General features: G+C 47.8%; 16 protein-coding genes and 1 non-coding gene across 32 annotated transcripts; 11 read left to right on the top strand and 6 right to left on the bottom strand.

Moving 5' to 3' along the window:
* The first annotated feature begins 1681 nt into the window (after nt 1-1681).
* Nucleotides 1682-28997, top strand: LOC108927139 (protein jagged-1b-like). The gene is made up of 26 exons (XM_018740241.2): nt 1682-2101; nt 3353-3661; nt 10364-10418; nt 12958-13215; nt 13661-13721; nt 16478-16608; nt 17161-17280; nt 18040-18153; nt 18331-18444; nt 19379-19492; nt 19881-19927; nt 20290-20463; nt 20802-20952; nt 21847-22011; nt 23145-23258; nt 23345-23458; nt 23545-23658; nt 23852-23968; nt 24459-24486; nt 24788-24873; nt 25548-25661; nt 25784-25893; nt 25995-26234; nt 26693-26824; nt 26972-27122; nt 27880-28997. Exons 1-26 carry the CDS (start codon nt 2030-2032, stop codon nt 28347-28349), a joined length of 3675 nt encoding a protein of 1224 aa, XP_018595757.2. The 5' UTR covers nt 1682-2029; the 3' UTR covers nt 28350-28997.
* A 2830-nt stretch (nt 28998-31827) lies between these two features.
* On the bottom strand, nt 31828-59911 carry slx4ip (SLX4 interacting protein). Its single transcript, XM_018740020.2, has 7 exons — nt 59885-59911; nt 53447-53536; nt 51659-51782; nt 41038-41115; nt 38943-39031; nt 33051-33157; nt 31828-32966 (listed from the first exon to the last, which is right to left on the bottom strand). Exons 1-7 carry the CDS (start codon nt 59909-59911, stop codon nt 32234-32236), a joined length of 1248 nt encoding a protein of 415 aa, XP_018595536.1. The 3' UTR covers nt 31828-32233.
* A 1803-nt stretch (nt 59912-61714) lies between these two features.
* mkks (MKKS centrosomal shuttling protein) lies at nt 61715-66064 on the top strand. 2 transcript variants are annotated; one of them, XM_018740001.2, is made up of 6 exons: nt 61715-61814; nt 62006-62233; nt 62905-64275; nt 64514-64695; nt 64905-65015; nt 65283-66064. In XM_018740001.2, the coding sequence occupies exons 3-6, from the start codon at nt 63177-63179 to the stop codon at nt 65763-65765; spliced, it is 1875 nt and encodes a 624-aa protein (XP_018595517.1). In that variant the 5' UTR covers nt 61715-61814; nt 62006-62233; nt 62905-63176; the 3' UTR covers nt 65766-66064. The 2 variants fall into 2 exon arrangements, with proteins under 2 accessions (XP_018595517.1, XP_018595518.1); XM_018740002.2 differs by having other exon boundaries at nt 65307-66062.
* A 1155-nt stretch (nt 66065-67219) lies between these two features.
* LOC108927124 (3-oxo-5-alpha-steroid 4-dehydrogenase 2-like) lies at nt 67220-71385 on the bottom strand. Its single transcript, XM_018740207.1, has 5 exons — nt 71018-71385; nt 69052-69215; nt 68594-68695; nt 68322-68472; nt 67220-67483 (listed from the first exon to the last, which is right to left on the bottom strand). Exons 1-5 carry the CDS (start codon nt 71338-71340, stop codon nt 67417-67419), a joined length of 807 nt encoding a protein of 268 aa, XP_018595723.1. The 5' UTR covers nt 71341-71385; the 3' UTR covers nt 67220-67416.
* Nucleotides 71386-77400: 6015 nt separating this feature from the next.
* Nucleotides 77401-88508, bottom strand: memo1 (mediator of cell motility 1). 2 transcript variants are annotated; one of them, XM_029251406.1, is made up of 10 exons: nt 88400-88508; nt 88027-88091; nt 84921-85002; nt 84399-84467; nt 83879-83991; nt 83407-83518; nt 82641-82783; nt 82056-82132; nt 80376-80480; nt 77401-79390 (listed from the first exon to the last, which is right to left on the bottom strand). In XM_029251406.1, exons 2-10 carry the CDS (start codon nt 88085-88087, stop codon nt 79259-79261), a joined length of 894 nt encoding a protein of 297 aa, XP_029107239.1. In that variant the 5' UTR covers nt 88088-88091; nt 88400-88508; the 3' UTR covers nt 77401-79258. The 2 variants fall into 2 exon arrangements, with proteins under 2 accessions (XP_029107239.1, XP_018595722.1); XM_018740206.2 differs by lacking the exons at nt 80376-80480; nt 88400-88508 and having other exon boundaries at nt 88027-88387.
* Nucleotides 88509-88963: 455 nt separating this feature from the next.
* On the top strand, nt 88964-93950 carry psen2 (presenilin 2). The gene is made up of 11 exons (XM_029251539.1): nt 88964-89057; nt 89533-89697; nt 89795-89988; nt 90096-90237; nt 90595-90662; nt 90776-90996; nt 91108-91206; nt 91374-91439; nt 91736-91849; nt 91971-92086; nt 93219-93950. Exons 2-11 carry the CDS (start codon nt 89566-89568, stop codon nt 93372-93374), a joined length of 1308 nt encoding a protein of 435 aa, XP_029107372.1. The 5' UTR covers nt 88964-89057; nt 89533-89565; the 3' UTR covers nt 93375-93950.
* Nucleotides 93951-94021: 71 nt separating this feature from the next.
* Nucleotides 94022-96243, bottom strand: LOC108927125 (protein dpy-30 homolog). 2 transcript variants are annotated; one of them, XM_018740208.2, is made up of 5 exons: nt 96184-96235; nt 94937-94977; nt 94816-94863; nt 94579-94721; nt 94022-94433 (listed from the first exon to the last, which is right to left on the bottom strand). In XM_018740208.2, the coding sequence occupies exons 1-5, from the start codon at nt 96191-96193 to the stop codon at nt 94361-94363; spliced, it is 315 nt and encodes a 104-aa protein (XP_018595724.1). In that variant the 5' UTR covers nt 96194-96235; the 3' UTR covers nt 94022-94360. The 2 variants fall into 2 exon arrangements, with proteins under 2 accessions (XP_018595724.1, XP_018595725.1); XM_018740209.2 differs by lacking the exon at nt 94816-94863 and having other exon boundaries at nt 96184-96243.
* A 128-nt stretch (nt 96244-96371) lies between these two features.
* Nucleotides 96372-103213, top strand: LOC108927042 (spastin-like). Of its 2 annotated transcripts, none has more exons than XM_018740069.1 (17): nt 96372-96430; nt 97528-97728; nt 98342-98425; nt 98594-98677; nt 98763-98941; nt 99035-99168; nt 99260-99353; nt 99519-99593; nt 99695-99766; nt 99857-99932; nt 100006-100097; nt 100381-100460; nt 100592-100634; nt 101542-101621; nt 101843-101913; nt 102185-102225; nt 102630-103213. In XM_018740069.1, the coding sequence occupies exons 2-17, from the start codon at nt 97590-97592 to the stop codon at nt 102753-102755; spliced, it is 1470 nt and encodes a 489-aa protein (XP_018595585.1). In that variant the 5' UTR covers nt 96372-96430; nt 97528-97589; the 3' UTR covers nt 102756-103213. The 2 variants fall into 2 exon arrangements, with proteins under 2 accessions (XP_018595585.1, XP_018595586.1); XM_018740070.1 differs by having other exon boundaries at nt 96380-96430; nt 97544-97728.
* Nucleotides 103214-114211: 10998 nt separating this feature from the next.
* Nucleotides 114212-122589, top strand: LOC108926995 (opsin-5-like). Its single transcript, XM_018740019.2, has 6 exons — nt 114212-114341; nt 115187-115392; nt 118023-118122; nt 121050-121154; nt 121477-121697; nt 121867-122589. The coding sequence occupies exons 1-6, from the start codon at nt 114212-114214 to the stop codon at nt 122326-122328; spliced, it is 1224 nt and encodes a 407-aa protein (XP_018595535.1). The 3' UTR covers nt 122329-122589.
* An 887-nt stretch (nt 122590-123476) lies between these two features.
* Nucleotides 123477-141098, top strand: vit (vitrin). Of its 7 annotated transcripts, none has more exons than XM_018739974.2 (23): nt 123477-123718; nt 128383-128483; nt 129037-129102; nt 129205-129361; nt 129546-129679; nt 129940-130011; nt 130563-130760; nt 131139-131186; nt 131760-131798; nt 131892-131945; nt 132635-132697; nt 133021-133077; nt 134564-134638; nt 135067-135132; nt 135508-135570; nt 136765-136827; nt 137220-137267; nt 137551-137616; nt 137738-137885; nt 138257-138360; nt 138881-139107; nt 139472-139985; nt 140096-141098. In XM_018739974.2, the coding sequence occupies exons 2-23, from the start codon at nt 128450-128452 to the stop codon at nt 140272-140274; spliced, it is 2475 nt and encodes an 824-aa protein (XP_018595490.1). In that variant the 5' UTR covers nt 123477-123718; nt 128383-128449; the 3' UTR covers nt 140275-141098. The 7 variants fall into 7 exon arrangements, with proteins under 7 accessions (XP_018595490.1, XP_018595492.1, XP_018595491.1 ...); XM_018739976.2 differs by having other exon boundaries at nt 135511-135570; XM_018739975.2 differs by having other exon boundaries at nt 128386-128483.
* Nucleotides 141099-142987: 1889 nt separating this feature from the next.
* LOC108926994 (striatin-like) lies at nt 142988-168358 on the bottom strand. Its single transcript, XM_029251365.1, has 18 exons — nt 167964-168358; nt 155849-155952; nt 153680-153753; nt 152727-152811; nt 151890-152057; nt 151620-151758; nt 151254-151413; nt 149641-149751; nt 148895-149038; nt 147527-147663; nt 146330-146505; nt 145931-145978; nt 145410-145531; nt 145140-145307; nt 144830-144970; nt 144502-144603; nt 144195-144281; nt 142988-143895 (listed from the first exon to the last, which is right to left on the bottom strand). Exons 1-18 carry the CDS (start codon nt 168171-168173, stop codon nt 143726-143728), a joined length of 2346 nt encoding a protein of 781 aa, XP_029107198.1. The 5' UTR covers nt 168174-168358; the 3' UTR covers nt 142988-143725.
* A 1754-nt stretch (nt 168359-170112) lies between these two features.
* On the bottom strand, nt 170113-193574 carry heatr5b (HEAT repeat containing 5B). The gene is made up of 36 exons (XM_018740239.2): nt 193535-193574; nt 191876-192079; nt 191552-191763; nt 190775-190883; nt 190446-190595; nt 189941-190112; nt 189544-189701; nt 189202-189451; nt 187529-187684; nt 187016-187266; nt 186550-186661; nt 185992-186144; nt 185595-185694; nt 185330-185439; nt 185039-185202; nt 184641-184816; nt 184385-184490; nt 184028-184218; nt 183725-183884; nt 183105-183294; nt 182211-182380; nt 181579-181726; nt 181276-181455; nt 180602-180856; nt 179519-179700; nt 179108-179176; nt 178738-178917; nt 178405-178651; nt 177638-177886; nt 177371-177498; nt 177134-177278; nt 175275-175547; nt 174854-175078; nt 174576-174727; nt 172843-173056; nt 170113-172030 (listed from the first exon to the last, which is right to left on the bottom strand). The coding sequence occupies exons 2-36, from the start codon at nt 191999-192001 to the stop codon at nt 171723-171725; spliced, it is 6171 nt and encodes a 2056-aa protein (XP_018595755.1). The 5' UTR covers nt 192002-192079; nt 193535-193574; the 3' UTR covers nt 170113-171722.
* Nucleotides 193575-193857: 283 nt separating this feature from the next.
* Nucleotides 193858-197675, top strand: gpatch11 (G patch domain containing 11). 3 transcript variants are annotated; one of them, XM_018740072.2, is made up of 9 exons: nt 194301-194329; nt 194824-194849; nt 195257-195483; nt 195572-195613; nt 196123-196243; nt 196422-196512; nt 196659-196778; nt 197043-197124; nt 197220-197675. In XM_018740072.2, the coding sequence occupies exons 3-9, from the start codon at nt 195282-195284 to the stop codon at nt 197273-197275; spliced, it is 714 nt and encodes a 237-aa protein (XP_018595588.2). In that variant the 5' UTR covers nt 194301-194329; nt 194824-194849; nt 195257-195281; the 3' UTR covers nt 197276-197675. The 3 variants fall into 3 exon arrangements, with proteins under 3 accessions (XP_018595587.2, XP_029107177.1, XP_018595588.2); XM_018740071.2 differs by lacking the exons at nt 194301-194329; nt 194824-194849 and adding an exon at nt 193858-194010; XM_029251344.1 differs by lacking the exons at nt 194301-194329; nt 194824-194849; nt 197043-197124; nt 197220-197675 and adding an exon at nt 193858-194010 and having other exon boundaries at nt 196417-196512; nt 196659-196733.
* A 496-nt stretch (nt 197676-198171) lies between these two features.
* On the top strand, nt 198172-211276 carry eif2ak2 (eukaryotic translation initiation factor 2-alpha kinase 2). 3 transcript variants are annotated; one of them, XM_018740247.2, is made up of 19 exons: nt 198172-198411; nt 199045-199154; nt 199376-199511; nt 200693-200841; nt 201063-201186; nt 201594-201766; nt 203249-203381; nt 205266-205312; nt 205957-206050; nt 206179-206210; nt 206385-206427; nt 206696-206745; nt 206961-207080; nt 208064-208183; nt 208345-208543; nt 209481-209624; nt 210067-210171; nt 210433-210495; nt 210637-211276. In XM_018740247.2, the coding sequence occupies exons 1-19, from the start codon at nt 198367-198369 to the stop codon at nt 210772-210774; spliced, it is 2025 nt and encodes a 674-aa protein (XP_018595763.2). In that variant the 5' UTR covers nt 198172-198366; the 3' UTR covers nt 210775-211276. The 3 variants fall into 3 exon arrangements, with proteins under 3 accessions (XP_018595763.2, XP_018595764.2, XP_018595765.2); XM_018740248.2 differs by having other exon boundaries at nt 198352-198424; XM_018740249.2 differs by lacking the exon at nt 198172-198411 and adding an exon at nt 198841-198867.
* A 1479-nt stretch (nt 211277-212755) lies between these two features.
* trnar-ucg (transfer RNA arginine (anticodon UCG)) lies at nt 212756-212828 on the top strand. Its single transcript has one exon. It is a non-coding gene; the product is annotated as a tRNA-Arg (tRNA).
* An 829-nt stretch (nt 212829-213657) lies between these two features.
* On the top strand, nt 213658-222963 carry pkz (protein kinase containing Z-DNA binding domains). Of its 2 annotated transcripts, none has more exons than XM_018740251.1 (11): nt 213658-213737; nt 214566-214896; nt 215409-215459; nt 219150-219269; nt 219481-219618; nt 219737-219868; nt 220015-220216; nt 220661-220801; nt 221359-221460; nt 221547-221609; nt 222600-222963. In XM_018740251.1, the coding sequence occupies exons 2-11, from the start codon at nt 214631-214633 to the stop codon at nt 222720-222722; spliced, it is 1338 nt and encodes a 445-aa protein (XP_018595767.1). In that variant the 5' UTR covers nt 213658-213737; nt 214566-214630; the 3' UTR covers nt 222723-222963. The 2 variants fall into 2 exon arrangements, with proteins under 2 accessions (XP_018595767.1, XP_018595766.1); XM_018740250.1 differs by having other exon boundaries at nt 213659-213737; nt 215406-215459.
* Nucleotides 222964-223957: 994 nt separating this feature from the next.
* On the top strand, nt 223958-226745 carry LOC108927145 (microtubule-associated proteins 1A/1B light chain 3C-like). The gene is made up of 4 exons (XM_018740252.1): nt 223958-224077; nt 224171-224226; nt 224330-224436; nt 224824-226745. Exons 1-4 carry the CDS (start codon nt 224029-224031, stop codon nt 224999-225001), a joined length of 390 nt encoding a protein of 129 aa, XP_018595768.1. The 5' UTR covers nt 223958-224028; the 3' UTR covers nt 225002-226745.
* The last annotated feature ends 52518 nt before the right edge of the window (nt 226746-279263 follow it).

Genomic DNA, 279263 nt, shown 5'->3' on the forward strand with positions numbered 1-279263 from the left:
GACCATTATTCTGTCCAGAAGCAGCCCTCCAAGAAACATGGTGCACATGGTAAAGGGAAGCTCTTTCAAACAAAAAGACTCCCTGGTCCACAAAAGCAGGGCTTTTCCAGAGATGATGTGGTCAAACGGGAGGATAGCGGTTGGACTGAGGAGCGCAGTGCTCCTCGCTGTAATTGTTCCACGCTGCCCTCTTTGATCAGCATTTCTTTTCACCGCTCTCTACACCAGCGGCAGGGACCGTGCCCTTAATAGGGTAACTTTATTGGCATTTTCCCTAAACGTTTGGAGCACAGGCCGTCTGAGGAACGACGTTCCGCGTACCCCCCAAGGAGCCCTCTTTTCATTTCCAGCGAATGCCGCCCAATTACCGCCACGACGCTCCTCGACGCCCACTGGGATCTTCTGGCCTCGCGCAGCTGCTCTAATTTGATAATCGGGACAGGAGCCTTTGTTCGCCGAGTCTCTGTTTCACGGCGAAACGGCCCCCTCCTTTGAGGCCTTTCGAGGCGGCCCCCGGAAGCGGCGGTGGCCCCTGGACGAGTCCGGCCAGGACAAGCGTGCCGTGAGCCTTCGTCCACCTTTCATGCGCACAGCGGCAGGAGGCTGGAGCTTCCTCGGCATTTTTACCGATAATATTTACTTTACTTGCTTATTTAACATGCTAATTGCTTTTGCACTCAATGGACCTCCTGCTGCAGTACCCTCGATGACGGTATTTACCCTGAATTACCCTGCTGTATTAAATGGCTTAACACTGCAAACTGCTTTAGAGAAACGTGTCAGATAAATGAATAAATGTACATCTTTTGCGCTGTCTGATAAATCCCTCTTGCAGAAGTGGACCTGTAAGAAGGAAACACAAAGTTCTGGTTATAAACGTTTTATAATGCAGCTGAACAGCGGGTTAGTGTTCCTTTTTTTCTTTTTAAATAAATGTGGTGGCTGGTTTGTCCTTTGTTTTTAGAGACAGCGAAACACCTGCCCTCTAGTCTACGGAAATGTAGCTGCCCACAAAATGAACTACTTTCACATTTTTAAAGGGAAATCTTGTGGCCTCAGTATAACTATAAATATTAAAAAATAGCACGTTTGTCCAAATCCGATCAAGATATATCTACCCTGAAATGGTACAGTACAAATTACCATACTAAATGGGTACATGATGAGTTTAAATACTAGTTCACATTGTGAGTCGCTTTGGAGACACGCTGAATAAATTAATCTCCATACGGTCGTGATATGTGCTGTAAATGCAAAAAATACACGTTTGAATCGATTTAAAGCCGTGTATTTTTATTATTCGTCACATAAGAAACACGAGAAACTCCTGACAGCTCCGCTCGTCAGGAGACGTTTCTCACGTTTGTAAGTGACGAATTCGCTGGGAGCCAAAGTGCACAAACCCAACGGCTCGGTTTAAAATTGATTTAAAACTGTCATTAGGCACAGGTAAACTTTGATAGTTAAAAGTTAAGAAGAACACGCGCGCGCTTGACGGAGACACGGCGAAGGACCGCGAAACCGCCTCAGCTGTCCTTCAAGAGCGCTGCGGCGCGCGAGGCGCGAGACGAGTGGGGGGGGGGGTGTTCGAGGAAGGGGGAGGAGCTTGGCCGGCAGCCCTCCTCCGCCCACGTCCTGAATATTAACGAGGACACGCGCCGCCGCCCCGGCTGCCCGAGCTCGCGCCACAGATGGAACAGTGGCTCGCTCGCGGACGCCGCTGTCTTGGAGCGCGTGTGCTGCTGTTTCTGTTGCTACGGCTTTTCCGCAGCTCACTTGGGGAATAATCGTCATCTTCGCCATATCCATCATCATCATCACCATCATCAGCAGGAAGAGGGGCTGAGGAGCGGGCTGGGCTGAACTTACTGGGCTGAACAGTGAACTGGGCTGCGCGCGCGGGTCCCGCGATGTCGTGCTGAAGGAGCGCGCTTCTCCAGCCGTGCATGTTCGAAGCGGGGCGGCGGATCGCAGCACAGAGACGCCACACGAGCAGACCCAGAGCGCGCGGCGGACCCACGCAGGAGGCATGCTGCCGAGACGGAGCGCGCTCCTCGCGGCTTTCTCCGTGCACGCGCTTTTGCTGTGCTTACGAGCCAAGGTACCTGCGTGTCCGTCCTCTCTGTACACACATGATGCAGTCAGTCAGCGTGAGTGTGTGTTCGGTGCGTGCAGTGAGCGTATCGTGCGTGGTTGTGCGCAGTCACTGATTTCGTGTATAGAATAGATACATCGCCCCGCTGTGCGCCCTTCTCAGTTCTCTAGTTAAATACAATGTATCAGTACATTTTTGCTTTTGCGCCGCGGTGTATCAATCAGTGCGCGTGCTCTATTTGAACACTTGTATGTGTGTGTGTATGTGTTCTGTACACGCTGGCTCCTCAGTTGATGATGACACTTGGGGACATTTGCATTTACTCATTTATCGGACGCTTTTCTCCAACGCTACTTAGGGCGTTTAGTTCTCCACAATTATTTACCCGTTTATACAAGCGGGTCTTTTTACTGGAGCAGTAGAGTAAGTACCTCCTTGCTCAGCCAGGGGCACTACTGCAGCTGGATGTGGGATTCAAACACTGCGACCTTTGAGTCCAAACAAAGCCGAGCGCTCCAACCGAGGCGCTACCAGCAGCGACAAAAAAAAAAAAATCTGTTCGTTATTCGGTTTTGTTCATAACTCCAGATTCACTTCTGCCACTGACTAAATCATGATGAGTAAAAGCTTAAAAATGCAGGCAGCCCTCTATTTCTTTTAATGGCGACGTTCTGTAAAAGTCGCAGATATAACAAATAAAATGCCTGGCTTGTAAGACTTTTTAAGCTTTTGTTCAGTGGCAGATGTGATGAAAGATAAAAACATGTGCAACGTCCTTCCCCTTGTTACTGATGGCGGAACTCAGGAAGAGGGGCTGTAAACACTGTGGAACGAGTTGAATTAAGGGGCTCCTACACTGCTTTTGCGTTGGGTTCTCTCTACTGCCATCTATTGACTGGGTGGGTAAATAGCGGTTGGGTTCACTCTGCAAAGTAAACATTTCTAGATAATGGGTAAGTGAAGGAAATGCAAATGTTTTAGTTCTTTTTTTTTTTTTTCTTTCAAATTGCACGTTTGAAAATTTGCCACACTTTGTAACACGAGGAGCCAGTGCATTGGAGTGTATTCTGCATATTAATGTTACACGCTTGTGTTTCTGCACTTCGACTTGAGACGAAGTGAGCTGCACTTTGGAGGTGGCCCCACCCCCACCCCCCCGGGCACCTCTGGGTGTGTGTTAAGTGCTGAGCCCTGATGAAGCGCCACTGCCCCCCACCCCCTCCCCAATGTTCACTGGACCTGCTGTCTCCCTCACAGGTGTCGGAAGCAGCGGGACACTTTGAGTTCCGGGTCGCGTCCATGCAGAATGTGAACGGAGAGCTGCTGGGCGGCGGATGCTGCGGCGGCTCACGGGACGCGCAGGAACGCGGCAGCTGCTCGCGGGGCTCGTGCGAGACCTTCTTCCAAGTGTGTCTGAAGGAGTACCAGTCGAGGGTGTCCGCGGCGGGCCCCTGCAGCTTCGGCACGGGGTCCACGCCTGTCGTCGGGGGGAATTCCTTTTCTCTGAGGAACTCCGTGCGGAACGAGAAGTCCAGGATCGTGCTGCCCTTCAGCTTCGCGTGGCCTGTGAGTGGAGCGCTCCGTTTCCCGTCCTACAGCGGTGCGGAGCGATGAGCGCCGCCGCGTTTCGTTGCGCATCTCGGCAGGCACTTTGGAGACGCGCTGTGGGCGGACACAGGTGGTTCGGTACCTAAGCTGGTGCTCTTAGGTAGTCGGCTGCTTAATGGTGCCAAGCAAACGGGGCGCGTGGGTGTGGTCCGTCCGCCGATGTCCGGGAGGGTCGAGTGAAGGTGACGGCGGAGTGCTGACGTCCTCTGCATCCGCAGCGCTTCTGTAGCTCTGACTTCCGGGAGCTCTTCATTAGTCGAATCTCGCTGGAGGAGGAGTGGCATGCACAGTGAAAACAGTGTGAGAACTACGGGACCCTGGGCTGGTATCATCGGTGACCCCCTGCTAATGAGTGCGGGGGACCGGGGCCGAACGGCCCTTCAGACATTCCACGTCATTAACTTAACTCTTTGTTTTAAACGCAACACTCTGTACGTTCCAGTTTTATAGCGTTAAATATTAACTCTCCTCAGAAATTAGTAGTATATACAGTTCATCCTCACATGACAGGACTCTAATAGCAGGGAGGGGGTTCGGTCATTCCAGTGCATCACGTTCATGATTTTTTTTTAATAATTTTGACATCATACATATAGATAATTGATTTATTGTAGCAAAACATGGCATAATATCACAAGAAAACAGACATGACATGTTGTAAGATTTTGCAGAATCGCTAAGGAAATGTTGTAAATGCGACACTTATGTATTTAAAAAAGGTTTTATGCACATGAATCACTTCAAAAACTGGGAGGAAAAGTGATTTCTTTGAAAAGGCGGTGGGGAGGAAACCTGATGCTCTACCTTGCAGATTTTTTCCAAATTTTCCAATTCTGGAAAGTATAGTAAAAAGAAAGTCATCCCTACATCCGGTCACCTGAGGTGTGTTCACGTGCGGATGAATTGTTTTTACGTTTCCTCATTTATCTGACACTTTTCTCCAAAGCGACTTAGTGTTACGCTACTTGCGATTATTTACTCATTAATACAGCTGGGTAATTTTACTGGAAAAATTGTAGGGTAAGTACCTGGCTCGGGTACTGCAATTGGAGGTGGGATTCGAACCTGCGATCTTTATGTCCAAAAGAAGCCGCTCTAAGCACTGTTTTATATAAAGGCAGAACTACCTGTCCAGGTAGTTGCACTACAGCTCAGTGGAATAACAGCTTATGTATTGAAGGAACCAAAAATATCGGCTCGGTACGACCTCCCCCCTCAGTTACACCTGCACAGCAGCTACGTGTGAAAGTGTGACGTACGAAACGGCTGCACAACAGTGCTTTAACGCTGATAACGCACGCACGCACACTGTCAGAAGTGTAAGGAAGTCAGGTGAGTAGTCCGACACCCGTTTCACACTCCGAGTGTGTTGTTTTTGGGGGCGGGTATTTTATTGCCTTCATTGCGTCAGCTCTGATCCGAGGTACTTGGGCAGCCGGCTGTTTGAAACTGTTTGAAGTAGGTTTCCGGCATGAAAGGAATAAGGGCAATAAAACACCTGGCTTATCTGCTGCGTGCGGTTAAGGCGCCGAGGCACTAAGCACCGCCCACACGTGCACTTTGACACTGTAACCCGCAGTTCGAACCTCCAGTCACAAAGCGGAGCCTGGAACACTTGGTCAGCTTGAGTGGAGACCACCTGATTCGGGGTGTCTGGGGTCTGTGACATCACATCTGTGACCACGCACTTGACCTGAGATTATACATCCGCTTATTAGTTGCAGCTGTAGTTCCTGTATTGTGGTGTAAGTGAAATGTTTAGAAAACATCTTCTTAAATGCTGCACTTGACATTGACAGGTATTTCGTATTTCAGATGATTGAATAAAATGATGCCCCCACTGAGGGTTTCACTGATGGCAACCGGAACCCACTTGTGTACCATAGTACCCACAGTAAATGGTTTTAACTTTGTCACTTTACAGGGTCTTGCCCTCCGCTGCTCTATAAAACTGAACTTCCGGTTCGTGCTGCCGTATGGAACATTGGGCGTTGGGTTCCATCCAGGGAATGGTGAATTGGAAGCTGCTTGGCTGTAGGTGGGGTAGCATGATGGGGGTGTGAATTGGTTGCTAGGTAACAAGGTTGCCCTACGTTGGGACTGAATGCGCCTCCAGCAGCAAGACTCCTTTGGAAGTCCTTTTCGTGCAGTTGAGCTTGTTTGTTTTTCTCATTTCCTCCAGAGAATGAGTCGGCACGGAGTGAGTAAGGGGGTTAGTATGTGTGGAGCAGTGTCGGAGGGGGAGGGTAGCTGGATTATGTGTCCCCGCACTTGGGGAGCAGGGGGCAGTTGTTGGGGTTCCTGCGCATACCGACTGCGGTTGTACGGTATGCTCTGGTTGAAGAGTGGAAGACGGGAGATTAAATGGTATCCATCTCCTAAAACCACTCTCAGGATCACTGAGCATCTGGGGCACGGGAACGACCAAGTGCTAAACGATTTTGGTGAGGAATTTCGTCTCGGGCTCTGCGTATCCTTTAGGCTGAATCCTACCGTTCCTCTTCTGTTGGGGCTCGTCTGGCTTCTGAGAGACTCCTGCAGTATGTGGGGGTATTTTGCTTCGTAAAACTGCCACTAAGTTGAGTAAAAATTGCCCGTTTGTGGTTTTGGGAAGGTGGACCAGCGGTCAGTGGAAAAGGTTGAGAGCCCAAACACCTCGGCCGCATTACTTCGCAGTTTAAACGTCTCATCGAGGCAGATGTTTTCGATACGTTAGCATTACGTCTAAATTAGTAATTGTGAAATTGGTGTCTTTTCCACAATTCGGTAGCGCACTTTTCCAGATGTCCTGTGTTTCATTTTCCTCTATTTTGTGTTTTGAACTGGCACATGGTCACATGTGTTTGAGGTTATTTTGGGTTAAACATTACATTAGTCAGCAAAATGAGTATTTTCCCCGTGGGAATCTGCAGTCCCGGTTTGAATGAATGGCAGAGATTCCCGCTTCGGGCTTGCAGGGTAGGGACGATCTAGCTGTTGCCGGACACCGAGGCGGTGGACAAACCGGGTTGATAGTAGTTCATTAAAGTTTGGGTTACCCCTCTCAACCTTGTCATGTGTGCATGTCAGAAAGGGCTTTTGTTCAGGCTCGCTTTATTTTTTTTTTTATTTATTTTTTTTAAAAAAAAAAAAAAAAAAAAAAAAAAAAAAAAAAAAAACCATGCTTCACTGCACTCAAGGCATTCCCCTCTCTTAACCTTGACCCCGGTAGCAAGTGTTCCAGCTCTTGATGCAGGTGGTACTTCGCCAACAAGCGGGTTTATAAAACACCGGAAGCGTCTCCCTACTGCCGTGGGTTGAGGGGCTCTGGCTTCTTGTATCTGGCTCTCCGTAGTTCACGATCCCACTTTGGACACCATTATGGCCTGGTGATCCAGACAGGAGCAGTCAGAGCTAATATTAGCCAGGAACAATGGCATGCGCAGGCTGACGGCAGCGAGGATTACAAAGCATGATGGGTGCCATCCCGAAATAATGCTCGCTTGCAGTAGACTTGTCGGAGACGGACTCAGAAAAGCTGCGGTCCTGATGAGTGCGTCGGTGGTTTCGATAGCGTTACAGCTCTCGAGACGCCAACATGTCTTGTAAGTCCAGATTAGCAAGGTCCGTGAGCCACTTAAGTCCTTCTAGTGCCCCCATCCAACAGTGCCCCTGAATGGGAATGCCAGGCGGCATGCATGGCGCAACTGCCAGAAGGGTTTGTCGAGCACTGATGGAAAGAATGACATTTGTCCCTCAGATACCTCTGATACGACAGCTCGCTTCCAAAGTCTGCACCAGAGGGGACAAGGAGGACAACGTGCGTGGTCCGAGTGTTGGATCGCACGAAGGGCGATGGTCTGGGAACACCGAAGCGCAATGTTGGCTATGAAAATAAAGGAGAACCTGCAGGGGAGGATGAGTTGCCAGGTTGCTAAAGTAACGCCCCAGAATACCGCGGGCTGGTAGCAAAACGTTCTCGGATCCACAGGGCACGGTACAGGTTTAGTGGATGCAAGTTTAGAATCTACGCTCAACTGACTGGGTTGGTCTAGCGTTTCACGTATGCTGGCACAAAAAACATTCCGGATCGGAGGTCTGCCCTTAGGGTTCTAGTGTGAACCAACGTATGGATGGGTGCGGAGCAATCGGTAATCTGTAGTCAAAAGGCTGGTCACCGCTAAGACATCTGGAGCCAGAGGTTTGCACAAACCACGGGAATCTTCTGCATCATTTGAAGGTGCATCCTGCAGCAAAAGGTGCTCCCTATGAGGTAACTGGGGAAATGTCCGGGTGCTGCTGAATAACACAACTTCGCCCGTCTGGGCCTCTGATTTGGGAGCGGATCCGTGAGCCCCGCTTTTCAACCCTCCTCAAAGGCAGGAGCTGCGCAGTAATTATGCCATAAGCCCCGTTTGTATTTTATCAAGACTGATGCTATGCGTTTAAATATGTCTGTTTATCGTAGCCGAGCGCTGGAGATGAGTGAAACGTCCGTTTTTTGGCGAGGAATGTTTGTGTACTCTTGGCTCCGGGGCTATTCTAAGGCAGGAACCGAGAGAACGCGTTTCCATTGATTGATTCTGACTGCTGTTTTTCCACCGATGCTGGCTGGCAAATGGGAAAACGGTGAAATTGCCCGGCGTTTGCCAGCGGGCAGCGCTGACTGATGGCGGCGGCCGAAGGCCTCGTTAGTCTTTGTTAGACCACCGAACTGGAGATGTTTGGGTCTGGAGCGATAAGGACGCATGCGGCTCCGCCAGGCACCGGGGAATACGTTTTCAAGGAGGAGATGGGGTCACCGGTGGCCATGGGAAAAGCAGACCTGGGGGTGAAAGGTCATCACTGCTGATAACCACATGGTGAATAATGCAGCGAGCTTAATTGGAACAACCTGCTGCACATTCTGCACACACTTACTCAATTTCCTTTACGTACTCGAAGAGAGGACCTGTTTTTAATGACCATCTTGAGTCTTATCGGGGTTCAGTCCTCACACTTTTTCAAATTGAGATTAAATTTGTGAAATGTATTTGTTCAAATCAGTAAATGGGCATGGTACACGCCCAGTAGACTTCCCGATAACTCCCTCTGGACAAGGGCGGCAGTCCCAAGTGTCCGGACTTGTCCGTGTTTGCTTTTGTTTGAAGTGGTTTCCCACAGCTATCGGTGAGCGAATCCGTGGCTTCCTTCAACGAGGCTGCGATACGTGCGCGGCTGGGCTCCCTTCCAGATCTGGATGCCTGGGCCACGGTCATCTGAACTGAGCCACAGAGGCATGACCACATGAGGGAGAGGTGTGTTAACACCTGGCAGGTGTTTATCTTTTTGGGAACTTTTGTGCACCAAGTCTTCTGGCATGTGCAGCAGAGAGAGAGAGAGAGAGAGAGAGAGCGCCTTGTGTGATTAATTTCCCCTAATCGTTGTCAAGTGCGTGACGGCCAGTTTTCGAGGACAAGAGGAGCTAGCGAAAGGAAAGCGGTAAAACTGTCTGTTTTCCAGTGGTACACTGTGGATAGTGTCCAGGAAGAAGCAAGGGAAGCCCGGTGGCCCGGAGAAGGGTCCGCAAGCAGTGCCGCTGTACTGCCGCCTCACGTGGGGCGTTGTGGTAGGCCATAGGGCATGCGCAGCAACTGACGGGTAGGTGTCACGAGAGGATCTGGTGGGCGCTGGGGTGGACTTGGCACGCCAGAGCAGCGATTCCTCCACGCCCCCCCCTCCCCTCGGCTCGCTGTCGTCAGACACCCGATACTGGTGAGAGCCTCGGCGGCTTAAGGAGGGACAAAGCATTTCAAAGAGGGAGCGAGATAAAAAGTGCCTCCAGAGCCTGACCTGCTGCGGCTGGACTGGAACCAGAACCTCGCACACGTAGATGGACGCTCGGGGAGCCTCTGCCTGCATTACTTCGAAACGCACTTGCAGGCATTGGTTTTGCGTGTGTTCATTTCTCTTTCTCACACACGCAAAGAATAACGTGCTTTATCAAAACGCATTTCTTTTGGCTCCTGTACGCAGGGAGGTGAAGAGAAGCGTGGGTGGAGACGAATGTTGGAGGTTTTAAACGATAACCGGAGTTGCGTCCGACGGGAGCGAAGCTCTCGGCATCTGCAGGGAGGAGATGCCTCAGACCCTTCGATGGGGGGGGGGTGGGGGGTGGGAACAGGCCTTTGAGAGAATAGTTTCACCGAAAACGTTCATATTAATGAGTGCTGATTCTCAGGCATCTTCATCATCTTGGATGAAACTAAACAGTTGATGCCAATAAAGGCATCGGAGCATCATATGTTGATTTAACAAAGGGTTATTATTATGATAACTTAATCCAACTTTGCCACAGACGCCTTCCCGCTGTTTGGAGGGAATCAGACAAGATCATCAGGGCTTGTTTACTCTGTTTTTAATCTGCAGAGCAGCGGAGACCCATCATTTCGACACTGCTAATCAGATTAGCCGGGAAGGGACAGAACAATAATTTTAATCTCTCGGGCTAATTGGAGCCTCTCCATCCTGGATGTTGTAGATCTACGAGTAGCTGCGGGACGGTCGTGGGTAGAATATAGAGCGACAACCGTTTTCAGTAGATCTCAGGACAAATTTGCGATAGAAGTAATGATCATTTCTGGGGGTTTTTTTCAGTTTGTTTCTCCCATCCACTGACCTGCATTCTTGTGTGTTCCACAGAGAGCTTACACGTTGATAGTGGAAGCCTTGGACCTCAACAACGGCACGAGCAGCAGTGAGTATCATTCCCACACCTCCCGTCTTCGCCTGAGCTTGATTTCACATAATGTGTTTCGCGCGCGTGGAGAATTGCGTGTTCGTAGTCGGGATGCCGGAGCAGGAATCCAGACGTTTTCTCTCGGTGGAATTACCAGCTCGTCTCGGGCCCCGGGACACTCCGGTGGGGTGCGAGGGGGGCGAGGGAGCGGCTGTTGGGAGGTGCTCGGATCTAGTCCCGAAATGGAAGTTATTTTTCCGATCCTCCCCCTGAAAACAAAGCCCGCTGCCCGTGTTGGACAGCGTGTGCCGACAGGTGTTCTCGGCGGGCGGGGGGAAGGCGTGCTTCGGGCGGACGGTCCTAGAGGGGGCGAGGGAGTCGTACGCCTACGAAAATGTTTTTATACGCTTGATGACTAATGGCAGGTGCGAGCCGGGGTCACGCAATCGTGCCATCTCATCTGTTAGACCACGGGTTTGACTTCGAACTGTGACCCGTTCCGTCAGCCTTCCTCGATCCCTGTCGGCGGGGCGGCTGGATCCGCGATCCCTCAAGTGTGCGTGCGTGCGCGCGCTGCCTTGCCCTCAACTGCTGCCGAGCTTGGGGTCCGGCGTGCCAGGAGTTGGAATGTGATACCCATCAGCATCTTAGATCTTGTGTGTGTGTGTGTGTGTGTGTGTGTGTGTGTGTGTGTGTGTGTTTGCTTTCTCATTTCTGCAGAGTTATTCATCTGATGCTTTTCTCCCAAGTGGCTTAGGGTTAGGATACTTACGCTGATTTACCCATGAATGCAGCTGGGTAATTTTAACTATCGATTCAGGGTAAGTACTTTGGTCCAGGGTACTACAGCAGGAGGTGGGATCTGAACCTGGGTAATTGGAGTGCAAGACAGCAGCGCTGACCCCTGTGCCCCCTGCTGCCCCACACTGTTTACATGGGGCCCCGTGTGAAGCCCATTGAGGGAAGGCAGGTGGGGTCTCAGTATGTCGGGCGTACTACTTGGGGGAGGTGTGCATACGGTACTGGCACCCCCCCTGCCTCTCGCACCTCCCCAGAGGGACCATTAGGCCCTGAGTGTGAAAAGTGCCAACGCACAGCGACAGCCACTCCTGCCACCCATGCCTCGTGTGTCTCACCCCCCACACGCGGGTCTAAGAGCTGCGCCGCATCGCCGGCCAGGGTGAAAAGCACGCGGCAGAGCGGACGCCGTGGGTTATGCTGAGGTCAAAGTTCTTTTCTTGCTGTCCCGGCCCTGCTTCCCTGTCAATAAAGATAAAATGTGTTGTGGATTTGTCAAATATTGACTGTGCAACTTCATTTCGACGACGGCGCCTCGGTGCCACACTGAGGACACGAGCAAACGCAGCCTGCTGGCTAGAGCCAACCAGAAGGTAACGAAGCGCTAGTAGCAAAATGCAGATCCATTAGGACCCCCCCTGCCTCCTGCCTCCTGCCTCCCGGCCCCAAGTAACAGCAGTGCCATGTTGTCATCTGCTCTGTTTATTCCTCTCTATTCACACAACGCTTTATTACTTTTTCTGCTGACAGGATAACGTCACGGGGTTGCGAAACCCTGCCGTCGGGCTCGAGGTTTGGCTTTGTCTAGCTGTAGGCATTATAGTTAGTGTGCAAAGTGTCTCCTCCGTGCTACATTTCGACTGCCGAGGCTGGTCTGGATCCAGCGCCCACTGCGTGCGCCTCTTGGCACGGGGAGCTGCTTTTTGCTCCCGCTTTGGCCGTCTCACGGGAAGGCCTGGAATATTCTCCGTTTTATGACACGTCTTCACCCTACAGCCAAACGGCCGCGGCGGCAGGTAGTAGTACCCCGCCACCTCACCTCGGCCGCACGCTGCAGCCGACCAGTGAAATACCACACAGGAGTTCTGGATTCCAGACCAGCGTGAAATATTATTGCTTAATCTTCCCCTTTTTCTATGCCGTTGAGGGAAGCAAACCCCTGAATTTGGTGGGGCATCGGTGGGACATCGGTGGGTGGGGGGCAGTCGCGGGGCCACAGCTTTTAGAGGCAAAGGCCCTCGAATTGCTTGGGACGTCTGTGTTGGCTCGTGTGGAAAGGCTTCCGGAAGAGTCGGGGACGCGGGGGCCACTAGGCCCCTTGAACCTACCCCTGCGTCCGGCCCCCTCCGCCGTGGCGTCCAGAGAAGATCCCAGGGCCTGTCTGGGTGCAGTAAGGGGCCACAAGTTGGGTGTGGGTGGTATGGGGTGGCAGGGGTAGTGGGATTATGTCCGCTGCTGTTGATGGGAAGGATGCAAGATAAGTGCGCTTTGGGAGTGCTTTTTGGGGAGGGGGGGGAGATTAGGGCCACGTTGCCAGTTGATGTTGCAGGGAACTGGCAGCTTGAGACAAGTTGGGTGGTGCTGTTCTGCGATTTATGGTAACTGGGGTTTCGACATAAATTTAGCACACGGAATCGTGGTACGGGGTGTGGAGTTTTCAAAACTCTAATATCGGAAAGCTGTCGCAGTTGCGAGTTTGCGTGCCCGCGACACGCGTGCCACTTGTCTGAGGTCGTACGGTTTCCCCTGAAACCCCCAGGTTCCGGGGGAGAGGTCATCGAGAAGTCGGTCCACTCGGGCATGATCAACCCCAGCGCCCAGTGGCAGACGCTGAAGCACAACGGGCCCGTGGCCCAGTTCGAGTACCAGATCCGCGTCACGTGCGACGAACACTACTACGGCTTCGGGTGCAACAAGTTCTGCCGGCCGCGGGATGAGTTCTTCGGACACTACGCGTGCGACCACAATGGAAATAAGACCTGCTTAGAAGGCTGGACCGGACCCGACTGCAACACAGGTACGAAGACCGGCTTTCGCCGCCGTTTGGATTGCCGCCCGCCTCACCTGCGCTTTCGCAATCCGTTTCGTAAAGGAGAAGAATTAAAAGCAACCCCCCGGCTGCATTTAGACCCGAGTTGCGTTGGCCTTTTGAACACACGCACAGCTATCTGACCTCCTGACCTCAACGTGACACGAAGGGCGCACACAGACACATTTTCGGCAGCGCGAGGGTCTATTGTCGTCGGATGAATTGGTGGATTTGCGCTGGAAAGGCACCGCCTCCCCAGCCCATCTCTGGCAAAAATGATGGCAGAGCATAGATAAATCTTGGATTTTGTAGGATTACCGCGTTGGTAGGAGATTAGGACATTCCCACAAGGAGATGAGGGGGGTGGCGGACAACATGCTGACTCTTGTGTGTCTCTCTCTTTTCTCCTCTTGGCCTCCACCCGCTGGCACAGCTATCTGTAGCCAGGGCTGCAGCACGGAGCACGGACTCTGCAAACAACCAGGAACGTGCACGTAAGTGACACTGCGGGGCGTGCTCAGCTGGGGAGAGGAAGCGCTGGCGTGCGTGCGTTTCGGATGCACGCAGCGTTCGGGAAGGGGGTCTCGGGATCCGTCTCTTTCAGAGCCATTTCCTTCCGAAGCTCCCGAACCTCCCCGAGTGGGTCCTTCACCTCCTGCTACTTTTTATCTACCTAGTTTCCTATTCACGTGTCCCTTCCGCAGGTAACTACCGGAACGTGCGCTAGGACAAGCTGTGCTTCATTTACCGCGTTTGTGTGCGTAAACCCTCTGTCGGCTGGTGATGCTCTTCCGTTTACTCTGAAGTGCGTGCCACTTTGAGGAAAAGCATGTAAATGCATGGGAATGAATGCTCCCATTACACTTTTCCTTTTTTCTTTTTTAAAAAAAAAAAAACTGGATTTCATTATTATTGTTTCTAAACCCAATGACAGCCACGTGTAACTGCAGGAAAACAAGTTATCGGCAGCATGTGAAAGGCCCATCTGTAAGCCAGTGCGCTTTTTTCATGAATCTGTTGTTGTGTGAGTGAGTGAGTGTGAAAGAGAGACGTGGACAAACGCGTGGGGAGATGTTTCTGCAGCATGACCATTCCGTGCCCCGTGGCTGAATGAACGCAACTCAGACATGTATGGGAGCAGGATTAGTGCGGGAGCCACCGCCCCTCCCAGTACCACATGCACTCCAGACCCCGGGGTGCTGAGGACTTAATGGCGTGAGCTGAATCCTGCCAGAGGATACGGACAAGAGTTGGCCTTCTCCATCTCTGCTTTGATGTCTCCCCTCCTGGCCAAGACCCAATGGAAACCAGAGCTGCCTGGATCCTCTCTAAGCAGCGTCTCTATTAGCATGTGGCAGTATGAGATGAGGACCATGCTAAGGTCTAGATGGATATAAGAGGAAGCAGATTTGTGAACTTTGCTTTTTCCGTTTAATATTCATTGAGATTTTTTTGCCTTTGGGTTTTTTTTTGTTTTCTGCTGGTTTAACCAGATGGTCAGGGTCAAGACACTGGTTTAGAGAGACTTTAAACTCATTATCTACACCTTAAACTCAGTATCTAGACCTTGGGTAGCCAACATTGAGCTCCACAATAGTCCATCAGCACAAGTGAAAGTCGCACAGAAATGGGCACCGAAGAGACTGTGTCGAAGTCCAGCGCTGCGTCGTCCAGCCGGAATCGCGTCCTTGAAGCGGTGGTCTCCTTTCAGGTGTCGCTAGCTTGATCCTGGCTCTTCTTCTCAGGTGTGCTCTCTGCCGTGCACCATGTAGACAAGTGCAGGTGTCGCTTATTTACATAAGGTGCAGCTTTCCCACGGCGCCGTACCACGACTGCGCGAGGGTCAGCCCCGGAAGCCACCAGCCATGACCCCACAATGCCACGGAGCTTACGGTGCCTTACCCGGGAGACCGTGACCCGGGTACTTCGTTGCTGTGTTTGGGTCCCAGGTGGCACTATTGAGATCAGCCACATCCCAGAGGCCTTTTTGACGTAGGCTCTCGCAGCCCAAGTGAAGACTTGTCAGCCCTTTGGAAGCCAGCTCTTGCAAGACGAGACTGGAGCTGCTTGTGAGTCAACGCCCTCCGAAAAGTGGCTGTCGGTGCTCTCACGAGAAAACGCCCTCGCACTGCTGCTGAATTGCTGGGCCGGCCCGTACAAGAGCGTGGTTTTGGATCAAGATTTTTATAATGCGTTGCTTTTGTTTTCTCGGGCCCGGTGGTGGGGGTGTTGAAAACGGGGCGGACTGCCAGTCTCGGCAAAACCTGGCAACTCTGAAGTTCGAAGGGCCGAATCCCCAGTCCTTCTCGATGCCGTTGGCAATTTTATCATGACTGCGCATCATCAGCTTGTCTGCTCGCACCGTCACAAGGCGTCCCGGGCAGATCTTTAAAAAGCTTAATCCTATGAAATAAAACTAAAATCCACATTTCTTTAAGGGGATGTAAGCCAACAGCTTTTTGGTTCTAACAGAAAATTTATTACTTGGAGCAGCCAGCAAAAAAAGGTCCATGTAACCACTGACCGGAAACTGTGCCTCTTGATATTCCCATAAATTGGCTGTATTTAAGAGTGGCCTCTCTAATCACAGAGCGCAGTTGACTTTATTATCCATTTACTTTTACTAGCTTCATGCTGATGCTAGTCCGTCATGCACTCCCTTGATTTTCCTGCTCCTTGTTTCAGTTGTTCTCGGTATAACGCGTGATCTTTGCCCTATTCTCACGTCCTTCAGCTGGAACTGCTGTTGTGTACAATGCAACCCTCAACAGGATGGCACTTTGACTTCCTATGGGTTTTTTTTTTTAAACATCAAAGCCCACTGTTGTATTATGGTTTATTTTATTAACTGCATAGTAACATGTATCCTGTCAGATTGCCGGTTGGTTCGGTGGAAGTTTCTAGAAAGATGTTGTCTTTTTTTCTTCACGGAACGGCTCTCCAGCTGATGTTGAAAAGTGTGCTTCTCTTTCTCTCTTATTCGCATACTGGCCTTCTTTTATCGTTCCCTATGTGCCTCCTGCTGATTGGCCACTGAGCAGGAAGCTTTTAAACTCCATGGCACTATGAAGGCTTTCCCAGAAGAAACAGGCTCTTTCCACCTTTTTTTTTTTTTAACTTTTCCTCCCGTTTTCCGTTTCTCATAAAACAGTTTTGTCTTTGTGGGCCGGTGAACGAGAACCTGCAGTAGTGCGCTGTGAGTCAAACCCCTGGCGAGCATCAACAAACGCTTGGCCGGTCGTCCCTACAGGTGCCTGTACGGCTGGCAAGGGCAGTACTGCGACAAGTGTATTCCGCACCCAGGCTGCGTGCACGGCACCTGCGTGGAGCCCTGGCAGTGTCTGTGTGACACCAACTGGGGCGGCCAGCTGTGCGACAAAGGTAATGACGTCCGGAGCAACCCCTCACGCCTTAAAATGTAGTAAAGCTCATCCTTGCATGACCACGCTAATAGGGGGAGCCGAGTCAGGTCGTGTGATTGACCTGCCGTTCCGATGCGCCATATAATTTTGTAAAGTATTCTGACGTATTAATGTTGGTATATCTAAATAAAACATTTTAACAAAACAGCATAATGACATAAATGGAATTTATCTAAGCAACTGAATAGTACAATTGAGAAATAATGATCATGATGGAATGTTGGAAGACTGCACATTTACCGCCCTTCCTCACCAAAACTGCATTTATAATAGCAATAATGTTTTTAATGTTAAGTCATGCAAGTAAATCACTTAATACTGAGAATGATTTTCACCTGCCTTTAAATTTTTTTAAAAATTTTCTGCTTTCCCAGTGTTTCAATTTACTGCCAGTTTTCCAAAAAATGTACTGAAAAGTAATAATGTGACGCACTGGGCTCACCTGACTTGGCCACCCAAGGTCCGGTCATGTGCAGATGAACTGTACCGACGAACCTCCCCACACCTGCAGATTTGAACTACTGTGGGACTCATCAGCCGTGCTTGAATGGGGGCACCTGCAGCAACACGGGACCTGACAAGTACAAGTGTTCTTGCCCCGAGGGCTACTCCGGGGTCACCTGCGAGAAGGGTATGTACCGTCGACGTCAGTGCTCTAAATGTTGGCTGCACCGCGATGCTCGAGGCCGTAGCGTATTGCACGTGTTGAACCTGGGCGCGGCCGTCCTAAACGCCTGCAACGCAAATCTGACTTTGAGTGCGTGTCCTCTGTTCTGCGTTCAGGTATGTGCGCTTTTTTTGCGCAAAAGTGCGAAAGACTTTATCACGTTCGCCTTTTCCGCTCTAAGACGTAGCGGAGATGGTCAGTGGACAGCCGCTGTGGAAACTCGATGGTTCGATGCACACAAAGAGCCAGCAGGTAGTGTCAGAGTTGCCCTCAGGAGGGACAAGGTCTGGAATCCACTGGAACCCTTCCACCGCTGCCCAAGGGGTCGTCAATCATCAATCGTCAACAATGTCAATCATTAATTGATTCGTAAGAGAATTTCTACAGAGAAAGAGGGAGGACTTTGTGGATCCTTCGCCCAAAACGCCTCCCTGCCGCTTCTCACAGGAGGAGAAGGGGCTGTCAGATGGAGTCACGCTGCATTGGTCAGGTCAACTTAGCATGAAAGATAATTTCCTGGCTGTGTGAGCTGGCGAGAGGCTAATGGGAAGGAGAGGGGATTTGTTCAGGCCGCTCTCTCGGTGCACCAGGGTGGTCCACGGTGCGCGCGCGTGCGTGTGTGTGCGTGTGTGTGGGGGAACTGGGGAGGTGAAGCCTGGGTTCCCCCCCATTTATGGACAATTGTGGGACTGAATTTTGGACATTTTCGTTCTTCGTCACCAGCGGAGCACGCATGCCTCTCCAACCCCTGTTCCAACGGCGGGACTTGCACGGAGACGAGCCAAGGGTTCGAGTGCCAGTGTCCACTGGGCTGGAAAGGCTCCTCCTGCACGATCAGTAAGGCCCACAAGCCCCTGCGGTGACCGTTTGTTTGTTTCTGCTGAAATAACCGTGCAGTTCGGGTGTCCAACAGCGCCTTCCCTCCTGGAACCCGAATCACCTATTGATCACTGTTTGCCAGCTGTTGCCGCACAGCTGATTGCATCACGAATTCTCGATCCTCCTCCCTCTCAGATGTGGATGACTGCGAGCCAAACCCCTGCGGCCACGGCGGTACGTGCCATGACCTCCTCAACGGGTTCAAGTGCAGCTGCCCCCCGCAGTGGACCGGCAAGACCTGCCTGATCGGTGGGTGCTACCTCTCTCTCCTGAACTCCCCAGCAAGGCGTCCTTGAGAAGACTGCTGTATCGGGAGCCTGGAAAAAGCACGTGTGCTTATGTAGGGCTGTTGGTGGCGACGGGGGCGGGGCTTGCAACAGGAAGCAGGCCTGTGCTTGGGGTTCCTGCGGGAAAGGCAGGAAGGCTCCCTCGCCCAACTCTTGTCAACGGCAGTCGAGATTCTCCGTCAGGAGGAATAATCCCGTGAGGATTAGCCCCAGGAAAAAAACATAAGCGCCTCTGCTCATCCACTAATTCTAACTTTTTTTTTTTTTTTTTGAAGTGTTAAGAGTTGCATGCTTGGGGAGAGCCAATATTTTTGGTTTCGCTTTCCCACCTAACTACCCGAGGAAAAAGTGACTCGTGGTCACGATGCTGTGTATGAAGATGAGTGTTTGAGACACTTCATCAGATCTACAGTTATCAATTTTTTTTTTTTCAAGTTGCAAGCAAATCAGTTTCAATATTGCAGTAAAGTGATCTTTTGTAAAACAATTTGTGTCCCACTTTGGAACTTTTTTCCTTTGGAAAATTCTGGAACATATGTGAAATAATATTGCAATATATGAAGCTGCCCAATATCCCATCAGAAGAGGTCTGTTCTTGTGTGCTTGAGGTGGACTGGCAGCAACAGAAGAGATTTCTTCCTAAGTGATGTCTGCTTTGCCTTTATCTATGTAGAACATTCTGGAATTTTTTTTTTTTTTTTTTTTTTTTTTTTTAAATAATATTGTGATGCACTGTCCAGTCATTCCAACACCTGGTCATGTGTAGAGAAACTGTACTGGAAGCACCAGCTGTCCTCCCCGCAGTAGTGTTGGCTCCAGGTACAAGATACGTTGCCAAGCTGTGTGAGAACACACTCCCGATTCAGGGTATTGTCTCTCACTCCTCTTTTTCCCAGATGCCAACGAGTGCGACAGCAAACCTTGCGCCAACGCCAATTCCTGCCGCAACCTCATTGGGGGATACTTCTGCGACTGCCTGCCGGGCTGGAGGGGGCAGAACTGTGATGAGAGTAAGTAAAGATGTGCGGTTGAGAGGCCCGAAGGGTCCAGATTCGGGTCCCGCGTCGAGCCGAGGTGCGAGTGTTTCCTGAGAGGGAGTCGTCCTGTCTGGAAGGCGCCGCTGTCCCGTCCCGCGGTCGGACTCCCGATGATAATGCCTCGAACAATCGTGAGAATTTGCGACGTCCACTCGAACCCGCTCCCTCACCTTTCCTACCCTTCGGAGAGTTGTCATCGCAAGGGAAGCGTGGCAGCAAAATCGACATGTGAAATTAGCGAGGCCCACTTAAGCAGTGCGCGCAACCTGTAAATCCACGTCAGGAAGCTTGTCTGAGGACTGGGAGCGAGGCTATGCTGTGAGCGACACGTGCATGACACTAGTCCCTTTCTGCTCCACAGATATTAATGACTGCCAAGGACAGTGTCAGAACGGAGGGTCCTGCAGGGTAAGTGCCACCCCTCGTGTGTGTGTGAACGGTCACACTCAGCCGAAAACAGCAACACTAACGTTTTTTTTTTTTAAACTGCTTTAAAATGACCAAATGGGGGAACAAACAGTAAGACATGTTGTACACCGAAATGTGTGCAGGATGGGGTCTCTGACAGGACTATAAAGGGGGAGGGAGGGTGGGTGAGGGGGACGCCTCTTTGGCTACAGGGGATCGAGTTACCACTAAGAGTCCTGTCCTGTGTCGCTGCCAGGAAAATTCCTCTTAATTATTTTGGAATGGTGTTGTTCGTGATGTTTCACGATTTTTCTTTCCTCTCCTTTTCCAACTTCGCTATTTGCTGCTCTGCTCTGCTCCAGGACCTGGTTAACAGCTACCGCTGCACGTGCCCGCCTGGCTTCACTGGGGAGCACTGCGAGACAGATGTCGATGAGTGCGCCAGCAGCCCATGCTTGAACGGAGGGCGCTGTCAGGACAGAGTCAACGGCTTCCAGTGCTTGTGCCCGGCAGGCTTTTCCGGAAACCTCTGTCAGGTGACAGTCAGACACTCGGACCCTCATCCATCCTATATCGGAGGTTCTTCATCTTTAGTCACGTAGCTACGTTTTACATCTATGTGATATAGAACACTCTCAGCTATGTATGGGGTTGGGGAGCATGCAGGATGCATTCAGACTATTGCCTGGTACTGTAGGTATACTATGAGCTCATGTTTTATTATTACTATTTAGCTAATTCCGACTATGCAAGGAGCCAGTCGAACTGTCGCTGAACTTCCATACTGCGTCTCCGGATGGCACAAAAACACAGGATCACCACACGCTCCATGTCTCTGATCCTAAACTCCCGACTTTGCGCTGCCTTCCCGCAGCTGGACATCGACTACTGCGAGCCGAACCCATGCCGCAGCGGAGCGCAGTGTTTCAACCTGGAGACCGACTACTTCTGCAAGTGCCCGGAGGACTACGAAGGCAAGAACTGCTCGCGCCTAAAGGACCACTGCCGCACCACGTCCTGTCAGGGTGAGTCCGCGTTTCCCCCCACCTGCTTTTTTTTCCTATTTAGCTTCTGCTCTTCTCTTTGCCGAAGACGACCTCCCGGCACAGGGCTTTAATGATGCTGCGATCGCTGCCTGGTTTCCATATTCTCTCCCACCTCGCCCCGATTTCCCCCTGGGGGCTCATTAGCACTGGAAAAGTTCAAGTATTTGTTTCATGTTTTCAAGCTCCGTTGCCAAACTCCTCTTGACAAGAGTCCAACCCCCCCCTCAGCCCCATGTCTAAAACACATGCCCACTTTTTTGTCCCTCATCCCTAAACCCTTGGACAGAGCGGCAACAAATGTGGTGACCTGTTAGTGGCTCGGTGTGTGTTCTTCCTGCTGGTGGCTTGAAGCCCTCCCATGTGGCACTTGAGAGACTGGAAGCCAAACCAGCCACAGAGCCAGATAACAGCTCTGTTCCCCTCCACCTGACAGAGGCTGCTGCTCAATGTGCAGTAGAAAGACACGACCATCCCCTTTCCAGATGAGAGAAGGAGAAAAGGAGCTCGGGGGGACCCCTCAATGTGGATTAGTGCCAAAGCAGGCCACCCCTCATGGATTCATGTGGGAGAATAACTTTCTTGTGGTATTTTCTCCAGTTAATCACATTCTTTTAAACCTGCTGCTAGAGCTGTCATTGGAGACGCTGAATCACAGCATGTTCAGTCAAATGGCTCGAAGCAAAACGTTCTCCTGGGCTAGACAGTAGTGTGGCAGGTTTCTTTACACCTCAGTTGAGGTGTGTCCCGATGTGTTCATGTACACCTGGTTTCACGTGTTTTTGTGGTTGTGCGCTTGTGTCCGTACTCCTGAGGTCAGTGTACGTGAACACTTTTTCATGGTGTCTCACATTTTTCCCCGTCTTCTCTTTGCAGTGATCGACAGCTGCACGGTGGCCGTGGCCTCCAACAGCACACCTGAGGGGGTGCGCTACATCTCGTCCAACGTGTGCGGCCCACACGGCCGCTGCCGGAGCCAGGCTGGGGGACAGTTCACGTGCGAGTGTCAAGAGGGCTTCACCGGGACCTACTGCCATGAGAGTGAGTCTCATCTAGTGTACCTGTAGTGCTGGGGAAAAAATATTCAATCGGAAGACATTTAAACATCCCTTGTTTTGGAACAGTAAGGTTGCAGCAAAATCTCGACACTTGTAATTTACCTTATGAAGCTCTGTGCAAGAGAAAGATGAGCGTACACCCGACTTCCTTGGAATGGGGGGCCCATCAAGTGTGCTGTGGGTTGCAGGTGGTCATGGGGTCCTACGGCCATGAGGTGTCCGCACCGATTGCTGCAACCCTGAGCGGGGCTCCAGACAGCCCTCGCGAACACTTGTGCGTTAGTGTTTTTAGCTGGTGAAGGACTTGACAAACAGCTGGGGTCCTTGCAGGATGGAGGGCTGAGCACGCAGCTTGTCCCCGTTTTCAAAGCGGAGTCGAAGGTGTCCTTGCTGTTCAAGGTGCCAGTAGGAAAAGAAATTAAAACCAGGCGCCCAGTTCTTGAGCCTCTTAGCACACTAACAACTTACACACTGTAGCTGTGCACGGGTTTTCCTGCATACAGTGTGACATTGACTGAACGCAGCCAACCTTCCTGCCTCCAGTACAGCTCACCACACACATCCAGTTTGACTGGCCAAGTCTAGTGCATCACAATATTTTTAATTTATTAAATATTTTTCCAGAATTTTCAAATACAGAAAACTGGCAAAGTTGTGCACATAGATTTTAAAAATCACTATTTCAATGTTTGAAATTATTTATTTGCGTAAAACATTAACATTTAACTTATTCATTTCTCTATTGAGCTGTAGATTCTCTGGCAAAATGGTCCTAAAAGATTTAAAATGATTTCCATGTTAAAACATTTTACTTGCATGTAAAAAGATGTCATTTTGAAATGACCAAAAAAAAAAAAGATATGAAACCTTAAAATGACCAGATCCCCCCCCATTAGTTTGATCACTTAAGGATCGACTGTTCTCTAATAAGAGGTCAACCCTAACCCTTCCGGAATATGAAGTGTGGGTCAGGAGCTCCTTTAAGGTATAAACTAGTCACCTAGAAGTTAAGACCTATTATTACCCCGCTATTAAGACACGGGGCGTCGTGTGTGTGTGTGTGTTTTCACAGTATTCGGTGGCATGTTGGCATGACCGTTTCCTCTCTGTCCACAGACATCAACGACTGCGAGAGCAACCCGTGCCGGAACGGGGGCACGTGCATCGACAAGGTCAGCGGGTACCAGTGCATCTGTGCCGACGGCTGGGAGGGACCCCATTGCGAGATCAGTAAGTCTCCCTTGTCTCCCTCTCGTTCTGTCGCACTGTGCCGCGGGAAGTGCCCTTCTCACAGTTTGCTCTCGCCGCCCCCTCAGACATCGACGACTGCAGCGCAAACCCGTGTCACAACAGGGGCACATGCAAGGACTTGGTGAACGACTTCTTCTGCGAGTGTGGCAACGGCTGGAAGGGGAAGACCTGCCATTCCCGTAAGCATACCGCCTCTGTCCTTTGTATTCAGGATCTGGCCTTTCACACTTGGTTGGACAGAGTAACAGCTGTCCCTCCCTCCCAGGCGAGAGCCAGTGTGACGCAGCCACCTGCAACAACGGAGGGACGTGTTATGATGAAGGGGACACCTTCAAGTGCACGTGTTCGCCAGGCTGGGAGGGCGCGACCTGTAACGTAGGTGAGCCGACCAGGGACACGCGTGTCCAGAGCCGCGCTTCGCGTGTCAGCATTGACAGTAATCTGCTGACCTCGAGGATTATCCATTGAAAGGGCTACATACATCCTGAGATTTGATTCTCCCATCGTGGCCGTTGAGCATCCTGCACGTGAAGGAATACGATGGCTGACCGGTCTGTTGTCTCGCTTCCCAGCCACAAACAGCAGCTGTTTGCCGAACCCCTGCGAGAACGGGGGCACCTGCGTGGTCAGCGGCGACTCTTTCACCTGCGTCTGCAAGGAAGGCTGGGAGGGGTTCACCTGTACTCAGAGTGAGTTGGGAGTGGGCAGTAGGGGAGGGGTGTGGGAAAGTCAGGTCGGCCTAGTGCTGCGCGGCTGCTGCCTGCTGTCGGATCGCGTCCTTCCTGACCGTTGAATCCCATCACAACCAAAAAAAACCCCAGCAAATTGGAAAAGTGGAGACAGCTGTTGAGCCCACCCCCCCTCCCTTTCGCCTGCACATTCCTCAGTCGGTCAGCAACAACAAGCAGCAGTCCCACCCTCTCCACTTCTGGCACCAAGAACGAGTCCCTCCCCGCTGCGCTTTGTGTGCTTTTGCAAACTGAAGTATTCTAGACGCGAGCGAGGAGGGTGGTACCTGCAGATGGGGGCTGAGCGGGGTGGCGGCACAGCCGAGACCTGGGGGGGGTTCCGCCCACGCAAGTCAAGCTCAGGCATGCTTTTGTTTTGCTTTCTGACCACCTTACATGTGTCAAGTTGTTGTAGTAGTAATAATGATGATAATAAACCTTTGTCTTTCAGATACCAATGACTGCAATCCACATCCCTGGTAAGTCCCTTCAAGGTTTCTGTTCAATTAGACTCCAGTAAACAGCTCCAAAGCACCCCCCACCCCATCTCGCTCTCCCTCTTACGCTTTCTCTCCTTCTCCCTCCCTTTATCACTCCCAGAGAAGTTGTCACAGCTTGTGAGAAATGGCATAATAAACAATTACACTGTCATGACTTCAGAAATACAGTATTTGAAATATGCTCATGGAAGCCACAATTGTGGCTTTTATGTGAAGGACCATGACTGGAAATGACCTCCAGCTGACCTCAGGAGGTCACTAACACTGTGCTCCTCTGCAGCTACAACAGCGGGACCTGCGTGGACGGGGATAACTGGTACCGCTGCGAGTGCGCTGCGGGTTTCGCTGGCCCGGACTGCCGGATAAGTGAGTCTTAAGGCCCCTCCCTGTCACATCTTTTATCGATCCCCCTTTAACACCCGTTTAAGCACGCCCCTGTCAAGCTGCTGTCAGAGTCTCGGGTTGGAGATGCTGGTAATGTTGGGGGTTAGGTGATGCCCTCCAATTTAAAAAGGGGGGGGGGGGGGAAGCTTTGGATTTCCAGTCAAGTGCTGTCTGTCAGTTTCCATTCTGAGCACAGATCTTAAAATTCAAGAGTTGCTCACAAAGTCACTGAAGATGATCTGGCTTTGAGTCCCTCAGAGATTCCCATCCTTCTTCTAGTCACGTGTTGGGCTTGGGCAGCTCTAAAATCATGTTTCTGCATGTCAGTGTCCACCTTGACTTTCACTGCTAAGCTGGAACCTCATCATACTCTGTGGTCAAGGTGTCAACAGAAGTAGGCTTTCCTGCTGTTTTCTGCAGCCTTGTGCATGTGTGTGTGTGTGTGTGTGCGTGCGTGCGTGTGTGCGAGCGTGCGTGCGTGTGTGCGAGCGAGAGGAAGGGGCCCTGGAAAACACATTTTCTCTTTTTGAGGTACAACTAAGTGAACTGTTTTGTTTGTACCTGGGATTCGTCTTCCGCGTTACCTCCCCCGTCGCTTTTTCATCTTTGAGATAAAAACTGGGTTTGTTGACGGTGGGTTTTCATCTCCCTCCCAGACATCAACGAATGCCAGTCCTCGCCTTGCGCCTTTGGTGCCACCTGCGTGGATGAGATCAATGGCTTCCGCTGCCTTTGCCCACCTGGACAGACTGGGCCTACATGTCAGGAAGGTATGGGCTGCAGTCATGGGTCTTGATGTCCATTCAAGGCTTAGATGGTTAGAAAGCTCAACAGGAAGCACAGCAGGCTTTACGTGAGCTCACTAAAAAGGAAATGCTCACTTGTGCTGCAGCCACGAGACAGCCCTGTGTCGCCAATGGACACCTGATGACTGACGGGGCCAAGTGGGATGATGACTGCAACACCTGCTGGTGTCACAATGGGAAGGTCTCTTGCACAAATGTAAGGGCCCGCCAGTTTCACCGCCATTAATATCACACGGGAAGATTGGGACCTCTGTGTATGTACTTAGTGTACCAATGTCTGCAATGTGCATTTGGCAGATGTGGTGCGGGCCCAAGTCTTGCCAGGTCAACAGTAAAGGTCGCGGGGAGTGTCCCACTGGGCAGTCCTGCATGCCCATCAAGGAAGAGAACTGCTTCGTGAAGCCCTGCTTCGGCCTGGGGGAGTGTAGGTCATTGGACCTGCCCCCTGTACAGACCCAGTGCCAGCTGAGCAGCAACTTCCTGGAGAACAGTTGTGAATACATTACCTTCACCTTCAACAAGGAGAGCATGCCACAGGTGAGCCACTGCTGGGAGAGAGCAGCCAGGCTAAGCCACGTTCAACTCGGTGCAGCTGAAAGGGCTTTGAAACATGTAAGCTACAGGTGCCCAGTTTTCCACCTCGGACCACAGTGCAGGCAGGTCCGTCCACCCAAGCTACTCTGCACTGACGAATTGCCACCTTGCTCGGTTGATGCCAGTTTCTCCTCCAGCATTAGATTATCTTCTAATGACTAGTATTTCTAAACAGATATACAGTCATGTTACTGTATGAATGTGAACTTGAAAATGACCACCGGGAATGGAAAGTATCATGATTTCCAGCATATCTTTCGGTGACAGAGATGCAGGCTTATGGTTTGGCTCATAAAGGTTCAAGCTTGGTGCCAAGACCAGGGTGTGTACCAATTGTGTGTGGCATGAGAGTGAAGAACTGGGCAGCTTTTGCAGTACGACTTTCCTTCTGTTGTTTCCAGGGCCTAACCATCGAGCACATCTGCAATGAGCTGAGACACTTGTACACGATGAAGAACCTCTCCACAGAGTATTCGGTGTTCATGACTTGCGAACCCTCAACGAGCGCCAATAACGAGATCCACATGGCCATAGTATGTGCTCGTCCCGTTCTTCTTTACAGAAGACTTCATGTTATCAGTTTTTACCACTGCAGGGGTCATAAATGCTCACCCATAACCTCTGCCAAGGCTTTGTAAATTATCTCAACCTGCATAAAAATATTAACCTTATCATTTCAGTCTATGCCGGAACAGAGGCCAGACAAGGTCCCAATCGAAGCTGTCGCAGACAGAATTTTCGACCTCATCAGCAAACGCAATGGCAACAACAGCATCGTGGCGGCGATAGCAGGAGTGCGTGTGCAGCAGAGACCACCCCTGATCAAAACTGGTAAGAGGGCCCTCTTTTGAAGATGCTTCCAAGCAGTGTTCTGCATGTGGAGTTTTACAAGGCTTTGGCTCACAGGCTTAAGAATGACACATGTAACACCCTAGAGAGGGGGTGGGGTGGGAGCTGTTTAGGGAGGCCTGGATTGGCATGAACCCACAAAGGACTTAGCTCCAGGCCTGGCGCCCCAGGACTGACACCAGTTTCTGCATTGAGCTGTCATCTCCGAAGCAGGGAATGTTGAACGCGATGGAAAATTACAACTGCAGTGTTTATGGGGTTGGTCTGAGAAGAATCCCGTTCCCAGGTCTCCATGACAACAGCCAGTGTGCCACTGGAAAATTATTCCAATTATACCGCACTAGGGTCCAGTGGTCAAACACAAGTTAATTCTGCAGTCCCATTATTTCTGAGAAAACTTTCATACTTCCACCTGGACCACACTGACGGTACGGCTTGACGCGCAGGTTCCAGGGCAGGTGATGTGCTCAGGAATTCCTGTTCAAATGGGGCTCATGAATTTACATGACAAATTCAGGTCTGCAGATTTCCCCAAGCTGTTTTATCTAGTTGCCGGTAGCAATTGACAACATTGAATCGCTTATCTTAGACTTTTTTTTTTTTTTTAAATTTATGGGCCTAAATGGGTTTGAGCCATTTTATTCACTGCAAACAAACTTTCAAAACACCGAACTCTAAATATAAGGCTGTTTTCGGCATCAGGTTGCGCTGTACTCCTTTTTTCTGGTCTTTTCATCAGACTACCTGGTCCCCCTGCTGAGCTCCGTGTTCATTGTGATCTGGATCCTGGCGCTGGTCGGTGCGCTGTGGTGCGTTCGCCGGCGTCGGAAGCAGAGCGGCAACAACACGGCGGTGGCTGCGTCGACCTCGGAGGACAACACCACCAACAACGTGCGGGAGCAGCTCAACCAGATCAAGAACCCCATCGAGAAGCACGCGGCCAACAGCACGCCCGGCATCAACGAATACGAGGGCAAGAACTCCATCATTGCCAAAATCAGGACGCAAAACTCCGAGGTGGAGGAGGAAGACATGGAGAAGCAGCTGCACAGAGGCAGGTTCACCAAGCAGCCAGCGTACACCCTGGTGGACCGCGAGGACAAAATGACACATGGCACACCCAGCAAACACGCGAACTGGACAAACAAACAGGACAACAGAGACTTGGAGACAGCACAAAGCCTAAACCGATTGGAGTACATCGTATAGCAGGACTTTTGGGTTGCGAGGCAACCGAGCTCTTGGCGGAAAGCTGCGAGTTTGTACTTCTTAAACTGTTGTCATATTTTGACGCGAAGGTCGTTATTTACGTAGGATCCCTGTGTTAATTTAAGTTCTGACAAGCTGGCTTACACTGGCAACGACAGTGGCTGTGGTTGGCTGGAAGAGCAGGTGCTGCGCTCCACATCTATGCAAAACTAGTTTCAAGAGCCCTTTTGTAAATCCTTCTTCACATTGTACAGGATGGGTCAGATCCTTTAGAAAGTCTTTACAAATAGTCTTAAGTGTTATTTTTCTAAGTAATGCTGGAAAAAAAAAAAAACATGCTGAAAAAGAGCATACAGTTTAGTATATATATGTGGGCTCAATGTGGTTGATGTACAACTAGTTCTGTATCAGAAAAGTGCCTTTGCAGCTGTATACCACAACAACCGTCAAAAGAAAGTTTATTATTTATTTTTAATTTTAATTTTTGGGGAGGGCTGGGTCAGTGTCAGCAGTTGCTGTCAAAAATGAAGAATTAAGTGTCATTTTAGAACGCTGTATAGATATGTACATTTTTTTTAATTAATCACTGTGTATATTTGATTTATTAACTTAATAATCAAGAGCCTTAAGATACCATTCCTTTTTATTTAAATGTATTGTGTAGAGTTGAAGGTTTTGATAGCTTTGTGAGCTTCTGACTTTATTTTTGATGAAAATTGTTTCACGTTTCATAAATGCCAAATTTTGAAGTGCTCTAGAAAGAATAGTTTATTTTTTAACAAATAGAATGGGCATTTTTGTGCCTGAAAAACCATGTTTTTGTACAATGTCAGATGTAACAATTTCAAAAACATCCTTTTTGCCAGGTGTTTTTTGTAACTACTTAAGGCATGTGAGGACGAAATAGAGAAAGAGGAGAAAAAGAACTTTGCTGCTTTGGGTTTTACGAGACAGTAGGGCAGGTATGAACAAAATGCTAAGGGAACAAAATTGTTTATATAATGGTTATCTATCGCAGAGGAAAAAAATAAGGTGATTATAGAAAGGGAGACAAATCCATTTGCTCACACGGTACATGTAAAAGGCAAACTGCTTCATAATTACATTGCTTCAATTAGCATAATGTAATAAGCTAGTCTGAATACTTGAAGAGTAGGAAGGCATCTGGGAACACTGTAGACAACTACACACGACACACTGCCTTAGACAGGAATTTGCTTTTGCTGTGCACATTTTTGTTTTTCCCTTCCTTTTGGAGGCTTTTAAAGACATGTAAAGCTCACTCATCAACCCGAGACCACAGAGAGGCTGTATTTTGACCTTAGTGTTAAACTTGAGAATGATTTTTTTTTTTTTTTTTTTTTTTTGAGGTGTTCTTCCTGGCAATTATCTTTTTTTGTTGTTGAAAGTCATATTTATTAAATATTTTGTATGAAAAGAGGATTTAACTTTGAAGTGGATTTTCTTTAAACTGACGAAGCCCCGACTGCCTGTGCTGCAGACGAGCAGCTGACGCGCCGCATGAATCCGGTCACAGTAGCCACTTTGTTTGGAGCCCAAACTCCCTTTGCCTGGCCCCAGTGTACGCAGACATGTGAGAGTGTTTAGAGGAGCTGTACACAGGAGAAACCTGCGTGGGAATGGCCGGTCAGCCCCGCGGATGCACAACAACATGCCCCGTTTCACCCGAACCAAGCTTGCAAAAACAGGAGCGCCGCCACTGTTTACCGCATCTGCAGCCTGTCATCTTGGCTCAAATCAGACCATATTCGCACTGGATTTTCAAAGAAAAATAAGTTAAAGGGAAAAACACTGTAGTAAAAGCCTGGCCCTACAGCCGTTGGTACAGTGGAGAACATAGAGGGAGAACATTGGCAAAAGGCCTTCCGTTAGCCGTCGTCTCGTATCCGGAGCCACCGGACGGACCGTACTGCACCAGCGAACTTCTGCAACCCCCACTTTGGTGCGAACAAACCAGCACCTGCTTTCACTAATCCCCAGCTCATCGCATGTTCGATAAGGATTGAATCTGATAAGAGGAGCCCCTGAAGAGGCTAGCTTACCGGGCTCATTTTAGGATTACATGGAGCACATACCCCAGAGGGGCTGCTGCCTCCCTGCGACGTTTAAGGACTGGGCTGTACTTCTGAGGAATTCTCCAAATTGTTAAGAATTTGGAAGCGCTTTTGAAATCCTAGCTGTTCCACCAATGCTCCTCCCGCAGTGGCCTTTACCTGCCTCTGCTCCACATGCTCTTCTCCCGGTGTTACCTCACGCGAGTTACACCACAAGGACACAGGCCGCTCACCTCAGCTTCTCCATATCCAGTCCTCCGTCCATCACGCTGGGGGTCGGAGGTGGCGCAGCACTCATCTCTCGGCCAGGAACGCTGGGGGACACCGCACCACAGCAAAGCCTCGAATAGATAAACGCACACAATTAAAGACTACCAGAACAGAGTCTTCATATTACAGTCACTGGCTCCCCCCAAACAAAAAAATCTTTTTAAATTCAAAACCCTGCAAGTATGACCTTTTGCCATGAGCCTTTGATAAATAATGAGGGATTGGTCTCTGGAATTTCATTTATAGATTTGTGCCCAGAACACTCTGGTTTCCAGCTGACATTTTTGGTCAGACCACTAACTGCTTACATGGGTTCAGGTCTGCTGTGGGGATGGAACAACAACAATGAAACTGCAGCTCTTTGAAATATGCATGTAGTCTCAGTCAGGCAACAGTAGATCCATTTGAGAAGTTAGGTTGGATGATATGTGGAGAGACTGATCCAGTTCAACATCCACCACCCGGTTTGCATCTTTGATTAAATGTCACCATGTAAGTATTAATCTATGGCTGTGAGGTGTGGGGTAAATAACTTACCCTAGATCATTGCAGACCTTTAAATGCTTACCTCGCTGGGGTATTGACATGCAAAGTAAGCAGTGCCACCATCAAGTCACAGAGGCTGACAGATGTAACTAGTTAGAAAGCTGAAGTTCTTCACCCTCAGATCCCCTTCATGATACTTCCTTCTCCATAAAACACAGACTCAGAGCAACATAAAAAATCTTTATTAAAACCATAAAGTATTTTTTTTTCTGTAGAAGAAATAACAAATGGAGTGTGTCATGTGCCACATGCAGTGCTTTCGAAGCCCCGGTGCAGACGGGTTATGGATGAGCTCCTAGTGGCGCAATGGAGCCTTCTGTGGGTGGTCTGCTCAATGTGGAATGGACCTGATCCTTGGCACTGGACAAAGTGGACATGACACTACTCGCAGCAGCCCAAAACCAGAACTCCCCAATTTCTTCCATTCAGGGTGCCGGGTATCAGCGGATACCCATTCAAACCACATGCATTAAATTAAACATGGAGGTCCTATGTGCTCTTCTTCTGAATAGGTCTGATCCTGTCCCACCTAGTCTTTAGTATTATTTTCAAATCTCCATGGCAACTGTAGTCTAGTGGTTAGAAATTGAACTCAGAGCCACAGCAAAGATGCTCAGAGAGGATTCTTGAGAAGTCAGAAGATCCCCATACCGTTCCCACAGTAGGAGGAGTGGGGGGAGAAACCTCAGCAATCCAGATAAAGACATCTTAGAGCCAAAGGTCAGGAAGACCCTGAGCTCCAGCCCATCAGAGCAATTCCTGAAATCTTACAGGGGTGAAACGCTCATGATAAAAATGTTCTTATCCTGTGTTCCCTGACTCTCACATTTTTTAAAGTCCAACAAAATGCCCTCTGGGGACAAAGGGCCTTTTCAAGAACATGCACAACAAATTATTCAAACATTTAATCAAAGTATGCCTTACAAAGGCGACTGCCTTGATGCAAATGTGTGCATTACCGACTGCCTGTGTCCCCACCAGCGCCCCCTGCCCTCAGGCCTTCTTCACTCGTCTTAATCTTGACTTTCTGAGCACATTCTCCTCCCCTTCCTTTCGGTCTGAGGCTCTAGAGCGAACAGATGAACAGGGGGTTGCAGGCCTCACAGACAGCTCTTTCACGCCTGCATCCAACTCTGTCTGGTCTGCCTGCTCTGTGTTGCTGTTTGCCGGGGGGGCTTTCGGGCCCGATTTTCCCCTAGTAAGCAGCTCCCCTTCCAGCTTGGTTTGGGCCGCTCCTGCTGCAAAGTGCAGCTCGGGTGCCAGCGGAGGCTGGGCTGCGGATGCCTGTGTGAGGGACTCTGCAAAGTCTGTTTTCATTATTACCTCACTAGGAGAGGCTGGACACCGTCCAGGGCACACTCTCTTGGCACCCATCCTGTCTTCCTGAGAGCTGCTCCTTCCCCTCTTGCCCTTTCCCTGGCCGAGCCTTGCTAGCGGCGGTGCTGACTCACTCGGGGGTGAAGGGGGGGCAGGTCCGAGGGCCCCGCAAACTGCGCCTGTGCCTCCAGGCTCCGGCAGAGAAAGCGAGGCCTCGCGCTGAGCTCCACTCATTCCCCCTGTACCCGGCATCTGAACCCTGGGCTCCGCCACTCCCAAAGGGAGCAACTGCTTGTCCTGTTCCTCGAACCCAGTCCCCTTTAGCGTGGGAGTACTGTGGGCTGGCTTTCCCCACGGGTCTTCGCATCCAGGGGCCTTGCTGCGGTGCTGGGCATGCGCCTGCTTGACACTGTTGAGTGATGGACAGCTTTAATGACGGGATGCCGAGTGGAAGCTGTCATCGTTTCTCCCGGCGCAGAATTACCATACTCACATCTTCTGAAGGGTGTTCCTCTTCGTTACTGTCGAGCTGTTTAATGGCTCTCCACCCTCACATGACCAGGCGAAATACTTTGACTTGCTTTGTCTACTCTCCACCACCTTGAAAAGAAAAACAGCAATTATGTAAGCAAAAGTTATTACCCTTAGTTTCCTTTGGAAACCTTTAGCTCAAAAACAAGGTTGTTGCCAGACTATACAAATATAACACCACAGAAAAAGTATTACACACTCTTTGGACATATTGCATTATAGGCATTCAGCATAAGGGCATTTGTTTCTTAAACGAAAAAGTGTCCCCCTTGATCTGGAGTCAGTGCTTCCCATGCAAGCATTTCTTTGCATACTGCCAAACAATCACATTACAATGGTGATTGACAAAATGTAAACAAATTTTTTAAATATGTCTAATAATTGTAAGTTTATTACACTTTAAAAGGGTAAAGGTAATGAAATTTAAACTGCTGAGAACCATATGAAAACCAAATATTTAGAGAAAAACTAAAAGGAGATTCGCTTTCCAACAGTGGCATTTTAATAGGGTAAGTTAATAGAGAACAGTAATTAAAAGGGTAAAATGAGCTCTTAGCCATATGAAACACCAACACAGGAAAGCAGCTCAACCAAACTCAGGCAGACGTACAGGGAACGAGAAAGAAAAAAGCGAAATGTTGAGTGGAGGAGGACGGAGTGACAACAAAGGTCCGAGGAGCTTCCGAACTACCCCAGAATCCCAGTGCAGTGACACGGTAACATGACATCAGTGTGGCAGAGTGAAGTGGGGAACAGCACTGATATTAATGCCTTCATTTTGGTTTTGTCGATAGTGGATAAAAAGCTTTGAGGAACACAGAACATTCCAGGCAATTGCTTGTCTTATTAAACAGGCTCACTAAATACAAAGGCTCTGGACCCAGCAACTGCAGATCGTTCCAAAAATCACTGAGCTTTTTTTGTCTTGTTTTGCTTTTTGGTTTTCGTTCCCAGTTCCCAGAGTCTGTTCACAAAAACAGGTGGCTGCAGACATGATTTTATGATCTCCTTCCCCCTCTCTCTCACTCCTATCGAAACAAAGGGCAAATACATCAGAGCCAAGTCATGTAATCTTAATTTTTAAAGGGCTTTGTTCCAATTTTGAAAAGGAGTGAGGACATGAAGTTAAAGTGCATAGAGAGATTTATACAATTCAAGCAGAAATGTGCTCAGTAGCTCCAGTCAAAGGAAGAGTAAGCAGTTAAAGGCCCAGAGGCAGCCCAGCGGCTTGCGGAAATATGGGAAGAAACAGAAAAGCAGCATAAAGCCACAAAAACACACCTCCTGGCCGCAGAACAGTGAGGCGTGTGCCCACAAACACTGGAATGTGAAACGGGCGCCGCTGCTGGAAAGCCCAGCAGAAGGGGGCGCCGTCCCTGAGTTCACCCTTGTGTGTGTGTGTGTGTGTGTGCGTGCGTGCGTGCGTGCGTGCATGCGTGCGCGCACCAGTGGGGCTGTCTGCTGTTGGGAAACTGACCCTGTGGGGTACGGTTAAGGGCTTGTGATGACCGCATTTGAGGGACTGCTCAAAACAAACCAGCTCCAAAGTTTAAAAACAACATCATGAAGGGCTGTGAGGTACAGTAATTCCTTCCCTCAGCACCACACCCTAAGAGAACGACAGTTTATTTTGAAAACTAAACAATTAACATGAAGAATATGACTCAGGCTCAGAGCTGTGGGAACTGGTGATCTAAACTCTCCAAAGCTGCAAAAATAGTCCACAACAGGTCATAAGTAAGAGCCAAAAACCTACTCAAAGGACTGAGGGAGTCTCAGGGAGCCTGCTGCCGAAACCAATGCTCTATTCACATTTTCTCCATATGGCCTGACAATTATAATCGCTCTTTACGCTTCTCATCATTCATTTAAAAGTGGTTATGGGTGTTATCTGGCTATTTCCACATTTGAGAAGGGTCTCGAATCTCCTTTCTTTCAGACCCATTTCCCTCCCGAGCTCCTGAAACCTTTCTAATTTAGTTATTTGCTGCAGGCTACTTTTTATCTACCCATTTTCCTATTCATATGTCACTTGAGGTAACCACTGGAATATGTGTATTGGAACAACAGTGGTATCTAACAATCAAGCTACACTTCAATAATCACGTGTATGAATAAACCCTCCGTTGTGGGGTATACCGTTTACTTTGAGATGTATGTCGCTTTGGAGGAAAGTGTCTGCCAATTGCATAAATGTAAATGCACTTCACGAACTTGTTTAAAAGAGAAGTCAACACAGAGCAGGAATAGAGTACACAAAATGGGCTATAAAAGAGTGGCCTCAACGCACACAGAGCTGTCTGCTAAGAATGGCCGACACTCTTGTGCACAAGGAGCATCAGTGAGGTCAGGAACAAAACCAGTGACAGGGCTGGACTGCTTTCAGTTGCATTGCTCACACCCACGAGTCCAAGTTCTGTCTCCACCATGAGAAAGTGCATCTACAATATGAACAATCACAAAGCATTTATGTACCTATATGCAAAATCTAAAACCTGTGTATTTACTATTTGAATATCACTTCTATAGGAGCTACTGGAGGGATGTGAAGCAGCAACATGGCAGTCAGACATACAAGCTGTGCTTTGATAATCTTGTGTGTGTCTAAAACTCTTCATTGTTGATGCACTTTTGTTTACTCAGAGTTATTTTAGAAGAAAATAATTGTATGCCAAATAAAAAATGTAATTGTAAATCATAAACACCTGACCTAAGAAAGAAGCAGCCAGTTAAAGCAAAATGTCAACTTTATATTCCTGTTCCCTTCATATGGAGAAATGTTCACACCCCCAGATGTCTTTTTGTGTCCCAACAAAACTAAGTTTATGAAAGAGATTAAAAAAAAAAAAAAAACACACACAATTCAACACCTCAATCCAAGTAGATGATTACCAAATTAGTTAAAATATTAACACTGTTGATTGTCATTGATTCACAGCAGTCCAGATGGTTCGTAATCCCATTTTTGGGATCTTCATTGAATGCTGCTGCTGGTGTGGCTACATAAATACCATAGCATGCACAACTTAAAAACATCTTTCTCACCTGAAACACCCTTGAATCCATAGAATAAACATGTCATGTTTGTACTAGCTCACAGTGTCGCAGGTAATAGGGCAACAGGTGCCCATGCTGGTGCCTCATCTAACGACTCCAAGGTTTGGAAACATTTGAGGAAGAGCATCCAATTCACCATTTCTCACCATCATCTCACCATTTGTGACGAGAGCGGAGGGTAACTGGCACAAGGAAATACCGTAAGTGTAATGAGAGAGAAGGATAAGGGAACTCGACATGAACCACTGTAAAAGTACCCAGGCTGGGTGCCAGGGAAGAGCAGCTCACAGAAAAATAAAAAGCGTGTCAGTAAGAGGGCCATCTTTTGTTTCTCTTGCCCTGTACAAGCAGCCTAAGCCAAGCCCTCCGTCCTGCCTGATCCCACACGAGCCCTACCCCCCAATTCTCTCGGAGCAGGGGTGACCACAGGCCACAAACCCCATGCCACCAGGGCCCACCTCCGCTGTACGGCCAGGAACGCTGATCCATGCACATTTGAGTCGGTGCCGTGCCATGCAACAGTACGCAAACCCACTCACCCAGACAGGACAGAGCATGGGAACGCAGACAGGGTCTCCCTCCCTCCATTGCTTTTCTGTGGGGCAATTCAAATTCAGCAAGATATTAGAGTTAAAGTTCCTTTCACTGGATTTGGACACATTAGCTGTTATTTTCATGATGATTTACTGACTGCTAGTTTCCCAGTAGATTCGTTTCCACTACAGAGTGAACGCATCTTGCAAAATTCCCCTTCCATGGGCCACCGTTTAGGGCGTGACTAACTCGTCTGCCTGTTACATGAAAGACAAAATAGCAAAATAAAGAACTGGAAGTGCGACAAAGTGTTTACTGGCAATAATGCCACGTCATCCTCTCAGGAGCCCGGCTTTTGACCTTCAGTAAAACAAAAACCCAGTTCCGACTGACACCGTGAGGCGCAATGCAGCCTCTTTGTGATTAAATCAAGCCCATTACACCCCTAGAGATGCCTCATCCAGCCTTGCCAACGGAGGGCAAAAGTGCCTATGACCTATTATTCATATTACAGCGACACGGCTTGGCATCAAACCGGGAGGCGTTCCGCTCTACCGCGCTCCTTGTTTCCATTTCGGCTCTTCTAACGAGATTAAAAACCCTCTGACAAATTAGAACAAAATGAACGAGGTAAACAAGTAATTGTTTTGTCATGTGAGGCACCCCAGCATGCTTGTCTGGTCTCCTTCCACACCAAACCACTAGCAAGGGAGTGCTGGAGGGAGCCTCACCGCAGCCCCCCCCACCCTGCCCCTCCACTCATATAAGAGATGGAAACCACATCCTGAGAAAAGGAGAAGTTAGGAGAAAGCTATGGGCTCCGGCTGGACGACAAGTTACACAATCTGAACTTTTCACTGACGACTACAGTGTGCTAAAAATATTACAATTCTTGCTTTCATTGACGGCCAAAGAGGGAAGGGAAAAAACGTCAAAGGAAACAAAAGAGAGCGCCTTGCAGCGAGAAGAACTAGCACTGATCATGGGATTGTCGGACTAGATGTCCTTGATGTCTGTTCCAAGACAAGAAGTCTTCTCTCCCTCATCTGGAGTGCAGGCGGGTTCAGCCAGGCTATTGCGAGGACACGAGTACGGCCCGCGAGTGTGACGCCAGTGCTCCGGATCAGCACACCATCGGGACTTTGAGTGCACACTGGGAGTCTGTGGGACCAGACTGACCCAGTGGTACCTTTTCTGGGACCCAAATCAAGTGTCTCTCTCACATATTCACACACAAATAAGCTCAGGTGCCATCTGGCGTGTGATTTCCCAGCATGCTGCAGCCCATGTTACCTGCATTCAAAGCCCTCCACCAAAAGCAGGCTCAAGTCATGCACAGGTTCACGGGAAACTGGCTTTGCATCTGACCTCCCTCGATCACATAGCACACTTCAGCACCTTCTGCTGCGAGCATCTCACATACAGTGGCTATAGCTCCACTCGCATCCATAAACATCTCAGAACCCTGACTCAGGTTTTATATTCGCAGCAAAGTAATGAGTAAAACAGGTTCAAACAACTTTAAATGCAATGTTCTAGTCACAATAATTATCACACCGTATGAGAAGCCATAATGAGTATTTTTTTAAATTGAATTCACTTCTTTAATTACTGGGCTCTCAAAACTGCTTTACTTGTTTTTCCAGTTCAAGCAGTATAGCTACCATACTGACAGCAAAAATTAAAAAAAAAAAATATTGTGGATATACATAAGGGAAGGGTGGCATGGTACCGCAGCTTGTAGTGCCTGGTGTCTCAGATCTTGGGCTTTGAGACTAAATCCAGTTCAGTCTGTGTGGAATTTGCATCTGCTCCCCACATTTACGTGGGTTGCCTCTATGTTCTCTGGATTTCTTCGAAAGTCCAAAGACATTTGTTTCAGATAAATTGCCGTAAGTGTGTATTGGTGGGAGTGAATGACAGGTGTGTGTGTGTGTGTGTGTGTGTGTGTGTGTGAGATTGTCCAGTGATGGACTGGCCTCCCATCCAGAGTGTACCCTGCATCACACCCTGTGCTTTTCGGATAGACTCTGGACCATTATGACTCTGCACTGGATAAGCAGTTATTGATTATGAATGCATGTGCAAGATTGGGAGGGAACTCACCTACATGTATACATACCTATTCTTCCTGGACAGATCCTGCTAGCAAGTTTCACAGGTTACACAGGTGTCTCAAAATCATGTGGGCTAAGAATGAGTTATAATTTGACCACAGAGCGTTAACACACAGACTGAATTAGGAATTGCAAACACCACTCACTTCAGCCAGGTTCTCCTTTCTGCTCAACTCCTCTTCATCTTCTGGAAAACTCGCACGCACCACTAAGCGTTCTGGAAATACACGCAGCTCTAGGTGGGAGTGCAACAAAGACAAATATTAGTCAAATCAGTATTCCATCAGACACTTGCACACATCACTTTACATTTTTCCTTTTATGTAATACTTTTCGCCACAGTGACTTACAATGTGAGGTTTGTACACCGAGTTTCTCACAATTATTTCTCATTTATTCAGCCTGGTAGTTTTTATTCTATCAGTTCAGGGTAAGTACCTTTACAAAGCAGACTACAGCAGTCTGCTTGTCAGCTAGTGGGAGCAGGTGGTTTTGGGCAATGGCCGCAAATGGGCATGTTTCATTCATGTAAAGCGGCACCACGGGTACATGGCCTACTGCAATATATAAGGCACTCAACAGGACGCAAACAAAACAAAACAAACCACAATTTCAAACGTATGACGATTTAATATAACAGCAGTTCCAGAAAATGTCCCTTGATGACATGCACAGCAAACAAACTCTTACAGTGAGCTTTTTTCTACCCTTAACAAGGCAGCTCTTAGAACAATGCTCAGCTGCTGATTCTCTAGGTTGTTTTATTGAATCTTGTTAAACAGTTATTTTTAAAAAAGGAGGGACACACTTTTTAAAAACATCTGGGTCTACACCAAACTTGTGAAAGACAGAATTATGTAAATAAAGGTCACTATAGCCACTAGTGTGGATGCAAGGGTGGGTAAAACAACAGCGTCACACACCATATATTGCTTCGCTGAGGAATGGACCTTACAGAATGTTCTTTGGGCCACAGTATATTCTATATCACTGTCAGTCAGTCAGAAACAATGAGATCTCCTCGACCAGCAACACAGCTTAAGGTTTCCTTTGGAAAAGTTTGACAAAGAACCCAATGAAGACATGCCTAAAGTTTCATCCCGGTGCAGTGAGTGATTTTTTTTTTTTTTATATAACTAAAAATATAAAATCCAGCACTGCATCTAACACCTCTTACTGACTTAGCAGCACAAAGTTTAAATGTATGTGTGTAGAATACAACCATATGTTTGTATAATATTTCAGAGTAATCAAGGTGAACTGTAAAAATAAAGTTTTTAAAAAGATTTTATGCATATTTGCACATGCTGAAATCTGACTGGCCACAATAGACTAATTTTTGGCAACTTTTCAAAAAACTTGGCACAAATTGTGCTACCCCCCCCCCCCCCCATAAACAGCATACTGAACATTGCTGAACCTGACTTCAAATGAAAATAATCACCATACATACTGTACTTGCATTATTTTTGAAGCTGTTTAATATGCAAATTATGGACATAAGTTACATGGTAAACCCAGAGAAACTTTACTTTCTCAGCTGAATTAGTATTAAGAACAGAGTGTAATTCAGGCTAAAATATCAACTGGACTTGCAGCACAACATTTTTCAAAGGTTTTTCAACTTAGCAGAAAATCCTGTATTATTGGAAATGTGTCCATGAAGTAGCTAGAGGTTCTACTGTTAAAGGGTTTAACCAGGGCTCAACAATTAGCTAAGTGTAGCACCATCATGGCATCAGTGAGGTTTAAACTGACATAGATGCCTAACTTTCACTCAGTTGTACAGCTGCAAAACTGCATAAAAACTGTGTAAAAATTGAAACACTGCCTTGGAAGTCGCAGCCTGAATGGGTGAAGAAGAATAAGGTTCTCGGAGCTCAGTATGATCCAGGCTCATTCTCAGGGACCATAGAGTGCAGACATATGGAAATATGAAGCTGGGACATTTCTCACAATTTCTGGGATCAACGGCTGTATCACAAAGCCTGCAGTCCATCTCGAAGCACTCGGGGACAGGAGACAGGCGTTTTAACGATATGCTGCTCTGCCCTGTTCAGTTTTTGTTTAAAAACACAGCAAGCTTTCGAAAACACCTGCTTTGAGAGCATCTGTAGAATTGTGTGCCCCCAGAGAGATCCAGTGGGGCTCCACAAGCAACATGACATACAGATGGGAGAGTCTGATAGATGAGAACATGTGACCACTTTCCTCATCCCACTGAGCAATGCAGCCACATACCGCCGTGTTGCCGCCTCGTAATGCACCTCAGGTTGACGTGCCGCTTCAGGAAGTAAGCTGCCAGATGAAGCTGCTCCCCTGCCAAACCAAACACAGAGATAATGGGCCATAGGAGGGGGGGGGGGGGGGGCGGAAGGCAGGGGGGTAAGGGATTGAGACAAACAGCAAGGTGGACTCTTCTGCCCTCATGGTGAAAAACAGGAACACACACACACACACACACACACAGCATGCAGAGTTAACCCCGGAGGATGGTCAGAGAGACAAGCACACGCTTTTCATATAGTTACGCCACTGTCCAAAGAAAGTGCAGCTAACAGTGATTTCCATAAGACAATCATCAGCTCAGTTTTGCTCAATATCAACCATGTGCAGAGGAGGAAAAGGAAAAATAGGAAATTAAAATGCTAATGAGTGGATTAGGTGTCGGCATCCTGTTATGCAGCAGCCAGCTGAGATGGCGTTATCGTGCAGTTTCAACTGCACAAAATGTCAAATTTTAGGTGCACTGGTGATTCTGTCTGCTCTCACTACGCTCAGGGTTTCCCAAGTCTTTCAAATCCTGTAAAAATGCTGATCCATTTTGAACTGGTGACAGAACTCCTGTGCGAAAATGGCACGGTACCAACACTCCGCCCAGCTGGTCAAAGAGCCTGGCAGCCGCCAGCACAATCTGCAAACAGGTCTTGTTCTACCTGCAGCAAGAGAACACCAGCAGATGGTGTCACGCTATTCCATCAATCGTGACATACTGGTCATCTTTCCTACAGGAGCAGGAAGAGCTCATTTACATTTAATGGCTTTGACTCAACGAAAGACTGAACCGTCAGTGATGAAAACCAATAATTCAAGAGAAGTAACAGGAGCAGCTGGTTGAGCACAGAATCCCCAACTAAACAGACTCAGAGTCCTGTGACCACAGAAGAGTGATGTCACATTGTATCACACTCACATATCCTCCTCCCTTCATCTGATGACAAACTTGCATTTTCTGCTTAATCATTCTGCCAGAAGCAGAATGAGGGAACCAATGCATTGGGTTATACATCTTTCTTCATTTCATAGCTTTTCAATCCTTCTTGCAAATGCTCAATAAAAAAAAAAAAAAAAAAAAAAAAAAAAAAAAAAAAAAAAAAATATAGACTGACAGTGCCTGTGCCATGTTGGTTGTCATCAAGCATGCTCCCCTCTGACAAGGCAGAGGCATGGGCCTGTATCTCATTTACCCATTAAGCGCACATCCTTCACCACCACTTCCTATTTATTCATGCAGGAGAAACACCTGGACCCTGATCCACAGCACTGGAGGAATGCTAGGAACCTGACTGACGATGTCAGCATGGGAAACCAATGTTTAATTTGTTTAAAGGTTTCTAGTTGCCAGGAAATCATTACATCTCTTCTTACCACTGGAACTCGCACCTCAGTTGAAATGGTTAACATTTATAGTATGCTTATGATGGTGAACGTTCAAAAATCCTTTCAAGCTTTTGGGAGGAAAGCAAAGATTTACATTTCTCAATATTAAAACAACATTGCTGCTGACAGCACTGTGAATTGTCTATTTGACAATGCAGTCCCCCCTCCCTGACGACAGCCACTCTCTTCAAAAGACTGCATGCAAATCACAGCTGCTACATTTTCCCATGTGAGCTGAAATCATTTTTAGTACAAAGTAAACAGCAGGCTTATTGTAAATTTTTTAAAAAAAAGAAGATCACTCAGATTCTTCACATAATGACATGCCAGTAAGGTGTCTGAAACCGCAAAGCAGTAAAAGGTATGCAGTTAAGCCCTTTGGCCATTGCCTGATGGTTCCTATCCTGCACCCTCCCCCTACCACTTCCCTGTCCTCTAACCGTTTTACTGGTTCAATAACCAAACAAGTCTGCCAGCTCTTTGTCACAGTTCAATTTCCAGCTATTTATTCTTGACAGGATTTTGATTCTTTCAAAAGTATTATTGTGCTCTAAATACCAGATGAAGAACAGAAATTACATGCCAATTTTAAATGTACTACATTAAAAAAAAAAAAAAAAAAAAAAAAAAAAAAAAAAAAAAAAAAACTCATGAAAATGAGCAACATGAAGATACGAGTGATAACAGAATCAGCCCACAGCCACGAAACTGAAGGCCTTGTTACCAAGATACTAAATTACCATGGTAAATATTTTTTGAAGCATGAAGAAGCAGAACTACCATGGGAACGGTTCTTTATGTAGTCCTGACAGACCTGATGGACTGGTTCTGACAGTTACACTGACACCTCTTTTCCTCGCTCCAGCATTTGGGTGCACCCAGGCGATGGGGAACATCCATCGAGCGGTCCAAACAGGGGTCAGGAAGCATTACTCAGGGTAGGAGAAAGATGAGGTGTTTCAAGAGTTTTCATACATGCTTTTAAACAGCACCCATCTCCCTTTTTCTTGCTCCCAAGGTTAAAAAAAAAAAATTATATTGTGTTGAGAATTCTCATTTTCCCCACCAACAGGTACCTTCCAGGGCAACCCAAAGCCATGTAAATTCACTGCACATGCTGGAAGGCACATAGAGCTACCAGTGCTCATCGCAGTGAGCGCAACAAGAGAAAGAACTGGACCATGTTGTAAAATGATTGACAAAATGGACTAACATTTCAGAGCAATGGGCATTTTCACATGAAAGATTCCAGCTGCTTGTGCCTTGTTTTCATACCCATTTCAGGAAAGGGAAAAGCCTGTGGAACAAGCATATTTCACTGCAGACAAACTCGTGTGTTTTTAAAAGCTTTGATTTAGCCCATTAGTCGTAAAGAACGTCTTTCTTAAAGTCCAGAGGTATTTGTGTCTCCTCCCTGGTGGCATGATTATGCCAATTCCCAGGACAAGGCCACTGAAGATGTCTGGAAAAGAGGACTGGGAACTGGCAAAAAACACAAGTTGAGACATCAGCTGGTGTTCGAACCTTACAAGTCTTGCAGTTTTGGAGTTGACTTTGGCCCTGTGCCTGAGTCCTGTTACCAAGCACCATTTATGTTTATGTCTCACATTTTGTCAGTCCTTTCTTGGCAGTAAGCTGGTCTCTTCTTGCTAGACCGTGCCACAGCATTTTTTAAAAAAAAAAAAAAAAGGCACTGCTTGAGATGCGGAAACTCAAGAGGTGAGCTTCCAAACCCTTCACTGTGAATGAAACCCTGCACTCATCCATCAAGAAGATGAGTTGGTGGATTTGGCAGCATGTGCAACAATGTTATGACAATGCATTCAGAACCATAAACAAGACCATGTGACGAGACAACCTTTTGTGCATTGCTTCAGGGAGGAGGAGCGCAACTATTGCAATTACCGATGATTATGATATATAACCTGACACCAGATATACATTCCGCTACTGGAAGTCCTCCCAGTATAAATGGACCTAATCATCATTGCTACTGAGTTTCTTTCCTACCCCCACACTGGGTGTGTGCCCCATTTTCCCATCACTTCCCATGAAAATAATGGCAGAGAGAGAGAGAGAAAAAAAAATACAAAAATAACCCCAAAAAAGGCAAAGGAATTTGCAAGGAAAGGATGACCGGGGTGAGAAGCCCTTTTCTTCGGTGTGACCAACAGGCACATTCCATGCCTTTCTTTTAAACAAAGGCATCGGTTACGTTACATTAGTCACTTCCCAAGGTGATCTTCAGAGAACAAAGACGAGGAGGAAAAAGCTGACCACACTAGGAGTTTTACCAAGATTGTGTGATTCATATGGGGTTCCAACCATGAGCATAATAAAAAAAAACATTCCATGTGGTCCTCTCCACTATTGCATTTCTCAGGGACAGAGAGGGAGTCCAACCCAAGCATATCTTTATGTGGGTGTGTAACTCACCATGCCCTAGCAGCATGCGGTTAACGCTCAGCCACATGTTTACCAAGCTCTCTTCCGAAATGCACTTCCAGACCAGGTCCAAGCACGTCGCGGGTTGACCAGCTTTCCCAGGATCCAGCTTAGCCTACCTTGGGCCGAATGGCTAAGCTTTCTGTCAGTGCCTGGGAACATTGCCTGTCCACCGCTTTTGATGTCCACAATAGCATTTCATCCTTTCTTCTTCTTCTTCGCTGGGTGGAGGTCCAGGGGGAGGGGGAGTGTGGGAGACCACATGTAAGAAGCTAACAGGCTTTCCTGGAAGAACACCACACTTGCTGTAGCTTTAACTTCAGGACGTCTTATCATTCTGCTATGTCCACGTGAAACAATATTTGCACAGGAGTGTTCAATTTAATATTTGGGCGACCTCCTTGGAGACATGTATATTCAAACAAACCTGTGTTAAAGTGTGCCAGCATGGTGTCGCAGCCCAACCAGGTGGGCAAGAAAAGACTTTGCAGTGGTCCAGTGGGGAAAGCTTGATGGGTATATCAAGCACCGCTCAGCCTGTAGATAAAAGAAAACCTGGAGGACTTCCATATGCTTGCAAAAGCAGGTTGTATGCCAGGGAGACTATGGTATGGCACTCTGCCAGAGGCTTCACACAAAACACAGAGCTCTGTGCAAAGCAAACAGCATCACAGTGATTCCATCCGCACACAGCAGTTAAACAAGAGTTTAGTCCAACAATAAGACAAAGGACCCTAAGTAGTAACTGAGTCACCAAGTTTAAAAGTAAAAAGTCTTTTCAGGTCAGTCTTCCCAAATGTAAAAAAAGATATTATACACCTGGCTATTGTCTCACAAGTGAAGCAACTGGGGGGGGCACTGGTCAAAGACAATAGAGGAACTGTGGAAATACAAAAATCCTGACATGGCTACCATACTGTGAAATTAAATGTTTGTTGCTTTGCTGTTGCTCCAAAAATTTAATTACCAGCCAGTACCTATGACAAGCCAAGCTTAGGGGGGGACAAAGTTAAGGGCTGCTCCGAAAAATTTTGTACCTTTTAAATGAAATGAGAAATTAAGTTATTGACCGTTTTACCATTTAAAACCTGTATTGAGAGGGAAAATTAAATCTGTAGGAAAATTTAAGGTAGAGCTGTATGATAAAAAATGTTTGCTCTCAGCTTGCTTGCGTGCAAGACCATATTAAGTTATGTGTTTGTACCTGCCTTTTTTTTTTTTTTTTTTTTTTTTTTAAAAAGAGGCCCTTGAGTTTCCATCTGAGCTGTAACCCTGGACAACTAATTACAAACAAAATTAATTTTAAATCTACTGATTACAGATGTATGACATGGTTAGGAATGGAACACTAAGTGTCTGGAAAGTGGCATCTTCTCAGCATCACAGAAATGTAACGCAAGAACAGGAACAGAAAGAAAAGCAAAGCCTTGTTTTGTTCACGACTGTACAAGAGCTGGCTGAATGGTGAAACGGTGCTGTCTGAGAACAAACACCAAGTCAAATCAGGCCATATGCAAACGGTCAGTGTGGATCAGCAGCTTGGGTTGTACCAGAACCCAGAACATTAACACACGAGCCAATACGATGCGACTAATGTACACACCCATGTGGAGGCACCTTGCTTCAACAAGTGCAGTCATCCTTGACTAACACAAACAAACACATGGCTTTTGCTTTTCAGGCATCTCTTGGCCTCCCCCTCCCCTCTGCCTGCCAAAAAAGGAACTGAAAACATGTGGAACTTCCAGAACAATTTAGTAAATCCTGCAGTAAGTGCTTGGTCAAGTGAAATAGTTTGCTTGGGTTCATGGAAACATACGATATGCTCCTGACCAGACTGTGGCGAGTGAAGCAGTCACATGAATATGTTGGTGATTATGCTATTTTCTCTTTTTTGAGTGCTAATTACATGTAAAGAGTGTGGTGTGACAGTGGCGGTTGATGTTGTAGCTCTGTCTTCAGGGGCTGATGTTGTTCATGAAGAGCAGAATAAGTGTGTGTGAGAAAGAACTATCTTAAAGGCAAAAGGGCTGCAACTATCCATTACAGGGCTTTTGTGGACAGACCCCTCAGACATATTCTGTCTCCCAGAGCTGCACTAGAGCCTCAAGCAATCAGCAGCCACACCAACACTACTTCCTGTGGCACCAACGTAGTGAGGGATGCCTAAACAGTCCATTAAGGAGTAGCCACATTATGAAATCGCATACAAACACACCTGAGCTATGACACCTGTGAGGGAAGGGGATTTCAGGATGCCCTGGGGGTTCAGCTCACAATTCAGGGTAGGGGTTATAAACACAGAGGGGTATCATTTTCAGTGAAGAGGGGGCACATCACAATACACCTGCTCTCAGGCCAATGAGCTCCTCAACACAAAGTCAACATGTTTACCGTGTACCTCGGTCTGCTTACGATTACCACTCAGACTTGGCCTAATAGCACACAGCAACACTGCAGGTACAGAACAGAAGCATGGTCCAAACTCCGCAGTCCTGTAGCACGAATGTTCAGGACACTGAGCTGGCGTCGCTCATGCATGGAGAGAACAGGAAATGAGGGAAGGCTGCAGAGCAGCCATATCAGGGCAGCTCCGCACCCCGATTTCCACGCTCTACATTTCCCAGGCCTTTGAAATTTAACCTTGGCTGTAAAGTTTACATTGAATCAGAAAATATTCCAGCGCTTGGGCCGCGAGGGATGTCACACTGATCATAGACACAAGTGGTCAGTGGAAAGCCTGGCTCATCTCTGCATCTTCTGCATTCTTCGGAGTGGATCTTCACAAACACATTCTACACAGCGTGACTGTCCAGAGGGCCTTGTTTTTTCCGCAGCAGCCGGAGCCAACGGGGCTTAAGACCTGTGCGTGAGGGCTGCCAAGTGGAGTCTGCACCATGCTGAGCAGTCCCTCGAGGGTCCTCTCCCACGGCTATTAGTGACCACTCTTTTGGGAGCCTGGGAAAATGCTTCCAAAGGGTGGTACTCTGTGAGCTGCCTCACACTGCATTCTGGCACCCATGCTGCCCACATTCACAGTGCACTTGTAGGTCTCTCCCCCTAGACAGACCCCTGCATAGACAGCACCACTGGGGGGTGGTGAGGGTTCAAGCTACATTGCATCTGCTGGGGAAAAAGGAAAATCAACATTTGGACGGATGGGAGCAGGCTGTTCTTGCACTTGGCTGTGCATTCCGCCAGCTTGTAGACAGCATTTCAACTGAATCTTGGTTTAAAGGGTTACTCAGCTTACATTTCGGAAGCCAGATACATGCAGCTTATGTTAAGGGTGCAGTAAATACCACTTCTGAGAAAAAGACAAACACCACCAGAGAAAACAAATATGGGCACGGCTCCCTGGGCCCCTAGCCTATGCTGGGGTGTTTACGAGGCGAGGTGCTGCGGGGGAAGGACGGCTCTATGTGTAAATAAGAAGCCCCAGCTCACTCAAGCTTCCTGTCCATGAGCCCCCCAGGGACGGCTGGCACGCCGTGTGAGCCCCCAGCTGGCTGCAAGGCTGCCAGAATGAAAACGGAGCCTGGCTGCAACTCGACATACTGAGACCCATGCCCCAATCTCTCTCTCTCTCTCTCTCTCTCTCTCTCTCACGCACGCCCCCTGCCTTCATTCCATTTATTGTTAAAGCTCTGCTGTGCATATGCTATGTGCAAGGCTCTTGGTGGGCGCATGGGGACACTAAGAGTGTGGCATACTGCTATTTCACTGTTCATCCTTAATTAGGTCCCTTCTGTAAACCACGGTTGACACCAGAGTCTATACAATTCCTCAGCACCGCCTCAGGTCGAGCACACACTCCTGAGTGCTGAGCCAAGAAACTCTGTGGGAAACGCTCTGCTTCTCCCAAAATACAAATAAATCAAATCACATCGAGCCAATCGTGAATACTCAAGTAGCTCGAGGTCTGAAAAATAAGGGTGGGGGTGGTGTTGAGAGGATAAAAATTGGAGACTGGACCCTGCAGCTAAGAATGGAGAGCTGGCTGCCATTTACACTGGCCTGACTCTGACAACCTCGCTAGACACACCTGTGTAGACACCACAGGGCAAATGCGGTTGGAACGGCTGAAGTGCACTTGTCCTGCAGAGTGTGGTTTTACATCCCCAAAATTTGGCAGACTTCCATTTCACCGCCCGACCAAGTCCACCTGTGACCTCTGAACATGATATCCAAAGAGTTAAAAGAGCATCCAGAAGGGAGCTTGTAATCTTTCAAACATCTCAGTCATCTGGGGTGTCAACTGACAATGACAGGTTTGAAAAGAATGGCTATAACTGAAGCATCACCACACATTCACAGAAAATGCACAAATGTCCTTTTATACAGCTTCATTAGGCCTTTTTATATTTGAATATTCATAATGCTCGTGAAGACGGTCAAGCACCACCACGTTCATATAAGATGGTTTTAAAAAAGAAAAAAAAAAGAGCTGTTCCTGTGTTGTGAAGCAGTTCTGCTAGCTTCATATCTTTACCAATGTAACCCTAACAATGCACAGCTATAGGGTTAACGGCACACTACATATACAGCGTATAGTTTTGACATTCCTCTGTGATATTTGGTGACACTTCCATACCCATGTGTAAGAACCGGCACGGGCCTAAAAGTAGTCTGCACAGAGGCGTGGGTGCCACAGCTCAGTTCCTGCCCTTCTGAAGCCATGAGAAGGGTTGTAAAGAACACCTTGGCTTCTGCAGAAAATTTGAGTTCCTAGCAATCAAATTGAGGACTTTTCTCCAGTGGCACCACTGTGCTGTAAAATGGAGGGGGGGGGGGGGTCATAGACATGAGATAGCTGGAGGTAAGAGAAATTGCACATTAATACACCACCAGTGTAGTGGATGTTAAGGTGTTCCAAAGGAAGTGGAACATCTCGGTTGAGCACAAGGAGCTCACAGGAATGCCTGAACACAGGTTAGTACTCACCAGCCTGCCTCCAGAATTCCACGTTAGTCAACAGCCTTGTCTGTCTTTCGTCAGACCGGGGGGGAGCCGAAACAAGCTAATATGGGCCTAATCTGGTGGGGATGTCACTGAGACACAGATGTGGGTGTGCGTGTGGGGGGAGATCAGAGAAGGGGCGCGGAGGTTCCCTCAGTAAGAACATGACTCCCAGCGATACTCTGGGCGATCCAGTGTTGGAGAATGGATTAAACAGAGCACACCCCCACTACCCTGGCCTCAACACGCCAAGCGGCCTGGCGGCAGCATATGGCTCAACACACCGTAAATCACCTCACCCGCTGCTGACAGCATCTCAGGTGACAGGGGAAAACTCGACACTCCATGTGCCCTCTAGCCTGTATGGTTTGCCCCCTCCCTCCCTCTCTCACCCCACACTGTGATTTATGGCCAAACGCTGGCAAAGAGGGGCTCAAATAATAAACTGTAGAAGCCACAGAGTCCTGAGCAACCCCTCCCTGGCCGAGTACTGCGGCCTATAGAGGGCGTGGTAGGACAAGGCTCATCTGGCTGTCCAGTAATCTCAAACTCATTGCAAACACCTACATTCCACACCGTGAGCAAGTAAACTCCTTTTACCTGTCACTAAGTACCATGTACACCAGGTGACCTCCTCTCTCACCTCCAGAACGATGTTCATCACAGGCAGATCACTCTGTGAGGTGGTAACACACTAAGGGTGTGGGGGGCCGCCTTGATCGCAGCCAATGGATGCCAGCCAGCACCACACAAAGCCCGGACACAGACGGCTCGGCCAAACCTTGGCTTTGTGGCTACCTGGTCCCAGCCGTCTACACCTTACACCATTTCCCCGCGTACCCAGTGCAAAGTTCACACACAGATATACACTAACACACAAAAATCTGAGCCAAGCAGAAAAGTAGCGATGTTACACAGGCACACACTGCATGAGGAAATCAAATCACAAAGACACAGACATACAGCCTCACAGTCAGCACCAGAACGAGCCTTGTTCTGCAGTTAAGCCCAAGAAGCACACAATGCTTTGACAAAACAGCGCATTCTCCAGGGACCCAACAAGTACTTTGCTGACCCTCTGAGAGGCTGTTTAGAAGCCAGAGAAAGGTGGCGACCAACCCCAGGCCACTTAAACAAAGCATTCATGACACACACTTTGTAGGGCCCTGCACTTTCTCTTCTCTCTACTACTCAGAAGATCAGGTGAGTGATTCATGGGAGCTTACGCCTCCCTGCTAGTACGTGCGTTAAAAAAAAAAAAAAGAAAAGAAATCGGTGTCGAAATCAAGCATTAATAGATATTTATGTTTTGCAAGAGAAGTGTTAGTAAGAAAACATGGAGGGGAGACTAAGTTATTAAACTCCTACACACGTTATCCTCTTCCATTGCATTTAAAAACAGAACAAATGCATAAAACATAAAAACATACTGTACAAAAGGAAACACAAAAGAATTGTCTTTCCAAAAGACTAAACATCATTTACAACACCAACCAGACAGTAGGTTGTGTAAACTATGAATCTGAGACCAAATGGTTGCAAGTTCAAGCCTTAAGACAGCCCCTCTTGGCACTACTTTGCACCCTTAAGTAAGGTACATAGCAAAAATTGTTTTCTTAAAAATACCAAGCTGTTTTAAGAGGTGAACAGAAACTCTGCTAAAATAACAATAAATGTGTACATTATAAACATCAAGCAAATAATAATAAAAGCTACAAAGGTAAAATAAGACTACATAAACACAAGAAAATCAGCACACAATGGTCCTGCTTGCCTGGTGTGTGTAGAGCAGCCTTACCTTTGATAATCACAGGACTAGCAGGACAAAGCTCTTTCCTGTGCTTCTGTGGTCCTTTCTGGTGTCTTGCCCCCTGGAAGAGCCTGACCCTCTCTTCCACCACCTCTTGCACCAGGACACTCACCTGGACAAGAGACAGAAGGAGGTATTAATGCAGAACCTCCATCTAAGTAACTTCATGGCTCACATGTTCGCTTTTTAAATGAACAGCTGATCTGGAAAACCCAGCACTATCTTTCACGCTTCAAGTGAGTGATGGTTTAGGAAATAATATTGCATGTGATTTTTCCTGCATGTAATAAATAATTTGAACATTATAAAGCAGGATTTTGATCATGGGTAAGTTCATTTCTTTGCTGACCAGAAAAATGGCAACTATGATGCTTTACGGCACACCGGGACTGTCACATTTCAATTAAATATTGAATCTGATTGGAAAATGCAGTAATTATTCTATAAGTACCTATAAGAGTGATGGTGGTACCAATACATAAATCCCAGAATTGCATTTAAATTACAGTTACATTTATGTATTTAGCTGACCCTCTTCTCCAAAGTGACTTACAATATTAAACAATTTACAGTTCTCTACACATATATACAGCATTGTAATTTTTACTGGAACAATTCAGGGCAAGTATCTTGCTTAAGGGCACTAGAGCCAGTGGGATTCGAAGTAGGGCTTGTAAGTGAAATGTGGTGACTCTAACCACTTTGCCACCTGCTAATGTATCTCAGGTGCTGCTATATGATATGAGCAAGTGTGACAGGCAGGAGTGAACAAAGTTTTTTTTAAAAAAAAAAAAACCTACAGCTGCTGGCTGTTGTCTACTACCCTGAAAATAACAGTATTTAAGGTTCATTAACAAGCTATGAACGTGTTGACTGTCTCATGTTACTTCCAAACAGTTGCTGGGCTTAAGATAATTTCATTGCAATTATTTTCATTAGTGGCTTACCTTTAAGAATGTATTCAAACCTTGGTTAATGTCATATGCTGCTGTAACACTGGGTGTTTTTGGGCTTTAATCACTGCTGTTTTCAAGACTCAACAGCCCACAGCTACAGTCTCCTCTAATTCTTGATAAATACCCATTTGCTATGCAAATGAATCTACAAAAAAGTTATGTCAAATATGCCATTAAAGTGAAGTGTTAGACCACATCAGTATGCTCAGTCACTACAATCATTAAAATTTCATAGCATTACTGTGCTAGGAAACTTCAGCGCGTGTGAGGAGAAGGTCGAGGAATATGCAAGCACAAACTCATGATGCAGGAAGCTAAAAATAGGGTCCTTCTAGTGCTGAGAGTCTGCTACAAAAAAAGACTGTCACAGGTATTCCAGTACATATACATTTTTAAACCATAAACTGAATTTTAGATATAATATTTGAAACTAATCAATTTATAGACTTTATTTCACAAGTACAGATGAAATTTTGGTTAAGGCCACAGCTCTACACCACATGAAGCCACACTACACTACGCTGTAATGTAACCCAGGCAACATTTTTGAAAATGCACCCACTGTGAAACACGGATCAGGAAGCACATAGGGGTCACACGGGTACTTTTTGACATTGATAGTCCCGTACCCCCTTCAGGGTTCTCTATAGTGCCTGCAGCACTAGGGGGTGGAGAGGCCAAGATTTTCTTTTTTCCCCTCCAACAATGGAACTGGGGATGTGGAAGCATCGCTGGAATTGGCCTTGAATCCACCGCACAGCTTTTCCTCCTTTTGAAATGGCTGGCTCCTGCCCCTAGATCCTGAGACCCTTGTTCATACCTCCTTGTGTTTCTCAGCCCACCAACTGAAGTCCCAAGCAGAGCCCAGGGGCAGGACCTGAAGATCCACCAGGACAGCAAAGTTCCCACACTGCCAGACAAAAGGGGGGGGAGAAGAGTAATAGGTTACTTTAAGGAACATGGCCCAGGGACAACAAAGAAAATCACGAGTGATTGACAGCGAGATGCCCCCATCGCCCCACACCCAAAATCACAGTCCTCAGGATGGCCTAAGACCCACAGCCCTTCCACCCACAAAAAGTAAAACTATTCACCTCAGCAGAAAGAAAAAATTAAGATATTTTAAAAAGTTCTTTACAAAATGGATTTTGGACAGCGTGTTAAGAGCTCCATCAGTTTTTTGCATGTGTGAGACTCAGTGCAGTCAATGGACAGGGCATGTGATGCTAAGTAGTGCAGACAGCAGGCGCACACAAAAGCCTCACACTGCGAGTGTGCACGTGTGTGCGTTTTCTCATTGCTCCAGAACTAATGTGTTATGAGCACAACAGCATGAGTCCAATGGGTCTTGCGAGTGGAGCGCGTAACTGGTCAAATGATCCACTGATAATTACACACAGCCCCTTGGGGAAGGAACCCTGCCTAAAGGCTGGAATAAGCTCTCCCAAGTCAGGTTTTTTTGCAGTCCAGCTATTCAGTGTCACCAACAGTACATCACTGGAAACTCAGAGGCCAAAACTGCCACAGTTACTTAGGTTACAGGCCTATCTTTCAAACCACCTTGACTGCGGTATGCACATTAGTGTAAATCAGCTCACAGCAGCAAAGAAACGTATTAGTCTCATGTAAACCTTCCCTCCAGCACTAAGCCATTATTCATGAGTGAAGACCACCGGCTATGCTGGATCATTTTTTGAATTTCTACAGGATGATTATGGTACGGCAGAAAGAAAAGGACACCTGGGCAGTGCCAGCCTGCAGTTCCGCAGCTGAAGCTGTCCAAAGCAGGGCACAGCTGTGGGATGACGTAAGAAGAAGAATTAAATGAGCGTGCTTTAGCAAGAGCTTGGTGTTTGACATCATGCTCTGGCAAATTGCCACTGCCCCCTCCCTCTGCTCTCCAGCTGGTTATTTATGCTTTTGAGTGACACAGACACCTCCCTTCTCACTTCATCTCTGTTTCCACATCACATCCCCCATAACACAGTTATGCAAATGCCAACCAGTCAATTCAGAAAATGTAAGAGGAATCGTCATCTTCGCCCAACTGGCCACTCGACCCCCTCAGGAGGGCAAGAAGGACAGTGTGCTGCCATGGGGCAGCAGGTAGTGTAGTTGGTAGAGTTGCAACCTCACACTCAAAGGACCTAGGTTTGATCCCATCTCCTACTGTAGTAGCCTTGAGAAAGGTACTTTCCCCAAAATGATACAGTAAAAAGCACCCATCAGCCAAATAAATAATCTCAGACCGACATCACAGTAATGTTTAATCAAGGAGGGAAAAAAAACAATGGAAACTTCAAGAGGCTTGATACATTCTTAAACAATGACTATGTAAATTCCCTTATCTTTTAAAGTGACTTTTCTTTAAACAAAAAAGGTAAGATGAGCGCAGGCATGCCTCATTGGAATCATTGTATAGAGCGTCCCCTAGTGAAAAAGGAAATCTTGCTCTTATGAGACATCACCCCTTTAAATACATCTGTTCATTTCCACTACTGCTTCAAAAAAAAAAAAAAAAAAAAAAAAAAAAAAACAGTTTGCCTTTAAAACCATAACTGAAGCCGTCTTTGTCACCAAAGTCAGTTTTCATAAAAGTGAGTGTGACTTAGCCTGATAATGTAAAGGTGACATGTAATTAGAATATATAATAAAATCAAGTACAAACTTAAATACATGACCTCCATTCTCCTGTAGTCCTGCTCATAGCCACTTTCGACAGCTCACAGAACATCTTCTACATGAAGATGTTGCCATTTCTTGCTTAGCCAATGCTTTTATCCAGTGTCTAGCAGTTATTTACTGTATGCAACTGAATACTTTGTCGAGAGACTAAGGTTCAGTGCCTTGTTCAAGGGTATTAGAGAAAAATCCCCTTTGAGGCTTAAAGCTGCAGCTTTTAGGTTAGAAGTTCATGCCTTCCTACTTCAAATTTGGTGTCTGATGTTACAGCCAATCCTGTAGACTGCCTCCCTGCTCTTTTGTCTGGTCCTGTCCACCACTGATCAGTGGACGTAGTTGTGAGGTTACAGCCATTAATGTGACACTGGAACAGAGGCCGAGGGCAAAGATCAGTCCTGTCAATCACCCAGAAAAAGACAAAAGCTCCATGAAAGGATCTTACTCAGGGCTTCTACAAGCAGCACAAGGCAGGAATGCTCCCAGTCACTAAGATCCTATATTTAAGACTTCTCTGTCTGGGGGTTGGGTTTATGCCCTAAAGGGGTGCTCACAAAAGGTGAGATGTTTAGGCTGAAACCAGTCCATTATGGGACAGTACAAGTGAGGTATAGACTCTGTGGCACTTATTTTATATGTGCGTTAGTTCTAGGACCACAATACACACATCCCAAAGTCATACAACAATAACACCAACATGTAGTGCATAGAAAAACAGAGTTGCAGTCCGCCGTTCAGGTTCCTCATAAAATTCGCTGGAGATTTTAATGCACTGCGAAAGAAGCTTTTGAAGGAGGTGCATCATATGACAGACATTGTGAGTCTTCAGCCTAAGCTGCAGGAGATGACTCCTGAACTCTGGCGCAACTAAAGGTCAGAGGCAGACACAAGCAGTGCCCTGAGTGACCAGTATTATTCTACTTTCCAAAGCCAGCTTTGTAGCTGCAGGCCACCCCACACCCCCGTAAAAATCACCCTTGTCGTACACAAGACAAAGGAAAAGGTCACGTGAATCTTACATACACAGATTTTTTTTTTTGCTCCTCCTATACTTAACATGCATGAGTTCCATTCCTTACTTCCTAAAGGTCCTGGGACAAGACCTTGGGATATTGGTCTACTGCTATCTGTCCCCACATGAGAAGGCACCTGCCTCACCTTCCCAGCAACGTCCAGCTCCACAGGAACACAACCCTGTCGTGTGAACATCCTCTGTAAGATGGAGTGTCAAGTGTCACACCTGTCCCCTAGACAGAGACATTTAAAGAAGTCCCTTGTCTCACACAACGCTAAAATAGGCCAGTGTTGTTCTGTTCACTGCTGAAGAGGAGAAGCTTATCACAGCAAAACGGGATGTAACAACAGAACTGAAACAGCTTCCAGTGCTACTTAATACCACTGCCTTTGTATGCTATTGTGCTGCTTTTGTGCTGCTTTGTGCACTGTTGCTCTGTGAAGAACCTGAACCTCCTTAAACTAAAACCCCTTCCCTCTTTGGCTTTCTGCCCATTCTACCTGTGGACATATCAAGGGAAGCTGACCTGCCAAAAACCAAACTGAAAAATCTGGACCACAATCTATCCCATGAGCCATTTCTTTCTTTCCCCGCATCTGCAAACATAAGCACCAGCAAAGTCATTCAGCAGTTGCCCTTCCACACAGTCCTGAGGGGTGCCCTGTTCTGGTTTGCTTCACGGACAGCTCCCAAGCAGCTCCCCACCTTGGCTTATCACCCCCTACCCCATCAGACTAGGCAGCTGTTAACTCCCTGTGGTCTTTGTCACCACCATTACTTGGGTGGAATTCCTTTGGCAAGGTCATGGGGTGGGGGGTTGGGTCTCAGTGGGGCCCCTTCCGGCAGCCTAACCATGAGACTGACATGAACCAGCCGAATATGTTTACAAAGAGAAAGTTTGGGGGGGGGGAGCAAAGGAAAAAGTAGGATACAGCAATAAATACCACCTTTCACAAAAATCTCTCTGTACTTCAAACTTGTGCAAACCCCCTGTGGTGGGGGGGTGCTACCTTAGAGGCTCAATTCCGATTTTGTTCTAAACTCCTTGTTGATCTCACGTACTACTGTAGGTGGCTTTTCTCACAGAAGTCAACCCTTTCTCATTAAGGTGGGGGGGGGAGCGGATTCGAATAAAATTAACAAAATTCTTAAAACGCAAGGCACACACACTTCGATGTTCCGAGGGGAAGGCTTCAAAAGACATTAGCACACCTGAGGACAATTAGTTTAATAACAAATAGAGCCACAGCCCACAAGTGGAATTTCTGCTACAAGATCAGACAGGAACAACTCCAAGTAACACTGCGTAAACAAGAGTTTGGAGGAAGAGCAGCCCTTTGACACCAATAAATCAGGACACCTCTTTGGTGAAACATTAGGAAGTGCACCAGTCGGTCACCGACATGACAACGACCTTCACAACAACGCCCGCTGGCAGCGTCCACCAAACACTTCCTCTGAAAGAAACCAGACTTGAAAGTGTTTCTTTAACTTTACTGAAATGATAAAATGTTCCCACCTTACTATTAAATCAAAGATGTTGCAAAAACTGGGCACAAACTCATATGGATATTATAGCTCGGTACTAGTAAACTGGACAAGAGTACAGGGACCAGTACCACTGCTCAAACGGACCACACTCCACAACAGTCCTAATATTCCCTTGTCGACGACAGGGGTTCTTTATTAAATGGAAGGCTCTGCAACAAGTAATGTAAGCTAGAGGACTGGAGACACTAAGCCAGCTGTAACACTGTGGCAAAAATCAGGCCGCCTTGAGATACTCAATCTGTGAAGGTCACCTGGCGCTGAACGCAAAGGGAATACAGACCTTCCTCTTCATCTGCCACTGAGTTTATGCAGCCAAATGCAAGAGAATGACTCTGAGCAGCAATATATTGCAACTTGTTTGAAAACTCTATGACAAAAGAAGAAGCGCTATCAAGTCAATGTCAAGTCTTGACCACTTGTTCTGTTTTTGAGGGTACATAAGTGGTTTACCGTTGCCTTCATCTTTGAAATGTGAAAGGCCAGGAGCTGTGTGGCACTGCGGATAACCACTGCACCACCATGCCGCTGAAAGAATTTACAACAAGCAAAATTTTGTTGCAGTTTACTAAGAGGACACAATGTAAATGCACAACTTACACAAATATTTGTATGTTTCCCCAGCAGACAATCTTAATGTAAGGGAGGGGCCCCATCACTTGCTGTGGGATGTTAATCAACTTTGCTCATCCACTGGGAGCTACAACACGGTGAGAGAGGGTGGGGGTGCTGGGGGTCCTGTGCAATACTCTGAGCCATCGTTCTGACTAAAAGGCCCACATCCCATTAACAGAAGCCACAAAATATCGGTGCAAAAGCCCAAAACCCAGTGCTAGATCCCTTGATAAATGAAACTCCAACACAGAGGGACCTATGGCTTCTTGCATCATTTAACACAAACATCTGACGTGCTTTACATCGGCTGTTCAACTGGAATCAGGGATGAGGTGGAGCTTCGCAGGGCTGAGAAAGTGAGGCCGTGACCACGCCGCCAGATCTGCCTCTGACAGCTGGCCAGGACCCTTGATTTGCAAGAAGTGACTCCACTTTCACTTCAAATGGAATATGACCTCTGGAATAAAACATTTATTAGGTTATAATGAAAAGATGCTCCAGTAATTTTGCAGAACTGCAAGACAAGCCAGGGGTGCGGGGCAAATTGCATTTGCTAAAGTGCACCGCTGGCTGCTGGCCCCTCAGATTTCCTGCTGTCCAGCAATGAAAGAATAACACAGACTTCCTCAGTGAGGTCAGTGGGGCTCCTCCTCTGACCGATTACCCTCTTCTTTCATTTAGTGAACTGTAGAGTTGCCAAGAAATAAAAACAACAACTCTGGATTCTGGTACTTAATTTGATTTCACAGCTCACAATCTGAGTAAATCAAAAGAAGTTGCTTAAAATATTTTACTGTGCAGCAAGGGAAAACGGTGTGCCTCTAAATATGTTCATTCATATCAGTACCACAAAAACTAACATGCTTGTCTAAATTAGACAAACTTTTTCAAGTTCCAATAAAAACTTTTTTTCTTCATAGGTGCATTGATTTGGTATAAGGGAGAAATAATTCAAGTCAACATTGCCCCCTACTGACCAAACAGGAATATAGTACTGTACAATACTTACTGTTTTTACCTCAATTTTCCTTCTCCCAAGTACTAAATTTCCTCAAAACATCCAGTTCAATGGCTTTGGTACTGAAATTCAAATTCATTTATTGCTGTTTTAATGACTGTTTTGTGACTAACATTTTTTTTTTTAACTTCTGTTAGTTAAACATGAAAAAAATGCTGCAGTAAATCCATTGTTTAAACACCAAAGTTCAGAATTCTGTACAGTATAATTCCCTACACAGCTAATTACACCAAAAAGGTAAAAATCAAACAGAAAAAAAACTACACATACCATTAAAACAATAATGAACACAGTTAAAATTTAATGGTTTGGATGTTTGTTTGAACCAAACCCAAACATGTCCTTCAACATCAAACATACATTGCAAACATTGCACAACATACCTTAATTACAAACTTGCTGAGACACATTTTAGAGAGGATATTTCAGCACAACCTGAAAAATGAAAAGGGAAACAAGCATCAGCACTGAATTCTCCAACTGAAACTTTTCAGGTAAGAGCGCATGAAAATGGAAATACGTATTTATACAGCTGCTGAGTGTATTAACCATTACACTGACTGAAAGGCAATGGACACTTTGTTCCATACAAAACAATTCAAAAGCTGGGAAACAAACATTTTTTAACTGCAAAAACAAGCTGAAATCCAAACACTTCGCACACACTCAGTCTTCTATAACAACTTACGTTGAACCTTATAAGACATTTCAAAGCCAGTTATTTACTGCTACGATGGCTGAATAGCTTCAAAGAAATAAGGCAGAATTAAACAAGTAGGAATACGTCAGTCCTGGAGCTCGGCGATTTTGCTTGTATAAAATGCTGTTAAACTTTGCTGCATAAGTGGAATTTCAGAAAAATTATAGGCCGTGAAATGTAATTATGAAATAAATAAAACCTTCTGTTGATGTAATGCACTCTTTGGAGAAAAGCTAGATGAATTAAAGTTTGAATGTAACAAAAGTAAGTGAACAAGCGATTACTGTATTTATGTGCTCTGCTCCAACTCCATTGCAACTCATTTTAATTACGCAAAAGTGGCATAACACGCCATGTCTGTGTGTTATGTAATGCACACATTGTGTTTTCTATGAGATGTGGGTCACTTTGGAGAAAAGCATCTGCTAAATGAATACAAGGGAATGTTTCATAGGCACTGAAGCCGAGACGACTGCATGTAAAATCAGGAAAACCAGAGTGCGGCTCCAAAATCCACAAGCGGCGAAGCGCGCTGAACTCACGTGACCCTACTGCTACTCGCACCGTGCTCTTTACTGCCATCTATCGGCTGGGCGTGAAACAGGCTGTGTTTGTTCCACAGCAAAACAGTATGACAGGGAGGAAACATGTACTTTTGAAACAAAATAATCTTAGTAGATTCGGAACCTTGTACCATTCTTGATTCAAGGAGAAAGTGGCCGAATAACAACAAAGCGAGCGCGCTCCCACTGAATCACCGCGTTACGGCATCAATTCAGTCGGGAACGCGCAAAAACTTCGGGGACTCAGCCTCAGGTCTGTTAATAAAATGCTTAACTCCTGTTTTACTGGTAACTCAGCCGTTAAAAAATAAAGCGACACCTACAACCCACCCGCGTTCGGTTCGCGAACTCTCTTCGGTTATTCGCTTCGTCTCTATTTTCTGTTACTTTTAGTTTGGGCGAAGCACAGCTTTTTAACTGACTTCCCTACTCCACCTCCAGTACAGGCGCCATTGACTGATCTATCTGTTAAACTTATAACTCATTTCACACCCCGTCGAACACACATCAGATTTTATTAAGTAGTCATGAGTAACGTACCAGCTTCCCGCCGTCTGACTTGAACTGTGGTCACGTGGCTAGCCTCGAGGACCACCCCCGCGTGCCCTCCTGCCCGCCTGCTCTCTTGAGGCCGCAAAAATACGTTAAAATTGTGCGTATTCTTAAAATATTTATTCAATAATATGCGCACGTTAGGCAAAACAAAATGCGCTCGAAAGTTCGTGTGAAGCAAAAAAAAAAAAAAATATTCCGTTATTTGAACTGTTTTATGTTTGTGTGGAACATTATGGTAACAACTGTTTTAGTTTGCACGCGTGTATTGCTACGCAATATGATTTACATAACTAAAAAAGCAACAACTATTTATGGAAAAAAAAAAGGAAACGCCGGGTCCTACTAAAAAAAAGGACCCCATAATGGTTCTTCGACCGGGTGTGAAGGTTATCGTTACCTGACGTAAAGGTTCTTATTTCTTTTAAATTCACTGCCTGGAGCTCTTTCTTTAGACTGTCGGATGGTATAAGTAATTCTACGATATCATGCCACAAGGTTAGAAAAGACTTGAAACTGTATTGTTTATTAATATAACGTGCGCGCGCAGGCAGGCAGGGTCCTGAGACTGTCTCTCCTGACGTGACGAGAACTCGGCCGGTGTTTCTGCTGTTACCCGGCTGTTGCTTCGTTGTCACGCGAAGGGAATCGTTTTAACTGCGCCTTTTCTGCATCCCCCCCGTTTCTAGTATGGGGCTCGGCAACGTGTGGAGGCAGTACCGCGTGCTGATCGTGATGAGCGCGAGCCTGGGCCTCATCCACTGGGGCTGGTTCCAGCTGAAGGGCCATCCGGCGCTGCACGGGAAGCAGCAGCGCGAGGACGACGAGTACATCCCCGAGCCCGCCATTGTGTCCTATGTGGCGTCGGGGCGGCAGTCCGGGGGAAAGTAGTAGTGTGTCTGCGCTCCATCATCCATGTATGCACTGTGTGCTGCTGTGTTTTGTTGTTTTTATTATTATTATTATTATTATTATTATTATTATTATTATTGTTGTTGTTGTTGTGTTTATTCACACTGGTGCTGATGTCTCCCAGTTCCGGGATGTTTGCTGGGACGTGAGTTTGAATCCAGCTCAGTCTGTGTAGCGTTTCTGTGTGCTTCCCCTGTTTGTGTGGACTTCCTTCTGTTGCTCTGGTTACCTCCCACCATCCAGAGATGTGTTTCAGGTGGATTGTTGGCTCTGCGTTCTCCTAAAACGATGTAGCGTCCCTTGCGGGGTGTACTCTGCCTTGCACCCTTGGGCTGCCGGTACAGAGTCAGGGCAACCGTCCACTAAACGAGCAGTTATTGATTGTTGTCCCTCACGCAACGTATTACTTAGCAGGTCTTGAGATGATACACTCCTGAATTATCATTAGCTGTGAATGATTTACTGTTCCCTCCTTCCATTCACATTGTGGATACGGTGAGAACCTGGAAACTCCACACTCCCTGAGCTGGATTTGAATCTCCACTTGAGCAAGCAGCTCCAGCATGCTGAGGCCCTGGCTTTACCCTCTACAGCGCTAAGTCACCGTTATAGTGCTAGACCTGTTACCTGTTTTATCTGTTCACTGAATGTTGTGTCCCTATGTCCCATGTTACAGATTCCTAGGCCTTTTGAGAGCAGTTGATCATGACCATGAAGAACCAGAGTTGGCTGAGGAAGAACTGGCTGTGGGTGGCAGCTGCCTCCTTCCTCGGCATCCACGTTGGGACGTGGCTCATGCAGAAAGCCATGAAAAGCTCTGCTCATTCGCAGACACGGACAAAACAGAAAAGTGTGGACGAATGATGTCTCGCATTGACGCTGGGGTGCAGCCACGCACTTTTTGGCTGAGTCATAGTTTAGAAGCCTTTTAGAGGAGATTTAAATTAAATGGACACTCTCTCCCTTGTGGAAATAAACCATTATATTAAAATTAGTGTTCAGGGTTTTTTTTTTTTTGGACCTGTCTGCCTTTTTTGTCCGTTTTGTTTTGTGAAAAATCAAAAGATGTCTCGTCTGTCAAAGAAGCAGCCCTCCGTCTGCACGGCTGCCCCTCTGACAGACAGCAACGTCTCCCAGAAGCTCGCTGTCCTCCACCAGATACTTACATCCTGTTTGGGCCCCTCCGGCCGACTCAAGCAGATCCACAATGACGTGGGGGGTCACGTCCTAACCACTTCCACCTCTTCCGTGCTGCTGAAGGCTGTCCAGCTTTCTCACCCTGTCCCGAAGCTGCTTGCTGCCGCTGTTCTCAACCACACCTCCCGCTTTGGTGACTGCGGCCTGTTTGCTGGGGTCTTGTGCTCTGCGCTCCTGGTGGAAGCTCGCAGGCTGATGGTGGAGCCCCCTGCAGTGGCCACTGTGTACAGGCAGCTGCTCGGCCTCTGCACCACCTACCTGACCCAGGAAGACTGCAGCTGCAAGGTGAGGGTGGAATTCAGCAGCAGCCGGGACCTCCTCACCCTGACGCGCTCGGTGCTGACAAGCAAGCCCGCCTGCATGCTGACACAGGTGGAGGCCGAGCACATAGTCCTACAGGTTGTGCAGGCCTTCTTGCTGACCGTGCCCTCCTCCACCACGGGTCGTGTTCGTCTAGGGACAGCTGTGACGCATCTCGTGGAGGGGCAGCCCCCGATGGCCTCGACTGCGCTTGTGGGGCTGCTGGTAGACATGCCGGAGCAGCTGCGGGCTGCAGATGTCGAGAGGCTGGGCGCTGATCTCAGGGTGGCTCTGTTCAGCACCTCCTTGGCAGGGGACCTGGCGGAGGAAGGGGACGGGTCCCTGGAGGTGCACGGGGAGACCATCGTCGAGGAGGCCGTGCTGCAGCAGCTGCTGGAACTCGGGGAGCAGCTGGTTACGGATGGGGTGCGGCTGCTCGCCTGCCAGAAGGTGGTGCATCCAGTCCTGCGGCACATGCTGAGGGGGCGCGGCCTCGTCGTGGCTGAGAGACTTGGGCTCGCCCTCATGGAGCCTTTCGTCCAGATGACAGGCATGGAGAAAGCGGAACCAGCTGTGCTAACTTCACTATCCAGTCACTTAGTTATATATCTGTGTTTACAGGCAGAGGCAGTGGTTTTTCCTTTCCCCACATAGAACATTATCTTGTTTACAATTTTGGCATGGCGGTGTGAACCTCACACCTCTCTCTACAATCATGATTGTCAGCCTAATATGTGAAAGAGCTGAAATTCTTAAAGCTGTGGCCTCAGACTTCCACTGTGATACAGGTGCTCAGCCGGTGGCCACCTTCCAGGTCGCTGTCCCGTTCAGCTGCTATGGGTGCGTGGGGACCCTTGGCGTCCACCGATGTGGCTCCAGAGAGCTGCTCCATCTCCTCCCTGCTGGGGACCCGGCCGTGTGCACATTGGTGCTCTGCCACCGAAGCGAGACATCACTGGATGAGCTCAAGGTACCAGGACTCGCCAGCAGGGGGTGCGGTATCGCAGCGGTGTGCAAAGGAGCTTGAACTGAAGTTTAGAATAACAATAACAGCTAGTGCCTAGTTTATTACCAAAATTGTTACAGTCCTTACAGATGACATGAACAGTGCTGTGTGTCCAGTGATGGGATCTTTTCACCTTTATTTTTCCTATTAACACACTTGCATGGGGGCTCTAGGTGACGTGTCAGACAGCAGAGCAGGTGCTAAGGCAGACACTGAAGGAGCCCTCAGCACTGCTTGGAGGCGGCTGCACTGAATCACACTTGGCTTCCTATATCAGGCACAAGGTGAGAGCAGAACAGCAGCTCCGTGTGATCCTATCTTGTTCTGTGCGGCTAAGGCCACGGGTGGCGTCATGATTGAGGAGTCGGGCCTTTGGCCTCAAATCCCAAAAGTAGCACTGATGTTGCATGCTCTGTTTCTCATTTATTAAGCTTTATGCCTTTGCTGTAAAAAATAAAGGTGTGGGTGTATGTCTAGGGAGCTGTGAAATCTTTACTTCCAGTGTCTACCCGAAGGTGATTTTCATTGGGGTGTTTTGATTGGCCTGTGAGCCACCCCTCCCTCTTCCTCCCAAGAGCAAGACCGTTGTGACACAGGCCACCTCTGATCTGGGCTGCTCCCGCAGTGACTATCTGCTGGCTGCCGAGGGGTTCTGCCGTTCCCTGGAGGCCACGGCCCGAGCCCTGGAGTCCGACACCACAGTGAGTTTGATGGATTTGTGCCACGCCCACCGCTGGCCTACCTCAGCTGCCCCACCGCCAGGGGTCTCCTGGGCAGAACTGGTGGGGTCCTGCGGATGCGGCCTAATCAGCGGTCAATCCAACATGGAGTGGACTCCCCTCGGGACTGGACACGAGCCCTTCCCTCCAGCGCCTCTCATAAACACCGCTTCTCAGCCACACGTACTCGATTCTTTCCCTGCCAAGTTAAACGCCTTGCAGGTTGCTGTGGAGACAGCAAATCTCATTCTAGATCTAAAGTACATTATTCAGGACAAAAATGAACTTTTCTCCTCATGTCAGTCAGGAGTTTAGTGATTGTACTTCTGCTTAATAAATAAATCAAAACTGGTTTGTTTCGCCTGCGGAGCTCAGAGGTTCAGTAAATGATTTTAACACTAGGTGGCGGTATTTCACCTGCTCAAGAGTTTCATATCGCTAGTTGATTTGCGTTTATAACTTAAAGCAAAAGAACAAGTTTGCTGCAGTGTTTTACTTTTGATCAAGCCTAGTAAAATTTTGCAACACTTTGTATATTTTATAAAACAGCATCAGCACAATTGCATATTGTGGTTTGCCATCTTGTTTTACAGGCTAGAAATTCTGGGTAGAAAGTAACCCTCACTGCACTGTCATGGAACAGATTTTGTGGGTTATTATAACACAGCTCAACTTATTGTGTTTTATAGACATGAGGTTAAATGTTTACCAGCTACAGTGGCTTTGAAGGGTAATGATTTGTAGAGCTGAACTGCATATGGTTCTATGGAAACAAATGATGGCAAAGTATGTAGTATATTAGCATATGTTTTTGATAAATTAACTGCGTTTTGCAGAATTAATGGACAAATCGTTGCCGCCCGCAGGGAAGTTTGGATCAGCCGTGGGCTCCGAAAAATAACGCTCTGCCTTGCCTGGCTAATTCCAGTCGTGGTCTACGAGACGATCCCGACACTGCAAACACACATCTCGGTGCTGCGGACACTGCACAGGCTTCCAGTGATGGTTCTGAAATAAGGCTCTGTTTATTCCAACACCACCCAGTGGAAACTGCAGCTGCAGAGAGTTCCATCTGCTCTGTAGGAATGGTGAACGCAGGGGACCCAAGTACGGTGCACAGAGCTCCCCAGCAGAAACTCAAGAGAAATAGTGCAGCTGCTTACAAAAAAAAGTGTTTATTAGTCCGATTTTCACATAGTTAGATACACGTAATATTTCTTCACATGGGCAGAATGAACAGTACTGCCGGTTATAGCAGTGTTTAATCAAAAATGAACACACATGGATTCTGACCTAAACATAATGAAAGGAACTGAATGTGTTCTGTAAAATAAAGTATGTTGGTTCATACTCAAATGCCAAAAAGTAGGCTCAGTGCAGGATGCAGTGGTACGTTTACAAGTATTCATTTACTACGTTTTTGTCCAAAGCGACGTACATCTCAGAGGAAAATGAGTGCGTTACATCAGCAAAAGGAGAGACTTGGATGGAGACAAGTGATTCTAAAGTACACTTAGTTTGTCACATTCCACCATATTAACCAGTATACATCACATTAGTGGCTGCATAAAGGTATTCAATCCAGTATTCAACAATTTCTAAACACAAAACTAAGGTAGATATTTACATGTGAGTTTTAAGACCCTTCATAAATGCATAGAGATTCAGCAGTTCTGAGAGGAGTACGTCATTCCGCCACATTGGAGCCAGAACTGAGAAACTTTGTGCTTTTGATTTTGGACCTTTTGTATGTGGAACCACCAAGCGGGCAGACGTGGAGGAGCATAGCAGTCTGGTTGGGGTGTGGTGAGCGATCAGGTCTTGTACTGTAGGTATCTGAGCACTTACGCTGCAAAGATGCTCCCACCGATGATACGACACCTTTGCCCAGTCCTCCAGTGCTCAGATCATCTCAAGCGCTGCTCCAAATTCCTGTTCCAATCTTCTTGTCCAGGGACTTCATTGCTCAGAAGATGAAGGGCACCACAGCTTTCCTGGATTTGGGATAGCCTTTGAAGTTCTTCTGGTAGAATCTATTGAACAATAGAGGGGCAGGGACTCTGAGCAAGTGCTGTTTCACATACTGTCCTTTTGTACAGTCATTCTTTTAGCAGACACTTTTCTCCAAAGCTACTTAGGATTTACAGATTTATGCAGCGGTGTAATTTCCGTGGAGCAATTTACAGTAAGTGCCTTACTCAAGTGTCCTACAGCTGGAGGTGGGATTTAAACATGCCGCCTTTTACATCTAAAGGCAGCAGCTGCAACCACTAGACTACCACTAGTGCCGCCGGACAGCTCATTTATTCCCAGTTTACGTAAGCGCTGCCTTTTGCGTCCAAGATGACGGAGAAATGGTCAGTGAAAATGATGCTTCCAGAATGATTCATAAACAGGAGTGAAGGTCATGAACATTTTTGCCTAAATGGGTTTAGTCACATTGTGACTCTCCTGCAGCATGAAAATGACTTTCGAGTGACACATTAATAAACTGCTGTTGTATTTCACAGCAATCCGTTGTGAAATATTGCACTTTAAGAACAGATGCCCAAGATGATGTCTGATTTACTGTCACAGATGGTTATCGAGACTCATTTATAGGTCTAAAACCTATTCCGTGGCCTTAGGAGACACAGGAAGGATGTACTTTTACATCACATTTATTCACCTAGCTGACCCTTTCTCCAAAGTGGCTCGCAGTGATTTAGTCATTTATACAGCAGGGTAATTTTACTGGAGCAATTTGGGTACCGTCCTCAAGGGTCCCACAACAGGAGGTAAGATTCAAACCTGCAGTCTTTGGGTCTGATCACAACACTCCGACCCCTATGCTATCGGCTGGTCCAGGAGGAAGGGTAAGGCGTGTGGTACCTGTGGTGGTGGTAGGCTCGCGGTCCAATGGAACACATGGTAAAAAGGGCAAAGGAGAATGCGGGCATGGACCAGGTTGCTATGGCATAGCCAAACCACTCGACGATCTCCCCAAAGAAGTTGGCGCCCGAGATGTACTCGAACAGTCCTCCTGGGGGAACATTGGGGCAAAACGGGATGCGAAGATCAGGATCGCTCCTCGTCGCGGTAAAACTCACCGGCGTCGCGTCATAAAGAGCAACAGTGACGTGTGATGACGCTCGAGCTGCTACCTCTTGGAATCCTGTAGTCCGTTTCTCCCGGCTTCCTGAGCTTCCGCAGAATTTGGTCGCTGTGGATGTTGATGGCCATTCCCGCGTAGAACACAATCAATCCTAAAAACGAAGGCAGAGAGATGGTCGAGCTCCTCCTTCGAAAAGCGCACCGTTCTGCACGGCCCGCCTCCACAACTCCAACAGAACGCGGTTAAAATTAAAAGACGGATCGGATGGGCTCGTTTCACCGCCCTCGGTGGAAAACTAAGAGCCGTGTCACAAAGGTACCGTTTTTACAACCCGATGGCCGAGGCCAAGATGCATCTTAGCTTGGATTGTGCAAGTTTGGCCAACTTTACTTTTACATGGTCAGATTTTTAACTGAATAATCTTTTCGAAATCTTTTCTTAAAGGGACTGAGTCCATTAATGTAATGCTGTAAACACCCCACCCCACCCCTAATACGTCCAACGTACCAATCCACAGGCGAGCATCTCTCAGCCAGCTGTGCTCGTACTCGGCGCAGCGGAGCAGATAGTAGCCTTGGAAGAAGCCGTTGCAGGAGCAGAAGACGATGGCTGAGATCATGATGCAGAGAGGGCAGGGCCGGCCGTGGATCAGCAGGGCGTAGATGAAAGTTCTGGGAGAACCAGGAGAAGAACGCGTCAAAGGAGCCACGGCGAACTTTGACCGCAGCGCTGAGGATGCCAGCTGACGCTCGCCACACGAGCCGTGACCTCACTCCCAGAACATCCAGAGCAAACCATGAAAGCAAATAACTGAGTAATTGCACTCGTTAACCCATGTGTACAGCAGGGTAATTTTTACTGTGTCAGTTCAGGGTAAGTGCCGGGGGCAGCCGGTAGTCTAGTGGTTAGAGTTGCTGCCTTTCGAACCAAAGGTCACAGGTTGAAATTCCACCTCCTGCTGTAGTACCCTTGAGCAAGGTACTTACCCTAAGTGACTCCAGTAAATGTATTCAGCTGTGTACGTGGATAAATAGCTGTAAATTGAAATTGTCAGTCGCTCTGGAGAAAAGCATCTCCAGCTAAACGAATAAGTGTAAATACACCTTGACCTGGGCCAGCAGCAGGTGGTGGGATTCAAACTTTAGTCATTCGGCTGTGGGCTGATGGCACTAACCGCTATACGCCTTTGAAACTGATCTACCGAGTTAGAAACGGTAGCTGTGCGAGTCCGTGATGGTTGCGGACGCACTTTGGACGAGATCACCGATATGTACCACTGACTCACACTAACCGGTTCTTCTGGCCAGGGTCGCAGCGGTTTGGAGCCTATTCTGGAATCACTCGATGCTAGGAGGGGTCCACCATGGGACAACTCTGTCCTCCTCCATGAGTCACCAGTCCATCACAGCGTAGCCACATACTTTGCACGACAGGCCAATTAGAGTCACCGACAAACCTGAAACGTGTGTCTTTGGACTATGGGAGGAAACCAGAGCAGCTGGAGGAAATCCATGTAAACGCCACACAGAGATGGATTCAAATCTACTCCCGCAGATGCCCAGCAAACACAGAACGGTCCGGTCTGGACGCGAGGAGGCGGCACATGTAGTTCCCCCAAGGTTAGAAAAACAAATAGACAACGTTCAGTAGAGCATGAATCACGGTTAGGGGAACCACAGATGAATCTGTGCTCAGACTCGGTCCCTCAGGGACTAACGGAGGAATGGAGAGAGCCACCCCAGGAAGCCCATCATAAAGTAGCTGGATTAGCAAGTCCTCCCTCCCAAATCCATATTCAGTTGCTATATCATCAACATCAAGGACAGACCCCATTCGCAAACTGAAAACAGCCACTGTGCTCAAAATCCCGCCATTTCATTACATCACGCGGCAAAAAAGTCATGTATGTGCGGCGTGAAAAATGTCAGTCAGTTCTGTGCTGCATCAGATATTTGACACCATGGAAACTCTCTCGCTGAGCTCAGAGACACCTCTGTTCAAGCCCTGGTTTCCTTCGCCGGACCGAAGAGCGGCTCTCGGTCAAGCCTTGGATTTGCGAATTCGGTCCAAAATTGCGATCGCAGCAGTCGCCCTCCACCCCGAGAGCTGTCAGCTGGTGCCGATTGTGCCCTAGCAACCCATCCGAAACACATCTGATCAGATTAGTTCAGAGCCCGGTCCACCGTGCGCACAGATGAAAGCGTGGAATGCAAGATGGGCACCGTGCCATGCTCTTGCTGCCAGCATCCATTCATTTCATCCTCCACATTTCTTTCACGCTTCCAAGAACGGCTTTTATTGCATTCACTTTGCGGTACTTCCCCTGGAACACGCTGGAGCAGTTACCTTCTGGCAGCACTTTACTTCCCTCAAGAAGGTCCATGCCACAGTGAGCTCTTCCCACCGCTTCTCCAGCCTGCAGAATGAAGGCATTTCTCAGCCAAGTCCACAAGATCTCCCACACAGATCTCACCTCTGGAAGTAATGCAAGCAGAAGGTGCAGAGAAGCAGGGCTCTTCCCATGGAGGAGCTCTCCTCCGCTGTGGCGAGCAGAAGCACGGGCACCAGGAAGGACGGCAGCTCCTGGGCAAACCAGGCCACCCTGGCCGGGACCATCCTGCGCCCCTCAGAAGGGTCCACGTAGCGGCCGTACGGCGTCTCCGTCTTCTTCTGCCTGACCAAGAATCCCAGGCCAAGCAGCATGAAGCCCCAGCTGCACCATTGCACCACGTCCTGTCGACACTGCATGTTCTCTCGCTTTGCCTCGTGAGGGATTGCCTGCCACCCTGCTATCATCCATCCACAAGCTTCTGCAGGCTCCGCCCAACAGGAAAATTATCACAGGACTAATGATCAGGCTGCCACTGGGAGACTGAAACACAAGAGGGCTGTAATGTGCATTAAGCAGCTGTGAGGAGCACACTTGGCACATGCACGTAAAGGATATTGTGACGTGAAACGCTCAAGCTCCTCTGGTATTTTGGAGCTTAAGACGGGCTGGATTCAGGCAGCTGGTTCAGTACGATCCTTATGCCACTGATGTGGCTGCTGGGTGAGTCTCCGACTCAAAACAGATGGTTGATGTGGACGCGAGCGCTGAGGTCCGTGCCCGTCTGCACACGCGTCTCACACTTTCAGTTCGAGAGGAGGTGGATTTCATCCATACTCTCGGGTAAGTGAACGTGTCTTCAAAATCACTGTAGTGTTTCGGCGTTTCATGGAAATCAGACAAGGAAACAGGCTTCGTGAAACAGTGGAGAATGACAGGGCTGCGTTCTTAGACCTTTAGGTCAATCAGTGCATCTTCTCTCTTGAGTCCTTAATCGGGGTTTGTGAGGAGCAGCTGGCCTCATTTTAGGGCATTTTCTTGAGGTGAATATAATATTGTGAAATGCAAGACAGTTTTCTGGGGAAGTCTTTTTTTTAAATATAAATTGGAGGTCAGTGCACATGAGAAGGGGAACCCCAAAAACTGCAGCTAGGTGCCATGCCTCCCTAAAAAATGCTCCAGTGTACAGTAAACAAGCATGTAGTTGTCATGGTTCCCAATATCTGTTTACAGCCACCGAGAAGGTGCTGATTGACATGCAGAGAGAAAAAGAACCAGAGACCACAGTTGTGAAGATCAAGCATCTAGCACTTGTTACCCCTTATATTTATTTATTATACACTTTTGACATAAGCGACTTTCAATGAACTCTATGTAGTTTTATCAGCCCACACACCTTATTCACCAGAGTAACTTACACTGCTAGATACCCTACTAACACTGGGTCACTCATCCATACATCAGTGGAACACACACACACTCTCTCTGTCACTCACACACTATGCATGAACCTGAACAGTAGGTCTTTGGGAGGAAACCAGAGCACCCAGAGGAAACCCACACAGACACGGGGAGAACACGCAAACTCCACACAGGCTGAGCAGGGATCGAACCCACGTCCTCTCGCACCACCCAGGCGCTGCGAGACATCAGCGCTACTCGCTGTGCTACCGTACCGCACCTTTACGCGTGTCTTTTGTCCAGACCGCATTCCCATCTTCTTACGAGTGAAGCGTTGTACTGCATTCAGCAGCCCTGAGTTCCAACATGATCCCGTGCAACAAAGTCACCGAAATGCCCCAGGGATAAAGTGTAAAGCTTAATATTTCTGGACTATTCATAAGAGCCCTTTCACAGTATTTCACTTTGAATTCCTCATTCCACTGTGAAAAATCCTTGCGGATGAAAGCCAGTAGTGCCAAGGCAGGTGGGGATTCTCTGAGGATGTGGCTGCATCGGTGATGAGGTGGCGTGAAATGAGGAAGAAAGCATGGGACTGCAGAGGTCCCACATCTACATAAGAACAATGGCTGGGAGGAATGCGGGAATGGAAGAAAATCCCCGAGTGGGAGGGGTGCGAGCCTTTGAGAGCCCAAGGATAACAAGGCAGGCTTGAGCGCTGGGTTACAGATACCCCACCCAAAAAAGGGTCACAGATGATCCAACAGATGATCCAACACTGGATGAGATGTGGGTGAGGAAAGGATGTTTTTCTCCTGGCCACGGAATAGATGCTCCGTTTACAGCTGCTGGTGATGGGGTGGTCTGGCAAACAAGCGGTGCGATGCAGCTGTCAGCTTTTCTCATGAGGCGTGTGCGAGATGAACGTATGAGCACGAGAGAAAGTGCTGGAAGTCGGATCACCCTGCGGGCTCCTGCGAGTGCGCAGAGTTCTCAACGTGACGAAATGAAGCTGGCTGAGCGTTCCCCTCTCCCTCTGCTGGGATTCTTTGATTTTGCAGCATCCACATGGACACGAGGAATTCCTGCTCAGATGACCCCCCCCCCAAGCCAACTGAAGGCCTGGAGGAGTGACCCTCCCCCCCACCACCCCACTGCAGTCCTTGGAAACTACCTGGTGCACCTCTGAACCAAACCCAGTTAGGCTAAGGTCCTCCTCCAGTGGTCCTCAGGGTCTACGGGCGGGAGGATGGAGCCAGTTTCTCACTCAGGTTCCACAGATGCTGTACTTCCCGGTGCCGGAGGACGAAGATCCGAATCTTCCGGAGGAAACTTCCCGACCTTCACAGTTTCCTGCCGACCGCACGCAGCAGCGCTGTACCAAAGACAAACGGATTCAGCAAGACGTGCCATCGGACTATAGGGCCAGAGCACAATTTTTCGCAGCTTTCATTCCCCATTTTCAGTAGATCCTCTGCTTGACCACGTTTGTCAACGTCTTCTTTGACGCCAGAACAAGCTGAATTTGAGGTCCTGGTTCCACAAGCTCCCGTTCAGCTCAGGGCTCTTGTTTCAACCTGCGGAGATGGACGGGTTCCCATTGGATTTTCTTCATGGGAGAAACAGGGAGAATGAGGCCTCAAAAATGTCGGGAAGCCCTATTTCTTTGAGGGCAATTAACCATAATTGATAAAATCACCCTCAAGTGGAAATTCAAAATATGGCCATTACTTTCCTGGGAGCACATTTCCTCACGTTCGCGAGTCTTAAACAGTTTACGGTTTTGGTCCCACCGTTCCTTCGATGCAGCCGTCTCTTCTGCCCAGATTTATTTGTTTAGCCCATTTCTACTGCAGTAAATGAATCAAGATTCCATCTGTGTTCCGGGAACTTCCCGAGTCACACAGGCACCTGGGTTCAGACATTCCATACCCAACCTGGACTGAGCAAGACCAGGCCATGGCTACTAACTCCACCCCAAAGCTGGGGGATTTCCTTCAACGTGGCCAAGATGGACAGTATAATCCAGGACAGGAGACCTCTTGACAGCTACTTTTCCTCGAAGGTGTCAGGTTATTCCTGAATGAAGAGGAACAGGGATGGACTTCATGACCACCCTTCCATGCTTTCATCTCCACATTTTATTGCTTTCCTACAAAGGGGAGCAGGGAAAGAAATACTGCATATCAATAATAATAATAATAAACAATAATATGTAAACCAATGACATCACTCTTTTGAGTTCATGGCATAAAATAAACCAAGGGATCAAGAATAAATTCATCATGTCTTCTTTGGTGCGACAACATGTATGTAGCTGTCCCAGAGCAAACTTCTACCAGGAGTGATTTCACACTTCGTGGAGGGAGATCAGCGGCTAGAAATTGCACGTTAGAATTGAATGGAAAGATGTGGAGGGCATGTGTTTTAAATTTCTCCCAGTTGAAAAAAATACTTTTGCTTTGAGTAATAGTTCCAGTGAATCGTGGAATATATGGACATTCTTCTGGGAGTTACTGGAAGTTGCTGCATGAGCAACCTTCTGATCCTGAGCCCTCGCTCCAGGTGCCAGTTAATACTCGCTTTTCCCCGGTGTACCATCTCTCTGCATGCCGTTTTGACCCTACGCATAAACCACAGGTGGTAGGAGGTGATGGACGAGTGGCAAGAAGAGATTAGAAGGTTTCCAGGGAGTCTTGCACAGTAGCTGTAGTTCATTGCGGACATTTTAGTTTCTGCTGTGGACACAGCAAAGAGAAATGAAGAAAAGATCTCATATAAAGTGTTAAATCTGTGGGACGTCCACCAATTCCACACGGTAGCATGTAATCTGGTTGCGTCAGGGAGGTAAAATAAGAGACTGGTTTAACCGCATGGCGACGCATTGAATAGCATGCATTTGGCAGGAGATTCCTCCCATAGTCCAATGAACTAAAACACAAGTCCTAAAACCAGATAAAGAAAAATCAATTAAAGCAACAGGACAAAAACGTAGTCGTGCACATCGGCTTGGAGGAGTTCCAGCCCATCCCTTACGGAGGAGCTTCAAGTCAGGGATGCTGGTGGGCTTCCTCGCATTTGTTTAATTGGGTTCTCCATCTAGTTTTAGGACTTTTGCGCGAAAACTTGACCGTGTTTTACGTCATATTTGTGCAAAAATAGAGAAAATTCTAAAACTTTCAAGCACGACTGTATAATGCAACAGCCTTCATGGCACTGATGACAGGTTCATTCTCAAAGTTCAGCAAAGGATCCTAGGTTTAAAAAAAAAAAGCAACAAAGACAAAACACGAAAACCCAAATCCACAACAATGCTATAAACAAAGATGACTGTCAACGGGTTATTTATAGAATGCCACATCTGCGTACCAGATCTCACAGAATTTGCAAACATAAAACCACAGCGAATTGACTCCAAGAGCCTCATGCTTTCCCGTAAAGCTCTTCATGACTTGGGACCTCTCCCCCTCTCATTTCGCAATCGTTGTTCTTCTGACATGATCTCTTGCACATCCCTCACTTGACCTGTCTACAATAAGGTCTACCTTTCTCATGCAAGGCATCTCAACTGTGGAACTCCCTCCCCTAAACATTGGCCAGTCTCTTCCTCTAGTCACCTTTAAATCCAGGCTGAAGACCCCCATTCTCACAATTACTTACATACTTCAGACTTGTGTACTTTTTCTTTGCCACATTCTCCCCTCACGTCATTAATCTTATTTTCTTTTTACAATATTATTCTGTTGATTTTTGTCATTTTTTAAATCGATATATTTGTACACACATTTTTTAATTCTAAAATGCTGCGAGAAGCTGCTTTTAAAGATGCTATACACCTTTATATACGCTTAAGTGCTAGCACCCTTAAACATATAGATGTTACCTTAGTTCAGGACAAACATTGTACAGTAGGAGACCTTATGGCCCATTAGGGTTGGTGCCATCAAGTCTAATTTGCCCGATAGTGACCACAGGCTTCTTGCGAAGGGAGTAATGAAAGTGGCTTACCGCTGCCTTCTTCTGCATATTTTTGAGTCAGAAACACGTGGGGAACTCTGCACACCAAGGTGGATTCAAACTATGAGGTAACACCTTGCCCTGCTGTTCCAGCATGCTGCTTTACAGTATCAGCACAGCAGGTTCTTCTCTTAATTCAGAAGATCTGACATTTTTGTCATGACTTGTTGCCCCTTACGCATATAAGCACATCAAACTGGTTATTGAATCACCTCCCCATCTCTTTACAAGTCAGCGGTTCTTAATCCTGACACACCCAAGAATGAGAGTAGCAGGACCGGTCCAGGAGGATCTGTTATAGAATTTAGACGCCACGGCGCAGTCATTTTAAAAATGTCAAGCTGCTTTAGCATCCACCCTGCTGATCAGTCTTGGAACTATCAGAGAATCTTGGCAAGATCTGAAAGCAGAAAGAACATCCATATATTTTTCCGGGCCCTGACAAAGGAAGCCCAGCAGGTTCCGCTACTTTGCCAACAAGCCATGGATGATATCAAGTCATACTTGGCTGCAATTTTTGATCCAGCTTCTGGGTTGTTTCAGTTTTGTTTTCAAAACACATCATGATGTCTCAGCTCCCTCTCGTGGGCACTGAAGATACAGGAGGCCTCAACAAAACAGCAAAGAACCAAAATGTTGATGAGGGTGAGAAGGTGCATGTTCAAAAGAAAACCCTGCGAAGCGATGCCATTTCAAATTACACAAAGCATAGAATAACCCACTTGAAAGCAAAACTTCTCAGGATATTTCTTTTCCAAACAGAAGATAACCAATCCTGCTTAAGTAAAAAATTTAATCAGCAGCAATCTACTTAACTCTATCCTAACTGATGTATTTCAAATCCTTGCTACCATGGTACAGCCAGACACATTCTGATTATCATTTACAGCGAACATGGATGGATGTGTATTTAAAGGTTAGTTTGCCAGTCAGTCAAGAGCAGTCGGTCTCACACACACACACACACACACACACACACACACACACACACACACACACACACACACACACACACACAGCAACAGACAGACCAGAGCGTGTCATATTTTTAGCTTTTTACTGTTTTTATACAGTACATATAAACATATGCAATGAACTTTATAGGCTATCATATCAGCAGGGCAGACCAGGATGCTGAATCAGTTGAACCTGAGATAGTACAAGTCCACAAGAGCAACTCAGTTTTGCTTTTCCGCTACCATGTAGTGGTTTTGATTCCACGTTTGCCGTGTTATTCTATATGCAATAAAATGTAAACAGAAACATATCAGCACAAACAACCAGTCACCCTTAATGGAAAACAACGTCACCGGCCAATGCGATAGCCAGGATGTACATTTTCAGCACAGGTGGGGAAGAGGGGAGGGATGGCGTGATGGGACAGGTGAGCTGGCAGATGCGGTTGCTCTTTCACAGGAAATGTGTAACTGCAACCAAAGGCACAGATGCACAGTCTGTTGACTCTGTGTTGAGTTGGTCGTCGTTGGTGCGGCATCGCTACCCCAAGCAGCAGAGCAGCGTCTCTCCGCACCCTCTACGACTACCCTGAATGGGTGCACTAATGCGATCACGTTATTTATTGAAGATACTACCAGAACCTGATGAGTATCAAAAATCAAACTCCCATAAGGTTTACTGTTTATATGTTTGTATATTGTACTGCTGAAATGCACTGGTTCCTCATCTTTAAAAATGGGACCTGAACACATTGTTCACAGCTCCAAAGTCGCATTTTAATATTAACTTTAAGCTACATTAAAATGAATATAAAATGAGTGAAAATAACCATGGTGTCTCCACAAACTCCTGTTCATCGGCAGTTGCTGACCGGTTCGTTCATCCCATAAACACCTGCAGTGTTCCTGATTTTGTTGCTGATCACCGACACTCAAGAACACCAGACACGAGCTGTAAACCTTGTGGAAGTGACTTAATTCAAGTCAGTTTCACATTTGTACTCTGTTTGGGTGCTTCCAACTGCCATGTTGGATTTCAGAGGGTAAAAGCAGTCACATGTTCTCCCCTGCAAAGAAATTTTAGGATAAGTGAGGAAAATGAAAATCAAAATAAAACTGGAAAATGTTGAAATTTTAGAAAATTCCAAACTGGGCAATTTGTACCAGGAGGAGCCAGCGCAACAACTTCAGTAAAACAATTAATGGCTGTGGATGAATGAATACCTTCACACTCACAGCCCTCAACTACGTGCCAAGGATGTACTACCAGCTGCTTGCAGATCAACTTAAAAACTATCATAAAACAACCATAGCAAACAACAGGAAAAAGGGAGGAAATCTTACATTGCTGTAAAAATGGCTAATGTTAAATGGCTAGAACATTCTTCAAAAGAGACATTTTTAGTATGCAGACTACAGTAAATAGTCTGCTACTGGCCTTCCTTAAATAAAATCCTTTGTTAATAATTACCACAGTATTGGCCACAGTAGAAGTCACCTGCACTGCTTTCCTTGGGTTTTAAGTGGATCCAACATTAGCTAACTTACATACATTTGTCCCCTTTTCACGCAAATGGCTTTGATTTCTTCCCCAGAAAGTGTTCTCCTGTTTAAAGCAGAGTGCACGTGAGCATTTCGGCAGAGTGCCCCACGCATGAATAAACCGTTTTTCATCAGTCTGCAGTGCATGGATCTTGTTTCCCTGCTCTGGAATCCTGCCAGCAAAACAAAACAAAAAAAAAGTAAAAACTGCACCCATTGCATCACAAAGTACTCCACATCAAAGCCATTATTTCACCCAGAAGGCTGGAGAGTCCACTGAAAACAGGGTGCCAGTGGGGGTCTAAGGCTGCATCGGTTCCTCGATTCCCCACCTACAACCAGTTACCCGTTAGGAGGTTACTGAACAGGGGCTTCCACTATTTTCTGGGGGAAGGGGGGGTATCGGAGGGGGCACAGCGAAGGTCGGGGTGGAACCAAGGCTGCGTTGGCGGTGTGGTTCGGGGGATCCTCAGTGGACCACCAAGGCCCCGGCTGCATAGCTAACTGAGCTGTCCTGCCAACTGCGGCACTGGCTGGACTGGGCGTAGTTGAGGAAGGAGAAGCTCATGTCGGCCCCGTTCCTGCGCAGCTCGGACACAGCCTGCAACGCAAACACATTGGTGTCAGGAAGCAATATCCAGTGCCCTCGAGTCCCTTGGCTACCAGATTTACCAGTGATCCCTGGTTCCCCACAGCTGTTTACATTCCTTACGCTGCTCCGTTTTAACACGGTAATCTGGCAGACTGGCTCCTTATTTTACAAACACAACTGGGGACCCACGATTCATTACACGAATCATTACACGATTCATCCACGATTCATTACACGAATCCACTTAACACCAAGCCCCGATCAATAAAGCAGCGTAATGCAGACGTCCCACAAGTTATTCACTCGGCTTCTAATTCTCAGGTACAGCTACAATAAAATGGAAATATTTTATTTCCTGACTTAACCCCCCCCCATTGGATTCAATTTAGTGTCGAGTGACACTAAAATCAACGCAAAAGGAAAAAGACTGAAAATAAAAATGCTTTGTCTTCACAAATCCCTATTCAGTGCCGATTCATCAAACATTCATCATCTTGCTACTGATCACAGAACATCAGACAAGAGCTGCAGACACTGGAAGGGAGTTACATTAAAGTGCTGCCTGAGCCCAGTTCTATTTGGGTGCTCTTTACTGCCATATACCAGCTGAGCACCTAAACACAGACAGAAATGTCTGAAAATGCAATAAACAAAACACTTGGAAACTGTACGTTCAAAAACTCACATTCTTATTTGTGTTCTTAAGAAAAGGAGCCAGTGTGCTCATTCTTCTTTTCCAGAACTTTCAAGGAAATGCACTTTAATGGCCAGTTGAATTAGAGCAGCATTTCCCCTTTAACACATTCGAACAGTTCTGTAGCTTCCAAACAAACTTGAGAGAAGACATTGTGATCTTAATACAAAAGCAACTAAAAATGATCATAACGCATTGATTGCTGTAGGCGGGTCAGTTTCACGTCAAACCTCAACAATTTTGACAGACAACTCATTTTACTTGGTGTCTCTGAGGCCGAAACCTGGGAGAAATGCTTACATTTAGCAGCACTCCAATGGGGTGGCGGCCACAGATGGTGTTATGATATTTCTTTAGGTAGTTACTGAAGGATATAGGGTCCAACTGTTCGATTATGGCCATGCCCTTCAAGAAAGAAGAAAGCACACATATAGCATCCCATTATGCATTTCTCAGCATCACTCTGATGGGGGAAATACAGTAACTCTCCCACTATCGTACCCTTTAAAAGGCACTATGGAAAAACTGGTTTAGGTGCCTTCAGTTAGGTTACAGTGACAGCGAACCATCGTTGCCATGGCAACACTTCTACAGCATTGTACACCTTCATGTAACTGTATACATCCACCAGCCATTTTGCTAGGTAAATCTAGCTAGCATCAAGAGGAAATGTCTTCTGCCTCCAGAAAAGGCTGTATTCAGCAACAAGGTGCAGGACAAATTCCACAGGATTCTTAGCCCATGCTAGCTTGATAGCTTCAATATTCTGAATTCTCTGCAGATTTTTGCATAGCATATTCACAGTGTGTTCCACTTCATCCTAAAGATGCTCTGTTGACTTGAGAGGTGGGAACAGGGCAGGCCAACTGAGTAAAAGCACTGTAATACTTGTGGAACCATCCTAACATGGCATGTGCTTTGTAACATGGTAAATTTATACTTTTAATAGGATAATGTGAGAAAAGGTACACTGGCCTTAAGGAATGCACCTGCTCAGCAATGTTTTGGGACTTGCGGCATTCAAACATACCCAGTCTACAGGGGGAGGGGGGAGAGAAAAGAAAAAAAAAAAAAAAAAAAAAAAAAAAAAAAAAAAAAAAAAAAATGTGCCAAGAAAACTTTCTCCACACCATTACACTCCCACCACCAATCTGTACTATTGAGACGAGGCAGGTCTGGTCTATGGATTATTCTTTTCATAGCAGATTCTGACCTTGGCTTTAGCAGGTTACAAAAGAAACTGGTATTTGACAAACCCACCACCGTTTTTCTCTCTCCTATTGTCCATATCCATTTGAACCTCATCATTTTTGCATTGGGCTTTTTTTCTGCTGCACATCAACTTTAAGTTTCAACAAGTTGTTCGTTTGGGAATACTTTTCTGTACACCACTGTTCTGAGCTGTTATTTTTGCACTTGTGGACTTCCTGACAGTTTTAACAAGTCTGGCGATTCTCCCCTGATCTCACTCATTAACAAGGTATTTTTTGCTCACAGAAGTGTTTCCAGCTGAATGTTTTTGTGTTTATAGAGAATGGTGTAATAAACAATAAGCAACGTAATGTGCAAAAATCCCAAAAATGACCGTTTCTGAGGTGCTGGAATGAGTGCAGCTGGCACCAATGACCATGCAACAATAAAAATCACATCATGTCCATTCTAATGTTCATTCAAACAGTGTTTGGACCTCTCAACTCTGTCTGCATGCTTTATATTCTGAGTCACAACCATCCAAATCACCAGCTGTGGGGGCACAGCTGCATAACTGAACAGCCAGGGGTACCTGGAAAAAGTGGATGATGAGTGAATGTCCCTAACCAAGTATTTTCGTGAAGCCTTTACATTACTTACTTCATTAACTTCCCACTTTTCTAAAGAAAAGACTATTCCCTGCTAAGAAAGCGAAACAGCACGAAAATTAGGTGAACAAGTCAGCTCTCCTCTGGCTTTTTGGGACCTGCAGAGCAAACACAGACTCACCATTTTATCAAGGTGCTCAATGGATCTGTATATCTCACCCTGGGTCTCGTCGTAGTACGTGTAGCGGAACCGCTGACCTTCGGTGAAAAAACAACCAGACTGAATCAACTGTCACCGCTTACGTGAGTGCACTCTCATTCGGACTTAGCTGCATAAATGCATGCCAATTATTGTATCCTCAAGGAACTATGGAGAGACAGTGGATTTCACAGTTATCATGACTACAATCTGTCTATGCGAACTGTAGACGATGGCAGAATAAAACTGGGTGGAACTTTCTAAAAATAAAAACTCAGTTGTAGAATTTTACTACTTACAGCACACACTGATGGGTCCATTTTAAAAGGTACACAAAGCCAGCCAACCTTAAAATGTTTTCTTTCTATGGTCCAAATGCCTGGTAAAGGAACCTATCGATCTAAACGGAGCCCATTTTCCAAGGTTGTGCAAACAAAAACTAGTACTTTATAAATGAAAGTATAAAAACTTTGATGTGGGGGCTTATACAATTTCTTTGGAAAAACAAACAAAAACACACAGTCACGGAACTCAGACATTCAAACCCATCCTGGAAGAGCTGCTCACCCCAGTGACAGAAGTCGGACGAAATCACAAACAGGTTACCGGGGTCCACCAGGTATTTACTGAGCAGCTTCCCGTACTCTTGCTCTTTGGACTCGCTTAGAGCACCCACCAGTACCGGAACGATGGCAAACTCATCTTTACAGCTGGCAAGAATAAGACGGGGAGAGAGACATGGTCACGGCCAGGTGGTGGTAGAATAGCTAACTATCTGCCAATTAGCTGATTCTTCACACAGGATAATGCTCGGACTCGAAGTTGCAGGACTCAGCAGCAGGTGAGCAGAATGTGGTCTGATGAAAAGGCAAAACGGGACAAACGTGCAGTAGAGACGAGGGTTTGCACAGGAAAACCGGGAGCCATGACAACAAGATGCTTGTTTGTTGTAACCGGATGCATGTGTTAGAAGGCCATGGCAACCAGCTACAGATGTTGGTGCCCACCCCTCCAGTGTCACTCTGTTCTCATTGTTCAAGCCCTGGGGTGAAACACTAAACTGCTTCCTGGTGTATCTATGTGAGTCAGTAAAGTATAAAACATCAATGGGAAAAAGGAGAAGCCTGGTACTCCGATACACAGTTTGAAAGAGGCTGGAGCTTGTTGAGACCACACAAAAGTTTGCAATGCTCGCAAACGTGACCAAAAAAATGCACAAGGGGGATAAATGGAAACACGACAAGTACATAAGATTTTATCCACACCACAGAGAAGTCAGCAATAGGGGGTCTGGCATCAGACGCTTCTCTCAGCACTGAGCCGAGAGCCCCACCTCTCCATGGCCTTCGCCGTGTATGGCAGGTGCATCTCGATGCTGTGCTCCTCTTCGTCGGTCTGCAGACTCATCCGCTCAAACATGCCTGTCTTCCAAAGGTCAGAATAAACTACAAAACAAGGACAGGGAATTCAAATTAATAAATAAACTTTGACAGAGCTTCACATTTCCTGCTGGAACAACAGAGGAGGACTGAAGGCATAAACGAGAGATGCGTCTGAAGGCATCTTGCCTCACTTTCATGGTGACAGCAGGGTTTTCAGGCCCCGAGGGCTGCCCTGCGCCGTGTCCCCAGTAAAACCCTGCCTCACTACAGTGGTATGTCACTGTGTAGCCCAGTTTCACTACTTGTAAAACTGGACCAGTAAAAATGTTCACCACCCAGTTGATACTAAGGCGCCGTGAGGTTACTGGAACTCCGAGCTGAACGGTGCAGAAGCTGCCACTCATTCCAGTTGGAGGGACGTACCCTTCTGGTCGATTCTCAGGTCGTACAGCGGCGTTCTGTATATCTCAGCCGGTGAGAGGGCACAGCGGGAGAGGGGCACATGATGCGAGGGCCCCAAGATGAACACCCTGCGACTAGGGGGAGAGAAGAGCATGGGTTCAAATCGCTCTGTCATACACACACCAAGCTCTCTTGGAGAAGCAGCACCAAGACTTCAAACACCTTGCGAGCCTCTACTGACATCAGTTTCCATTCCAGAAAGAGACTCAACTTGACACACTTGAGTGGCATATCACCTCTTGGAGGTGGAAAGGACCAGAAAGAACCCAGAAGCCTTTTCAGTAGATAATACTTGTAACTGATACCCCTCTTCTATGTGGAACCCAATCACGAAAGACACCTCTTGGAGATTAAAGACACCTTCAGGCTGGCTCTCAATGTCAATCGCCCGACATACACTGCACAGGTGGTCTTTGAGAAGAAGTTCCAACAAGAAAGACAGGTGCTTGCAAACCGAAAAACGAAGAGACCGCTCACTCACATAACTGTGGGGTCCACTTGCTTGTAGGCGTGTGCCGCACACGCGCCGCAGTAGGTGTACCCAGCATGCCTGTGAACACAAACAAGCACCACACTGACTGATGATGTAAGCACGGGAGCCTCAAGGTTGCAAGAGCAGCCAGCGCCGCACGCATTTGCAAGAACCGGGAAGTTTGTGATTTTCAACCAACGAGTTCAAAACAACCACTCATAGCAAATATATGGCGTCAAGGCTAACATCATAGTTTTTCTGTTAATATTACTAGGATGAGGATTCGAATGTGGCTCTTTCTGTGTGGAGTTTGCACGTTCTCCCTGTGTTTGTGTGGGTTTCCTCCAGGTGCTCTTGTTTCCTCCCACAGTCCAAAGACATGCATTGAAGGTGGATCGGTGATTCTAAATTGCCGTTTGTGTGTTACACTGAGCCACCTTGGACAGAGATGTGAACTAAACGCTAGTTAATAATCACTGCCTGTTGCTTTGGAGGCATACGTCGGCCAAATGAATAAATGCAGATGCTTACGGTGCTATGATGGCTCTGGCAGGTCGAATAGTGGGCGGGGCCTGAGACAGCCAGGCCTCCAACTGCGCGTTCAGCTGGGATCCTACATGGGGGGGAAGAGAGAAACGGGAAAGGAACACTGGAGCAAGAAATGATCCAACTGCCAAAAGTCCTCCTGCTCTTAGTGGGGAAGATGTATTTAACCATTTGAATTACTATAATTTGTTTTAATGGCAAACAACAAAACGGTGGTCTGATGCGATTTGGCAGGAAGTCGACATTCTGTTAACTGCCAGTCTGAGAGGAGTGCTCATCTGAGCCGTTCTGAGACCGTCCCTCCCAGTTCTTTGGCCGCAGGGATACGAGATCCAGGCAGCAGATCGTCTGGCACTGGCTCTTGATGTGTGTGTGAGCGAGCGAGCGAGAGAGAGAGAGACCCTTCTTAAAATAGTCTGCTCAAGAATTTCATTAGCACTAAGCAGCGATAACAATCTAGTTCAGACACTGTGACGGTACCAGGAAAACGTAATGAAAATAATGAGTCAGGCACTGGTGGGAACAGCATGACTAAGAGTTTGGCTCTGCCCAACACGTCTTTCACACTCGTCACTGGAGCATGTGTTATAACACTTAATATTTGCTTTCTCCGATGCACTGAGGAAGCCATGCGTTGGGTGAAGCCAAGAGAACGCTTATTCCCCGAGAGGCACGAATCGTAAAGCAACTGGCCGAGGTGACCTTTGGAGCGCACGTCCCTCTCCGAAGTTGATGGAGTATTGAAGCCATGGAGCTCAAAGAGTGTTAAACTATCATTTTAGCGAGGGACATGTGGATTATAGGTAATGGGGAGCGGTGGATGACAGCTGAGGTTTAACCCTAAGGGATGGGATGCCGGGAAAGACACCCACACACGGAATCCGAAGCTTCTTGGTGTGTGGTGCTGCTCAATTGAGGTCCCTGCACATAGATCAAGCACTGGGGCTCCGCCATCCCAGGGACATGTCCCACTGAGGGGAAATGTCAGCCTAGAAAAGCCCTCTAATCTGCTTAGACAGGCCAGAAACCAATAGGTTAAATGGCCTTTTGTACAGCTTTAGGAGCGGCCTGACCTTACTCTGATGGGACTGGGCCTCCAGGCTCACATTACCTGGCTACGATCATTACCTCCCCTGACTTTACTAAACAAGGGCTTGAAAGCAGCACAGCAATCCCTAAGCCTGGAGGCCATTTCACGAAAGGAAAGAGAGTATGAAAGTATCTCGGAGAGGGACAGAAAAGTTTGTCCCAGGAGCACAGAAGCTCCACATGGCTGCATTCGCTCTGGGTACTGACGGCCCGCAAAGCATGCTGTAAAGTTCCACGCCCCAGGCACAAATCAACCTCCCAGGAGTCAGACCCCAATCTCACACGTTCCCTGGGACTTCTGAGGAGCTAACATGACACAACACGGCAGACGGCTCAACTGTGAGATCGGGGCAGCTCGGCAACAGACCAGCACATGGAAGAAACACCTGGGAGAAGCACATGGGACTCAGCAGTTGTCTGAGTCTTTTAATACCTTTTCTTGAAGATCAGCTGAAATTGAACTGTTGCTTCAAAGATCATGACGGTGGCTGGTGGTGTTAGCTGTCAACTAACAGCCTGACAGAGTCAAATATGTTAGTGCACATTTTCCATCCATCCATCAACTGTCCTTCCAGCACAGTTATGGTGGTCCACAACCCATTCTGGGAGCATATGGGGTGAAGCAGGGTACACCAGGATGGGACACCAGTCCATCACAGGGCTACCACACACATTTACTCATTCACACGCACACAGTCTAAGCGCAACTAAGAGTCACTTGTTCACCTGAAACACATCTTTGGACCGTGGGATGAAACCAAGCCACCAGAAGGAAAGCCACATGTACATGGGGAGAACAAGCAACGACACACAGACTCAACTAAAATCAAACCCAGAGCCAGGAGCCGTGAGGTCCGGTTTTTATACGTGCAACAGAACTTTGTTTTGCACGTCTCCCTGTTATATTCCACACCCAGCTGTTTCCCTGCTTGCAGTACACGCTGGTGTTTAGACGCCGCTGGAACGCGAAATCCTTATGCATCTAATGGACGTGAGATGGAGAGAAAGCTGTACACAAAAACCCCCAACCAGCCCAACGGACTCCAGGCAGCGTCGACCGTCACGGCTCTGTGGATGGACAGAAAACCAGGCTGTGCGAACCTTTCGATGACAAAGTGGCGGAGAGTCTGAGGAAAGCAGCTGTACACGGTGGGCTGACCCCGCAGCCCCGGCACGCGGCTTTAGAGGAAAAGCCAAACCTTGTGCTTCTTTTGTGCTGCAACAGCATCTGATGGAGCCAGCAGCTAAATGTGCTGGATAAGGCTAATCGTCAGGGAGGGGAGGGGAGGGGAGGGGGGGCTGATGTACGCAGAAGTGGATTTAAAAAGCCCGTCTGTGGCAAATACACAGCGGGAGAGCACCGGCACGCTGGCACGGATCATCTAGGACACAACGTGTCCGTTCTCACGAACCAGAGGGGTTCGAGCCTCACGCCGACCGGCAACCTAGAGGTGAAGCAAGGACGGCCGGCTGTGGAAGGGGCCTCACAGAGAGACAGAGAGGCAGGCAGACAGACAGACAGACAGACAGACAGACGCCGGGCCGCTGGGAATCCATCCTGCGGACACAAGACAGGGGTGAAAAGTGAGGTTCCCAACACCACAGTACTGCCCCGAAAGTGCTTCCGTCCCCTTCTTCATTTAATTCCCATGGAGTATTTGAGAAACTGAACTTTGTAGCGCAAATATAGATAGTCATGACCATCCGGTGATGTCATGAAGCCAGGAAGCCTCAAGAGTAATAAATATTATTCCCAAGCAGCAGCTTTTAGAGAATCACACTGCTGTTCAAAAGTGTGTATGAAACGTGCCACACTGCAGGGATTTAACAGCCCGTCTGTGGCCCATCGCCACCGGTCCAGCTGAGCGTGGAACCCCGAACGCGCACAGTTAGCCCCCCGTTTCCGCCCCCATTTCTTCCCGCTTCCGGCCCATTTCCTCCCCATTTCCGGCCCATTTCCTCCCCGTTTCCGCCCCTCGGCGCCCCGCGGACCCCGGTCTACCTGAGGCGGAATACCAGCTGCCGGCGTGGCTCGCCTCCCTGCACACCCCTCGCTCGGACATGATCCTGTGTGGTGCGTGGAGTAAACAAACAGTAAATAACGAGCAAATTAAGACAATGAAGGCGTCTCTATTGAACAATTACACGGGTTTCACATGAGCTACGGGAGAACAAAGGAGCCCAGCCGCTCCGCCTGGGTGACACAGACGCACTGATAGCCGGTCTCGGCTCGGCAGAACACCGCCGTCCTGCCTCGGCAGCCACACTCCGCGCTTATTGGCTGAAAATTTAAAGGACTGTTTTTCTATTTGATACGAGGCGAGACAGGTAAGGAACTGCGAGAGGATTGGCTACGGTGGTCGCGGAAGACTAACCGGATTAGCTCATTGCCGTGTTTGTGGGCGGATTTTTTTGGTGAGAAAATAGCGATTGGCTGATTCTGTCTCCATGGCCAGTGAAGGACCGAAGAGGGCGGTTGAGTGACGTCACTTCATAGCAAAAGAGAAGTAGATAGAAGAAAATAAATGAAAAGAAGAAAACCATCACATTTTCAAGTCTAACCGAAGGAATGCATCATACATCTATGTGCATTGTTCTAGAATGACTGCATTGATAATCGAGTTTAGTAAGCATACGAAAATTTACGCGATATACAAGAAAGCGCACCAATTTTAAATTTTTTTATGCATAGTCGTCACTGTCATCTTTCTTATTTAAGATTTAACAGATGACAAAAACAGCAGCATATATAAAATATGTAGTGTAGTACTGTAGTAGGGTAAAACAGCATAAATAACGGTAACTCTTCTCATCTCTATTCGCAGCCAAAACGGCAGCTTACAGGGTCACGCGGGCACGAGGAGCACGTGACTGTGTTCCGGGGGAGTGAGTGGGGGGGGGGTTGCGGTCACATGGGCCTCCTTCCGATCAGCTGACCGCGGCGCACTTCCGGGTGCGGCTCTGATCGGATCGCTGCGCTCGAACAGACGCGTTGCCGTCGGATTCATGAATGTAAAGCTGTAAACAAGAGAGGCAAGTGGCGTCTTTCCTTCACAAACACTTTTAACTCGGTTGTGTGTGGAACACGGGCGGATCCTGGGCCTTCGGCCGCGGTGCTCGGCTCGGATTTCGCTCTCTACGTCACACATGAGCAAATCAAATTTTGATACTTTTGTAACAGTGGCGCTACATCGATGTTTTCTTTTCTTCCCCCCCCCCCCCCACTGTACTCGTGCATCATTTACCGTGTGTACACTGGCACATGTACCGAAATGATGACAGTACTGAAATGAAGGGTGGGTATATTGCTGGCCCACCACCAAGCCTGTTCCTCGTATGAAATATTATACAGTCCAGATATGAAACGAAAGGTTTTTGGCTGAGTTACAGTAAAATACCTCATTGCTTGACATCATGTGAACCAGTAAAATGGTGTCTGCTGTATTTCGGCTGCATTGCAATGAGCAAAGTGAAAGTGCTTGTTTGGTCTCCGCTGTGTCTGTTTTAGCTGCTCGCCAAGGTCTTCTTGAACATCCCATTGATGAATACCTCCGACAGCGAAGAGGAGTTTTATAATGAGAGAACAGCCTTGGTGTCTTCAGAGAGTCCAACCATGGCCACATACACGCAAGACTCGCAGCTCCCCGGACCGGCGGACACAGAGACCAAAGAGGTGGGTATCTGGCTTTGCGCCGCTTCCTCCTCTGTTTCGTTGGCGGAGGATGCTTAATAAGCGATGGTTGGAAATCTCATGCCCCGTCGCCGGCCAGGGCGCCTCGTCGCGGCTGGCCCGGGGAACGGCCGAGAGGGAACCTGCGGTGGAGAGCGAGGATGAGGAACTGACCCTGAAATATGGAGCCAAGCACGTCATCATGCTGTTTGTGCCAGTGACGTTGTGCATGGTGGTCGTCGTGGCAACGATCAAATCCGTCAGCTTCTACACGGAGAAGAACGGCCAGCAGCTGTAAGTTTCTGCTTTTTATCCGCACCCACAAAAACACAAACGCATCCTTTCTGCTCCCCTCTACACGGCACTCGTTCCTTCATCCACTTCCACTTTGGTGTTTACAGGATTTACACGCCCTTCACGGAAGACACGCCGTCGGTGGGCCAACGGCTTCTCAATTCTGTCTTGAACACCATCATCATGATCAGTGTCATTGTGGTCATGACCATCTTCCTGGTTGTGCTTTACAAGTACCGCTGTTACAAGGTGAGAGCGGCGCGGCAATTTATTTCTGAAATATAAATATGAAAGTAGTGTAAGTGCAGTTTTTCCCCTCTTTATAGTGCCACTTATGTGTTTCTGAATGGGTTCGAAGGCTGCATGTGTGAGAAATATAGTGCTGTGCTGAATCTTAAATGTCTACATTGAAAAACTGTTTTATTCTAAGCTTATAGTGTAGCACAATTGGCATAAATCAGTACATCTGTGAGCAGCAACGCAGACAGTAAACAAGATCAAAAAGTTAAAATGTTCATCAGGAAATAAAATAGCAAAACTCAGCTTTTCAGAATCCCATTTGACCAGGTTTTTTTTCTTTTTTTTTTTTTTTTTTAAACTCTGCAGTTCATTCACGGGTGGCTGATTCTCTCATCCTTGATGTTGCTTTTCTGGTTCAGCTTTATGTACTTGGGGTACGTTCTTCTATAAACATTGCACCTGTGGAATGATTCCCCCCTACTGTAAAAAATTATACGACTAACTCAGTGGTGAAATATGTTCTTTGAATGTGTTGGCACCTTCGCAGTGAGGTGTTTAAGACCTACAATGTGGCAATGGACTACCCCACATTAGTGATGATCATCTGGAACTTTGGGGCCGTGGGAATGATCTGCATCCATTGGAAGGGCCCCCTGCAGCTCCAGCAGGCATACCTGATCGTCATCAGCGCTCTCATGGCCCTCGTCTTCATCAAGTACCTGCCCGAGTGGTCAGCCTGGGTCATCCTGGGTGCCATCTCTGTGTACGGTGAGTGACTTCCCACATACTTGAGACTTTTGCATTACATGCTTTGTATGCTTCTATTTAGATGTCTGAAGACACGTTTCTGTAAACAGGAACACACTTGTTTTTGCGCAGATCTCATTGCAGTGCTGAGTCCGAAGGGCCCGCTCAGGATGCTCGTGGAGACGGCTCAGGAGCGCAACGAGCCCATTTTCCCCGCTCTTATATATTCCTGTAAGCGTACTATCGAGTATTCACTCCCTGTCTCAGAAGGTGTTTTTAGCCCAGAGTAGCAAGGCATGTCTTCTGTTTTTTGAGAAACTAGATATCACTACATGTTAGGGATGAAAAGTGTCAAACTGACCGAGCAGCACCGCTGACGTGTGCCCTGTGCCCTGTAGCTGCCATGATCTGGATGGTGGGGATGGCCCAGACATCATCTCCTGAGCCCAGAGATCAAGAGACAGGTCAGCAGGCAACTCTCATTATGCGGGGGTTTACCACAGGAGAAAATGGGCTTACAAACTAAAGGAAGTACTCTTTATTCAGCTTCAAAGACAAGTGCTGTAATTGTGACCACTCTGATTTCTGTACACTGCTTGGGGCTGCAGGCTCAGAAATGACATTTTGTAGCAAATATGAAAGCATGGAAGCACTCCAGATCACTGCTTCCCTAACTGAGGAAGCTATTACTAAAAATGGAGTGATAGTTCCTGCAGCTTTATGTGGACGTTGTGGCAGACAGTCTCTTTGCCTTTCTCAGATGAGGAAACTCCTCAGAGTAACGGCGAGGGCCTGGAGAGGAGCCAGGAGGAGCCCGAGAACCAGGCGTTCATGGGGAGGAACAGAACGTATTCTGCCGAGGAGGAGGAGGAGCGTAAGTGGTCATGAGACTGCAATTCTTCACTCCACAGACAGCAGTATTATTTGATTCCTCTTAAAGACACTTGCTTAAGGCTCTCTATGGAGAATTGAGGGGCTGGGCTTCCCTTCTGCAGGGGGAGTGAAGCTGGGGCTGGGTGACTTCATCTTCTACAGCGTGCTGGTGGGCAAGGCCGCAGCCACAGGAGGGGACTGGAACACCACTCTGGCGTGCTTTGTGGCCATCCTCATCGTAAGTAACCGAGGCCCATACCAGTCTGCAGCGCTTTCTCAAATGGTGGCTCACGTCACACGTGAACCCTTTCAAGGCAACAGCTGCACCAAATGAAGTACATTGGTTCCTCGGCCTTCCAGCACAAGGGCTGAAGGGCTGTTTAACTCATTTTGTTGCTCGTTCCCACGTTACCCTTAAGTCAGCCAAGGGTAGACAAGAGTTCCCTTCCCACGAGCGCAGTCTCCAGCCGTTTCTGGATTAATCTCAACCACACCTGCAGAACTGCCACTGTGGATTTGTCTCACTGCTGCAAAAATTGCAAGGTGACATTTAAATGTCCCTTCCTGTATCACTGGATCAATTACCAGAACCTTCCTGGGGACATCCAAAAGTCACTGTCTGTCGCCTCTCCAAACTGCCCCACGGTCTCTAGAAAGGATTCATGCTCTAGTTACACAGTGATTCAAGCTGTCACCTTGTGTTTTAAAAATCCTGGGTTCAAGTCCTGCTCCCAGTATAGTACCTTTGATGAAAGTACTTTCCATGTACTGATACGGTAAAAATTACATGAGTATATAAAGACGTGTAAATCATTTTAAATAGCTTAGTGTACAAAGGTCATAGTAAGTTTCCTAAAAGAAAGGAGTCAGCTAAAAGAAAAAAAAACAATTAAAAAAACAATTTAGTAAAGAAAGGACACAGCTGTCAAGAGTTATCCAGAATCAGGCAACTAAATACTGGAAATAAAAACATGTCGTCTCCAGCAACTCCTGTTCTGTGCCAGTTGTTGACAGATTCATCCCGTAAACAAGTGACAGTCCCCGTGTTATTCATAAGTGACACTGAGGAACAGCAGACAAAGGCTGTAAAAGTGGAAGTGAGTTGAATTAAGGCCCTTCCACAATCCTGAAGTTTAGGTGCAATCTGTTGGCTCAGGCCCTCGCTGCCTATCAACCAGAAATTTAACAAAACAGGTGAACACAACTTAAAAAAGAAAAAAAAAAGGGCGGTGTATCCTTGTGAAACATGGAATAAAATGTAAGTAGGACAGCATTCATAACTGTAAATGTATTTACTACAGTATAACACATTCAAAAAAAAATGCAGGGGGATTTAAGATGCAGGAAACTAACCTGAGTCTCATTCATAGGGACTGTGTCTCACTCTCCTTCTGCTGGCCATCTTTAAGAAGGCCCTCCCTGCCCTGCCCATCTCCATCACGTTTGGCCTTGTTTTCTACTTTTCCACCGACAACCTGGTGCGGCCCTTCATGGACAGCCTTGCTGCTCACCAGTTCTACATCTGACTGCACCTGGCAAGGACTGACTGCTGCCCAAGGACACGACACGACACGACACACACACGTTCAGCGAGCTGTTCTTTTGTAGCCCTACTAAACTTTTTTTTTAATCAGTCTTTAGATGAATACATTAGGACCTGATGATAAACAGTTATTTTTATGGCTGGGTATTTCAACATGTGAATAAAGTGGTTTGTCTTTCTGCAATGCCTCTAATCCTCCTCTCCTACAGGAAATTTCTAAGGCGCACTGTCTTTCAGTGACAGTGTGGACAAAGTGCATTAAAGTGACTTAAGGTTTGAAGGATGTTCTGTAAACAAAGGCCAAGCACTGGCAATGAAAGCTGGTTCCTGCTGTACCTCTGACTGTGATAACAGTAGTTTGAAGTTGTTATACAGTGCACTGCAGTATCATCGGTCTGTTGCTTACTGTGACAAAGTTAAGACACTATTAAAGTTAACAATCTGATTACATACAGTATGTGATATCAAAATGTTTACTTGTTACAAATGGAAAGTGTCCTCCAGTGAAACTTGTCTTGTTTGGTATCAAGCCACTTGCAATAAACATCAAGGAAACAGACCCGTTTTGTGGTTTTCATATTTGCCAAAATCGCTATTGAATACTATGTATGACTGATTAAAAATTAAATCAGTTAAAAGCCTTTAGCAGTGATTCTGAAAAATCTTAAACATCATAGAAGCAGCAGCAACAAAAAAACTCCATGTTGTTCAAAAGGATAAACTGTAACACAGGCATGTTTACCCATACTAGTTTGGGGGGGGGGGGGTAGTGGACAAAATGTTATGAAACACCTGTTTACTGTTTTCATTGTTCATTTATATGAGTGACTTTTTCAATAATTTCCCAACTCTTACCAAAAACTAATACTTGACCTACTTCAGCTGCATGCATTTAAAAATACAGAATGTTCGGCCAAAAAAAAAAAAAAAAACGGACATTATGACCTCAGCTTTCTCTCTCCCACGATGTTAATTTCTATCTTCAAACTGTGACTTGTTCTTGAGAAGATGTGCAGCTAAAAACTCAATAGGGTTTTGGGGCCTGAAAGAAAGAATGTCCTGAACATTATCACACACTTCACCTCCCAGCTGGCATCTTACCACCATGAAACACATTAACTGGCACAGAAAAATCATACTGAAAATTCCTTTTCCGACTGAGCCTTGCATATTACTCAAGTACGTACCTCTCCTTGGCCAAAACCGCTAGACTCTGGAGAAGAACAGGTACAACCGTCTGGTCTAAGTAGGCCCGTGTGGGCAACGACTGCAGGTCCACCTTCTGCTTGGGAAGCTTTTCCATGATGGGTTTCTCAACTTCCGATACTCTCTGAGGGCAAAGCAACAAAGGCACATTAGAAAACTAATAAGTGCCGAACCCACCATCCTTCACACCATCTCAAGACCCCTGAGATTTTTAATACCTGGGTGCTTTCTGTATGACCATAATCAGCACGAGGATTTTCTGCAACCTTTGAAGAAATTACATATGAAGGTGGATTTACGACAAGAACGGAAAGGACAGCAGCGAGTGAATAAACTTACAGGCACTTGTCCTTCCTGGCCCTGCTCCACATCAGTGTGATCTAATAAAAAACAGACGGACATTAACTCACAAGTGACAGAAAACATCAAAAGTTGGACAAATGCATTAGCCGGGGGGGGGGGATCATAAAAAATAAAGTAGTGCCCTGAATTACTCCAGTATTTATGGTTCAAACTGGTAATTAATTAAAAGTTGGGCCATGTTACATAAATCAATTCCCTTTTGGATTTGCACTTCTGTCTGTCTGTTGAACTATCAGTGCAACAAAAATAACTACAAATTAACAGAAGCAAAAGCCTAGAACTAATAAAACTAAGCTATTATTATTTATTGAATTATCTGAGAATTTTCTCCAATGTGACTCTCAGGGTGAAGTTTGTACACCAATATACTTACACTGATCTACCCATTTATGCAGCTGGGTAATTTTTACTCCATGAGTTCAGGGTAAATACCTTGATCAGCTGTACTACAACAGGGACTCAAACCCAACTGCAAGACGACTGTCATACATATAAATATGGCAGAGTAGTGGTTACAGCTGCTGCCCTTTGGACACAAAGGTTGTAGGTTTGAATCCCACCTCCAGCCGTAATTACCTTGCTGCTCTGGGTCTTACCCTAAATAAATAGCTCCAGTAAAAGTACCCAGCTGTACAAATGGGTAAATAATTGTATGTAGCTCAACACTAAGTTGCTCAGGTCAGGAGAAAAGTGCATAAAAGTGCTACGCCACCTGCTGCCCAACAGATGCTACTTGTTCTATGTAGAAAATGAATTATAGTGAAGCAGTTACACTCTTTTCCAGCCATTACAATCGCTGGTCCAACGAAGGCCCGGGGTCGCGGTGGTCCGGAGCCCATACATACTAAACTCCATCATAAAATACTAGTACACACGAAACCGATTTAAATTATAGAACCTTAGTTAGTCCGAAAAACGGCCGCTACTGGCTGCACCACGCTTCCACCTACTCAATATTAGCTTCCAAAACAAATGTTTGCAAACTCAAACTGTTTTTGAAGCTACACTGACTGACTAGACTTACTAACTCTAAGCAGCTACAACAACAAAAGACATACAAGTTTCATACTATACAGTAACAGTAAACTGCGCGTCACGGCTCGTTATCTGAAAGAAAACCGCATGAATTTCGCACAAAAATTAAATCAGTGAGTGAGTCTGTTCTAATAGTACCGTCACGACAAATACAAAGTAATAGAGGTAATAAAATGAAATCCATTCACCGTCCGCCATGGCTGCTGTCGAGTTCTCCGCTTAAAAAAGCAAAACGGAGAGACCAATTGAAGCAGCGAGAATACTGAATCTTGATTGGCTGGTGGGAATACTCACTCGTGATTGGTTTGTGGAAGATACCGGAACTTATCATTTTTTTTTAAGTCAACGCTCATTGGTTTTGTCATGACACAGGAAGTGATTGCATTTCCGTGTTAGGAAAGGGCGGACGCTTGCTTGGTGGAAAGTTATTTTATGGTAATACTAAAATTTATACAATATAATACGGATTGTGAGCTGTATCATGCAGGATATTTATTAGCAAACGAAGAGTAAATTTATAACAAGATATAGCATTTTAACCCTGGATGGCAGCAGGTGGCGTAGTGGTTAGAGCCACCCGGCTTTATTATTGTTCATCAAAGTACCTACCGTGATTGATATAGTAAATTTAGTAAATCATTAAGTAGTGTAGTGTATAAACTTAACTTTGTAAGTGATTTCTTGAAAGTGTCAGATGAATAAATACAGCAGGTAGGAGGTACCAGGTAGTAGCTCACAGGTTTTGTTTTCACACTTGTGCATTTTCGTGGTTTAGTCTGAAGAAAACAAAAAGATGTCTGCGAAAAGAAATGTTCTAATATTAGCGTAATCTGAAATATAGTGGCACTTCAGCTTACAAACAAAACTGGGACCAGAAGTCTGTTCGTAACTCCAGTCATTTTTAGCTTTTAAGTCACAGTCAATAAAAGGTTTGTAATATGGCTCTTGCTTAATATGCATATTAGGTTTTGTTAAAACGTTGGGTACAGCTACAGTAAATTAAAAAAGCTAGCTACAACTAATTTTAAAAACACCGAAAATAAAAATACACCATTTCCACAAACTCCTATTCAAAGCCGACTGACTAATTCATACCCTGAACATGTAACCTTCCTCATTTTGTTATCAGTCACCGATATTCAGGAACACCAGACACAAGCTGTAAGGTTTTTGGTTCTGCCAAATAACCTCCCTCTCTCACTCAGAACTGCTGAATCTCTCTCAGCATGCAAAACATCTCTTTGCAGAAATAGATGAGTAAAGAAACTGCATTTAAAAATAAATTTGAGACAAGCGTGTGAACAGCCATGAAGGTGAATGTGAAGATGGGCTGGTCTCCCGTTAGTGCCTCTATATTTGTTTATTTCTACAATGAAAAGCCCATCAGATGCAGCTGTTACATCTCCCATGACTGCAGGAAAGCTGTAGTGCTAACATCTTTAAATGGACAACCAATACAGTATCTTGCACCGAAAATGAGTCTTTTCTATTGTTTCAATGTCATTTGCTGATAATGTGCGTTTACTGTTCAGTGCCTTCACCTTGTAGGTTGGCGTTTATCCCCTCTGGTGTGCTCCAGTGACTCTCCTCGGCCATGGCGGGCACCGTGAAAAGACCAGCAGGTCTAGTAGACAAGGAATATGAGGACAGCAAAGCGGAGCACATCCGAAACCACCACAAGCAGGCCTTCGAGTACATATTAATGGCCCTGAAGACTGACGAGGACAACAGAGGTAAGACGCTGTGTGGACAGCAAGACACATTTTAAGGTTTAGGTAATTTATCAAACACCTTTCCTCTAAAGTAAACAAAAGCATATCAAGAACAGATGAAGAGCTTTAGACACAAATACAGGATTATCAGCACATAGCTTGTGTGTCTGATACCACCATGTTGCTGATTCATATCCCTCCAGTAGCTCTTACAAAAGTTAGACTGAAATAGCAAATACATAGATAATTATAGCAGATGGTTTTGGACTCATTTATGGAGCTTTCAGTTGATAGGAGAGAAGTGGCTCTCAAAGAGACTGTTTGAAACCCTTTTTGAGTATTGGAGGGATTCGGCAACTTAGGGGGACCACTGGACTTTTGATTTTGAACCCCTTGCGAGTGGGACCACCAAGCAGCCAGAGGTGGAGAAGTGCAGTGCTCTTGCTGCACTGCAGGGAGTGATCAGGTTCAATAGGTATTAGGGAACAGATCCTTTGACCAAGACGGAAGACACAAACTGCCTTTTGAGTCCCTGAATTCCAATAACACCAGTGCGACTTCCTGCTTGGTGTCACTTTTGTCCAGTATTGTAGCTAATGGTCTCTCTTTAGTCACTCTGTTCCCCTCATTCCAGGTCAGAAGGAACAGGCAATTTTGTGGTACAGGAAGGGTATTTCGGAGCTGGAGAAGGGCATTGCAATTGAGGTGACAGGCAAAGGTGAGCTTTTCATGATCTTACTGCTTAAAAATTTAAATTATGTGAGAAAACATAGATTTTCCTAAGCAAGCTACCTAGTGCCAGTGGTACATGTTTACATACATTTTAACAATTTACATACACGTTCAACTTGCCTCTTTTCCTCTTCGTTGCTACTGCATCCTTCAGATGAGCAGTACGAGAGAGTTAAACGTCTCCAAGCCAAGATGTCCACCAATCTTCTGATGGCCAAGGAGCGTCTGGAGCGTTTAGGTGAGTCGACGAAAGGCACTCTGCTTACACTGCTTCAGTGCAGTGTGTGAAGCTGGGAAATGACAACTGATGTGGTCTCTGTCAGAGGGCAAAGTGGCTTTCGGAAGGACGGACCCCCTGACTCACAGCAGCCATCCTCTACCTCAGTTGAGTCCTCTGCCCAGACATTCCACCTTCAGACTACCAGAGGGCCAGCGCTCATCTGCCAGCAGTGGGTCCTCCAACCACATTCTACATCCTACCAATAAGCTATCCAGCATCAAGGTAAGCACATGCCTCTTAGAAGCAGTCTGGAGGTGTGTCTCAGCTGGGAGCAGCTCTGAATATGTTTTGTAAATGAGCTCTTCTTCCTCCAAGGGTCCTACCAAAGCAGGCAACGGGCACAGAAGGAACCCAGCAGCTTCGTCGCCGGCCAAGAAGAACAACATGAGGAACCTGAAGAACGTGGACCCTAAGCTGGCCAACCTCATCCTGAATGAGATTGTGGATGGGTGTGTGGGGGGGGTTGTGCCAGTGGGAATGGCTCTGCTCAGGTCCAGCGGGAGGCACTTGTTTGGTGAACCAGTTTAATTTCTGTTTCAGCGGTGCAGGTGTGCGCTTTGAGGATGTGGCCGGTCAGGAGCTCGCCAAGCAAGCGCTGCAGGAGATTGTCATTCTTCCTGCCCTGCGGCCGGAGGTCAGCTCAACACACTGCGATCTTTAATTTTATTCAAATGTCAAAAATACAGCGGCTCCTCACATTAAGAACATTTGAGCTACCAGTTTTCAAAGGCAAAAATATTTTTTTGTTTATTAATTTTGATTTTTTTATTCTGCTTCTCCGTGGTGTTGTTCAACACAGTTGTTTACAGGTCTCAGAGCTCCAGCACGAGGCCTGCTTCTTTTTGGCCCCCCAGGGAATGGGAAGACTATGCTGGTGAGCCGGGGACAGTACGGCCTTATTCGTGAATGTCACAGAGATGTAGACTGGCTGAGAACAAGAGATTTTAATTGTGCTACACGTCTTTTCATGGACAGGCAAAGGCCGTCGCCATGGAGTCCAGTGCAACCTTTTTTAACATCAGCGCCGCCAGCCTGACTTCCAAATATGTAAGTGAATTATATGCAGTAACAGCAGATGTCAGTTTGTCTCATTAAAGCTGTGAGGCTCTGGGCTGAACTACTGTCCCTCACCTGCAGGTTGGTGAAGGAGAGAAGCTTGTCAGGGCCCTGTTTGTTGTTGCCAGAGAGTTACAGCCATCCATCATCTTCATCGGTAAGACTTGTTTCACACCACATTAGGTGTAGCCTAGTGCTGCCCCTGCTGACGGTCTCTTCTTGCCGCTCAGATGAAATCGACAGTTTGCTGTGTGAGAGGAGGGAGGGTGAGCATGACGCCAGTCGGCGGCTGAAAACGGAGTTCTTGATCCAGTTTGATGGGGTAAGAGTTCTGGGATCTGTGTCAGTGGAATTTATTGTTATTTTTATTTTCTCTGACACATTTTGAAGATGTCAGAGTTAAGCTACTTAGAATTATTTACTCATTTATACAACAGGGTAATTCATATTGTATCAGTTTAAGGTAGGTGCCTTGATGAAGGGTACTAGAGCAGGAGTGGGATTTGAACCCAGGTCCTTTAGATTACCGCATGGTCAGTGACCAAATCCAGTTGAACCAGGAGAGACTTGGAAACACACAGTGTGACTCACTGTCCTCATCTCAGGTTCAGTCTGGAGGGGACGACCGGGTCCTGGTGATGGGCGCCACCAATCGGCCGCAGGAGCTGGATGAGGCTGTGCTCAGGTACCTTGTCTGTCAGACTTCCCACCCATCACTCTACCCAAGAGAGTTCTGGAATTCTTGTGTTTTTTGAGGTCTTCAGACCTGTCAGAAGGTACAAATAGTTTCACATTGAGTCCTGTTCTCTCCTGCAGGCGGTTTGCAAAGAGGGTGTATGTCACTTTACCCACAGAGGAGGTACGTTTGACGCTATATTAGAAGTTTTGTCTTCAGTGGATGCCTGCTTACACTGACATTCTCTCTTTCACACACACACACACACACACACACACACACTCACACACAGACACACACACACAGACACACACACACACACACACACACACACACACACACACACACATATACAGGACAAGCCAGTAGTTTGAGTTCGCTTGCTGGAAACTAGTTGGAAACCAGGTCGTTAGTGTGAGTCACCCTTCACTCGGCTTCTTGGCCGCCGTTCTTGCACAGCTTTGAGGTGTGTGTTGCATTGGCATCTTGTAGAAGAATGAAGGACTGTCCAGACATTTGTAATCCCTGATGGAATGACATGTCTTTGAAGTATGTCATGATAAATTGCAGCACATAGCATAGTGCTTAGAGATGCAAACTTTTAAAGGTCCCAGGTTTGAATCCCACATCCTGCTGTAGTTCCCTTGATGAAGTATTTACCCTGAACTGACACAGTAAAACTTACCCAGCTGAGTAAATGGGTAAATCAGTGTTAGGAACTTGTTTGTCACTGAAAAAAGTGTCAGCTGAATGAGTTAATGTAAACGTAAATGATATCCATGATGGTTGATATTGCAATGGACTTGGTAAAAATCACCAGCTCTGTGACTATCAAAGCAGCCCCACAGCATGATGCTGCCACCTCCATGCCTCCAAAATTTCAGATTTTGACTTGGTGGCCGACAAAAGTCTACAACATCTCAAATTTTCGGTTTCTGTGTTTTTTAATCCAGGCAAGTTTGGTTTCAGGCAGGTCAACTCAAATTTTTGGTTGATACTCTGTAAACACAATCACAATATGGAGGACCACGTAATATATTTCTAGATGCTGTTTGCTTCCTTAAACCAATGTGGGGGTTATTCTTTGCAGACGCGCTTTCATCTGATGCAGAACCTGCTTTCAAAACACGGAAGTCCACTCAGCCAGAGAGAGCTGGCCCAGCTAGCCAGGTAGGTTCCAGGTCAGAGCCGTACCACTTGGCAACCTTGTCAGTTTAGGCACCAAGCTCCTGCACTCCATGTATAACGTATAGGATGAGAATGAAGGGCACAAAGGGCACCGTGCCCAGTGGACCTATGTATCAGTGGTTAGTAGCTCAGTCCAGCTGCCAGTTGTACCCGTGACTCTCGTGAAAGGTGCAGTGATATTCATGCACATCGTTTCATTACAGAGTGACGGAGGGCTATTCAGGGAGTGACCTGACTGCTTTGGCCAAGGATGCTGCCCTGGGACCAATCAGAGGTCAGTTCTGGAACACACAGAGTGCTATTGTTTGATTAAAAAAAGTTTGGGCCTCCTGGACGGCACAGCAGCGTTCTGATTCTGTGTGCCTGTGAAAGTTGTGTAATTCTTTGGGTGACAACTCTGAGTTCTCAATGTTTTCCCACTTGTTCCTGTAATCACATTGGTGCAACGCGTGTAGAATCCGGTTACCATGGTACTACTACTCAATAGCAAGGGCTGAGGAGTGTGTGCACACTGATTAATTTCTCTTTTTCTTTTTTTAACGTAGAGCTGCATCCAGAACAAGTTAAGAACATGGCGGCCAGTGAGGTATGAGCTGTGATTATATACAGGGTTGTAGTTCTGCAGAATTGTATTATTTTTAAATATGTAAATCTGGACTTTACCTACAGTAGTAGCACCAAATTAATGCCAATACTGATTTAAGAAAATATTACGAATAAAATTAACAATTCTGTACAAGCATCAGATTGGGGTATTTTCAGCCTTCACTTTGTACTCTAAGGACTGCAGTAGTACCCTTGATCAAGATACTTAGCCTAAATTCTTCCAGTAAAATTACCAGCTGTATAAATGGGTAAACAATTATAAGTAGCTTAACATTGTAAGTTGCTTTGGAGAAAAGTGTCAGATAAAAGAATAAATGTAAATGAATGGATGTTAGTGAAGCTGTCAGTAAACTCAACACTCCACCCCTTGGTGTCTTTGCACAGATGCGAAATATCAAGTTCAGAGACTTTGTTGAGTCGCTGAAGAAAATCAAGCGCAGCGTGAGCCCACAGACTCTCAGCACGTACCTTCAGTGGAACGAGGAGTACGGGGACACCACTGGCATGTGAAACGGCGCCCTCCACGGGTCTGGGGCTGAACAGCTGCCTGGATTAATGGAGGATAATAACACAACCTCACTTATTTTTTACCTCTTTCTACTTTAAAATCAGAACGGGAACAGAGCACAAAACTACAGACAGAGCAGTAGTGCAACAGCAAACCTCACCGCGTCGTTAATTTAAAGTGAAACTGAGTGGCCAGCTGGGAGTCTTGTCTGGCACATCGTGGAGCTGTGGAACACATGTAGCAGAGGGCAAAGGGTGTTAGCATGGCTTTGATACTCACTGCCATATTTCATATTTCATAGCTTCGGAGCAGCATTTTGGGTGACTGGAGGGAAACATTTGCTTTCTCCCGCTTTCTCAATGCAGAAATTGGAGCTGAGTTTCAGAGGCTGATGTTGCAAGGGAGGCCTCAAATCTCTTGTTTAATTAATGGTACTATAAGTAAAAAAAACCTGCTGAACCCACAGATCTGTATCTAAACAGGTAGCAACAATATATTTTCTATTATTAAACTTAATTACCTGAAAGAAATTGCAATTTGGGAAAATGTAGTACTTTTTTGTGGTGGTGCATTTTGTTTGCGCAAATGTTAGGAAAACATAAAATTGACCAGAATTATCAGCTACAAGAATAACTAAAAGTAAAATAATCTACTTGCAGTAGTACTGTATTTTATTGCATTTTCCAATATATTGCACTGCCTTTGCAAAGTATGAGGGTTAAGGAGAATAAAGTGGAACTATATGGTCAGTGTGAACATTTTCCTTAAGTAGTTTTTATTAAGTTCTTTGCAATGTGTGACTAACAGAATGTTCTCTGATGGACACATTCGATTAAGTTGGTTGTGAAGGGCAAACCGTGAGGAGTCACACCTGAATGGAAAGACGATAAGCTCAGTGTCACAGTGTTGCAGCTATGGACGCGATGCCAAATCCAACGTTCTTATTCAAATATATTAAATAAAATACATTTATATTGTTATTTGTTACACAGCTGTTTTTTCTTTCTGTTGAAGTAACATATTTATGTCAGAGGGCTGCAGGAGTGACTGGTGTTTCAAGCCCATCTCCTGCTGTCGTACCCTTGAGCAGGGCACTTACAGTGAATTCCACAGTAAAATTGCCCAGTTCTATGAATGTTTTGAATGTTTTGTCACTTTGGACCAAAATGAAAAGTAAGAACCCAGTTATGATGTTGTTCTGCACTGTGGTACCACTTGTCCTCCAGGGGGAGGCAACATGTCAGCATTTAGTGGAAAATCTCAACCGACAATCTTCACACCTTTTGGATGGATGGATGGACAGTTAGGTGGCTATATAGGTGATTGATTGATTGATTGACTGACTGAGAGAACTTTACTACTTGTGAAGGAAAGGCTTCAGCAGCACACATATAAGGTAGTGATGGCACTGAAAGTAAATGTCACATATAGACCAGTATGTAGGAGTAAGTAAATAATACAGTAGAAAACAAGTCTTACAGACTGGCCTGTAGCTGGAGGAGCTGTTATCTTGTCTCCCACAGTTTAAGTAAGCAGATGAGAGCAGGCAGCACAGAAAAAGCATTTGTCAGTGAGGGTTACGCCTGGTTTGTTTGAGCTCCTCTGCTAAAACTCATGGGCTTTTTGGTAGCTTCCAAACTGCATTACCCCTGTTTCCCGGGGCAAATGCACAGTGCTGTGAAAATGCATTCCAGTTTTCTGCATTTTGCAGCTTTTTGACATTAAATTTAATCAAAGGAGAATGTCATCGGACTATGAGCTGAGGCTGGAGCGCAGCTGGGTCCCACAGCAAGGCAATTATCCAAAACATGTTTGTAAGTTAACGTCACAACGGTGGCGAAAAACGAAACGAAAGTAATGGATCAGCCTGGTCCAAGTCCTGACCTCAATCTGGTGTTGCGGCAAGACCCGAAAAGGTTTCAGACGCTCGAAAACCTGCAGGTGTTGCTGAGCTGAACCAGTTGTGCCCGGGGAAGCGAGTCCAAGTTCCTCCAGCATGATTTGAGACCCTGGTCTACAGCTACAGGAAGCACTGAGTTGCAGTCGTTGCAGCGAAAGGTGTCAAAACCAGTTACCGACTGTGAAAATACTGGGCAATTACAGTATATTATTATACATTTAATTACCTTCCACACCAAAAAAATTGCATAAAAACAACAGGGGGGTCACTTTTTCCTTTTCAGGCTCCATTCATGTACTACTAGAACTAACAAGAAGATCTGATCAAATTTAATTGCAAAAAGCCGCTTAAACAGAGGAAGCTCGAAATGGGGCAAATACTTTTTCACGGCACTGAATCCCAGGTGAGCAGAGCGACGGTGATGGCGGCTCATGAGTTGGGCACTGCGAAAACAAGGCCCGGGGAGGGGATGAAAAGTAGGCAAAAGAGAAACGAGGGAACAAAACACGGTCTGTGCCCCTTAATTCCATTTGGGTTGGACGGCCCAAGGTGGACCCCACACTTCACATATAGGTGGGCTGCCCGAAAAAGAAGGAAAAGTGTCAGCAGTATTTACTCCTCAAGGAGTAAAAGCGACAATATAATTGACATCTGTGCACCGAAATAAAACTTTAGCAGCTTGCGACTCCTCCGAGGCTCCGGGACCGAGTTGCGTTTCCAGAAAAAGGGTGGTCCCGCGACGCCCTGTGACCATACCCCACCACGCATTCCGTTCCTCCAACGGTGCAAATCTAACTCCCACTTGTGTGTCACATCTGGCCATGGAAATTTATAGCATCTTTGGCCCTCATGAGTCCCCAACTGAGCGTTACCACATGCGGCTCCTTCACATGTGGTCCGGTTAGCTGGCAGCTCAAGGTTTTCACCTGGATAGCGATGTGTTTGAGAAGCGGTTTGATGAGCTCCTCCCGTTTCTCCACTGTCAGTGCTTTTACAGTGATATTACAGGTGTTATGTACACTGAAATTATGTGCTATTAAAGTGGCATTAATGTATAATGACTGTGCAATTATATGGTATTACACATATAATAATAATAATAATAATAATAATAATAATAATACAGTGATTTTACAAGTTTAATTCCACTGGTGTTAGAGTGAAAAGCTGACTTTAGAGTGTAAAGGTATAACTGCTGTGAATAGCGGGGTTATTACACCTGTAATATCAGTAATTATTCCTTTAATTCTGGCATATTTCACTGTATTATTTAATTACCGAGATATTACCGGCATAAAAAAGTGACAATATAACAAAATTCAGTATCATAAATTTCAAAAGAGTGGTATGATTCCATGGGTTTGCAGGCCCCTGCATGAGACTTTTATACATGTCAATTACCGCACTTTACACTATCTGAACACAAATGTTTTTTTTGTCCCAAATCTGAGAGAAGAAATCAAGTCATTGTGCTGTTAGGAAAGAGCAGCTCTCATCCTGCGTGAGATTCATCCCTGAAAGATTCTTTTTTCTCGTTTATTCTGTCAGTGACTTGCAATAGGAAGGTGAAGTCGGACAGAAAAAAAGGATGACATTCATGTAAATTATTTGGAAGAAGAGATCAGCGAACTCTAGACCTTTCCTTGGGGGGGAAAGGATAAGACGCAGAGCAATTCCATCACCTGTCGGGACTCAAAGTGCACGTGCCACGATAGGATGAGCACATCGGCGCTCCTCCACCTTTCGAGCGTGATGATGCGTAACCCTTTGACCTCGACCGGCCACGATACCTTCCCCAGGAGCTCAGCCTTCTGGCAGCTGGAGCAATGAGGCACATAAGTCAGGGCACAAGGTGAAAGGTGAAAGAGATCAGGAGAGCAGCTAAAGCCAATGTCTGTGCATTCCTACCTGCATCCTGCATCCGTTGCCATGGGAACAGCCCTCTGCCTCGTTGCCCGGTTCCGGTCCCTTACTGCTGGAGGACAGAGCAGGTGCGGAAACACCCTTTTCCATCCGCTAATTATGCACGGGAGGTTTCCCTTGCTGCATAACATGACCTTTGACCTTTGACCGGAAGGTAAAAAGGTTAAAATCCAGGCACCATGTAGTGCGTGACATGTGCTGCAGCCAGTCCGGCCAGTTTCAAGAGTAGCTGCAAGAACCCCACAGAAGGAAATTTAATTCCACGGGCGCCCAGATTAGCGTGGGTAATAATCCAAAACTACCAGTGTCCACCTGCACACTCAGTGTGAAAACAGCGGCTCCTCGTGCTACAAACGGTCGAATTTCAAATTTCCAGACACGAACAAACATTTTCCAATTTATTTATTTTTCATTAGATCTTTTCACGAGTCGTTAATTACATGCTGATCTGTTTTCCAAAATGTCTTGTTCGTCGCAGAGTGAAAGCCGCCTGCATTTCTCCGTCCAGCTGATAGATGGCAGTAAAGAGCAGCCAAACACAACAGCAGTGCAGCAGCACGGTAATTCTCACACTTTCGCGGTGTTTACTGCTCCTGTCCTGTGATCCCGAGTGTCGCCCACCGGTAACAAGAAGAGGAGGACTGCACGTTTATCTACAGCCTGCGCTGAACAGGAGTTTGTGAAAACGATGTGTTTTAATTTTAAATTTTAATGTAACTCAGAGCTAATAAAAATATTAAAACATATATAATCAACGGGACCGCAAGCCTGCCTGGAAGAGCTGGTATTTCGGAATTTATTCCTCGCTGCCGGCCAGGCGGTAGTTACACCACAAGATTAGTGACCTGCGCTACGTTCCCTCGACTTCGCCCTTAGAGGGCTGTCGCTTCGCTCCTCTCGTCTGCTTAGCCCTGGGACCACAGTCAACCGCACACCCTGCCGCTCGACCCCGGGAACGCGGTCAGACCACAGTATGCTGGCCAGATGTGCGCGGAGCAGAGAGCAACGTGCCGACCTCTCTACGAACAGCCGCACGGAGTCGCATTCCTCGAAGGAGGAGCGTCCCTGGGATCGGCTACACCTGCAAGGTTGCCGGAGACCAGGTGCTCCCGTGCTGACCTTCTCCTGCGCTTAGGCGCGAGACCTCGGGTGGAGAGCAAGTCTCACGAAGCTGCTTTGGTAGAACGTTACTGGAAAGAAGCTCAGTTTCAGTGGGTTCGGTGGCTGCTGCACACTCTATCCAAGGGCATTGGACCGTTGCTCAAATGGCTTCAACTTAAATTACACACTGAAGAAATCCAAGGGCTGCTCCAGGGTCACTTGAAATTATATCACTTACAGTTTCACGTTAGACCGTTTATGTAGTCGCACACCACCTGTTTGTTTGCGCTTAATCTTTTCCAGGGATCGGAGATAAATCCGTGAAAGAATCGTGGGGTTTTTCCAGGTAAATGGTACTTGCCGCTCTCGCTCTGAGTGGGATAATGACATAATGATGGAAGTAAAAACATTCTCCGGACCAGCGGAGCAGAAAGTCCATTTGCGGTGTTCTGTCAGCACGGTTTTTATGCTCTGCAGCACCTGGATTGGACCTTCCTACCATGCATCACCCTAGGCTGCCCCGCGCACCACCTTTACCCTTCGAACGCACCCAACAAGTCCTGCTAGGCGTGATCATCGCATCAAGGACACCGTCATACCCCGAGACACACCATTCAGGGGACAAGGACTTTACTTGACCAGAACTTTCATTTCACACCTTACTCCAGCTGACGGGGCAGCTCTTCGTATTTGCGAAGACAGAAATTGGATTCTACGCTCCTCCCGACAGCTGAGCGGCACGAGACCAGAACCTGGTCTCTTGCTGGGTTATCTTCTCCAACTCCCTGTTTGATTGGTCAACCCGTCAAAATGTCAGCGATCGCGTCCCCGTCCGTCCAAACCGTGTCCGCTCGTCCACCGGGGCTCAACTCGCTTTGTTTGAATTAACCCTAAGGTTTGAATGAACGCACAAACGCCGAGTTTCATATGTAAGTATGTTTCCTTTGTTAAGCGTACAAAACAATGCAAATAATAGTTAACGAACGAGCGCAGGTGCGCGGACGTACCGTAAAACGGAGTAAATAATGAAGGGAAACCACCTGGTCACGTTGTGTCACGAAGACCAATGTGAACGACCTGCAGTAATGAACTCTGTCCATTTTAATGGGACCCGGTGACATTTTAGCATAAATGGATGTCGATTTTCACCACCGAAAGTAGTTTTAATCCCGTTTGATTTCCGAGAGCTTTTCGGGAGCTGCAGCTGCCACCGGAGGTTCGCGTGCGTCACCTTGCCGGAGATTCCGAGGCCGCGCAGGCCGGAGATCGGCACTTTGCCAGCGAGGTCTCCTCGGGGTCGCCCGCTGACCGTTCCGCTCTTGGCCCGGCTCGGCTCGTTCCCGAACGTCTCGTCGCGCTCGCCAGGCCGACCGCGCACATCCATCCCCGTTCCGAGAGAGCGAAACCGAGCCGCCGTTTTCCTTCTCCCGGCTTTATGCTCATTTCTTCAGCCAAACCACGCATTTTGTGGCGTGTAAGTATAGCCCATGTGGAAGAAGAGCATCTATGAAACTTAAACATAGAACCAAGGACATCGGGGAGATGAACGACAGGAATGGAGCAGGGAGCCAGGCGGCACTGGCGGCACTGGCGGCACTGGCGCTCCCGATTTTAGCAGCTCCACGGGGCTGCGAGGTGCGTTTCATCGACAGCTATTCGAAAGTGCGGCCCGGCGCCAGTTTTCTTTATTGCCGAGTTACTTTAACGTTTGTCGGGGAAGCTCACGGAGCAAGCGCCAGCCAGAAGATGAAAGCATCGGACGGTTGCAACGCATTTTAATAGATGTTCCAAGATTCCGGAGCAAATTGCCTTGTAATTGACGCGTTCCAGGACCCGCTGCTGCTGAAACACCCTAATGTGGCACGTGCGGTCATGGTCATAAAACCGCACTGCCTGCCAACAGGGCAGAATTTTGTGACCACATCCAGACCCTCGCCTCCAAACGGGCTCTGTCTGTAATCCCATCGCCGAGCGCCGTCTCCCGTCTCACACACGCACACACAGCCGGAGTTTAGTGACGATGTCGGTCGGACCCTTGGACCAAACCGGGACGCCGCTCATGTATGGTTGAGTTCACTTGTAAACTCAGTCTTAATTCTTCCAGAGGATGTATCTCTGAGCGAATATGCGCCAGCTTCTCAACAAGCACCGCTGGGACCAGAAGTCCGTTGTGCCTAACTCCAACGGCGCTTTACGAGTGTCACGGTCAACGAAAGCATAACAATACAGACATGCCTCCATTTCTTCATCTGTTCTGTAAAAGTCTTGGATTCATCTATAAGAAATAATATTAAAAAAAAAAAACCTTTGTAAGGCTTTTTAATTTGACTGTCTTCTAAATACTTTAAAAGTAATTGAAAATCACTTACGATCCAGAGCCGACAGAAATTTTAGGAAACATGCGAGTGAAAAACATGCAATTAATGACAAATAAGATGGAAAACATTTGTATGCTAGAAAATTCATAACCGTTCATAAAATGAGAAGCCAGTGTAATACGGATGGTCAAATATGAAAAGACGAGGCAAGCGTAAGCTGCATGATTTGCTTTGGGGACCTCCTTCAAGGGAATAATAGGAAATTGTTCGGCTATGTCACGTGTTTGGATCTTAACCCAGCGGCCGACACCGTCTCTGCCCTCTGGGACCGCGAACCCCAAACAGCACAGCTCCTTTAATGACAAGGTGATGAAGTTTTGATCGCTTAATTGCTCCAGTATGATGTGAATAAATGAGATCAAACGGCAGCGTGATGCTGCTCTGCATGACGGCAACAGCGGGCCCGCGCTGCCGTCAGGAGTGGATCCAAATAAGAGGCTCTGATCATGTCCCCTGCTGGTGTCCTGTCAGGACCATAGTCAACACCGGTCTGAAATTCATATTTTCATGCGGCGAGTCCAGCTTCCTGGGTCGCTGAACCTCAGTCTGGCAGAGCCATCAGAGCTCGCTCACCTGACCCTAAAGGTCACAAAGCAGTCGCCGCCCGGCCTCTGACGGCCTCTGAACGCTTCCGATGACCGATGCCGGTATGAGTTGTGTTCTTACGTAGCGTCTCCCCTCTTCGTCCCTCTCCGTCGGCTTCCTGTAACTGTCTGTAAAAACCTCACCACTCTGGTTACGGCCAACGAGACTGGCAAAGGATCTCCACCCAGATACCTACAGGACCAGTTCGCTCTGTGCACCCCAGTAACCACTCACAAAGGGCCCACAGTCAAAACACTGACGATTCTTGATTTTGTCCCAGATGTGGTTGAATGAGTTTCCTCTGTCCCTCAAGGCTGCTGAATCCTCTCCAACACTCGAGAGTCTCAAAACCCATCTCTCTTGGGCCCACTTCTTTCCTGGACTCCCAGATGCTCCATAAACTTCCGTCACACCATCCATCACAATCGCAACCGATCAGATTTCTCATCGATTCTACGTGCCGATACTCAGCGAACGGTGCTCTCGTTTACTCCGAGCCGTGCGTCGCTTTGGAGAAAAGCGTCTGCTAAATGGCTATACTGTACGTACGTGTAAATGTTTGCCATTTCCAGGTACAGTAATTACCCAGGAGCCACAAGCAGCCCATTTTCTACGCACAACCTGGCATTAGCGATGGCGGCAGTGGGGGCGAAGGGGGTAGGCAGCACAGAGAGGCCCTGTTCCCCTCTGCCAGGACGCTCTGCCCTGGGGGTGAGGAGGTAGATGGGAGAGACATTTCTCACATTTTCCCTTCTATTCATGTCCAAAGTGACTCTTCTGCTCCCTTGTTCCACTTCGCTCAGCGCAAAGCCAGAGCTGCTGCTCAGTTCCGCCGTGCCGTGGAACAGAAGCCCTTTGACCCCCGAAACCCTGCCTCGAACGTACCACCGAGCGGCATTTCCAGGGCCCAGCACCGCAGTCCTACCGGCGCCCCCTGGAGCCAGACTCGCCATCCCATCGACCCGTGATCAGCAGGCTTCCGGGTGCGCTGGTGAAAGTCCTCCTTGAGGAGGCAGACACATGGAGATGTGCTTCACCAGGAGGACACGGAGGAACAAGCAGAAGGAGGTGCCACCACCACCCTTTGAGGAGGCCTTGCTTCTTTGTCCGGTTCCCAAAGGGGCACTGCCACCTGCTGCTGCTGCTTCACAGGTGTCTCTGCCACCCAATCTTACTCTCAAAGGGACAGCTCCTATCCCACCCTAGGTGACTAATCTCTTCAATCCTTTCCCATGCTGCTTTGCTCATACGCAATGACGATTTTAGCCCACAACCAGCAGCATGAGAAACAGCAGGAAGGCCGTTCTTGCGCTCAGGTCTTGGTTTGGAGCTGGGACTAGAACCAGTCCTCAGCACTAGCGTCACGGGCGGCGCTTTTCGCAGCGTGTCGCAGCAAAGAGAGGTCACGGGTTCAGCCCTACAGAGTGGGCTCTCACCGGGTGCCAGCAGCGAGCCGTGGTTTGGCATGGAGGCAGGAAGCGAGGGGGGGGCGGCCGCTCACATCCCGTGGGCTCTGAACAAGGTGAGCACTGTGAGGGTGCTGGATGGCAGAACCGCAGTCCACGGGGGTGGTTTTGCGGAGCAGCTCGGTCTGGGGCCGGGGCGGTTGGGGGGATTGTTGGAAAGAGGATCTAGATTGAGGTTAGAGGGGTAATTCTGTGCCTTTATTCGGTCTGCTCATCTTCCACGAGAGCACATCAGCAGGACGGTGCCAGCGCCAGTGCCGGTGCCGGTGCCAGTGCCAGTGCCAGCGGCGGACCAGGCCTCCGTTGCCGGGAAATGTTTTCTTCGTCTTCAGAGTGCTCCTTATTGCTAGCACAGCAAAGGAGACATTCATGTTGGATGTTGACTTTGAAAGTGATTTAGAACAAACAAAGCAAACAAACATGTCGACGTCAGCAATGGCGCACGGGTCCGAGTTCCAGGGTTTGAACTGGCACCTCCGTCCCGCGTGCGGCACCGCTCAATCCATGCGTCAGCAGGTAAGCTGTTGGTCTTGGACTTGCCTGGCTGAGCTGCTCCTGCTGTTGGCCATCACAGTGCGCATTATAGCCCTCGCTCTCAAATTCCCGAGCAGCTCCACCTCCAGCACGGGGGTGTCTGGAATGGGGTTTTCTCGCTCTTTCCTTCGAGAAGATAAGCGGTGCAGACAAACCCCGATTGGTGACTGTGGAGTGAGACAGACGTGTCCCTGTAGGGCCCCGCTGCTGGGGGAAGGTTTCTCTGGAGCTCAGTTTCAGAGGACCGTATTCAGAGCCGAGGCACCTCAGTCCCGATGAGGGAAACGGCTTAAGACAGCGACGTGGGGCTGTACCTCATATTCAGTCCGCACTTTTAACAAGGGGAATCCAAAGGGGTCCAGAATTGAAAGCCCAGCGGTTCTCAGTTTTGCCATTGATGTGGTGGAATGAGGGTGCGGTGGCGCAGTGGGTTGGACCACAGTCCTGCTCTCCGGTGGGTCTGGGGTTCGAGTCCTGCTTGGGGTGCCTTGCGACGGACTGGCGTCCCGTCCTGGGTGTGTCCCCTCCCCCTCCAGCCTTACGCCCTGAGTTGCCAGGTTAGGCTCCGGTTCCCCGTGACCCCGTATGGGACAAGCGGTTCTGAAAATGTGTGTGTGTGTGTGTGTGTGTGTGTGTGTGTGGTGGAATGAGTTCCCTCTGTCCCTCAGAGCTGCTGAATCCTTCCCACATTCAAACCCATCTCTTTGAGAGCCACTTCTCTCCTGATCCCCTGACAGCTCTATGATTGAGTCCAACACCATGTCCTAGGATGACATGTGTATCTGCTATTTTGAGTGTCACTTTTATAGGAGCTACTGGAGGGATGTGATCCAGCAGCATGGTGGTATCAGGCAAATCCCATGACTGTGTCTAAAGCTCTTCATCTGTTGTTGATGCACTTTTGTTTACTCTGAGCTGTATGACGCTATGAAGAAAAGTGATTGAACGTTATTGTCGCTTTGCTCCCTCAACAATATAGATATTAATGAGCAGCATCACTGACCCGAACACAGACCTCCTTCAGATGCTGAATAAAATTCATTTACATGCATTCATTCAGATGATGCTTTTCTCCAAAATCACTTACAGCGTTAAGCTACTTACAATCGTTTACCCATTTAGAGAGCTGGGCAATTTTTGCTGGACTAATTTAGGCTCCGTGTTTTTCCTAATCTGCTCTCAGAAGCATTGCAGTGTAATTAGTCAATAATTATAAAGACAAGTAACTTTGCTTTTTTCGCTGAGCTTCTGTTTGTCCATTTTGCGTAAGCCGCTGTGTTTCGGTCACCCACCGAGAGCTCAAGTCCAGGCCGGGCAGGCGAGGTCAGGTTAGGGCGGCCGCACCCTCAGGATGCCTCTCTTAAATCCCGGACTCTGGGATTCTTTGAGTTCCGATGCCTCCTGCTGGATTATCTTCCTGGCAAAAAAATTGGATTAGACATTCGCGTCATCGTGTTGCAGACAATATGTGGTGATGCGCCTGCACTGGGCACAGCGTTCACCCAACATTTCCAGAGCATCCACACAGGCAAATGGGTACGAGAAGTGACAGCAGGTGTTAGACAGCAGCGATGCCCCTGAGGGACCCTCTTCAGATGGTCAACGTGCCGTGGAGGATTAATAACTCCAGCCTTTTTAACAAAGACCCTCCTCTTTCTGAACAAGGAGAGACTCTCATTGGAGTTTACCTGCTCATACTAGGTGGGTACAGCCTTTCTGTGTTGAGATATGCAAGAGATAAGGTATCACATGATTTGGAGTTCCTCTTTCTGTACTGCGAACTCAGAATTCATGCTTGTCTATGAAAATGATTGGCAGAAACAAGGATATTTTCCAAATGCTGCTTTTGAAAGTCAGCAAGATGAAAATATGGGAGTCTAGCCCTTAAGTGGATTTGCCTGAAAAAAGACATATTTCCAAAAGCTGTGGTGCCATCCCAGAAAATCCATCTGGTACCTCATTCAACCATAGTCTAGATTGCCTTACATGGGTACGTAGACAAGAAGTTTGGTATAGAAGTTTTTCTGCTGGTATTTTTGCTGCTGCCCCGCTCTCACGATACGGTGGCGTGTTCATCCATCAGATATCAGTCACTCAAGTACAAGAACCAGTATTTCATCTGTCCAGCAGTTCTTTGTGGCTCTTGTTGTTTCTGCCTGTTCTTGTCTTCTTGTTTTGTCCCCATTACAGCCCAGCTCTAGATTTAATCAATTAAGTAATTAAAGGATTCGATTATCATGGTAAGGTTGGCTGACCAATGTGGCCTGGACAGCGTGATGAGATGTTCTCAGCTAGGATGAGTTGGGTCACGTGAAAGACTGCTTTCAGGTTCACTCCAGATTTAGAAGCATGCGAACAGGATGAATTAGCTGAATGGAAAAGTCGCTTCCAAACAGACCTTGTTTAGTAGAAACACACCAGTCTGTGCTGGTGCGATAAATCAGTATAGATAGCTAGATGGATGGATGGATGGATGGATGGATAGATATCTATCTATCTATCTGGTAGTAGACATGGGCACTTTTGCATTTCTGTGTCTCCTACAGGCTGGCTCTCATGGTTTGGCAACAGCATTGTGATCTTTGTCCTCTACAAGCAAAGAGCATCTCTCCAGCCCACAGACTACCTCACCTTCAACCTGGCCGTCTCGGACGCCAGCATCTCCGTGTTCGGCTACTCGCGGGGCATCCTGGAGATCTTCAACATCTTCCAAGACGACGGATTTCTGATCACGTCGATCTGGACGTGCCAGGTGTGCTTCTGCACAGCCGCTACACCTATAAACCAAAGTGACAACTCCTGGGGAATAAACCGTTAGATGCTCTAAATTACTGCCAGTGACATATTCAAATAAAATTATGATCGATCTTATTTGGCACATAATATTTGAATTGGGTTATACTCCCTTCATATACTGCATAGCATTGATGGATGGATGGATGGATAGATGGATGGATGGATGGATGATACACGAAATGCTGCCCCAAACGGACACAAATTGGTTATGTATACAAATGAATATGGTATTTCACCACTTTACCACACTGCTACTATGAACAGTAAAGGTCCACAATGCGGTAAGCTTACGCCTTCTTGGTAAAAATGTCAAGCAGCCTCGTTCTGCTAAATCCATTCTTAGGCATCCATTCAGATCCTGTCCACAGGTGGCTGGGGGAGGAGCTAGACTGCTTCGCTCATGTAGTAATTTTGCCAAACGTTGCTAATTCTGCTAAGTGGGCATTCTGGGAGCAGGGCCAGCGCAATAAGTGGGGTTTCTAACGATTTAAGAGATTATGGTGGGGACCTGCATGTGTTGATGGCTTGTTCTGTAATCAGATTAACTGCAGTGGTCTCCAGCAGGGGGTGGAAATATGGGGCAACCTTGGTGACATAATGAGATGTTTCACCGAGTCCTGCGGCCCTCCGTTTTCCTTCCGCGATGTGAGTTTGGCCGACGGACAGATGTACGGTTTGGAAGGAGAGCGACGACATGCAGGGATTCCATTTGTTCTTCTACCAGAAGGATGGTAAATCTTTAACTGCTGACATTTGGCCAAGACACAACCAGGAAATAGTTGCCCCAGAGATATACAGGTGTGGGTGGCTGAGGTCACAAATCTGCTGAGGCTCAACAGCCTGACCAGTATGTCCAGCATGATGCTTAGGAAGAGTGACTTTGTTACCTGAGATACGTTTGCAGGTATTTCTTTCTCCGACACCTTTTTTCCACGGCATTTACAGTGTTAAGCCACTTACACTGATTTACCCATCCATGCAGTTGTGTAACTTTTACTGCATCAATTCAGGGTAAATACCTTGATCAAGGACATGACAGCAGGATGTGGGATTTGAATCTGGGTCGCTCTAACCAACATGTGACCTGCTGCCCCGCACTGGAGTCTTTCAACTTATTGCTTCTCGTCTTTTACCTCCTCTATGTCACGCGCGTCAATATCCGAAATTCTCAAGAACTGCTCGTCTCCCCAGTTAAATGAGAGCAAGTTTCGGAAACTGCGGTCTTTGGAGTTTGTTGTGGTGAAGACGGACCTCCTTCTTCCACGCCTCCCGCACAAACACCTGTCCCTCTCGGGGGCACGGACGTGGTACGAGGGGCCCGTCACCTGGAGACTGATGGATCGGGACACGCCTTTGCTCCAGGCTTTGAAGATGAGCTCACCTCTCAGCAATGCCGACCCCTCGCCGCTCCCCAAGTAGTCGATGACTTGTGGGATGTTGCCCTCCCCTCCGCCAGTGAAATATGCGAAAAGGGAGACGCGGTAGCCCGACTGCGCCACATTCCCAGGGCCCCAGCAGGCATGTGAGGCGCATTAAAGGATTAGAGCGACGGCGTGACGGGACACGACCAGGTACACGTGGGGAGGCTCCGGGGATCTCAGGAACAACCGCAGTTTCCCGATCGACTCCCAGCACACGGAACAGCGTAGGATCATCTCTCCTTCATCCAGAAGGCCTTCGAGCCCGAAAGGAAATGAGAAACAGACCGTTTGACAGCGGGGTGGTTAGGAAATTAAAAAACTGAAACAACAGAGACGGTGTGTGTGTTAACCTCATATTTCTCTCAGCTCATTGAGCAAATTTAATAAGCTAAATGTATAGATTCGTAAACCACTCCTTTCGAATACTGTAAGACGTCAGTCAGCGTTGGGTAAATAATCGACATTCCTTGCCTTTGACCTGCAGGTTCACCTGTCGCCTTGCGATACTCCACGCCTTGACCTAAAACCCAGCCTGTCAGCGTTTTAATTGGTCGTTTCGGTGAGGACAGAACTGCCTCTAGCACCTCTGAATTTTAATTGCTGAACTCTACGCCCAGCGGTCACCTTCTGGGGGACTCATACACCAACTCCACGAGGTCGTCGAAGCTCAATGCTGTAAAATGTACAAGGTGTACCGAACGTAGGGTCGTGTGTCTGGCCGTGCCTGGTTTGAACCTTCACCCAGAGGATCGTGGAGGGTCTAAGAAGGGAGTGTTGTAAAGGGAGTTCAGTAAATTAAATCAGGCATGGTCTTTGCCTCGGGGTCACCAGTCGGAGTAGGTCAGGAGCAGGATGGGTCTGAATGATCTCTTAGCGCGCTCCGCACAATGTGATCCAAACCCGCGCTGTGATTCCGAGCTGAACATTTGTCTTCCAGAGTCCTGGATGTGTTATACTGTAGCAAGTGGGGCCCCCTGTCTGGCTGCCTGTACCGTGGGGGGTGTTTGTTTCACATGACTATGAAAGGGAAGGAAAACACCCTGACCATGGATCACAGCTACGGTCCAGCCGTTGTCCAGAATGACAGAGTGACTTCCCTCCCTGAGGTTTTTCTTACCTGTAGATCTGACCTCGGATCTTTGACTATGGTATCTGTGGTTGTTAGGTGGACGGCTTCCTCACGCTGCTCTTCGGCCTGGCCAGCATTAACACCTTGACCATTATCAGCATCACCAGGTATATCAAAGGATGCCACCCAGCACAAGGTAAGGTCGGGTCCCATCGCTCCAAAGGCCACGCTGCAGACAGCTCAGCCACAGACACCAGCTGACACAGGCTGCATTTTACAGACATTTTATTATTAGGAGTAAATTGTCCTAAATCTTACCACACTGACTCTTCGTGTTACAAATGGTCGAATTATGAATTTTCAGAAATACGAACATTTTCCAATTTTTATACTTATTTGTAATTTAATTTTCATCACAACCATTTTCGAAAATTTCTGTCTGTAGTGGAGTGAATGCAACCTGCGTTTACCTGCCGAGCAGATGGATGGCAGTAAAGAACCGAAACGGAACGCGAATGTGGGACCGGCTTATTTTAACTCACTCAACAAAGTTTCCGCTCGCGTCCGTTGTTCCTCGGTGCCTCCGATCAACAACATGATGAGGGACGTCGTGCATATTCATGAGACGACTCAAAAAATGGCATTTAATACAAGTTTCTTGAGAGTGTTTATTTTTATTTTCAACCCTTAAAAATTTACATTATAATTTATATTTTACATACAAAGTGGATTTTATTTAGTATATCTATAGCCAAGATTTTTTCCTAGAAAGTCACCTGTAAATAAATTGAGGAACATATGTATCTTTAACTTTTATGTGACACTTTTTTATGATCAAAATGACTTATAAAGCAAACTCTGGTTCCAGTTGTGTTCACGAGCTGATAATCCAGCGCACAAATTTTCGAGGTTACAGTCCATGCTACGTAATTCATGCTCTTTGGGCACCGCATTTCAGGTCTCGCATTCGTTTTTAGCCGAAAGGGGTTTAGCACCAACGCGACAGATTTACGCCACGCAGCTGAGCGTTAGAAACTTTCCCAATATAACAGCACTTTCCTTGGGTGTTAAACCTAGTAATTATCTGGAGACGTTCCAGCTCATCAACCCAACTCCGTAGGCAGCAAAACTCTTCGGGAATGAAAGCTGTCAGGTTGATCAAAGAGCTGCTCCATGGTAATGAGCTGTTGCTGAGTCTCTAATGGCCAGCGAACACAAGCACCTCACGTCGCATCCACATCTCCAGAGGTCGTATTTAACAGCCTTCCCGACAGAATCGAGTCCCAGGGCAACACTGCCCGCAGCACTTAATTACACCTCTGACACGCAATAACACAAAAAAGAATAGCTGTTTATGTGAATATAATAAACAAGCGGAAAAAAAGGCCAGCATGGTCAAATTCAGACATGAGAGCAACACTTACAAATGAGTTACCATGAACTTCTCGATCTTGGAGAAACTGTAGGATTTTTTTCCCAAAGACAATTTAGACTCAAGTCACGAGTCCCTGCCAACAATCTCAACAATCTCCGCGCATGTAAAAGTTATTTTCGTATCTGGAGGGAACAGAGGGGATGCAGAGGGAAAAAAGTGTTTGACCCTTTTCAAATGTTCTCTGTTTCTGCAGTTTTTCAACAATGAATTTGATCTTTTTACCAATTCTAGTAGCAAATGACTGGATCCTGAGAAAGAAAAAGTGACACCAGTGCTGTTTTTATATCATTTCCTTGGTTTGGAAGGCGACGACGTGAAGAGTCCGACATGTGGAGGAATAATTGCAGCCAATAACTTGTTTCAACACCTTTAGCTGCAACGACTGCAACTCACTGCTTCTGTAGATGTTGACCAGGGTCTCACATCACTGTGGAAGAACTTTAGCCCCACTGCTCCATGCAGAACTGCTTTAGATCAGCAACATTTGTAGATATTGGAGCATCAGCAGCTCTTTTCAGGTCTTGCCACAACATTTTAGTCGGATCCAGGTCAGGAGTTTGATTATCATTCCAAACCTTTGCTTTGTTTAATTCAGTCTTTGTGAGGTTGACCTGCTTGTATGTTTTGGATCATTGTCTTGCTGACCGACCCAGCGACTCTTCAGCATCAACTTACGGACTGACGACCTGACATTCTCCTGTAGAATTTTGTGATGCGAGGAGGAATCCATGTTTCCATCAATGAGAATTTAGTTTATAACCAAAAAGATCTACTTTTTATATTTACTTTGATTCATCTGTCCAAAGGACATCCTTCCAGAAGTCTTGAGACATCCAGGTGCTTTTAGGCCAGCCAGCCAGATGAGTTTTCGTGTTCTTTTCAGTTGTTTCCACTTTGCCACTGTCCGGTGCGTCCAGTTTTTGTCCACTGTCTATCTGATTGCGGGGTAATGAACACTGACTTGAGATGAGGCAAGAGAGACCTGGAGTTCCCGGGATGTTCTTCTGGGTTGGTTCTGAGTTCATTGCTGACAGAGAGATTTTGGCAGAACAACATAAATAGACTGTTAAATAGATTCACTGCTGCTCCAGACTCTCTAACTGACTCTGACTGGGTTCAGTTGAGGTTCAGAGCCTTAGAAATGGTTGTCTAACCCAATCCAAATTGCTGGGCTTCAACATCTTGTCTCCAGAGGTTTTCGGAAATTGCCTTTAAGCATGGCTTGACGTGTCTGTGTAGATTTCTGTTGGGCCAACTTGACTTTTGCTGGTGAGGGCTTAAGTGGTTCAAAACTATAATGGACAAAGCCCTCTGTTTGCAAAATGTCACCGCCTGACATTTTCCGCCAAACAGAAAAGCTGCATCGTTTTTGTTTGCCCTTAAATTCCGTTCGCTGGGATGTCGAGGGAACTCGCTGCCGCTGGAGTAACACCTCCACATTTTCCAAACCAGCCAGCAAATAATGGAACCCTTTCAAACAACAACTACAAAACCCCACATTACAGCATTTTTTTAAAGCAAAAGGCTTTTTTAACTCTTCATGATTCCAAAAGAGACGTGACAGAAAACACAGTGTCCCCCTCAGAAAAGATACTTTGAGTCATGGAACCAACAGTCATCTCACCGGTCGATTATTGAGGACGCAGTTTTTTCAGTCTGTCTCACTGGATTTTCTCTGTTGTTTGAAGCCCACTGCATCAACAAGAAGAACATCCTGGGCTCCCTGGCCTTCATCTGGGTCACAGCAGTCTTCTGGTCAGGGGCTCCACTGCTGGGCTGGGGCAGCTACACAGGTCAGAGCATGGAGAGACCTTGGTGGACTTGCTGATGTCACCACAGGGAAGGAGAGCATTCACACACATTCCTTCTTTGCACTCATTTGTTTTTGCCATGTTGACTCTGGACACCAAGGAGATCCTGTTGATTCCGTTTCTGTTATTTCTCTGTTTTAACTGTGATTGTAGCATTTTCTTCTTTAAATCTCCAGTGTGTTGCTCCATAAAGGATCATTCATGATGGTTAGAGACCGATGGTGAACAGAGATGAGGAAGCATCAAAGAAAATAAGCACCACAAAGAGGACTAGACCAACTTTCCACTTCTGTACCTCCTGCAGACCGTGGGTATGGGACCTGTGAGGTGGACTGGGCCAAGGCCACCTACTCCACCATCTACAAATCCTACATCATCTCCATCCTCATCTGTTGCTTCTTTGTCCCGGTGCTGGTGATGCTCTTCTCCTACGTGTCCATCATTAACATGGTGAAAAAAAGTAACAACATAGCTGAAGGTTACCTGACCAACAGGCAGAGGAAGGTGGAGAAGGACGTCACCAGAGTGAGTGGCTGCACAGCCTTAGGCAAACATTTATGGAACCTCTGTGAGGTGCACTTCAGTAAGGGCATCTAAGAGTGTCTTGGTCAATCTTCCCCTTGACTTGGTTTGAACTATCACATCTAAACTTGGGGGGAAAAAACTCTCAACTCCATTGCAATTTTCATTCCAGGTTTCCATCGTCATCTGCACGGCCTTTATCCTGGCCTGGTCGCCATACGCAGTGGTCTCCCTGTGGTCGGCCTGGGGCTTCCACGTACCGGGACTCACCAGCATCTTCACACGCCTGGTCGCCAAGTCTGCCAGCTTCTACAACCCGCTCATCTACTTTGGCATGAGCCCCAAGTTCCGCAGGGACGTGTGCATGCTGCTGCCGTGCTTCCGCGAGACCAACGACACCGTCCGCCTCAAGCGCTTCCGCCACCTAAGGCCCAAGGGCGACTCAGCAGCGCCAGCCCGCCGCCACAAGGAGAAGAAATACCGGGAGTCACAGGAGCAGCTGAACCCGATGCCAGACTTAGAGCTGGAGCCACACTGCCAACCCCTCACCGCTCCCCCCGTCAACAATGGCATCTTCTTCATCCCCCCACCCTTGCCCTCAGAAACGCCGGAATTTGAGAGCGATCGGCTTTAAGGACTTTTAACATGTACATACTCTTGTACGTGTAGTTTGGTGTAGTAATAAAACCGGAAAGAACCGGACTCTCAAAATGGTACCGAATTTTTGTTATGGTGACACCATGAGTAAAGACATGAGACTTGACCCTACAAAGTGATGGGCTCATTTGTTTCTACACCTCCCGCTCGTGCTATGTGCTCAAATCAGAAACATTCAAGACATGACCCACAGAACTCCAGAGCGGTCCAGAACCAGCAGTAGACCAATGAGCCCAGGTTTAACCAGATCCATCACACACAGCCTCACAAGACCCTTGAGCCATGGCCTCAAAAGCATGTGTTCATCAGTTTGGTCAATAACACTGCACAACACAGTGTTTTGCTGCAACATAAGAATATGCAATTTTTATCCCATCAGATGCACTCGTTATGATGAAATGAAATGATTTCTGTTCTCACTTATTGTTTTTGTTATCATCTAATGGTTTTTGTTATATATCCAAATGCAGTGCTGCTGAAGCGATCCCTCTGGTTGCAGCTGCTGTTACCGAAATTACTGCGAGCTTGTTGAACATGTGTTCGAATCACGTAAAGATATGGGGTCCAATGTGACGCAAGATACGTTTTTACATTCCCGTTCCGGGGCCACCCCAGATGCAAAGGAGACGGCCCCTCAGGAAATGGACTTACTTCTAGGGCCACCTTCGGGGATGACGATGGTGTTGGCACCCCCTCAGGACCGGGACCTGGGGGACACGGCCACCCGTAGGACAGGAATAATACGGGGGGCATTTAGGTCCTGCTCAGCCACAACCCCTCTGACTCCTCCCACAGACAGGCATCTGGTCTGGACCCCAGGCCCTTCATTTTGACAGCTCCAGCCTCCTGCCCCAGCATCCAGCTGTGTTTCAGCATCCCTGGGGGGTCCTCAGCTGATCGCACATCAATCACACAGAACCTCGTCAAACCTCCCTACCTCCTCCGTGTTTATGTCAATAAACTGTGTGAGAGGACAGCAGGTGGCGCAGTGGTTGAGGTCGCTGCCTCTGGACCCACAGAAGCTCATTTGAATTAGAGCTCCTGCTCTAGAGCCCTTGACTGAAGTGCCTTCCCTGAGTTGATACAGTAAAAATGAGCCTGTATCAGTGCGAGTCGCGTGCCCTATTGAGAATCTCTGAGCTCCAGTGTTGAGTCTCAGTGTGAGTGTCAGTGGGAGCACTCGTGTTGCTGCAGGTCCTCCTGCCCAGGGACACGACACGACACACTCCATTCCACTCCATTCCACTCCACTCCAGTCCACTCCTGAGTTCGGCAGCTTTCTGAGCGTGCGGCACTTGGCTACTCCCTGCACTGCGTTTTACACCGTTTTACACCACTTCCCACCAGCGGATCCCGGAGCCCCAACAGTAAGTCTCTTTTTCTCTGTGTTTCTGCGCTTCTCCCTCGGGCACGAGCTGCACTTTCGCGCTCCGTTTCATCGTAAACGCCGAGCCCGCGTGTCCGCGCCCTGTGAGCGCGCTCAGCTCGCGCTCTCCCGGTGCGTCCGCGTGTCTCGCGCCGCTGGGGGCTTCGTTCCGTCCAGCTGCCCGGTTTGCGGACCTCTGCAGGCTTCTTGGTGATGGGGGGGCTGCGCTGCGAAAGCCAGTCGGGACTCGAAACCGCAGCCGCGCGGGGTGTGAAACGATTTAAAATCATCATAAGATGAGAAAAGATTAATTATCGGCGTTTTAACGACTTGGTTACGCTTTGATCGGAGCCGCACGAGGACGGCGGGGCTTCGGGGAACCGGCGGGGATTAAACAACAGTTAATAATAATATTAATAATAATACTGATGCCATGACGTTTTACTCAGTGCGGGCTCTCCGCTAAATGCCGCTAATAACATAAGGGTCCGGAGCTCCGGGGGGTCTAGAGCTCAGCTGCACCTCCCTCGCCCAGGGCCACTGACTATTACAAAGGAAGGAGTATGAAGGGGGTCTGGAACAGACGTCCGCTTGGATGGGGACTCGACCCTTAGGAAGAAGCAGCGGCACGCGGGAGACAAGGGAAACGACGTGGCATCGTTTTCCAGCCCCTTGTCATGACTTGTCTCCTTTTCACCCAGTGCTTTCTAACACCTTCCAAACATGGTAAACCGCAGACCTACCGGGAGCACCTTCGCAGCATCTCCCTGCACTTTTTCCACGGGCACCAGGTTTGCGTGCTGTTTGCGACCCTCGGGCCCCTCCATCCGCACCACTTTATTCCCTTCGGTGTCAGAGCGCAGGAGGTTTGAGGTGGAGGGGCTGTGGGTGATGGAGCAGCAGGAGAAGTCCAGGTGCCAGTCAGTCAACTTTCCTCCCCGTGGATCCAGATTCTTGGGCATCGGAGTCGACTGCAGGTAGCTGGGGGTCACGGGTCCCATCGGAGCGTCAGTTGTGTCCACATTTGAGAAAAGAGCGAGGGGAGCGTGGTGGCACAGTGGGTCGGACCGGGTCCTGCTCTCCGGTGAGTCTGGGGTTCGAGTCCTGCTTGGGGTGCCTTGCGAGGGACTGGCGTCCCGTCCTGGGTGTGTCCCCCTCCAGCCTTGCGCCCCGTGTTGCCGGGTTAGGCTCCGGCTCCCCATGACCCCATATGGGACAAATGGTTCAGACAGTGCGTGTGTGAGAGATCCAGCACCTAATGGCCCAGGAGTTCTTGACTTGAGATGTTTCTCTAACTGGAGGCTGGAGCTCATGATTAACTTAATTTTTCCACTGAATGTTTTAAACAGCAGATCAATATATAAAAGAAGCGAATTGGATGGTTGCTGTTAAGGGGCCATTGAGTGCATAGAAGTCTGTTCTTGTTGAATGTTGAGTCCTCGTGGTGTAACGGGCTGCAGGTGTCCGCTGTCATCTGATCGCGGTACCGTGCAGCAGGAGAAGGTGGTATCCTGCTTTTCGGGAAGCGTTTTAACGGGAAATAAGAACGCTAGTGGCCAAGTACGTTTGGACATAGAAGGAATTTGACACGGCGATGCTCCTTCAGACACGCTGAACATCCAGAACAACATGTGGTGGAACAGAGTGCTGAACAGAACTAACCTTGAAGGAGGTGCAAGAAATAATGTGGAAACAGTGAAGCTACAGATGACACCTAGTGCAGTTCACTGAATCTATAGCAACAGTGGAATATTATTAAATATTAATAGACAGTGGGTAGCACAATAGTTAGAGCTGCTGTTTTTGGACCCAAAGGTTGCAGGTTTGCATCCCACTTCCAGCTGTAGTACCCTTGAGCAAGGTGCTAACTATAAATCGGTGCAGTAAAATTACCCAGGTGTATAAATGGATAAAATAATTGTCATCCTTGGAGAAAAGTGTCAGTGAAATAAATGTAGATGCAATGTCTATTTAAAGGGGTGTATAGATGATGATGTGCACTTCAGAGGCTGATTAGGGACACTGCTAGGGGCTTTTTTTCCCCCATGTTGTCGAGTCCTTATTGCGCTGTATCACTTCCCAGAAGGGAGGGACGGGAACAGGACAGGGGAGGTCCACCATCACATTCGGATATTTACTGATTCCAAAGTCTCTTCCCCAGACTGAATATTTACATTATTTTAATCACTGTAACCTGCAGTACAAGCAAATGTTTTGTTTGTTCACGCAGGTGTTGACAGTTTCGTTGTAGTAGTAAAAGAAGATGCGCAATTTTCTCAATAACTCCTCTACTGGGTCCATCTGACCTCTATGATCTTGAATGCAGGATGTTTATAATTCCCCCACGTACCTGCGTCCTGGCGGCAGACAGGTGTGAGGATGAGGGATGGTGCGAGACCCCGCTGCAGAGGTGGTCCTTTTTTTAGGACGAAAGGGCACCACGTCAAGTTAACAAACAACTCGCAACACCTGGAAGAGCCTGGCTGTGATCCAGAGGCGCCAGGCACCTTTTCCCAAAAGGGAACCGCAACCCCGGAACCTGCAAAGTGCTGAGTTTTAGATACCATTAGAGATGAGTAACACGACACACCTCTGGAAAGCGTCAGTGAACCGCAGGTGATCACAGCTGGATTGTTTGGCGGCGTTTCATGCAGAGAGATGAGATTATGGAGAGAAAGGCTTCCAGCGACAGAGCACATGAACCGGAGAAGCTGCCCGCAGCAACATGCCAGGTGTGTAACATCAGCTTTCCACACACACACACACACACACACACACACACACACACACACACACACACACACACACACACACCTCTACCTACTGCGCTCACTGATTTACGGCCAAGTCCTAAACGCTCCGATTCTACAAAACGAATGCAATGTTATTGTTTTATAAATAATCCAGGTTGGTTATGATGAAGAATAGAAAGGAAAGCAATATCTGCTGAACACCAGCTCAGGTTTGTGCTCGGTAGTTTGTCCATTGACACCGTAACGCACGGCCTGGGCAGCAGGTGGCGCAGCGGCTGGAGCGTTTCCTTCCAGTCAGCAGGTCTCAGGTGTGAGTCCCACCACCTTTGATCAAGGTACTTACTCAACTGATGCAGTAAAGAATTACCCTGCTGCATAAGTGGGTAAATCAGCGTAAGCAGCTTAGTGTACAACCTAATATTACAAGTCACTTTAGAGAGAGGTATCAGCCAGATGAAGAATAGCCCCATATGATGGGATGGCTAGTGAAGTACCCATATGATGAAGTCTCCCCAGGAAAAAAGTATAGGAAGAATTTTTCCTCGTCTTGCTCTCCTGCTCAGACGCAGAGGACTGGGAAACCCCCAGGGCCCCCCTTCTAGCACCGCTCTACGGTCCAACAGAAAGGACGAAGGGCAGGTTTCTGTTTGGAGAGGGAAGAGAAAAAAAAAAAAAAAAAAAAAAAAAAAAAAGACTCTGCACTGCTGCGCCGCCGGAGTCATGACAGATTTTTGGCAAACGGCTCCTTCGTATGGAATTTAGCCAGAGCAGGCGCTCGAGACGCAGCTCCTCATGTGAGGGGCTGCATGTGTTTGAGCTTGTCCCAGCTTGGTCTTAGAGGGCTGCAGGAAGCCCGAGACAGGCAGCGGAGGGAGGGAGGGAGACGGGTGTCGAAACACAGCACGGACAAGGGGGCGGCCCGTTGACTCTCAGGAGTGCTAGAGTGAACCCGTGGGGTGACCTATAGAGCGAGGGCGTTGCAGGGAGGTCAGGTCAGCATCGCTGCCTCAGCGGCTCCTCCTGTCTGGTCTCAGGAGGTTGTTCTACCAAAGCAGGAAACGAGCGACGCACCTCATTCTGAATAACGTGCTCCCGCCATGGATGCCTAGATGGTTTCTTCTCAGGAGCTCCTTGTCTTCCTTGGAGGAAAGGATCATCAACTGGAAGCAGGCGGATGGCCAGACGCTCCTCAGTTTGGCCTTCGCTTGCATCAGTGTGAGAAACATCATCTGGAATTTAACCATCTTGTCTCAGTGAAGAACTCTCACTTTACCTTTGACTCTCGTGCTTTTGGTGTAAACGTTACCCCTCTAGCCAGCAGTAGATTCTGGAATAAACTACAGTCTAAACAAAGCAAGCTGTTCAATATGAGCCGAGGCATTTTTTACGTGAAATAATTATAGTACAAGGAACGTTATATGGAGAGGAAATGTTCCCAAAGTCACAACTTCACCTGGACTGGACATTCGGACAGCAGCGCTCTAGTTTTATCAGTTACCCTGTATTTTTCTTGCCAAAGACCTGATAGTTTTCATTTTGCTTCCTGCAGCACAGAATATGACGTGTGAATAATCTCAGGTCATAAAATCTTAATCCAGCTGGGATTACAAAGTATATTCAAGTCCAAACAGTTATTGAAGACTAGGGTCAGCAGGTGGCATACTGGTTAAAGCATCATCTTACAGTCAAAAAACCCATCTTCAAATCCCAATAGTACCTTTGATCAGTAATGACAGGTAAAATTACTCTGCTGTACAAGTGGGTAAATCACTGCAGATAGCTGAATGTAGAAACGTAAGTGTTAAATCACTTTGGAGAAAAGCGTCAAATTAATGCAAGACCAAACCTATTCTCGTATGGTCTGGAGAAAAAGTCTGTCCTCTACAGGTGACACATGGCTCATGTTTCTCAGCAGGTGCGACCGAGGATCCCAGAGCCGGACCTCCGACTGAGTGGCTGGACCAGACTGAACTCCCATCATGCACACAGCTTCGCTTCTCACCATCTATATGGGTAGGATCTCCAATTATCCGTCGTGGAGCAAGAGACCACAGTGAGAAGAGAACCATGAAGGACTGTGCTGCAACTCTTTCAAAGATCACTCTTCAGCCTCGTTGCTGTCTCGTCATACACCTCATGCCACCACAGGAATTCCATCGATCCACCCAGATCGATCAGACCGGCGATGCAAGTTGCCAGACATCGCACCTCCCAGATCGCACTTATTCCAAATAAATATCCAAACTGCAGTTTTACACCAGCCTAACAGAGGATGTGCATGGGGTGTGTGAAGAAAGAATACCACAGAAACATAAACACTCACCACACCTTCATAAGCCCACAGACAGACTTGTCATGTTTGCGAAACACTGGCTTAGAAAAAGTGTAATAATGTGAGGTTCTTACGGTCTGTATTTATAGTATAAACACCCACTGAAGAACAAATCCGGTCATCAGCGCACCTGCCACACACTGTTTACACTAATCTGCAAAGAAGGCACCATAGAGCACCGTACAAAGCCCTGTAATGATCCGTTGGCGGTCCTTTCTCCCTCTGTTGCTCCAGTGCTGCTTTTCGCCGGCGGTGGAGAGGCGAAGCCGAATGAGCATAAGAACAAGAAGCCAAAACAAGGTCAGTATACGACAGTGACGAAGCAGACATTCAAATCAGACAACTTCATGAGAGCCTCTGCATTCAGCAATCGCTCTGCTTCTGCTTCTTCTCCATTCCTAGTGGTGCCCTCCATAGAATGTAACACGAGGGCTGGAAAGATCAGCCACCCCGAGTTCATCGCCAAGTGTCCGGCTCGCTGCAGGGAGACAAAGGAGCCGGTGTATGGCACGGGGATCTACGCATCCATCTCCAGCATCTGCAATGCTGCCATCCATGGGTGAGCTTGGGTCCAGGAGGAGGTGCTTTGGCCATAGGAGGTGCTCAAGCCTTCTCGCAAAATTTGGCCAGGACATGTCAGAGTCTGAGGGTTAATGTCTAAATCCATGGTAATAAAAAGGTGCCAAACCTAGTAGCGGCTCGTGCCAAGATTTCCAAGCACGATTCTGATGATGTTTTTCCAGTGGGATCATCACCAACTCAGGAGGGAAGGTCATTGTGAAGAAGATGGCTGGACAGGTACCCTACAAGGGCAGCTTGTCCCACGGCGTCCGCTCCCTGTCTCTGCCCAAGTGGAGGGAGTCCTTCATAGTCTCCGGTATCACCGTCTGCAATGTTCTCAGTTATTTATCAACCAAAATGACTGTCATAGTTCAGAGTGTTACCCTTTGACCTCGATATTTTCTCGAATCAAGTTCTGTTGACAAACCGGCTAACAGTAGCAGGGTCCTGCATGACAGGTCCAGGGCTATACTACCTGCACAGAGCTTTTGAGTCATCAGAAACACCTCTGGGCTGAAGATCATGAGGTTCTGAAATCATGGTGCAGATTCTGCTGTGTTTTATCTCCCCCGTCAGTGGGCAAACTGAATAAGGGTGTGATGTACCCGTCAACGCTGGAGTACACCACCACACGTCCACCTGAAGCAGGTGAGAAAGACGTTCCATGGCATCAGTCAAGCACCAAAGGGCCACCTGCTACCAGCTTTGTTTACAATGCTTTGTAATGATCCCGTAGCATACCCCACTGATGGAAAGACGTATAAATCTTTGGAAAGGCATATTTCAAGCAATTAAAAGACAACCAATTTAAGGGACATGAGCTCACAGACTTGGAACTCAGATGAAAATTGAGTAACTCCTCATCTAGCCTTTACTCCAAACAGCAGTACAGGACGTGCAGGATTTCACTGCACGCAGCTCATCTTTTGCTGACGTTAACGCAAAGCTGAATAGGCTGCTGTAGTGTTCCAGTGTGAAGGTCATGAGATAGGGCACTGCACAGTTAGTGCGGCTTCTTTGTTGAGTCTGTGGCAAGGAGCTGCTGCCATTACAGTGTGCCCACACCCATGGTTTTGCTGAAGAATGTGAAGGCCGGTGATGTGTAACCAACACATTTGGTTTCAAGGCAAAGCTATAAAATGTGGGAGTTCCAGTAAAAGCTGTTTTTCCCATCTCTTCGTCCATCCTTCTTCCCACAGCTACGAGAGAGTTCAAGAGCATCCTGGCCACCGCAGTGCCGCCGGTACTGCCACAGACAACCACGACCCCTCCGGAGCCCCCCACAACCACCGTCATCACCACTACAACTTCTACAACAATGCCAACAACCACCCCATTTTCCCCTTCCACCAGCACAGCCAAACCCCGTGCCGTGGTCCACAAAACCAGAGATGCAGGTTAGTCCCTCAAACACACTTTTCTTGTGCTGATGGAGAGGAGTTGAGGAGCTGGCAAGAGGAGTTCCATAGCTGACATGATGAAGTCTTCTGTGTATCCAGAATATGCAGTAGCCATAGTTAGAGCACTATATCCAACAAATCCATGGATCTCTCTCTTCGGGAAGTCTCCACTTCCGCTTTTGGACAGCAGCATGGACCATGGCAGTTGTGTCTCCTCCACTTGGTCTTAGTAATTCCATTTTGGCACAGATCCATTTATATAGCCATAGCGATGAGAGAGGGGGCTGGTCCAGAAAGCCCCTGAGGTCAAGTCAAATCCATTGAGATGGATGGAGCCTACCTTTCTGAAATGCAACTCTGTGTCCTCCCGTCCAGGCAGCAGTCACCCCTACTTTGCATCACTGGCGGCCGCGGCAAGCGCCAGTAAGTGCAAGCATACCTGCTGGTGCTCAGGTGGTTGAAAGCATGAAGGGTGATGGGTGCACGACTGGGATTTTGGGGCATGCTTTGGCGACGGGTTCATGGCGGTGGTCCTTGGAATTTGGGTTCAGCTCTGGCTGATGGATCCATTGTTTGGTGGTGGGCCTACAACTTTGTGTTTGGGTCCAGAGTTGGTCTTTGGGCCCACAGCTGGGAACTGGTGCGATTAGTCTGGTCTTTGTCCTGGTTGGTCGGTTGGTCGATCGGTCAGTCGGGCACTCCTAAGCAGGTTCAGTAGAGTCCTGTTCTTGTTTTCATTATGGGTTCCGCTTTAATGTTTGCTGTAACCCTAACCCAATAAAGAAAACAGGACATGCATGAAACCCTGTAGATTAAAAAACAATCGCTAGAAGTTTTTAACTTTCTTGGTATTTATTCCTCCTGTGATGTTATTTTTAAAAGTTAAGAAATTCTTTCCAAACACCAAAAAGGGTGAACGTGACCTCTGTGAAACACAGCTTTGAAGGAGTTTATAAACCATGTGAACCGTCTCCTTGTTCTCAACACTGGCTTTAGGGCAGGCAAAGGACAGTCAGGGAGAGGGACCAGCTCAAGGTATGTCCAGCAGTGGGGTTTCATTTGGAAGTAATCTGACAAGCAGTACAACCAGAAGAGAGAGACTAACCAGCCCTAAAACCGTCTCACAAGCTTTCAGAAGCAGCTCCACCCTTTTGAGCAGAAACGCACCTCGCACCCACCCAGGTAACTCGTGCTTCTGTCCCCCTGGTGAGAGAGTTCTACCTAAACTTGCTCCGCGAGAGTCTCACACCATCAGCCTCTTTGTTCTTGTGCTGTCCTCTGTACTGAAGTGTGCAACGCCGCCACACGACACCCGCCGCCACCCCCACCCATCCTTTTGTCCCGCAGGGTGTCCCACACTCTGTATGTGCACAGCTGTTTGCAAGATGTTTGCACAGCCGAGCTGCCAGGGCAGAGGTGCCCCGGCCCCTTTTCGACTCTGGATTGAGCCGGTTCTGTTCTGAGGTCCCACACGGACCCTGCGACACTTTCTGCATCCAGGAGAAACGGATCACAAAGCTGGTTCGGTGACACATTCATGTTTTCCCTCTGTGGAAAACGTGTCTTGATCCATCAGCTTCTGTCACTCAGAAGTGAGCACGGACTGCAAGATAGTGACGATATCCAACCTGCGTCAAAAGCAGCCAGGAAATGTCTTCACCAACTACTGTGCAGCTATTTTGAATATTTCAAAGCTTTTAAGTGCTGTTTTTTTGGGACCATGAATCGGAAGCTTAGGAATCACTGCAAAAAAGTGATGCAGCACTGGCCCAGCTGTGACCTGGCCGACGCGTAAGCAACGTACGACCCCTGGCAGCAGGCAGCGGTCCTGCTTTCTCACCACACCTGATCTATTCTCCGCACCTTCTCAGGTCTGCGCAGGCAAGATGCAGGATCTGCGCCGAGGAGGTCGCCGGGTGCTCTCCCTGGCCCAGGTCAGCCTCCGCCTCCAGTTCCTCCGTATTTGGCACCCAAAACAACAGGCCACAGGTTGGACAACGTAGGTCGATACTGAGACAGGTGGAGTGCGCCACAAGCCCCACTACTACACCCCTTCAGCTACCGTCACCTTCACCGTGGTGACTTCTAGTAACTTCCAAAGCCTGCTCGTTCCAGTAGCCGCAGAAGTGCTCGGCTCAGGCCGCTGCGGATTAACTGCTGTTTGTTTAATTACAAGGATAGGGAGGGAGCGAAAGAATGTCGGCTGTGCTGCCGCGACAAAAACAATGAGCCGCCTTTGTCTCCGTTCTGTTCTCAGCTGCAAAATCAGCTTCTAGCCCTCGAGGGAGTCAGCAGGCAGTTCAGTCCAACCCCAGTAAGTATACCGTATACAGACCAGGTGAGCCGATTCATCATACCCATATTTGTACCAAGGGCCTGGACCCGAGCTCAGCAGGTTTGGGGAAGACTGAGGATTTGTCACCCATGGTCACGTGAGAAATGTGGTTTTGTTCTTCTAGTTAAATAAAGCTTTGAGGTATAAAGGAGGTATACCATGCTGTCAAAGCTGCAGCACACCCATTAGTGTCCACGTGTAAACTGATGGTTTCTCAACACCAGAAGGTGCCACTGACCCCTTTACTGGGCATTTGTTCACATAAAACTTCTGTAGTAAACCTTGTATATTTATGCAAATTGTTCAAATAGGACACTGAAGATTCCGATCACCCTCCCTGCTGTGATCAGTTTAACTAGATGATTCTGAGCCCCTTTTCACATAGTCGACAAAGGGGAAAATAATTAATCTCAGAAACCAGGCTGGCGCCCATTGTGGCACCATAGATGCCACCACGATGACCATCGTCTCCTGTGTCACAACAAGTCTGTTCGGAAGGCTTGAAGCTGGCGCCTGGCGGCTCTCACCCCCCTTTCGCCTTGTACATACTCCCCTCGGCCGCTGCAGCTCCCACGCCATGCGTCCCCTTGGCGCGACAGCCAGCGCCACCCCTGGCCCCGCTGTCAACACAAGCACGCTTCGCTGGCTGGCACTTTGTTGAAGAGGGAGCCAGTCGGTTGCACCCTCCGGTTCTTCTGTGACACCAGGGTCTGCCAGCATTTAAGGGTCGCTAAGCCTGTCATTTGCCTTTAGAGTGTTAAAGCTGCTCCTTGCTGTCCACTGTAGCTTCCACACTTGGATGTTGCTAGGTGGACGTTTTCAGCTGGGAAAATTTGAAACATCGCCGTTCCTCAGTGGCCCTGGACGTGGAGCTCAGGGTAGACGCTGTGTAAACAGGTCCTGACCGTATTTTGATTCGGGCCATTCAAATGGATTTAAGGGCTGTCAGAGTCACACACAGGGGTCAGCAGCCGCCCGAGGGACCAATTGGAGGCAAAAAAAAAAAAAAAAAACCCATTTCTCACTGTCACATGGACACCTCTAACATCTCCAGCTGCAGCTTCTCTCCACTGGTGATGCTGAGCTTATGCGGCTGGAAAATGGAAAAACAACAAATCCATTCATCAGCTAAAATCTGCTTGTTGACCCTTCCTTGATCTGACCTTGCTGGGCTGCTTGCCTTCTGTATTCCAAATAACCGAGACGTCAAGCATCCAGCGGTCAGGCCACATCTTTCTCTCCAGCAGCGCTCCTCACGTCCTGTTCCGGGGTCTGCGGCGTTTTCAGCATTTCTTCCGTCTAAGCAGAACAATCATTTGCACCGCAGTCCCCGGAATTCACACTAGAGCTGAGCTGCCCTGCTCCATGAGATGGTTTTGTGGCACTGGCTACTGCGACAGCATTGACCGTTTGCTTCTGCTTGAATCTTTTGCATCAGAAAGCAGCTCTGTGATTTCCCATGCAGCTTTCTCTAGGAGGGAATGGCCGCCCTCCTCGTACCTGCACCGTGACTGGTTTGCTGCTCCGCGATGGCCAACAGGTATCACATGGAACTGAAAAGGCCCGCATACGTCCACGTGTGACCGAGTCAAAGGTTTCACTGAAGGCCGGGTGAAATGTGACATAAAACTACATAAATAGAGATGAAAATAGGGACATTTTATGTAATAAGTGTTATAAAATATTTACCAGATATTAAACTTTAATCTAATTAATTTAGCTAAACTTAAAAAAAATATCTGCACCAAATCAAAGAGCCTCCAAGCTGCTTTAAAGCCTGTGCATTTCAGCTAATAATGCTGAAAAATTAAATTAAAAAAAAAAACATAAAACTATGCACTTTTTAAAAAAATGGTAAAACCCACATAAATAAGAGATGACCACTTCCACTTGGTGAATTCTGGTGCAGCAATATCACTAAGCGTCGAGTGCTGATCATCCCACCCCTCCCTTCTCCTCCACGTTCAGACTTCAGTCACAGTCATCCAGACTCAGGGCACATCTGGACCCAACCGGAGGCACCACTGGCTGCAGGTAAGGCAGAAAGGGAGGTGTGCGCTTTGGGGAAGTCAAACTTCATGGCAAAGCTCGGTTTATCCTCGCTTGGATTCCGTGCCGGGTACCTTGAGGTTTTAGACATTTTCATTTAGAAGTCCAATTCCTCAAGTACAAGGGAACATAGGTAAGACACACAGTCATCTTTTTCTTGCGGGAAAAAAGCGATGACTATAGCTGAATACAAATACTCATACTGTGGTAAAACATGGTGATGTTTGGCCCCTGGGTGGCTGGCTGGCTGGCTTTGTGAAAGCCCGACCACAGTCATGAAAATGCCCACGTGCATCTTGCGAGGATGCACCAGGATGGCACCGCTTGCCGCTTACTGAACTACATGCTATTTCCCTCCAGTAGAGAACCACAGACCCGAACGATCCGAGTTTGACAACTGGCGATTTAACTTTGGATACCACGGTAAGTGGCTTTTTTGTTTCACTTGAGGGAAACCGTACAGGCAGGTTAGTTCGGTTTGGTTGTTTTCACACAGGAAACAACATGCTGAACATTTTCTTTGTGGCTATTTGACAAGCTTCGTAGGAGTAGAGTTTTGGGATGTATCTTCACCAAAACCCGGGAGAAGGAAAAAAAAAAAAAAAAAAAAACCATCTGAAATTGTTGTATAGACACCAAACCAGAAACACTCCAGAAAGAGCTTGTCCAAAGCACTCCGGGGAGCGGTTCCAAAAACTGCTCTAAATGACTCGAAAACATTACACATCATTTACAGAAAATACATCTGACACTTTTCTCCAAAGTGACTTGCAATGTTAATCTGCCTACAATTATTTACCCATTTATACAGCTGGGTAATTTTACCGGAGCAATTTAGGGTAAGTACCTTGCTCAAGGGTACTACAGCTGGGGATGGGATTTAAAATTGCCGTCAATAGATTAGAGTACAAACCAAATCAATAGTTGAAAGAAGGTGTCAGATAAATTAATGAATAATAAAGACTCTGGGTGACAGAGAGAATAAATATCTGAAAACATCAACACATTTCATTAGGAATATATTTTTCAGCACTTGGTATGTTGTACAAGACTAGTCCTGTGCCCGTACTTTTACCGTGTAACTTCATGCTGCCCCAAATATTTTCATATGAGCAAATCCATAGCCCAGTATAGAAAGGTTACCTAATCCAATCAAGCCCAAGTACGATGAAAGAAACCACAAGTATGTTGTGGGCTGATCGTAAAGGAGATTCGTTTTTAGCATCTCGTCCATTTTTGATACCAGCAAACAAACTACACGTTTCGGGATCCATGGAAGAAACCACGTATGGAGCAGTGACAAGACACCAGATGGCATCTGTTGGGTGTTTTATTTTTGTTTTTTGAAGATTACAGGGCACGCCGTGCATTTTTGTTTGCGAGACTCTCGAAGCATCTAAATTAAAGTGTGCCTGTTTTGGATCAGCTCGGAGCAGCTATTTAGGACACACCCACACAAATAAAATGCACAGCGGTGTAATTTAGAGTGATACCCAGTTGCACCAGACGGGCCACTGCAAGTCAAGCACTGCCATCGATTTTCTGCCCGGCGTTCTGGGTGACCTCAGGTGCAACTCTCTCAGCACTTTTCCTCATTGCTCTCTTACGCATTTTCAGCATCCAGATCAGGGGATCCAGACAACAGCAGGAAGACCCCCGCTGAGGTGTCCCACACCGCAGGTAGGGCCCGAGGCTCCGCCCACACTTCCCATCCCCATCCATATCCATCAAAGCCATCATCCGATTCTCCGTGTCGAGACATGACACGGTGGTTCAGCCTGTATAGCGATGTCATTTTGGTGCTGCAAGAAAGGGGCTCGTTTGCAAACTTTGCAACCACCCTGCCTTGTGTCACCACACAAATTTAAACCAGAAAAGGAAACTGCAAACACAAACTTTGATGTGCAACTTAACAAGTTATCCTTTGGGATCGATAGAGTTCTCACTCATTCAACGTGAGTACAAAATGCCTCCATCACGCCGATGATGACCCATCATTAGATGGAGCTGGATTTTTATTCTTTTCTACAACCCCAGAATAACACATAACCTCTACAATATCTTCAATGCAGTCGAATTCACCGATGCCTGGAAGCCAGAAGGTAGTCCCTTGGACTCAGGTAAGACTGCTCACTGCCCTCCGTGGCTCCGTAGGGCTTCCTCAACATTGCGAATGTCCTGCTGGGACCGGTTTGTGCTCAAAGTTGGCTGTGTGGACAAAGCACCCCACTATACACCCTACCACTTTTCCGGAACACGGTAGCAAGAACACACAAGCCTGAACATAACTGCGGCAGCTTGTCGTACACAAAGATCCAGTAAGAGCATGGCCCTCGTGCAGTCAAAGGCAGAACTGAACCTACGACTTCCTGAAGCTGGCTGACTGGCGTCCCCTTCTCTCAGGGTTCGGCTCACGTGAACAAGACTCCCTCCTGAGGGTCTCGGAGCCCATCTCTCAGGGAAACCCAAGTAGGCATCGCACAACAAAGCACGATCTCAATTTTCTTCTGCTCTCCTGAGATGACTCAGTAACCACTGGTGTTTTTTATTCCCTGTGTACCGCGGTGATGCTTGGGCCACACGCTTACAGACTGCAAGGTAGACATCGCCTTCCTGATGGACGGCAGCTGGAGCATCGGGAAACGCCGCTTCAAGATCCAGAAAGACTTCCTGTCCGAGGTGTCACAGGTCATCAATGTGGGCGTGGCCGGTCCCATGATGGGCATCATCCAATACGGGTACTTGGCCGTGCCGCGTCGCCCAAGGCCCTTGACCTCGCTCTCACCCCAGTGAGAAGTGTGCCTCTAGTCCACACAATAGCGCACTGTGTGAAACGCTTACGGGGAAAACCGAGCATTCAGCAGGTTGTAGGAGGGTAATGTTACTGTAAATATTACTTCCTGTCTCCTTTGTGAATGTTGCTCTGTGAATGTATAGAGGATCCATTCAGTACATATTACCAGGTGGCTCAGGCCTGAGTTAGGAGTCGCTGAACGATTGACATACAGGGGTTACATTAGATCTCGTCACAGGTACACGTGTAACTGTGAGCGACTGAAGGTGTTCATTACATCCACTGTAACCAAACCTCCTCCCCCTGCTGAACTAGAGATGACCCTGTGACTGAGTTCAGCCTGAAGTCTCACACCAGCTCCAGAGAGTTGAAAACTGCTATAGAGAAGATTGCCCAGAAGGGGGGGCTCTCCAACGCGGGTGAGTGTGTGTTGCAGTGCTTGGATGCTGTTACATGAACTACAGCCTCATAAACTTGCATAAATTGGGCAAGCGGTACAACTCCGGATAAGTGAAAATCTGTATGGCGAACATCTCAACAGTCCACAGCAACTTAGCCCCTACGCTGGAACAGCTGGTAGCGTCGCACTTAGAGCTGCTGCCTTTGAACGCAAAAGTTGCAGGTTCCAATTCCACCTCTAGCTATAGAACCCTGGAGCAAGGTGCTTACCCTAAATAGCTCTACTGAAGTCACCCAGCTGCAGCAATTAGTAAATAATTGTAGGTAGAGTAACATTGTGAATTCATTTGGAGAAAAATAGCTAAAATCAATTAATGCAATTCTGTCAGTACAGAAATATAAGCAATGTTAAATTTTTGCACCAAGAGTGCAGTCGACACATCAAATGTGTTGACAATGAAACTGAGTGCAAGTTTGCCATCTGCACACTGAGCACTTGTGGTGAAGGTAGGCCTGCGGTGCCCCTTTGCGGTCCTGCAGGAAAGGCCCTCGCCTACATCAACAAGCACTTCTTCGCCGACGCCAATGGGAACCGGGGCGGGGCACCCAACGTGGCCGTGGTGCTCGTGGATGGCTGGCCCACGGACCGGGTGGAGGAGGCATCGCGTCTCGCCAGAGAGTCTGGAATCAATATCTTCTTTGTGACCATCGAGGGCCCCGATGACACCGAAAAGCAAAATGTGGTGGAGGCCAACTTTGTGGAAAAGGTACAGTAGCGCAGGGTTCAAACTGGGAGGATGGAGGTCCAGCCAATGAGGCGGGTGTCAACAACAGATACACAAACACCATTTTTGAATAGACACGAGCACCGTAACTCAACCGCTGGGTTTGGAGGAGAAGAAGAAAAATGAGAGTTGTAACCAGAGAAAACCAAACAGGACTTTGAGTAACACACAACCAAACTTTGATCCACCCCCTAATTGGCTGGAGTTTGCAGCACGTAGCATTTAGATCACAAATGCATCCTCATTATCAACTTCAAAGCTAGAGGTTCAAGCTGATTAAAGAGAATATCTTTCTGCAAATTCCTTCCGTGCCCTTACCGCTCGGTCCACATGCCCTCGTCTGCAGGCGGTGTGTCGCACCAGCGGCTTCTTCTCGTTGGCGGTGCCCAGCTGGTTCAACCTGCGCAAGGCGGTGCAGCCCTTGGTGAAACGCGTCTGCGACACGGACCGGCTCGTGTGCAGCAAGACATGCCTGAACGCCAACGACATCGCCTTCGTGATCGACGGCTCCAGCAGCGTGGGCACGGGCAACTTCCGCACGGTGCTGCAGTTCGTGGCCAACGTGACGCGCGAGTTCGAGATCTCGGACACGGACACACGAATCGGTGCCGTGCAGTACACCTACGAGCAGCGGCTGGAGTTCGCCTTCAGCCAGCACTCCACCAAAGCGGAGGTGTTGGCCGCCATCAAGCGCATCAACTACTGGAGTGGTGGGACGAGCACCGGTGCGGCCATCACCTTCGCTGCAGAGCAGCTCTTCAGCAAGTCCAAGCCCAACAAACGCAAAATCATGATAGTTATTACAGATGGGCGTTCCTATGATGACGTCCGGGCCCCTGCCTTGGCAGTCCAGCGCTCTGGTGAGTGGTTGGGTGAAGGGGCTCAGGGAGGTGGCTATACCACCAGGACATGAGCAGTGCAGTTAAACGGCGCCGGGAAATGACAGGAGCTCATGTGCCTCCCTTTACAGGCGTCATCGCGTACTCCATTGGCATCGCCTGGGCAGCACAGGAAGAGCTGGAGTACATCGCCACGGACCCCGACAAGGAACACTCCTTCTTCGTGGACGAGTTCGATAACCTCTACAAGTACGTGCCTAAGATCATCAACAACATCTGCCAGGAGTTCAACTCACAACCGCGGAACTGAGCAGCGAAGACTCGACGAGGAAGGTCAGGTAGCTGGACAAGGGGACGACTGGGTTTCAGTTTTTTTTTTTTTGTATCCATGAGGGGTATTTCTTCTAAACGTCTAGCTGATGCAGGGAATGTGAGGCTTCTGACAAGTTCCAGGTTGATTATGGGTGTGAATCAAAGAAATTGGATACCGTCACGAGGTATTTCGGGGGCAACACTGTTTGAAAGACAAGGAGATCCTACGGCCGTTGAAGGATCCTTGTTTGTCTGGCAACTGCTTTAATACCTACTATAAGGTCATAGCTTTTCTGAAAAACTAACCGAGGGACAGCAGGCACCTTTAAGGCAAAAATAATGAGCACTTATACCTACAGCTGGCTATGAAAGTGACTATTGCCCCTATAATGCGTTAACTTCAAGTGTGCATGTACTCATCACTTTTCAATGTTTTGAAGTGTAGACATACACAATATTTTCAGCGGCACAGAGGTACTGTTAACTATGCATGCAAAAAACTGTTTAAGCAACAATCAAAAGGCGAGATTCATAAATGAGGAGGAAACGAGTAGAAGCGAGAGTACTCGCACCCATTTCCTCTCATAACAACAAACTGTGACAACCACATGGCTTTAAAGTTTCTCCAGTAGGTTCTTCGGTTGCTTCCCCACTTAGCTGCTGCCCACTGTTCACACAATTTTATTTTAGCCTCAAAATATTTATATATACACAGCACTAATCTGTTTGTACATACAGAAACGTTCATATGCTTGTCATTTTTAGACGCAAAACATATCTGATTATTGTTTTACTTACATTTTTAATAAAATTTATTGAAAACTATGCAACTTGTATCTTACTATTGCCATGTCCAAGAGGTATGCAAGGTGAGGACAGAACCACCTGACCTTCATCGCTGATGAGTGACAACTGCCCAATAGTGAAAGATTTAAGTTAACTTTGGTGAAATGCACCGTTACTGAGGAGTCTCCTGATCAGGGCACTTGGGGAATTTTAAAAAAAAAAAAACTATTAAAAAACAATAGTACCAAATCACAAGAGAACACACATGTCAAACATACACATTCAATAAAATAGCCTTCATTTAGAACTGTAATTTAATTCAGCTGGTTAGAGCTGCTGCCTTTAGACCCAAAATGTTGCAGGTTCAAGTCCCACCTCCAGCTGTAGTACCCTTAAGAAAGGTATTTACCCTAAACTGCTCCAGTAAAATTACCCAGTTGCATAATTGGGTAAATATCTAAGTCGCTAAACATTATAAGTTGCTTTGGGGAAGACTGTCAAATAAATAAATGTAAAATCTCAGAACTAAAAGATGATGGGCATCTTGGCATTTGGCAGGATACCAAGCTGTCATGGTGATGGGGGAGCTACTGGGATGTGAACCATGACAGACTTGGCGGGGCACACTGAAGCGCTAGATGTCCAACCAAATGGCAGCAAATCCAAACCCCAATCTCAGTGCGCCATGGATCCAGTGAAACGTACTTGATGACAGTGGCAAAGTGACAAAACCAAAAGGGTTTTTTTGTATGCAGAAACTGACCTGAAAGCTCACATGAACAATGTTCCAGAGAAGGTACCTCAGCTGCAGTCTGGCTAGAAGATTCAAGGTTTTTTAAGGCTCAGTAAACAGCAGAGGCCTGTCTGGGTCTGTGAAACTGGGCATCCTTCGCTCTGGCAACCATCAAGACCAAGAGGCGTCAGTTTGGTTGATGCAGGTGGAGCCGACAAGGTTGAGAATCAAGAAACTGACCAAAGAGCTGTTCAAGGGTAGTTGAGGTGCTGCGTCCACAGGTGACTCTTTTAGCTCACTGCGTTTGTGCCACTTTATACTGGATACTGGCTCATAACAAGTAATTGATTGATTGATTGATTAAAGCCTAACAATACAAGCAGTTATTTCACTAATGCTTTTTTCCAAAGCAAATTGAAACTTTACACTGTGACTTTATATAGCAGGGTAAATTTTACTGTATCGGTTCAAAGTGCCTTGCTCAGCATACTCAGCTCAGCAACTGCATAATGGGATTCAAACCTGGATCCTTTCAGTGAAGGTGGTGGTTCGAACCGTTACGCCACCTGCTGCCTTTCTAACCACTATCAAAAAATGCCACTCAATTTATCCACTGGTTACGTTACTCTTGGATATAGTTACAGTAAATAAAAATCCAAAATGTATTCATAAAGAAATTTCAAAAATGTATCTTTGAAAATGTGTAACCTGTCAATTTATAGATATACCAGTGTATCATGATGTAAATATCAACTACTGCTCAGCTCTATAAATGAATGAATAAGTGTAAGTTAACACTGCAAGCCACTTTGGAGAAAAGTGAGAGTTAAATTAATAGATGAAAATGTAACACCTTTACAGTTTTTTCAATGAACACCACAAATATTTCAATGTCAGCTATTCCCTGGACAACCACAATAACCCTAAAGGTGACAAATCGCCTCTTACTTTGACTTCTGGACAGCAGCAAGTTATGTGCTTTGAGTTGCATAGAAGGCCAACATAAATAACTTCATCTACAAAATATGACAAACGAAGCTCATAACAACAAAACTCCATCAACCGATAGGTAAGGCTGAAAAGATACGCCAAACAATGAGAGGGCTAAGAAAAACTTTCAGCCGATAAGCTTCCAGCCACGTTCACCCCATCAAGCTTTCAGTGAAATCAGACTTAAGTATGTCCTTTAAGACTGGATATATATTCTGTTTATTATGATCAGCTGTAATTTTACATCCAATATTTTGTTAAAATGGACAACCCGTCACCCTGCAAAAAAAAAGTTTGGTAAAAATAACATTGTCTTTAAGACCCTTTTCAAGCAAAGGCACATGTTCTTTTTGCGTTTAAAAACAAAAGTGAGGCCAGGCAAGTGGATCCTGGAAGCGAGGGAGGTCAGGGGCATCCACAAGGACCATGGTGTGCCTTTCCTTCTCATGTGTCCCACATCACCACACAATCCAAAAAGGGGGGGGGGGGGGGGGTCGTCAGGGCCTCCGATGTGGTGTGAAGCAGCACACAAGTATATCACCTAACGTGGTGTGTGTGTATACAAGTGTGCACATGGCAGGAGTAACGCGCTGTGTGTGAAAAGCCCAACTTTTCTAGATAGAGAGCACACCACACCTCACCCCAGCATTTCCACATTTTCCTCCATGCTGAGTGAGCTGAGCAAACCCACCCAGGCCTGCCTGGATGGTGATGGGTAGGTATGTGTGTGTGGGGGGGGCAAACCCTCTCCTAAGAGCCTTTCGTTTCCTGCCACAGCCCTGCCACTTCAGTCCAGGGCCAGAGTCAGTCCAGAGGACAGCTCGGGAAAGGCCCGACCGAAAAGCTGAGAGGGGACAGAGCTGGTTGGCGGGGGGGGTGGCCGTCGCCCCACTCCTAAGCTCTGCCCCTAGTCCGTCACCATTCACCGGGCCCCTTCGCATCATACAAAGACCTTGGCCAGGGCGTCTGCTCCGGCACTGGCAATGTAGCACCTGGAAGGGTGGAATGCCACATCGTGGATCGCCTCGTCGAACTTCTTACGGTGGGCTGTGAACTCCTGGATGCAGGTCTTGCTCTCCAGGTTCCACAGACGGATGGAGCAGTCATGGCCTACGAGGAGCACAAAGAAAGAATGGTGTGGGAGGCGCTTAACACGTCTAGGTATACCAACAACGTTTATTTGGTTAAAAACACAGCCTAAAAAAAGTGGATGCTGCACAATCCATTTCCTGGCCTTCTCCACCCTCTGCTGGATCAAGGCAGAAGTGCAGCAGAACAACTTCCTCTTTTTACATTGCATGTCAAAGCTAAACCCAGTTCAGGCCCAAGAGGCAACAAATACAGCAAGAAAGTGGAGTACTAAACCCTACAGTGGAGACCAGTCTTTCCATGGCGGTTAAGGTACTTACTACCAGACATAAGGTACAATCCATTGGGGTCCACAGCTAAACTGGTGACTGCATCCAAGTGCGCCACCATGGAGTGGATGAGCTTTCCTGCAGCGAGAAAAAAAGAAAATACACTGAATGGAGCCCTCTAGGGCAAAGCCAGAGTACTGGGGGGGTGGTGGTAAATGTTACACAACATGAAGACAGTCCAAAAGAAGAAAAGAAGGAACTTACACCATTTTTTTAAAAATCAATTTACTGCAGAGGACTCCGAGCAGTCCAAAAGCATGCAGGCCTGCTGCAATCATCCAGGATATGTCATCAGTACCTGTGTTGTTGTCAAAGAACTTGATATGACGGTCATCCTGTGCCGTGATGGTGATGGGTAGCGTGGGGTGACTCAGTACTTTGTTGACACGGCAAGCGGAACCTGGGAGGCGATAAGAGAAGATGAGCAGAAGGGAGAGAGGGAAACAGGCCAGAAGTACTGCAAAAACAAGATAAATAAAGCAAATCGTATCTACACACGTAGAAAAGCTGCAGGAGTAAAAGGGACTTGGATGAACCTCCTTCAATCACTTATATCGACTTCAAAACAGAGGGACAGCTTGTGCAGAAATGGAGTACTGGCCTCCCACCAGCCAGTGACACTGTACCTGACTCCTCTGCAGACACCAGGCTGAGGACGAGCTGGCGGGTCTCCATGTTGAAGAGACCTGTGCGACCGCTGCTGAAGGAGGTGACCATGTGGGCCGGGTCGCTGCACACCAGGTCTACCGATGAGGGGATGCCTAGCTCTGCAGAAGAACAGGAACACTTAGCTGCGAGCGCTTAAAAAAAAAAAAAAAAAAAAAAAAAAAAAAAAAACTGTCAACATTGAAGCAGAGGCGGAGTGTCAGGAGCTAGACAGTCTGGATGCTCCGCCTCCTGCTTCAATGTTGGCAGAGTGCCAGGGCGGTGCCTCACCTGCATTCTCGTTGAAGATGGCGAGGGCAGGGGATGTGTCCGCGGCATTCCACAGCCGTACCGTGCCATCAGCCGAACAGGAGAGGAGGCGCTGGTGAGCTGAGCTGTATACCAGGCCCCACACTGCGTCCGTGTGACCGCACAGCGCCCCCCGCAGCACAGAAGGCTCTGTTACAGAGAAGTGTACGTCGTTAACAACACCCTTCTCAGCGTCGTGACCAGCTTTCGCCGTCCTTTCCCAAAGTGCGATTGCAACGGGTCGGCTCGTACCATAGGAGTCGTAAGGGTCGATGTTCGGGTTCGGGGTGTTCCAGCTCTGAATAGTCCCATCGACCCCCCCGCTAAAGCACTGCTCCCCTGAGGTGCTCATCACCACACAGAGCACAGAGCCCCTGAAGGGTGGAATGCGTAGGTTGGGGGGAACAGAAGGAGAGAAAGGTCCAGTGAGACGCCATCAGCCCACACTTCCCCGTTGCTCCGTTCGGATCCTCCGCTCCCTGTGTGTTTTTATCTCATGAATATTCATAAGCTCGCGCACAATGATTCGTGGTTAACATGGCAGCGCCAGTTTGCTGAGACCGCAGTCTCGTGGTTTCAAGAGAGCATCTCAGTAGAGAACAGGAAGGCTCGTTTATTTGCCCCCAGCCTGGATGAGAGCCGAGCGTTTAAAAAAGACAATTACAATACTAATTAATTCCTCAGTAATGAAGATTCATGGAGCTGCTTGTGCTGGAATCAGTGAGAGATACCTGTTACATTTGAGGTGTTGAAATGCTCTGGGGAGAACTCACCTGTGGGCCCTGAATGTGTAGATGGGCTCCACATCCAGGGAAGCACTCCTGAAGGGGGGGGGGGGGGGGGAACGAAAGAGACCATCATGCACTGCCCAGGATGCTGTGAAGCACATCGCCCTCTAGTGTCTCCACTGATCAGAGAATGTTCACAAAGCCCCTGGATGGACCCTGTCAACACAGGCTGCATTTTCAAGTAAAGACACACGAGCCTGGACTTGAATCCAGTGACCAAGTCCTGACGTTGAACAACATGGAGAGTCAGGAAAACAAACAGATGGATGCTGGATCAAATCAAGAGAGAACTTTCACTGGACACACACATGATGAGACAGAGGTCATTATTGTATCTCCTCTGTGTCTAAACTACAACTAGGACACAGAGGGGGGGTCTCTTACTTCTTAGCTGGCGCAGTCTTCTGCAGGTTCCACATCTTGAGCGTGTGGTCCTCAGATGCGGTTACCAGGACGGGCTCCAGCGGGTGGAAGGCCAGGCCGCGGATTGCGTCAAAGTGGCTCCTCAGTGTGAACTTTGGATTCCAGGTCTTCCGCAGGGCGTCCTTGTTGTTGGCCATCTGGGCAGGTGGACGGGAAAAGAACAGGTGAAGGTAAGTGGGTCCGAAGTGTTTCCACCTGCAGAACCCCCACTAGGGGGAGCTCTCAGAAAGGGAGGATATCTGTAGTCATAACCCCATGAGGAGGTTCAGGGATACACACATTTATGTTTTCACACACACACACACACACACACACACACACACACACACAGGCTCCTCTACTTACAAACCCAGCTGTGGCTGGAAGTCTGTTCACAAGCTCTGCATAGACCTCCCTCAATTTATCCAGTAGGCAATTTAGGTTCATATACAGCTATAATAATTTAAAAGTTCTCAAAGACTTCAGTGTTTTATTTACGTCAAGCTACACTAAAGCTGAAGTGACCGATAATAATCGGTTTCCACAAACCGCTATTCAAACCTACCGACCCATTCGTCCCAAGAACATTTGTACCGTTCCTGGCCACGTTGTTCTTCAACAACACTCAGAACACCAGAAATGAGCTGTAAACACCGTGGAAGTGAGTTAAATTAAGGCAGTCCCACAATCCCACTTTGTGTGGGTACTCTTTACTGCTCTCTATCAGCTAGGAGGGTAAAGAGAGGCTTCACTAAAGTTAAAAATCACAAAAAACACAAACAAACAAGAGCATTGTGGACAATTTGGAAAAAATACGCAAGTGCTCCGTAAAACGAGGAGCCAGCGTACATGTCCTGAGTGAAAGTCTTGGGCCAAAATGTTAGCAGCAACCTGTGCTTCCACTTTCAGCACACCGTATCTCAGATGATGTGTCCTGCTGCCAAAGAAAGGACGTGAATCCATTTGTGAGTCGCCCACATGCATCATGTTCCAACATGGAGAAAATCCAGAAACCAGCCGAGGGTCGACTCACATTCGTTGGTTCTGGATGGGATTCATTATCTCGCGACACACACGTCTGTGCAGCAAAACGAACACTGCCTCACATTCGCAAAGGCTTGGAAAACTGGGGGGGGTTCTCCAATCAGTATTTGGAAGCAAGCACACAGAACCGCTCACATCGTAGGTGAGGGCATCGGCCTCGTTGGCCACCGTCAGGCCCGCCAACTCGCCGAGGCCCAGTTCACACTCCATGGCGTCATCGGCACCCATGATGAACGACTTCCCCGTTGTTGGGGGGAACGTCATAGCCTCTACTGCAAAGGAACGAAAAAAGAAAGACAGCAAAACACACATGAGCCTAGCAGCCTTGTTACACATGACCTCCCACAGCTCAAAGGCTGAACTGCTTTTACAGTGAGGTGAATGTGGGGGCTCTGAAGTTTGGGGGTGCAAAATTCATCCATCCATCCAATTTCAGCAACTGCTTGTCCTGAGCAGGGTCACTGATCTGGAGCCTATCCCAGAAGTTAGGAACGGGCGTACAGTCTATCGCTGGGTAGTTACTCACCGTTCACACATTAAGGGCAATTTAGAGTCACCAATCCACCTGAACTGCATTACTTTGGGCTGTGGGAGGAAACCAGAGCACTCTGAGGAAACCCACATGGACACAGGGAGAACATGCAAACTCCACACAGACAGAACCCATATTCTCGCACACTGCCCAGGTGCTTTAAGGCAGCAGTGCTACTCACTGTGCCACCTGGGTGCCAAATTTCACTGTTAAATTCTAGAAATAAATTGTAATTTTGGGAAAAAGATTAATAAAAAGCCTTGAACAATTACCTGCCACCTTATATACCATAAAATCCCGATTTAACGCCTCCGGGAGCATTAAACTTCCAAAAGGGGTGCGTTTATTAGAGGTCATATGGTAATGAAATAATCATTTCGCTCCCTAAAAAGTTCATGCAAATGCCACAAGTACATCGGGAATTACCCCCTAGCATCCTGTCAACAAATGACACCTTTTACAAAGCGGCGGCGAAGATCAAATGTGTTAATACAGTTTAACAATTGTCCATGTCAGTGTTTTTCACGGAAGTTTAACGTGTTCAAATAGTTATTAATGTGTTTGTGGATTGTTTCATGTTAGGGACTGTGGAAGAGAATGGGATTTAAAACTTGGTACCGGTAACTTTTTTCCATTCATTTCTGACTACTCTAAAAAAAAAAAAATATATATATATATACGAGGTGTTTTCAAAAATGGGTGAGGGCATTAAAGAGGGATTTTAAGGTATGATGTAAAGGCATCATCACCCCATGTCCTTGAAATGTTGCACATAAATAATGTTGTACGTACATAACATTCGCCTATGTGCTAAAATTATACAAAAATTAATATAGAATTATTAATAACATGTGAATGTTATACATGCACAACAATCATTAATATAGAGTACACTAAGAGTATTAATGATACAGATATCTGCTTGAATGTCTAGGAAGGTCAGGAGGTCTGAGGAGCACCTAGGGCACTACCTTCATCGGTGCGGCCAGTCTCAGGTTCCCCAAGCCGGGCCGTAGGGGGCCTTGCGGGGGGCGTCACCGACGGCTGCACTGGCGGCAGGTCCTCGACATCCCTCAGGTTGGCCAGCATGTCCTGCAGCTTGGAGCGATTGGGTCCTGGAGGTGAAAGGTGGAAAGAGTGTGTGAAGAAAACAAGGATGAAGAATGAAGGAGAAGAGGAAAACATGGGGAATGTGCAGCTGGATGGGCTGAGTCCTGGGAGACAATCCTAGGGTTCCAGAGACAGGACAGTGACAGAAAGAGCTCATGGTTGAGTGAAGGGGGGTCCATGGATCTGCTGGACCCAGGGAATGGGGAAGGTTCTCTCACTCAGACACACACACACACACACACACACACACACACACACACACACAAAGTCTCTCCTGGAATTTTGAGAATAGGAACACTGCTCATTAATACCGAACATGGATGAAACAAGGAAAAATGTAACACCTCACAGGGGCCAAGAAACAGCAGACTGGGAGAAGTGAACACCAGTGAGAAGCAGAACAGTGATGGGGAAAAAAAAGACGACTGGAGAGAAAAACAGTAGGAGTCCAGAGGTCTGGGACAACTAGTGAATAAAGGAAACTGGGGGAAACGGGCAACACAAAGAAAAGAAATGCAAATGAAAGTGGAGAGGGAGATGGTCTTGGGGGAATTGTGATTTTCTTCTTTTTCAAAAAAGGGAGACAGCGCCACCCTGAGGGACTTACTCTTCACCCCCTTTTTCCCCTTGCGCTCCTTCCTGTATTGCTCCTTGAGTTTGGATATCAAGCCCTGATCCACATCCCAGGCCTCCGACACAGGACACGGCTCCTCCTTATCTGAAGAGGAGAGACAAACCGAGAGGCCGAGCAGTCGGTCAGGAGGCGGAGCTTTGGGAAGAAACCCCCCGCACTGAAAATGAATGCAAGGGGCAGGAGAAGAGGTGAGAATGACCTTCTCGCTCCAGAAGAACCTCAATGGGGAGGCAGCCATCACCATGGCCAATCACAGTACTGGATTGGTTGCAACTGGCCAATGGTGTTGTGGGGGGGGGGGGGGGCTCCGCATTTCAACAACTCAGGGAGAGGAGATATCAGAGTACAAAAAAAGTGGAGGGATGGAACGGGAGGTTATGAAAAAATGCATAAGACAAAAGGAGCATCAGAAAGAAAGCCAATGCTTCGCATTCAGCCATAATTCCTCTTTCACATGTTCCTTTGTTCATTTTTCAAGCAGCGTCAACTCGTCCTCAGCAAGAGCTCGAGGACAATTGATGTGGTGACAAAACGCAGCGATTGACGATCAGCAGGGTAGCGGCCTTGTACCTGCCGCGCTGCTGGACTGCACAGCACAATAAAGACGCGCTAAAGGGAGAATGACTAACCTCTCCTGGGGAAGAGCATGTTTGCCGTCCTTAGAAAGAATGACCTCCTCGCGAGAGCAGCACTAAAACCACTGCGGTTTCCAAAGTAAGAGCGACCGAGGGCTGATCTGTCCAGGACTCCAACTGTCTATTGGCACGGTTCTCATACTGACAGCCCCTCATTCATTGAATGAACGACTGAATGAATAAATATGAAAATGTGACACTGAAATGCAACTTAGGTCATGTGTCTGAATTCATACCGTGGTAAACTCAACCTAAAGAACTATTAATACCAGTTGTAATCTGAGAACCCACTGGGCAAGCAGATCCACATCGCCCTGCGCGTGCAGAACTGAATGAGCTGGAAGACTGCAAGAGACATGATTCATCCCGTTCGTTGGGGACAAACGTCTCCTATTAGCCACTGACCAATCCGACCAAGTCAATGCAGCTCAGCAAGGGCTTCCGGCAAAACATAGACAGTATTGTGCAGCTGATGTGCAGTGGTAACAGCTGCTGCCTTTGGATCTGAAGGGTGCTGGTTCAAATCTCATCTACTGCTGTAGCACCCTTGAGCAAGGTACTTACCCTAAATTAATGCAGTAAAAATTTCCCAGCTGTATACATGGGTAGGTATTTGAAGGTTGTTTAACATTGTAAATGGCGCTGGAGAAAAGCACCAGATAAATTAATAAATGTAAGTGGATGTCCAGGGTCGGGGGACACTCCCTGGTCCATGTGTCTCTCTGAAGTTCTCAATTCGTTGAAAAAGGGACACTCCGGTCACCACCTTCTACTGCATTACTTTTACATTTTTAATGTAAAATAGTTTTAATTATAGTTAAAGGCCTGTAATCCAAACTTGTTCCAGCGCCCGGTTAGCAGCATACCTGAATTTTATACATCCCAACGGAGGATGCGCACCCAGGGGCCGTGTCGCTCCCCCCTCCCCGCCCCCCCAGATACACAGCTCACCCCAGTCCGAGCCTTCCCCGGAGCTCCGGCCATCTGGCGACGTGTCCATCTCCTCGGGGCTGGACAGGAAGTCAAAGCCCTTCAAAGCATTCTCTGTGTCCGGGTCCTCGATGGTGTCAGAGGAGGGCGACAAGGATGAAGATGGCTTCTTCCTCACAATCTTCAGGAGAAACCATATGGCAGGGGGGTTACTTTCTCTATAGCCCCAGGACCAGGCCTTCGTCCTTTCTAGTAGCTTCTCTGCTCCACAGTGAGCATTCCCCTGGAGTGTGTGTGTGTGTGTGTGTGTGTGTGTGTGTGTGTGTGTGTGTGTGTGTGTGTGTGTGTGTGTGTCAGCTGGCACCCTGCATGCCAAATGCAGCTCACCGTTGCCGAGGAGATGACCGTCTTGTCCTTCCTGTCACTGTCGTCGTCCTCGTCCTCGTCGCTGAACTCAGCCGCTGCGCTTTCTATGAATCTGAAGGCCTCCAGCACTGAGGAGGAAGCGTCCATCAGGTCGGGCTTCCTGAATGTCCACGGAGAGAGATGGGTGGAGTCAGAGCTCAAAGGAGGAAAAGTCCTGGGCTGATGGTTACAGTAACAGCCAAGACTCAGCCAGGCACAGGTGAGGACTATGTAGGAGAGGTTCTTTCTTACCCGCTGATGGGGCCGCCCCTGGACGAAGGCTCTGTGCCATTTACCATGGGCTCTGGGTTCTTGTTGCCGATTCTCTCCCCGGTGTCGCCGGTTAGGCCCAGGAGGGCTTTGACCCGCTGGGACTTCACATCCAAAATGGCATCTGTGTAGCCCACCTCCTGCAGGTACCTTGAAGGGTAACAGAAAGGGCTTTTGGGAAAGGAGTGCCCCCTACTGGACTTGTGTAACGAGGTCACATGTCACCTCGACTAAACCAGCAGCAGTTAACCTGGGGTCTGAATATGGGTTTCAGAGGGTCCAGGTTTGCTTTGCAAAGAGTATCAACTAAATAAAATTATACTTCTATGTGATGTAAATCACATTTCAGGGCAATAAACTGATTGCTGTATTTCCTCCAAATTTAGTTATGTAAATTTTTCTAAGCGGGGTCCTTCTCTTATTAGATTACCATAGGGGGTCTACAGTACAGTAAAGAACCTCTGATGGTGACGGCGTTTATAAGCCATTGAGCCAGATGTCGAGAACACCACCTCCACACGTGCAGTAACAAGGAGAGGAGAAAAAAAAAAAAAAAAGACTACTCAATGGCCACAAGGAATCCCGTGAAGGCCCCAAATAGTCTTGACCCGACTATTAAAGGGCCACATGGGGCTGGGTGTGGCAGCGCACATCTCAGAGGAACAAGGCTGTATGTGCAGGGAAGAGGTGTGAAATGGAGCAGAGTGGAGATGTAGGCCACATCCTGCCAGGAAGTTCGGGGACTCGAGACCGGACAGAGCAGGGCAACACTTCTCTGCCTTCAGGACTTCCTTGAACACAAGGTGGGAGGGTACTCACTGCCTCAAGAGCTGGCGTCCCTGCTTCCAGGAAAAATGGCTATTCGGCGGGCCTTGAACCTCGTTCTCATTCTCATCGCCGTCATCTGAGGAGGCAGGGGGAACCCAGTTACAGGCTCGGTCAGGACCTTATTGCCTCCCAACATTTTTGGGCGACACAAGTAACTTTGCGGGAAACACACCGACTCATCGCGTTTTTTTCCTAGTTATATAATGTTTAATCACTACAGTGAGAATGTCTGGCATTTAGCCTCCGAGCCAGTAGATGGCAGTAAAGTGCACACAAACTGAACACACATTTCATTTATTGCACCAAGGATTGAGAAAGAAACCTGAGTTTAATGCAATGAGTTTAATCTGCAAATAAATCCAGGAAGGTGTGTATTAACAGCCTTTTAATGACTGTGGCTTTTAGTGGTAAAATTGATTCTTGAGTCACCGCTCATCATCACATGACCGGACTAATGGGGGGGTGTCCGGCTCCATGCTATGTTGGAAGGTGACAGCTTTCACAATGCGTCCTTACCCAACCTGAATTTATTATAAAATAAGTATTACAAATTAGACGTTTTATGCAAGTAAATTGGTGATTAGAGAAGCGAACGGCAAAGTGCAATGCAAATTAAAAATCCCTTCTCTAATGACATTTTTTTGAACATTAGAAGTAATACTGCGATACTCTTAACTGTACTGTCATTGGAGTATGCGAGGTCTGGGCATGTGCAGAGGAACGGCATGAATAAAACGAGTTATGAACAGACTTTCGGTCCCAGCTGTGTTGCAAAGTTGAGAGGCCGATGTTGTTTGTACTCCTCCACGCAGAAAACCATGAAAAGGTTTCTGAAGGGCAACAGGGAGGATTCTGGGATGGTCACTGAGAGGTTGAGCTTACAGCAAATGGTGAGGAAGTGCATTACTGTAACAGTACTGGGTGACCGACTGGGATTCACTAACCAGAGTTATAGGTGGGAGGCTTCAGGTCACCCTGATTGAGCTCTGTCCCATACTTCATCTTGTGGTACTTGGCCCTGAAGAAGATAAGAGAGAAATATGACAGATGGTGAGATTAACAACATCCACTGTGTTGGACTCAAACACGGGATGCTGGGCTAGGTTCAGAGCTGCAAACGCAAGGAGGAACACTGTAAAATGAGGACTTCGGTATCAGCACATCCATGGATGCATGAGCAGGTGCCAAGAGGTGTGTTGGCGGAGGGGAAAAAAAACACACTTGGACATGTTTGGGAGTGAGTGTCCACTGTTGGGTGAGAATCCACGAGCACCTGTCACTTTGTGAGAATGTTTGCCTCCCAAAGTAAGGAGCACTGAAAAACGCTGGGCTTTTTAATGATCTGCGCCGGAAATCCGCATACAAAAAAAAAAAAAAAAAAAACTGGGGGAAGCAAAAGGGACGTGTTGCTAGGCAACCAGAGACATCAGCAACAGCTGTCCTGCAGGCTCAGCAATGACGTTCCATGCCCCTTATAGAGATGGAGAGCCTGCCGTGATGATGCGTTAAAACTAAGTACATGGATTGAAACAATGCTTTACCGCATTAACGATTCAAAGGCGGCCTGTTAAGAATAAAGTGTGAAGGAAACGGGGGCGAAGCGTTCAGATTAAAAAACTACTGCACTAATCCTGCGGTTCACGAGGAAACGATCTCAGAGATGAGCCATCAATCAACTGCCGGCATCCGTCCTCCCACAGCAAAGCCCTTGGGTCGCGTCGCCCCCATCTCTACCATTTCCTTTCCCGTAAACGAGACTTTTCTGAAAATGCAATAAATAAATACAGAGAGAGAGCGGAGACATGACCGTACAACTATTCACAGAGGTACATATGAGCACATTTGAGACACGTGAAATTACAGCAGGACTCAATATAAAAAGGGGCAGCTGGCTGACACACTAAATTCATCACTTTGGGAGGTACAGTCAAACCCCATTGGAGACTTCAAAAGGAGTCTCATTCAGTTCCCCTACTTCGTCTCAGCTGACGGCGACAAGACATGTACGGTTATTCTTTGAGCAGATGTATTATGATTATTAATTTGTATTTACCTGACACCAAGGTGACTTACAGTGTTAGATCCACTGCACTCAATTCCCTAGTCATTCACACATGCATACAGCAGAGCTGTGTGACACACACACAAATGTGGTGGAGGGGGCCACCTGGAGGACACCCAAACTAACTGTAATGGGTACGAAAGAGCTGAACGAGTGCAGCTAGACAGTCACACAATATTATAGACTCCAAACTGCCTCGTTACGATATCAGAACTTCTGCTGAATTTTGAATTCATTGTCTGGGCCACCAGTGTCTGTACCACCCAGCTGCTGCTGCTGTCAGTTCCGCTTCTCCTCACAGGCTGGTGGTGATGGTGGTGTGTGTGGGGGGGGGTTGGAGAGCGGAGGGACGCTGTGAATGAAAGGCATCTTTCACAGCCACACTAGTGGGGTTGACGTCCCCGCCGATTCCCAGGAGGAGGGCACTGCGAATCCAGCCGGGCCCGAAAGGGGGACCCCCCAGATGTGCAGCCCCATTTCTCATACCTGGCATGTCTTTGGGGTGGGGGGCACGCAGCCACTCTGGTCACTTTACTCATCTGAATATGAAGACAACCTGAAATAAAAGCCTGTACTGACCTGCCCCCCTCGCACCGGATAATTGCTTCCCTCACTTTCCACATTCAAATAGGCACCGTGTCTTCAGGGAGCGAAATACAAGCATGACTCTTATTTACAGAGCACAAATTAACATGGGGTTCCCAACGCAGCCGACCAAAGGCAAGAGCAGATCCCTCCAGCCACAGAAATGAGCTTTGCATAAAACTGCAGAATTACCAAACAAAAACAATAAAATGATAAGACGATAAAAAGCGCTGTCCCTTGAGAGGGTGACTCAGCGAGGGGGAACAGGAATGCAATGACAGCTGATCTGCTTCTCGCAAGTAAGACTCACCATTACAAGTCAAGGTCAGCACGTGGCCACAAACAAATCCTCACATCCGTAACAGCGGAAAGGTAAATAAAGCGCACGTAAGGTGGCAAGAGGGACGGGAACTGCATTTCCCAGAAAGCAGAGTGGGAATGATGCGTGTGGAGGCGGGGCTCGCACCTCTCCTGCTTCAGGGCATACTCCAGCATCTTGATCCTCCTCACCAGGTCTTTCTTGAGGTTCTCCTGGCCTTTGCGCTCTCCTTGCAGGAAAGCGATCTGCGCCTGTGGGCACAAACAGAGTAGCAGATTCACAAAGTGTGGCTGTGGCACCGCACCCCCTGCTGGACACCTCGTACACAGCAGGCTCCCATTTCAAGGCCCTTTGTGTCTCAGCATGGCAACGGGCTCCGATAAACTAAAAAGACAAGTTACGTGACCAAGCTAAAAATAAAAACGAAGGTTTGCCGCTTCTTGGAGATGGGCCGAATTGTGCTCCTCATCCCATGCACCAAGACTGCCCCCGATGGCCTCACGTGATTTAGTTGAGCAGAGCTGGCCGTCGACAAGGACGATATGACACGGAGAGCACGCTCAGAGGCAGATACCTGAAGGAGAATGTTCCAGGAGGAAGGACCCCTGTCCGTTCAGGTTCAAAGGTTCCCTCATTGGACACACAGGTGGAGTTTGTGTGAAGATGAGAGAGAGAGAGAGAGACAGCGAGAGGGGGAGACAAAGAGAGTCCGTCTCCATGGAACAATGAATAATCAGAGCTCATTTCCCGCACGGGAAGCGTCTGGTCAGGTGGTCCAATGATGTACTGTGCCCCACCATGGGGCTGTGGCAAGATAAAATGTAGACAAACAAAACACAAACCTCTAACCAGATGAAATGGGGAAAGGACAATTGTGACGCGGAGCCGCGCACCCCAAGTTTTTACTACCCCTCATTTGAGGGACAGCCACGACTCTTCCACGCAGAGCGACGCAGGGCAGGCCGAGCTGAGCCGAACACAGCATGAACACACACTACGGCGAAGTGTAAGCAGTGAGGGGAAAAAAAAAGAGCAGGATCGCCTGTGTAAACACCACAGTCGTGCAAACAAGGAGGAGGAGTCAGAGACCACCAGGCTTTATTTACTGAACAGGGAACATTTACCACAAACGTGACCGAGATTGTGCCCCCCTCCCACTGATGCACCCGTAAACCGCCACACGTATTCGAACCCGGAACCCCCTCCCCGCCAGGCATCTGACGCCCTTGAGGGATTTTAAACGCAATGCTGCCGACTCATCCCAGGAATCAGCTGCAGAAATATCAGGGGTTTGCTGGAAATCCCATCACAGAGGCATCTTTGTGTGTTTGTGTGGGGGGACAGGCGGACATTGGAGGGATACACAAGAGGGTTCAGCGGGCATGAGATACCCGAGCCCCCCTCCATTTCTTACATCCTTGAACAGTACAATACACACTTATCAGCCCCGACTCCACCTAGCCCCGCCCACCTGTCAACATGACACACGTTCCCTTCATCACCACATGAAACAAACAGGGCACCACAATCACCAACATAAAGGCACCTCCTCAGGCGATGAGGCGCACTTCACACACGTTCACCGCAACTTGCGTCGTGTGCAGAATTATTGAGGTACGGGCTCCTGTTTCCTCAACCAAGTGTGTCCACCGACTCTTAGCTGGCCTACGCACGTCAGCACTTGTGTGTGTGATTTCCCCCTCTTGCTAGAACAGCTGAAAATTACCCCTGTGAGTGTAAGCAGGAAGGTGTAAGAAGGAGTGAGATGTTCCCTCCCATACCCTCTCGGCAGCTCGACCACGAGCGCCGGTCAGGCTCTACCTGGACCTCACGGCGACCCTTAGGTAAGAGCTCCGCTCACACCCTGCCCACAGCCATACCCCTCTCTCTGAATCCCCAACCGGGGGACAGGACAGAAAAGGACAGGACAAGGCAGCATGGGACGGGGTGGTGTTGGGTCCAAAGCGGCTCCACATGATCGGTGAAATGAGGGGGGCTGCAGCAGGACTGTTGAGTCACACTGCGACACACTGTGCCTGTCGTTGCTCTGCGGCAGCACCCTCCTGTCCACCATCCCCCCCCGGAGCAGAAGTCCGAGTCCCTTCTGAGGACAGGGGACCTGACGCCGATTCAGCCCCCATACCCCAAGCGAGCACGGAACTGGCATCATCCCCAGATACCCCATCTGAGGGTGTTCAAACCTCATTTTGGGAGGGCAGAAAAATGTCACAACAACAACAAAAGCAGCAGGCAAGGCAAGAACTTGTACCACAGTTTTACCATGTTGGGACATTCTCTGTGGTGCTCAGAGAACCCCTACGTGCCCCAGCCTGTCCCCAGTGCAATGCTGACAGACAGGCCTGCTCACCATGGAGCTGCTCCACCTGTCACGTGACCCCCCCCCCCCATGTTTTTCTCCAGAGCGGAGCATGTGTTTCGAACCCAGGGTGACCAGCTGCACAACTGCGGTGCTCAAATCAGCTGTTGCTAATTTGATCTGCTGTTTGCACTCTCTCTCTCTCTCACCCACACACAAAGCCAGTCTCCCCAGCATCTCTGTTTTTGGCACTGTACACAACACGGGTGGTTGCACTGATGGGAAGTTTTTTTTTTTTGTTTTTTTTTTTTTTAAATAATAAACAGACACGATGAGGGGTTCCTGACAAGTTTGTGGCACAATTAGACCAGGAGAGAAGTGGGTCTGAAAAGAGTTGGGGTTTAAGACCCATGTTGAATTTTGACAGAGATTCAGGAGCTCTGAGGGACACAAGGAGCTCATCCCACCACAATGAAGTCAGAACCAAGAACCTTCAGAATTTTGCTTTTGGGCCTCTTGGGAGCAGCAGCACCAAGCAGCCAGAGGTGGAGGAACTTTAATGAGACATCATGTCCATCTGGCTCTCCAAAGTCCTTGTCCACACCGTCCCGCAGCGCCTTTTGGACTTTATTCAGGGCCGAACTCTCAGCCATTGAAGAGCAGAGCTACAGTACTGTGTATATGTACATTTACACTTGTTCCAATGTGGCATACCAGGGTACGGGTAGCTTTCTGTGTTTGTGCACTGAAATTATACCGCTAAATTACAGAGGCAGTTTCTGTGAATACCTTTAAAAAGCTGTTCAATAAATGTATTTTTTTTTTTTTTTTTAAAGGTGACATCTAATTAATACTTTAATGTTATTTTACACATCTCAGTGTTGGGTCCAAGATTTACTAATATTTCCTATTTTTACTGCAATTCATATTCTACTTTTATAAAGCACTTTCCACTGTGTAAATAAAATTATTATTAATACTACTACTCCTCCTGTGACAGTACTGCAGTAAGCAGGCCATAAACAGAGGGCCTCAGGAGGGCTAATGCTTAGGGTTCGAACTGAACCAATGAAAACGGCCCCTGGAGAAACTGCGCTCTGAGCCGCTCCGACACTGACTCATCTCTGTCGGCCATCAGGAAATAGTCGCTCGAGGACGTTCAGGAATGCAGCGTCACCATCACGTGTGCACGCGCATGTGCATGCGTGCGAGAGCTGAACAAATACGCACATTAGCGACTGAGCCCAGGTGGCCTAAAGGGACCCAAATATTCCAGAGTGTTTTTATCTGCTAAACGGCAAGAAAACGATGAGAAAAGTAACGTTGTGTAGAATGTTCATTATAAAGTCGAGTGCAGCAGCCTGAGTGACAAGGGAAGTTTGAGGGGAAGAGATTAAAATCATTCACTGAAACTCTGTCTCCTAAAATAATTTAATAAAAAGAAACCATCCATTAATAATAATCACCTGTCCAGTGCAGGGTTATGCTGGTGCGGAGCCTATCGGTGAATGTATGGAATGTAATGACACACACACACACACACACACACACACACACACACACACACACACACACACACACACAAAGGTAATTTAGTCACAAGTCCACCTGACAGACCTCTTTAGATGGTAGGAAACCAGAGCACCCGGAGGAAACCCTCGCAAGCACGGCCCACTATAAAAACACAGATTAAGGGTAAAAGCTGAATTCCATCCAACAGTGGTTCAAAGTGATGAATGTCAGTTTGGTTCGGGTTCGAAGAGACCCCCCTTCATGGCCCAGCTTTGAGGACTGACCTAAATGCAGGGAAAGTGGGTAACTGGCTGGGTCTCCAGAGGTTTTTGGCACGTCGATAATGAAGCCAAGGACGACTCCTCGGGCCAGCGTGTCGAGCAGACAGAAATAAACACTGCAAAGGGGACTGGGGGAGGCCCCCCGCCCACCAACTCTTCAGTACAGTGCACCAGTCTGCTCCTGGTGCCGCTCCTTCCTCGTAATTAAGGCTAACAAAGTAACAAAGCTTCTTAAAGGTCTGCAAATCCCTCGCTTCATTGAGACGCAACATCAGCCCCAAGGCAAAGACGCCCCATTCATCAGAAAAGCACGCTGGGTCCCTCTTTCCTCAGTTGTGGGCAATGTCATGACACCATGCAGTGAAAGACAAGGACAATGAGTAGTACTGTTCACTCAGGGCTCTTTCTATAACACGCTATGGGTGTGGGGGGTGGACACTGAAGAAGCAGGACATGAGACACATAAAGCTGAAGGAAACTTAAGGACAACAAACAGATGGATGTTGGATCCAATCACCCCAGAACTCCTACTAGACGCACACGTGATGAGACTGAGCTTTTGGCACTTTGGACACATCATGAGAAGGTGTCAGTTTCTCGAGAAGACTAACGATGGAAAAGTTGGAGGAAGAAGATGACGAACAGCAACAGATGGATGGACACAACCACAGTGGACACAGACCTTTTGGTACTAAGGACACAAGTGGAGGAGAGAACTTTCTGGAAGAACTCTACAAACGCCTACATTAACATTTATTTATTTAACAGACGCTTTTCTCCAAAGCGACTTCCAATGGATACTACGCAGTGTTACCAGCCCAACACCTTATTCACCACGGTGACTTACACTGCTAGATACACTACTTACAATGGGTCACTCATCCATACACCAGTGAAACACACTCTCTCTGTGTCACTCTCACGCTATGGGGGAACCTGAACAGTATGTCTTTGGGGTGTGGGAGGAAACCCGCGCAGACAGGGGGAACATACAAACTCCACACAGACAGAGGGGGTCAAACCTACGTTCTCTCGCACCACCCAGGCGCTGTAACACAGCAGCACTACCCAGGCCTACTGGCTGTGCCACCGTGCTGCCCAACGTTGTCTTCAACAAGAGTCACGCTCAACGGCTCTTAACTCATCGTCTGTGGCCCAACAGCTCATGAGCATTTACCCAACTTGGTCCAAACGTCACACTCATAAGCCAACAGGGACAGATTGTAGTGTAGTGGTTACTCCCTCAGACCAACATTAAGTTTTGGGTTCATCGATATCATGAAAAAGACTCGACATCAGAGAGACTCACCTCACTTCCTCACGCCAGCCACAGCGCCAAAGACCTATTATTTACAGAAGTCAGGGGCCTAGAACGCCACGTGTCTTTCGCGTGGCTCACACATGAAACGGGGATGTGAAAAAAAGAACATGCTCCCTCTTTAAAGTCTGCGGTTCTACAATTTAGCATAAGTGTCCAACAGGCCTCAGAGTGAAAGCAGCAGATAAATCCAACTTTTTGTGAGGAATGACACAGACTGCACTTTGCCATTGTTTCAGCAGGTGGCGCAGTGGTTAGAGTTGCCGCTTTGGATTCAAACAGCCTGGCCATGAATCCCTGCTCCTGCTGTAGTAGTCTTGAGCAAAGAAATTACCCTAAAATGGTTAAAAAAAAAAAAAAAAAATGTAATTTACAGTAAACTGGCTGTACAAATAAACTGTTTGGTTTACAAACCAGACCACCTTGGATAAAAGTTAAATTAATACAATTAAATATAAACTCATACAACCAAAAACAGGTCAACACTGCAGCTCTCCACTTGATGGAGGCTGTACTTTTCCACGCCACTGACAGCTACACTTTATTGTGGAAACGTGTACAGAACAGAGGAAAAGCTCTTCAGTTTCTTTTAGGCTCAATGAAGGTTTAGTAGAACGGTAAGAAAACACGGTACTTTATTGATCCCGCAGGACTATTCACCTCTCCATCCATCCATCCATGCAGAAACTTGAGCTTCTTTGCATCTGAAGGCCCTGCAGAAGACCTGGCTGTTAGGTACTTTATTCACCCTAAGAGTGTAGGAGAGTGAGTGAGTGAGTGAGTGTGTGTTGTAGCAGACCTTTGCAACAAGACTGTAGGCATACATTACACATGCCACTCTGCTGTGGGACCTCCCCCCTTCCCCCGCGAGCTCTAACCCTGCCAACCGCACGGCCAGCTTCCTGTTTGCCCCACCGAAGAGCTCAATCGAGGCAGTGTGTGTCACAGGGAGCGAGTGCCACGGATTCCCTCACGTTCAGTGGGCGCCTTTTACTGATCCTTCTCCTCTGTAGTACTTGTGTGCGTGTGTGTGCGCGCGCATATGCATATGTATGTACGCAGTATCGCCAATAAACAGCAACGCGACCCCACACACACGGCAGTTTTATTTCCCCTTTACCATAAGAAAAGGTGCTCATCTCATAACCTGAACACCACCCATACTAGCAGAAAAACAGCAGCAATGAGTGTGTGCAAGTTGTGTGTGTGTGTGGCTAGAATCAAACAATGCAGTGTGTCACAATGCTGCAAGAAGGCCCCAGCGGGACAGGAAGCGGAACGCATCACGTCGTTGAGGTTAGCAAGGCTCTGTGTTACGGCAGTAAGCAGTACACGTCACTTTGAACTTTCAAACAGCCAAAGCTCCATTCTGATTCGCCGGTTGGGTCCCCGGGGGGGGTCACACACTCACAAAATGCCCTGCAGCTGCAAAGGCATTGCTGCCAAAGTCGGTTGGACAGCGCTGTCGCAGCACGCAGGGATCACCGCACATTCTTCCATGGCACGTATTGATTAGTTCAATCAATCAGCAGCACCATCGATTACTGTCTTCGATGGCTGGATGAAGAGGACACTGGAACCTTTAGCACCCTCCAATGGACCGTTTATTCCCACATCACCTGACCTAGCAAGGAAAACGACCTCTGAGCAGGACTCATCTCTACCACGCTTCGGCACACACACACACACACACACACACACACACACACACACACACACACACACACACACACACAGTCACGTGCTCTATGTCAAGAAGTGGGGGGGGGGGGCGACATCACACATGCCCAGCATTCCAGGCTTGTCATGCCATGAGACACTTATCTCACACTGCAACAGAAGCTGTGTTCCAAGCTGCTGCGCTGAGAAATGCAGAACATAGCTTCACGGTAAAAGCTGGGGGGGGGGGGGGGGGGGGGGATGACCTGATTACATTTTACTTTGCTCCTCATGTTATCTACAGCCGAGTGACAATTTTTCAGTTCATTTCCCCAGTTTATCATTAATAAATAATGATGAAATATCTGTTTACGGCAAAGCGAACGACCTGTGTTTACCCCCCAAGTTGATAGGTGGCGGTAAAGGGCACTCAGAAGAGCAGCGTGGAGTTGCTTTAGTTTAACTCACTTCCTCGGTGTTTACAGCCCATCTGTGGTGTTCCTCAGTGTGAGCAGTGCGAAGGAGGAAGGCAGTGTGTTTAAGTGACGAATGAATTAAACCCAATTTCAACACATTTTTATTTAAACAACGGCCAGCGCAGCTAAACAGTACAGCGGAATAAAACGTTTATATTACATTTCAAATTCAACGCGATGTCCCAACAAGTGAGTACGTGAGGAAGCTGCCGGGCCTTGGTGGGAGGTGCAGAGGTTACCCACGCGTCCTCTCCTACTCCTCGCGGTTGACGATACCCCACAGCGGCACTGGCGGAAAGTTGAGCTACGTCCTGAACGGGACAGCACCCCCTCGGGATATGGACATTTCCTCCAAGCGCAAACCCACAATTGCAGGAAGAGGTGGTGGAAGGGAGGGCAGCAGCCTCACCAAGAGGATCCATGGCAATCTGAGCCTTCTAGCCAATGGGAGAAGGCCTGGATCAGGCACATTAGTCAGGTAATAACACTGGGACAGCAGGGGACATAGCGGTTATAGCTGCCACTAGTTTGAATCCCACCTCCCACTGTAGCACCCTTACTTATCCTGAATTGATACAGTAAGAATAACCGAACTGTACAAATGGGGGAGGAAACAAAAAAAAAAAAAAAAAAAAAAAATTCGGTTTAAACAGATTAACGCTGTAAGCTGCTCTGGAAAGGAGATTCGGGAAAAATGAACTAAGTTGACAGTAAACAATGACGTCGCAAAGAGCAACGACTCAGCCGACAACACGGAGCAACGGAGCGCCGAGTCGGGAGTCTGGAGCCCTCCTCTCTGCCCAACCTGCCGACCCCATCACACAAGTGTCGCCAAACTGTCACAAGTACTCGAGTCCTCCTGTGAGGGAACACCCTGCCCGGAAGGCGGTCCTACAGGAGTGTCAGGGGTCAGGAGGAAGAACAACCGTGTCATCAGCCGCTTTCTCGGGAGGCGCACGTCCCGTCAGGTCCCACGGGGTCTCCTACTCGGGCTCAACCGCACAGCTGGACGCCTCGCGCAGGTTCAGAGTACAAATCAGCGCGCACGCAGCTGGGAGTCCAAGTCAATTACATTTACATTTATTCATCTGACACTTTTCTGTGGAGCAACTTACAATGTTAAGTTATACTGTTTCTAACCCATTTGTACAGTTGGGTCATTTTTACTGCATCAATTCAGGGTAAGTACTGTGATTAAGTGTCCTGATGGTCCTCGACTTACAATGTTATTTATGACCTTATTATATAACTTCCACGTGCCGACATTTAGCAGTGAGGTATAATAAATGAAGACGAAGTCTGGGACCACGGTAATACCTGTTACTGTGGGACTCACACTCTGTTTGGGTGTCTGGTAAGTTGAGCAATACTTGTATTACAGAGGGAGGAGGGGAGGGCTTGAACCTGGGCTCTCAGTGATGTGGCTGGTCTCAACACCACACCGCTCCACTGCCCCTACTGGGTCCAGTGAACAGTTCCCCCTCCAGCACCTAAGTTTAGTTGGTGAGTAATTCCGAGAAATAAACACGGCTGTCATCTGAAGGACGGAAGGATCGACGGGGTAAAGCACTGCGGAAAAAGGAAGCCAACAGGCTCGAGTTTAAAGAATTAAAATCTCGACGGCGTCCGCTCGGGATACGTAATTAAACAGCTGTCGATAAAAGCTGAACCTTGTTACTGATTTCCACAGAAGTGAGAAGTATCAGAAAAACGAAGTTCTCAAAGCTGTCTGACTACCAGCGAAACACATCTAGTGGCCAGGTTTAGCTCGGCTCCACTTGCAGAGTCGCCATCGCAACGAATCCCGTCGAACCACTATTTAGACAGTATTTAACCCCCCCATCCGTCCGCAGCTACACATCTGTCGTGTCCACAACAGAATGCAGAACGATCGCATCCCACAGCCCCCCCAATGCCACGTGCACCCCCCACTTCAAATGAAGAGGTACAATGAGACAGTTGTCAGTTTTCTGGCTTTAAAAAACTTGGGGAGGGACTAATGGCAGGAGGTCCTGGGCCTCACACCATTTCGCTGACACTTGTAGACATCCCAGCATGGAAACTGCAGCCGCCTCCCCCTCCAGATGCACGATTACGGCACCTGGACCACCATCAAATAGCAGGCAGGCGAACGGCGGCGCCCCGCTGATTTAAAGAGCGCTCAGAGAGCCGGCAAACACCACCGAAGCGTGGCTGATGTGATACGGGAGAATAGATTCATAAAGTTGCTTTATTAATATGCTACAGGGAAGATTTCGGACAAGGCTTAGACACAAATCATAGACAAAATAAAGCAATAAAATCAGTAAATGACACGCAGACATAGAAAAAAATTTTGTGCCCCAAGACAAGATTACCGCCATATGACAAGTTTACGGACAGCTTCACGAAGCATCCGAGCGGCAAAGTCCGCAGGTTCAGGTCCTGGAGGCAGGAGCTGGGAGGAGCAAAGAGCTCACGACACACATCACAGCACTATGCGGAAACAGGGAGCTCCAGGAGACCAAGGGTTAAATATTAACTTGTTGAAACAGCTGACGGGGCGTCAGAAAAACTGATTTTAACCGCATTTCCTGGGAAAAACCGGTGTGTGTGTCAAGTAAGGTGCGGTTCAAAGGACCGAAGCGGTGGTGGGCAATTCAACTGGAATGCCAGGGCAGCGTTCAGAGTACAGCAAACACTCAACTTGCAAATAACTGGGACCAAAATTCTATTTGTAACTCAGTCTGTTTGTAAGTTTAAAGTAACTTTTACACCAATATCAAAAACAAATACGTAATAATCCTCACCTCCTTCAAGATATCTACAGGTTAGGGCCTGTAAAAAAATGTTAAACGTAGCTACAATACACCAAAATATTTTTGTATGGCGTTTTATAATTTCATCAACGTTGAGCTACTTCAAACATGTAACAAATAAAAAAAAAAAAAAGATCAAAACACGTCTCCACATACTGCTTTTCAATGGCGACGGATTCATCCCAATCACATGCAATATTTGTCATCCCGTTTCCGTGGTAACGCTCTGCTTTTCACTGGCGCTATTAGAATCGGTAGAGCTCATGAACACCCGATGAGCCAAATTAAACCCACCCCCCAGAAGTATTGTTTGGCTGCTCTTTACTCCCACCTATTGGCTTGGAGGGCAAACACAGATCACCTGAATTTTACAAAGAGGTTAAGGGGGGCATTGGCTACTCCAATGTGTTTCATAAAAATCATAACCTTTTGTAAGGTGATTAGCCAGTGTATCAGAATATTCTGGGTTCAAACCTCACTGCACTGGAGTGCATCACAAACCACGGTTCACAAGGCAGACCTGTCACCCGTATGTTTTAAAACAAATTTTCTTTCCCCGTTTTGTATATCCGTTCACCACGTCTCGGGAAAATATTCCTCCAGCCGTGTCACAAAAACGCCGCGTCAGACTTCTCAGTCATGCCCGGAACTGGCAGCGAAACGGGTACTGATCGTCCGAGTCACTGTAACAGGAACGACACCCACACCCAGACAACGTGCAACATCCAATGCTGCCACATGACACTCACTTTAATGAAGGAAAATGTTTATTAATGAAGTGTGTCCAACTTTAAAGGCCATTTCTCCCTGGACTCAGCGATGTTTGGCAGCACAGCGGTCACTGCCCTGCACGCACGCACGCACGCACGCACGCACACACACACACACACACACACACACACACTAAGAGGACCCCGAGACACTCAGATGTACACGAGCAACGAACAAAAGCAGTCATCGCTATTAATCATCATTACTTCACACGACAGGCTCCTCCATCCTGTCTGCATCACTCGCTCCCAAGTCTTGAATCTGATGAGTCTACAAATGGAGATTACTTAAGGATTAAGAGAATAAAGAGCAGCGTTTGTGCACGTGCAGGGGGTGTTGCCATGGAAACCGGCCTGATGTTGGCCAAATCAATGATTGGGTACCACACACCTCGGCAGGATGATGATGATGAACATCATAGGCTCCGCACTGAACACAGCAGGATGTATCATTACAAGTAATGCTGTTACACGTAAAAGAAAAGCGAAACAAGTTAATAGGAGAAAAACAACTTTCTCCTCGTGACCACAGAGAGTATTGGCCAAGCCGCGGAGGCCAATCGCTGGTTACGTCGAATCAATGTCGCCGTTATATATAGAGTCTCGCGGCGCAGCAGCGCGTGAGGCACCAGCCGTCGTCAGCGAATCTTAGTTACTACTAGTAGTAGTATTACTAGTAGCTCTTCGGCACAGCGAGCGAGTATCAAAAGCGTGAAGCGTAGGCGCAACTTGTTCGTGATGATATTTTGTCGTCATTTTCAGAGCGTTTAGCGAAGCGTGTGGCCGGCAGAGCGACGCCACTACGCGCCTCAGGACGGTTCCCCCGGCCGGCTCGGGTCCCCGGCGGCTGCCCGGGGTGCCTCGCTCGACATGGCGGGAAAGCGTCCAGAGACTCAGCCGCTCGTCGTTTCACTTCACTCCTTCAGCACCTGGCTTGAAGAGTCACTTAAAGAAAAAGGCTTTGCATAGAGTGAGTCGAGCAAAGAAGTGATGTGATAAGTAGCCGTATCACTATCATCGGAGACCCCCGGGCGGGCCGGTCTTCCCCGCTCCCCGGTTGCGGTTCCCGGTTCCCCGCTCCGCCGCGTTAGCTCCATCCCCCGCTAACGCCTCGGCCCGGCGCCCGCGTACCTGCAGCTCGGCGCGCTCCACGTCCCACTGCGCCCTCTCCACCTCGAAACGGGCCCACTCGTGCTGCAGGAAGTGCAGGATCCCCGGGATGCTGTACTGCGCGCGGGCCGCCTCCCCCGCGTCGCCGTCGGCCGGCGCTCCTTTCCCCGCGCCCGGCGTCGCCGAGTTGTTATTGTTGAAGAAGACGCCGGGCCCCGCCTGTTCGTCCATTGCCAGGCCGGGAAAAGGGGGCTCGGATCCGGCAGCGCTGGCGGGACTCTTCTCTGCTGGCCTCGTTCTCCGCCGTGCGTGCGTGCGCGCGTCCGTCCGTCAGCGCGAGCCACAGCGGAGCTAACCGAACAGCGCCGTCCTCTCTTCTCGGCCGAGGCGCGAGCTCGTTCCTGACAGCGAGCTGTCATTCGATGACGTCACGCCAGATCCCGCGCCCATTGCGCACGGAAAGCATGACGGGATTTGTAGTTTTTCTAGTTAAGGAAAAAAATGTTACGACTGATCGGTGGTATACAAGTGATGCGACCTAGAATGACACAAATAAATGGAAATAAAGAGTGAAAGGCTTACTGCAAAACACATTCTGGAACCTTATCTACTCTCTGATACCTTTCCATCCAACCACCTCGTTCAGGTTCATATCAGCAGTTTGTGTCTTAGGGGTTAGGGGATCCAATGAACTGTTTCTTGAAGGATGACTTCGAGGAGACCCTGTTCCCTAAAGCTACCGTTGATAACCCTATAAAACTGCCAAATGTATTATTTTTATATTGTAATTTTTCAAGGATAATTTTACTTGACGCTCAAGGACGATGAATCTAAGAAAATGAAACATAAATTGTGCATGTGGATGTGGCCTTTTCTGGGATCACCATGACAACCATGAGCTGTGTGATGAGCTCGTAGTCCAAGCATCTCTGGCAACGGAACACAGCACCTCACAGGTGTGCTCCCACAGTACTTCTGGATGTCCTTCCGTGGTGTCCTGCCAGACCCAGGCTCAAGTACCACCGCTTGAATTTGACCGATTAAACCCTGATTTTGTGCTGCTGCACACCTTAATAACACCGAGTTGTGTAGGGCAGGGCTCACACCTTAATAACACCGAGTTGTGTAGGGCAGGGCTCCTTCCAATGGGGATGCTGAGCAGAGCTGCTATTCCAGAAGCAGGTCCGCAAATATTCTCTCCTGTAGGGTACATAACATAACCTCTTTGTCTTGGAGACATTGCAAAATTTTTATTTACACTTCATGCAGGTAGATGTCTCCTGATTTTAATCTCACAACTGAATATTTTTTCCATTGATTGAAACCTATAGACTCCCAGTCTAGATGACACCAACACCTGGGGTTACCAGGCCCCGGGCTGAAGAAATGTTCCTCTCTGGTCGTGAAGGTTTTGGCATTTCGCTGATCACCTGAGAACAAACAAAGCTGCCCGTCAGCTAGGCCGCTCTCTGCCATGAAGCAGTCAAGAGGGGATATGAATGGGATACCACGTGTTACCCAGTGACCCACTCGGGCATCTCCAGGAGCCCTGTGGTCCCAGTGATTCGACAGATTTTTCAAAGACAGGTGCCAGTTTTTACCAGCGGAAGAAAATCCACTGGAATGCAAGCGCTTTTGTTTAGAAAGTTTTAGAAGACACCCAATTTTCCCACATTTTTTTGAGGGGGAGATAATAATTCAACCATGAAGTATCACTGTGAAGATTTGTCTGCAGTTTCCATCCATCCATCCATCCATCCATCCATTCATCCAATAACACCTTGTGAAGTGTAGAGTAGCAGTGGTCCAGAGTCTATCCTGGAGACATTGGGTGTGAGGCAGGGGATATCCCAGTCAAGATGCCTGTCCACCACAGAGCAATCACACACACTCATTCACTCCCAGACACTAAGGGCAATTTAGAGTCATCGGTTCACCTCAAATAAATCTTTGGAGTACGGGAGTAAACTCATGGGAACATGGCGAGAACAAGTAAATTTCCATGTCTGAATCCACAGCCAAAGAGCTGCAGGACACCAGCGCCCCCCCTTAGCAACAACACTACAACCACGCCTTCCTCACAGACCAGTAAAACACGAGACATACAAAGAACAGCACATAACAGTGCACAACATGAGTTGTGTTTATTAACCTCTAATGCCGAATCATGATAAACTTCTTACACACGTGTGGGAGAAGCCAACTGATTCGGAGCCAACAAAACAAAAGAGCTCATATGGCACAGACAAAGGCAAAATGTGGTACTTTTGTTGTGTAATGCTATACTTGACAAGCAATCTGGAACACTGGAATAAAACAGGCAGTAAAACTTCATTAAATAAAATCATTACAAACCCACAAGTGAAAATGCACGTTTAATGCCTCGACTGGCTGCAACTCATTGCTTAAACGAAAGGACTGTGCCATGCCTTCAGGGCGCACGCACTAATGAGATGCAAAAACATGGACAGTTCTGCTTGCATTAGGTTCGTGTTATTTACAGTATCTATGGAGTCTTAAATACACTAGAAGAAGAGACGCTAAAGACAATGGTTTACAAAAAAATCTCAATGCATTTCCTAAAAAATTCCCCACAAGGATCTATACACACATCAGACCACAGATTGTGATCTCTTCACCTCCTGTACGTGGTACGGAAAGTCGATGGGATAATGCGCGATGGCAGAGGTTACCCAGGATCCTTCACTCTCACAGTGACCATAATGTGCTGGTGATACCCAAATCCAGCAGCGATGAAACCGTGGACTCACTGAGTGGATGGATGCCAAACTAAGCGAGATCCTACCACACGCAGTCCGGTGTTGATGAACATGATTAGCATGACAAAGTCAAGGAAATTGTAAGAGACTATGCTGGGTCCTCTTTATGGGATGACCATTCGCTCCTGAGACCAGGTCAGAAAATGTATCCATCGGATAACACAAATGTTGGTACTCTTGGTCTTCGCTGCCATTGGCTGTTTAAGGAAAGGAGCCATAATCATTACAGCAAGAAATAAACTAAAATCATGAGCGAATGTGCTGAAAATGTGAAAGGCAGCCATGCAAAGAAAACTGCAAAATGAGATGGGGAGCTGATGTGCTGCTGTTGGTGCCGTGGCACCCAGATGTTCAAGTACATGTGTCTACTTTGAGCTGCACTCATGATTTTTGTACCATCCACCAGCAAAGATATTCTTCTATTATTTTTGGAGAGTTATCACATGAGCACCTCATCAAATAAAGAGGATCCACTGAACTGAACTGCCCTGTTTGCCCAGACAGATTTAGAAATGGGCTTGTGACTAATGCTTAATGTTAAATAGAGATTTATAAAAGAATTCTGTTCCACACAAAGCCTACACAAAAATAAAGTGCATTTCAAACAGGTTCATGGGTGGAATGCAATAATCTGCAAAAAAAGAAAGACCTTAACATTTCTACAAGAAACCTGCTTTGATTAGTTCTTTTATGACCCCAAAATTCACAACAATCAACTGCACTTCAAAATTAATTGTAATCCTTGTCCAAATGGAAATGCAGAATTTCAGTATCGCGCATTCCCCTTAGGGTTTCGTATCTACACCATTTTCCACCTGTTCAGTCTGAGAACCTGCTGACAACAAAGCAGCCCACAGGATGAGCAGGCAGATTAAGCCAACCAGAAAGGAAAAAGGACATACCTCTCAAACGTGAGGTTATGCAATGCCTGTGGCAGTGTTTCAGGTGGGCAACACAAAAGACAGCCAACACACAGGGACAGGATGGTGAAACAGTGATTCTAGAAGAAACTGGTCTTGAGTTTGATCGTGGGCGTAGCCTGTACAGTGGGCTGGGTTGGCCGGGCCAGAGCCTTGGCCTTGCTGCTGGCCTGATTGGCTCGGATTGCCGTTTCCAGGCGGCTCTTCAGCTCTGGTGCCGCCCCGATCACGGTCTTGAAGGCAGCCGGGTAAAGGGGCCCGATGCGCATCAGGTCCTGCAGGGCAAACTCGTGGAGGCCTTTGGAGGCGGGTGGTGCAGAGGCGAAGGCGTTCTCATCCAGAAGGTAGGAGACCAGGGTGGGCACCAGCAGGGCCAGCAGCTGCACTCCTGTATCAAAAGAAGTTGAGCACCGGTTACAACCTGACACGTCCTTCTTTGTTTGTCTAGGACCAATGAAGGGGCCGATCTGGATTCGTTCCTCTCAACGATGTTGCAGAAGTAAGGCAGGATCTAACACCAACAACACGCCATGTTGTAGTCCCACCCCAACCTCATACTACCTGCCTTTGAAACCCTGCAGTGTAGATGCAGGCTGGACAGCACATGCCAAGCACAGCGCACATAAACAGAATGGAGAAAAGCAGCTGAGCGCCCCGTAAATGCCGGCCATGCAGGGGGGGGCTTTTCAGGACGACAGAGGAAAATACCACAGTCACACGCAGCTGGTGTAGCAGTTAGAGACGCCATCTTTAGACTCAAAGGGCTCAGGTTGGAATCCCACCTCCTGATGCAGTACCCTAGAGCAAGGTACTTGTCATGAATTGGTACAGTAAAAATGACCTTGCTGTATAGTGGCCAAGTCAGAATGAGCAGCTTAACACTGGAAATTGCTCTGGAGAAAAGTTTCAGATAAATAAATGTGATCATTAAAAAAAAGTAAATATGTAATAAGAATAACAAGGTATCAAAAGGGAACTGAAGTGATTAGCTGGTTTGAAAATCACAGAGCTCAAACTAAGGCAGTTAGCTCAAATGTAGTGTGTTGACCATTGATGTGTTTTACAGTTATACTTCCAATGTTCGGTTGGCACACTAAGCTGCTTACACAAATTTACACAGATCAAGGGTACTACAGTGGGAGAAGGACCTTGTTGCAAGGTGGGGTCTCTAACCAGTATGCCACCTTCTTCCTTGCTTACGGTTCTGTTCTAGACCCATGGCCACCAGGTTCTCGAGCACTTTGACGCCCTCCTTTACGGCCTGCAGCTCTGCGGCGCTGGTGGGTCGGTTGCGCTCAACAGCTTTCAGTTTCTCCACAACAGGTGGCGCTAAGGCATGGATGTAGGGCGTGGACAGGGCCCGGCTGGAGTGCTGGAACACGGACAGCAGCAGCTGGTAGCACCTGGCCTGCACCTGCGGGACAAATGGTCGAGGTGAAGAAAGGGGCGAGTCAGGGTGGGCCACACTGGGGTAAAACGTGGGAAAAGTTGGTAACGAACAATGATCGAGGACATGGTGGCTGAATGAGTGCAGTTAGACAGACACATTATTATAGTCATTAAAGAAGGGAAACAACTAATGATAACTAATCTTAGACAATAGAAACACCGCACAAACAAAACAATGACAGTGAGTAGTGCAATAGCAGTAAGTAATGGTAACAGTAGTAACAATAATGCCAGCTGACAGTCAGAGAACTCAGAAAGAGAGAATGAGAATGCTTAAAGTGGCAGTGTAATTTACCAATGTGCTTGGGTGGAGCAGTCCAACTCTAGTTACTAGAGGTAGCACATTGGTTAGTGTTGTATATTCTTACAGCAGTGGGGTAAAAGCTGTTCCTGTACCTAGATGTGCGGGTTCGAATAGACCTAAGCCGTTTTGCCGATGGTAGGGAAGAGAAAAGTGCCCGTGCGGGGTGACTATGGTCTCTCATGATGCGCATCGTTTCTCTGAGGCAGCGTGTGGTGTAGGTGTCCTGTACTGCTGGTAGCTGTGTGCCGATGATTTCCTGAGCTGTTCTGACCACCCTCTATAGGGTTTTTCAGGAACTCATTACCTTCGTAACGTGTGAGAAGACTGACACATTTCTCTACGTCTTCTTACAGCCTTAGGTTTGTACGTGCAGCAATTTACCAATTAAAATTTACAGCTGGATAATTTTTACTGCATCAGTTCAGGATAAGTACCTTGTTTCTAATCATTCTGACTGCAAAGTGAAGCGTCTAACCCCTACACCACCTGTTTCCCCTACTCTGTTCTATTGTTTACCCCACATTCAAACGCATGTTCTTATGTTCTCTGCTGCAGTAAACAAATAATGTGAATATTTACATATATATATATATATAAAACATATACATATATATGTACATACATACATAAAACTGTGGGCACTATCCATCAGTATGATTTATTACAAAACTTAAAATAACAGATACACTAAATCAAAGCACTAAATGCAATGAAAAATCATCACATGTTCACAAAAAGTCACCCTCTCTCAGAACCAAAACACAATGCCCAACAAGACAAGGCTCAAACTATGGAAGGAATCCTGCCTGAATCATCACAGGTGGGCCCAGGGTGTCTCACTACTCTGCTGAGACTGGGTGAATGGAGCTTAAGGGGGGCGTGGAGCCTGGAGCTCCCTCCCTTTCTCAGAATTGCTGAGTCCCCTTCAAGGTTCAAGAAAGGTGCCAATACTCATCACGTTCAGACCCATTTCTCTCCTGATTGCTCCATTAATTGGATTACATCATCTGTCATGATCACATTTGTAAGTCCTACCCTGAGCTTTATGTCTCTTTGGAAAAAAGCATCTGCTAAATGAATAAACATGAATGTGATTGTAACGGGGTTACATTCAGAGGAGTGACATGAGTGGTATTGGTCTGTTTGCCAGTGTGTGGACATCGGTCACAGCAGTCAGTACCCATGGGTCACCGGAGTTGAGGGCGTTCCTGAAGAGGTCCATGCAGCCTTTCTGCAGGGACGTGACGCCCACCACTTCTGCGCTGGCCGACAGCAGGAAGAGGGTAACGGCTGTCAGCATGCTGACCTCATCCATGTTGGGCCTTGATTCGTCTAAGAAGCAAATGTAGAGACTTGCTTACTCAGCTTTGAAAGTTCAGCAGGTCCTCCATTACTCCTCAGTTAGCCATTATCCTAAATGAGGTATGCTTGCGTGTGTGGCAGATGGAGGCACCCTACCCGGCTGTGAGTACTCCAGCACCGAGGCCAGACTGCTCCGCACCAGCCCCGTCCACTGCTTGTGGGTCTTCTCCACTCGAGACAAGGGCGACATAATGATGGTCTTGATGCCCTGCAGGGCGGCCGACGCTGGGAGCGGCACCGTGTTGTCCGGTGTCTTCATTGCCGTCTCCCGCAGGACCCCCGTAATCAGGAAGAGGATTGTAGGTAGGATCGTCATACTCCCTGCAGAAACAGTGTTAACAGATCATTCTTCTGAGACTTTCCTCCAGTCCTCTTTCCCCAGTTCACTTCAGCAGAGGCAGCAACTCCCTCTGCAGGAACACCAACTGTGTAACTGTGTCTTCAAGACTTTCTAAATTATGCATACTACCCTGTGTATGTGTGTCTTGGTGTGCGTGTGTTGTACAGCAGTGCCCACCTGCTGGGGAGCAGAGAGATGGTAGCTCTGCCAGGACAGCGACGGTTGCGGCCACCAGACGGGCGCTGTCGTCGGGCAGCCGCTGGGGCTTGTGTGCCGGGTGACTGGGTGAGTCGGCCACACGGGCGTTGAGCTGCGGCAGGTGACGCACCAGGATAAACACGAGCAGCTCCATGGCTGCAAACACCAGTGACTTCCCAGGAAGGAGCTCTCCCGTGTCTCCTCCCTCCCCCAGGGCTGGGGGTGTGTCCTTCTCACCGGCCTCTTCTTTACCTGGGGGAAAGGGCACATTCACATAGCTCCATACACAGCCAGGAAACCTCAGAGCCATTGAGCAGGTTCAAAGTACCATAAGAAACTTATTTTAATTTAGCTTTTTGTCTCAGAACAGTTTATCTGTTTACAACAAAAGTCTGAAAATAAGTTCAGTGTGTGGTGATGTAGGCTGGTTTTTCCTGCAAAATCCAGGTATTAATGCAAACTTTTACTCTATAAAGCTGAATGACCAGATTTTTCTTAAAAGGTAGACACACTAAGATTTTTTCAAAATGTACAGAAATTACTGGGAGCAAATACATTGTAATTGTAGCAAAAGAGAAATACAAATTGTACCAATATACCAGCTCCTTATGGTAAAAATGTCTGAAGACACAAACATTTTACAGTTCATTTAATTTTAACAGCATTAAATTTTCGAAAAACGATAGGTAGTAGAGCAAACACCACCTCTATTTACCCCCACTGCCAACAGATCTCAGTAAAGTGGACCCAAAAAGAAGTGTGGGATCGCCATAATTTAAACCACTTCCACTGTGTTTACAGCTCCTGCCTTGTGTTTCTGGGTGCAAGGTGATGAACACTGCACACGTTTACAAGACAAATCACTGAACAATTAGCATTGAACAGGAGTTTGTGGAGACGACTAATTTATTTTCAGTTGTTTAAATTAGTTTTAATTATAATATACTGGGGGGGGCTGCGGTGGCGCAGTGAGTTGGACCACAGTCCTGCTCTCTGGTGGGTCTGGGGTTCGAGTCCCGCTTGGGGTGCCTTGCGACGGACTGGTGACCCGTCCTGGGTGTGTCCCCTCCCCCTCCGGCCTTACGCCCTGTGTTACCGGGTAGCCTCTGGTTCCCCGCGACCCCGTATGGGACAGGTGGTTCTGAAAATGTGTGTATAATATACTGTGCTTATTATTTACTACAGTTATTGGCATCCTTTTTACAGAAACCCACCCACAAATAAATTAATGGACATCTGTATTATCATCTTTTAATTTAATTGTGACAAAAAGGGTAAAAATGACTTTGAACTAAAAATAAATCAAGTTGCAAACCGACTTCCTGTCCCACTTCTACACAGGTTAGGAAAAACCAGCATACAGATCAGCTCTCCACAGAGAGACCCCTGGCTGAGAGAACTGGTTGATGTACTCATACTCTGGGCCTCTAGGACTGAACCAGAACTGAGATAAAACCACCTGGCTGATATAATGACAGTATTACGTCCACACACACACACACACACACACACATTTTCAGAACCGCTTGTTCCATATGGTGTCACGGGGAACCAGAGCCTACCCGGTAACACAGGGCGTAAGGCCGGAGGGGGAGGGGACACACCCAGGACGGGACGCCAGTCCATCGCAAGGCACCCCAAGCAGAACTCGAACCCCAGACCCACCGGAGAGCAGGACTGTAGTCCAACCCACTGCGCCACCGCACCCCCCGGTATTACGTCCATATTTCAAAAATTTATTTGGAAAATCAGTCTCACTGCTGATGATTATGGTATGGATGAAGAACACAGGGACAAGGAGTGTTTCATGACGGGCACTGAGTTAGACGGCCGCTCACCCGTGCTGGCCCTCAGGTGCTGCAGATGGTCCTGGGCGGCACGGATTGTTTCTTGCACCACGGCGGCAACCTGCAGCTGCAGCGCTGGTGGGTCACGGGTCAGCAGCAACCGATGCAGCACGTTGAGCAGCTCCACACCCAGCAACTGAAACAACAGGGAGAGAAGGGTCACATGAAGAACTGGAGACCGGGACAGGCCCACCTCGGTGATCCCTCAGCACACCCACGGCGGCAGACCTGGTCCTCCCCGATGTGTGTGCGGGCAGACGGAGAGTCCAGCAGCGTGCACAGCGCCTGCAGGCATGACATCACGTGCTCAATAGGCTCCTCTGGACGTGGAAAGCACAGGAACTCGATGCTCACACCTGGGGGATGTGCCACATGACCAGAAAGACACATTAGACTGACCCATTTGGCAGAAGTCCTGGCCCATTATGACCAATGCACCAGCCAGGAGAATTAACTGCAGCTCCCGAGTCATTCCCCCACGGACTGGTAGCGTACCGAAGAGCAGGTGCAGCCGGTCCTTTGCCAGTTCCTCTGGGTCCTTGGCTGCGATGGGAGCAGGGCTGGGGGCAGGGCTAGGGGCAGGGCTGGGGCTGCGAGTGTTCCGGGGAGGCTCCTCGGTGCCATCATTCATGCCAAAGCCTGTGTGGCTGAGCCAGAGCGTTACAGCATGCAGGATGGGCGCCCAGGAGCTGCGGTAATGCAGACGCGCCGAGTCGATGGTTTCAGGGGTGTAGAAGGCTCCGCCTGTCCGGGTTGGTGGTGTCGTGTCCACAGAAGATGGAGAGGAGGTCAGATGGCGCTACATCACCAGCACACCAAGGTGCTTTAATGCTAAAAACAGTCATTAAATCTGATTTCTAAAAGGGGGCAAGACAGCACAAATCTCATGAAGTCCGTAGGACAGATATGTCGTTGTCTTTAATAAAGTAGAACAAGGAGACATTTCAGAGCCAGAAAAGGTCAGTATGAGGCTACTAGGGGGTTTGTATGATTACATTTACATCATTTAATTAACTAACACTATCTTCCAAAGCGACTTAATATTACGTTACCCATTTATACAGCAGGGTCATTTTTATTGTATCAATTCAGGGTAAGTACCTTGATCAAAGGCTCTACAACACAAGACGGGATTTGAACCTGAGTCCAAGGCAGCAGCTCTAACCACTACATTACTAGCTGTACAAAAGACATAAATTAAGCCTGCTGGACTTTTCTGGCTCTGATCCTGCTGCTTTTGAGGTACACGAAGACAAGCCTACCGTCCGGGGGAAGTTGGCTGGCAAACTCCGCTGGCAGCGTGAGCAGGGCATAGTCACGTAGCGCCGCCAACCACAGCCGGCTGAGCGACGGCAGCTCCGGCTGCACCAGCGTGATCAGGCTGTCTGGGGGAAGCACGTCGGACGCCCTGTCCAGGTCTTCATCCTCCTCGTCCTCACCGCTGCTACGGGCCGGCTGGGCCGGCTGACTGTCTGCCTTCTTCTTGATTTCCATGGCAACGATATACACCTGCAGGTAGCGGGGCCAAGATCAATGTGGTACAGTAATACAGAAACAAACCCAGAGGTGGGGAGGAGAAGGGATGCTCCTCTGACCTCAGCCCAGGCTTTCAAAACCGCTAGCTTCTCCATGGTGGTGGCGCTCTCGCTGTACAGCTGGCTGGACGAGCTCTTCCCAGCCTGCACTTTGTCCAAAGAGGACACTAGCAGGTTGTGGACACGACGCAGGTCGCTCAGATCGCTCACCACACCGCTGCCAATCCAGGTGCTGCACACCTGGGTGAAAACAGGTCAGAGGCTGTAATCACAGCTTTGGAAATCAAACACCCCTTTGAGCAAGACGGTCTTAACTGGAATTTCAGCACTAAGATCAGACTCACAACGTGAAAGGACACACTCATTAAACCGACATCGAACGTCATCCTGTTATTATGGACAGACGAGAGTGACTACAGCGATGGCGTACCTGGCAGGCCTTGGCTGTGATGTCAGAAGGGGTGTCAGGTGAAAATGCTGGTCTCAAGGCTGCCCCGACCTGCGACACGTGCCAACAAGAGGATACGTTACTGCAACTGCAACAAGCACATCTGAGAATACAGACTTGCAGTTAACATAGCCATTGCCAATGGCCTTGCACCGTCTTCATGATGGCTTCTAAATACTTCATTGTTCCACGCTAATGACATTTTAAGTAGCTCTTAAAGAGGAAGACATACAATATACACTGGGGCAGTTGTTATTTAAAATTAAGCAAAGATCTGCACCAGTAAAAGCCCTTGACCAATCACCTTGGTCATCTAATCAATCAGAGGCCAGGAGCCAAGGGATGAGTCAGAACCTTGGACCAATCGAGGCTGGAGGCGGGCGCCACACTCACATTGGCTTGGTACTGCTCCAGGATAACGTGCCCCGGGAACTCTGGCTCCGGCACAGAGGCAAACTTCTTGATGATGTCCTCGAGTGCCTGCAGGCCAGCCATGCGCAGCTGGTGGCTATGGTCAGTGGCAGCCATGAAGGCCATCCTGATCAGGTCCGAGAGGTGCAGCACAAGCAGGTCACCTGATGTCAACAGAGAGGGGGAACATCTATGAGACCTAGTGGCTGGTCTTAAAGTATTGCCAGTGAAGATAAAACTAATAAGTATTATGACTGATTTATTATACAAAATATGATCAACATGCATTCATTATAAGTGATGACTGAGCATTTCTCCCCCACTCTGTGGAGCTGTGGAGATGAATGGACATACAGGAAGCTCCCACCAGCAGAGGGACCTGTCTGTGAAGGAACACAGTGCATGAGCTCTACAGTTGAGTGAGTCTGCTGCCCCCTTGTTCACCTGCTCACACCCGTTCCGGAGGATCAGTCTTTGTGCTCTAGTGGTCAGTTTGGAAGTTCTCCTACTCTGTGAACCCCAGTTTCCTCCTCTACTTGCTGACTCGTACAGGGCTCATATGGACAGAATAATTAGGAGAGCTGTTCCAGTCCAGAACCATAACATTACTATTTTCCTTTTACTAATTTCAAACTCTATCCTCATTTCCCTTTCCCACATTAGTGGCAGCACACAGCGCAATGGTTAGTGGTTCCTGGATTGATCTTAGAAACAGTTAATAATGATCATATTTGCATTTCCCATTTCAGATTCCTGTGTCTTCCTCTTCTTGACTGATTATATGTTTATGTATGTAAAGTGTCGTGTAAGACGGCTGTCCTCTATAGAATGTCTTGCCGTCAGATTGCTGCCAACATATTTTTTTGGAGGCAGAGTCCAACGAGAGCTGAGAAATGTCAGGGAAATCCGTGTTATTATTAAAATAAAATAAAAATTTGAAAACAGAACAAACAGATCCACCCTTAAAGTGACAATGTCACACGCTACAAAGAAGATGACGACATAGGCCATTGAGTGTAGAAAGGTGAACAGAGTGGGACAGCGGTGGGCAGGCATGGCCCGTACCTTTGGGGTTCTTGACCTTGGCGGAGCGAGCGCTGGCCAGATCGAAGTGAGTCTTGTCTGCGTTCTCGCACAGCATGATGATACGGCACAGGCAGTCAGCCGCAAACACCCGCGTCGCCCAGCGAGGGGCCACGGAAGGCTTGGACTTATCGTCATCCCCCAGTGCTGTAAACATGCTGTCGTCGTCCATCTCGTCCTTCTTCTCAGAGTCTTCCTCATCCTTGCCCAGCTCCGGTGCCATTGCCCCACCCACCTCTGTAGGACAACACAGCGTACAGTATAGGTAGAGTCAGCACAGGAGAACAATGTTAATATTTTTATGTCATTGGAAATTAGTTTCAATTTTAATGCAGCACAAAGTTAATGCAAATATTTACATATTTTTCAGTTATAATGAATGAAAATACCACATTATTATTTACATAAGTGGACACATGAACAACCTAACTCTAACATATAGATAAATTGTGAGACATCTGTTGTGTTAGTCTTTGTAACTTAACAGTAAAAGTGACGACAGCGTTACGAACAAAACCATTTATAAACAGATTGTGCTAGGGAAGAGCCCTTGTACTTACTTCCAACCCACAGAACACCTTATAACTGCATTGCTTTTCCCCTTTTTATGCACATTATGTGTGAATGGTCCACACTGCATTTCAAATGCCTCCTACCGGTGGTGGCGGCCAGCACATCCTTGCAAAGCTTTAGCCAGTGGGACAGCTTCTCCACAGCCAGTGACGACAACATGTGGCCCAGGGTATCATGGATGTCGGAGCACAGCTTCCTGTCTGTCTCCCGGTCCAGCATGCCGAAGAGAACACCCTCCAGGCCAGTTTCTGTAATGTTGAGGTCTGAGTGGGAGCCCAGGTGCAGGAGGAACACTTGAGTGAGAGTGGCCACACTAAGGCACTTTCAGAACGAACAAACAAACATGCGATGACAAGAAAGGTGGTCGGGGACATTGGGAGACGTACTGATGGCGGTGCCGTCCTTGCTGTCTCCAGCCTTCCTGGCCAGGCTCGTGGCGTACTCGCACACCTCAGCAGCCTCGCGCTGGGCCAGCTGCCGGAGACAGGCCACGGCAGCACGTCGCAGGAGCAGGTGGGAGCTACACAGGTGCTCCTGGGAGCGGGAAAGGAAAACCAAATAACACCATTAACCACCCTGATTTACTGACATAACAGGAACATGGAGAATCTAACATTGGGGTGAAGCTAAAAACATAAGACGTGGTGAGAAGGTGGTGAAGCTGATTACACCTGTGGGACCAGGTGTGATCAGAGTGAAACAGGAAGCACATGGGTATGATCAAAGGTGGAGGTGTGTTTGAAAGGAAGGAGGGGCAGCTCACAGCATAGCGGGCAGAGCTGCTGCCTTCAAATTCAAAGGTTACAGGTTCAAATCTTACCTACTCCTCCAGTAAACATTACCCTGCTGTATGTAATGATAAATAACAGTACATAGCTTGACACTGTAAGTTGCTTTGGAGAAAGAGATCAGCTAAAGTGATAAATGTAAGGGGGGCATGGTCAAAGGAAAGAAAATGGATGTGATCAAAGGGGTGTGGTCAGTATAATTTGGGGGTGTGGTCAGCAGGAGTTCTTACACAGAGGCAGGGCACTAAGCTGGACAAGTTGACATGGCGTGGGGCAAACATGTGCAGCTGCTGCAGGCAGGAGATAGCGGCAGCCTGCACCAGGGAGTCTGAGTGGTCCTGCATGATAGCGCAGCCCACCAGGCACGACGAGCGGATGGTGGAGATGGTTGCGCTGTTGCCTGGCAAAGATGGATGACAATGCACTGTTACCATAGAGACACTGTAGATGGCAGAGAATGCCAATCTACAAGAACAGAGGAACAGGATGTGAATAAATCAATGTAAAAACACTGGAGAAAGTGTGCAGTATTTACAAATAAAGGTAAACTATTAACAGTTTTCAGGAGCTCAGTAATGTAAATGTTTGGTTGCCAGAAGTGTTGCTGGGTATGGTCACTGTGACACTGAACTCTACAGAAATATGAGAGGCTCCCAGCTCTACAGTCACTGGTTGCTGCAGCCAGAAAGGGAAACAAGGACATTTTTTTGTTTTCCCATCACATTGTGACATGAAACTTGCTAATTAATTACACAGAAAAAGTAACTTCTGCACTGTCATCTCCTGTGGTACCCTGCCGCATTCTGGTTTGCAGTGTGAGCGGTAGCGTCACACGGGCTGGGAACAAAGACACAGATGGGTTATGGTAGTTTACCTTTTTGGTTTGTTTAGGACAGAGAAATATCTGACAGAACTGTGATGCCTAAGGTAGTTAATGTGAATTACCTGTGTGGCTCTCACTGAAAAGACTTGTGTAGATTCATACTATCCCACTGTTTCAAGCTTACTGTTGCCATGCCAACACAGCTATCCCAATGAGTAGGGCTGTACAGGTGTGAAGCACAGCATGAGCAGATTGACCAGAACAGCAGGTATTTAGGTAACCTATTTTCAGCATAACCTACCTTGAAGCTCTGGGCCCACGGTGGTGATGAGCGCCCCCAGGCAGCGGCCAAGGCACTGGTGCACCTCAGTGTGGGAGGGTGGCACGGTGAGCAGCAGGGTGAGCACCAGTGACAGCGTGGGCTCCACATAGCCTCGGTACATGGGCCCGCTGGAGTCAACGATGAGTGCCAGGGAGTGCAGGGCCCAGGTCTGCGGGGGGGCGAGTGCACAGGTCACAGAGCTTCTTCTGCTCACAGAACCCACTTTATTATTTATTCATTTAACTGACACTTTTCTCCAAAGTGACCTAGAAAGTTAGATGTGCATAGCAAACTTTTTACAGGATTTACTCATTTACACAAATGAATAATTTCAGGCAAGTACCCTGATCAAGGGCACTACAGCAGGAGTGGGGTATCAAACCTGGATCTTTTGGATGCAAGGTAGAAACTCTAACCAACTGCCCACCTTAACTGCAGATTGTAACTGTCAAAGTAACTTACATAACACAGGTTCACAGGCTGCAATTTTAGCTTAAGTTTAAAAACCTGTGGTCCTTCATGACTGGCTCATCGCAGAGTCTTACCCTTGCGGACATGCTGACCCCCCGGGGGGAGGGGGGAGTGGCCAGCTCTCTCACCTGAACCTCATGAGAGGTGCCATCTTGGGCTAAGGCGAGCAGAATGCTGACACTGGTCTTCAAGTGCTGGCCAGAGCCGATGCCGCCCACGTAGCGGTGCAGACAGCCGAGGGCAAGGGAGTGACCCGTCCGCGACACCACATCCCGCGCAGACTTCAGCCTGGAGAGGGGCAGGGCCACAATGACATCACACCCTACTGACATACTGCATGAACTACATGAATCCACAAACACAGCTGATGACAAAACATGAGGGCAAAGATGAGTGACAAGTGCGGGCAGTTTGGGTGCCGCAGGACATACTTGTCAAAGCTGTGCTGAGCCATCCTGGCGATGAAGGTGGCCTCGCCCACCACCTGGGCCATGCGGCCGAGGGCCTCGCCCGCTGCGCAGCGCAGGATGGGGTTCGGGTTGTCCAGCGCTCCCATGACCAGCGCCAGCGCTGACTTGCGCACCTCCTCGGGCCCCAGGCTGCTCTTGTTCTCTGCAAGGCCCTGAGCAAGAGACGGACAAAGGGAGACTGTTAACTTTGAAAGGCGGCGCCTGGTGAATCAGGAATGGAGTGGTTTCCATGGGAACACCCTATGGAGCGAGGAGCTCCAGCCAGGGAGGGTGGTGGGCTGTGATTACAGGCGTTGCTGGGGATGCCTGGGACCTCACCTTGAGCGCGCTCAGCACAGCGGTGAAGATGTTCAGCTGGACAGCCTGCTGCCGGACACCCTTGGCCTGCTTGATGCACTCAGCAAAATGGTCCAGCATCTGAAGCCTGCTTCACAGACCCATACAAACACAGACACACACACACAGACACACACACACACACACACACAGTGTTTTAGGGTAACTGTGTGCAACAGCTGATTGCAGTAATGTCATTCCAGGTAGAGGCATGTATCCTGTGAACAAGCAGCATCACCTGTGCTTGAAGGAGACGTGAGGGAAGACCACTCCGAAGAGCGCCACGGAGGCATCGATCACGGAGACCCCGAGTGGCAGGGGCCCTGGAATGGCCTCCCCCACGGGAATGCGCAGGTAGATGGAGGAGGGGTCGTGTTCCAGGGCCCCGCTTCCTGAGGCGCTGTTGGGCTGCAGCTGGGGGTGGAGGGGAACAGCTTCAGAACTCGGGCTGACCACGTTCCATGGATTAGCACTGTGCTAACACACACACACAAGACTGATGACATATAAATGTAACTAGTGCTTCGCTTCTCAGATCAACCATACATGGTTTGTCTGACACCAGTCTGAGTTTGGCTTGACCCCACCTCTTGAGTTTGACCCTGCCCCCCCTCAGCAGCTGAGGCACCCCTTCACCTGATCCTCGATGGACTTGTGGTCCGTCTCCTGCAGCCAGGAACCCATGAGCACGCTGTCGTCGTAGTGACAGAGGGAACGCAGCAAGGAGGTGGTCGTGTTGGCTGAGTTGTCTGTCAGCGTGAACTCGGCCACCAGCTCCCTCAGGAGGGCGTTGAAGCTCCCTGTGAGGGGCAGCAAAAACACACTTGTTTTTAATAGAAACCTGTAACACACTTCTAAAAAAAGATGTAACAGTAAAATTAAAAACGAGGTGTAACGATGCAATAACAAGGAGGAAGAGTCTCTTACCCTCGTATGTCTTGGGGGGCAGGAGAGCCAGGATGTCATAGAGTCTTAGCCTCACCATGGCAGCACTGGCCTTTAGGTGAGCTCCGTGCACCTTGATCATTGACGGGACGCTGGAAACCCAACGACATGTTGCATTTAGGATGGCCCCCTTGGGGGACTGAAACGCTCCCACTGTGTGGATTGACACTGCATGCACTCCATGGGGGACTCCACCCAGTCTCGTTCCCCTCGCAACACAGCAATCAGCGGCTTCCTGTGTACTCACTGCGACATCATCGTCATGGCGCATTCAATGGGTGTCATGAGCCTGCGGATCACATCCTCGGTCAGCAGCTCAGGACAGTGGGCCACGAAACTCCGCATGGCTGGGCATCAGGATTGCAATGACCCACAGATCAAAGATCACACAATTACACTACCTCCTTATCTCACTTTCTTATTTATTAAATTTTTTTTTTTTTTAATTTATTTTATTACAGCAATATTCAAGATTTTTACAGAACCAGGCCAAAAAAATTAAGGGATATCTTTATTAAGCTTTTACTGATTGTGAATTAGTGACCTTGGAGCTACGAACAGAATGAGACAGAGACGGACTTCCTGCACTCATAAATGTACAATATAAAGACTGAGTAACGTCGTTGTGGAGGAATACAACTTACCACACAGTGCTCCTGCCCGACCTTCCAGAGTCACCTGCCAGGTGAAGGAGTCACCCCGGGCCTTCTCCGCCTCCAGCTCCTTCTGCGATCGCGGGAACACGTTTCGCCATAGCAACAGCATCTTGGGCAGGTGGTACCGCACCAGCGATGGGCCTGGAACACAGATGGACAGAAGGTCAAATCTCATGAATTTATTAACATATCTGTTTGTATGCTAACCTGCTTACTATAATTTACCTATTTATGCAGCTGGGTAATTTTTATATAGTCAAGTCATAGTAAGGACCTTGATCAAGGGTATTAGAGCAGGAAGAAAGATTTGAGCCTATGTTCTTCAACTGTAATACAAATGCTTTAACCATTATGCCACTTGCTGCACTAGCAGTTGTATATAGTTCTATAAACACTACAAGTGTACAGCGCAAAACTGTGAGAGTTGTTTCACATGAAAGCACCCAAGGCCAGGAATGGATTACATTCATAAGATATAAGAGGAATTTTAGAAGAAAAGAAATATAGGGACAGAATTAAGAGGTATGGGGGGCAGTGAGATCACACCCAGGGTCATGAGGGCTCCCAGAAGCAGCCAACCGGCTTGCGTGCGCTGCAGGGACAGCCGGCTGTTCTGGGCCGCTGTGCGCAGCAGGTCCTCCGCAATGCTCACCACCATCTGCAGAGCAAAGCAGACAGGGCGTTGCGACAGGGCCACAAGGCCATGGGCCTAACGCCTGGGATCCTTGGGTGTCCTGCCCTGAATGTTACATCTCAAAGTCTCAACCACATAAAATGCATGCAAAATATGCATGAAAAGAAGTACAGATTCCACAGGTAAGTTAGTGAGAGAAAACAGACAAAAGGATCACTTTTTTAAAAATAAAACACAAAATGCATATAAATAACAAAATAGGAAGAATACCAAATTACACTGCCAGTCTCATCTCAGTGGCCATCTGAGACATTAATGGTTGCCATGGTAGCTGAAGACCTGGTCACCATGGTGGGCAGCGCTCTGGGGGTCACTCACCTTTCCCTTGGAGTGAGGGATTCCCAGAGGGCACTGGTGGACACCCCCAAGCAGGGCCGCCATGGCAAAGCTGTACCCGCTCACCGCCTCCGGGGACGACTTAAGGCTGTTAATGCGCTCCGCACAGCGTTCCAGCAGGGGCGTGAGCTGATAGGGCAATGCCACGGCGACACAGCGCAGGCACCAGGCTGCTGCCAACCGAGCCGCCATACTGGGATGCAGCAGCACTGATGTCACAGTCTCCAGGAGGCCTGGACAAAAACCAAAATGCTTGCTGACATTTTCAAAAATGACCAGAAGAAACAGCAGAGCATGGAGGAAAAGGGCAACGCATCACCCACCAACACAAACACGTGAGCATGAATAGCGTCGTGGATCCCCAGCATGGGGATCAAACAAGGGTAGGAGGAGATGTGTGGTGGGACTAGACCGTACCAGTGGAGGATTAGTGGGGAGGTGGAGTGTGGACAAGATTAAAGGCCTATTGAGGATGTGAGCGTGACTGGACCGTACCGATGGAGGGCTCCTGGATGAGTGGTGAGGCAGTGGCACTCAGGCTCTGCACCAGGCTGCCCAGCTCCTGGAGTGCACACACCATCACGTGCTGGCTCGCCGAAACATCTGCAGATCCTACCTTACTCTCCCCGCTGCTGTCGTTTACCACTGCCTCTGTGGGGGGGGGGGGGGGGGAGAAACACAGAGCAGGTGGCTCTGAAAGGACTGGAACCACATAATACAAATCAACACAAATTCCTGGTGGCATCACCTTGGAACCAGGAAACAAAGCTGATGGATTTACCTTCATTTATATGTTTTCACAGCACTTTTTACATCACAAACAATTTTAGACTGTTTCACATATTCCATATACTCCACATAACAGCACTTCAAATCGTAACACAGTAATTTTTTTAAAAACCAACACACTTTTACCACTAAATCTCAGTCAGCAAAAGATTCATCCTGATATCCTTTGATTTATTTATAGGTTAGGCTTGTACAAACCTTGGATACAGTTATAAAAGAATTAACAAATACTCAAAGGCTGCAGTATTTTTACTGATGCTGAACTATATTAAAACTAATGTGAAATGAGTGAAAATACTGCAGCGTATCAAATCAAAAGGTAAATGCAAGTTGTGTTTGCTCTGCTACAGGTCGAATTTTTAGACAAATGGAGAAAATTGAATTAAAAATAATTAAACAAACTGAAAAATGTATCTTTCAGTATTTGTTGCTCCACCATTGGCAACATGAGGAAGCAGAGTGATAGGGATTTAACAGAATATATCTGTGGTAGAATAACTATGTATTCATGGCACATGCTGTAATTATGATGTTTTAAGAAATTAAGTGACATGTTAAGAAGATGTCCAAGTTAAAAACCCAACCTGTGGATGACTTTCAGGACCCTGTCAATGACCCAGGGAGAAGGATGAGCTAGATCTGGCAGCAGACTCGCCACACTGGGTGACAGAGACACTAGGCTGGGTTATACACCCTTTGGCCCCTTCCATATCAAACTGTTCTGGGAAAAACCGGCCTCATACGAACACCTTGCAGACAATAATCCAGCAAGTCAGAGGAAGTGATTGTCATATTCGGATTATTCCTCTCTATGCCACAAGTGACTTTGGTTTTCATGTACGGTAACATTTCAGTGGATTATAAACAGTAAGAACATTAAAAGCTGAAAAAGCCAAAGTGAATTTCAAATAATTCTCTGCGGAAATTTAACTGCGTGAAAAAATTTCACAGAAATGAAAATTAGCCATGAAGGCATAATGGACAAATGACGAAAAACAATCCAATGGTATATTGTCAGCATTATGCACCAATAGTGTGCCACGATGGTGAGGTAAAATAAAGTGGGTTGAAGTAGCTGGGTCATCTTTGCAGGCCACATGTTCCTTCAGGACTACGACTGATTACAAAATAAGGGCAAAGGAACCGACAGCATGCGACATCACGCCAAATCAAGCTCACGGCAAGGCCAGGAGAGCTGTGGATGTGTGACTTTGAGAGCAAAAGGAAGCTGGAGATCCACAACTAGAGAAGCAGAAGAAAGAGTCGAAATGTGAAAACCAAACCCAACCAAACCAGGGCAAACAAAGCTAACGATGATGAGTACTTACTCTGCAGCGCTCTGAACCTGGACATCTCCCCCCCATCGAGCGCCTCCTTACCCACTGCCCTCATCTGCTTGGCGATGGCCTGGCAGATCTCGCGCCCAGCGGCAATCTGCGCCTTCTCGCCCAGCAGGCCGCCCAGGGAGGCACGCAGAACAAAGGAGACACAGCGGCGCGAGTACACCGCCTCCACGTGGGTCTGCGTAGCTCGCGGGTGGGACGCCAGCTCCAGCACGTGGGACAGGAAGACGGCGAAGTTGCGCTCCAGCCACTGGCCGCCCAGCGTGGTCACAAACACAACGTAGGCCTGGCGGAGAATTGGTTGAGTGCGGTCGAGGCCCAGCAAGCGTTCTCCTGATGTTCTCGCAGATCTGCGCGCGGCCTTCGAGCACCACTGACCTGTGTGACGCCCACCCGCACCTCCCTGCTCACAGAGGCCCCTCCTTTCAGCATCTCCCCGCCACTCTTGAGGAAACCAGAGCCCCCTCGCAGGAATCCCGTGGCCATGAGCTCCAGCACCTCCTCCAGGGTGGCCCTCTTCACGTTCTGCCGCATTACTGGTTTGGGTTGGAGGGCACAGAGAGTCACTGTACAACCAGCCAATCAGGTATCCCCCATCCCACCTGCTCCTTTACTAATAGCTAATAACTATACTATAAACAGAAAAACTTTCACAATGATGCTGGTAAACAACAGGTATACAGTTACAGTAGTTATCCAATCACTGACAGAGCTTTGATGGCACAAAACGGATGACAAAATTCACAGAAGGATGCTCACAGAACCCGCCCCTTACCAGCAGCTTGCTTGGGCATCAGGGCAGTGGCCATCACAGAGCCCAGCAGCTTGGACACGGCCACACGGACCCCGTAGTTGGAGCCCTCCAGAGCCTTGAAGCACAGAGTGGCCACGTTCTCCAGCTCTGTGGTCCACATGAACACGGCCTCGTTCTGCAGCTCTAGCAGACACTAGAAAGGAGGCAGAGAGATGCTCAGCACAACCGCGTAAGACTGATTCTTAGACAGGACTGCAGGCAAAAGGTCTGAGTTGGCAAGGGAAAAAAGTTCAAATTATATAAAGAAGGAGAGTTACTCTAAGTGGTTTTACCCAGGAGGCTGTGGAAGTTTTGCATTAATAAGCAGTAACTTAATTCAAAGTTCAAGGTTACTACAGCATACAGGAGGAGACAGATGGAATCAGCAGTTCCTTGAATTTAATGTGATGTTATTTCTAAGATCGTAAGAAAAAAGCTTTTCACGTTTTGAATTTGAGCCTGCAGCTTTGCATATAAATGAACTTGCCTTGGCAGCTGCGCAGCGTACCGCCATCGACCGGTCTGTGAGTAAGGAGCGGGCATTCTTATAGATGTCCCGGTGGCAGGAAGCAGCAGCCCCACCCAGCCCTCCAAGCACCTTCTGCAGGCTCAGCAGGATCTCCCCACGTCCCTGTGACTGACATAAGAAGAGGAGAAGGGCAGAGGGCAACAGTTAGTCCAGCCATCAGTGAACTCACGGTGACAACTCTGCACTTGGAAGTACTAGACACACTACATCTGACAAACCCCACGTCTTTGCTCAGGACCACATTCCAAAACACGTCAAAATGATTATCGGATGGACTATAGTCATACCTCTGCATTCTTCAGTGCCTTTAAGAGGTTGTTGATTGTGTCTGGGAAGGAGCTGCCCAGCATCCGACCCATCTTCTCATAAAAAGCCCCTACGCAGGCAACTGCAGCCCTGCAGAGAAACAGCCAACAGACATGGAAGACAGGGAGATGAGGAACTTATCCCAACAACCACACACACACACACACACACACACACACACACACACACACTTTCTGAACCGCTTGTCCCATACGGGGTCACGGGGAACCGGAGCCTACCCGGCAACACAGGGCGTAAGGCCGGGGGGGGAGGGGACACACCAAGGACGGGACGCCAGTCCGTCGCAAGGCGCCCCAAGCAGGACTCGAACCCCAGACCCACCGGAGAGCAGGACCCGGTCCAACCCACTGCGCCACCGCACCCCCTCCCAACAACAACCAATCACAATCAATTACAGCCAATCACAGCCAACCACAGCCCACCAATGACAGCCCACCAATCACATCCCGCTGCAGAGACAAGCAATACAGCGGAGTCAAATGCAAACACCTAGACCATTCTGGAACCCTGGCCAGATCCAGCCCCTGCCTAAGGGAGGCAGTTAAGCTCCTTGCTGTCCAAAGGATGTGACTTTCATTCCAGCTGATCATTCAACTGCTCAGGTTTAACTGGGGCTTGTAATGAGTGATTCAAAACACATAAAACCAAAAGCCTTTGCAGAGACTATAAGCAAGTGGTCAGCCATAAACTATCTACAAAGACACTAAAAGTGAGGAGAGAACGATCCTAAGACTTACAGCTTTGTCGGAAGATATGCAGGTGTATCATCCTTGCTCTTAATAATGTCATTGCACTTGTCAAGGGTTTGGAACACAGTGAAGGTGTCACCGATGCTGTAGAGTGTGGCCAGGTTCTTGGCCAGCAGCTTGCGGGTGGGGGGTCCAGGGGCACTGCTGATCAGTCCAGTCAGCTGCTCCACCAGCTTCTTCTGCTTCTCTTTCACATCCACCTGTGCACGCACACACAGACACCCATATGAATATGAAGACAAATACAAATGGTTTGAAGTCACCCAAACCTTAGAGGACAGAGGAAACGGCAACAATGCATAACTCTCCGACCTTGTTTGCTGCCACAAGGACTTTGTCCAGAAAGCGGAGCCATTCAAAGATGAAGACAGGCCTCTTGGCCTCAGTGATCTGTGCCAGGGCATCCTCGTTGAGCAGAAGACTGTGAGCCAGCTCCATCGGATGACCCAAGAAGCAGGCGATAACTTAGAGAATTATGGGCTTCCCAGTGCAGATCACCAACTGAGATGACAGAGGCTATGAACAAAAGGTAGAACGCTCAGTGAGACGGCTGTTACTATGAAACATAGTGGAAGACAAGAGGGATGCTTTACTCATTGTACCACTGAGCAACATGCTTATCCTAAACAGCCCCGGTAAACATTAGCCAGATGTATAAATGGGTAAATAACGGTAGGCAGCTTAACAATATAAGTCACCATGGAGAAAAGCATCAGCTAAAAAAAATACACAAAAATTTGCAAGGTGGAATTCATTACTATCATTTTTATATTATCCTACTCATCAGAAAACTCTTAGCATGTATAAAATCTTGAAGAAATAAAAATGTTTCCGTTTCATTCAAACCATAGCAAATAGAACATAAAACACATTTTATCAGACTCTAGCCAGCACTGTTCAGTCAATCACCCATTTTCATCCACTAGGATAAATGTCAAATTTGTCACATTATTTCATACTTAATTTAAACATTATCTCATTAAAATACATGACATCAGATGAGGTTAAAACACAGTGGAAAGATCACCTGGAAAAAAGCGGGAAAGGGAAAACAAAAAAAGAAACATGTAACATGTTTCCCCTTAACAGCTGTGTAACGATGCTGCACCGGGACCTGTGAGTGTGAAAGTGTGATCTCCTGCTACTCAGATAATGGAGTGATGTCACACATCACAATACTTTGCTTGTCTGCAGGTTTGACAACATAGATTCCTCCCACCACTGGCAGGCATTCTAGTACCGGGCATAATAAAATGTAAGGATATTGCAGCACTGCAGTCCAATCCATAGCTATGACGACATGCCGGGGTGCAGTGACATCACTCATGCCAACACCGAGGTACCGTCTGGCTGTAGGTGTCACAACACGCCAGGACACAGCAACATCATACTTTCCAACTCCGTTAAATACTTCTATGCAATGATATATAAGTATGACGTCACATCGGAAGCAATGACGTCACAAATTCCACTATGCACCTGTTACTGTAGAAATTTGGACAAAAAACGTAGAGCACTACATCACAAAACCGGAGGAACGGTTATTTATTTGTTGTATGTGCTACTCTAATAAAAACGGGTACAGAGTGAATGTCAAAAGCAAATTTATTTTGTAGGGGGGACGGTTGAAGCCGGGCCACCCGAGTTACGTCGCAGAACCAACCCGTTCGAATAACAAGAGGAAACCAAGTGTCGGCAAAAGACTAAAACAAGACGAGTTCTGCACGGTTATTCGTTTAAATGCAAAAAAAGCACATCGACGCCTGCGACGCTGGTTACCTGACTGGCTGACAACAGTGAGTGGTTTTTTTTTTTTTTTTACATCATTCATTTTACATTTGTTTACACGACAGACATTGTTAACGTCGTTCAGCCATAGGGATTTTACACCCGCTAGCCTTGAAAGTGCAATTTCACTGCGTATTACAATATTATGACACTAAACAATAATCGAAAGTCTTTTTTCCTGACCTGTTTTTTTCGCCTCTTCCAGCGATACGCTTCTGTAGCTACGCCGGAATGAGTTACAGTGAAACCGTTCCGACCGGAACCACCGGTGGACGCCTACAGGTAGTCATTTTTTGATAAACTTGCGAAAATATTATCTTCTATAAGTAAGTAAATATTATCTATCTTGGAATCTAAAAAATTATATAAAATGATCCTCTTGTGTTGCCTGCTTACAGGTTTGCATATTTGTGATTTAAAGATTTGTGAATTGTTCAACCCAGAAGTATGCAAAAACACTGCATTTTCGGAACGCAATATCGTAGAGTCAGTAAGGAACCCGGAATGAAAAGAGCGGCGGACAGGTGAGGTGTTACTTAGCTTTCCAAGCTAACTTCAACCGTCGCAGATAGTTTTGTGGGGTTTTTAAGCGTTTTCCCCTCTAACAAGATGTCAGACGATGAAGAGGACTACATGTCGGATACGTTTCTTAATAAGATGTGAGGATTCGAGTTTTTTTGTCCTATTGTTTACAGCGTGTTTTGTGCAATTTCCAGCACCACTGATCTCCATTTCCCATCCGGACCGGTTTTATCACCGAATTATTATTGTACTTGTCTTGACAAGTTGACAACTACAAGTGACTTGTGTAACACCGGCTTGGTGTAAGTAGGTTGTTAAGGCACTTGGGACAATTTCTCTTTTCAAATATGTATCATATATTGCCTGACCCCCCCAGTCCAAGTGATTTGAATAAGTAACTTAGGACAGGTTTTAAATTAGTGATTTACTAATTATCCAGCAAAGTACTGTGTAAAGGTAAGTACAGTGGAGCCTCGGAACTCGAACGAGTTGTTCAAGAAAAAATGTCTCGGAACTCGAACCGATGAACCTCAGGCTAATCTGTCGGAAACGTGACGCGTCTTTTTTCCCGTAAAACAAGGGGTGCGTATGAGGAGGGAAGGGAGGATATTCCTACTTAATTATTAATCAAGGATTTGAAATGGTTGCAAAAATGGGGAGAGGTGCAAAGTTTTATGGAAAAATATCGCCGTCACAAGGAAGTAGTAAGCCGGGTCAACAACTTGTACAATGATAATGCCACGTCTTATTTTAGGCAAGTGTGAAGGCAAAAGCAAATCTCATTGGACAGGTTTTAGTGAGAAAGAGATCCAGAGCCTGAAGCAAGTTCACTAGCTATTGAGGCAAAGAAACAGAGAGAAAGAACCCCAGAAGGGCAGTTACCTGATGTTTTTATTATGGAAAGTGACTCTTCCAAACAGTAACATCCCTTCATCCCTCCTCTCCACCAGTACGGCATCAGCTCTCCACAGTACAGGTAAAAGTGCAGTTAAATTTTCATTTGTATTTCATTTATATTTTATTTCATGTATTTATGGGTTTTACACTTTATTTATGGTTTTAGCATCAGGTATGTATGTATGTATATAATATAGGTTTAAATAGGCCGTCATTTGGGGGTCTGGAACAGATTCATCCAATCTACATTATTTCAGGGGGAAAATTGTTTCAGAACTCGAACACCCACCTGGAACGAATTAAGTTTGAGTTCCAAGGTTCCACTGTGTGTTGGTGAAGAGTACTGAAGAAGGAGGGGGTGTCAGTTCAAACCCAGGACATTCATATTACCAGGGCAATGGCTGTAACCACTACGCCCCCTGCTGGCTCTCACAGTTGGATCATTATTCCCCGAGGCCATACTCTGTGTTTCCGTTCTCCTATTAGGCCAGACGTGAGGCCGGGTGTCCCCATGTTGAAGCGGGTGAAGGAAGCCCTGAGGAAGGAGGAAATTCACAAGGAAAAGAACTTGCAAAATCGGCAGAAGACGTACAAGGAGCAGGAGCAGGAGAGTCGTGAGACAAAGCTGCAGAGCTCCATCAGCAATGAGAACAAGGGCTTTGCGCTGCTGGCGAAAATGGGCTACAAAGCAGGCCAAGGCCTGGGGAAGGATGGTTAGGCCCTTTGTTTCTTTGGTGATTCTGAGAAATGTGTGCACAGAAACAGGCTCTGTTTGACATTTAGGGTTTCCTTCTTTTACAGGTGCTGGAAGAGTTGAGCCCATCCCATTGAATATCAAATCAGGTATGGGCTTCACTTTCATTTCAACATTAAACTTTAGGATAGCATGTTATGTATGAGTTATCGCCCACCCACACATCCATCCAATATCAATAACTTTTTGGTCTGTGCAGTATCATGGTTGTTCGAAACCTATCCCAGACGCATCAGGCATAAGGCAGGGTACACCCTCAGTTTATCACAGGGCAATCATACACGCTCGTTAAGTCACACAGACACATACTATGGGCAGTATGGGTCACCAGTTCACCTGAAATCCTTGTCTTTGGGCTGTGGGAGGAAAAAAGAGCTACTGGAGCAAACATGCAAACTCCACACAAACTGAGCTGGAATCATTCAGTAATGGAATTACAATGTTAATTAAATGAAACAGTGTCAATATATAAGAACTAAAATGTTTTTTTTATTATTTTTATTTTTATTTCACATACTTAAACTATATATGAGCTCCAGAAGCTCATATCATTAGTTGACATCCGAGACATTAAAGAGAAATTTTAAAAACCCAACAGATCGAGGAGGCATTGGAATGGAGGAGGTGAAGAAGAGAAAAGCGGAGGAGAAGCTTGAATGCTACCGGCAGAAAGTGCGTGTGCAGCAGCAGGCTGAGAAACAGTCACTCGAGGATTATAGGCAAGTGAAACAAACAGTGGACCGCAGCTTTGAACCCGACCAAACCCCGAGCCGGTCATGTGTCTCCTGTTGTTGAAAACCAAGTTGGTTGGTTGCTTTGTGCACATTGTGGTATTTTCAAATACCTTGTATTATAATATTTGTGATCAGCACTTTTGTTGGTCTTTACAAAGCACAGGGTCAGGATGCGAACGGAGAGAGAGGAGCGGCAGACAGAGGGAGACCTGCGGAGGAGTCAGCGTGTCTGTGAGCAGCTGGACAGCAAGAAGGTCAGCAAGGGCCTCCATAATCCAAGGGTCGGATGCCACGCTGACATCAATTTTCTCATCACTAAGTTTCCAGCAGCAGCATGATGTCTGTTTCAATTCTTTTTTTTATTTTCTTCCTGTTTAAATGTGTTTTTTTTCTCATTAAGGGCATCACTGTTCCCAGGGAGGACTGGTACTGGCCTGATCTGAAGACAGAAAGCAATGATGATGATGATGATGATGATGATAGCGCAGAGGAAGAAGATGATGAACAGCTACAGCTAAGTGTTAGTTTAGTTGTTCTTTGAAAATATGTGCTTTTTTTGGAAGTTACTGTAGTGTTCCCTTGAGAAGGTACATCAGCGCATGCTGTTTTACACCACTATTAGGTCTATTTAGCGTAATCTTTTTTTTGTCTTCCGTCATCAAAACATTTTGTGATTCATTTAAAAAAAATCTGTGGGTGCAGTGTTACTATTCTTGGAACCAATGCCTCTTTTCAATACTGGTAATGTTACTTACACAAAGAGACATGTCTGTTACCTTTCCAGTCCCTGGAAAAGCTGCACATTCTGACATCATATCTACGGGGAGAACATTTATACTGCATTTGGTGTGGGACTACATACAATAGTAAGTAACGTATTTGATGAGCGTGACATTTTTTCAGCCTTGTTCTGTTCAAGATTAAAATTGATATGAGAATTTAATGTCGCCAAACTTCACAGATGAAGAAGATTTGCACTCAAACTGTCCCGGAGACACAGCAGCCGACCATGACTGACAACAGCGGGGCGACACAACATGTTTTTCGTTGTCGTGTGAAATTGAATTCATGTTTATTTTTCGTCTGACATGCAAACAGTTGTGATAATGTGTAAGACATTGTTTTTTTTTTTTTTAATGCTCTAATTTAATATTAATTATAAAAGAGATTTTTGTAAACAGTCTCATTCTTTCATCATATTTTTTAAATGTGCCACTCTTGATAAAAAAGAAACATAACTGTGTATTTTGAAACTCTTTGCTTTTTGTTAGCAGTATAGGCACTAGATTAACCTGGCACAAGTGTGTGGATCTAAGTATAAACACATTTCACTGTTACCTGCAGTACATGATGTCATAGGTGTAACAAGCAGGGTATAAGAGACTTGCCCCCTCAGTATTCAGTTTAGCCTGATGTGTCACCCACTATTCAGTATTATGTTGCTAATTTTTTGTCCTACACTAGCTGACATATTACATATTAGCTGCTGTTTTACCACAGAAAACTGGTCACACAGTTTGGATCTTATGCCGTTGCCTGAGCTAAGTTACAATTTTAGGTTAACACAACAGCAATGCACTTACTAATAATAAAATAATAAAAATTATTGTAACAAATTTGTCTTAACAAGCCCCATTCCACTGCCAAGTATGTAAACCCTTTGGCCCCTGTGCACTATTCCGCCTGCTGCCCATGTAACCAATCAATGGCTCAGGCAGCACTTGTAAAAACTGAGCCGACATTCAGTGCCGCTTCTTTCGCACACGAAGCGATGTGTCCAGATGTGCGCGGCCCCATTGACACGTCCGGCCGGCGTTTGTTTTTCCCGCGGCACGACGCGCTCTGTTTACGTACGCCTTCGCGCGCTCTGATTGGTCGAGGCGCCGCTGACCTCACACAGCCTGTGACGTAACTGAGGGGAAAGCGAAACTTCGTGTCTTGTCGAGGTGGAAGTGGCCTCCCGCTGCTGGCCTTCGGTGCTCGGAAGGAGTGGCCACGTCTCCGCAGCGATCTGTGCATTTTGGTCCGCCACCAGAAGTGTGTGCCGTACCGGGGAATGTCTGTTTCATCGCGGCCTCTCCAGCATTGATGTGTGACTGCAGACGTTGATGTTATACAGCGGTAAACAAGAGAGAGATAAACAAGGCTTCAAGGTAAACAAGGAAGGTAAAACTAAGCGGCTCATCTGAAAATCAAGTGCAAACATGTCGCTTCTGACTCGGAATCTGAGCCTGAGGTGGTTAAGAAACACCTGGGTGTGAAAATGCCGGTGATAAGCGCTTGTCGTCGATGTCCCGACGCCGGTGTCACATCAATCATGATCATGTCATGATTTGTAGCTGTTTTCTCTTTCTATGTTGCACGAATCTGTACGATCGTGTCTTAATGTTATTTATAACTCATGATACTGGAGCCTTAAATCATGAGTTTTCAGCCTATTAATTCTTCTCTACTTTTCCGTTTTTCTTATTCACATTTTACCCTTTTTTTCTTAATAGCACTCTTAAAGTCATAGGGTTTTCTTTTTTATTCTAATGCGGATACTTATTTCTGCTTTTAACCCCTAATCTGACTTTCTGTACTTGGAGAGGTGTGAGATTATAGTACAGGTAAGTGAGAAATCTCTCTCAGTCGTGATCACAGAGACATTTTTGGTAGCATCGTGGATGTTTACAGTGTTTTATATTTTTGGAGCCTTTTTCCACTTTATCGAACTTAAGCTTCGGGCAAAAAGTGTTTATTTAGTTAATATAAGACGTGTCTATGAGTAAATAATGTTTTTTCAGGAAATGGATGGGCTGAACTACATCGCTCAGCTGAACGAATATTCACAAAAACTGAACCAGATGCCCAAATATGAGGAAATCTCAGTCGAAGGTCCAGCCCACAGCCGGAGGTGAGCTGGAATATCACACTGCCGCAACATTAACCTTATTATTACCTTATCGATAAATTTCTACTGCTCCCAATGTCAGCCTGCACATGTTTATACAAAAACAGAACAGTTTAGTCGCTATACAGGCTAAAAGCCCCTGTTTTAATTACATTTATATAGTCAAGAGAAATCCAGTACCTCTGTGATCGCATATGGATGACGTGTGATTTCTATATTTGCAGGTTCACTATGAGAGTTGTGCTGAACAACGAAACTTACTCTGAAGGAGAAGGACGCAACAAGAAAGAAGCCAAACAGCAAGCAGCCAAAAAAGCTTTGGAACAGCTCTTTGGGGACAGCATGCAGCTCAATGATTCTGTAAGAAATTAATTAATTTTACCACCAGTAGATAGCGTAGTGGTTAGAGCTACTGCCTCTCCATTGAAACCCCACCTCCTGCTGTAGTACCCTTGACGAAGGTGCTCATTCTGAATTGCTACGGTAAAAATTACCCAGCTTTGTAAACGTGGAAATCACGATAACGTTGTAAGTTGGTTTTCTCCGGAGCATTTACCAAAAAGGTATATGTAATTGAAAGCTAAATATGAGATCCAGCTTCTCGTGCATTGGAGAATATCTAGAAAGGTCCAGTCGATCTCCATTCCACCTCGCTTGAAACCCTGCATGTGGTCACCATAAGTTTACGTTTACATTTATGCATTTAGCTGACACTTTTCTCCAGAGTGACTTAAAATGTTTGTCTACTTACAATTATTTACCCATTCATACAGCTGGGTAATTTTACTAGAGCAATTTTCGGTTCAAGGGTGCTACAGCTGGGGGTAAGAATCAAATCTGCAACCTTTGGGTCCAAAGGCAGCAGCTCTAACCACTACGCCACCAGCCGTCCCGTTTATATCAAAGTTTACATCTTTGTGAATAATTGGTCAAGTTTTATAGGGGGTGCGGTGGCGCAGTGGGTTGGACCACAGTCCTGCTGTCCGGTGGGTCTGGGGTTCGAGTCCCGCTTGGGGTGCCTTGCGACGGACTGGCGTCCCGTCCTGGGTGTGTCCCCTCCCCCTCCGGCCTTACGCCCTGTGTTGCCGGGTAGGCTCCGGTTCCCCGTGACCCCATATGGGACAAGCGGCTCTGAAGATGTGTGTGTGTGTGTGTGTGTGGTCAAGTTTTTTCCTCCATCATTTATGTTTATTCATGAATCAATTGTACAATGCTGGATCTCTGTGGTTCACAGTCTTTCCCAGAAGTACAGGATGAGAGAGAGTCTAAAGTTTGGATGGGATGTCGGTCCATCACAGGGCCATCATACCCACCCCTATTCACTCTTGCACACAGACCCACATGATGGGCAATTTAAAGTCTGAATTTGTTTTTGCAGTATATAATCCAGGATAGGCTCTGGACCACTGCAGCCCTGCGCTGGATAATTGATAGATGGGCAGATGGATGGATGGCTAACATACCGGTGGGCTCTGCTACGGTTGGCAGTTGGAGCAGTGACTGTTAGGTTCATTCATTGTGCTGTCCATGTCTTATCACAGGTCACCAGTGCATCAGCATGTCCCTCGGCCACCCCAGGATCATTCACCCAGGCCAACTACATCTGCTGGCTTAATGAATACGGACAAAAGCAGAACCTGACGGTGACCCCAAAAGAATTCACCAGATTTGCTCCAGCCAATGCCACACAGTAAATATCAAGAGATTAGGATGTGCCGTCTGTAAATACAAAGTTAGGAAGATGACACCCTGATTGTTAACCGAACATGGTAAAGTAGGAGCAGGTCTTGGTCGTGTCCCAAGAGACCTCTAAACCATATCCAGTTTACCAGTTTACCAGTTTCCAAGTACTGCATTCTGACTTCGATATTACCCATTTTTTCACTCTTTTGTACGTGTCTGTCTCTATAGGGGGTGCAGGTTTATTGTTGGCAACAAGGAGTACCCAGAGGCCTTTGGGAGCACAAAAAAGGAGGCCAAGGAAGAAGCAGCCAGGCTTGTTCATCAGGAACTGTTCAAAGAAGTGTCCACCAAGGTTAAAGAGGGGAAAAATAGTACTTGGGATAGGGGTGCTGGAGGGCTGTGTGACTTAATATGTTGGTTCCTCCATTGTGCTCTGGCATAGTGTTAAAACTACCATGGCAATGCTGTCACGTCACAGATTTGCCTTGTTTGCTACTGTCTTGAGGCACGCACCGACTGTAACATAAACTGTGTGCATATAATGTAGTGTAGTGTTTACATCTATGTATGTTAATGTGTATTATTCCATATTATGTTTATTATGTATTGATGGCACCTAACTCAAAATTTAAGATAGGGACCCCACCACCTTTGATGTTGTTCTGTATGTTGAGTATGTCTAAAGGAGCATCCATTCTGCGAAATGCCTTGAACGTGTAAAGGCACTTGGTGACTAAAGTTGTCTTTCGTCTGCTGAAGGATGAGGTGAGCAGCAGTGTTGCAAGTGAAAGAGAGGATGACAGCAGTCAAAGCACCAGTGGATTTTTTGAGAAGAAAAACTACAAAGGATTTCTCAATGAGTACTGCCAGAAGAACAAATTGGTACATGACTTTAAAGTAGTCGATAAGCATGGACCACCACACAATCCTCAGTAAGTATCACCAGCACTGCCCTCTCCAGAAAAGTTAGATTAAGAAATGCACTTTGCCAGTTTGGATAGGTCTGCATTTTTAGTGACTTACTAAGTGACTTACATAATTACTAAATAAACCCAGAGTGGAATTTCTGTGATGTGACTTGACTCCTTAAATATCTTCTCAGCGGAAAATATTGACATTGATTCATTGAATGGACACTTTCTCCCATCAGTGTACCACTCATAGTAAGTGAAAGTGCATCAGCAAGAGACAAAGAGCTTTAGAAACAGACAAGATAATTGACGCGCGTCTTTTTTGTCCAATACCACCATGTTCCCTCCACAAGCTGTTCTAGAGAGAAAAGTAGGATCCGGGGGGTGACTGTGTCACATGCTGCAGAGAGGTGGAAGTTGAGAAAATGAGGAATGAAGATGGAGGAAAGGGAGGCGGCTCTAGATGACTGGAGAGTTTCTGTCACTGGAACAGAATGACTGAAACCTTTTTTGTCTATCTGGTTGTCAAAAAACACTAGGGTGACAGATTCATATCTGCAGGCATCTCTTGCACTTGATAACATCTGCATTCATGAGTCTCCCTGAAGAAAAACACTGAACAATAGTGTAGAAACACTTATCACAGAGTAAAAAAACTGCTCTTCAAAGAACATTGTACTGCACTTCTGTGGACATATCAGAGAAAATTAAACTTTATGGTATATGTACATGGCATTATGTTTGGAGAAAGCCAATCATTATGTGCCAACACCAAACCCATTCCAACTGTGTAACATGGTGGAGGGAGTGTAATGGTGTGGGGCTGCATTGCTGCCTCAGGGCCTTAGCACCCTCTAATTATTGAGGAACCAATGAGTTTTGGGTTCTGTTAGGAATGGCCAAGACAGAGTCCTGATGTCAGTCCATTTGAACTGTTGTGGCATGATCTGAAGCAGGTTGTTCAAAGACATCCCTAAAATATACATAAACTGAAGCATTTTTCTATACAAGAATGGGCCAAAATACCACCCAACCTGCACAGGAGAGATGAGCAGCTACAGAAAGTGTTTGGTTGAGTTTATTGCCAATAAAGGAGGTTCCACTCACTACTAAATAAAAGGGTTCACACACTTTTACCATCAGTGACCTTTATTGTTTAAACAATTTGTTCAATAAAGATGTGGTAATGTAAAGGGTTCTGTGTGTTGTTTCATAGATATTATGATTGAGAAGAAGATCAGATCACAATTTAGGAGCTATTCAGCCAGAGACCCAGATAATTTCAAGGAGTTCACCAACTTTTCTGTGGATGTTACAGAACCTGAGTAAAATAGGGGACAGCATCCTTCAGATGAAAAATGGCAGAAAAAAGCATGTTCAGATGGTCTGAGGCTATCTAGGTCTTTCTGTGCGCTGTAGGTGTTATCCAATAGGAGCCACTTATGAGGAGAAAAAACAAATGATTAATACATATGAGAATATAAATTCATGTTTGTTTTACAGATTTTTTTCTAAAGTCATCATTAATAAAAAGGAGTACCCCGAAGGCCAAGGGAAGACTCGCAAAGAGGCCGAGCAGAATGCAGCACAAAATGCCTGGTTTGAGCTTCTGCGGTCCTTAGACCAGAACAGCCAGGTAGGACTGTCCCATTGCCCCGCAGTTAGTGGCTCATGATCTACCACGATTACTGCCTTCATTTGTCACAAACCAAGAGATTCTGTACAAAGAGCACAGGAGAAGAAAGCTTGAGTTTACGGGTTAATTCACAATGTTTTACACCAAAGCAAGATGCTCTTCTCTTGAACTGTCCTACTTGTTATTGCTTTGAGTCATTTATAAATAGTTATTTCAAGAACATTCACAACTTTTCCTCCCAACCAAATTTTTAAAAACAACATTTTGGGAGGGAAGTATTAGACCACACCCCTTGCCACGCCCAGCTGCCAGTCACATGATAGGTATACGTTACGATACAAACTTCTCTGAAATTTGTTTTGCATTGTAGCAGCTCTCCTTTTCAGGACAGTGACATATTGCAGAACAGAACGACAAGGTAAAAAAAGAAAATAAGTAAAATGAATAAATGGATGAATAAATACAGTGCAGCTTAAAAGTATTTGATCTCTGTAGGGATGGTTATTCTTGTATAAAATAAACTTATAAAATTTAACTGTTAAACTTATAAAAGGAATAAATGATGATTTACACGCCTGATTCTACTTACCTACTTAGTTTCACTAATGTAACTTGGGCTTCCCATATTTTCACACGTGCACTATCTGTGTGTTTCTACTGCGCGCATGATATCCTCTAAAACAACATATGGAATTGGTCATTACACACCTATTATGTGAGATGATGTATGTATGAAGTATGATGAACGCCCAGTTTCTCCACCAAGAATATTGCACAACTGTTACCTTTTTGTTCTGATCTGCTCAGTTGACATTGTGGACTAGACTGTACCTACCTGAGTGCTGCTGTCATGGTTGAGCAGCCTCAGTGATTGAGGAATGAAAGAATTCTTAAACCTGCTGAGTCTGCACCTTGGGCTGCTTCTGTACGGTCTCGTTGAGGGCGTGACCAGGTATTCGCTGTGTCTCACTGAGCTGTTTTTAAGAGCACAAGGTCAGGTTAGGGGGTATTGAGCATGAATGAAAAATCTGAAGAAAGTACTCTGTTTGTGAGGTTTGTCTAGATGTTTTTGGAACCAGATGTGTGAGAGTGTGACCGATGGGTCTTCGGTCCTATGACAGTGTTTGTAAGCAAACGGAGAGGTATGTGGTTGACTCTTTATTGCATTGGTGAGGTGCTGAATTAGAGGCCCCTCTAGACAACTCATGACCTCTGCTGTCAATGCTGGCGGACGAAGGTCGTTCTACTCTTTGGGACATGTTTTCTTAGGAAGTGGTGTGAACGGGGAACTGTTCTATATGTCCGGTGGGGCCAGTTCACAGGATTATAAAGCGAAGGCGTCCAAGTTATCTGGACCTATAGCCTTCCCGGCATCGGTGCGCTTCAATGTACTCATTACATCATGAACGACGATAATACCGTGATTCTGTCTCAGCTACTGAGTGTGATATCGTTAAGGATGTCAGCACATTTTTTTCACAGCTACCCTCAGTTCAAATCTGGTGAAATATCTGTGTAGAGAATCTGAAAGTTCAACAGCATCTTCTGATGAGATTGGATTCCTTCACAAAGACATTCCTGTCGAGTTCTTCATAGCGTCGCAGAGTCTTTTAGGGGTTTTTTTTGTTTGAAAAGCATCCTCTACATGTGCTGTTTTCTACAAAGTTGCCATCACCAAGCCACCGCTTTTGTCCAAAAGTGTCTCCCACAGCCTCCCTCAACGGCAGGTGCACGCCCTCCAGCGCACTCTAAAACAAGGTGTAAAGTACATTAAGCATTCGCCCAAATGCACTGTCTGTAATGTGTTTTTCGTCATCGCACTACGCAGGTTGGGCGAGTTCCGTTTCCAGTATTTTCCACAGTTTGCTTTCTTGTTCTGCTCAGGTTTCGGTTGGATCAAGAACTGACTCGCCTTCTTTTTTAAATGAAAGGTAAGACATGCGACCTTTAGTTTCATACATTCAATATTTGTATGTAATAGAGTCTCACATAGTTGCATGGCAGGTGAAGTATTGACGGGACCATGGAAATATTAGTCAAAGTAGTCAGTGGAGTTATATACACATGTTTGGGAGGAGCATATTAGAGTTGCTTGGGGGGGGTCACATCCTCCTCTCCCCATTACACCTACAATTTTCTGTAGTAGTATAGTTGTAGTAGTTTGGTGGGAGCGTAGTGGTTAGAGCTGCTGCCTTTGGCTCAGGATATTACAGCTGGAGATGGGATTTGAACCCAGTTTTGGTTCAAATCCCACCTCCAGCTGTAATATCCTTGAGCAAGGTACTTACCCCAAATTGCTCCAGTAAAATTACCCAAATGTGTAAATAACTGTAAGTATCTTTGGGGCAAAGTGTCAGATAGCTGATGTAAGTCAGGTGCTGAACTGTTGATATACTGGTCTTCTGACACGAAGACATAGAAACAAGTTCTTCAGATTTCAGCCACGTTCACTTGTTTCGAGTTGATGTTTTTTGAGCTCACTTTGCCCACACGTGTTGAAACATAAGCATTTCACTGAAACCCAAGGTGGAGCTCAAAGCATGTTCATTATGATTTTTTTTTCCCCTCCCTGCAGCGAGTCCCAAAACCACGGCAGTTTGCTGGCCTGCGGTGACACCTCCAGTGATTTCATCACGTTCAGGGATTCCAAGAACCCGACGAGCCCAAAGGTGGTGAAACGTGTAGCTCGGGCCCCGTTTCCCATTTCCATTTTGCTGTTTCTTAGGCTGTTTTTTATAGGAAGTGCAATTTAAAAGCTGAAAGCGGTTTGATGATGTTGTCTCGTGTTCCTGTGCAGGAGTCAACCCCTGGAGCGAAGTCCAAGAGAAAGTAAATACCTTTCTCAAAAATACCCTTTTCCACACATTTTTGATTTACAGTATTTGACATCACGTTACACACACACACATCCTGACAAATATTGATTATTTTTCACCTACAAGATTAATATTGATTTCACTTTGTATCCAACACTCTTTTCACTTTTTCCCCTTTTGCTTTTAGATTGGCAGTAAATTTTAATTTGTCACCAGATGAGAAAAAACAGGTATTTTGTTATTTCTAATACAAAACTTCTCTGTTTTAATTTCATGAGCAAAAACAGAAGTCAAAGCAAGTTTCATCAGAAGTTTTTTTAAAAAGTTTTACAGTACAGTACCATCCTCGTACCTTTGTTTTGTGCCTCTATAATGCTGCTACTCTGTTTCATGTTCATCTGTTTATTTCAAGTAATCCATTTATTTTTCTCTGCCTAATTAGTATTACAGTGTTTTTCTGTATTTTAACAACTCACAATTTTCTGCTTGATTCTCAAGGAAAACAATAATTTGGAAAATTCAGCAGAGAAAACTGCCACGCAGTCCAGGTACGTAGTGTCCGAGCCATTCTGGCATCAGGAAGCAGGAATTATGGGATGTGAAATAAAGCACGCTGCTGGACACGTGACGAAACTGAGAGTTCATGTCGTGACGTTTATTTACTTGCATAAAAGGAAATGTTGTGTTTATTTACTTACATCCACGTTGCATAAAAATTGCATTGTCGCTGTACCTAATAACTTCCACGTTTTCTCATTTAAAGATTTTTACACGATTACGATTCAATTTCCCGTATCGGCAAAGGAGGTTTCGGCCAGGTCTTCAAAGCTCGAAGAAAAATTGAAAAGTGTTTTTTTGCTGTGAAAATAGTGAAAAGCACAGAGTAAGTAACTGTTCCTCTGTCTAAGATTCCTCCTCACAGTGCAGTCCCACTTCATGCACATTTAACCTACACACTCTAAGCGGTGTTTTTCAGCAGAAGACAATTGGATAAAAGTGCAAAAAAAAAATGTGATGAACGCATCACACAGTAACAGAGCTAGTGGGCTTCATCGGCCGTCTTCTCGAAGACCCATGATATTCCAGATCCCCTCGGCATCTCCTCTTTCGCACTTCCCGCAGCTCCCTTTCGTGTTACTAATGTATGAAACTGTATATTGCACGTTGATTGTGAATTGGTGCTTTTTAGCTTTTTCTTAAATTTTCTGAACAATTTTTATAACTAACTGTGATGTTAATTTTAGGGCACAGTGGCACAGTGGGTAGTGCTGGTGCTTTACTGCTCCTGGGTTGTGGGTTCAGATGCATTCAGATCAGACTCAGTCTGTGTGGAGTTTGCATGTTCTCCCTGTGTTTGTGTAGGTTTCATCCAGGTGCTCTGGTTTCCACCCACAGTCCAAAGATGTGTTTCAGTCGGATCGGTGGCTCTAAATTGCTCTTGTGTGTATGTGCGTATGGGATTGTCCTGTGATACACTGGCATCCCTCCCAGGGTATATCTTGCCACTCCTGTGTTTCCAGAATAGACTCTGGACCACCATAACCCTGCAGTGGACAAGCGATTATTGATGAATGTCTGTTTATTATTATACGTACTGTGATTGTGATGTGAAGCTGCTATTTCATATCATATAGTGCCATGTCCCCTATATGGTGAAGCGCTGTACACAAGTTTTGACTTTACACACTGTCAATCTCCCCAGTCATCGCAGGAGTTTTGACTCTGTCTTCTCTTTTTTTGTGGGCAGTTGTTGCAATTATATTTGAGATGAATTCTCATTAAACAGTTCGTTATTAAACGCAACATCGGCTTTTGCCGAAGCAAAGAATGAAAGATTGTTTTCTGTGTTTTTGTTGTTTTGCTCAGTAAGGCTCTTCGAGAAGTCGGTGCGTTGGTGACACTTCGCCACCCCAACATAGTGCAGTATTTCTCATCCTGGAAGGAAGACACAGGATACCAGATCGATTCCTCGGAAAGCAGTTCACAGTAAGGCCCATCGTTGTGCCCTTTTCCCTTTTGCTTATTTGTTGAGCTTAAGGCTTTAAACATAAGTTGCTAGTTATTACAATGGAGTAGCTTGTTAATCAGAGCGGTCGGTTTCCATCAAGGATCAAGCTGGTCCGTCTTGTACCATGTTCCCCCTTTAGGTCTGAAAGCGGCAGCTCAGTAAAGTACCTCTACATCCAGATGGAGTTCTGTGACAAGGGCACCCTGAGGCTGTGGATTAATGAGCAAAACACCAAAGTGACCCCTACCAGGAGAAACGATGCGCTGAACATATTTCGGCAGGTGGTCCAGGGGGTGGAGGAAATTCACACGAATGGACTCATTCACAGAGACCTGAAGGTACGCAGGGGCTGCTGGTCCTCGAGTCAATGGAAGAACGATGGTGCATATTGAGGAGGAAACTCTCATTTAAACACTTTGATTAATTCACAAATTCCAAAGTGTGTCATCCACTCACTATCATTAACCGCTTGCTCAAGTCAGGGTTGCGTTGGTCTAGAACCCGCCGTGGAAGCAGAGGGCACACCAGGTCCATCACATCACAGGGTTGCACAATTTTATATTTGCATTTGTTCATTTATCGGACGCTTTTCTCCAAAGTTACCTAAAACTCAGAGGAAATAAATGACATATGAAGATTTTAGACACAAGAATGTCAAAGCACAGCCTGTCTCTCTGACTGCACCATGTTGCTGGTTCACATCCCTCAAGTAGCCCCTTTAGAAACAACATTCAAATAGCAAATACACAGATAATCATAGCAGATGGTGTTGGACTCATTTATAGAGCTGTCAGGGGATCAGGAAAGAAGTAGCTCTGAAAGAGGTGGGTTTGAGAGCCTTCTTAAATGTGGGGGGATTCAGCAATTCTGAGACACAGGGAGTTCATTCTACCAGGGCCAAGACTGAGAACCGACTGACTTTCGATTTTGCACTGCTTATGAGTGGGACCACCAAGCAACCAGAGGTGGAGGTACACAGTGTCCTTGCTGGCCTGTATGGGGTTAATTCAGTGGTTAAATCAGTGGTTAATTCACACCTGCGACTTTGTTTCCTTGGCTTATTATCTGAATTTGCAATAATTTCTTTGTGTGCAATAATAAAAATTTGGAGCTTTGGTTGAGAGAATCAACACATCTGGCTGTGACCAAGAGCCACAGCTGTGCAGAGCTGCTTTTGTAGGTTACACTTGATACATCTGATCCTTTTTTTTGGACCCCTTCAACTTGAAGTACAGCTCCTTTACCGCTGCAATTCCTGCTTGTTGCTTCCAACAGCCAGTCAACATATTGTTTGGGAATGATGGGAAAGTAAAGATCGGAGACTTCGGTCTCGTGACGTGCTCTGAAGATGAAGGTGATGAAGCTCTTCTCCAGAGGACCAAGCGAACAGGGACATTCTCTTACATGAGTCCTGAGCAGGTAAGTGGGGACCACAAAAGGCGACACAGCGTTACCGAGATGATCGACATCTGAGAACTGATCCTCTGTGTTCTTTGCACACAGTGCATTCATTCTTTTGGACATTTAATTTACTATAAATTAGCAGTGTTTTGGTATTTTACGACAGTTGGTAATGTTGTGGTTAGAGCTGCTGCCTTTGGACCCAAAGGTCACAGGTTTGAGCTCCAGCAGTAGTACCCTTGAGCAAGGTACTTACCCTAAATTGCTCCAGTGACATTAACCAGCTGTATAAATGGGTAAATAATTGTAAGTACCTTACCTTAACTTTGTAAGTCGTTTTGGAGAAAAGCGTGAGCTAAATGAATAAATGTAAATGTATTTAATAAATGTGCAGCAGGTTGTATGAACTGACCCTGCTGCATTGTGAGCTCAAATTTCACACTTAAATGTGTTTTCACAGGAAAGCAGTTGTAACTATGACAAAAAGGTGGACATATTTTCCTTGGGACTGATTTACTTTGAGCTCCTCTGGAGAACTCCGGAAACTAGAATGGAGTGGGCAGATGTGAGTAAACCGTCCCTGTAGGGTTATCACTGCCCTGCCAATTCCTGACTCCTTCAGAATAAACTGCAACAATAATTGCTGATTTCATGGAAGAACCGACTCTGTAATCATCATGTGAGAGATTGAGGTTTTTTAAAAAAGTTTTTTTAAAGTCTCAGAGAAAAAGGTGTCTGAAATGGTGATGCTGGCCTGAACACACATTTGACCAGGTAGACCGTGGTAACTGTGGAATGTGTATTTATCCCTGTCCTCATCTCGCAGGTGTGGAAACAAGTAAGAAATCAGCATTTTCCACAATATTTCTGTGAGTGCTACAGTACAGAGGTGAGGATGGAGAACCCAGCGCAACGGTGCTGTCACAGCGTATCTCAGATTGTTTTTAAAACATTTTAAGCATTATTGAACTTAACTGTGAATATTTTTTACTATGATAACATAACCAATGATTTGTGTCACACGTTCCAGCATAAACTGATAGAGAGGATGCTGTCTGAAAAACCAGAGAAGAGACCAGACGCATCGATGATCTCCAAGATGCTGGTCACATTTGGAGGCAACATGGGGAATGAAAGGGAGACACCTCGAGAGATGAGATCAGTGTAACATTCTGATACAGACGGGAAATTTTTATGCTGCTCGTTTTAATGGTGAATACTGGTCTCGAAAGAGACTAAAGATATTGCAAAAGTGCACATTCATGTTTCATCTTGCATGCTTCCTGATATTAACAGGAACTGCGGCTCGCGTAATTATACGATACATGACTTGCAGTAAGTGAATCCAGCCAATGGAATGATGTTATAAAGTGGTGCAATACCATTTCCGTTTAGTATTTGCTTGTTTCCCAGCAAATATGAATAATTTTAGCATTTCATATTTACAATTCTCAGATATCGTACATGTGGCTATAATAATCATGTTGACTACAAACTGTTAATGAAATATGACATGTAAGCAGTAGCCATGCTGATTTGATAGGCTCTATCCTATTTTCCCTTTAAATCAAAAGCTTGCTATAACTTTCTATGTTCATACAATGAGGGTGACGGTTTTTAACAGTTATAATCTTTCTGCCCAGTTTTTATTAAATGTTCTTATATTTGTGGATATTCTGCTTGGTTTGTAAGAAACAGAACACGGTTGTCTTACAGTGATTTTTTTAGGAATAGGAAGTTACATTTAATCATTTATCTGATGCTTTTGTTGAAAGGCAAATTAAAATTATTTACTCATTTATACGGCTGGGTAATTTTACTGAAGTAATTTATGGTAAGTACCTTGCTCAAGTGTACTACCGCCAGAGGTGGGATTCAGGCATCCAACCTCTGGATCCAAAGGCAGCAGCACTAACTGCTACACTCCCAGCTGTCCCCATGCAATGAAAAAACCAACATCTACAACCGCTTGTCCCAAGCGGGGTCACGGTGAGCCGGAGCCTTACCCGGCAACACGGGGTGCAAGGCCAAAGGGGGAGGGGACGCACCCTGGACAGGACACCAGTCCACCGCAAGGCACCCCAAGCAGGGCTCAAACCCAAACCCGCCACACCAGTGAACCTCCTCCAAAGTGAAAACTCAAAGCAATTTTGATGTGACCCATAGCCAGTGGCAGAGTGGCCATCAGAAGAGTCAGAACTTCCTCAAACTGGTGGGCTGGTGACATTGTTACTAGACAGCACTGAAAATTGCTGGGCTGCTGTGAGTAGTCAACCCAAGCAATGGACTTCGCCAGCATTCACCCTCTGTAGCTGATAAACACACACAAAAACACGTGCACGTGGACACCAGCTGTTTGCATCCCAATGCGTTGCTCAGCCAAAGCTATACGTTAAGTAGGCGGAGGAACAGGTGACAGCGAATGCTGATTGGCCTGTTAATGACCACGTGGTGTCACACGTCACTGGATTTTCATATTATGAGGACCGGCGATCAAATGATCAATTGAGGAGAACGGCGGTGCGAAGGGTATGGAAGGGGAGAGTCTACAAAGGCAGAAAGAAGAAAACGGAAGAAAATGTATCGAAGATGGAGCTGCGTTTAAACAGCTCGAAAATAACCAGTGTATTGAGATCAGATGTGCGAGAAAGCGATACGCACCGTCCCACCATAGCAAGCAACTTGCGTTCGCGAGCCAGCTGTGCTGTAACAATATCATGGCAATAATCTTATTATGTGCTGGCGATCAGCTGTACAGTATGCTATTTTATATTATTATTTCAGCGGAAAGACTCGATCTTTCAGTCTCTTAGAAGTAGTGGCACGGTGGCGCAGCGGGTCACCGGTGTGCTGCTGCTCTCTGGGAAGTGGATCGGAATCTGGCTCGGGCTGTTGGGGCTCGGTCTTGTTCTCCTCTTGTTTGGGAGGCCAAGATGAAGAAGGTAATAGTAAGCCACTTTTTACCCTCCTTACCCATTAACTACAGAAGCGGTCTCCATGATTGGAGATCGAGGCCACAACGCTTTCTCCACTGGAATAGGATCCAGGTTCGGTTTTACACCGAACGAGCCCATTTTGAGATGTGACACGGAACAATAAATTAGCGCGACAAAGACACAGAATAACGGTACCATGTTCGACTGTAGCTGGACCACGTGGCCTAATGGATAAGGCGTCTGACTTCGGATCAGAAGATTGAGGGTTCGAGTCCCTTCGTGGTTGATGCGGTCCTCGCACACGGAACAATATTTAGTGTGCGACTTCCTGAAATTCAATGTATTCAATTCCTGATGTAACACTAATATCATAGAGCAAATCAAAAGAGGTTCAGGCTTTTACAAATGGAAAGGAGGTACGCAGTAATATATGACATTCCGTCATTTAAAGAATTTAAGTAAATTATTCCTAAATCTTTTTTTTTTTTTAATGTTCAGTGCATTTTGGATTACAGTAGTTGAACGTCTACTAATTTTCAGCCCTCAAGTTGATGAGAAACAAACAAACAAACAAAGCCCCAGCCCGGCTCTGCTTGTACCACAATGATGTGAAGGTAAATCACGGGTGTTCATTTTTATTCATGATGAAAAACAGACGAGCACAGTACTAGTAAAATTCATAATCGGAAAATATGGAGTGAAACGTCTCTCCCACGTGCAGGTTGTGGATCAGTAACACGTACTATTATATCCGGCGCGTGTCCCACGTACTCAGTACTGTAAGGTACTGTATGTATCATGCCCAGATTTGGAAGTAACGAGTACAGTACCGAACCGAACGGGGTTTACAGAACAACAAAACGAGAGGAAGATTAACACGATTAACCTTAATTAACGTGATCACACCGTAGTGAGAAGGCGAAGCGTCGGCCGTTATTCAAAGCCCGTCACGGACACGTTCGCCTCGTCGTGGTCGTAAGTTCTGTCTTCTGTGTGGAAACCGGCTGAGCGCCTCGGGTTACACGATGGCGTCGCGCGCTAAAGTTAAAAAAAAAAAATAATAAAGGGTTTCCGCCGGCCGGAGCTGCCTTTCGTGGCGCGAGGGGCGGAGCGCGAGAAGATACCGAAAGCGATCGGTTCCGCGAAATCGAAACTCCGGGCGAAGCGGCTCCACTCGCGGACTCGACGGGACGAGGTGAGCAGCTCTCCGCCTTCGTTCGCAGACACCAGGCCGTTTTTAGGGCTAATTCTCGCGAATTGGCAATATTATCGCCTCAGAAACGGAGTATTTCGCCGGTCGGTCCGCTTCAAGTTCAAATAAATAGTGAAGTACAGTACTACTGTAAAGATTTTCTTTCTGACTCGATCGCCTCAGGTTCACAAAACGAGATTTCCTGTTATTATTTGTCTCACACGTGATTTACTCCGTGTCACATTTGCACACTAAGCCGAAGTAAGTACACTAAGTTTGCCAGGTAAACGCTCATAGTTTAGTGCTTTATAATCTAAGGGTTCTGCATTGGAATCCCACCTCCTGCTAGTACTCTGGATCATGGTACTTACCCTGAACTGATCATGCAGTAAAAATTACCTGGCTGTATAGTAAATCACTATTTACACAATTAATATTGTAGTTGCCTTGGTTAAAAGCTGATGCTAAATAGATGTTAATAATTGTTGAAAGATAAGGTAATAGAGGTCAAGAGGTAGCAGGTAGTGTATTAGTGCCAAAAGCTTAATAGAGTATTGGTATTATTTGTATGGTGGACCAGTCCAGGATTTGTAATATCACACAATATTTAATAGGCTCAATAAGACCATTTAGGAAACTTTACACCAGTATTTGACAAATGACACAAATTATGGAGGAAATAAATAAAATGTAGCACATAAAGGGAGGACCCAGTTTGGACCCCCGTTGTAGAGTCTGACAGGTAGTTTGTAGCCCAGGAGAAACCATTTCTGTGACACAACCTGTTTTAAAACGTGCAGTTAACTTTGTTTTGTGTGTTATCTTCCATAGATAAAGTGCAGTTTTAACCTCAAACCCCTGAGCATTACAGAGGAGAGAACACAACGAGCAGGAGTATGGAAGACAAAATAATAGAGGTTTTACGTCGTGCTGGGACTCCGGTTATGACACTGGACATAGCCAAGGCAGTGGGTCTGAATACCAAAAAGGATGTGAACAGCACCCTGTATGGGTTGAGGGACAGAGGTGTGGTGCGTCGGACAGATTCAAATCCCCCTAAGTGGAGCTTAGTGAGTCCAAAGGAACAAGAGGCACCGGGGAGGTCTGGGAAGATGTGGAAGCGTACCGATGAAGGAGCGGAGGAAGATGCACGGGACTGCAGGTACAGAAAAAGCACCTATTATCCATCCATCCTCAGCAACCGCTTGTCCCAAGGGGGTCGCGGCGAGCCAGAGCAACCCGGGAGCGTAAGGCCGAAGGGGGAGGGGGACACACCCAGGATGAGGCGCCAGTCTGTCGCAAGGCACCCCAAACAGGGCTCGAATCCCAGACCTGCCACACAGTGAGCACCAGCTGAACTTGCTGTACCACCACGCCCCCATAGCACCAGTTATTTATTTACTTATTTATTTTGTAAGGGGGGGGGTGAGCCTGCATAATTGGTGACAACATTGTAGGTTGTCACAGGTGACAAAATCACCACAGATCTAAATTATAACTGTCTTTGAGGTCTTCAAGCAACAACTAGTGCCGCATTAACAAAAATTCATGCATGTTGTTACGAAAAATATTTCATGTTTGCATTTTGAGTGCCATCCTTTGTGTATTCTATTGTCCCTCTTCCGGCTCTTAAAATAATACAATTTCTTTTACAATTTTTAAAAATTGAAGCAGAAAGCCATCTAACACAGCAGACACCGCCAACTCCAGCCGAGGGGGCCTCAGGTAAGACACACTTTCCACATTCCCTTCCATACTCTACTAGTCTATACTCTGCTCTTGAACTTTTAAGTACAAATTACATTACATTTATCCATTTACCCAACAGTTTTCTCCAAAGCAACTTACAGTGTTAAGGTTACAATTATTTACCCATTTATACAGCTGAGTAATTTTACTGCAGCAATTTAGGGTAAATACCTTGCTCAAGGATATTACAGCCAGAGGTGAGGCTCAAACCTGTGACCTTTGGGTCCAACGGCAGTACCTCTAACGACTATGCATAATAATAATAATAATAATACACACACACACACATTTTCAGAACCGCTTGTCCCATACGGGGTCACGGGGAACCGGAGCCTACCCGGCAACACAGGGCGTAAGGCCGGAGGGGGAAGGGGACACACCCAGGACAGGACGCCAGTCCACCGCAAGGCACCCCAAGCGGGACTTGAACCCCAGACCCATCGAAGAGCAGGACTGTGGTCCAACCCACTGCGCCACCGCACCCCCTATAATAATAATAATAATAATAATAATAATAATAATAATAACAACAACAACATTCCTGGATCAGGGCCTTGTTGTGGCAAAAGGGCTTGAGTGATCTACAGATCTCCAGAGCTATATCGTCTGGAGCAGTATGCTCCTGGTAGGGCCTCCCAAGGCGCACAGGTCTGGAGTGAAGATCCAGACTAACACAATCCAAAAATCCCCATGAAAGGGATTAAAAGTACAACCTGTACCCTGCCCAGACCTACCCCTGGAGCCAGGCCTGGGGGTGGTGTTCCTGGGCGAGTGCCTGGTGGCCAGGCAGCCCATGTAACCTGGCCAGGCTCAGCTCGAAAAGGCAACGTGGGGGGGTCATGTGGGCCCACTACTGGCAAGGTCCAACATGGGGGTTGGGTGCATTGCCTTTCAGGCAGCAGGAGGGGCGGCAGGGTGGCGCATGGTGTCGCGTACCCTTGTAGCACAAATTGGCTCTTGGCACGTAGAATGTCACCTCACTGGAGGGGAAGGAGCCGGAACTGGTGCAGGAGGTTGAGAGATACCAGCTAGATGTAGTTGGGCTCACCTCCACTCACAGTGTTGGCTCTGGAACCAAACTCCTCAATAGGGGGTGGTCTCTCTCCTACTCAGGAGTTGCACAGGGTGAGAGGCGCCGGGCGGGTGTGGGGATACAAACAAGCCCCCGACTGGCTGCCATACAGTTGGAGTTGGGCCGGTGGGCATGAGGGTCACCTCAATGCAACTTAAGGTCCCAGAGAGGAAAACTCTGACTGTTGTGTGTGCTTATGCACCAAACAGCAGTTCAGAGTATTCAACCTTTTTGGAGAGAGTTGGTGGAATTCTGGACAGGGCCTCACCTGCAGACTCCATGGTCCTGCTGGGAGACTGCAATGCTCACATTGGCAATGACTGGGAAATCTGGAGGGGGGTGATTGGGAAGAACAGCTTGCCCAATTGAGACCCGAATAGTGAAATGTTATTGGACTTCAGTGCTAGTCATGGTTTGTCCATAACAAACACCATGTTCGAACACAAGGATGCTTATAAGTATACTTGGTACCAGAGCTACTTAGAGCAGAGGTCAATGATTGACTTTGTAGTCATTTCATCTGACTTGAGGCCACATGTTCTGGACACTCGGGTGAAGAAAGGTGCTGAACTGTCAACCGATCACCATCTGGTGGTGAGCTGGATCAGATGGTGGGGAAAACTGATGGACAGACCTGGTAGACCCAAGCATATAGTGAGGATGTGCTGGGAACGACTGTCGGAGTACCCTGTCTGGAATTATTTTAACTCCCACCTCCATGACAACTTCTCTCAGGTCCTGGAGGAGGTAGGAAACATGGAGTCTGAATGGACCCTGTTCAAAACCTCCACTGTGGACGCAGCCAGTCGCAGCTGTGGCCCAAAGCTTGTGGGTGCCAGTCATGGCAGCAACCCAGGAACCCACTGGTGAACACCAGTGGTGAGGGAAGCCATCAAGCTAAAAAAGGAGGCCTTTAGGGCCTAGTTGGCTCTGAGGACTCCTGACTCAGCAGATAGGTACCGGCAGGCAAAAAGGTGGCAGCGGCTGCTGTTGCAGAATCAAAATCCGGAGTGTGGTAGGAGTTTGGAGAAGCCATGGAAAATGACTTTCGGTTGGCCTCAAAGAGGTTCTGGAGAACCATCTGGCGGCTCAGGAGGGGTTGGAGGAGCTTCGCTCAAGCTGTGCTCAGCAAAGGTGGAGAGACTCTGACTTTATTTGATTGTCGGGAGGTGGAAGAAGCTCTTTGAAGAACTCCTAAACCCGAGAGATATGCCTCCCTTACAGGAGTCAGGGCCAGAGGCTTCTGGGGTATCAGAGTCCAATTCCCTGGTGGAAGATGCTGAGGTAGTTGGAAAGCTCCACAGTGGCAAAGCGCTGGGAGTGGATGAGATTTGCCTGGAACTGCTTAAGGCCCTGGATGTTGTGGGGCTGTTCTGGCTGACACGCCTCTGCAATGTTGTAGGGACCTCAGGGACAGTGCCTTTGGATTGGCAAACTGGGGTGGTGGTCCCAGCTTTAAGAAAGGGGACTGGAGAGTTTGTACCAACTATTGGGTATCACACTTCTCAGCCTCCCTGGGAAAGTTTATGACAGGGTGCTGGAAATGAGGCTCCGGCGGATAGTTAAACCTCGAATTGAAGAGGAACAAGGCGGACTCTGTCCTGGCCATGGAACAGTGGACCAGCTTTTCACCCTTTCATGGATAATTGAGGGGGCATTGGAATTTGCTAATCCAGTCTACATGTGTTTTGTGGACTTGGAGAAGGCCTACGACCATGTTCCCCAAGATATTCTGTGGGAGGTGCTTTGGGAGTATGAGGTGCCAGGGCCACTACTGTGGGCCATTTAGTCTCTGTACACACGGAGCGAGAGGTGTGTCCGCATACTCGGCATTAAGTCAAGCCCATCAAATGTGGGTGTTGGACTCTGCCAAGATTGTGATTTGTCTCCACTCCTGTTTGTGGTCTTCATGGACAGGATATCAAGGTGAAGTTGAGGCCAGGAGGAGTAGAGTAGAACCACTACTCTTCCACATTGAGAGGAGCCAGTTGAGGTGGTTTGCCCTAGGCGCCTCCCTTTGGAGGTATACCAGGCATGGCCAACTGGGATGAGGCCCTGAGGTTGGCCCAGGACCTGCTAGAGAGATTATATCTCCCAGTTGGCCTGGGAGCAGCTGGGGATGCCCCGGGTTGAGCTGGAGGAAGTTGTGAGAGACAAGGACGTCTGGGCTTCTCTGCTCTCCCTATTGCCACCACAACCCTAGCTGGACAAACGGTCTGGAAAATGGATGGATGATAATAATAATAATAATAATAATAATAATAATAATAGCAACACTAGAAAAGGTGTATGTTTATGATGGTTAGAGCCATCACCTTGCAAATGAAGGAAATGGATTAATCTTTGCAAAAATAGCTTAGTGTTCAAACCTCACACTGTAAGTTGCCTTGAACAGAGGTATTAGTCTAATAAGAATAATTTCTTATGAGGATAAATGCTTCCTGAAGGCACAAAACCCATCAACCCATTCAGTCATGAAAGCCAAAACAGGATGCACTTCTCTGATCTTTTTGTCCAACTGCATAGCCTGTGCTTGCACCTGTCACCGTACTTTGTTTTAGTTAACATTTTTGTTTACAATTTTTGGTGTTTAGAGGTCTTGAGGAATTTGACATTGAAGAAGACTTTGATGAAGGAGGTTACGGGTGGATATTTAAAGCAAGACACAAAGTTGATCGTAAATGTTATGCAGTGAAGATTGTCAAGTATGACGGGTGAGCAATTAGTCTTTCTATTTTATCCAGTTAATATAGAATCATTTTAGAAATTTCCACTTTACATTGTATGCAGCTGAGTCAAATCAGAAAACTACAGAACCTTCTGCAAGTTCACTTCAGGTTACTTTTCATCCAATGAGAACTTGTTGTTAAAGTCTCACTTACTAAATATATTCCACTGTCTGAAGCAGTTTTGATTCCTTTCCAGTGAAAAAGAAAAACGAGAAGTGGAAGCACTGGCAGCTCTTCAGCACTCCAGCATTGTGCGATATTACACATCCTGGATTGGTCCACCATACAAATGCAATAACACCAATACTCCTTCAAAAGGCTCGTTGCTCCAAAAGTACGGTTATACATTCTGGTGCTCTTCCAGTTCTACACATTGTTATTAAATTCTGCATTGTGTGAATCAACAACATTCTCTGTTTTACCTTTAGTTCCTTATGCCTAATTTCTTACAGTTGCAGCACAGAAAGTTCTGGAGGTGTGGTATTTGAACAGGGAGGCTGTTCATTCCCTTCTGCAGCCAGCTGTACTGCTGAATCCAGAGAAGAAGAGGAGTTAGAATCATGGAGTCAGACTTCCAGCTCAGAGTAAGATCAGCTGTCTCCACACTTCTTCTGTCTGACGCTGTCAGATCCATCACATATCAGCAATGAGGACTCAGCTTTGTGTGTCTTACAGTGACCTGACTGGACGTCCTTTTTTATCTGTGTTTACTTGTGTGTGTGTGTGGTAGCATGTCTACAAAGCAGATGATAGCCACTGCCAAAAGGTGCCTTTACATTCAGATGGAGTTCTGTGAGGGGGGATCCCTGGATCAGTGGCTCCTTGACAAAGGTAAAGAAAGGAGCAAAGGGGAGGCCACGGAAATATTCCAACAAATCGTCAAAGGAGTGGAGTATATACATTCCAGTGGTCACATTCACAGAGACTTGAAGGTGGGCACAACATGTATATTTTATACAATACAGTATACAATTTATTCTTATGTAACAGTCTACCTTGAATAGTCAGGGTGGATTCACAGGGTTACTGTCTTATACTATAGTATTATAATGCTAAATAATATGCTATTATGTAAGATATAATATGATCATTAAAGATGTCCTTCATAATGATGAAGTGGCTGTCTGGCAATAGAGAAGAAAACAAAAATGAAAGACTGACACTAAACTAGAGAGAATATAGCTTTGGGGGGCAGTCAACTGGCACACAAGTCGGAGGGACCTAGGCTGGCTGTCTATATTTATGAATAACTATTATCCATATCCTATACTTCACGACAGAGCCCCTGAAGTGTATCCCCAGAACCAGGCTCGAGAAGTCCTGTATGACTATGTATGATGCCATCTTCATGGGCTTTTTCTTTTTCTTTATTGCAGCCACAAAATATACTGTTTGCAGCTGATGGAAGAATTAAGATTGGCGACTTCGGCCTTGTGACAACGATAGGTGACAAAAACATAAGCCCTGTGGAAAGGACGAAAGAAAAAGGAACCAAGTCCTACATGAGCCCTGAGCAGGTAACGAATGCAGTATTAAGTTTCCGTATCGCTACCCTTTAGATTGTAATCATCTGCCAAATTAATAAATACAGATGTACTTGTTGTTGAATTAATGCACAGTGTAACTAATGGCCGTTGGGTCCAGTAATATTCTCAGCTGTGTCCAGGAAGACTTAAAGGTCCATTAGTAGAGGTTTTAGGGCAGTTAGCGCTCGACTCTTTAGTTGGCTATCTGACAGCTGAAAAAAGATCCGTAGCCATTTTCTAAGATAATGGATGGACACTTTACTTATGGGTTAATCACAGTTTTTTTTTTACCGTTTTTGTTAAAACCCTTTTAAAGGCAAAGGGTTTTAAAGTCCCAGGTTTTATTCTTATTCTTTTATTGTTTTAACCTCCTTTATTGTTTTCATTGTCTGTGTTTGGAAAGACAAGTTTATGTGCATTTCACTGAAAAATCTTGATCATTTCAGTGATGAGAAAGAGATTAATGAAGTGTCAAAGTTTGGATTAATATAAAAAAAATCCTATAGCCAATGACCACAAACATCTAACTTGGAAACTCATGGTGGCAGGAAAACCAGAGTACCTACGACGAAAAGACAGACATTTTCCCTTTGGGACTGATTTTCTTTGAGCTCCTCTGGACAATGGGCACAATGGCGGAAAAGAACAAGGCAAGTGCACTACTGTTAGCAATATGTAAATTAAGATGTAAATTAAGTAGTCTGTTTTTAATGCTGCGCTGTGTTTAATGCTGCAGATTTGGAAAGAACTGCGTAGTAGGAGCTTCCCCGTCGAGTTCCGTGAGAAGTATGCTTTTGAGGTGGGTGTTAGTTCTAAACTGGTCATCTTTAACTGTCTGCAGATCTCTCCAGATTATTTACTGTTTCTTTTCAATGTACTTTCAAGCATTTTAGAGGCATTTCTGTAATTCTAGCTTTGTTACTTAAAAAAAAAAATACAGAAAAAATCTGTGGAAATCATGGCGTGGCCAGTGCTAGACTGATTCCTCACAGATCCTGGGCTGTGGGTTCACATCCTTCAGAGTCTGTGGCGTTTGCCTTTTTATTGCTTTAGCTGATTCTTCTCTCCAAAGCAACAAAAAATGTTAAATTGCTTGCAATTATTTACCCATTTATACAGTAGGGAATTTTACTGGAGCAATTTAGGCTAAGTAATTTGCTCAAGGGTACTACAGCTGGAGGTGGGATTTGAAGTGGCAACCTTTAGATCCAAAGGCAGTAGCTCTAACCCTTATAGCACCAGCTGCTGAAAAGATGCGTTTCCGGAGAACTGGTTACTCTAAATTACACTCAGTTTGTGTGAATGTGTGTGTAATTGTCCTTTCCTTCCTCTACTTCTGGGATAAACTCTGGGCCACCATGGACTGGAAAAATGGTTATTGAGTGATATGAATATAGGGGGGTGCGGTGGCGCAGTGGGTTGGACCAGGTCCTGCTCTCCAGTGGGTCTGGGGTTCGAGTCCCGCTTGGGGTGCCTTGCGATGGACTGGCGTCCCGTCCTGGGTGTGTCCCCTCCCCCTCCGGCCTTATGCCCTGTGTTGCCGGGTAGGCTCCGGTCCCCCGCGACCCCATATGGGATGAGCGGCTCTGAAAATGTGTGTGTGTGTGTGTGTGTGTGTGATATGAATATAAAAATGTTAATATAAAATACAATGCAAATAAAGTCTCTCCATTATGAGACTAACGTTTACAGGCGCTGCGCTTTATTAATGTTATAGTAAATACATATTAAACATGTGTTCACTGAACTCACTTGTTTGACTCTCTCTTCATTGCCCTGTTCACATCAGCACAAACTCATCTATGATATGCTCTCGCTTGAGCCCGAAGACAGGCCAGGAGCTTCTGACATTAAGGAACGGCTCCACGCCCTGATGGACCACGTTTCTTCCCCAAAGCAGAGGACCGTTTGACTGATGGATGTCCGTGGTTCTCACGTGTCCCTCTGCTCCGGTCCTTGAGTGCCACCAATTTCAGGAAGAATACAGTGTAATATTATAAATACGTTATGGTCTGGTCACACATCTCACAGCAGGAGATACTTTTTTGTCTCCTTTTTACAGAGTTATTCTGATTTTGTCATGTCCGTGTTGTAGCTCTAGCAAAATAAATGGGTAAAATAATTGTAACCAGGGGGTGCGGTGGCACAGTGGGTTGGACTGGGTCTTGCTCTCTGGTGGGTCTGGGGTTAAAGTCCCGCTTGGGGTGCCTTATGATGGACTGGCATTCCGTCCTGGGTGTGTCCCCTCCCCCTCCAGCCTTGCGATCTGTGTTGCTGGGTTAGGCTCCAGCTCACCGTGGCCCCGTATGGGACAAGCGGTTTCAGACAGACAATAACTGTAACCTTGACATTGTAAGTTACTTTGGAGAAAAGTGTCAGCTAAATGTAAATATGTGGTGATGGTAGGGGTGCTTTGCAGATCACTCCTTCCTGGGATTTTTAATGTAAAATTGTCACCAAGTTGCAATTCTCGAGAAGAAAGAACAAATCTGTTAAGTGCAGTGCAGCTCTGAGAGCGCACTTAAAACCTACAAAATTGTTATTTTCCTTCTAAAATATGCTACCATTTTAGATTTCTTCCAATGGGAGTAAAAGGGAGTATTTTAGGAAAATTAACTGTATGACACATACCTTGCCAAACTGTTATTTCATGTGCTGTTGAACCTCTATCTGCATGTGTAGCTTTATTTACCATTGGGTTTAAACTCCAGTGTGCTGGGGTACAAATAAGGTAATAGTGGTACTCATGGCATTGTTATTATTATTATTGAGCAATTTACTGTATTGCACAGCCCAACTGAAAAGTGCAAATGGGGAATGTTTAAAAAATTAAAATAATAAAGGATAATCACTCCATGCTACTTGTTTATGTTAATGAACTGCCAACAACACACACACACACACACACACACACACACACACACACACACACACTGAACCTGACAGTGCACCAGCAGCTCAAATTATCACGTGTAAGTACAGTATAAAGGCTTTACGACATGTGACGTCACGGCTTGCGCGCGACATTTAAAGGCCTTTCTCTGTTTGCAAGAGCAGCCCATGGCGTCTTCCGCTGTATTTATTATTTATGACACGCTGCAGCCACGCGGCGCTTTAATCTCACTTCGATTACGTCACAGTCGAAGGCTATTTAACCGCCACGTGGAGCAGCCGTCCGGCGCCAGGCCGCCCCTCCCACGAGCAGGTCCCGGGTCAGCATGGAGCGCACCGAGCGACCCCGACCCTTCAAAGAGAGGAAGAGCTTCGGTAAGAAACCGATCCTCGTGCAGCTGTCAAGTTAAAGTAGAGCCATTTAAAACAATGCGCGCGCGTCGCCTCTAACGTGCACGTGTCCCGCAGCGCAAAGGAAGCAGGAAGTGGACGTGATCCGCGAGAAGTTCCCCGGCAAGGTCCCGGTAGGGCTGCCTTTCCGTACACGCTATTGAGCGCCTCCTACAGGCCGCGGCCGCAGGGTTTCTGTCGCTCGGTTCCTGAGCCGAACCTGCGCCCGCCTTCCAGGTGATCCTCGAGCGGTACCGGCGGGAGAAGTATCTGCCGCTGCTGGAGAAAACCAAGTTTTTGGTCCCGGAAGAGCTGACCATGACCCAGTTCGTGGGTGTGGTGAGGTGGGTCCGCTTCACGTGACCCCAGCCGCGCGGCGGAGGGGGCGTGGCCAGCTGGCTTGGACTACTAGTCTAATGCTTCATGGTGTAAACTGGGGGTGTGGCACAGGTTACTGCAAGAAACTGATAATATTCAACATATTGTATATTAAGTTCTATTGAAGTACACACTGCATTTAGCTGGGAAATGGATTTGTCCACTGTACTTTATTCCAATTATTTCATTCAACAGGTCTTTGTTATTCGTGTCCCTTGAACCTGTTCACAAGAGTGATTGTGGCCCTCTGCTTTTCTTTTTTTTTTTTTTTAAATTTATTTTTTTTGTTTACTCCTGGTGTGAACTTGGCCCAAACCTGTTGTGACTTTAAATACTGTGTGACCTCCTTAAAGAAACCGCCTGTGCCTGACGCCCCGACACGCGTTCTACATCCTCATCAACAACCGCGGCATCGCCAGCATGTCCCTCACCATGGGCGAGGTGTACAGAGAGCACCAGGACGCGGACGGCTTCCTCTACATGACCTACGCGTCTCAGGAAGCGTTTGGGTCTCGTGTGGCCTCACCATGACCATGCCTTTTAACCGCAGTGATGCGCACCTCCAGGGTGTCTCCAGTATTTAATCAGACTGTGATTTCAGCATTTTCAGGTTTTTTTAATGGTAAAAGACAAAATAAATAAAATGTTTTAATATTTTAACATGTTTCTCAACCCAGCTGACAGCATATTGTGGGGATTAGGATGCTGTTATAGTTTTACTGCGGGTCACATGGGTAAACTTTAGCAGCAGCTCTTCCACAGGTTCAGGTGTCTGTTGTAGGGTGATGCTGTGAATTGATTCTGAAGCAAAGGATCTTCTCCATTTCAGTTTGGCCTGCAGCTCGTCAGCCGAGTCTTCTGCGGGAGGCCAGTTGCACAGGTTCAATTTACTCGTTAGTTAATACACCCCGCCTGTGTGGGTGGGCGTGGCCTCTGTTAAATGGAAATTTTACTATACAGCCGCACGAGGGCGCTGTTGCACTGCGTAAAAATTGAGCGGCGCAAAACCCCCGATTCATAAACCAGGAATTCATGGTTTTTTGCAAGACACTGATTGTGTCTTGCAAAATGATCAGTTCCTCATTCACACTTCACTGTCCTTAACTAGAAAGTTGATCCAAACTCGTTTAAATGTCATACCTACAACATAACTGCTTCCTGTGTTATAACCATGTCTCATGCAATGAGGGTAGGTGATGCATGTGAATCTGTGTCCTAATGATGGTGTGGATCCTGTCCAGGGTATGTCACATGCCCTCTGCTTCCAGCATAGGCTCTGCACCACCACATCCCCCTCACTGGGCTATTGTTTACTGGTGGGTTGACCTGGTTTGGGTCCTGGAAATGGGTCATAGAGCTGACATGTACACAGGAACTGTCATGGGGGTGGGGGGCGGATTGCTGTTGAGGGAGAGTCATCCCAGCAGGCTGTGTGAGCAGCTGTTGAGTGGCTTCGGGGCCTATTCTGCACATCTCCTGGCAGGTTGGCATGGGCCTGGGGACGGTGTGACATTTAAGCGCTGTGCCGTGTGTGCGCACGCGCGCAGAAAGTGCAGCCAACTCTTGAAGAGAACGTGCCGACGGAGTGGGGTCCCCGTTGCTGACTGAATCGGATGACCAATGGTCCGATTTCTCCGGGTTCCGGGACAGACGAACCTCAGGTCTCTGGCCTAATTACACATTTGTTTTTCTGACACTTGTCTCCAATATGATTGTGTTGTTACTTGCACTGATTTACGCATTTGTGCTGCAGGATAATTTTTGCTGGCTCAGTTCAAAGTACCTCAAGGAAGGCTACTGTAGCAATAAGTGGGATTTGAACCTACAACTGTCAGATCCAAAGGTTGCAGCTGCACCCACTATGCTGTCTTCTAGCCCATTTTTGTTAACCCGCCCCTAGCATCAGTCAGGCCTGTGAAGAGAAACCCCCCACAGAAGCTCTAGCCACTGATAAACAAATACAGTCACCTCTGTCAAGGAGGTGGGGAGGCTGCTGCTGACATTGAAATGAGTCCTCTGAGTGTCCCTGCTAGGATACGGTCCTAAGCGTGAGGAGTTGGGTCATAGTGGGGCCTCCGGTGCTGTTTGCAGGAGCAATCGGTGGAAACACGATAGAACACAGCGTGCCGCTACCCCCCAGGTGGACGTGTGGTCTGCGCCCACCGGGGACGGACAGCGTAGTACAGCAGGGTGGAGGCTGTCCATCCCGAAGACCCGCGCAGTGATTAGTATTGATTCACTCGCTCAATTCCATTGGAAACTCATTTTTTAATTGACTTCTGGTGCCACTTCATTTGTCATTAATATTTATGTGGTTTAGTTTATTAAAGGCACTCAGTGCGGGCCGAGTTTCTCTGCTCTAGAGGGGTCCCGAAGAGGGTGGTGGTCAGCAGTGGGACATCCTTGGTTGGACAGAGCCTGCCAGGATCTGCGAACAGCAGAGGCAAATGGGGTGCGAGAAGTGGTGCTGCGGGAGTGGGATGGGTTTCAGTCTCTTTCTTTAACAAACTTCCTTTTCCAAGAAATGGCACCCTGCGGAGGGGTTCGCGATCCAGGCTCCAGCCTGTAGGCTTGTAAACATGCACGGATGTGAACTCCCTCACCCCCCCCATTCTCCATCATCCAAAAAACAGCTGCTAGGAGGAGAAAGTGGGAGGCCAAGTGGCTCGAGTGCTTGCTCCTGTGCAGCTCTCGCACGCTAATAACTGCAGGTTTTTCTCCAGGGGGCTGCTGTCGAGGCTCCTTCCTTACGCTGCAGTACAGGAGTATGGGCTTCTTTGTGAACCATCGCAATCCATCTCATCGGTTTTCCTTTCCCTTTATGTTTTGAGAATAAAAATATTTCCGCACCATTAACACCAGTTAGTTTAGGCACCAGGTCTGGCACCACATGGTTGTGAGGTCACACGCTAGTAGAGTGCATTGACTTTGCTGGTCACGATTAACTGCTGGCGTTAGGATCTGCTTTTAAAGAACTGTTTTCAGTTTGTTATTTATTATTCATTCATCTGCTACTATGCAATGTGAGGTCTAGACATTACACTACTTACAGTAATTTACCTGTTTATGGAACAGGGTAATTTTGATTGCATCAATTCAAGGTAAATACATTCATCAAGGGTACTACAGCAGGAGATGGGATTTGAACCCAGGTCCTTCAATTATGAACTGCTACAGCTGACAAGGTGCATCATGGAGTTGGCGGTTAAAGTGTCAGTCTGCACCCAAATGGCCTAAGTTCAAATCCTATGTCCTGCTGGAATATCCTGGACCCTAAATAAATACAGCAAAAATTACCATGCTGTACCTGCAAATAGGAGGGTTGCTGTAACCCCCTTGCTGCCCCCTACTGGTGGGTCCTGCTGTGCAGCCCAAGAGTTTCTCAGTTCTTTTCTTAATAGTTCCTTCTAGATCTCATGTTACCACAAGGTCAGAGACCCCCAGGCCTTTCAACCGAGAACGGAGGAGCGCACCCTTCCTTTAATACTCATTTAGTATTTATCGCAGCTGTGCTCTTCTGGTTGGACAGCAGCTCTTTTCACGCTGACAAATGTTGTAACGGCACTCCGCCAACGCACAGCGGCACTCTGACACCATCGCAGAGATGTTCAAGGGCGCTGGGGGAAAAAAGTGTCTCGAGTGGATTTGCTGGCTCCCAAGGGACTCCCACCCGCGCTACGGACGAGCGAGAGCGTCCTGCGGTAAATGGTGTACGAGGCAGCTGGAAGCGCATTGCATTTCCCTCCGTTTCCTGCCGCTCTTTACCCTGCTACGGCTAACGTGGAGGTGAGGGCTGGAGCTCCATCAAGGTTTCCAGAAGGGTTTTGGGCCAACGTGCGTCATTAGCTGGACTCGGCTCGGATGCCGTGTTGGTCTCCCCGGCGACATTATAATAGTAACTAAAAAAAACAGAGACAGCAGTGCCTTGTTGAAGCGGGAGGCGACCCAGCTACGCTATAGGTGTACTGCACCTCGCATGGGGGCCGTTCACCTCCAGGATCCAGGTAGTGGAGGCACAAACCAATGCCCGACCTGGGTTTGTCAATCCTTCAGCAAGAGCTGGCTGGTGCTTGCATCAGTCCCTCAAACTCTCGAGTTTAACGGGGCTGCAAAACTGGGTTAATACAAGAGCATAATAATAAACACAAATAAATAAATCAATAAAAACAAATAAATAAATCAATAAATGAGTTTCCGTTGCCGGAGGACACGTTTTATCTCTGACGAATCTAGGGGAATAGTCACGTCCGCTTTGGCCGGGTTCGATGGCGTCGGGCGTTTCGCTCAGCCCGAAAGGTTGGGGGGGGGGATCGCAGAGCGAGCGTCCGCCGAGACGACTTCATCGATCTGCCTCGATGAGCGGCGAGATAAAGGGCGCGAGGACGGCCCGTCTCGTCTGGATGAAGATCGATGCGACGATGTTTGCCCGGCGTCCATTCTGAGCACGGATTGCTTTCTCGAAGCTCGAGTCACATCCGCAGCGGGACTCCCTGGGTGCCAAGTCCATCACTCCATTGAGAGCGCTTGAAAGGCCCCCCTGTGAGAAGCTGTAGCTGGAAAGGGGTCACTGTCAGGTGCCCGGAGATCAACCGAGGGAGTAGGAGGGGTAGGGTGTGCATTTCCACCGGACGACGCTACCTCTCATTACAGAGAGGGACAGTGATTACCTGCCCCACCCTCACTCAGGCGAAAGCCCCATGCTGACGCCATGCCGATGAGCCTCGTCCGATCCCCCCCGGTGCCCCAGGATGTTGGCGGCTCCCCAGACAGACTGGGAGTTTTTCCGGGCTTCCTGTCACAGAGCAGCTGTCAACATCTTGGCGCAGGACCCCGATGCTGCTTTTCTCCTGACAGGAACCACTGACATTTCCACGGAGACGGTGTCCGGTCACCTGCCATCCGTCGCGATCTGCGGATTCGGCAGCCCAGTCCAGTGTTTCCCAGCTGGACGTGCAGCCCTTCGCAACGTACCCGTGTCTCTTTAAAGTGCGTTGACGTTTACATTTGTTCTTGTAGTGGACAGTTCCTCCAAAATGATGTGCGGCTCAAAGTGAACAAAAGGGCGTCAACAACAGAGGAAGAGTTATAGATACAGACACGTGATTTCTGAAGCACAGTTCGTTTGTCCAACACTGCCGTTTTTTGCTACCACGCAATTGGCAGGAAGTTGACAGATGGTGTGATGGACGTTCGTGGGGCTATTTGGAGATCGGGGAGAAATGGGTCTGAAAGAGATGAGATTCGAGGCTCTTGTTGGGAAGGTTTCAGCAGCTCTGAGGGACAGAGAGAGCTCATTACACCACCCAGGGGTCAAAACTGAGAACCTACACTCCGATTTTGGACCTCCGAGCGGCCAGAGGTGGAGGAGCTCAGCGCTTTTGCTGGATTGTAGGGAGTGATCAGGCCCGGTTGGTATCGGGTTCAAATCCTTTGACCGTCTCGTAGGCCGTAACAAGAGTGTCGAACCCGATACGGGCAGCTACAGGAAGCCAGCAGAGAGAGAGGAGGAGCAGAGACTCTTGGGAACACTTTGGCAGGTCACACACAACTTGTGCCACAGCACAAGTTCAGCAAGTAACAGCAAAATGGCCACGAGCAGCACTTCACCTCAGCGGAACTCTTCTCCAAAGCGAGACGGGCACACCGGCATCTCGCACACCCCCAGAGGCCATTTCGGTAATGAGCTGGTCCAGCACAGCTGTCACTGGGATGCAGTCGCCATGGCGATGTCTCCTCCTGGGCCCCCAGGTGGAGTATCTTCTTGACAGAAGTGGGCCACAGCTGGCTCCAAACCGAACGCCAAGCGCGAGAACCATCGTGCCATCAAAGACAGCCGATATTCCGAAGAAGCTGTTGGCCTCTTTCTCCTCTCGACCCGCCAGACAGCGAGATACAGCTGTTCTTCACACTTTTTGCGGTGCTGCAGAACTGTGAGCTGGAATTTGCTGGAGGTAAAGGGACAGGATGTGACTTCTGATGCATAAGGGGTGACAGACTATCATCGCTGAACTAAGACCATATTTAGTATTTAGACCAGGTCTGAATCCCACCTCAAGCTGCAGCACCCTTGAGCAAGATACTAACCCTAAAAAAATTGCTCCAGTAAAATTAGCCAGCTGTATAAATGGGTAAATAGCTGTAAGTAGGTTAACACTGGAAGTCACTTTGGAGAAAAGCATCAGCTAAGTGAATGTAGTGGAGCATGTGACCTAATGGACAGGGTGTCTGATGTCCAGTCAGAAGATTGTGAGTTTGAGTCCCTCTGTGCTCATTGAACGAAGAAATGATATTTAGCGAACAAGTCACTGAAATTGAAAGGATTTAATTCATGATGGAATATGATAATATTATAGAGCGATCGCAGCGAATGACAAGACCGTGTTAGGTGTGCAGAGTGGCGCTAAGAACTGCTGCCTTTGGACTCAAAGGACATTGGTTTGAATTCCACCTCCAGGTGTAGTACCCTTGAGTGAAGTAGTTTACCATAAATTGCTCCAGTTAAATTACCCAGCTGTATAAATGGGTAATAATTGTAAGTACCGTAACATTATACGTATGCAATTTGGAGGAAAGTGTCAAATAAATGTAAATTTACTCCATACAGTGTGTATTTGTACAGCTGAGTATTTTTGCTGTAATCAGTTTTTATGTGCTAAAGATGAGGACAGGGTAAAGTAGACGATCGCAAATTGAAAAGAAGTCGTCCAGTCTGTATCGCCCTGCTGGGTCACGCTGGAAGCACTTGAAGACACACAAGAGCGATGAGAGCATGTAGACCCCCCCGCTGCTCGGGCTCTCGTGCTAATGCCGCCTGCTCTCCTTCCATGCGGCTGCATTAAAATCTCATTTGACGTGGGTCTGGCGAACGCATGATGAGGATCGCTCCTCGGTCACCAGCGAGGCACGCAACGGGAGCAAGAGTTGTTTTCCATCGCAGTCGAGATGGTCCCAAGACGGGCGACACGTGTTTGCCGGGGAAAACGGAAGAAGACAGGAGCCCACGCAACGTCAGCGCTCATTAAACCTCTGGCCCCGCGTCCCTGGCGATGCGCAGATGTGCGTCCAAATGGCTGTGCGCTGTGAGGCTCCCGTTTTATGGAACTCCTCGACCAACACGTTTTCCCACTTAATCAGATGTTGTGGAAAAACAAGTGCGTTTTAAGAGCCGGTCGAAAATAACCGAGGCGTCTCCTTCGCCAAACGCCCTCATCAACCCGAGGTTTGTTGTTTTGGTACAGAGGGGAACGTTCGCTGCAAACTCGGCACGAGGAAACGCCTCCGGCTCCCACGTCTCCCAGGGCTGCGGAGATGATGAGAAGCCCAGCTGCTTCAGCGTGTGTGTCTGACGCAGACCGGAGACAACCTCGCGGTCACACCGGAGCCGAGTCGCCTCTAATCCCGTCATCCTCCTCTGCCGTCCCGTTGGCAGCGCACCCGGTTTACCTCAGTTCCCCTGACAGGCCCCCGGGGGGGGATCCCGGGCTGCCTTGTTCTAGGTAAACGTGACCATGTAAGTTCCACTCTCTCCATTCTCTCGCTGCCGGCTCCGCGCTGAAGAAAGGAACGTTTCGACATTCGGAGCACCAGGCCGCTCATAGCTGTGGGAGACCCACAGGGAGGGATGCTCCCTTTGACCGAGTGAGGATTCCACGCCTGATCTCCGCATGACCCCAACCCACAAGGCTGCCACTGAGAAGAACGGGCCAGCCCAGACTCCAGATATGATCCAAGTGGAGTTTGCGGACCGTTTGCCAAGATTCTTTGTCCCACAAGCCTCCCGACTGCTCCCTCTCCAAGGCTCGTGCCCTCCTGCCCTCCTGCCCCCCACAAACCACTAGCCCATTTCTTGCTGAGCACCACAAGGTCGAGTCAAAAGGAAGTGGTAACACAGCCGTGGCACGGCCCACCGTAGTCGAGCTCCAGCAACAACACTTTCATTTGCACCTAGAGCATCAGCCGAGGGTCCCCGGAGAAGGAAAAGCCACTTTCGACTCGTCTTACCCCGGCACCCGACCTGTGACAGCAACGACACCTCGCAGTAAATGGATGGATTCGCAAGGCCTCGGCGGCCGTACCTTTCACCGGAGGTTGGCCTGTAACGAAGGCGTATTGCTCAGTGGTCACAGATTTGATTTGCAGACCTCAGAAGGAGGGGTTGTTGTGTGTTTGTGTGTGTGTGGGGGAGATCTGCTAGATTTGGTCATGCAGAGGGGAGGGAGAGTGATGGTAAATCCGGCGAAATAATAATGGACTGCAGGATCAAATGAACCCCCCCAGGGTTTTACTGAGCGTTAAATGGCATCAGCTCCACCTTAGAGGAGGCCACGCATTCGTCCATGTGGCAGAGGGGACATTGCTGTTTAGAGACGGGCTTCCGCGCAAATGCTGTGCACATTCTTTGCAGGAAGCGAGGCTCTGGCAAACGCCCCTAGTGGATTCGGGCCGGTGCGGCCCGGCTCCCTTGGCCAGATCGACGGAGGCCACTTGGCTCAGGGGGCGTGATTAGGTTCTGGTAATAGCAGAGATACGGAAACATGGAGGGCAGACAAAACACTGGCGGCCACGTTCCAGACTCATGTCTTCACGAGCAGCACATCTGGAACGTAGCTCAGCCGAGGGTGCGTCCAGTTCCTGCTAGACTCAAAGGCAAACAAAACGAGATGCATATCGTACGGTTGCTTCCCCTGCTCGCCGCACGCACATGGTTGTGGAAGAGCCTGAAGGCACCACCGAAAGGCTGCCTTGACTCACCTGCTGCATCCAGCAAGAGATGCTATCTCTCCAGCCCCGAGTCAGGCTATTGTCTAGCTGCACGTCCCCTCGCTCCCCATTCCCGTCTTCCCCCAAACACCGACCGTTCCCTTTGCGTCCCATCCCTCAGATGGCACCGACGTGCAACCAGGAAACCGAGACCCGGCTTGGCACGCGCTCCCCGCGGCTAACCATGCCGCGTAAGGACTGTTCCGCGGTCGCTCGATTTCGGTTAGCGTGCCAGAACCCGCTGGGCTGTTCCGGGCTGCCCAGTAAGAGAGCCACTCCCAGTCTCCTCCGCTTTACTGGCAGTCCCAGCCAAGTGGGCCACTGCACACATGAGACTCATTTAGCCCGCTTGTTTTTTCCCCGTTTGTTTTTGTGTCTGCCTTGGGTCGCTCACAAATGCGATGCTGCCGTTAAATGAGGGACTGAAGCGCTGTGTCCTCCAGAGATGATGGTCTGAAGCACCACAAGATGAGTGGGACCGTGTTGTGAACACAGCGGGTTCAGCGCTGCCCAGGGGTCAGCGAATCGCAGCGAATCGCAGCGAATCGCAGCGACGCGCCCTTCGACCTCTGGGGTTTGACCTTTGAGTCCTCGAGCGAGCCACTTAGCCTTAAAAAAAATGACGTGCAGCGGCCCTTGGGAGCAAACCTCCCAGAGATGGGGACTCTGACACGTTCATTATTCAGCGGTCGTCGCCTGAACGTGAACCTATCTTGCTCCGAGGTGAAAAGGCTGAAAATCACATTCGGGAGAAGGGGGGGGGGGGCACTTTTTCTAATCTCGCCACCAAGTGCACTGATGAATATTTCATTACCGCTCCCCAAGGTCCACAAAGGAACACATGAACATTTAATGAAAGCGCAGGTTAAATGAGACATTTTACGTTCATAACTGGTTCTAAAAAGTTTCGGCGCATGTGCTGTGAATGTTAATAAGTTTGTACTACTTCCCAACACGGAGCCCAACTCATATGCATATCGTTACAGTATTAGACAGTACATTATGTCAGAGAACTTCATTAATATACGTCCATCAGCTTGGCTTCCGGACATCTAGTTGAAATAATAACTTAGGAAATAGTGACTTACACACCTGGGCAGCGGGGAGCGTCGTGGTTCCAGCTTCTTCATTTGGATCCAAAGGAAACAAGTTTACTTCCCACCTCCTGCTGTAAAGCCCTTGATCAAAATACTTACGTTGAACTGATATGGTAAAAGTTACCAAGATGCATGGAGGCAGCTGGTAGTGCACCGGTTAGAGCTGCTGCCTTTGGACCCAGAGGTCACAGGTTTGAGTTTCACCTCTGGTTCTAGTAGCCTTGAACAAGGTTCTTGCCCTGAATTGCTCCAGTAAAATTACCCAGCTGTACAAAATGGGTAAATAACTGTAGATAGATTAACTTTGTGTGGTGTTGTGGTAGGAGTGGTTGCCTTTGGCTCTGAAGGTTACTGGTTTGATCTCTGGCTGTAGTGTCCTTGAGCAAGGTGCTTGCCCTACACTTGTTCCAGTACCTTTGCTTGGCTGTGTGCCTGAGTACCTAGTTGTGCTCCTGCAATGGACTGGCATCCTGTCTAGGGTGTGTCTTCTCCTCCTTTGGCCTTGTGCCCTGTGTTGCCGGGTCAGGCTCCGGTTCACTGTGGTCCTGCTTAGGACAAGCAGTCGTTGACATTAGTTGGTTGGTGTATAAATGGGTAAATTGGTGTAAGTTGCTGTTTTGTATCAGCTAAATATAACAAGTGTACAGTTTGCGCTTCACAAATATTCCAGAGATCTTCATATGTTATATGGACACAGGCCTTGCCTGACCCTGCATGCCCTCCACGTCCTTGTCAAAAGCCAGAGGAGCTGTGACTCGAAGTCATGTCTGGCCGCCGCTTGTTTTTCCTTTCCGAAGGCCCGGTAAACGGATGCAGCCGGGTCGTGTCGGGACCTACAACAAAGCAAACAGGCCAGTTGTTATTTGGTCTGCACGGATGGCTGGGTCAAGTCGATGGGGCTCGGTTGGGGGCTGGTTGGGAGCTGGATGGGGCGAGAGGCCTCCCTCGGGGTTTAGTGGCTGGGAAGCGTCTGCGCGTGCCCAGCCGGCCTGCGCCGCTTCCATTCTCTGCCCTGGGACAGGCAACAGCAAGAGCACCCAGCCTGTGCACCACAAGGGTGTGGCGCTTCCCTGCGCCTCCGTCTTCCCCACAATGGGAATAAAGGAACCCATCTTTTGAAAGCCTTTGAAAGCCTAGAGGCAAACAATAGCTGTGGCTGCCTTTGCTCTGACCTGGGGGAGTGTATGAGGAGCACCCTAAATAGATGCTGGATGGTGCCAGCATAAACACGTTGAGTGCGTCACGCTGCGGGCAGTCAAAACGCGCCACAGCTTCCTGCGCAGATCTAAGGGAAAACCGCCTCGTGCCCTCGCTCTTTCCTGGAACGAAACGTTTTTAGGTTTGACACGGTCCGTAATCTGCGGATGAGACCGGGCTCTATGCCGAGAGTCGTCCCAAAAATCGCCATCGGGTCTGCGATATTTCGGGTGACGGTCAAGAGAAGGAAGTTAACAAGTGTTTTTTGTTGGCGGTCTGTCTTGCTCCAGCAGTTCAGCTTCGTTTTGAGGAGACGCAATCGAGAAAAGAAATGAACGCAATTACTCATACCAGTTTATCTGGGCTAAATTGAGACTCATTATTCTTCTCCATCTGAGTCAGAGCCTCCAGTCTCGCTGTTGCTTCTCTCCTCCAACAGCCGGCGGCAGGAGCGAAATGCTCCCATTTGCATCTCTCCATGGGCAGCACTCATCGTGCCCACGTTGACGATGATTTCATCTGCAAGAGCTGCTCTCGAGCCCCTCGAAATGGGCCAGGAGTGGTCCGGAACCCAGAGATGGCTGAAACAGTCAGTGTGAACCACTTGAACAAAGCTCTTCAATGCTCTTCCCAGCGTTCTTAGAGCTTCGAATCCCATCTCCCTCCTGCAGCAGCCCCTTTCGGCAAGATACTTACTCCAGTAAAATGTTTTTCTTTTTTTTTTAAACTACTGTGCCGCAAAAACAGGTAAATCGCTGCAGGAAGCTTAGCACAGTAAGTCGATTAGGAGTAAAGCTTCACCAAAATAAAGGAGTATCATTTGAAGAAGGGGTTAGCAGTCTGTCGTTCATCTTGTCCTGGGTATTCCGTCAGATACTGACTGCATCAACATCTGGAGATCAATAACTTTTCCATGACACTCATTAAAGCTCAAAACACTGGGAGGCTACATTTTTTCCGTTGGATAAAATTCGGCCACCCTTTGCGGCAGGACGTGTCGGCTGCGGTCTAAGGAATACCTATGGGGGGCACTGTGGCACCAGGCTGAAAACAGACTGTGCGAACCCTTCTGCTGAAGATCCACATGTCCTCTTTGGTCTCAATATGAATGTTGTGTACAGCACCTACGTTCCACTTTTGCCAACACACTGTGTCCCCTGTTTCGTTACGTTTAGCGCACCGCAAGCCATCAGAAATCTTAATACTGGGGAAAAAAATAAGTTTCATATGATCAAAAACAGGCCCCGTGCAGCTTCAAGAACTACGGAGCGTTGTGGCCGTCGAGGTGCGATTCGCACGGCTTGACGGGACTCATCATCTGTGATGTTGTGCACAAGTGCGGATCAATCCACGTCTGAGGATGTCTGGCATGGAAGTGTGCAGGGAAAATCAAATATAGCGAATTTACAGAGGTTAAGCACCATTGCACGTCCCGATCTAAAGCCCAAATGATGCTGGTAATAAGAGAGAGGCAGCTGGTGCCCGGGAGGGTATCATCGACCGAAGGGCTGCACGTTCACCGCCTGCATCTCTTAGCTGAAATGAAAGCCGTGCCAAAGCTTCACAAACACTCGTACCGGTCGCTCTGAGGCCGTACGCAAATGTTTCCACGAGATTAAAGGAGAGGACATCTGTAGGTGGCGGCTCTGAATCCCTTTCCATGTAAGGGTGTGTTTATTAGGGCTCGTACCTTCGACTTTCCGTGCCGGTCTATTGGCCCAGACCTGCGTCCTCTGGCACGAGTGCAAGAACGCTCTATTTACATTACGGGAACAGCTTGGCGAGAGCTCCCGCTGTCAGACAAAGGTCCCTCCTTGGCCCTCCCGTGTCCAGCAGCGCTTTATCTCTTCGTGCCGTTTCCACTGAAGCTGACGGCGTCCAGCTCTAGCATATCAATGAGTTTATCGATGCTATCCGGCGCGCTAAACCATGCGTTCGTGTAACTGAGCCAAGCAGGCCTCTTCACGGGTGCACGTCGAAGGTAAACCGAGCTCGCCGGGTGTGGCGTGTTTGTACGCGGAGCCCTCCTCGGCGCGCTGATGGATGCGAGTAGCCGGTCATCGGAGAGCGAGGGGCCCCTCGGAATGCCAGGCCCGACCTCCTGACATTCCGACCTTTTAACCTTGCAGGATTTATATGCACGGGGAAAGTCACACGCGCGGCATTGTGCGGGGGCCTACCAAGATCTCGAGCTGGGGGTAGCTGCGCTAGCGGGTGGGGCGCACGTCTTTAAGAGCCACTCATTCGAACTGTAATTCCACGGGGGGGGGGGGGAGTTGAGAACGGAGAAGGCGCTCTGTGCTCGCTTTGAACTTGTGCTCAAGTCACAAGGTGCCGGTGTCCGCTGCTGATCCCCCTCAGCGCCACCCATCAAATCGCATCCGCCGAGCCCCGGTTCTAATGAAAAGATCTCATTCTCCGGCAGGTCAGCCTTTGCCCCCGGCCCTGTCCTACAGCGAAATCCCCTCCTTGGGAAACAGTCTTTTTGTGTTAATGAATACCTTGCTAAAAATAACTTCCCGGTTGACAGTGCTAATGTTTCACGGTATTTGCTAAGTCTCAACAGATGTTAATGGTTATGAGACATGGGGGGAGTAGGCTGAACTCCTTGCTAATGAGAAGTGTTATTTTTCAGTCCCCACCCCACTTATGTGCTATTACTAACTTTATTAGTTTAAACGCTGCTTTGATTTATACACCGAGCGACAAGGCTACTGCTATTAGTGTCGGTGCGAGGCCATTAGATTCCTCACGGCAAGAGATAACTCTCGCAGACTACGACATTATCGCTTCTTTGCGCGTTTAGCTTTAGCGTGGAGTGCTGTGCCTCCAGCATTTGTTCCGCGTGACTTGAAACCGGTCCAGGTGTACCTCATTTCTGCTCGTAGCGATCTCACAGCGATGGGCGTACGCGTCGAACTCGCTTCACGCGAGCCTCGGCAGAGCTTTCATTGAATCGTCTCGTGGAAAACACCTGAATCCCATCTCCACAATCAAACCCATTCACCTCTTTTGAAGCGGCGCTCTCGTCCCCGGCTATGCCACGGTAAATGGATTAATTAGTGGCACCCGCTTCCCGGCAGCCGCTCGCCACCTTCCCGCTTCTTTTGTAACGCGAGTTTATATACGTGTGCCGTGTGCAAGTCATGCGCCGGCGACGTGAAGCCTGGTGCAGATGCGTTTGTTCGCCGGGCCTCCTTGTTTTCCCCATTCATGGGTGTAATGAATCGAGGATGACAGGCATCACGCTTCAGAACATTAATGCCTTCATTTAGCAGAGAGGTTGTTACTCTTGTTGCTTTACTCACATTGGAGAAATGCAAGATTCTGGTTTGGGCAAAGAGGAGCCACGTGACAAGCTCTTTGGAAGTTCTCCCAGACAGGGAATGAACGATGAAGACTCCCAGGTTCTTGTAACCAGGGGCATGGCTGATTTGATTGCATCACTCGAGAGAAACTCACATGCGGTACTTCATCGACCGCACCAGGTCGACACTACTTGGTTGATGAGGAGGGTTGCATTGTTTTAACAGGAGCCCAGGCTGGATCCCTCTGTGAAGAACACGGAATGGAGGGAGTAGGCAGGGATCTGTGGAAAGCCTAATTTAAACAGGACATCACCCAGGAGAGCATCATTAGATGGATGGAGATGGAGCCAAGTTGCTGCAGAGACAAGTTCAACTCCTCACTCTATGTTCCCCTGAACCGCGAAGGCAAAGACGGCTTTCATTTACACTTCATTTCATGGTTGGCAGATAATTGCGGCTCTCCGTGTCCTTCTGGCTCAAGCGAGGGTCCAGCAAATTAGTATTCTCCCTCTGGCGCGTACGCGTGCGATACCCTCTTGTCAACAGAAAACAGATAATCCAGATGAGCAGCGTTTCGCCGACTTGTGCAGACTCTTCTGTTCTGGGAGCATTTACATGTTTAAATTTGACTGTGCTTATGGTAAACAAGCATCAAGGTGAGACCACGGTAACTGGAGATGGATGATTTTGATTTTTGTAGAACCCAGTGCTGAGTGCTATTGAAGGGGCCCGTTGCCCAGGGGGAGACTCTCCACTACCAAACTCAATGTTACGTTACAGGAAAAAAGACTGTAACTCCCACGACTCTGCCGACAACACAAATGCTTTGCGAAACAGTTTGTAGAGAAAGCACTCATTTTTACTGAGATTAAAACACCAGGCTGATGATGTAGGATTCGTAGAGCGGACCATGGATTTCTTGGCTCCTCCCTCCTGGGACTCTTATCCTGGATACTGAAACCTCCCCCTTGGTAAAGGCTCCATTCTCATGGTATAGATTGTTTGGGTGAGTGCGACTGAGTCAAATCCATCTCATAGTGACCACTCGTGTGATCTTGACGGTAGGGGAGGGATGGGCAATGGTTTGCCATTGGCTTCCTCTGTACACACCATTGCGAATCCAAGAAGAACACGCAGAAGGATTCAAACCAACACCGAAATGCAGCGCAGAGGTAAAGGACAAAGGTAAAGGGGGTGCCAGTGTTACCCGCTGCTCCACAACGTGGAATCACGATACAGTGACACTTGCTTAACACTTGCCCCAGGATCTAGTCCCTCCCCCCAGCGGAATGGGAGCGAGTGGTTAGTGTCTGTCATTGATTTGGACACTTTGCTCTTAGTCGCAAAGGGTGGGGGCCACTTTAGCTGCAGGGCACTGAATTACACGAAGTTTTGTGCTTCGACTCGGTGTCGACTCCGCGCTTTGACTCGGATGGGTGACTCCGCGGCTCCCCGTGCCCAAGTGATGCACCTGCACCTGAAGTTCACTTCAGAAAGAGACATCCTGCTTAAGCCAGGGTTGCGTAATATGAGTGTGCTTCCCCCATTGTGCTTTTCTAAAAGAAGCTATTTCCTCCTGTAGGGACCCTGATCCAACAGCCTGGAAGGGAGAAAAGCTCTGAAGTCTCCAGTCTTGGATGTTTGCTTCCTCTTCAACAATGATGTCACCTATCCTCCATTCCTCATCCATCAGGGCTCAATTTCCGGACCAATTTAATTATGTAAAGTGTGTCTATGGATCAGCGGAGATCACACAGCCTCAGAATCCATTTTTGCCCAATACGTATGGTAAGGAAGATACAGTGCAAGGATGGAGAGCCTTTTCTCAATCAAGCCTGCAGAAAAAGAAAGTTAACTGCAGGTGACTGACTAGATGGTGATTTTGGGAGAAGCCAGAGGGAGAAGTCAGTGAAAATGGGAGTTGAGGATGGAGGAAACAGGTAATCACCATGAAAATATAAACCACAGAAATACAAGCTTTGGGTAGGAGCAATGCATAGGAACCAGAGAAATATGGCGACAAGCAGGTAGGAATACCAGTCATGGAAACAGGCCAGGGGTAGGAGCAATGTGTGTGTAATAAAGGCTACAAAACATAGGTGAGAAGACCAGCTATGGATACGTGTGGGTATGAGCTGCAGGAACAAGCCCTGGGTAAGAACAACATGTGGGAAGCATGAGAATTTGAGTTACAAGTAGGAGGTAAGATACCAGCCATGGATAGAAGGTATGGAAGAGGAACACAGGAAATGACCATGACTTGAAGCAACGTGTGGGAACCATGGAAATATAAGGCATGGGGAGGAGACACCAAAACATGAATTATGGGCAGAAGCTCTTGGTAGAAGCCAGGAGCAGGAACCACAGAAACATGAGCCACGGATAAGAGCGATCGGTCCAAGCAATGAGTAGCAACAAAGGAAATATGAGACATGGATAACAGCCATAGAAATTATAGGTATGAGACACAGGTAGGGTGTATCAAAATGAGCCAGATATAAGCTACGGGCACGTGCTGCAGGTACGAACCACAGGTCGAATTTACTGAAATAAGCCATGGCTGGAGGTCAGAAACATGTTCCAGGATCTGCACGGCTGCACAGAGAGTAAACACGCATGAACGTGCACACAGACACTCGAAGCAGAGCAATGTTGCTGATGCAGCAGCCCATTGAAAAGAGGTGGGAGGAACTCTACTTCTACACTCCTAGACATTACCGGAGGTTCACTCCGGGGCCGGGGGCCGGGGCGGCCGAGCCAAACTGCAGCGATGCGGTATTCATTAATCAAAGCTACCGCAATGGTGGAACACACGGCCCTTAGTCATCAGATATCCCCCAGGACGCAGACTGCTAACAGCAGCGCTCAGCTATTTTGTCCGGGGGCTCGACACAAAGCGGGCCCTTGTCCGGAGCCGAGGCTTCGCTGGGCCAGGCTTCTCCTCAGCGAGCTCCCGCGAGAGGATTGGGTGTCAAGACACGGACCGACAAGCCAACGGCCTGGCGGCAGATTCGGGTGCCTGGGATTAAACCCGCACGAGGTCCCCCTTGACAGCCGCTCACCGAATGGTGCGGTCGCTCCTGTGAGGGTTTCGGCGTTTCCACCGTTTCGTAGCGCCTGCCTGACATTAAACCTGACGCGTCAAGGAGGGCTTCTCTGGAACTGCGCCGTCACCCGGTCAAAAGGTGAAGCAGCTGCTTTGGGCTGTGCCCGGAGTTTCGTCAGCAACAGCGGGAACCTTACCCTTATGGAGGTGATTCCAAAAACAGCTCTAGCAGAGCGTGGTAAGAGGGGAGGAGACGCGAAGGAACATAGAAGAAGGTGCGTGACACGGAGCTACGGAGAGCCTGTGTTCCGATCTTCTCGGATTTCGCAGCGAGCAGCTTGGGAGCAGGGAATCCTCCTTTTGTGTCAATGGGCCTCTTTCAGGGCCTAAATTTAAGCCGCCCGCTGTCCCTCTGGGAGTGTAAATTTAGGGACCTGTGAGTCCATCCCCAGCCGGTTCCCCAGTTATGGTCTGAAGTTTGTCATCCTCGTTCACGACCGGTTTCAGTATGAGGCGTACGTGCCCTGCATGCACTGCCCGGGACTGAAAAAGCCTTCTTGAAACCTTCTGTATGCAAAACAGGCTCTTCTTCCTTGCAGTTTTAGTTATTTAGATATTTGTATGAGCTATTTTTAAAAGACAAGGTGCAAAGTGTGTGAAAGTCACACCAACCTCAAGCAGTCCTTGAGACTGTGACGCAATAGTTTGTTTTGAGCTAAATTCCAAACAGCTTCCGTGGCGACGAAACTTCAGCCTGCGGCAGAGCTACGGCTTGCGGCGACCTTTGACCTCTGACCCGCTATAGTGTGTTTTAACCCCGAAGCAAGGAGGCTCCTGAGAGCGTCGGGAGAGAAAACGATGCGTCGTGTGACGGAAAACATCACCGATCTCCACCCCCACCACCACGGGATGCCCGTAAGTAGCCTCTTTCATGTTTCAGATGAAACCCGAGCTGTTGAAAAGACGTCCGAGGGGATTTCTCCCCAAATTCCAAATATCCATAAGGCCTAGGGGCACAGTGAGTAACACCCTGCGAATGCACATCTTTGAAACCCACCGCCTCTGCGTTTGCAAAACAATGACGAAATCCCAAGCAAGACGGCGCGATTCGCCCTGTCCAGGGGGCGAGAGCCGGTGTCTCGTTTCAAACGGCGTCCCCCCGGCTTCTTCCGATGCGGCGCCGAGTCCGCAGGAGGTTCGAGCTTTCCGACCGGGGAAGCAGGCCGCCCTCCGCCGCAGCCTTTCATTCCGAGCGCAGGCTTGCCCCACTTTCCAGCACTGGAGACTGGTGAAGTGTGTGTGTGTGTGTGTGTGTGTGTGTGCATGTGTGCGTGGAGGGCAGCTTTGTGCTCCAGACTCTGAAGGATGATTTGATTCATGGGGGGCCAGTGCACAGCCCAAGGGGTTATTACGGTAGACGCTCATTGGCGGTGCAACTTCAGCCGTGCTCTTCGTTTGACGCCCGAGTCGGATGTGGGCCGAGACGAGGACGACCGATCCCCAAGCCTCCCTCACCTCAAGCCTCCCTCACCTCACGGCCGAGCGGCGGGCGAAGCCTTAGGCGGGCACCACAGCCGAAAGCGTGCGGCGAAAACCGGACCCGGTGCCGCAACGGGTTTAAACTGACAAATCCCCGGCTGCGTCGTCGAGAGGCCGCGGCTGTGGGAGCGGTTTTGTAAACTACACATAATGGGGAAAATTGTGTAACTCCAAGGAAAGTTAAAATTCTACTTCATCCTAGACATCTTTCGTGGGCTTCCTGGCAAGAACCCTCCAGAGAGCACATGTGTGATAAAATATGCCCTCTATTTGGTGGAAATCATAAGGAGACACATCCCATGGGTGCGCTCATTCCGCACGCTGTGTTTTAAGGTCATCCCAGCATGCAAATTTGAGAGGTGAAGCAGGGGTCTCTTCCCTCTTCTGCTTCTCCCTCTTTTGACACGTGAAGGTTCAGCGGTGGAACGGGTGCAAAGGGCCCTCTTGCTCATCCCCAAACATCGTCGCGCATCATCCTCGCCGAAGGCTGCGTGCGGTTTGCCCGCGGTGCAGCGCGTCTTCCGTGCAGACGCCACGTCGAAATGAGGTCACGCGCTCCCCTCCCCGAGATCACTCGGAAGAGCCGGAATGGACCTGGACGTGAACGTGACGAATAATGCATGATGTTCTATATTTCATGAGGACGGAATCAGAAGCTTAAGTCACTTCTGCGAGGGGAATTTTTCGCTTTTTTTCCCCGTGAATCCATGTTTTGGAGATCTTCTCAGAGTCTCCCAGATGTTTTATGCATCACTTGCACTGAAGAGCCTCTGCCTTCGCTTCGCCTCGGAGGAACTCGGTGGGACAGAAAGAAAAAAGTTTGCGGCTCTCGTGGACTTAGGGCGTTATTTCACGGTTCCGTCAGGGTTTTCTCTCACTGTCAGGTGCTCCTGCGGCTGAACGCGCGAGAATTTATTTTGAGCTGCTGTGACACTGACGGTATTGCGCACGGCGTGTCCGTACCGGAGCGTCTCTCATTCATTCTGACACATGGCAGTAGCTGTGCACAAAAGGGACACGGAATCCATAAACGCGCAGCGTCAAAGTAATCCAGGCAGGCCAGAAATGGGATCGCCAGCAAAGAAAACTCAGGAAGCGATTGTTTTCCCACGTCTGTCTTCTTAGAAGTGGGCCTTCTGGTGTTTTTTAAATGTCGTATCGGGGGAGGTTTGGGTCACGAAAACAGAGCGAGCGGGCGGTCGGACCGCAACCTCTTTTCATGTTCGTCGCTCGGAGCCGGGTGGCTCGCGCTCACAAAGCGCAGGGCTTGATGGCCTTTGAAAAGGCCCCTTGCAGACCTCAGTAGGGGAACCTGTGGGATCTTTTCAAACCTGAAACCATGTGGTGGTGGTGGGTGTCTGCCGGGGCAGGAATTTCCTCTGAGTTTCCTTTGACGGAGGTCTGAGCGAAGAGAGACGCGAGAAACGGGCTGTGTCCCCGCGTCCATCGAGGTGGACTCCATCGCACGCATCGTTGACACCACCCCACGGCACCAACGCGCACATGTCAAAACCTTCTCGTTGATGGGAGTTTGCGGCAGGTCGACCGTGCAGACAGTTCTGGGGTTTTGGGCGACGATATGGAGGAAGGTGTGTTTTCTCATTTGGTTAACACTCTGGATCGGAGCAGCATCGACGCTTGGATTCGGATCCCACGTTTTCCTCATTACGGAGAGACGTGTACCTCTGGATGTTGACAGATGCGGACGGGGAGAAGCCAGAATTAGTCATGTTCTGGGGTGTTCGCCATCCGGGACTGTCATAGCTGGGCTACCTGACAAAGACGTGTTGTTTATGGTCTGGCGTGTCGCCGATGACGACGGCCTAGGGCGTTGAAAAGTCCTCCAGTGTAGGGCAGTTTTGGAGAAGCGTGCTAATGAGTTGTACACACAGTTTGCACCAGAGGGAAACGTCATATCCAGACCCTCGGCACAGTGCTCTTTCTGAGAAAGTGTGTCGTGAGAGTGACACCTCGGTGATTGTACCTTTGGTCACATCTTGTACCTTGTTTGATATGATCCCAGCTGCTGGAACAATGACCAGGACTGAAATAGATAGATAGATAGATAGATAGATAGATAGATAGATAGATAGATAAAAGGAAAATTTTTTAACTTGGTTCTACGGTTGGAATGAAACGTTTGCATAACAGACCCCTGAACACACACACACACACACACACACGCACCGTCTCAACATTCCAGTCACGCTCCTGGGATAACATTTAGAACAAAAAAGCAGTTATATAACTGTTTCCGTGTCACAAATATGATTAGAAACTTTTTTCCCAAAGCCAAAAAATGAGTCAGCGCTTTTGGACAAAACAAACGCTGACAGCGAAAGAGAAAGGACTCTCTGTTTGTGTATTTTAAACTTGATGCGGGGTTAAGATATTACCAAGGAATATCTAAATCTGGGCCAAAGGATGGTCGCTATGACAGAAACAAAGTGAGAGACAGAGCAAATTGGGGTCGAGGAACGGCACCCCAACTTTAGAGTCTTGTAAATTCATTTGTCTTTGTTTCAAGTACATTTTGCCAGAATATAATTCAGACGTCCTGCAAAATCAGAGAGGAAAAAATCCATTAGTATACCTAATGGTGTGCAGTAGCCATGATAGTCTTCATTCGGTTACCCGTTAAGTCCTATGTCAGGGAACTATGCTGTATCCGCATACATCCGTGTATTGTTACGGTTTGTGGTTCCATGTGCAAGAACACACACACACACACACACACACACAATGTCTGCAACAGCTTGTCCCGGGGTTGGGGGGCCGCGGCAAACAGGAGCCTAACCCGGCAACGCAGGAGCAAGGCTGGAGGGGGAGGGGACACACCCTGGAGGGGACGCCAGTCCACAGCAAGGCACCCCAAGCAGAACTTGAATCCCTGACCCACCACATGGATAATGAACCAACGGGCCATTTCCATACTGTCCATCTCCACTAGCCACTGGACAAAGCAGAGCAATCCTGGCACTGTGAATGTGCCCCTAACAGCGAAGTCTATGAAAAGGACACAATGGCCCCATTAAAAAATTGTGGTCAACATCCAAGAATCCAGGTCCAGGAAGATGAACTAACTGGTGGTTAAATGATTTGCCCTTTGGATGCTCTCACTCTGGGTCCAGTCTTCCAGCGTTCTGGATGCTAAGAAGTGGACAGAGAGACCACTGAAAATCAGTAAACCACAAGCCCACGTGCTCCCAGAGACTCGGATCGTTTTCTCTCCTTTTAGCCGTAGTTTGCGAGGGAAAGAAAACGTGCGCTGACCGTAGGAGATGAAGTCTGAAAGAAAGCAGATAAACTGGATTTTGTCCTGACAGCACATTGCTGTGGGGACACAGGGAACGTGTGCGCGGGGAGAACGGGGAGGAACTTGGGGGGGGCTTCGGGATCCGGGCGGGCTGTCGTGTCACTGCGTCTCTGGCCCCCTACCAGCCACCTCAGAGCCAGGTCACAGGACACAGCTGCATCTGGTTACCATGTTGGGGAGTGGGTCTGAGCTGTGCTGCGCCGGGGGGAAGGACAGTGAGCTCTTTGTGAGCACCGCCAAACACACAGATCGCGTCCGTGGGAACAGCGAAGGCTCTCGATGGCCCGGCCTCCAGTCCGGCATTCCTGCAGACCCACACATTCGCGGTGTTCTTCTTCTCCCCGTTTCGATGTCCTTTGCGGATATTTTCCTCCCCGCCCAATAAGCCAATTGCCCCCCGCCCCCCCCCCGCCTTCCTCCGGACCCCCCACCCTCGTGGCCCACGTCTGTCTATTTTTACTCCCCTCTCCGAGCACTGTGTTTTCCTGAACTACTGCACACCCGTGTGTTTTCATCCCGCTCCCTGTGGACGGATGAAACCGTTCCTCGCCCCGCCCGGAAAAATCTCCCATGGCTTGCTCCAGTCGGCCTCCCTCCGGCATCGGGGTCGAGGGGGGACAGGGGCGGGGGGAGTCTGTTACGCAACCTTAGCTCTCGGTACCATGCTGGATGTGTGGATTAAAAAAACAGCACAAATATACCCCGCTGCCCTCCCCGCTGCGAAATCCCCGGGGCGGCCAGGCTCCCCCCAATCAGAGAGGAGCTGCGTCTCAACGACAGCAGGCGAGTTACCAAGCAGAAAGGCTCTGCAGCAATGCACAGCTGAGTGCCGCGTCCCACTCGGAGGCTGGCTGGGACAAAAATAACCGGCTGGCTCCATCCCCCCTCGAACGTGCTCCGATGCGGCGCGGCGCCGCAGAAAGGGTTCGCCCCCGACGCTTCGTCCATCACAGCACGTCACAGACATGCGGTGCAACATTAGCGCACGAGTGACCTGTCTGACAAACGCGCAGCGACGGCCATTTGTGCCTCTTTCTCCCCGTGTCGGTGAGCCGATCCAGGGAGTCATCTGATCCTCGCGTACGCACGTTTTCCAGATGTTTCGCTGGCCTGGAGAGCAGGCTGACGAGAAAAGCCGTCGGGTCGCGCTATAACACAGTTTTGACAGGAGGGGTTATGAAGCGCGGCCCTTAGTAAATGTGCAAGAAGGGCACTTGCTCGGTATGCCGTGTTTTCAGCGTGCAAGTTCATGTGCATTGGAGGAAAGAGTGTGTTCATGAAAACATGAGTGCATACACACACACGCACGCACAAGTGTAAATTTACATTAAATTTACGTGCACGAGTGTCTTCCCTGCAGTTGCCTCAAGGCCAGGGGCCCTCATGAGGAGCATCTTCTCCAAGCATGATCAGGCTCTCCTGTGCACCTCCTCTACTCCCGGCCTCCTCTCGGTCTCTCAGCTGATTTCAACAGCATCCTTGAAACCCCCTCTGTGAGTCAGGGCCGAGTTGAATCAGGCCCTCTGATTCAGCTGTGTCCGCCCTCCTCCCACGAACCCCACTGTGTGCACCCATCCGTGAGCGGGAAGCCATCGCCCTCCCCATAGCCCAACTCTAGGGCAGTGCTGAGAACATGGGATCCTCCACAAACAAGGTAAAACCAAAGGCAGCCTGTCTGGACCTCGATGTCTGAGGCCTGTACAGACCTCTGTCCTCGCACAGATGCCCAGGAGAAACACTCGTTCGGCAACGTGGGCGGTGTTTTTCCACCCCCGGTCAAAGCTCTGAGACCTGGGATAGGAACAACGGTTTTCGGTACAGATTTTTCTCCATCTTTATAGTTCTGCTACAACTGCCATTTTCCTTTTGAACTTCAGAGGACACCCAAGAAGCAGGGGAAAGTGGGTAGGAGAAGCAAGGTTTTGCATCTGTATGGATTAGAAGAAAACTGCCGCTATTTGGATTACAAAGCATATTGCTGCGGTATCGAGCAAGGTACATGGCAACCTCTGAGAACTACTTCAGCATAAATCTAGCCCATATGAATGGTAGAGCCTGACAAACACAAGCTGCTCATGTCGATCCGGATATCGGACTTCTAGAAAGCAATCAAATAACAAGCAGTGGAGCCCCGACGATGGAGGAAATGTGCATGCTCGAGTTATGGTTTGTCCTCCCCCACCTTTGCAAGATGTGAACTTGCCCACATCAGAAATCAGTGTACGGCACCACAAAAGGAGCCTTGTTTCCTGTGGATGCAATTCACAAACGGAGGTGGTCGATGAGTTGCATTCATCCCATTATTCCATCAATGGGTGCTATTTTTCCCCAAGACATGTGGGATAAATAAAGCTCCTCTTGGACAATGGCAGCTCCTGAGAGGAGGGCATATCGATGAAGCGATGCTGATGGCAGCACCTCCAGGGAATCCTGGGAGGTCATTCAGATCACAGCTATGGGGTGACTGGGCAGAGGAAATTTTAACCTTACCCAACTGTTGGGTCCAATGATGTGCTGAACTGCATCTAGGTAGACTTAAAGGTCCGTTCTTAGAGGTTTGCAATTTGCTGGGGCAATTAACGTTGGACTCTTAAGGTAGCTGTCAGATGTCCAGTCGTATTAATCGGCTAACTGGAAACTCATGTTGGCAGGAAAACCGCGTCCCCCATGGAAAGCGCTCTATCGGGCAAAGCCACCGAACATGCAGAGAACCAGACAACCGGTACATTTTCCAGCCGTATCATTTGATCACTCGTTACAAGTCCCCAGGAAACAAAAAAGCAGCTGGACCGCCAAATCAGAGTTGGACAGCGCTGCCGCTTTGCTGGATGGAAAGATCTTGTTAGGTTTTTCCTGGCAGCGGCAACGTCCAGTCTGAATAGCGAAATTAAAATGTTTAAAGAGATGAGGGAAGGAGGGAGGGCAGCGGGGGCATGTGGGTGGAAGCTGTGGGGAAGGGGGGTGGGGGGTTAAAATGAGGGAAACATTTGAGAAAGCCAAATAAAATATGCCCCCAAGTTCCCCCCGCATTCCACTCTGCTCAGCAGATTTGGCAGGGCACACCGGTGCGCATTTGCTGGGAGGCCACAGCACAGTAATCCGCTCAGGAGGGCGGATCTGAGCAGCTGCCAGGCCCACGGGCCAGCCGCCTCACATTCGGCGCTGGCCGGCGGATGACCCCCCTCGCTGGAGCGGCCTGCAGGAAAAACAGAGCGGCGGAGACATGCTTGGGTTGGGCCATCGGAAACGAGCAGGACCCAGCTCAGGAACATCTGCACGGCTTTCCTGTCCCAAAGGCAGGGGTCTCGGTACCGTCTCAATGGTCTCGGTGTGCCCCCCACCGCTTTACAGCAGATCCTCCAGAACCGAGATATTTTCTGCTTCACTCTTGCCCATGTGTGTTTTCTTCTCCCCCGTTGCTCTTTGCTCTGTTTGAACCGAACCCCGTGGTCCTTTACTCTGCTTCCTTTGTCCCCCACCCCCTGTGTCACAGAGGAGATCCACTATTGCCCCGATCTGAGACCGCCTGGCCACCTGATGGTGGGATGTGTTGCGAATCCAACCTGTCTTCTTTGGGCGACTGCGGGAGGGGAAACCTAATGGTTTCTGTTGCTACAGCATTGTTGCTCTGATACTTTATTTCACTTAATTTTTAACAGTAAACGTAACACTAGTTTTTGCTTTACGAAAAACAGGAAGATACAGAAGGAGAGATGCTTGAGGAGGAGCTCTATGGTCTTTTGTTAAAAGGGGCTAACAAACAGGATACTGCAACGTCACCTCAGCGGGGGCCCCAAGATCTCAAGCTGGGTTCCCGAGGGACGGGTAGCAGCTCTCCACGCTGCCCGATTTCAGATGGAGCAAAGCCGAGCATTTGTTGGGAAACATCTGGCAACCTATAAAATTCCACAGACTGTCTCAAGAACATCAAGAAGTCGAATAACAGGAATAGACCTTTGACTCAACTTTAATCACATTGTCGTGTTTTTGAAGGAAGCATGAAGGTCTCCCATGTTATAACTTATGGGGTAGCGGTCTAGAATTCTTGGCGCTTGACATAACATCTTATCCTCCAATGCAAACTTGGGAAAGGCGATCAGCATGACATCTCCACCTTGGTCAACACGAGTCAGGGTAGGGTGTTACTGGCTGGTAGCTCTGGGAATTTCCAAGATAGTTGTTCTGCAGGAAAGGATGCAACCATCAGCGAAATGCCACGAGCGTAGCATCCAGTTACATAAGCCGATTGCATAATTGCACTTTCGAAAGCAGTAAAAACATGTGGTGTGGCCCAGAAGAGGCTCCGGGAATGATGGAATTACAGCCGTACTATGGTGAGGAGACTTTGATTGAGGAGGAAGGGGAAGAAAGTGAGGAGTCACTAACTCAATTCAGAGCAAGTTTATGGAGAGGTGGGACATTCAGCAGGGTTCTAGAAGCTTCCACACCCTGGGGGAACCAGAGGCACCTAAGGGCAGGGTGGGCGTCACCATCTGGGTGTCTCCGCTGTCACAAACAGGAAGTCTCGCTCCCAGTGTCGAGCGCTTCCAAGAAAGTAAAAACAGACTCCAGCTTCCATGTCTGCTTTTAATTAGAGTTTTCTTCCAAAAATGGGGAGAGTCACGAGGAGGATGCAAGGAAGCCAGTGGAGTGACGGTCAAGGGTCTTCTCCCCAGTGGAACCGTTTGGGCTGAAATCCAATTTCGAAGGCCTGGTCCACAGCGTTAAATGACTCGGGGTGGAAAAAAAGGCAATAGAACGAAATAGTCCTGAAACAATCAATGGCGGCGGTGCTAGTTTTCACAAGTTGTTCTCTCTTCCACAAACAGATGACACTTGCTTCATTCCCCGGGGCGTACCGAAGCAGTCTGTGAGTCACAGCATCATCCCTTGTTTGGTTCTGGGGCAAACACCCCACGAAACTAGGCTACAGCTTTCAGAAAATAAAGATTGAGCAAGATGCTGGCGGAGAGCCACCCGCTAAGGCAAGACGTTGCCTAACAAGATTATTCGCTGCAAGTCTGTCAGTCTTCTCGAAGACCAGAAGCATGGCAACATGCTCAAAATCCCCCAGAGGTGTCCTTTCTTCATTTCATCAAGGGTTGGCCTGGTTTTTTAAAATCCCATAAACACCCTTCTATCGTATTACAGGTGCTTTCAGCTGCATGTCCGCAGCCCCTTCGCGTTGGTATGGAAATGAGAGGCTGGAGCTGAAGGCCTGTTCCGGAGCAATGAATCAGACGCGGCTTGCCAGAGATCCAGCAGCCAACTTGGCAGGGTGACCTCAATGAGTCGCGCACAGTAAAATGCTGAGAACCTTCCAGAATTCTGTGCTTCTGGACTTCCTGTTGCTGGCTGAGACACCCAGCGCTTGCTTCACTGATTCAGCCTTCTTGAATTCCATCTACAGCAGCATTCAGCTGATTTATTACGGAATACTTTGCGCGAAAACAGCATGTTAGGAATTGGTTAAATACGATTGCTGAAAAGTATAATGCGATGCCGGGGCTCCGGGAATGGTCTTTTTTTTTTTCTCGTTGCGTGGGTGTTCTCAGACGTGTGTCGTTAGCTGGGCTTCTCACAATGTGACCTGCGCATGAGGACGTGCGTCTGAAAACGCTCGGGGAAGGTCTCTTATTTGCGCCATCCTTCTCTGCACCCGTGGACTTGGAGTTGGCTGGATGAATAAATTACAGCAATAACGCACAACCTCGCAGGAAAGTAATCGTTTTTCCCATCTGTCGGGGCCTGTCAAGGCAGCCAAGGCTGTCTGTCTGGTTCCAGACTCACTGCCGACAGCAGTATCCACGCCTCCGTGCTCACTCTCCCGCCCACCCCCGGGGGTCCGCAAAAGGAACGTCCCCCCTGTTCCGTGAGGCCATAGTGCCTGGAGCTCTGCCACATACTTGTGAGGCATTCCTGCCGAAATCTGAACTCGATGTGCCCTTGTGCGGTACATCATGTGTCTGCGCTCATCTGTTGCGTAACCGTTTATGGTCTTATGGCCGCGTTCGGCTACCTGCCCCTAGGCCACGCCGGAGCGCCACGAGCGACGTCGGCCTTGGGAGGAACTGCACGCTCTAGCGGCCGAGCAACCGGAGCGAGACGCGAGTCGCAGGGCGGATCGCAGACAGCGTCTTCTCGATATGCCATCCGGGAAGCAGCACAATGCCCACGGCTGCTCACCTCGCACGCGGCTCACTGCATCATGGAATCTTGTTCTTCTGGCGAGGGAGGGGATTTGATGTTATTGTAACAAGACGTTCACTTAGGGTGTTGGGATTTCACAGCAGGCTGCTTGCAATGATTTACCCATTTAAACAGTTGTGCAATTTTTACAGTATCATTTTAGGATAAGTACCTTGATCAAGAGTACTACAGTAAAAGGTGGTGTTTGAACCTGAAACAACTCCAACCGCTTCTATCCATCTATCTATCTATCTAGAGGATTATTATAAGAGAAGCTTAATTTTATACCTATTGTACATGCGCAAGTAAGTACCAGCAAATACCAGTGTAGTCCATAGTAATACCAGTATGTACACAGTAAAAACGAGTGTTCCCCAGATATTTCAGTAGTACAGTCAAGCTGTCTTTTCACTTTCCGTCTTTTCAAGCTTTTTTTTCTTCGCTTGCTCAAACGGTTTTGGGGAAATTCCAAGCTGTCCCAGCAGGTTCGGGCATTTGCGGTGACGACACTATGACAGATGGTACACTGTCACTCTCGATATGAGACCTGTTACCTCAAGAATACCAACGAAAACAACATAAGGCGAACCCAGTAAATGGCAGTCGACATTTGTGAGAGCAACGATAGGGTGTGCAGCTCTCCGGCCATGACTCATTATGCGTGTGTGCAGAAGGAAGCGTTGAGTCGACCGAAAATCCAGATTTGCCGGATGCAAGAACGTCATGCATGTAGAGAGGAGCACGCAACATGGATTAAAATGCTCCCTGCATCCCACTTTTGGGATGTTCTCAAATGTCTGACATGATTGACCCCGTTTCAGAGATCACATCCTGGGGTGCAGGAACACTCAATCCTTGTCGGTGCGACCGAGCGCTTCCACGTCATAGGTCCCTGGAGGACTCTGGACAGATGAACTTTCTCAGCCAGAGTGACCGGAGAGGAACAAGCATGTGAGGGGAAGCAGAGAAGGACCACCGCGCACCGCATGACGCAAATGTAGCCGACGCCAAAATCCACTTCGCGGGTCGAGGGACCAAAGAAGCAGCAACTTTCCATGAAAGGGAATGCTAAGGAAAAGAACACAAAATGTAATTTGCAGCTCCTCGTAGTCTTAGACAAGATATATTGTCTGAGAACAATTTCAGCGTTCAATAAAAAACATCCAGACGGCACACAAGCTTGCGAGGCCCTTGCCAACGCGCCGCGTTTGTATTGTGAAATAACGCGGTTTTAATTTCAGACGCGAACCACGGGGAGGGATTGCACGGGTGGAGCTACGACAGCAGGGAGCGAGGTCGGCCCGTCAGATATCGGCTTCCTCTTGCCGATCCGTTGAAAGCTGCAGCGCAAAGCGGACAAGAGTGTTGTAAGGAGACACGTGGGTTACGTTAGCTAACGCCAGCCATCGACAGGGCGCGTGTTCCAATAAAACAACACGTAAAATATTCTCAAAGCATGCTGGTAAGGATCGGTGATGGGTCTTGATAGATGAGCTCATTACTCTTTTATCTCTTAGGCTGCGGGCAGCTGGTAGTGTAGTGGTTAGAGCTGTTGCCTTTGGAGCCAAAGGTTGTGGGTTTCAATCCCACCTCTGGCTGCAGTATCCTTGAGCAAGGTGCTTACCTTAAATTGTTCCAGTTAAAATTGCCCATCTGTATGAATGGGTAAATGATTGTACGGTGCTATGGAGAAAAGCATCAGTGAAATGAATAAATGTAAATGAGACATGTGCAGAAAAATGCTGATAGGCAAGTCAAAAACAGAAAGAGAGCTGTTCACTGACCCCTACCTCCAAAAACACAGGAGCACAGCAAAAAAAGTGTCTTAAAAAATTCAGTTGTCTCAGGTATCACTCTACTGAGTGTTTCTACTCAAAACTGAGATTACAATTGACTGCTGGGCACGGCCAAGTGTTTGGCTCGAAACTTGACCCCCAGGTTTTGTTTTGACTATGAAAAACAATAAGTAACTGGACATGTTTCGTAGTGCGAAACTGAAAAGGTGGCAGGGCAACATCTGCCGCGAAGCAAAAGATCTCCGCGAGGCCGAGTGTTTCAACGGCGACGATGTTCCAGCCGCTTGCGCTCGGGTCTCGGATCTGAGCATCGAAGGTCGTTACCGAGGAAGCGCGACAGCTCGGTAACGAGAAGAACCTAAAACAAATACGGAAGCAAAACATTTCATTTACATTTAATTTCCGAGATTCCGCCGCTAACAAGCCTGACTAATCGCAACAAAAGCGAACAGCGCATTGTAAACACACTGTAGCCTGAAGCGGTCCTCGGTGACACGAGTCACACTTACTAGCACACGTTTTAGGTAACGTTGAAGCAATTTCCAAATACATAACCAGCCAATCATCTTGTGATACTTGCATAATCAGGTGATTTACACGTTTGGCTATGGAGCGGCAATTTCCTCTGTCTTCCTACGAGATTCTAGGGTAAAGACCGAAGTTGACTGTCTGCCCCTACAGGTCCCACCCTTTTCTTGCAACTTTGCGAATCTGGCGATGAAATGATTACATCTGACAGTCTTAAATAATCAATGGCATTCCGACATGTCAGGTATTGGGGCCAAAAATAGGAAATAGTGGTGGATTGCGTTGTACCCAGATTTTCAGGGGATGCGCGTTAAGCTTGTTGAACACCTCCCCCTTGTTCTGCACGCATGTGATCCATCTCCATAGGACGTCTGGCAAGACCATCCCTGACAAGCCTTCGATAGATACCCTCTAAAGAGCCATTTTCAGTTCCACAGGACTTATGGGTAATGTGTGAAGGTATGTCTGGAGGATGAAGACTAGTCAGCGTTTATCATCATCAACATCTCGTCACCCTGACGGACGGTTAAAATGAGTCAAAATCACACATAATCCTGAAATGTTGCCCCCGTAGTAAAAAAAATGTGCGTTCTTTTATGTTTCCCATGAATGTAAAACCCAGCCACCACCCTGTATACGATGACATCTACACCGAAGGCTAGTGATGATGCAGAGTGAAATACAGGAAAGACAGGATCCCGCAGTGAAAGGTAGCCTCTGACCCCAGCTGCTATTATGCTTTGTTTGATCGAAAGGCTTCCGGTGATGAGGTGGTTTTGCTGCAGCTACAAGGCCGACTGTTAGTCTTCCCTAAGGTGGGCTGAGAAGAGGAGTGGTGAAGTGTGTGGGGGATACCCCCCGCAGAGGTGCCTGAGCTTAAGCAGCGGAGTGTGACAAAGTCATAAAGGGTAATGAAGACACCGACCTGACCCGAAGGTTCCTCTTTCGGAGCCCAGCCCCAAGTTCCTCTTTCTCCTACCAACTGTCACGGGCACATCGGCGGTAGAAAGTCCCCTAAAAGCCCGTTGACCATGAGCCAGACCTTGAGGGGAACCAGGCAAACCCACAATAATCAAATATCAGTTACGTTTCAGTTTGTGCATGGAGTCACTCAACCGAAACTTTAGAACAGAACTTGTGTCAACAGCAATGTGCTGACTCATGGCTCCAAGCTGTTGATCTCCAGCGCCTGATCTTCATACCCTGCAGTGAGGTCATGATGTCAACATTGTTGCACGGGTTTCTCGCTTGTTTAAGGAGAAACCTGAAAGACAACATAGCACATCCAGGAAAAAAACCTTCAGGTATCACTCAGATGACACTTGAGGTATGGATTTGTGTTTATCATCCACCCCTTATGACATACAAACAAGAGTTACACACCCTGAAACTTCATTTTCGTAGAGTAAGCTGAACTGCCGCAGGGACACCGTGTGTGTACATAACCTTTCACCATCTGAGCACACCTGTTCTTTCTCTCCGGGGCTGAGTCACATGACCCTCTGTGTTGACAGTGACAGCGGATGACAGCGGATGACAGCAATGACGTCACCTGCCATTCACCCTGTCTGGGCTGTCTTTCGGGTAAGGCAGGTCAACAGGGGCACTGGAAACAGGAGCAGTTATGAAATTGAAAAGGTCATGAGAGGTCACACCACGCTGCTGGAAGGCCTGCACTCAGTCTGCTACGGCTTTTCCACCTCACAACGGTGCGGACGGATTACCCTGTATTAAATACATTTTCTGTGTCCCTCCAGTTCTACAGCGGCTACGGTACGCCCCGAAGCGAAAACCTCCCGAGCTCAAAGGCCGGCCCCGCGCCGTGAAAAACAAGACGAGCAACGGAAGAAACACCGCACTGGTGTCTCCCGGAAAACCTTCTTCCAGTTCAAGCAATGCTCAGAAACGGTCTTCGTCACAGGAGGAGGTTACGATGTTTGGTACGAACCGCTGGGGGTCTCGGTGGCAGAAGAAACAAGCGTGTGAGCAGGCAGGAGCTGACCCGTTCTTCATTCATTAGCTTGACCCCTTCTTGTAACGGAATGGACTCAGGAGTAGAACAGCCCGGTGTGTGTTTTCTCCAAAGTAAATATTTAATGGGCAGAAGACGGCCCATGTGAGACCTGCCACAAACACTTTCCCCACACGACAAGCGAGACTTAGCCAGTTTGCAGCCGGTTACAGCCCCACCCCCCGCCCCACCGCGCTAGATCCCAGCGACGCGCTCGGCCGCAGCCGTATCGTTGAGCTTTACTCGCCCTTTAGCCGTCCTCTCTGCTCACCGCACCACACCAGCCAGACAGTAAACATAACCAACACAACACAGGGCATCCTAACCCTACATTATGTGGGCGACAAAATACTAAGGTCCCGTCCCAACAAACCCAAAATACATGGGCATCATCAATAATTTTGGGTGGCGTGCAGCATGAGGTACCGCAGTAAAAAGGTGGGGAAGGTCATTGGGGAAGGGCTTGGATCCCTGCCAGCGGGCTGGTTGCTTAGGCGGAGCCTGGGTAAAGGGTCGTGGTACCTGCAGACCACATGGCTGTAACAAGTGACAGTTGAGAACTTCCCCTTTAACAGTTTACCACCGGTGCACATAACTGTGCGGTCAGAGCGGCTCCCGGACCTAACTGCCTGAGATGTTATCGAGATATATCACAGAAAACATGAGTGTGTGCACATACTGTATGTGGTTATTCTCTTTGGCAAGCGTTCTGGCAATTCCTGTAAATTCTTCATTTCGGTTTTCTGCGGCGCTTGCAGTCAGGGCCACATCATTTTCCTTGATGCCGTTGGGTTTGCAGGATGTTTTAATTTCGTGCCGCCCCTTTCGGCACACACTGGCATAATAAAACAGCGCTCGCTTGTAAGGTCACCGAACGGACGCTCAAGGACTCCATCACGCGCACGGCTGCCGTGACACACGCGCCAGGAAGCGTGTCTTGATGGAAACGCAGTGCGACGGTAGACCGTGACAGTGGGTGTGGCTTGGCAAGGCCCGTTCGCCGCGCGCGAGAAGGGCAGAGCCCCTCCGAGGCCGAGGCCCGACGCGACCGGCCGACCTTAACAGCCGAGCCGGCAGTTATTTTCGAACTCCGCAAATTAAAGCTTGTGGGAGGAGTCCGACGGATCCATTTACGCCGGCAATGGCTTGCAGAGCAAAACAAAAAAGAAGCAAAACAGGAAACGAGCAACGCCGCTGTGGCCGACAGCTGCCGTCTTGAGCTTCTCCTTTCGGCCCGAAAGCACCGGAACCATCGCTGTCGTTACAGACCGTGCAGCCGGCTGTAACTAGCTGGGGTAGGGTTTCGACGAGACAGGTGGGGGGTCCAGCGTGCCTTGACCCCAGAGGCACAGTCACGCATGACACATTGTGCTGGGAGGGAGCCAAAACATTGCAGTCACGCATGGCTGGCATCCTGCATTGTCCCAGAACGCGGGCCAAAGTGGCAAGGGACGTGGCACCTTATTATTTTCGCAGGGTGATGGACCGACCCAAGGCCACCGTTCCCCTCACGCATTCAAAGCCTCTCCTGTCGGATGAAGTCGGACACGTAACTCGAAGAAGGCCGAGCGGACTTTGTCTCGGAACGCCAATGACGACCTCGAAAAGACCCGATGTAAGGAATATTCGTGACCGCGGTGAACATTTACAAATTGCGAGCGTCCGAAGCGGATGCAGAGACACAGATAGGAAAGTTCCGCTGCCGAGAGAAACGCCGTTGTTACCGTTGACGATTTACTGATGTCATTCAGCTTAAGAAGCATATTTCTCAAATGTAAAACAGCAGGACTTTGCAAATACTACAGGCTGACTTGAGTAAATTAAAGGTAAAATGCTGACAGCCTGAAGAGCGCATGAAGAAAACTGTTAAGATCTGCATAAAACATTTTCTCCTTGTGGGAAGCGGTAACTTAATGGCGAGAGTCATTACCTTCCGCTCAAAATGACACAGGTTGGAATTTTTAAGCCTGCTCTAAACACAGTGCCCTTGATCAAGGTGCTTACCCTGAACCGATACAGGAAAACTGATCCTGAGGTATAAACGGGTAAATCACCGTGAGTAGCCTAGTACGTGTAACTAACGCGGTATTTCAATACCTACAAAGGTACCAGAAGGACAAATGAATTTAACTAAATGAGTTAGCGTACAGGCTTATGTAAAGACATTGCTATCAGCGGAGCCGGCATCACTCGCCGCCCTCGGGGGCACGAGGTATGCGACGGAAGTTAAAGAAGTTCAGCATCCAAAAGCCAGAAGAAAAGATGACAGCAACCTACAGCCCACGTCTCAGCGACTGGCTCTCCTTGCCCTTGTTTCTCAGAGGTGGAACATTGCCAGCATCAGCTGACAGTCTGCAGCTGCTCTATCCTTCGGACGGCGTTTCCATGGCGACAGCCTCCGTTGGCCCCGGGAGTGCCATTTTCAGACAAAAAACGCCATTCATTTGCCCTGCATTTCTTGAATTTGCAGCATAGCTCTCTACGGCCCATCCGGCCGACCCTCCCTGCAGCTGCTGCGGAGGGATCGTCTCGGTTCACGCGTTGACTGATCGTCCCGAGAGACGAGTAGGGTAAGTGTCAGCAGCCAGACAGCGGCGGCGCACAGAAACATCCGAGAAAAGCTACGTGCGACACTAGTCTCCCAGACTTCAAAGCCGGGTTCGCGTGACAATGGATGAGCCCTAAAAGCTTAGTGCACCCTCTAAGGAGGTGGGACGTCTCAGCGGCACCCTCCGGTAGACCGAATGGCATTTCATGAAATTTGCGATGACCGCGTCAGCCCAGCATGATCTTGCTTATCACATTAAATGGCTTATTACTAGAGGACATTCAGCATCGAATGCCTAAGAAATAGCGCTCCCAAAGCCAAGATGACACACTTTATTTGTGACAAATTTCCACACTTTTTTTCATCGCAAAGAGGATTTCATTGAAATGGTGCTCCAGCTGTCTTAATTCTTGCAGACAGGAAGATAAAAATAGTATTTCAGCTTTCTCTCTTCCACAATTCAAGAGTATGAAAAAGATGCTTTCAATTCAAATGAGGCCTGAAGATGAGCTGGGACAAAGAATTAAAATTTTAACATCCCACATACGCTATTATGTCGAACAAATTGCACTCTGGTTATTTCGCTGCAACAAATGCAAAACGGACAGTAGCGCATATAATTTTTACTCTGAGCTGTGCACCGCTTTGAAGAAGCGCGTCTGCCAGATGCATAAACGCAAATTTCACTTGTATCTTTATGCCCTCAGTAGGCCGTCGTCATGCGTACCGTGGTACGTGTCTATTCAAAATGCGGGAATGTCTCCGCTGCAGTGGTTAACCTACTAATCTGATTATAGTGGCATTTCGTATTTCAACATGCACATATGAAGTAATTGCACCTCAGTCGGTTTACGCTACGAGCTCTGTGTCAATCGAACTTAACTACTCTTGCAAACCTGATAACAGGATTATTAATATGGGTCATATGTTGTATCAGGGGGGTGAGGAATGCGCACCGTGTTTCTTACTCAACGGTATTTCGGCGTCTCACTATATTCGCTTTTCGGAGGCTCCATTCAGAAGCAGCACGGACAGTTCAGTGAAAACAACCGGTCTGCTGTCATGCCCCCCCAACTCCCACCCCAACCCAAACAGCTGCACTTCATAGCTGCCACCGTTAGCATCCTCGTCCTTCAAGTGTCCCGAGCACGATTTACTTTTCTTCCGCGATTCTCTCCATCTCTCGCTCTCTCCTTCCCTAGCGGCGCGTGCTCTACGAAGTGTCAGCGATGTTGCCAGATGGGATCGCACCCAAGCGCAAGACGGCCTGCTCCGGAGGCCGTCTAATTCCAGTCACAAGGACGAGTCTGCCACAGTGATACTTGTGTCCATTTCAGGGACGTGGGAGTGGGAGGGGAGGTGACGGGCTTTTACTAGGGGACAGGTTCTGAATCAAAGCGCTATCTATAATCTCTTTCTCAAGGCATCCAATAATCTCGGCAGCCTGCTGTTTTATAACGCGTTTCGCGGCTGCGGGCGCGCAACCTCGCCCGCTGCCTGCCGCGGTCGGATAAGTCACATCAAACCGTCGGGTTACCTTGGGACAGACGGAATCATTGTCTGTCAGCGCAGACTGTTATTGTTGGGGGATAAACACAAAGTGAATCAGCTGTAATTCCAGACACAACAAAAAGACTGTAAAGACGGCTGAAAAAGCTCGACAACACAATGAGTAGGGAAAAACACACACACACACACACAAATTGTCTTTCACTTTTGCCTCTCCTTTTTGCTGCGCCCATCTTCTGTCCCATTTCCCAAGGTTCCCTGTCTTCTTGATTGGAGTTGACTGTCGCCATGGTGACAAGGGGAAGAAGGCAGCGCTCATTTGACGCCTCGCTCTCCATCGGAGGAGGAACGACGCGGAAGGGAAGCACACGGGGGCGGGTGGGCGCATCGGGCGGGCGAGCGAGAGCGCCGCGTGGCCCTGCGGAGCTCCTCTCAATTCCTCAAGTGCGAGATTTCACGGCAACCTCTCGGAGACTTCCCTCCTGTCTAACAGCTACCTTGGCCGTGGGCTTGTCGTGCAGGGGGGGCACCCGGTCACAGCGCACCTTCCCGCACCTGCCTCCTCTCCTTTTCCTCTGAACGAAATAAAAGGTCACACAGAAATGGCAATATTTCTGAGAAAGTCAAGGCAGCATAAATTATAAAGCACCACCATCCCCCCCTTGTATGCGATGCACCAAGGAGTGGGGGGGCACAAGCAGCTAAGTGCTTTGACTTGTGCGATGTGCTGCAAACACAGCCACAGGAGCTGGGCGGGTTGTAAATCAGCTTAAACGCTGATGATACAAATTAAAAATTCCATTGTTTGAATAAAGCAAGCAAAAATAGTCCGCTTTAATATTCATTAATGGATTAGCAAACGGCTCCTAATGCTAAGTCAATTTACATTTACATGCTGCGTCTCGCGACTCGAGTCGGATGTGATATGTTGAAATATCCCTTGAAATGTTACACAAAAAGGAACATTTTTTTTTCTCTTGCGAGAATAAGGCGCCGAAAAACAAGGGACCATAAATTCAAAACTGCGAGCATCGCAATCACGGTTTGTTCGTAAATTAATGAGAGTTTGCACAAAACACCCACACGTGACTATTACTGTGCTTTTCTTTTCTGTTTTGGCCGACTGCGATAGAGTCGCGCTTTAGATGTCCAGGTGTTCGCCGAGATTCGCGTTCAGACTACAAACGTTTCATCACCCATCGAGGTGACATCAAGCTGCTGATGAAGATGATGTCACCTCGACTGCTGATGAAACGTTTGCAGTCTGAATGCCAAGCTCGGCAAGCATCTGGACGTCTGGATCAACAACTCGACCTACGAACACCATCAACCTTCTCTACCATTTCTAGTTCTTGTTTTTTCGGTGGTCGTACAGGTCGCTGGGGTGAGAGACAAGGACCACATGGATTTCCACTGAGATCCAGTGTTTGGCTCCCAGGTTCGTGGCAAGACAAAGCTGCTGCCACTATGTAACCATAGTTGAGAAGAGATGCTGTATTCAGCTCGTATCGCGCTTCAGGAAGGAGCGATCTGAATACAGTTGGCCCAACTCCTTGGAACGCGCTTGGAATATTTTTTTACAACACTTCCAACTCTTTCCATGTAAAATGTCACTATGCGCATTTTAAATTTTCCACTCTGCTTATCCATTTCACTGTAAACCTTGGTTCTGCATCAGCGACACATGACATAACGCGGAAACGATTTATAAGTTAGCTAATTTACTGTCGAAATCTCGGCGGTAATGTTCAGTACAGTCATGCGCCGCTTAACGCCGTTTCACTTAACGACTGAGCGCATGTACGACAGTGGTCCCATAAGATTATAATGGAGCTGAAAAATTCTGATTGACTAGCGACGTCATAGCTGTCGTAACGTCATAGCGCAATGTGTTACTCGTGTTCGTGGTGGCGCTGCTGTAAAACCTACTGTGCTGCAAGTCGTATAAAATATAGGACATACAATTATGTACAGTACATAATATTTGATAATGACAATAAACACCTACGTTACTGGTTTATGCATTTACCGTACTGTACTTTTTATCCTTATTTTACAGTGTACTCTTTCAACTTATAAAAAATTTTACTGTAAAACAGCGTGCTGTGTCACACCAGCAGCAGCACCATAAATCTCGTGTTCACTACGTCTCTTGACTGCATCGAGGCTATGCCATCTAGGTGTGTATAAGTACACTATGATTGAGGCTACACCATCTAGGTTTGTTTAAGTACACTCTATGATCGAGGCTATACCATCTAGGTTTGTATAAGCACACTACAATCGAGGCTATACCATCTAGGTTTGTATAAGTACACTATGATCGAGGCTATACCATCTAGGTTTGTTTAAGTACACTCTATGATTGAGGCTACACCATCTAGGTTTGTATAAGTACACTACGATCAAGGCTATACAATCTAGGTTTGTTGAAGTACAATCTATGTTTGAGGCTATACCATCTAGGTTTGTCTAAGTACACTATGATCGAGGCTATACCATCTAGGTTTGCATAAGTATACTTTATGATGTTCGTACAACGACAAAATCGCCTAACGATGCATTTCTCAGAACGTATCCCTGTCGTTAAGTGACACATGTCTGTATTTTGAAGTTAAAGCACATTACCATAGTGCAAGGGAAGGAGAAAAGTGGGGACCGGCGAAATACATCAGCACACCAGATAAATAAAGCAGCTCATTAAACAGCAGCATGACATGAGAGAAATGCCACCTGCAGCAGGAGGCTGCACAGCGAGTGTTTGGCAAACACGGAAAGTACAGTATGAACTGTGAGTATCTTTCCACCGGAGGATGATGGTCATGACAAAGCTTGCTGGGGCCAAAGAAACCAGGTTGCTGAGTGAAGCGACCTGGTTTCTTTGGCCCCAGGTCGGCTGGCGAACCCTCCATGTGTAGCTAATGTCGATTTTTGTTTTTATTTACCCTCGTTCATTGATTCAAATGATCTGGTGGTGTACTGATGAGAGTGGCTGCCTTTGGACCCAAAGGTTGCAGGTTCACCTCCCACCTCTGCTTGTAGTACTCTTGAGCAACTTACCCTCAGTTGCTCCAGCAAAAGTTACCCAGGTGGATAAATAATTCTAGGCATCTTAACATGCTAAATCGCTTTGAAGAAAAGCATCAGCTAAATGTATTTGTCATTCTGCTTTGTACAAGGCAGCTTGCAGTGTGATTTTTGCAAAGTATGGTACTTACATAGATTTTTCCTTTAACAGGAGAGTAATTTTTATTCTCTCACCTCAGACTAAGTGGGAACTCAAACCCGGACCTTCTGACTGCAAGAGGATGAATTTAACCAAAGTGCTTCCCATTATTGTTATAAATAAAGGTTTTATTTTATCATAATAGTGAATAAAAAATAAATAAATAAATAAATTTAAAAAATGTATTTAAATAATAATTCAATTAATTGTTGTTGTTTGCATGCTGCCTCTGTTTGAATTGCCGTTATATCATGATTTATTGCTTGCACACTGTAGGAGTGTTTCACTGTACAGTATGTTGTTTTTTGTCCTGCGTTTTCATGTTTGGGCACCGAGCCGTAACCAATTCCTGTATGTTTTTACTTACTGACAATAAGGTGTCCTGAATCTAAAATTAGCTGTTGTCTTTCGTTTTTTCCACGGTGCAACAGCACATACATGGAAAATGTAGATAATTCCTGCCTGAAAATCATAATTATTTATCATATGTGTACAATTATCCAGTGCAAATAGATATGAGATAATAGTTAGAGTATACAATACCTATTCTTTTCAATTGTTTATTACATTTTGGTGTTGAAAACTAATTGTTGAGCTGAGCTGCTGGTAAAAGCACAGGAGCGGCACAAGTAATTACAATTTTTACATTAGAACAATTAAAAGTCTGCAGTTAAACACATCTGGAGATGAACCGTAAAAAGTGCCTGACTGAGAAGGAAGGGCTCTAAAAGTAATCTTAATAAGTGGCCCGTTCTGGGCAATGAAACTGAACAGATTACTGATTACATTTAAAGCTGCATATTCCATATTCCTGCACTAATTAAATTTCAGAGACGGACCCCCCCCCTTCCATTTTCACACAGTCTTGTGGTACCGTGACCCATCGTGACGTCAGGAGATATGGAGATGTTGTTTCGGGTAATATTTGGGGACACGGAATCCGGATGAAGGTTCGAATCTGGAAGGCCGTCGAGGGGTTTGTGACCTACATAAAAACACTTAAACTGGGGACACACTTTGAGTGAGACACTGGTTCTGGTTCTTTTACAACAGCTGCATCCTTTTAATGGAGAGCTCAACTGGCACCATATTGACATTCGTCATTTATTTTCTTCAGAGTGACCTACGCTGATTTCCCGACTCATACAGCTGGGTAGTTTTTACTGTATCATCTAGGGTAAGGGCCTTGATCGAGGCTAGGAGGTGGGATTTGAACCTGGGCCCTCAGAATACAAGGTGGCAACTCTAACCACTACGCCACCTGCTGGCTGACAGTAATACTGGGATAGTCAATATTTCACTGCGCCTCCAGCGTATCTGCCGTGTGTCACTGTGCCGGATGTCATCCGGTGTAGGAGACCTTTTGGCAAAGTGGCGTGTTTGTAAGCCGAACGGCTGCTATGTGTCACTGCTCTCGACGCGGTGCAATAACCGTGACGATGAGGGGCAGAATTAAGTCCCCTCGCTGTCTCCGGCTCAGCGCAGCAGCCGTGTCCCTGTGGGTTGTTTCTGTTGATCGGCCATCGTCCCTGCCGGTCTGGGGTCCGAAAAGGGGCCCCGCCTCGACACGCCTGTCCCCGACAGCAGCTGCGGCAGAAGGGAAGGTGGAGGGGAGGGTTTCCACGGCGGCAGAACTGTAAACAACCGTAAGTGTCTGCGCTCGGCGTTAATAATGCAGGCCAGCATGCAGAATTGATGGCACCCCCCCCCCCAGCTTATTAATTATATAACTGTGGCTTGTGTGTCTGTGCCGTTCTGCGTGACCGTGTGTCTTTGTGTGTCTGTCTGTGTTTGTGTCTGTGTGTGCATGAGCGTGTCTGCATCCGTCTACATTAGTGTCAGCGCCTTCAGTAACTGTGAGCATGTGTGTATATGTGCTCGCATCTGTGACTGTTCATATCCATATGAGTGCGTGTGTGTGTGTGTGTGCGTGCATGCTCTGTGGCTCACCGTGTTGTGTTTAAAATCATTTAAGAGCAGTGTACCTAGGCTGAGATGGGAGGTGACGACAATGCCATCATTTCATAATGGTGTCGTGCGACCGATGTCACGTCAACGTATATGCTGTACATGCGCTACATATGAATACAGTATATATACATACAGTATGCATAAATATACAGAGGAGAGAGATGCCTCACCGTTTCCCAGTCATCCCACGTCTCCCAGAGCGCACTGTCGCTTTCAGCCGTGCACTGCCCCTCAGAGTGTGTACCGACACACACACACCAGTCTCCGAAGACATTATTAAAGCTAAAATAGCACCGTATTGAAATATGTTTCCAAAATCGTGCTGCTCCTTAACGGCAGCAGGTGGCGTACTGGTTAAAGATGCCGCCTTACACTTGAAAGACCGGGGTTCCAATCCCACCTTCTCCTGTAGTGTCCTTGTCAAGGTACTTACCCTGAATTAATGCAGTAAAAATTACCCAGCTATGTAAATGGGCAAATCACTGGAAATAGCTTAACGCTGTAAGTCAATCTGGAGGAGAGCGTTAGATTAATGATGAGACACAAAGGGGATGTTTTCTCTTATATGCTTTGTTGTCCTTAGACAGTGAGTGACTTCACCAGGGGTTCCATTTGACCGTCGCTATCCATCCCAGATGGTGAAAAAAGGTGCGGAAGCACAGAGCAGGGAGCCATCCTCGCACAGAGTCCAAATGGAAGGAGATGAAAGCGCGCCGATTTTCCAGGAGCGCATCTGTACGGCTCCGCTAATGTGCGCGGAGAGACGAGCGGTAACAACAGACACTGATCCAAAAAAACACAGAAACACACCTCTAAGCATGCAGCTGACACTGGTGACAATGTTAGAAATACATATATTTTAACATTTATGTTGATGGAAAGCCATTGACAGCAAGCTGCTCATAATGGAATGGGAGCCTCTTAATGACAGCAAGCGTCAGCTCTTTATCTCGGCGTGCCCGTGCCCTGCGGCGCCATCGCTAACAGCCGATTTAATGATGCCAATTACGTCTCGCCTCCGTTCCCGTTGTCCAAACCTCCGTCGGCTCGCACCCGCCCCACGTTGTCGACGATGCGAGGCGGGGGAGGGGAGCGCGTGGTAGACGAGACAAAGGAGAGCGAGCGAGCGTTGTCATCGGGCGCCTCCGTCTTTCGACAGGCATGAAGATGCATTAGAAACGTCGGTGCAATCAGAGCGGCGGCTCTGAACGGGAGACGTGAAGGGCTGTCGTATAAATGAGCCCTTTTCGCCCACCGCGTGGGGGGATCAGTGCCATCGCCATGCCAACGCTCCAGAGTCTAGCACCCCTCACCAATCAGCACATCGGGCTCATGCCTGTGCTCGCTTGCGAGTTTTGTGCAGATGAAATAATTGGGGGTCCACAGAACGACGGGGAATCGATGACTCACCCCAAACACCCCGTTCTTCCAGAAGGACGCTTTGAATTAATTATGGTGCACCGCAAGCGCTCCCACCGAAGAGGGTTGCCGCCGGAGAGCGCGGACGCTCGATTGCGCCGTGATTATAATTGCAGCGAGTCACACGCTCCCGTGCTGGCGAACCCGAAGGCCTCCGTCTCTCCTTGCCACTTTATCTGCGCTTCCGAGACTTTATGGTGTTTCAAGCGCAACGTCATATAGAGCGTAAACATATATGACGACAGCACACTTCCGATCCATGTGCACATACTGGAACTGCACCCGAATTGTGGACCCGGGATGCGTCCCCGACCAAATCGCGTATAGCAGCTTTCCGAACACATCCAAAAATTGAAGGCCACACAGCTACCATCAGGTGCATATCAGCTCACTGCAAAACCGCATTTACAGCAGTGTAGATGTGTGTTTAAAGCAGGTAACACAGTGATTAGAGCTGTTGCCTTTGGACTTGGGTCGCAGGTTCAAATCCCACCTCCTGCTGTAGTATCCTTGAGCAAGGTTCTTATCCTGAATTTATGCAGTAAAAATTACTGGCAGGTGGTCACAGTGGTATCCCCTGCTAGACCGAATGGCATTTCAACAAACTTGCGATGACCGCTTTAGCTCAGCATGATCTTGCATATCATGTTAAATGGCTTATTACTAGAGGACATTGAAAGATTCAGGGTAGTACAGCAGGAGGTGGGACTCAAATGCAGGTCCTTTGATTGCAAAATGACAGGTCTAACCAATACATCACCCGCTGCCCTCCTTACATTAACTCGTTTATCTGACACCTTTGTCCAAGGGGACCTACAGCATGATGTTTGTACATCAAACTTCTCATAATTACTTACTCATTTGTGCAGCTTGGCAATTTGTCCCTCACAATACTACCCCTCTGAGCCAGTGCATCATTTCCCAGAATGGAGTGTGTTGATGGATGGGGGTGTGGTGGCACAGTGGGTTTGACCAGGTCCTGCTCTCTGGTGGGTGTGGGGTTCGAGTCCTGCTTGGGGTGCCTTGCGACGGACTGGCGTCCCGTCCTGGGTGTGTCCCCTCCCCCTCCGGCCTTACGCCCTGTGTTACCGGGTAGGCTCCGGTTCCCTGTGACCCCCTATGGGACAAGCGGTTCTGAAAATGTGTGTGTGTGAATGTGTTGATGGCTCAAGACCCAGCGGCTGGTGACAGTGCACAGTACATCACATTTATATACTTACCCCACACTTTTTGCCAAAGTAGCTTTAATTTAACTACTTACACTGATGTACCCATTTATACAACGGACTACTTTTACTGGAGCAATTCAGGGTAGGTACCTTGATGGAAGGTGCTGCGTCAGATGGTGGGATTGAAACCTCGGGTGCAAGACAGCAATGTTAACCCCTATTGCACCTGCTGCCTTGAACATAACACGTAAAATTGGACTTTTTTTACAACGTGAATTTGACCGGAGGCCACAGTGGGTTTGGACTTGCCCTGTTCCGCAGGACCGTGCTGCAGAAGGCATCTGAATGAACATAGAGCTGAAAATGGCAGTATAGCTCAATGAACCCTTTTGTTCACATCTAGAGGTTACATATACGAAACTCAGAGTCCTCCTCCACACAGGAAGGCCATTGTGGGAATGGTGTGAATGGGCTTTGAATAACATCCGTTTAGAGCCTTGGCAAAAGAAACTGCTGCCGAGGTCATCAGCCGGAATCGTGGTTTGAAGCACATTCCACAGAGACAATGGATACCCCCGGGAGCACGGGCCCCTGCCCAAAAGGCCCACCCTGAGCTACGGCATGGTGAAGGGACCTGATATAGCGTGACACACGCAAACCCCCTCGAGGTGCGCGGACGAAGAGGCAATGAATGGGAACAATTTGCAAATGATAATAGGGAACGGGTGTTTGATTTCAGGTTGCAATACAGAATAATTCACTCCAGTGACACACATTCATACGTAATCATACATTTCGCTTTAAAAGCGTAACGGGGTGAAGCCCGTCTTACACGACATCCCGAAATGAACCCGTCGACATGTGCAAGCTAACATCGAGCCGAAACGTCCAGTTCTGTGTCACATGTCCACTGTCACGTTTCAAGTCACTCGTGAGTTTGTGTCTGTGTTTTTGGTAAAAGCTAAGTGTTTGTTTTACGGTGTGAGGAGTGTTTAAAATAATGACGATAATAATAAGGGAATAAATAACAAAAATGAAGATGTAACAAAAGAGCAAAGACAACCTTTGATCCCAGAGTCATCTGCTGTCACAATTTCATTTCATAAAACGTATGATTTTTGCTCCATATTTAAAAGCACCTCTCCACTTGCTTCTGCAAAGACGCTCACATCCAGTAAGAGCTTATTTTCCACATTAAAAACGGCAGCAGTTTCCCATTAGCTGGAGCTGATTTACTGGTTATGTGACAGATGACAATGTATGTTGTGGTCCATTAAGAGCCCTGAAATCATGCCGAATGATGCAATTCGGTATGGGCCCTGCACCGCTGACTCACTTGCATCGTCCCCGAACTCCAGACGAGACCCGACGTCACTCGTGGGGCAGACCGATTACCCGGCGGCTGTGAGATGTGGGGTGGTCCTCCATGGGAGAAGGGCTCATATCGGCGAGTGATTCATTTTCTATTCACTGCTGCCAAGACTGGGGTGCATGAGCCATCGATAGCCAGCAAGGTCCAGTCCGCCACATTAGAACCGCTCCAAAACATCCCACAGAGCGAAACAGGACGGATGGAGGAAATGTATGACTGTTAGCTTGAGAAATTGCAGTTTGGAAAAAAGTGCAGACTCGGCAAAAAAATATTACCGCGTTATTACATGCTGCTGTGTGACCAAACTCCAGCTACGGTGTTTTACCATAATGTGATGGTAGCATGAGGCCAGGACAAGGCAGTCTGGAGCATCCCAGGTCGAGATGGGAGAGAGCAGCCTTGGGGAGGGAGACTGGCTGATGCAAAAGAAAAAGTGAGTCACCTGCCTCTAGGGAAGGACAGCCAGAACCTGGGGTCCGGGCACCTTGACCGCTGTGACAAGAGGCCATTCATTCACTGCCAACCCATCCGTCAGCACCACTGAGCGGCCAGATTACAAATAATCCCCCACCCGCAGCATCCCTACAACTTTCAGGGCTTTCAGTGGGGCCACAAATCTTCAGGTAGAGCTGGCAGGTTAGGTGAGAATGTGGAACGGACTTGGGGAACATGTCATGGACGTTATGGATGAATTTTAAAAATAACACACAGAGACCTGGACATAAAACAACGACTCACAGCAAGTGCTGTTCTGGGCAGTAAATGGTCTGACAGCCTGAGCCCCGTTCTCACGCTGGGAACTACTGGATTCTCCTTCATATGTGCTGGTACAGAAGATAAAGAGTGAAGAACGAAGGAGTCAACAAAATGGCAAAAGGATCTGCACCGCGGTAACTAAAGGATCTCATCACTCCTTACCTCATAGCAAGAATGCTATGCTCTTCCAACACAGGGCCACCTGATTATAGGTCTGTGCATTATTAGTTTTAGATCCCACGTGGTAGAATTAACTCCCTACATCCCTCAGAGCTCCTGAATCCTTCCCACATTCAAGAAAGTTCTCAAACCCATTTCTTTCAGAGCCACTTCTCTCCTGATCTCCTGACAGCTCCGTAACTGAGTCCGACACCATAGGTTATCAATGTACTTGCTATTTTAATGTCACTTCAGTAGGAGCTACCGGAGGGATGTGAACCAGCAACATGGTGGTGTCAGACACACAAATTGTACGTTGATAATCGAGTGTCTCTATCTAGGGCTCATCCTCTGTTGTTGAGCTCTACATCACTATCCAGAAAATCATCTGCTAGAAGAATAAATGTAAATGTAAGAACCTGGAGGGGCAGTAAGATCTTGTAAGATCTTCACACCACAGTCCTCAATAACAGGCAATGAGAGAAGCAGTACGGAGCTGACATTTGGCTCAAAGGTCCAGCCAGGGTCCCACCAAGGTAGTCAAACATTTGTTTGGTGGTTCTGTACAGCTGGAATACAGGAGAGGACTTCCTTCCTTCTTCATAAACTAGTCCTAGAGCAAGACCCCTGATTTTAAAAAAGTGAAAGACTTTTAAAGAGTAGCCTTATGTCCAGAGACTGCACATCATCATCATCATCATCATCATCAGGGCCCCACTAGTGTTTTCATGGTCCTCGCACACTCCTGTCCCCTGGAAGGCGCTGTCGCAGCCTGAAGGCCAACACCACCAGGCTCAGGAACAGCTTTATCCCACCGGCTGTCAGATTACCGAACTCCAGACAGCACGCGGGCTGATCGCCACCCACTCACCGCCCACTGACCGCCACCCACTGACCACCCACACACTGCCACACTATCAGCATTATCACACAGAGTGTCTGCCTTTGCGATGCCCTTGTAATGTTTACACTGTGCTGTCCACGTCCTGCACTCTTATCTGCAGTTGTCTCCCCACCATTACCCCTGTACCTAGGATTTGTGTACTTCATAATGCTTGTTGGCACATCATCACTCGCATGTGCTCTAAATACCTGTTCATTGATCAGTTTTCTGCTTATTTGCATATGTATACCTGTATACCTATAAAACTATATGTCTGCCTATATACCCATATAGCTATGTGGCAGTATAACTAGTTACATAGCTGTAAATCCGTATACAGTACCGGTATAGCTATATACCCATAAACCTGTCTGGCTATATATCTATATACCCATATAACTATTTACCTATAAACCTGTATGGTTATATATCTACAAACCCATATACTGTAGCTACATAATTGTGTACCTATACTATCTCGATCCAGTTTTACACCCTCCCTTGTTGTTCTGTCATGTTTTGTGACACTTTCTGTCTGTCGAGTGTGTTATTGTTATGGTATTGATTGCCACTCGACTGCCATGCTCCCGCACCCCCCCAGATTGTTCTGTGACATCATGCGGTTTGTCAAGTGCACTGTTGCACCACGACTCTGGAGGAAGCGCGCAATGTTCTTTCTCGTACATTTGTACAAGTGTGGAATGACAGTAATGTGAACCTTGACCCTCGAACCTTGTTATTTTGACTGTGAAGATCCTGCAGCATCTCTGTAAGTTCCTGTTTAAAGGGATTTCGGTGAACCCCTTCAATCCCCAAGCTCACTTGACCAGACGGTCCTCCGAGTGATCCCTCGCATGGCTTTTCTCTCTGCGCTGTGGTTCTCGTCAGGTCACCTTCAGGTTAAACGCTCATTTGAATCATCAAGCAAAACCGTTTATGGGTCCGACGGCTGGTCGCTTCCCCGCATCGGAGCCCGGTGCAGCTCGGCCAGGCGTCACCGTCACGCGGCACCATTAGAAGAAGGAAGGCGGTGATCCGGCAAAGTCGTTCTCCCATGGCCTCGCAGGGGTTTGTATACCTGTACCCAGGCCTCAGGGTTGCCAAGGAAACCCTTCCTCCCTCTGGCCCCCCCATAGCAACCGATGCTGCGGGTGCCCATATCCAAGCGACGGCCTCCTGTGTCCTTCTCATCCACCTTCAGTCATCGTCCTCTCTCCTGCCTGCCGCTCCTTCTTCCACTTTGATCGTGGAAGCGGGAGGTGGTGGGGAGGCGTTGGCTTGGCAACAGAGATGTCCGCGGGGGGGTTTCACAGACCATCCCGCCTTCCAAAGAGCATCTCTGCTGGAACCGAGCAGCTGCCACAGCGACAGAGGCCTCCAATGTTATCTGAATGTCATCGCCGCCTCGGCGGTTGCTTTCGGGTTGTGTTTGCTCAGGTCCGTTTGCACGCCGTGTTTATAAAGCGGGGGACCCAGGAGCGACCTGCGAAACCTGGGACCGCCTCCGCACTTCAGCGCCAACGGGACCAAAAAGTGAACGTGTTCCAGGAACCGTGCGGGGAAGGTCGGGAACAGGCGAACACAGGTTCTCTGCAAACACGTTCATGGGGGACTGACGGGTTTGGGAGCCAGGAGCCCATAGGATCGTGACACGCGGGGGGTGGGCTCGGATCGCGCGACCCGGACAGCGCGGTACGGGTTTGGGGGGGGGTTGTTTACGGTCGGATCTGCTCCAACCTCCAGGGCACCGTCTGTTTACTCGTGATCCTATCCTGTTTGGGTAATTCGGCTTAAAAACGCCCTTAATGGCTCATCTGCTGAACCAGAGGAAAACTGTCCTGCTTCCGAAGTGGGGGGTGGAGAGGGGTGGTGCTTTTTTGTGTGGGGCGGGGGGGGGGGGGGGTGTCCTACTGAAGACATGACAGAGGGATTTATAGTCCAGGTTTACAGTCCCAAAGTGCAAGTGACAGAACTAATGATCTCACTTTTCTTTTTTATTTGGGGAATGAAGCCATCTGGAGTTATACCCATTTTCTCCCGGAGATCTCTACCACGCACACACACACAACAGCAAGGAGAAGTGGTAAACGCCACTTTCTCACAGACCAAACGAGTTGTTTGAACGCACTTGTCCTTATGGAGGGAGACTTGTGACCAGAAGAGGGGCGAAGGGGCGCTTGATCCGGTCCAGAGTGTGACCCCTACCACGAAGCGCCGCTCGGGACCGGGCAAACGGTGTCTGAACCGCCTGAACTGAACCGCTTATCTCTTCCTCTAGGGAGGTGCCGACATTCCAGCTACGGCTGGGTGTCGCCGGGAGTCGCCGAAATCAAGATAAGGCGGTTCTTCGCCGAGGATCCGGTCTTATCGGCGGCCTCCTAACCGCCTTCCGCTTGTGTGAGCCCATGTGACATGGATTCGCTGCGAAAGAAATTAGATGTTTCTTCGGTGATTTTATCTCGATAATAATTAAAGCGCAGGCATTTTCTCCCACTGCAAAAAAAAGGTCCCAAGGTTCAGTGTGATTCACCCCCCCACCCCCCAATATTGATTTATGGAATTCAAAAACAGTTTGGGTTACTGAAACCTGTTTATTTTTTCCAGCGAAGACCAAAAATAGAATTTCCACATGTCGGGTCAATATTGGCCAAAGGTTGTATTGTTTTGCTCGTAACTGGAAGCCAAAATGGACAGAGAAGTTCTCCATGAACCTGCGTGATGTTTCCCAGAATCCCCCCTGCACCTCCCTTGTGGCCAGAGTTAAACCTGGGTCAGCAGTGAAGTGATGGTATCGGAGCTCTTCTCCAGTAACAATGAGTCCGTTTGAGACCTTTTTACGTGCTGTGGTTTAAAGTCGGGACAGAAGCGCCCTCTCACCGGAGGGACACAAGTAAAGCTCAAATCTGTTGCATAACGAAGAGACACTTTGAGGTCCGAGGGCCGTTAGCGGTTCCGGCGCTTAGATCCATTGTAGTGATTGTGTCTATTTGCAAAGGATTATGGGTATCAGTAGGGGGGTGTGGTGGCGCAGTAGGTTGGACCACGGTCCTGCTCTCTGGTGGGTCTGGGGTTCAAGTCCCGCTTGGGGTGCCTTGCGACAGACTGGCGTCCCGTCCTGGGTATGTCCCCCCCCACTCCGGCCTTACGCCCTGTGTTACCGGGTAGGCTCTGGTTCCCCATGACCCCCTATGGGAGAAGCGGTTCTGAAAATATGTGTGTGTGTGTGTGTGTGTGTGTGTGTGTGTGTGTGTGTGTGTGTGTGTGTGTGTGTGTGTGTGTGTGTAGGGGGGTATCAGTGCCGACTCCGAAAAAGGGATTTACAGCAAGTAACCAGACTGGGTATCAGTCAGTCATAGACTCTGGTTGTAAAGTCTGACAGATACCAAAGAGCCAGTAGGTGGTGTGGTGCTTAGACTTGTGGCCTTGTACTCAGAGAGCTCGGGTTCAAATCCCACCTTCTGTAGTGGTACCCTTGGCTGAAGTACTTGCCCAGAATCACTACAGTAAAAGTTACCCTGCTGTCTAAATCCTCATGAAGAGAAGAGACTTACAATATTAATTTACCTAGTTTTTTACTCATTTATACAGCTGGGTCATTTTACTGAAGCAATTCAGGGTAAGTATCTTGCACAAGGGTACTACAGCTGGAGGCAGGGTTTGAACCTGCAACCTTCTGCTCAAAAGGCAGTAATGCTAAGCACTCAGCTAATAACCACCCTGTATGTGCAACTGCCCCATAGGTAAAATTGGCTTTATATTTAAGCCTATTCTAAGATAGATACAGACTATAAATTATAAATATATTTGTAATTTAATATAGATATATACATATAAAGCCTATTTTACCTATATGTACACACACACACACACACACACACATAGCACTAATGTTTCGACCCAAAGTGATTTGCATGTCCGGCCAGTTGGGGGGGTTCAGTCGGAGGGAATGACTTTGCTGGGAGATTAGCATGGTGGCCACACACAGTCACACCCCGTCTGCCTGGTCACGTGACCGCCATTGCGTGACTCATGGAGAAAAGCGCCCTGAGGTGTGGGAGGGGGCTGCCAAAGAAATACCGCGGTAAGAGGATTAGTCTGGGAGCCGACAGCAGCTGCCATTAAAGGGGGTCGGAGGCTGATGGAGCGCCTCTACGCCGACTCCACAGTCCACAGGTCTCGGGGGGTCCGCGCTGCCACCCCGACATCTCGCCCGGGTTCCTCGACCACGTGCCTCAACCGTCATGTCGAGGCCCAGTAGGCCAGACCCGTTCGCCACCCCCCTCGTCCTCATCGCCCCCTGACCTAAAGGACCTCCGGGTGGGTCTCACGGACCGCCTGGCTGGGTCTCCCGCTTCCTCGGAAAACCCACCCAGAGCCCCAGTTACCGCGTTATCGGCAGCGTGACGGTCGGCCGGTCGATCGCTCGCTAACGGCCCCCGCGCGCCACGTCGCTGGTCTCCGTGACCTTTGGCGCCCCAATAATTGTCAGGATTACGGAGGTCGCTGAGCCGTAACCTGTCGCTCGGCGCAGTCAGACAAAAACAGCGGTTGACATTTTCAGCGACGCGGCGACCGAGCGCGGCCCTCATTTATTTAAGACTGAAGCTGAGGTATTCGCCATACGTTTGCCTTTATTAGAGTGAGACCATTTAATGTGACACCGAGAAGTGAGTTTGAGTGCTCTTTCGCTTCGGGAACGTGCACTGCTCTCCTCTTTTTATAACTCTGCATGTACACTAGAACAGAGTAAGATTTACTCTTATATAGAAACACACTCTACTGTCACAGATCACACTGCACAAGACTTTATGTGTTACCATATATGTTACATTTATCTCTTGCTTTTCTCTAAAGCTCCTTACAATTATTTACCCATTTATACAGCTGGATAATTCCAGTGGAGTAATTCAAGGTAAGTACCTTGATCAAGGGAACTGCATCTGGAGGTGGGATGCAACCCCACAACCTTTGGCTTTGAAGGCCGCACCTCTAACCACCACACTACCAGTTATACCGTACAGGAAAGTGAAACAAATAATAAGTACAATTAGATTTATTTGGTTCTGAGACTTTCCTCCAAAGTGACTTAGGGTGCCGACCTACTTACACTGAATTATCTGTTTACACAGCTGAGTAGTTTTTACTGTACCGGCTCAGGGTAAGTACCTTGACCAAGGGCACTGCGGAAGGAGCGGGGGTTGAAACCCAGGACCTTCCGATTGCAAGCGGCCGGATCTAAGCAGGTGTGCTTCCCACTGCTGTTACAAGTAGTTTGTATTTTACTGCAATAAATAACTGTATATTACAGCAGGAGGTGGGATTCGAACCCGAGTCCTTAGAGCCCAGAAGCAGAAGCTCGGCACTGTGACGCAGTGCCTCATTGAAACAATGACAAAGCCCACAGTTACATGAATACATGTCTCAGTAACATGTGAAATGGTCACGTATGCAGAGGTGACTCAAGTAGCGGACCGGTGGTCCCAGCGAAGGGTTAAGCGAAGTGCGCAGCGGGGCATTTCCTCCCCGGCACCATCTGAATAAACAAACGGGTGACCTGACAACAGGCGGAGAGAGCGGGGAGAGGAGGGGTGCTGGGGGGCTGCTGGGGGGGGGGTGCTGGCGGGGAGCCAGGGGAGAAGAAGAAAGGGGGGCGTCCGTGCGACCGGGCCGGGGCCGCAGGCGGGACGCAGCCGCACCGCGACAACAATTCCGGGAAACGGAGGCCGTGCCGCACCGTGCTCCGCTGTTTACATGTGACCGATTCGGCCGTTTGTCCCTTTCATCATGAGCCACGCCGCCCCCGGGGCCTCTCCGCAGGCTCGCTCGCCTCGCTCGCCCTCTCTCTCACATCCTTTCTTCTTTTTCTCGCAGTTTTTTTTTTTGGGCTGCTGCCGGCCCCACGGAGGCATCCCGGGATGGGGGGAGCCGAGGCTACGCGTGACTCCGCCCCTCGGCCCCCAAACGCCTTCGAGACGTGAGTCACGCCATGTCGTCCCCCAGGGGGTAACCCCCCCCCCCCCGCCAAATCTATAAAAGGAAGCGTCCTGAGAACGCACCAGGATTTCCTCCCCCCACCCGCATACCCACCCTAGACGCTCTGGACTCTTCCCCTGCTCAGGCTACCCGTGGTGAAATAGCAGAGTGCAAAACGTGTGCGGTTTGGAGGCGCAGTTTCCCAGAAACACTGCAGAGTGTGGCATGCGGCAAAACGTTGCCATGTGGGACCTGCATGGGCCTCGATCCCCTCTCTGTTCTTATCTGCTGCAGGGCCTCTTGTCCTTGAGTACAGTACCACATTTTTACTTCTTTTACTATGTGCATCAATCCATCCGTATGTCTGTCTGTTAAATTCAAGGTTGAGGTGGTCCACGGTCCATCCCGGAAGCTCAGAGGAGGGATGCCAGTCCATCAGGGTCCATCACACACACAATCACAAGCTGCAGGCAGTTGAGAAGTGCCAGTTCACCCAAAACGCACACCTTTGGGCTGTGGGAGGGAACCAGAGCACCCGAAGGAACCTCACAAAAACACCACTCCGCACAGACGGAACCAGGGTTCGACCTTCGTTCGGTCCCGGAGCCCAGGGGCTGCGATGCTGATGTGCCTCCCCTCCTCTAATCTCTGTTACGGCCTTTCTGAGCAGCCGATAAATGGCGAACTTTGCCAGGGTCGCGGAGCGCCTCCCTCCCAAGCCGCTCTTTGTAGCGTCGGGACAGAGCGGTTCGCTGCAGCCCCGAGTTTCCCGTTGACTTGACTCCAAGAGAAAGTGTGTCACAGCTGCTTAGCGAAGTTGTGGCTCTGCAGCGCCCCACGGAGACAGGCCGGGGGGAGAGGAGAGGGCCCTAACTTCGAGGCTTAGAACTTGAGAAGACCGGTGTCCCACGGAGACGGGGGGAGGGGGGAGTAGCGCGGGGCCTTTGCAGCAAAACTTGAGATGATCGGGGACCTCGGGGCAACACACGGTACTTTTTTACTTCATCTTTCTGCTCCGTCT

Source organism: Scleropages formosus, chromosome 4 (genome assembly GCF_900964775.1).
Source record: "Scleropages formosus chromosome 4, fSclFor1.1, whole genome shotgun sequence".
Lineage (NCBI taxonomy): Eukaryota > Metazoa > Chordata > Actinopteri > Osteoglossiformes > Osteoglossidae > Scleropages > Scleropages formosus.

What these genes read in the sequence shown, in the direction of transcription:
- LOC108927139 (XM_018740241.2), top strand. Translation starts at nt 2,030, where the DNA reads ATGCTGCCGAGACGGAGCGCGCTCCTCGCGGCTTTCTCCGTGCACGCG. An exon ending in GGGGCAGAACTGTGATGAGA is followed by an intron (nt 19,493 to 19,880) that starts GTAAGTAAAGAT and finishes TCTGCTCCACAG; the next exon opens with ATATTAATGACTGCCAAGGA. An exon ending in GGGGTTCACCTGTACTCAGA is followed by an intron (nt 23,969 to 24,458) that starts GTGAGTTGGGAG and finishes TTTGTCTTTCAG; the next exon opens with ATACCAATGACTGCAATCCA.
- slx4ip (XM_018740020.2), bottom strand. Translation starts at nt 59,911, where the DNA reads ATGTGTCTCAGCAAGTTTGTAATTAAG. An exon ending in GAAAGGAGAACCTGGCTGAA is followed by an intron (nt 33,158 to 38,942) that starts GTGAGTGGTGTT and finishes TTTCTTTTCAAG; the next exon opens with GTGGTGGAGAGTAGACAAAG. An exon ending in AGGAACACCCTTCAGAAGAT is followed by an intron (nt 32,967 to 33,050) that starts GTGAGTATGGTA and finishes ATCACTCAACAG; the next exon opens with TGTCAAGCAGGCGCATGCCC.
- mkks (XM_018740001.2), top strand. Translation starts at nt 63,177, where the DNA reads ATGGACACTCTCTCCCTTGTGGAAATAAACCATTATATTAAAATTAGT. An exon ending in GCCTTTCGTCCAGATGACAG is followed by an intron (nt 64,276 to 64,513) that starts GCATGGAGAAAG and finishes ACTGTGATACAG; the next exon opens with GTGCTCAGCCGGTGGCCACC. An exon ending in CTTCCTATATCAGGCACAAG is followed by an intron (nt 65,016 to 65,282) that starts GTGAGAGCAGAA and finishes TTGGCCTGTGAG; the next exon opens with CCACCCCTCCCTCTTCCTCC.
- LOC108927124 (XM_018740207.1), bottom strand. Translation starts at nt 71,340, where the DNA reads ATGATAGCAGGGTGGCAGGCAATCCCTCACGAGGCAAAGCGAGAGAAC. An exon ending in TGCTTGCATTACTTCCAGAG is followed by an intron (nt 69,216 to 71,017) that starts GTGAGATCTGTG and finishes TGGTTCTCCCAG; the next exon opens with AACTTTCATCTACGCCCTGC. An exon ending in CGAGCCTACCACCACCACAG is followed by an intron (nt 67,484 to 68,321) that starts GTACCACACGCC and finishes ATTGTTCAATAG; the next exon opens with ATTCTACCAGAAGAACTTCA.
- memo1 (XM_029251406.1), bottom strand. Translation starts at nt 88,087, where the DNA reads ATGTCCGAGCGAGGGGTGTGCAGGGAGGCGAGCCACGCCGGCAGCTGG. An exon ending in ACGGCGAAGGCCATGGAGAG is followed by an intron (nt 82,784 to 83,406) that starts GTGGGGCTCTCG and finishes TATTCTTGCCAG; the next exon opens with CTGTAAAGATGAGTTTGCCA. An exon ending in GTCCGACTTCTGTCACTGGG is followed by an intron (nt 82,133 to 82,640) that starts GTGAGCAGCTCT and finishes TTTTCACCGAAG; the next exon opens with GTCAGCGGTTCCGCTACACG.
- psen2 (XM_029251539.1), top strand. Translation starts at nt 89,566, where the DNA reads ATGAATACCTCCGACAGCGAAGAGGAGTTTTATAATGAGAGAACAGCC. An exon ending in ACAAGTACCGCTGTTACAAG is followed by an intron (nt 90,238 to 90,594) that starts GTGAGAGCGGCG and finishes TAAACTCTGCAG; the next exon opens with TTCATTCACGGGTGGCTGAT. An exon ending in GCCCAGAGATCAAGAGACAG is followed by an intron (nt 91,440 to 91,735) that starts GTCAGCAGGCAA and finishes TGCCTTTCTCAG; the next exon opens with ATGAGGAAACTCCTCAGAGT.
- LOC108927125 (XM_018740208.2), bottom strand. An exon ending in GTCATACAGAAAGCACCCAG is followed by an intron (nt 94,722 to 94,815) that starts GTATTAAAAATC and finishes CTTTGCCCTCAG; the next exon opens with AGAGTATCGGAAGTTGAGAA. An exon ending in GCGGTTTTGGCCAAGGAGAG is followed by an intron (nt 94,434 to 94,578) that starts GTACGTACTTGA and finishes TCTTTCTTTCAG; the next exon opens with GCCCCAAAACCCTATTGAGT.
- LOC108927042 (XM_018740069.1), top strand. Translation starts at nt 97,590, where the DNA reads ATGGCGGGCACCGTGAAAAGACCAGCAGGTCTAGTAGACAAGGAATAT. An exon ending in GGAATGGGAAGACTATGCTG is followed by an intron (nt 99,594 to 99,694) that starts GTGAGCCGGGGA and finishes TTTCATGGACAG; the next exon opens with GCAAAGGCCGTCGCCATGGA. An exon ending in TGCCCTGGGACCAATCAGAG is followed by an intron (nt 101,914 to 102,184) that starts GTCAGTTCTGGA and finishes TTTTTAACGTAG; the next exon opens with AGCTGCATCCAGAACAAGTT.
- LOC108926995 (XM_018740019.2), top strand. Translation starts at nt 114,212, where the DNA reads ATGCCCCTGAGGGACCCTCTTCAGATGGTCAACGTGCCGTGGAGGATT. An exon ending in AGGATGCCACCCAGCACAAG is followed by an intron (nt 118,123 to 121,049) that starts GTAAGGTCGGGT and finishes TGTTGTTTGAAG; the next exon opens with CCCACTGCATCAACAAGAAG. An exon ending in TGGAGAAGGACGTCACCAGA is followed by an intron (nt 121,698 to 121,866) that starts GTGAGTGGCTGC and finishes TTTTCATTCCAG; the next exon opens with GTTTCCATCGTCATCTGCAC.
- vit (XM_018739974.2), top strand. Translation starts at nt 128,450, where the DNA reads ATGCACACAGCTTCGCTTCTCACCATCTATATGG. An exon ending in GGAGGCACCACTGGCTGCAG is followed by an intron (nt 135,133 to 135,507) that starts GTAAGGCAGAAA and finishes ATTTCCCTCCAG; the next exon opens with TAGAGAACCACAGACCCGAA. An exon ending in ATTTAACTTTGGATACCACG is followed by an intron (nt 135,571 to 136,764) that starts GTAAGTGGCTTT and finishes ACGCATTTTCAG; the next exon opens with CATCCAGATCAGGGGATCCA.
- LOC108926994 (XM_029251365.1), bottom strand. Translation starts at nt 168,173, where the DNA reads ATGGACGAACAGGCGGGGCCCGGCGTCTTCTTCAACAATAACAACTCG. An exon ending in AGGGGCGGCCCCATCAGCGG is followed by an intron (nt 151,759 to 151,889) that starts GTAAGAAAGAAC and finishes GTGGACATTCAG; the next exon opens with GAAGCCCGACCTGATGGACG. An exon ending in CGACCCTTACGACTCCTATG is followed by an intron (nt 145,308 to 145,409) that starts GTACGAGCCGAC and finishes TCTCTGTAACAG; the next exon opens with AGCCTTCTGTGCTGCGGGGG.
- heatr5b (XM_018740239.2), bottom strand. Translation starts at nt 192,001, where the DNA reads ATGGAGCTGGCTCACAGTCTTCTGCTCAACGAGGATGCCCTGGCACAG. An exon ending in GCCCCCCAAGACATACGAGG is followed by an intron (nt 185,203 to 185,329) that starts GTAAGAGACTCT and finishes TGCCCCTCACAG; the next exon opens with GGAGCTTCAACGCCCTCCTG. An exon ending in CATGGGTCTAGAACAGAACC is followed by an intron (nt 172,031 to 172,842) that starts GTAAGCAAGGAA and finishes CTTTTGATACAG; the next exon opens with GAGTGCAGCTGCTGGCCCTG.
- gpatch11 (XM_018740071.2), top strand. Translation starts at nt 193,961, where the DNA reads ATGTCAGACGATGAAGAGGACTACATGTCGGATACGTTTCTTAATAAG. An exon ending in CCCATTGAATATCAAATCAG is followed by an intron (nt 195,614 to 196,122) that starts GTATGGGCTTCA and finishes AAAACCCAACAG; the next exon opens with ATCGAGGAGGCATTGGAATG. An exon ending in GTGTGGGACTACATACAATA is followed by an intron (nt 197,125 to 197,219) that starts GTAAGTAACGTA and finishes CAAACTTCACAG; the next exon opens with ATGAAGAAGATTTGCACTCA.
- eif2ak2 (XM_018740247.2), top strand. Translation starts at nt 198,367, where the DNA reads ATGTTATACAGCGGTAAACAAGAGAGAGATAAACAAGGCTTCAAG. An exon ending in GCTCCAGCCAATGCCACACA is followed by an intron (nt 200,842 to 201,062) that starts GTAAATATCAAG and finishes CTGTCTCTATAG; the next exon opens with GGGGTGCAGGTTTATTGTTG. An exon ending in CTAGAATGGAGTGGGCAGAT is followed by an intron (nt 210,172 to 210,432) that starts GTGAGTAAACCG and finishes CTCATCTCGCAG; the next exon opens with GTGTGGAAACAAGTAAGAAA.
- pkz (XM_018740250.1), top strand. Translation starts at nt 214,631, where the DNA reads ATGGAAGACAAAATAATAGAGGTTTTACGTCGTGCTGGGACTCCGGTT. An exon ending in GAAGATGCACGGGACTGCAG is followed by an intron (nt 214,897 to 215,405) that starts GTACAGAAAAAG and finishes TAAAAATTGAAG; the next exon opens with CAGAAAGCCATCTAACACAG. An exon ending in CCTACATGAGCCCTGAGCAG is followed by an intron (nt 220,802 to 221,358) that starts GTAACGAATGCA and finishes TCATGGTGGCAG; the next exon opens with GAAAACCAGAGTACCTACGA.
- LOC108927145 (XM_018740252.1), top strand. Translation starts at nt 224,029, where the DNA reads ATGGAGCGCACCGAGCGACCCCGACCCTTCAAAGAGAGGAAGAGCTTC. An exon ending in AGTTCCCCGGCAAGGTCCCG is followed by an intron (nt 224,227 to 224,329) that starts GTAGGGCTGCCT and finishes CCCGCCTTCCAG; the next exon opens with GTGATCCTCGAGCGGTACCG. An exon ending in CAGTTCGTGGGTGTGGTGAG is followed by an intron (nt 224,437 to 224,823) that starts GTGGGTCCGCTT and finishes ACCTCCTTAAAG; the next exon opens with AAACCGCCTGTGCCTGACGC.